The sequence below is a fragment of the Martes martes genome (genome assembly GCF_963455335.1).
Source record: "Martes martes genome assembly, chromosome: 4".
NCBI classification, from domain to species: domain Eukaryota; kingdom Metazoa; phylum Chordata; class Mammalia; order Carnivora; family Mustelidae; genus Martes; species Martes martes.
The window spans coordinates 66,884,122-67,172,479 of NC_137891.1; the positions used below are offsets into that span (position 1 = coordinate 66,884,122).

The 288,358-nt window shown below is 38.0% G+C and overlaps 3 protein-coding genes across 6 annotated transcripts; 2 read left to right on the top strand and 1 right to left on the bottom strand.

The window, feature by feature from the left end:
• Nucleotides 1–41,542: 41,542 nt before the first annotated feature.
• Nucleotides 41,543–161,972, top strand: PDE7A (phosphodiesterase 7A; the record flags this gene model as incomplete). 2 transcript variants are annotated; one of them, XM_080801141.1, is made up of 13 exons in its annotated part: nt 41,543–41,680; nt 101,983–102,043; nt 105,427–105,510; nt 133,583–133,734; nt 135,798–135,861; nt 145,750–145,845; nt 147,884–147,984; nt 152,720–152,851; nt 153,039–153,130; nt 155,470–155,614; nt 156,189–156,285; nt 156,960–157,040; nt 160,187–161,972. In XM_080801141.1, the coding sequence occupies 13 exons, from the start codon at nt 41,543–41,545 to the stop codon at nt 160,393–160,395; spliced, it is 1,452 nt and encodes a 483-aa protein (XP_080657267.1). In that variant the 3' UTR covers nt 160,396–161,972. The 2 variants fall into 2 exon arrangements, with proteins under 2 accessions (XP_080657267.1, XP_080657268.1); XM_080801142.1 differs by lacking the exon at nt 41,543–41,680 and adding an exon at nt 95,261–95,493.
• Nucleotides 161,973–169,383: 7,411 nt separating this feature from the next.
• On the bottom strand, nt 169,384–217,751 carry MTFR1 (mitochondrial fission regulator 1). Of its 2 annotated transcripts, XM_080801144.1 has the most exons (9): nt 217,691–217,751; nt 197,245–197,387; nt 191,952–192,031; nt 191,083–191,181; nt 182,470–182,585; nt 174,811–175,043; nt 172,454–172,721; nt 171,727–171,895; nt 169,384–170,903 (listed from the first exon to the last, which is right to left on the bottom strand). In XM_080801144.1, exons 3-9 carry the CDS (start codon nt 191,973–191,975, stop codon nt 170,835–170,837), a joined length of 978 nt encoding a protein of 325 aa, XP_080657270.1. In that variant the 5' UTR covers nt 191,976–192,031; nt 197,245–197,387; nt 217,691–217,751; the 3' UTR covers nt 169,384–170,834. The 2 variants fall into 2 exon arrangements, with proteins under 2 accessions (XP_080657270.1, XP_080657269.1); XM_080801143.1 differs by lacking the exon at nt 191,952–192,031.
• Nucleotides 217,752–226,305: 8,554 nt separating this feature from the next.
• Nucleotides 226,306–258,680, top strand: ARMC1 (armadillo repeat containing 1). 2 transcript variants are annotated; one of them, XM_080800051.1, is made up of 7 exons: nt 226,306–226,518; nt 232,723–232,940; nt 237,718–237,809; nt 247,606–247,795; nt 255,022–255,138; nt 255,228–255,302; nt 256,511–258,680. In XM_080800051.1, exons 2-7 carry the CDS (start codon nt 232,758–232,760, stop codon nt 256,700–256,702), a joined length of 849 nt encoding a protein of 282 aa, XP_080656177.1. In that variant the 5' UTR covers nt 226,306–226,518; nt 232,723–232,757; the 3' UTR covers nt 256,703–258,680. The 2 variants fall into 2 exon arrangements, with proteins under 2 accessions (XP_080656177.1, XP_080656176.1); XM_080800050.1 differs by having other exon boundaries at nt 232,643–232,940; nt 256,511–258,679.
• The last annotated feature ends 29,678 nt before the right edge of the window (nt 258,681–288,358 follow it).

A 288,358-nucleotide genomic window follows, 5' to 3' on the forward strand; every position in this document is an offset into this window, starting at 1 on the left:
TCAACAATTCTACACATTTCTCAGTGCTCATCATTCATGAAACAATGCTATTACAATATTATTGGCTATATTCCCTATGTTGTACTTTCCATTTCTGTAACTTATTTAGTTCATAACTGGAGTTTTGTAACTCTTAATCTCCTTTATCTATTTCATGCATCTCCCTGCCCATCTCCTCTCTGGTAATCACCAGTTTGTTCTTTGTAAAAGTCTAGGGTTTTTTTTAATTTGTTTCTTTCTTCTTTATTTTTGCTTTTTTTTTTTTTTTGGTTAATTTGTTGGGTTTTTTTTAGATTCCACATAAGTGGCCAGATCTCATTCTTTTTTATGGCTGAGTAATACTCCGTTGTATATACATATGTTTATACCACATCTTCTTTTTTTTTTTTAATATTCTTAAATATGGTTTAATACTCTTCTCCATTTCTGTACATCACAACACCAAGATTTTGCTGCTTAGGGTCTCTCTGTAGAGGCTATAGAGAATGCAAGGGCTACGGTTTTCACCCCCTCTTATTTACATGTTTATATGTGTAAGTGTAATACATATCAGTATATATTGATACACACATCAATATATAATGCAATATATATCACTAAAGAGAACACATTGATTAAAGAAATACAAAAATTTGGCATCATTTCCAAACTTAAATAGTAAAAATAAAAACTACAAAAAGAGCTGCATACCCTAAATGTATCATGTGAAACAACAAGCATATTCAAAAATGTAAATCTACATCCAATTTCTCTGGTCTTGTCATATCATTTACAATGGCAAAACCCTAAGATACTGCTGTGAAGAGAGCATGTTTGCTCGCTCTTGGGTGTTCTGCAAACAAACAGCAGAGCCCAAAGCAAAAGCCTGCTCCGGTGAAGTCTCCCACGTTGGTGAATACCAAAGAACTGACTCTTCTCACTGGGGGTTGAGACATCAGGTAATACATTGAAAGACAGTCATTTGGACCTCAGAGTACAGTGTGAGAACCAGAAGCTTTACAGTTAAGACATACTCCCTTCATTCAAGTGAAACAGGATTATTGGAACGATAGGCAGGTCTGCAACCCGGGAACAAGGAGCTGGTTCAACCAATAAAGCTACGAGTGACTGAGTCAAGTCAGTGAAGAACAGCAGTCAGGTACTAAAGTGTTAAAAGTACCCAATTTGAAAACCAAATGCACCCCACTACCCTATCAGTGTGGGAATGATACCAATTGACTTTTAAAACCTTTGGTCCTTCAAAGTCCATTCGGTATACTTTTTTTCATTGCTACCACTGGGCACATCCTATACACTTTATTCACTGTCACCACCTTGGGCACGCCATGACCTTGCATGTCAGCTGGGTCAAGTCCCACTTAGAGCCCAGCTGTGAAGCATAAGCTTCAGGTTTTCAGGCCCACTTTTGGATCCACCATAGTTAAGTCCTTGGTGCCAGAAGCTGTGTCCCGTCCCACCCTTGCCCTCCCCACCCTCTCCCATAATTTCTCTTATGAGAGGTGCCTGTTAAGTCCCATATTTGAAACAGATGCTCCAACCCCACCAGAAGGTCAGGGGTTTATAATTACATGCACAGTCATACATGTCTTGTCAGTCGTTCCTGTGAAAAACCTTGCAGTTCATTTTTAAAAAATCAAAACATTCACATAATCTCATGCCATCCAACACAAGGAAAACACAACCACCTCCCTTTTACCAAGGACAGACCCAAGCAAAATAAAACATTCTTTAAATTTCTTTGTGTCCACTTATACCACATCTTCTTTATCCGTTCATCAATCGATGGACATTGGTTATTTCCATATCCTCGGTATTGTAAATACTGTTGTAATAAACATAGGGGTGCATATGTCTTTTCAAATTAGTGTTTTCGTTTTCTTTGGGTAAATACCCCGCAGTAGAATGATGGGTTCATACGGTAATTCCATTTTAAAATTTTTGAGGAACCTCTATATTGATTTCCACAGTAGCCATACCAATTTATATTCCCACCAACAGTGCACAAGGGTTACTCATTCTCCACATCCTTGCCAGCACTTGTTATTTCTTATCTTTTTTATTCTTATTCTAGTCATTCTGACAGATGTGAGGTGATATCTCATTGTGGTTTTGCTCTACATTTCCTGATCATTAGTGAGGTTGAGCATCTTTTCATGTATCTATTTGCCATCTGTATGGCTTCTTTAGGAAAATGTCTATTCAGCTCCTCTGACCATTTTTAATTAGATTTTTGGGTTGGTTTTTATTTTGGTGTTGAATTGTATAAATTCCTTATGTATTTTGGATATTAACCCCCTAACAGATATGTGATTTGCAAATATCTTCTCCCATTCAGTCTGTTGTCTTTTCATTTTATTGATGGTTTCCTTCACTGTACAAAAGCTTTTTATTGAGAGGAGGGTCTCTTTAAAGAAAAATATGAAATTACAAATGTCAAGTTAGGTAAAAAATTAGAATGATAATAGAATTCTCAATAAGTTCAAAATTTTTTAAATGCTGACAAATACCTTATATAATACAAACTCCAGGAAAATTATGTAATACTCTTATTTAATAACTGCCTGACATACCATTATAATACTCCCACAATTTTTGGTTTAGTTCCCTTTCGTAGCTTCTTCATACAACAGCTATTTTGTAATAGCCTCTCCTATAAAGAATATAGAAAAATAATTCAGTCTTTCTTGCAGTATAGTTGATCAAAATTTTTTACATACTGAGGTTTGAGATGCATAAATCATTCCATGGTACACAGACATGTTCATTGTTTTTAATACAGCTACAGGTTTGTGCCCTAAAATCAAAAGAATTTTGAACAATTCTATTTCACACAACTCCCATCACAAAAGAAAAAATATATATGGTAGGCTGATAATTGTATAACCATCATATATGATATATGAATGAATATGACTATGATATATGAATATAACCATCATATATATATATATATATATATATATATATATAGTCCAACTGGAAAGCTACAGTTATGCCTAGGTTTTGATGCAAACTGAATCCTCTGCTTACCATTTTGTACTTGTGATGTTTGGAAGAATTCTCCGTAGACTAGCTTGGGACATTTTAGACACATTGCTCCACTACTTACCTACACGGTCCTGGTGAGAGATACAATAGAACCCCTGTGTGTTATATAAAAATTGGTTCTGCACCTTTAGGTCATGATGCTGGATAGGTCAACATGTGGGAAGTAGAAGTGTTCCCAGAAGCTATTTCTTTACCAGGACACCTAGCAATAACTTAATCACAGAAATGACTGCAAACCACAGAAATATGTCCTATGAAACCTAAACTAAAACTGTAACCAATCAAACTTCCCCTTACTAGGATCCTCTAATACCCACAGCCACTCCAACATCCCTAACAAAAGGACAAGTGTTGTGGAGGTAAAGTCAAAGGGACGAGAGAGCACTGTTGACTGAGGGTGGCTAAAATGTCTTTATTTCGCAAAACATACAACATGTGAATACATTGCTAAGGCCTTTCCCAAAGCCTTGGAAAGACCTGTGCAGGAAAACAGGAACTTTGTGGACGTCAGCGTCAGTGATACAGCGTCCATCTTGCATTACTGACCGCTCATCGTGTGAGCCACTCATGGAGAAGCATTTTCAAGGCTAAGAAATAAAAGAAACAAATTCTTTCTCCACTAAGAAATAAAATCCTGTGATTTAAAAGGACTTAGTCTACTTCTCCAAAAGAAAAAGAAAAAAAAAAAAAAAAAGCAAGCTTTCGTATTGGAACCATATTTCTCCGCGTCTTCAGGAATCTTCAATAGAGTTGTCTAGGGACAATGAAAGAAAATTACCTACTTTAAAGAACAAGGAACTAATACCATGGAAATGAAATCCAGGCTCCGTCAGCAAAAAATGTCCCAAGTTCCAGCTCAAACAGCCCACCTTGAACGCTTGCCCAGGGCTGTTATCTCCTGTGTGTGGCAGGCAGAGCAGTAGGTGGGGCCTGTAAGAAAAGAAGTCCCAATAGCGGAAATGGGTGACATCAAAGGCAGACCGTGCTATTTCGACAATTTATGCCTGGGACATAAGCTTACTGCATGTCCTAAAATAAATCTATATGCAGAATCTGAGGCTGGCTCAGCAGGTTGGATTTACACAACCGGAAATAAAATAGGCAGTATTAAAAAAGTGTTTCAGCTCCCTACATAAAAATCTGCCCTTCCAGATTAGATCAAGACTTATTTGTACCTGAAGGCGGGAGTGATTAGATAACGTCTTAAGGCATTCACCACCAATCTAGGATATGAAACGAGAGGCAAATGGAGATGTATTCTCAGAGAAAGATGAATAACAAATTTGTAGATTTGAGGATTATCATTCTAATGGTCTGTATAAATCATAAAGGCTATTTAAAGTCTTTCAGTATTTAAGATGTTATAATTCTCCCTCTTGAGAAAATAAAAAAGCACGGAGACCATTTTAAATGTGCCTTGAAAACAACCACAGGAAAATCACCAAAACATTATTCCCTAATGTATTTTTCTATAGGTCTTCTGGCATAATTTTCCATTTCTTTTTTTTTTTTTTTTCTCTCTAAGGTTTTATTTATTTATTTGAGAGAGAGACCAGAGCAAGAGTGAGAACGAGCAGGGATCAGGGAAGGGGCAAGGGGAGAGGAAGGAGCAGGCTCCCCCACTGAGCAGGGAGATCAACTCAGGGCTTAATCCCAGGACCCTGGGATCATGATCTGAACTGAAGGCGGACGCTTAACTGACTGAGCCACCCGGGCACCCTGTAATTTTCCACTTCTATTTTAAGAGGAATATAACAGATTTTGCAAGTATGCCTAAGTAATATATAAAATCTAAATTCATAATAGGCAATTAAGCTAGAAAAACCAACACTCCTTTACAGCAGTCTCTCTAGGCAACAATTAGAATGATCCTTAGAACACGAAATTGAAAATCATGAAAATTCAACTGTACTTAGTACTTTTTATTCCTAGGAGATTTGACCTCCTGGCAAGTTAAAGCTTTTCTTTCCTTTTTATTTCTCCTTTGTAAATACGATGCTCCAGACAATTTTCTCAGATGCAATGGCCTGCTGATGTCACTTATTCCATGGCAACACTTAGCCCATCTATCGTAAATAAGCTAAGCAATTCTTGGCTGCTTTTTTTCTTTTTTTACAATAATTTTTGTATGGAGTAATTGAATCACTGTACTGCACACCTGAAACTAATATAACACTGCATGTTAACTATGCTGGAATTAACTTTTTTTTAAAGAAAGAAAGAAAGGAAGGAAGGAAGAAAAGAAAAGGAAAGGAAAGATTTTTGTAGCAAAATAAATTGTTGTATAGTTCTCTAAGATGTCAGATATATCTATTTAATTTCCCACAAAATTGAATAAAATGTTGAGGGTGGGATACCTTAAAACCTAAGCATAAAATGAAATTTAGGTCAAAGAACATTCTAGAGACTTTAGTAATTGGTACCAAGATTATGTAATGACAAAGCTCCCCTTTCTACCCCTTCACATTTGTTTGTGAACACAGGCTTAGCAAAAGTAAGTTGTACTGGTAAACAGCAGCAGGGACTTTTGAAAAAAAGAACTTTGAAACAATGTTATTATTTCAAGAAAGAGGATCTGAAATTGCAACTACATAAAAATATATTTACCTATCAACAGGACTGGAAAGTAACAGGCAAAAATGAAAATAAGTGGAGTACTTCAGGGGCGACTGAGTAGGTTTTTTTTAAGTTTTTAATCTCTTTCCCTCAGCATCTCCATGACAATGGTTTGCAAATGGGCATGTCAGCCACTCAGAAAAGAGAGTGATATAGTCTGACTTTGCGGGCAGAGGATATGCTGTAAATGTGACCTCTCATCCTATTGCATCTCCAGCCAACAAGGTAGCTGTGTTCTCAAAGGAAAAATTAAATCTGGGAATTTGCTTCAATGCCACACTATGAGGGAAGTGGTAACAGAAATAATTTTATGAGTATAACACTTCTCAAGACAAAGGACTAGAGAATAAACAGCTCAGTCGTCTCCCTCAACTTGCCCCCAGAGGTTTCTTTTCACTTTCCAGCTCTGAAAGAGAGAGACCAAGTCCATTCCCAGCGAGGCTGTCTAGGACAGAGGCCATGCGGGCCTTAATTCCAAAGTCTAATGCCATCTGCAAACTCCAGGGTCTTGCAAGACTTTGGCAAAATAATAAATGATCAATTTCGTCCTTTGAAGGTTAGAAAAGAGAGGACAGCACCAAAGAAGTAAAAATAGTATTGTTCCACCTTAATGAAGTGTCTGATTCTGGATTTAAGGAACAGCTCTAGGGTTATTTCATCTAAATTGTGTTAATCAAGAGTTATGGCGTGGGGGCTCCTGGATGGCTCAGTTGTTAAGCATCTGTCTTTGGCTCGGGTCATGATCTCAAGGTCTTGGGATCGAGCCCTGCATCAGACTCCTTGCTCCCTCTGCCTGCTGCTCCTTGTGCTCTCTCTCTCTCTCTCTGACAAATAAATAAAATCTTTTTTTTTTTTAAAGATTTTATTTATTTATTTGTCAGAGAGAGAGAGAGAGAGAGCGAGCACAGGCAGACAGAATGGCAGGCAGAGACAGAGAGAGAAGCAGGCTCCCTGCCAAGCAAGGAGCCCGATGTGGGACTCGATCCCAGGACGGTGGGATCATGACCTGAGCTGAAGGCAGCTGCTTAACCAACTGAGCCACCCAGGCGTCCCAAATAAATAAAATCTTAAAAAAAAAAAAAAAGAAAAGAAAAGAGTTATGACTTGAAACAGCAGAATGATATCTGAATTTAAAACACACTTCACGAATTGCTAGAACTTTGACATCACAAAAGATTCAGAATGGTTTGTAGTGCGCCTCCCAAGTCTTACTTGTTTCTGAATCACCTTCTTAACATGATACATTTAGAGGAGGTCTGCTTTTGACTTCCCTTTCTTTCTCTTATTCTTCCTTTCTGTCCTCCTGTCTTCCTTTCTTTCTATTTCTCTATTACGGCTCTTTTCCAAGGAACCAGAAAATTGGGTTAATGCTGCAGCTAGGTTAGCAATTAAAGTCTGTTACTGGGAGAGACTGTGATTAGAGCTGGGACTTGTCAGATCTGACTTTACCCTGTATTGACTCTTTTTTTTTTATTGAGGTATAATTAACATATAATGTTATATCAGTTTCAGGTGTACAATATAATAATTTGATATTTGCATATATTGCAAAATGATCACCGCAATAATCTAGATAACAACTGTCACTGTACATAGTTACAAAATTGTTTTTCTTGTGATGAGAACTTTTAAGATTTACTCTTTAGCAACTTTCAGATGTATTATACATACTATGTAAGTATGTATATTATTATGTACATTATACATAGCATGACCAGACTATGTAGTATATACAGCACGTAACTCTAGTCGTCATGCTAGCACTATAGTCACACTGCATTCCCTGGACTTACTCGTTTTATAACCGGAAATTTTTACTACCTGATCACCTTCACCCATTTCTCATACCCCCAAACCCTTACCTCTGGAAACCACCATTCTGGTCTCTAGTTTTTGTTTGTTTTTGATCCCACTATAAGGAAGATCATACCTTAATTGTCTTTCTTTGTCTGACCTGTTTTTCTTAGCATAATGCCCTCAAGGACCATCTGTTTGGTCACAAATTCTCTTTATGACTGAATAATGTTCCATTATCTATGTATACACCACATTTTCCTTATGCATTTTTCTGTGGATGGGCACCTGGGTTGTTTCAGTGTCTTGGCTGCTGTGAAGAAGGCTGCAATGAACATGGCATATATCTTTTCAAATTCGTGTTTTCTTTGGACAAGGACCTGGAAGTAGAATTGCTTGATCATATGGCAGTTTTATTCTTAATTTTTTGAGGGAACTCCATCCTGTTTTCCACAGCGGTTGCATGTATTGACTCTTGCCAAGATGAGCTCTCCCAAAGATCTTCTAAGGCAAGATGCTAGGCCACATACAACCCCAAATAAAGGCAAATGCATAAAAGAGTTTTGAGTTCCATATGAGAAAAAGAAGCACATAAATCAAAAAATTGGAATTTCTTTTAATTTAGCAGACTTTGATATTCAGTACCCCAGTCTAAGCCATCCATTTCCTTTCTCCTTTATTTTAATAAGTAACAAAATAAAAGGTAAATATTTCAAATATTCCAACCTATGATGTATTCCCAACCAAACATTATTTATCATTGTTCTGTACACTCTAATTTTTTTAGTTAAGGAAATAAGTTGGTAAGAAAAAGTATGAGACAATTTTGATATTGATAAATAGAAATGTGGAAGAAAAGTTGAGGGAGGGACTGTAAGAAAGAGCCTTGGGAAAAGAAAAAAAAATAAAGAAGAAGTAAGCAAGCAAGTATATCACCTACAAACCAGGGAAAAGGAAAGTTACTAAAGGAGAGAAATTAGAGGATAGTGACAAAATAATTGTCAAATTGGAATTTACTGTCAACTGGAAAAGGACCTTAAACAAGAAGTTGCTGTGGCACGATCCTGGAAAAGCAGTATCCATGCACATAATTGTCAACAGATTCTCTTTCATAGAATTATCCCGCTGTAACTTGAAATATCCTCACTTTTGGTGAGTGACAATGTGCTTTCCCTTGAGATAATAACCTCTTTGAGGCTGCTTAACAGATGGGACAATTCGGTGGCTTTGTATTTTCCGCTAAAATAATTAAATTTTTGGCATCCAATTCTATTTCAAAAGCAACATGCTCAAATTATTCAAATACTGTTTCCAAGGCATAATAATTTTTAAATGACATTTCTGTGAAAAATATCTTAACTGGTCAAGATGTAAATGAAATCTGGAAAGTAAAACTCATAAAATCAGAACAAAGTGTATTTTTGAAGTACAGAACAGAAACTATACCAGTTTCTCACCAAAAACAAAATAAAACCCTCTTTGGGAAAAATTTTAGGTTGAAGGCCACCAAAACATGTGTCTGGCAAATCAGCAATTGGAATGAATTCCCAAGAATGGAACTTATTCTCAAGAATTTTTCTGTGCCATTTCTAGAAGTTTCCATTTTGAAAGACAGGGTCTAAAGTATAGCAATCTCCATTGCTTTACTGGAATTTAGAGTTAAAGGTAGTCTGATGAAAACAAACACTGTGATCTGCCGTGGTAATCTTCATGATGATTATCAGCGAATACTGCAACTCTTTCCTTGAAGCAAAAGGGAAGCCAGTTTAGTTTATAATTGCAGATCTTATGAATATCTTTTGGACAGAATTGGACAGTGCAAAGTCAAAACATGATAAGCAGATATGCGTTTCTAAGCAGCCTAGCTTAGAAAGATGGCCAGTATTGTTAGAGTCTTCTATATCTAATTTGGATAATGTTAGAGAAAATAGCCCTGCCTGGTCTTGGGCAATTCAGTAAACCTCTTTGAGGCTGTTCTCTCATGTATAAAATGTGAATAAAAATACTTACCTCATTCAGTGGTTGTGAGAAATAAGTTAGATAATGTTTACAAAGCCCTTAACGAAGCACCCCACACATAGAAATGACTTCAGTAAATGGTAACTGTTTTATCTACAACTGTAATCAGGTTTGACCTATCCTGCCTCACAGAGACTGTTCTCTGAGAATAGTTTTTGAGTGGATGACTGCTCAAAGTCAAGAAGGGAGGTTGAGAGAGCAGACCCAGGATATTGCTGGGAAGGTGGAAGATCTGATCCAAGTAACTTAGTAGAGGCAGCAATCCTTAGCCAGGAGCAAGAAAAAGATGGAAAGGAAAAATCATAATGAGTGTTCTCAGAACCTGTAACTACTTCTTGCTGAAGGATGCCAGACACACTCTGGATTTTGATTAGAGATTTTAGGGAATACTATACAAAATTACTAAACAAAATACAAAAATTCTAAATAAGGAATTTGGTATAATTTAAATACACAAATATAAGCAATTTTATAGAAAAGGTGCTAAAAAATCTTAGGTCCTCTTAGTATTTCAAATTAACTTCCAATATTTGTCAACTTACAAAATGCATTTGTTAGGTTATGTGTTTACACGCTATTTAATATTATTTAGTACCTTTCATACCCTGTTACATTAAAATCCACTGGACTATCTTGAACTCTGAACAGATCATTTTACTATTTTATAAATCGTGCATTATTCATTTAGAAAATATTGGTTCATTTTGTATGCAGATTTTCCAAATGTAGGCACATTTCATTACATAATATAAGAAATATATCCATTAATAACACGGCCGATTATCATTAGAAAAGTCTTTGAGGATTAGCTCATGGTGGTGGATGAGTTGTGATATTCACTTGAAAATTTGAAAGGTGTCATTGACAACGAGTGCTCTCAGTTGTTTTCCTTACTTCATTTAAAGAAAATATCATGGCGTCTGGGTGGCTCAGTTGGTTGGGCGACTGCCTTCAGCTCAAGTCATGATCCTGGAGTCCCGGATCGAGATCCCAGCTCAGCAGGGAGTCTGCTTCTCTGCCTGACTCTCGTCCCGTCATGCTTTCTCTCTCATTCTCTCTTTCAAATAAATAATTAAAATCTTTAAAAAAAGAAAGAAAATGTCTGTCAAATAACCAAGTCATGACAAGTGTAGTTTGTCAATCAGTCATACTTTGAAGTAAAATGATGTTTCCTGAAAAAACCAGCTACTTTATTTTGCAGTGCAAACTTTGGCAGTCAAGCAACATTCTTCAGCATGCAGCAGAGGATGGAGCGCCTCATGCACACTTCCCATTTTTACACAGAGTATGAAGAAGATGGGACCTAAGAGGTTGAGATAGTGAGTGCATAGCAGTGAAGAGTGAAATGACTAGTAGTGTAATTTGTTCTGTGCCGATGCATTGGAGGTTTTATTGACCATTTCTTTCACACTCGCATGGCGCTTGTCAACCCAGCGAAAAACGCAAATGTCATCTTTATATTCCTACCAAAATGGTTTTGAGCTTTCAGATCTCCCCCAAGAGGGTCTCCAGGACACCTGGGGTCTGTGGACCACACGCTGAGGATCCCCGCCCTACTCTGTATTAGTTATGACAGCACGGATCTCGTTTCCGCTATTTATGTGTTTGATTCAGGTATCCTTCGAATTCTTCAAGATGTACTTCTTCTCTTTTCTTATTAATCAGTTTGTTCAACAAATAGTTTATGTGTGCTGGTTACAGGGTGAGCCTGGGAAAGGACTTCTGCTCATAAGTTGCATAGAATCTTCTAGAAAAGACAAAATTTTAAAGAGGACATCAGAAATTTGATAAATCTGAAAATTTTAAAGATGCTGTGGAGTAGTTTAAACTTAAAAACTTAAAAATGAAGTAGATATAGAAAGGTAATTAGGGGACACATGGGTGGCTCAGTGGGTTAAGCCTTTGCCTTCAACTCAGGTCATGATCTCAGGGTCCTGGGATGGAGTCCTGCATTGGGTTCTCTGCTCAGCGGGGAGCCTGCTTCCTCTCCTCTCTCTCTGCCTGCTGCTCTGCCTACTTGTGATCTCTCTCTCTGTGTCAAATAAATAAATAAATCTTTTTTTTTAAAGGTAATTAGAAATGCTTTCAATAAGAGAAGTGAGAAATTAAGTGAAGTGCAGTACAGCTGAGGAAAAAGACGGATGGTTTTATTGCTAACTATCTAGTGCATCCAATGGAAATTTGATGTGAGGAAAATGTATAAAGTGGAGTTGCTTAGACTCTGGAAATGAAACAATAATGAAGATTTATGGTTAAGTGAGGAACTGTAGGTATATCTTTCAAGAACAGAATTTGAATGTCTTATTAGCTTCAAGTGCCTTCATAATTGTATTAAGAGCTATAGTGGGAAACAGTTGCAAGAATGTAGTCAAAAGAGAGTGAAATAATGTGTGTAAAACAGTGTGGCTTCTTTGCTTTGAAAAGGACACCATTCAGGGCTCTTGAGTGGCTCAGTCAGTTAAGTGTCTGCCTTCGGCTCAGGTCATGATCCAAGGGCCCTGGGATGGAGTCTCATAACGGGCTCCCTGCTGTCTGCTTCTCCCTCTGCCTCATCCCCCTGCTCGTGTACATGTCCTCTCTCTCCCTCTTTCAAAATAAATAAAAATTTTCAAAAAAGGACACCATTCATTCTTTTGTTTGAAAAATATTTATGAAACTTTTACAGAAAACATCAGAAATTTTTGAAAATCTGAATAATTTAAAGTGGCATGGAGCCATTTACACAAGAAACTTTGAATCAAGATACATATGATAAAGTAATTATGAAAGAATGTTCTCAACTAGAAGTGTAAAGTGCTTTTTCTAGGAAATGCAATGGGTACAAAAAATGAGCCAGACATAATTCTGCCTTCATGTAGAAAAGTTAGGACATGGCCACAGGACAAGGCCACTGGACATGGTAGTAGACATTTGGTGCTTTATTCTGCTGCCTAGTATCTGTACCTTACAAATTTAGGGACTCCCATTATATGGGTCTTTGGGAGGAGCAGAATTTTGCCACCTCTTATGAAAGTCAAGGAGTCAGGTATTCTGTGTGCTCAAACCCTCTGGGTACATAACCTAGGATTAGCCAAGTGTATGTGCCCAATAAGACTTCGAATCTTGACACGTGCTGAAAGATGAAGAGTGGTGAGAAGAGATTGTATTGGCCTCTAGATCCAACCTCCGTGAGGTATGGTGACAGTAAAGGTGGTCGCCAGCTGCTTCTGACTAGCTTACAGATTAGATGACTTTGCCTGTTTTTCAGTCTCCCAACCATTCTGTGAATCTCTACCACATCATTCAACAGACTGTTTTTGTTGCTCTTTTTCTTTAAAATAATCAAGGTTGACTACAGTTGTTTGCAGTCAAGAATTCTGAGTAATTTGGAAACCTGAAAGTTGCCTTTTTGGGAAAAGTTCATGGAGGGTAAAGCAATTGAGTTGTACCTTCAAGAATAGTATAGATATTGGCAACATGGTACAAGAATACTCCTGAGTAAGGGAATCACATGAGGGGCACCTAGGTGGCTCAGGTGGTTAAGCATCTGCCTTTGGTTCAGGTCATGATTGCAGGGTCCTGGGATCGAGCCCCACATCAGGCTCCTTGCTCATCAGGGAAACTGCTTCTCCCTATCCCCCTGCCATTCCCCCTGCTTGTGCTCTCTGGCTCTTTCTATCTCTCTTTCAAATAAATAAATAAAATCTTTTAAAAATAAAAAATAAAGAGAATGGCACGAGCAGAAGCATTGGCTTGGGAAACATTCGTTTCTCCAATATGTACTTATGATTTACAATGATGTACAATGTACAATGTACAGTGATGTACAATATGATTTTACGCTTTGAGTACCCAAAGTATCTAGAAGATACTGTGGCTAATAGTGGTGGACAAGATAAGAGTGTATTTGGAAACTGGAAGAAAGGGAAATGGGGTGAGAAGAAAGGGTGGAAATGACAACTGTATTATAGAAATGAAATTGGCGGGACTTTGTAACTGACCAGATATGGGCAGAGAGGATGGGTGAGGGATTTTGCACCCAAGTGACCGGAGAGGCAGAGTGTCATTAATATAAGGAGAACAGAGGAGGAAAGTTGGGCAGGAAGATGATAATTTCCATTGTGGACATACTGAATGTGGGGTTTAAAGGGGCAACTAGGCACAAGCAGGGAGAAATGAGAGACTGAAACTTGAGAGTACCACAGGACTAAAGACTGAGATAGAGATTTTGGAGTCCTGTTCACAGAAGTAAGAGATCATGAAGCAGAGGGGAAATGGTTACGAGGGAGGTGTGCATGTGTCTCTGTGTGGATATGGATGTAATGAGAACTGAGAAAAGGAGAGAGTCTAGCAGAGATCTTTGGAGAACCCCTGTGTTTAGGAGTCCAGAGCAATCATATATACCCATAAATAAGTATAGTACCTTGCCAAGAGGTACTGGAAATTTAAAAAAAGCCAAGAAGTTTAATGCCTTCAGAAGTGCAGATGGTCTTACAGGACTTGGTAAGACAGATACTGCTTCCAGCTGAGGAGTTCAGGAAAGGTTTCATTGAGGATGGACATTTAAACTGGGTCATATGGTATGTGGGATTTCAACCTGGGGAGCCTGGGGAGTGGGAGAGAAGAAGCGGGTATTCAATTCAGAGGAAACAGCATGAGCACATACATGGAGAGGAAAGGGCAAGGCCGTTGTGGGAATAGAAGTTTAGGACGCTAGAGTAAAAGCTTTGCTGATATGAGTCACTCTGAAGATTCCAGTGTTAACCTGAGTTGTGTAGAAGTCAGGGCTGTCCTTCTCACTGTCATTTCTGGTCACTTGTTTTTGAGAATGATGGGTATGTTTTTTCATTGACAACTTTTTTTTTTAAGATTTCTTTATTTGAGAGAGTGTTGGGGAGAGGGGCAGAAGAAAAGGAAGAGAAAATCTCAGGCCGACTCGCAGCTGAGCACAGAGCCTGACATGGGGCTTGGGGCCCGATCCCAGGACCCTGAGATCATGACCTGAGAACTGAAATCTAGAGTCGGACGCTTTACCAACCGAGCCACCCAGACAGTCTCTTCATTGTTAACTTTTATTCATGCATATGTAAGCATTTTTATTTCTATTTCATTGTGACTTTCCATCGTCGCTGCCTTTATTATAAACCTACCAGCCTCTGTGACTTCACTCAAACATGATGCAGTAAGGGAGGGAAGGTCGTCTGAGGATTATTTGCAAATGAAACTCTCCACAGATTAAGAAAAACATTTCTGCCAGTTATCTCTTTCATGTGACTAAACTTTGACTAAAGTAAAAGGAACCTGTTTCTTGCGGCTTTGTTCCAGAGTTTCTTTAGACATTTGATTGCTTTTTGTTGTTGGTTTGGGGTTTTTGTGTGTGTTTTTTTTGTTTGTTTTGTGTTTTTTTGTTGTTTTGTTTTGGTTTCGTTTTTTGTTTGTTTGATTGTTTTTGGTAAAACATTGCTTTAGTTTCAATATTGTATTAATATTTGTGTTTGCTCCATAAGAGACTCTTAGTGTCACAAAACAAACTGAGGGTGGGGGGGGGGTGGCGGGGGGGAGGGTGGCGGGGGGGGGGGTGGCGGGGGGGGGGAGGGTGGTGGGGTTATGGGCATTGGGGAGGGTATATGCTATGGTGAGTGCTGTGAAGTGTGTAAACCTGGTGATTCACAGACCTGTACCTCTGGGGCTAATAATACATTATATGTTTATTTTTAAAAAAAGTAAGAAAAAAAATATTTGTGTTTGCTTTACAACTTTTCTGTTTCCTTGTCTTCTCATGTGCGTACTACAGTGTGACTTGTGGTACTGACCTGCAGGCTGTGTGGTTTGTCACAACTGCCAGCAGATACATCACACTTATAGTATTTTGCTTGCTGTGCTTGGGTAGATTGCTCAAACCAGGACACATACACAAGGGCTGAGTTTCAAGGCATGTTTTTGCCAACAAAGTCTTAAGACACTATTGACAACATTCATGTCACCTACAACTGGCCCAATCTGAATTTAAAAATCAACATATGGAAAGTATTAAGGAAAATCAGGATACGTGTGCAAACTTCAAAACTTCAACTCGGGGAATGACTCAGTCTTTCTTGGTCAACTGTGAGAAGATTTGAAATGAAAAGAGAAAGGAGGTGTCATAGAATACCTAACAAGTTTTTTCAAGGCTTTCCAGAAAAACAGTGGAGGGAGAAAATACATAACGGGAACTCTAATGAGATAATTCACAGGCTCTTGTACATGTATTGAAGGGAGGCCACAGCCATGCTCTATCAAACCCATTTCTGAGACTGGAACCACTCTGTATGTGTAAGGGCTTGAGCCTTTGGAACAAAAGTGGTGATTTGGACCTATAAGGAATGTGTTCTAGAGCTCAAAAACCAGTTGGCTAAGGCGATGAACCATCATAGCACATCCTTTTGTTCCTTTCTATTGTGCTAAAATATGCATAACATAAATTTACCATTTTAGCCTTTTTAAGTGTACAATCCAGTGGTATTAGGTATCATCACAATGTTGTGCAACCACCACCACTATTTCTAGAACATTTTCATCATATCAAACAGGAACTCTGTACTCCTTAAATAATAACTCCTCGTTCCTCCCTTTCCCTGGTCCCTAATAGCCACTAATCTATTTTCTGTCTCTCTGAATTTTACTATGTCAGATACTTCATAGAAATGGAATCTATTGTCCTTCTATGTTTGGTTTATTTCACTTGACACAGTGTCTTCAAGGTTCATCCACATTATAGAGTGTATCAGAATTTCATTCCTTTTTAAAGAGGGATAATATTCCATTGAGTATGTGTGCCACGGTTTGCATATTTATTCATCCATCAGTGGACATTTAGGTTGGTTCTACTTTTTAGCTGTTGTGAATAATGCTGCTACACAGATTGGTGTACAAGCATCTGTCTGAGTTCCTGCTTTCTGTTATTTTGAGTATGTACCTTGAAGTGAAGCTGCTGGATCCTATAGTAATTCTGTATTTCATTTACTGAGGAACCACCTAACCATTTTCCACAATGGCTGCACCATTCACATGTCCACCAACAGTGCACGATGGTTCCAACATTCTCACCACATTCCACATTCTCACCAACACCTCTTTTCCATTTGGTTGATACTTGTCGTCTTAATGGGTATGTGGTGGTATCTTGCTGTAGTTCTGATTTGCGTTACCTTGATCACTAATGATGTTGAGCATCTTTTGATGTGCTTATTGACCACGTGTATGTCTTATTTGGAGTAATGTCTGTTCAAGTCTTTTGCCCATTTTTGAATCAGGCTGTTTGTCCTTGGAAAATTTTTTCAAGCTTTGACTTTGGATACATAATCACTGCACTTTCTTAAGTCAATGACTGCTATTACCAATTGTGTTCACTTATTACCAAATGAACAAATTTCACTTTTTTAAAAAGATTTTATTTATTTATTTGACAGAGAGATACAGAGAGAGTACAAGTAGGCAGAGAGGTAGGCAGAGGGAGAGGGATAAACAGGCTCTCTGCTGAGCAGGGAGCCTGATGTGCGGCTCCATCCCAGAACCCCAGGATCATTACCTGAGCTGAAGGCAGATGCTTGACAAGTGAGCCACCCAGGTGCCCCCAAATTTCACTAAATTTTGGATACCAATTGTTTCCACTCTAAGAATTGTGAAATTTCACTAATTCTTAGATAATTTTGAGATTCCTATATACTATAAGAAGAACTATTTTAGTTGCATTTAAAGAATCAAGTTGATACTGCTAATATATATATATATATATATAACTTATTTTACTGTACCTCCTAAAATTTAAATTATATACGTTGTTTACCTAAAAAAATTAATCCTGAGATCCTTCAAAGGTAATTTCATTTTTATCCTTTAACTTTAGAGTTATTTTAAGTTTCTGAGCTGTGAATAAGTTGTTCAAATGGATATTAACTGGCATATTCAGAAACCCCTTACTAGTTTCTAATTTAAAGTGGTTGAGGAGATGGGGAAGAATCCCGTGAACCCCTAATTTTGGTTATGAAAAGGGAATGACATTTATAGGCTTAGACGGTTATATGTAAATTTGTTCTGTATAAATTTGCATAATGCCACCTCCAAAGATGCTCAAAGGCACCACCATCTCCCGTTCAGGCTATTTGAAAGCTTTCAACTGATTCCTTTGCCTCCATTCTTCACCTAGAAAGCATTGTCAACAGAGAAACTGGAGAGATCTTTAAAACACTTAAGTCGCATAATATCATTTCTCTGATTAAACAAAAGAAGCAACGAAACAAAACAAAGACATTCCAGTGGCTTCCCCATCACACTTAGAATAAAATCCAAAACCTTAAGGAGGTGCACCAGGGCCTACATCTGGTCTCACCTCCTTTCCGTGTTTCCCAATTGATTAATTCCCTCTGCATTGACTGTGTTCATGCACTGAGCATTTGTCTGGGTTCCCCCCCCTTTTTTTTTAAATTTTAATAAACATATAATGTATTTTTATCCCCAGGGGTACAGGTCTGTGAATCGCTAGATTTACACATTTCACAGCACTCATCACAGCACATACCCTCCCCAATGTCCATATCCCCACCACCCTCTCCCGTCCCCCCTCCCCCCAGCAACCCTCAGTCTGTTTTTTGAGATTGAGTCTTTTATGGTTTGTCTCCCTCCCAATCCCATCTTTTCATTTTTTCTCTTCCTACCTCCCCTCAACCCCCCCAAATTGCATCTCCACTTCCTCATATCAAAGAGATCGTATGATAGTTGTCTTTCTCCGATTGACTTATTTTGCTAAGCATAATACCCTCTAGTTCCATCCACGTCATCGCAAATGGCAAGAGTTCATTTCTTTTGATGGCTGCATAGTATTCCATTGTGTATATATACCACTTCTTCTTTATCCATTCATCTGTTGATGGACATCTAGGCTCTTTCCACAGTTTGGCTATTGTGAACATTGCTGCTATAAACATTCGGGTGCACATGCCCCTTCGGAGCACCATGTTTGTATCTTTAGGATATATACCCAGTAGTGCAATCGCTGGGTCATAGGGTAGCTCTATTTTCAGTTTTTTGAGGAACCTCCACACTGTTTTCCAGAGTGGTTGCACCAGCTTGCATTCCCACCAGCAGTGTAGGAGGGTTCCCCTCTCTCCGCATCCTCGCCAGCATCTATCATTTCTTGACTTGTTAATTTTAGCCATTCTGATTGGTGTGAGGCGGTATCTCACTGTAGTTTTGATTTGTATTTCTCTGATGCCAAGTGATGTGGAGCACTTTTTCATGTGTCTGTTGGCCATCTGGATGTCTTCTTTGCAGAAATGTCTGTTCATGTCCTCTGCCCATTTCTTGATTGGATTCTTTGTTCTTTGGGTGTTGAGGTTGCTAAGCTCTTTATAGATTTTGGATACTAGCCCTTTATTTGATATGTCGTTTGCAAATATCTTCTCCCATTCTGTCAGTTGTCTTTGGGTTTTGTTAACTGTTTCCTTTGCTGTGCAAAAGCTTTTGATCTTGATGAAATCCCAATAGTTCATTTTTGCCCTTGCTTCCATTGCCTTTGGCAATGTTTCTAGGAAGAAGTTGCTGCAGCTGAGGTCAAAGAGGTTGCTGCCTGCATTCTCCTCAAGGATTTTGATGGATTCCTTTCTCACATTGGGGTCCTTCATCCATTCTGAGTCTATTTTCGTGTGTGGTGTAAGGAAATAGTCCAATTTCATTTTTCTGCATGTGGCTGTCCAATTTTCACAGCACCATTTGTTGAAGAGGCTGTCTTTTTTGCATTGGATATTCCTTCCTGCTTTGTCAAAGATTAGTTGACCATAGAGTTGAGGGTCTATTTGTGGGCTCTCTATTCTGTTCCATTGGTCTATATGTCTGTTTTTGTGCCAGTACCATACTGTCGTGATGATGACAGCTTTGTAGTAGAGCTTGAAGTCTGGAATTGTGATGCCATCAACTTTGGCTTTCTTTTTCAATATTCCTTTGGCTATTCAAGGTCTTTTCTGGTTCCATATAAATTTTAGGATTATCTGTTCTATTTCTTTTAAAAAAAGTGGATGGGATTTTGATAGGGATTGCATTAAATGTGTAGATTGCTTTAGGTAGAATAGACATTTTCACAATATTTGTTCTTCCAATCCATGAGCATGGAATATTTTTCCATTTCTTTGTGTCTTCCTCAATTTCTTTCATGAGTACTTTACAGTTTTCTGAGTACAGCTTCTTTGCCTCTTTGGTTAGATTTATTCCTAGGTATCTTATCGTTTTGGGTGCGATTGTAAATGGGACTGACTCCTCAATTTCTCTTTCTTCTGTCTTGTTGTTGGTGTAAAGAAATGCGACTGATTTCTGTGCATTGACTTTATATCCTCACACTTTACTGAATTCCTGTACAAGTTCTAGCAGTTTTGGAGTGGAGCCTTTTGGGTTTTCCACATACAGTATCATATCATCTGCAAAGAGTGATAGTTTGACTTCTTCTTTGCCAATCTGGATGCCTTTAATTTCTTTTTGTTGTCTGATTGCTGAGGCTAGGACTTCTAGTACAATGTTGAACAGCAGTGGTGATAATGGACATCCTTGCCATGTTCCTGACCTTAGCGGAAAAGCTTTCAGTTTTTCTCCATTGAGGATGATATTTACAGTGGGTTTTTTCATAGATGGCTTTGATAATATTGAGGTATGTGCCTTCTATCCCTATGCTTTGAAGAGTTTTAATCAGGAAGGGATGCTGCACTTTGTCAAATGCTTTTTCAGCATCTATTGAGAGTATCATATGGTTCTTGTTCTTTCTTTTATTAATGTATTGTATCACATTGATGGATTTGCAGATGTTGAACCAACCTTGCAGCCCTGGAATAAATCCCACTTGGTCGTAGTGAATAATCCTTTTAATGTACTGTTGGATCCTATTGGCCAGTATTTTGGTGAGAATTTTTGCATCTGTGTTCATCAAGGATATTGGTCTGTAATTCTCTTTTTTGGTGGGATCCTTGTCTGGTTTTGGGATCGAGGTGATGCTGGCCTCATAGAATGAGTTTGTAAGTTTTCCTTCCATTTCTATTTTTTGGAACAGTTTCAGGAGAATAGGAATTAATTCTTCTTTAAATGTTTGGTAGAATTCCCCTGGGAAGCCGTCTGGTCCTGGAATTTTGTTTGTTGGGAGATTTTTGATGACTGCTTCAATCTCCTTACTGGTTATGGGTCTGTTCAGGTTATCTATTTCTTCCTGGTTCAGTTGTGGTAGTTTATATGTCTCTAGAAATGTATCCATTTCTTCCAGGTTGTCAAATTTGTTGGCATGGAGTTGCTTGTAGTATGTTCTTATAATTGTTTGTATTTCTTTGGTGTTGGTTGTGATCTCTCCTCTTTCATTCATGATTCTATTTATTTGCATCCTTTCTCTTTTCTTTTTGATAAATCTGGCCAGGGGGTTGTCAATCTTGTTAATTCTTTCAAAGAACCAGCTCTTAGTTTTGTTGATTTGTTCTATTGTTTTTTTTAGTTTCTATTTCATTGTTTCTGCTCTAATATTTATGATTTCTCTTCTCCTGCTGGGTTTAGGCTTTCTTTGTTGTTCTTTCTCCAGCTCCTTTAGGGGTAGGGTTAGGTTGTGTATTTGAGACCTTTCTTGTTTCTTGAGAAAGGCTTGTACCGCTATATATTTTCCTCTCAGGACTGCCTTTGTTGTGTCCCACAGATTTTGAACCATTGTGTTTTCATTATCATTTGTTTCCATGAATTTTTTCAATTCTTCTTTAATTTCCTAGTTGATCCATTCATTTTTTAGAAGGATGCTGTTTAGTCTCCATGTATTTGCGTTCTTTCCAAATTTCCTCTTGTGCTTGAGTTCTAGCTTCAGAGCATTGTGGTCTGTAAATATGCAGGGAATGATCCCAATCTTTTGATACCGATTGAGACCTGATTTATGACCCAGGATGTGATCTATTCTGGAGAATGTTCCATGTGCACTAGAGAAGAATGTATATTCTGTTGCTTTGGGATGGAATGTTCTGAATATATCTGTGATGTCCATCTGGTCCAGTGTGTCATTTAAGGCCTGTATTTCCTTGTTGATCTTTTGCTTAGATGATCTGTCCATTTCAGTGAGGGGAGTGTTAAAGTCCCCTGCTATTATTGTATTACTGTCGATGTATTTCTTTGATTTTGTTATTAATTGGTTTATATAGTTGGCTGCTCCCATGTTAGGGGCATAGATATTTAAAATTGTTAGGTCTTCTTGTTGGACAGACCCTTTGAGTATGATATAGTGACCTTCCTCAACTCTTATTATAGTCTTTGGCTTAAAATCTAATTGATCTGATATAAGGATTGCCACCCCAGCTTTCTTCTGCTGTCCATTAGCATGGTACATTGTTTTCCACCCCCTCACTTTAAATCTGGAGGTGTCTTCGGGTCTAAAATGAGTTTCTTGTAGGCAGCGTATTGATGGGTTTTGTTTTTTTATCCATTCTGATATCCTGTGTCTTTTGATTGGGGCATTTAGCCCATTAACATTCAGGTTAACGATTGAGAGATATGAATTTATTGCCATTGTATTGCCTGTAAGGTGACTGTTACTGTATATTGTCTCTGTTTCTTTCTGATCTACTACTTTTAGGGTCTCTCTTTGCTTAGAGGACCCCTTTCAATATTTCCTGTAGAGCTGGTTTGGTGTTTGCAAATTCTTTCAGCTTTTGTTTGTCCTGGAAGCTTTTTATCTCTCCTTCTATTTTCAATGATAGCCTAGCTGGATATAGTATTCTTGGCTGCATGTTTTTCTCATTTAGTGCTCTGAATATATCATGCCAGTTCTTTCTGGCCTGCCAGGTCTCTGTGGATAGGTCCGCTGCCAATCTAATGTTTTTACCCTTGTATGTTACAGACTTCTTTTCCCGGGCTGCTTTCAGGATTTTCTTTTTGTCGCTAAGACTTGTAAATTTTACTATCAGGTGATGAGGTGTGGACCTATTTTTATTGATTTTGAGGGGCGTTCTTAGCATCTCCTGGATTTTGATGTTTGTTCCCTTTTCCATATTAGGGAAATTCTCTCCAATAATTGTCTCCAATATACTTTCTGCTCCCCTCTCTCTTTCTTCTTCTTCTGGAATCCCAATTATTCTAATGTTGTGTCGTCTTATGGTGTCGCTTATCTCTTGAATTCTCTCCTCATGGTCCAGTATTTGTTTGTCTCTCTTTTGCTCAGCTTCTTTATTCTCTGTCATTTGGTCTTCTATGTCACTAATTCTTTCTTCCGCCTCATTTATCCTAGCAGTAAGAGCCTCCATTTTTTATTGCACCTCATTAATAGCTTTTTTTATTTCAACTTGGTTAGATTTTAGTTCTTTTATTTCTCCAGAAAGGGATTTTATCTCTCCGGAGAGGGTTTCTCTAATATCTTCTATGCCTTTTTCGAGCCTGGCTAGAACCTTGAGAATCGTCATTCTGAACTCTAGATCTGTCATGTTACCAATGTCCGTATTGATTAGGTCTCCAGCCTTCGGTACGGCCTCTTGTTCTTTTTTTTGTGGTGAATTTTTTCGCCTTGTCATTTTGTCCAGATAAGATTTGCTTTCTCCTCCTATAGAATTCTGCTGTTCTTGGTGAGTGAAGTTGGTCTTGGCTGGGTTTCTTGTTGATCTTCTGGGGGAGGGGCCTGTTGTGATTCTCAAGTGTCTTTGCTGCAGGCGGAATTGCACGGCCCTTGCCAAGGGCCGCTCGGGTTTGCTTTCAGGAGCTTTTGTTCCCTGAGCGCTTTCCGTAGAGTTCCGGAGGACGGGAATGAAGATGGCGGCCTCCCAATCTCTCAGCCCGGAGGAGCCGAGAGCTTGGGGTTCCGCTCCTCAGTGCCCCCTCAGAGAAAAGCGCCCAACCGCCCTGCCTCCCTGGCCTGCAGTCGTGCCGGTAGGAAAGTGGTCAATTGCTGGCACTTGGAGAAATGCGTCCAGTCGCCTCCATCTCTGTGGCCTCTGGCTGCGCTCCGAGCCCACCCAGCCTGCGACCGGCACAAGGTAACCCCGGGCTGAGAGCTCACTCCTCAGCTTTGTCGCTGTAGCCGGCTTCCCCGCGCTAATACCTGCGAGCTCTGCGGCACTCAGACGCCCCCGGTCCTTCTGTGACCCCGCAGGACCTGGGGTTACGCTGACCCCGCCTGGGTTTCCCCCCGGTTTAGCCTCTGGAGTGATGTCCCTCCGTGGAGCAGACTTTTAAAAGTCCCGATTTTGTGCTCCGTTGCTCCGCCGCTTGCCGGGAGCCGGCCCCTCCCCCCACGGTCTATCTTCCCGTCGCTTTGGATTCACTTCTCCGCAGGTCCTACCTTTCAGAAAGTGGTCGATTTTCTGTTTCTAGAATTGTTGCTCTTCTTCTCTTCGATTTCCCATTGGATTTGTAGGTGTTCACAATGGTTAGATAAGCTATCTAGCTGATCTCCTGCTACCCGATGTCGTCTCAGCCTGCTACTTCTCCGCCATCTTGACTCCTCTTGTCTGGGTTCCCTTTATCAAGAAAGTTCCTCCCTACCCTTAATCCTTGCCTAGCTTCCTTCCTCCCTTACCGTGTTCAGGTCTCTGCTCACATGTCATCTTCTCAAAGAGGCCTTCCCTGAACTCTGTAACCCACTTTCTAATACATTTCCCTATTTTATTTTTCTTCATAGCACCTGACACTAGCTTATGTTGTATTGTTACATTATGTTACTTTATGTTACCTTACATTATATATCTGCTTTTTGCTATTCTCCTCCACTAGAATTTTCACTTTATTAAGTCAAGGGCCTTTCTCTGCCTTACAAGATTGCGAAACAGATAGTAGTTACTCAACAAATATTTAGTGAATAAACAAATGAATGAAAAGACGAGTTGAAAAATCTTTAAAGGTATCAGAATTTTGGTAAAATCCCTACATATTTATTTCCTTGGGCTGCTGTACAAATTCCACAGACTGGGTGGCTAATGGTAAATTTCACATTATGCCGTTTAAAGTTGGTGGTTTAAAACAAGAGAAATGTGGGACACCTGGGTGGCTTAGTCAGTTAAGCGTCTGCCTTCAGCTTGGGTCGTGATCCCAGAGTCCTGGGATCGAGTCCCGAGTCTGGCTCCTTGCTCAGTGGGGAACGTTTCTCCCCTGCCTGCTTCTCCAGCTGCTTGTGCTTGCTTTCTCCTTCTCTCTGTGTCAAATAAATAAATAAAATCTTTAAAACAAGAGGAAATGTATTCTTTCAGAGTTCTGGAGTCCAGAAGCCTAATATCAAGGTGTCTGCAGGGTTGGTTCCTTCTGAGTGCTCTGGGGGACAATCTGTTCTATGTCTCTTAGTTTCTGTAGACAGCTGACAATCCTTGGCATTCCTTGGCTTGTCAATGCGTCAATCCAGTCCCTGCCTCCATCTTCACATGGCATTCTCCCTGTGCCTCTGCCTTCACATGGCTGTTTTCTTATAAGGACACCAGTCATGATGGATTAGATGCTCATCATAGTTCAGTATGACCTCATCTTAATTTAGCTAATTATACCTGCAATGACTCTATTTCCAAATAAGTTCATGTTCTGAGGTACTGGAAGTTACGATCTTGACATTATATATTTTTTGGTGTCAGAGGAGTAGACACAATTAACCTGTAACAACAATCTGTAACCAACTGCTTTAAGATCTTAATATCTCATTACTTGAACTATTTTTTTAAGATTTTATTTATTTATTTGAGAGAGAGAGAGAGAGTGAGCACGAGCAGGGGGGAGGGGCAGAGGGAGAAGCAGACTCCCTGCTGAGCAGGGAGCCCGATGTGGGACTCCATCCCAGGACCCTGAGACCATGACCTGAGCCAGAGGCAGGCATTGAACCCATTGAGCCACCCAAGTGCTCTCTCATTACTTGAACTATTTTAAAGAAGGGCCCCAAGACCAGGCACTGGAATCAAAAGTAGAGGAAATGTAAATAATGCAGGTGCTTTCTTTATATCTGTTATTATTTCATATAACAATGATAATTAACAAGTTCAGAGATACTTTTTAGCTGAAAAAATGTTTAGTAGTCAATTTTTAGGTATGTTATAAAAATTTTGCTTTTCTGAGTAACGTTCATTCTGTTCAACATCTTACACCATTATTAAGTGAAGTATAAAGGAAAGGAGCCCTTGTTCTTTGTAACTATTCTACTTCAGAGATAGCAGGAAAGAATAGTATTTTTGAAAACAGAAAGTAAACCTCAGATAGGCATACACTTAAATATTTATAACCAGAGACCAAAATTGGTGTCCCACATTTGCCAGTCTTCCCACATGCCTTAATTGAACAGATGGGTTTTATACTGTGCCCCGAACAAAAGAGCTAAGTTTATTAGTATTTGTTCTTGTTTTTGTTTTTTTCAAACCTCAAATGTGGAAATGAACTTAGAAGAATTGACCCTCTGTGAAACAGCTCCTGCTCCAATTCAGATATACAGAAATTGAGGAAAATGGTTGTATTAGCTGCTTTGGGCTGCTGTAACAAATTACTATGACCTGGGCAGCTTGAAACAATAGAAGCATATTCTTTCACAGTTCTGGAGGCTAGAAGCTCAAAATCAAGGTATTGGCAATGGCATGCTCCCTCAGAAGGCTCTGGAAGAAAATTTTTTCATGCTTCTCTTCTTGCCTCTGGTGGTTGCTGGCAGTCCTTGGTGTTCTGGGCTTGTAGAGTATCACTCCAGTCTGGGTCTCTGCCTTCACACGGCTCTCTTCCTTATATGTACGTGTGCCTCCAAATCTCCCTTTTCGTGTAACACCAGTTATAACGGATGGGGCTCGCTCTAATCTCATATGACTTTTTCTTAACTTGATTACACCTGCAAAGATCCTATTTTCAAATAAGGTCATAGGTACCGGGCATTAGGACTTAACTTGTCTTTTGGGTTCAATTCAATCCACTACAATGATTTTAATTTTTTAAACAAGAAACATAATATATATACATAGTTTTTAGAGTTCAGTAGTCCTGCCATGTTATAGTAAACCTAGCAGCCTCTCATTCATCTCAATACTCTACCATTTCCTGCTCTACTGACACAAGATGTTCACTGTTTTTAGCTGTTTCTTAAAATATTTCACTCCATATTATTAACTCACATCTCATTTTTTGCTATTATCTATTAATGTCTTACTGTAGAAGATGAAAATTTAGCTTTGTAATATCACCCAAAGAAACACATGCTTTTCGTCTTCTTCTACTTCTTAGTATGGCTAGTTGTAGCCCTATATTTTTGTTAAATCAGTATTCACTGCTTATATTATTGTGATTATGTAACTATTATTTATAGAAGGGCCATATAATGTACAATGATTAAATTTATTTTCTTTTACAACTTTTGTATTCTTGGTAGTATCAGTTAAATCTCTTTTTCCCCCCTTAATAGTCTATGTCATAGTAATAAATTGATTCCCAAACTCTGACAGAATTTCACACTCTATGTTAGTCTCTTCAGGTCGTCTGTTAGTTTCACTTCCACCACAGAGACCCTAGAATCCCTCTCCCATAGGACATGGTTTCTGAGTATTTTCTGTGGCTGAGACCTGAGGACTATCATTCTGGGCCTTTCTTTCCCTCTCTCCCGTGTTGAAGCTCCTGGTGAGTGGATCCCAATATCTCCTTTTCTGGGTTTCCTCCCTCTTCTTGCCAGAGCACATCCTGTAATAATCACTCCGTAAGAAAAGGCACAATAGGAGTGAAACACTTGGGTTCCTCAATTTCTGAAAAATGTCTCTATTTTACTATTAAACTAAATTGATAGTATGGCCTGGTATGCAGATTCCTAGGTGGGAAATTCAAACTCCTTCCCAATTCTGAAGGAATTTATATTACTGTCTCCTAGCTCTTAATTTATTTTTGAGATGGCACTTATGATTCTGATCCATGGACCTTTGTACATGAGCTGTTTTTATTTTTACTCCCTGGAAGATTTTAAGTTCTTATTTTTATTCCCATTACACTGAAATTTCACAATATGCCTTTGTGTAGGTCTTTTCTCTCTTTGTTATCCTAGGTACAAACTTGACTGTTTCCATCTGGAAATGTGTGCCCTTTAGTTCTGCTGAATTTTCTTGAACTATTTCTTCACTACAATTTTCCCAATTCTTTCCTTCTGAAACCATCCTTATTTAGATGTTAGACCCCCTGAACTGGGACTTCAATTTTAATATCTTTTCTCACATTATCTTTATCTTTTTTCATTTTACTTTTGGGAAGATATCTTCAACTTTATTTTCTAACCCACCTAATATATATTTAATTTTTTTACCACAGATTTAATTTTAAAGAACTATCTTATTTTTTCTCTTTGTATCATCCTGTTCTTATATAATATAACTTTTCATTTCTCTAAGGATATTATCTTTCATTTCTCTGTGTTTTTCTGTTTCCCCTTGTTTATTTGTTTGCTTTTCTATTTGTTTCTATTGTCTCTCATGCAGTGGGATTTATTCAAATCTGGTGATGTTTGATTGTTCTGTCATATTTAATAATGAGATATTGATAATGCTATTTTTAAATTCCATGTACATCAGTGAGACTTATCTTAGAATTCTATGTGGACCCATTTCTTTGGTTGGAGGACTCTAAGCAGATAGCACCTATAAAACTTTTGCCTGAGGTGGGTCTACTTTTCTAAAAGAGGAATCTTCTAGCCTCTTGCCCCCAGGATAAAAACTTGGCAGTCAACAAGTAGACAGATTCTCTTTTATCCTGCCACTTTTCATGTGATACTCTAACCCCATCCTCACCTCTGTCAGGTTAACCCAAGTCCAGAGCATGTTTGGTTGAATCCATCCAATCGTTTGCTGAGGTAAAGGAGAGCGAGTTGGCTGTCTGGGATTCTAACCACTCTTTTAAAGAGCTTCAATTAATCCTTCTCGTTTTCTTGCATCCTTGCACTTGCATTCTTGCCTTCCAAAACAGCTAGGGCCTGAAATTTCTGAGATCGTCCTGGGTCTTTGCAGCAAGAATTGCCCAGATGGAGTCCTCCCCATTTGTAAGCTTTTGGTTCAGCTTTCGTTCTGCTAAGACAAGAACAACATGCCCATCCACCTTCGGTTTCTAAAAGATGGACTTGTCAGTTTTCATTTCCCCTCTTTTTCTTTTTGTCCTTTTGGGTTTAGAACTTATTTCTTCTTTCAGTGTCTTTTTAGTAGGGCTTGGGGAGGAGACATTTATGAATGCATGTATATAATCTGTTTAGCCAGAAGTTCTCTGATTGATTATTTATTAGTGTATCATCATGAAAGGTGCTTGTCAATTAATGTCAAGTTTCTAAGTAGTCTAGAGCAACCAAACCTCAGGTGAACTTTTCCTTCACTGCCCTTTGTTTTATTAAACATTCATTATTGCATTATAAACATTTTATTTTTACTCATAGTTTATATAATTAACAAATAATTTTATTATAAAATTATGTTTATCTTTGAAAATTTGGCCAATAGAATTGATCAAGAAAACACTTTGAAAGAAAATGAAAAACCACAATCTCACCACTTTGAACATTTTGGGGTATACCTTGTGAAGTATTTGGGGGGAATATATTGAGCTTATTTTATGAGTTTATTAAGTAAAGAAATTGAATTAACAATTTATATTCTTCCACAAAGAAAAGTCCAGGTTCAGGGACACCTGGGTGGCTCAGTTGGTTAAGCATCTGGCTTTGGCTCAGGTCATGATCCTAGGGTCCTGGGATTGAGCCCCACATTGGGTTTCTTGCTCAGTGGGGAGCCTGCTTCTTTCTCTGACTGCTCTGCCTGATCTGCTCTGCCACTTCCTTTGCTTGTGCTCTCTCTGTTTCACTCTGACAAATAAATAAATAAAATCTTTTAAAAGAAAGAAAGGAAGGAAGGAAGGAAGGTAGGTCGGTCGGTCCTGGTCCAGAGAGTTTCATTGGTAAATCCTATCAGATGTTTATGGAAGAAATAATACCACTTGTATGCAAACTCTTTCAGAAAATAAAGCTTATTTTAAATAAATAAAACTTATTTTATTAGAACAGTATTACTCTAACATGAAAGCCAAACAAAGAAAGCACAAAAAAAAATGCTATAAGTCAGAGGGAGCAAAGCAGATTTTATTTTCAAAATTTTAACCTACCAAAAGATGCCTGAAGGACTGGTCTCTGTTTTGTCTAACTTGGATCTCAAGCAAGAAGAACAAGTGGACACTGCTCAGAAAAAATTGTAGGGAGACTGGCCCACAGAAACCTGGGGTAAGAGATAATGGGTGGAAGCCCTGAGGGGAGACACTCTGGGATATTAAGACATTTGAAAACAGCATGTATACAGAAAATTCAAAAACATACACATACAGGCCCAGGCAAGATGCATGCTCAAACAATAACCTAAGAAGACCTTAAGATTTCCCCTTGGACTGATCACAAAGCTTAGAACCAAGGTTCAGCTAATTAGTGAGAATGTTCCCTAGCACAGAAACAGTCCACAAACACTGGGAAAGGTGGCTGTCTTTTCAAATGCCCAGTGTTCAATAATAATGACAAAAAACTCACAAGACATACAAAGAAACAGGAAAACATGATACATTCATAGGGAGAAAATAAAGTGGCAAAAGGCAGCCCTGAAGAAACATAAACATCACACATGATAGATAAAGACTTTAAAACAGCTGTTTTAAATATGCTCAAAGAGCTAAGGGACAACACTAGTAAAGAATTAAAAGGAAATCAGGAAAACAATATATGAACAAAATGAAAATATCAACAAAGAGGTAAGATTGTAAAATGGAACCAAGTAGAAAGTTTGAAGCTGAAAAATACAATGGAATTGAAAAAAAGAAATCCCTAGAGGGGTTCAATAGCAAAGTTGAGCAGGCAAAAGAAAGTCAGCAAACTTACAGAAAGGATATTTGAACTTATGGGACTCTATCAAATGGATCAATACATGCATTACAGAAGTCCCAGAAAGAGAAGAGGAGAGTCAGAGAAGTTATTCAAAGAAATAATGGCAGACGTTTCCAAGTTTGTGGAAACCATGAATCTACAAATCCAAGATAAACAGACCCCAACAGAATAAACCCAATGAGACCCACAGTGAGACACATTATAGTCAAACTGTTGAAAGACAAAGACAAAGAGAAAATTTTGAAAGCAACAGGAGAAAAATGACTCCTCTTATACAATAAATCCTCAATTAGATGATCTGCCAGTTCCTCAGAAGAAACTTATAAGTCCAGAAAGCAATGGGATGGTATACTTAAGGTATGAAAAGGGGAAAAAATTGTCAACCAAGAATTCTATATTTGATGAAATTGTTCTTCAAGAATGAAGAGGTAATTAAGACATTCCTAAATAAATGAAAGCTAAGGGAGTTCATTCTATTAGACTGCTCCTATAAGAAATGCTAAAAGCAGTTCTTCAAGTTGAAATGAAATGTTGCCAGATAATAACTCAAAGTCATATGAAGATATAAAGATCTCCAATAAAGGTAAACACATAAACAAATACAAAAAACAGTATTATAACTTTTGTTTGTAACTCCAGCTTTCATTTTCTACAAGACTTAAAAGATAAATACCTAAAAAATAATTACTAATTTATGTTAATAATTACACAATACATAAAGATGTAATTTGTGACATCCATAGCACAAAGTGGAGGGAGAGCTGTAAAAGAATAGAATTTCTGTATGTTATTGTCATTAGGTTAGTATCAATTTTAAAAAGGCTGTTATAATTTCAGGATGTAATGTAATGTACTGAGCAACAATATGGATGAACTGGACCTAACAGATATACATAGCATACAGAATAGTTCAGCCAACAACTGTAGAATACACATTTTTCTCAAGTGTACATTAAACATTCTCAAGCATAGACCAAATGCTAGACCACTACACAAGCAGACTGACATTATACAAAGAAACTTCTCCAGCTTCAGTGAAATGAAACTATAAATCAACAGCAGAAGGAAAATTGGAAAATTTCCAAACATGTGGAAATTAAATGACACATTCTTAAATTATCAAAGGTCAAAGAAGAAATCACAAAGGACATTGGAAAATATCTCGAAACAAATGAACACAAAAACACAACATATCAAAATTTATGGGAAGCAACAAAAACAGTGCTAAGAGAGAAATTTTTAGATACAATGTATTTGACAAAAGTGATCTCAAATCAGTAATGTAAATTTACACTTTAAGGAACTAGAGAAAAAACAATAAAATGAACCTAAAACTACTAAAAAGAAGGAAATAATAAAGACAAGAGCAGAGATAAATAAAACAGAGAATAGAAAAACAACAGAGAAAATCAACTAAACCAAAATTTGGTGTTTTGAATACAAAATGAATAAATCATTATGGGCACCTGGGTGGCTTGGTTGGTTGGGCATCTGCATTCGGCTCAGGTCATGATCCCAGGGTCCTGGGATTGAGCCCCACATTGGGCTTCCTGCTCCATGAGGAACCTGCTTCTCCCTCTCCCTCTGCCTGCTGCTCTGCCTGCTTGTATTCTCTCTCTGTCAAATAAATAAAATCTTTAAAACAAACAAGCAATTAGCTAGAATGACAAAATAAAGAAGGCTCAGATTACTAAAATCAGAAATGAAAATGAACACATTAACACAGATTCTACAAAAATAAAGAGGATTATAAAAGCATACTGTGAAAAATTGTACACCAACAAATTGGATAACATGGATTAAATGGAGGAAATTCTTACCTACCAAGATTAAATCACAAAGAAATATAAAATCTAAAATGACCTAAAACAAGTAAGGAGATTGAATTAATAATCAAAACCTCCCAACAAAGTAAAGTCCTAGAGCAGCTGGCTTCACTAGTGAATTATACCAAACATTTAAAACAGAAATAACATCAATTTTTCACAGACTTCCAAAAAATTGAAGAGGAGAAAACACTTCTAAACACATTCTATGAGGCCAGTATTACTCTGATACCAAAGCCAGACAAAAACATTACTAGAACAGAACACTATAGAGAAATATTCCTTATGAATATCAATGTAATAATTCTCAATAAAATAATAGAAAACTGAATTCAGCAGCATATTAAGGTTATATGCTATGACTAAATAGGATCATCCCTGGAATGCAAGGATGGTTCAACGTTTAAAAATCAATGTAATATACATTAACAGAATAAAGAAAAAAAAAGCACACAATCATCTCAATTGATACAGAAAGAGGATTTGATAGAATTCAACATTCTTTCACAGTAAAAACAACTAACAAACTAGGAATAGAAGGCAACTAGCTGAATATAATAGAGACTATATATGAAAAACCAACAACAAACATCATACTCAATGGTGAAAGACTAAATGCTTTTTCTTTAAGACCAGGAACAAGATAAGGATATCCGCTTTTGTCCCTTCTATTTAACATGGTATTAGAAGTTCTAGTCAGAGCAATTAAGCAAGAAAAAGAAATAGAAGCCATCCAAATTGGAAAGGAAGAAGTAAAATTATCTATTTGCAGATGACATGATTTTTTTTAAAGATTTTATTTATTTATTTGACAGACAGAAATCACAAGTAGGCAGAGAGGCAGGCAGAGAGAGAGGGAGAAGCAGGCTCCCCACCGAGCAGAGAGCCCAAGGTGGGGCTCGATCCCAGGACCCTGAGACCATGACCTGAGCTGAAGGCAGACACTTAACCCACTGAGCCATCCAGGCACCCCATGATGACATGATTTTATGTTTAGAAAACCGTAAAGATTTCACATGCACACAAAAAACTCTGATAGAATTAATAAATGAATTCAGCAAAGTTGCAGATTCAAAATCAATTCGTAAAAACCAGTGGCTTTTCTGTAACTAATAACGAACAATTCAAAAAAGAAATTAAGAAAATAGTTTTATTTATGCTAGCCCAGAAAAGAACAAAATACTTGGGAATTTACTTCACCAAGAAGATGAAAAACTTGTACATTAAAAAGTGTAAAACACTGGGGTGCCTAGGTGGCTCAGTAGGTTGAGTTTACAACTCTTGGTTAAGTATCAACTCTTGGTTGCTTCTTAGGTCATGATCTTGCACTTGTGGAATCGAGCTCTGTGTCAGGATCCACTCTCAGCACAGAGTCTACTTCAGATTCCCTCTCCCTCTGCCCCTCCCATTGCTCTCATGTGTGTGAGCTCTCCCAAACAAATAAATACACAAACAAAAAATCTTAGAAAAAGCATAAAACACTGCTGAAAAAAAAAAACTAAAAGAAGGCATAAAAAGTAAAAGAAGGCATAAATAAATGAAAAGACCTCATATTCATTATTGAAAGATGTGGTATTGTTAAGATTTTAGTACTACCCAAAGTGATATACAGATTTACTACAATCCTTATCAGAATTCCAAAGACATTTCTTTCTTGCAGAAGTAGGAAAATCTATCCTAAAGCTCTTATGGAATCCCAAGAGACCCTGAATAGCCAAAACAATCTTGAAAAAGAAGAAGAAGTTTGAAGGAATCACACTTTCTGATTCTAAAACTTACATGAAGCTATGGTAATTAAAAAAGCATGCTGTTGGCATAAAGACATATACACCAATGGGATAGAATAGATAGTCCAGAAATAAACCTCATATGCATGATTAAATGGTTTTTGACAAGAGTGCCAAGACCATTCAGTGAGGAAAGGACAGTCTTCTCAATAAGTGGTGCTTGGAAAACTAGATATCCACATGCAAATGAATATGGTTGGACTCTTTCTTACACCATATGTAAAAATTAACTCAAAATGGTTCAAAGACCTAAATGTAATTATAAAATACTTAGAACAAAACATAGGGGAGAAGTTTCATAACTTTGTATGATTTCTTGGATGCAACACCAAAAGCACAAGCAGCAAAAATAAGAAAAGATAAACTAGATCTCTTCAAAATTCAATACTTTGGGGCATCAGATATTATCAAAAGGGAATGAAAAGATCACCCAAGGATTGAAAGGAACTATTTAAAAATCACATATCTGGTAAGCAATTAATATACAGAACATACAAAGAACTCCTAAAATGCAGCAATAAATAACTCAATTCAAAAATAGGGAAAGGATTTGAATAGACTCTTCCCCAATGAAAATATAAAAATGGCTAATAAGCACATGAAAAAATGCTTAACATCACTAATCATTAGGGAAATGCAAATCAAGATTACAAAAAATACCCCTTTTATATCCATTAGGATGGCTATTATTGAAAAACAGAATACATGTGTTGGATATGATGTGAAGAAGTTGAAACTTTGTGCATTCCTGATGGGATTATAAAATGGTACAGCTGATGTGGAAAACAGTATACCTATTTTCCTGTATCCCCCAAAATTAAAAATAGAATTTCCATATGATCCAGCAATTGCACTTCTGGATATACATCTAAAAGAATTGAAAGCAGGAACTCACGCAGATATTTATACACTCATGTTCACAGTAGCACTATTCACAGTACCCAAAAGGTAGAAACAACCCAAATGTCTATTGACAGATTGATAAGGTGCATGTATAAATACACACACACACACACACACACACACACACACACACACACACACACTGAAATATTACTCAGTCTTAAAAAGGAATGAAATTCTGTTACATGCTACAATCTGCATAAACCTTGGAGACATTATGCTAAGAGAAATAAGGCAGACATAATGGGACAAATATTGTATGATTCTACTTATATAAGGTACCTAGAATAGTCAAATTCATAGAGATGAAAAGTGAAGTAGTGGTTACCAGGGCCTGGTGGAGAAGGAAGTGGTGAATTGTTGTTTAGCAGGTGCAGGTGCAAAAATTCCCCAAATTTCATCATTTTGGGAATGATGAAAATCTCTGGAGATGGGTGTGATGATGGTTGCAAATGTGAATGTAGTTAAAGCCACTGACTTCTATACTTAAAAATGGTTAAAATTATAAATAAATTTTATCTTGTGTATGTCTAACCACAATAAAAAAAAAATGCAAGAGTGGATGGAGCTCAAGACAAGAGAGGTCTATGTAAGGAATCCAATACTGCCTTATTAGCGTCTCTGTCACTTGGGCTATATGACCCAGCAGGTATGGTACTGAAGTGTTTGTGATAGGTTAGTGATACCATATGAAGCTTTTAATAATCCTCTATAATTAAATCTTATACAAGCTTTTAGGATTTGGGAGCAAAGTTACATCACCTTCTTTATATAACTATTGGCTTTTGGGAAATTGTTTTACTACTGGGCCCTAGTAGAAACTGAATGCTTGACCATGAGTGATCAAATTATCTTGTGACCTGAGCAGCCTGTGATATACTAAATGTATTCTGAAACACCAAACCATAAAGTCGGTTGTGCCCAGCAGTACTCCATCATTAAGCAGTGGTACACATGAGATCAGGCTCAAGCAACCTCAAGTAAATGGTATGAACAAGTGGCCCAGTTGTCCATCATCTCTTCTATTACTACATTTCCTCCTCCCTCTCAACTTTCATCCAAGTCATCATGGTGAGCCCCCTGTGTCTCCTATTGAGTAACAGAAGAGAAATATTTGGGATTGATTTGCAGATAGTTCTGTATCTTATGGTGTGGAAGTAGATAGCTACAGCACTATGGCCACTTTTGGGGGGTGGTCCTGAAGGTGATGAAGGGAAATACTACAATTGGGAGAGCTTGGAGTAGTACACCTGGTTGTTCATTTTGTCTGAAAAGAGAGGTCGCTAGGTGTATGGGTCATTCTAATTCATGGCCCAGTGTCTGACTGGCTGGCTGGTCTGGAACTTGGAAGGAACATGATTGGAAAATTGATGACAAAGAGGTTGGGGAAAGGGGTATACGTAGATAGATTGAATGGGCAGAGTGTGAAGATATTTGTGGCTCATGTGATCCCAAAGAGCAATCTCATTAGAGGATGATCATAATAATCAGGTAGATGAGTGATACATTCTGTGTATGTCTCAGCCTTTACCCCCATTTATCCCTGGTCCTGCTCAACGGACTCATGAACAAAGTGGCCATGATGCCATGATACAAGTTAGATGTGGGCTCAGCAGCATGGATTTCCACTTAACAGGGCCATTCTGACAACAGCTATTGCTAAGTGCCCAAATTGCTAAGAGCGGAGTCTAAGATCAAGCTTCCGCTTCCTAGAGGTGTCAGCCATCCATGAATTGTATTGAATCTGGCTACTTTCATTATGAAAGGGACAGATCTTTTTTTCTCACTGAATAAATGGATACTTCTTCTGGAAATGAATTTCCTTCCCCGCTTGCAATGCTTCTATCAAAGCCACCGTGTATGGACTTATGAAATGTCTTAGTCACAATTGTGTTATTCTACACAGCACTGCTTTTATTTTTTTTAAAAGATTTTATTAATTTATTTGACAGACAGAGATCACAAGTAGGCAGAGAGGCAGACAGAGAGAGAGGGGGAAGCAGGCTCCCCTCTGAACAGAGAGCCCAATGGGGGGCTCGATCCCAGGACCCTGAGATCATGACCTGAGCCTAAGGCAGAGGCTCAACCCACTGAGCCACCCAGGCGCCCCGCTGCTTTTATTTTTTTTAAAGATTTTATTTATTTATTTGACAGACAGAGTTCACAAGTAGGCAGAGAGGCAGACAGAGAGAGAGGGGGAAGCAGGCTCCCCTCTGAGCAGAGAGCCCAATGGGGGGCTCGATCCCAGGACCCTGAGATCATGACCTGAGCCTAAGGCAGAGGCTCAACCCACTGAGCCACCCAGGCGCCCCGCTGCTTTTATTTTTTTTAAAGATTTTATTTATTTATTTGACAGACAGAGTTCACAAGTAGGCAGAGAGGCAGGCAGAGAGAGGGGGAAGCAGGCTCCCTGCGGAGCAGAGAGTCCAATGGGGGGCTTGATCCTAGGACCCCGAGACCATGACCTGAGCCAAAGGTAGAGGCTTTAACCACTGAGCCACCCAGGTGCCCCCTACACAGCGTTACTTTTAAAGAAACTAATTTTACAACAAATAAAGGCAGCAATGGGTTCATGCTCATATAATTCACTGGTCATATGTTGCCTATTACCCTGAAGTCATGGCTTAATAGGATGATTGGCTGGCCTTTCTCTTTTTTTGTTCTGATAAAATTTTACTTTTAACCATTAATAAGTGTACAGTTCAGTGGCATTAAGATGTTTACAATGTTTTGTAGCCATCATCACTACCTAGTTCCAAAACATTTTCATCACCCCAAAAGGAAATCCTGTACCCATTAAGCAGTCACTCCTCATTCCTTCCTCCCCCCAGTCCCTGGTGACTACTAATTGGCTTTCTGTCTCTATGGTTTGCCTTTTCTGGATAATTTATATGAACGAAATCATATAATATGTAGCCTTTTGCGTCTGGCTTCTTCACTTAGAATGTTTTCAAGGTTCGTCCCTGTTGCAGAGTTGAAACAGCCTTTGGCAGACTCAATAATCCCCCCATCTAAATTGTGATACCGTTTGTAGCTAGGATAATGTTCTCCAAGTTTGGGCTTCGGTTCTAAATCTAAATATATATTCATGGTCCAGGAATCAAGAGGTGGGAGTAGAAGTGGATCTTTTACCCATAGTGAGTCACATGCAGACTTTTGCTTCCAATTCCTGCAACTTCAGGTTTTGCTTCTCCAGAGGTCTTAGTTCTCAGAGTGTTTCTACCAGGGTACACAGCAAGATCTCAATCTGTAAACTGAGGTTGCCACTTGGCCATTTGGGGCTCCTCGTGCTATTTAACCAACATGAAAAAAAGGGGGTTACTCTACTGCCTGGAGTGATTGATCCTGTTAAACTGATCTTTAGTTGCTGCTACGTGGGAATGTGCCTGGAATGCAGGAGATTCTTTGGGGGTGTCTCTTAGTATTCCCATACTCTGTAACATGAATTAATGGAAAAGTACAACTCATCCGAAGTAGAACGTCTAATGGTCTAGATATTTCAGGAATAAAAATTTGTTGCCCCATAAATGAAGGTACTATTATCAGCTGAGATGCTTATTGAAGGTGAAGGGATATTTTAAAAGGTAATGGGGGAAAAAAAGGAAATAGTTATAAATGGTAATTATGATTATGTTGCCAGTTGCAGTTACAAGGACTATAATAGTTGTGAGCATTTCCCCTCATTTTAATATGAATATATTTGTGTATATTTTAACTAATCCCCCCCATTTCCCTAGGATGTGTTGATAGTGGGTAAGTTTACATCTTAGTATTAAGTTACAGGATATTAAAGGGGAAATATGACTCATCAAGAAGAGGGATGAACATCATTCAAAGATTCTATCCTCTTTTAGGGAGGGAGGGAGCTATTTTGGGTTGTATGAGAGATAGTTGTATCATATGGACATAAGTATAATTTTACTATGGTCCTTATTTGATAATTAAATGTGATTAAAAGAAGTGTGTATGGATGTCAAATTGATAAGAGTTCAGACTGGGTTAGTTTGTCCTAGCAACTTAGCTAAATTGGAACTACATTTCCCTGAATTCTCTCGTTTTTAGGGTTTTGGTTGGCCACAACAGAAATTTGCAAGAGATTTGGGAAGCGGAAGTGAAGCACCAGCCATTACACTTGGTAGGTCCATGCAGGCTCCCAAGCACTGCTGCAGTTTGCACATGACATGCAGTTTTGCAATATATATATGTGTGTGTGTGTGTGTGTACGTATATATACGTATACATATACATATACATATGTATATATATGTTCTCCTATTCGTTTTGTGTTTCTGGATAACACTGACTGTATGCTCCCCAGTACAGTAAAGAACACCGAGAACTGACATTCTGGTCTTGAGACACTGCATGGTGTGGTGGAAATGCATGGTTCTGAAATCATACAGAACAGAGTTCAGTGGCACAGATTACATATGTGGCTATTGTGTGGGTTTAAGTCAAATGTTGTATGTAGAATACCTGTCATTTCTCACAGTGGGTGCATAATGCTAGCTCCCCTCTCTGCTGAAGAGAGAAGCATTGTTAAGTTAGTGCCCTGAGTCTTATCAAATGATTTAATGGAACTGAGTCTCCTAGATGTTACTAAATGTGATAGTTACTTGAAGCATATACGGTTTGATATAACACTAATACCACCTTCTGGGTGCTTAAATGTACAGAGAATTCAAACATTACTTGGTTAGTTCTGCCATTTATCTGTGTAAGATCTAGGGCAAGTTATGTTTCCCTAAGCCCAGTTTCAGTTTAGATTCTATTATCTCGTAGGGTTTTTGTCAGAATAAGAGTGTTTAGTTTAATCCTAAGCATACAGCAGATGCTCAATATATCTACTAGATGTTGTGGGAGTAATCAGGGTTTCAAAGATGAGTGGGTCAGTGTTGCATTAGAGAGCTTACCATCTAGTGAAGACAACATCTGTGAAACCATATTGGAAGTTATATTTCTTTTAATAGTAGAGAACAGACAAATAGACAACCATTGAAGAGGTAGAATGTTCTAAGTGATGTAAAAGAAACAGATGCCATGGAAAGATTACAAAAGGTCTTGCAGACTTTTGATTTACGGAATCATGAGCATTTCATATCTGATGTCATCAGTAATGGCTATGCAGTACTTTCAAAGATCTACCACCTTGCCAACGGCTAGTCAGAGCAAATAAGTGGAAGGGTGGGTGCCCTGAGAGCAGAGCCGAATCCTTCTGCCAGCAGGAAAGAGCTTGTTCAGGCTGACATCCCAAGGGCTGGAATGCATTTGAAACAATGGGCTGGAACTGAAAAGCTTTGATAGTTTGGGGAAATATGTGACAAAATGAACCTGCAAATGACATATTCAGTTTACAAACCAGGTCAAGACCTCTTTATCCGCTTTTTAAAAATCAAAGCTAACAAAGAAAAACACTTTTGGTAAAAGGTCATGCAGGCTTTTCCCTTTGTCTTCTCAGTATCATCCTTTCTTTCTCATTTTTTCCAGTGCATACTCTCACTTCTTCTTTCTCAGTCTCGGTGTTTCCCCTCCACCCTTTCACCCCCTACTCATTCCCGTATTCTCGGCACCCCTCTTCTTCCCTCGGCCCGGGGCAGCCCTGGGGCCCGCACCTGCCTGGGGAGAGCCCCAGCCTGTCCCGGCCAAGGGACTGACAGTGACGTAGCGGGGAGGACGGGGCCCGCGCGGCCCGCTGACGTCACTGCCGCAGCGGTCCCCAGCGAAGCCCGAGAATGGGAATTCAAGGAGGGTAGCACAGCGGTGACCCCGCGGTTAAGGCTGAGCGCTGCAAGTGTGCGGCATGTTTTAGATTTCTCGGGTCAGAAGGCCCGAATATCTCTTGTAGCGCAGGCTGAGCCCACTTCACACCCTCAGCGCACTCGAAAACAAGAGTTTAGCGATAAGGCGAATGTCCCCACACGGTGGGGCCTCGTGCGCACGCGCCTTGGGTGGAGGACAGATAGAGGAGAGCGAGGGGGAGCTGGCGGTTGATTTTGGTGGAGGAGGAGGGAGGGCGGCGTGTGGCGGGAGAGGACAGTGACCGAGCTTAGCGTGCAAAACTGGAGAAAGGCGGTTTACCCTCTCCGCCGCTAGTCAGTCTCCCTGGGCGCTGCGGTGGCGCGGGGCCTGCGGCGCGGCGTCGTGACGTCACGGTGGCGGCGGCCGTGGTTGGCGCACCGTCCGCGGCTGCAAAGTGTGAATTACGCCGGGCTCGCGCCGGCGGCGGAGTGAAGTCAGGCTCCGGGGGAGGGGAGGGGCTGGACGGTGGTGGCGGCCCGAGCTGGTGGCTGGTCCCAAGCCCCGCGCGCCTTCGGTCTCGCCGCTGGCTCCGGCAGTCTGTTCTTGCACCGCTTTCTTCTGTCCTTGCTCCGCTCCTGCTCTGCCTTCCCCGGACCCGCTCCTCCCGGCCGACGAGCCCCTGGGCGGCAGGGTTCCCCCTCCGACTTTGCCTGTGCTGCCCCCGCTTGCACCCCGGAGCCGGGCGCGCGCCGGTCCTCGTAACTGTCGCCGCGGCCGCCGCAGCGTTTTCCCGCCGGCGGCCCGGGCGGAGTGTTGGGGTGGGGAAGGCGTGAGTGCGGCTTCCCGGCCCGGGGTCGGCAGCCGCCGGCCCTGCCCCCGCCTCGGCCGGGCGCCCCCGAGCCGCGGCCCCTTCCCAGCGCAGGGGCCGGCAGCCGCGGCTGGGCGGGCGCCGCGCGGGGGCAGGGCGGGCGTATTCAATGGAAGTATGTTACCAGCTGCCGGTGCTGCCCCTGGACAGGCCGGTCCCCCAGCACGTCCTCAGCCGCCGAGGAGCCATCAGCTTCAGCTCCAGCTCCGCGCTCTTCGGCTGCCCCAATCCCCGGCAACTCTCACAGGTAATTGCCGCCGCCGCCGGGGACCCACACTTGGGGGCTTATCTCTTTTGTTTCCCTCTTCCCACCTGGGTTCACCTTCGCGACACCCCCAGTCTCCTAGCCATTTACCTCAGACCCAATATTGTCCATTGTTGGGGATTTCTAAGCTGGCTTCTTGGTTCGAGAGCCTTCTCTTTTATCCTTGAGCTTTGCACACTAAGTCCCTCGGCCTTCTCTGATTTCCTCCCCGCGCCCAAACCGGGTGGGCTTTAGGAGCCCTTCAGACCTTCTCTCCAGGTCCGCCCCCCTCCGTGCTCAGCGGTTCAAGCTTCGGGAATGACCGTTTTCCTCCCTTTCTCGAAGTCGGGCCTCTCTAACCTTAGTTGTGGCCTCGGGCACACCTGTCCCCCTTCCCCCCATGCACACACCTGTGCAGCGTTTGCGCCTCGCCTCCCCTGCTCCCGCGCGCCCCGTGGCGTTCGGATGGTCCTGCGGTTCTCCGAACAATAGGCCAATTCCTCGTCGCTGTTCCCCAGCCCCTTCTATTCTGTGGATGGACCTTAAGTGCTTGCAAAGAAACAAGAATCGGGAGTGCTTCCCCGAAGAGCTTCGGTTTCTGCAAAGTTGATAAACAGGCATCAGTTTTGTTTTTAATTTGATAAGGAGATTTTAGGAGAGAAACTACTAATGAGCACTCACAGGGAGACTTTATTTTGAATGGTCCAATACCAGTCGCTCCTGAGAATTTCGATTTTCTCCTTTGGTGATGCTGTTGGCCCAACTCCTTAGTTCTGGGTGATTTTGATTGCCAGGTTTAAAATAGGCAAAAACAATTTTGTTTACATTTGAACCAAGTGCCCTGCATTTCTGCTGCCAGAATGTTACCTGTTCATGATCAATTTTTAATTCGAATATATTTGTTTTTCCTCTTGGTTAGTATCTTTTATGAAGCGTATTTTCTCTCCACTTGTAATTACCTTGAGCCAGGTCTATGTGTGTGTATATATGTTTACACCCATAGTGTGGATAGCACCTGGTAGAGATTTTGCTTATGATAGGTGAGTCCAATAAGTATTTGTCATTTGCTTCTTTGCCTGAATGGTAGAGAAAGCAAGAGACCATCTGGATTTCTCTGTAAATTGTTTTTATTTGAAATGAGACTTATTTCACAGGACAAGATGGTATGCTAATGAGGTCAGAGCCAAATTTGTGGTTACTATAGTAGTTTAAATAATACTACGTTGTCATTTTGAAAGTTAGGTCCATGCTCTGCCTTTATAGTACTTAAGCTTAAAGCATTTTCAGGTTCCAAAATTAATGTTGAAGAAATGTTAATGCATTGCTGGAAAAGGTTTTTAGTGATAGTAATTAAAGGTTTTTAATGTAATTTTTTTCACTTCACAATATTATTTTACTTTCTCAGATTACAGAGCTCTGTTCACAGGCACATAACTAATACCCATTTCCAGATCAGTATAAATAATAAGGATGATCAGTAGTTTTTTATAAAATGATAAAATACCAATAAAGTTGCTTGTGCTCCCTGAGGAGAAAATGAATGAGAAAGGAGATTCCAAGAGCATTAAAACAAGCCTCATACCAGGATTTTACCTGTTGTCATAATTAATCCTCAGAGACCAATTTGAAGCCCTGCTCCTCCTTGACTCATTTCCTAGCCTTGGGTTTAAATGGGTAATGGAATTTTAAAACTATGGTTGTGGCAGATAAAGCAAATATTGTAGATTTATACCATATTTTACTAATTCCTAAAGCTTAAAAAACAAAAAAACTATACCCCAAAGTGATATATACAGGAACTTACAAAAATTTGGACAGAAGATTTCTTGAATTATAACATTTTTTCTAAACCTTGTTGCCCAGCATTAAAATGATGTTAAACTTACATGGGCTGAAATGGGTGTATTTATCATTACCAAGACTTAGGCTGGTTATCATTACCAAGACTCATGTTGCTAGTGATTTATATAGGGCTAGATGGGAATGTGTAATAGGAAAAAAAAAAAAGAAAATTTGGGAATCTTATTCAGAGCTTTATACAATAAATGTTTGATTAAATCAAAACCCTTGAATTTTCAGTTCCTAATCTAAAGGTACAAAAATTTTAAAAAGCTGAGGTGGTTTGGTAGTTTCATTTAATACTTTAAAAAAAAAACAAAAAAAACCCCCTCCAGACCTGGCTTTCTTTTTTTTTTTTTTTCTTAAGGTGCTACGAAATTATTTTTCTGAATCCATTTTAGAATATGTTCAAAACTAGCAATCTTTTCAGTTCTTCAGTTTCACCGTGCCACTGGAAACTATCTCCTAGTAGGTACTTAATACTTGGTGGATGAGTGAATAAGCAATGAAGTTATCTCTGACTGGGCACATCAGTTTTAAATATGAAAACAATGTAAGGACTTTTATCAAGATATAGCACTCCTTTATCCCGAACCCGGTTTGGAACTTGTAACTGCAGACTTCAAAAACATTCAGGAAATAAGCAGAAGACTGAGCAACCAAAATATAGATTTGATGATCCTCTCAAAGCCTGTGTGTTTTAGGTAAAGTTCTGACAAACTTGTGTTGCAAGCAGTGCAGATTTAAAGGGGTTGGAGGCTGCTAGAATCCGTTTCTCACTGATACTGGCAAAAGTTGACAGCGGACACACCAAAGCTGGAGATCAGAAGAAAAACTCTTCAAAGCCAGCAACTTTTAAAAGGGAACCCTGGGGACATATAGTTTAGGAGCTTGAGTGTTATACAACCCAATAATTATTAGTCAAAATAATACTTAATTGAATCTGTTTTTAAAAATGGAAAGATTCCCACTTAAAAAAATCTCCATGCCAAACCAGTGTTGGTGCTTAAATGGGTAAGGGTGAGTTGTCTGAAAAATTCATTCCTGTGGAATACCAACTAACTATCCCAAGAATGCCAAGTAAATGAGGCATTAACTTTTTGTTTTAAACCAGGTCATGTACTACTTTCTCAAATGGTTAATATGAGTTCTTTGAATTATTTGAAAAATCAGAATAAGAAGAGAAGCTTGTTTTTGCCATTTTAGGGTATCTGTTGTTGATAACTGAGATTAAAGTTATCCAAGCTTTTTTATCCAAGATTTTATCCAAGATTTTTTCTTGGAGAATAAAGTTCTTACCTAGGTAAAATATTGTGAGAACAGAACTTGTCTTGCTTGGGGTGCCTGGGTAGCTCAGTCGGTTAAGCATCTGCCTTGGATTAGACTAGGTCATGATCTCAGGGTCCTGGGATCAAGTCCCAGTCTCTCTGCTCAACAGGGAGTCTGCTTCTTCCTCTCACTCTCCTTCTCTCTCTCTCAAATAAATTTTTAAAACTTTAAAAAAAAAAAAAGAAGAAATTGTCTAGTTCACTACTGTGTCCATAGTGCTTTGCATAGGTAAGTGCTTATTAGTAAGTGTGGAAGCTGAGTTAGTGTATTGATGACATGCCAAAGCACTGTGCCTGTGATTATTTTCATCAGATTTTCTATGCACTGGAGAGAAATATTATTTGGGTTAGAAATTTGTGATCTAATTTTTAAAATTTATCATAAATTGATGGTATGTATTATTGAACAAAATATTAGGGTCTCTTTCCTGAAGACATTATCTTTTTAGAGCAGTTTTAAGTTCACAGCACAATCGAGTGCAAGGTAAAGAGATCTCCCATACGCTTTCTGGCCTGGTACATGCATAGCCTCCCCCATTATTAGCATCCCCCATCAGAGTAATACATTTGTTAAAATTGCTGAACTTACGTTGCCTCATCATTACCACCCTGAGTGCATAGTTTACATTAGGGTTCCTTCTTGGTGTCTTTTTCTCCTTTTTTTAAAATACAGAAACTATTCCATAAATATTTTCTAAACACCTTCTGAGAATGAGATTCCTTGTATCGAGTACTAAGAAAATGCAAAGAATTAGTAATTGGAAAAAAAAAAAAAAGACTTGTGAGCCTGCCAACCTAACCACGTTTTTCTTTGATGCATTATGTTCCTTATACATAAACATTTTTTACTTACAGTATACACCTCTGTTGTCTTTAGCAATGTTCTTAGTATATGACAAATTTTCAAGTTTCTAATGTGCCAGAACAGTTCAAAGTCCCTTGGATAAAAGTTGGTTCTTAAAGAAACCTACAGGATTATGTTGAGGAAAATGGTATGATTATATGTGACATAATTTTTATATTGGAGTTACAAGGCATAATGAAACTACAGGAAGGTAAACCCAAATTTCCTGAATAAATCAGGGGAAGCCTCACATAGTAGTTGAGTCTTAGGCCAAAGCCTGAAGATTATGTAGATGTTTCTAGATAAGTGGGTGCATGTTGTGGGAGCGATTAGAGGATGGTCCAGGAAATTGTGTAGGGCAGCACTATCCAACAGAACTTTTTGTGATGATGGAAATTTTCTCTGCAGTATCCAATGTAATAGTCACTATCCATATATACCTAGGTAAGCACTTGAAATGTGGCTAGTCTGAGGAACTGAATTGTAAATTTAGTTTTATTTAAATAGCTGCATATGGCTAGTGGCTACTATGCTGTCAGAGATCGGCATGGTTTTATGTGTATTTAATGATCACTAGTGGTGATGTCATGTTGATCTATGAGTACCACATTATCTGAATGTTGAACGTTAGAGCTATTTCAGGTCTTGATGTTGTACACAAAACCTTAACACCTTTGTACATGTTTGATAAAGCCTTTAGAATGGTATCACTGGGTTGGGTCAAGAAGTAAGAACATTTTTCAGCTTTCTAGAATGCTCTGTCCTTTTACAATGCTAGGATAAATGATTATCACTCTTTCATCACCAATCATAGATTACTAGATTATATTATTATATAATTAGTAAGCATTTTATGAATATTTTATAAACATTTATAGAAATGTTCTTCTATGTTAGATGCACTGTGGTATGCTGAGTTTGTTTCAACTTAGACTAAGCAATAATATACACTTTCCGAAGTGTTTCTGTGTATTTACATTTCCTCTTTTGTCAGATTTCATTTGCATGTCTTGTGCTCATTTTTAAGGACTGTTATACACCTAATATCAGTTTGTAATAGTGCATTATTCCAAATTACTGTTACCATCGTAGTTGCCTCTTCACAAATCTACATTCAGAAGCCAGTATACAGGAAATAATGTGAACAGTCAGTGGGACGTCCTGGAGTGGTTCATTTGCTGAGAACTTCCTCTCTATCTACTCCCCAAACACTTGTGTTGGGATCTTGGTTTCATTTTTCTGTTTTCAGAAATATTTCTTACTTTGATTTAAATTTAATAGTATCATATTTTGGCTTTTACTTCTGAAGCAATATATACCTGTGCTATAATTCAAATATATGTTCAAACATAATATTAATGTAAATTTATAGTGTATTTGGAGTGTTGTTCTGGTTGAGGAGTAGGGTGTTCAAATTGCTAGTTTATAAGTTGTCATCAGGAACACGTTTAGTCTGTGGGATGTGATTGGAAGAGGTTTTAGACCTATGCCCAGGTTTTGTTGCCTTGTTGCTATGCTTAGAGTTCTTAGGCCTTGATTAAAAGATTTCTGAACATTTATTTTCTTAAATTTTATTCCATTTTATCTTATTTTTACATTTGTATCTTTACTCCATAGGAAATATGTTTCTTTATATGATGGGAAGGAATGTCCAACTTAATTTACTTATAGATGGGTAGCTAGTGTTGACAGTGTTTTGACTAAATAGTTTTTTTATCTCTGTCATATTAAATTCTTATATACATTGGAACCTAAAAAAAAATTCTTTTTTAAAACACAAATGTCCTGCAAAAGGTAAAATATTAAGCCTTTTCAGGGAGTTATGAAGAGTAGGGAGCTCACGGGATGGAAAGGAGAGGTACCATCCAGTCTCTTTGAGGCAATTTGATAAGATATCTGCTTATACTTTAAGTTTCAACCATTCTTTCCTTCCTTCCTTCCTTTTCTTTTCATGAAGGACCAGAGTAATTTTAGAGAATTAACTTCTTTCTAGTGATGGGTATAGAGACAAGTTTGGGAAGAGAAGAGCTGAAGAAAAAGGAAGTTGAAAAAGCTTAGCTTAATTCAGATTTTTGCCTGGGACCATTAATACCCATTTAGTTGGACTAAAGACACTTAGGAAATTTAGGTGATAAAAGAATTCTCATTGCATGCAGATCTTAAGGAATTTAATTTTCTTTACCAAAGACTGTGTGTTTGTGTTTATATAAAATCTAATTTTGTTAAAAGTGCCTTGACTAAACGTCTTTAAGATCTGGGCATTCTTACATTCCCTTTGGCCAAAGGGAATTCCCAAAAACATCAACAATTAATTTTTAATCTTCTAATTTAGAAGCAACTTAAAACTTTTTTATTCTACAGATTGCTCATATCTTGTTTAATTTGAATTGAGAGAAAATTGAGTGTTTATTCTTTCCCATATTTAAATAGCCTGTTCTTGCCTAAACACAATATAGACTTTGTTGATTTTTATATTGTTGTTAAATATGTCTTTCAAAGGTTACTCGCAAATAAATGATACTTTCACGTATTTGCATTCAGGTATACTATATGAGGTAGTAGTATATGAGGAAAGGAACAAAAACATTTGTAGATGAGCTTTTGAAGCTTGCAGAACTTCATTTTGGCTGCTGGCAAGTTCCCTTCCTAATGGATCTGTGCCAGTGATCAGAAGTTTCTCCTGCTTGTAATTTTGAGTAGGAATTTTGGATTACTGCTCCATGCCTCCATCTACTGGTAGGGAGGGCTCTTCATTTTCTGAAGATGATGGCAAGAGGAGGAGAGGATGAAAGCAGGGCAGGGAGAATTGGGGGAAGAAGATGAATTGTTAATTGGCTAAGTTTCAGCCAGGCCTCTCTCTCATCCGCGTTTCGGGTAGACCAAACTCAAGCTCAGGACCATGCAAAGTACTTGACAAATGGTGCTTAATAAAGGTGCAGTACTCTTGTTTCAGTGATAATTGTTTCTATTTATTGAGTATCTCACATGCCAGATACTGTAATTGATGTATTTAATCTTTACAGAAACTCTGTATAAGTGCTGTTACTCCCATTTTTACCTTTTTTCCCAAGGAGTAAATTGACCTTAGACATAATACATTATTTGCCCAAGGCATCACAAGAACTTTGAGAAAGGCCTCTCACCCTTACTTTGTATCCTAGTCTGCCTCCGTGAAGGTGAGTAGAATGTACTTAGTCTTTATGTTTAATGATTATAGATTTTTGTTGGCTCATAGATGTGGATAAAGAAAACACATTTGATGGTTTGAGGTGATTATTTAAAGTGATCACCTTTATTTTGGTTGTTTCAAATCATATCTGGATTTTGTTCTAGTTGCTACTTTCTAGGAGGACATGACTAAATTAAATCATACTCTGAAGATATTTACCAAGGTGATGAAGTGATTTCAAAGCACATTGTTTGATACGTGAATGAAGAAATTGGAGACATTAACTTGGAAAAGGGAAGCCTTAGAATTTGGGCCAAGAACTTGGGGATGGAGGTGGAAGAGTGGTTGGTAAAAGAAGATAGAGCATTGCTCTCTTCCAGTATGTGAATTACTACCATGTGAATGAGAAAAAGGAGGGGAGGGTTAAGATTTTGATTGGTCGTATGTTCTTGATTGCTATACCCTGTTCCTACTTGGTGAGGGCAGTTGCTAATATATCAGAGAAGATACAAGCTTAAAGTCGTCCCTTGTCCAAGGTAACACAACTAGATAGTAGAAATGGATTAAGCTCTGGGGGCCCTAAAGACTATGTGTTCTCTTCTTCCTTTTATGACACGAGAAAAGGATGTTACTGTAGAGAGTAGAATAAGACTAATAGGTAGAAACAATAGGGACATAGATCTTGTGTTTAATCACACTAATAATTAAAGAACTGCAAACTAAAAGAAAGATAAAATAAGTATATAACATGAAGATTACACAATGTCAGTAGGATATAAATTGTAAATTTCCTGAAAAGTAATTGAGCAGTTGAATAAAAAATTAATACATTGCCTTCACTTTTAGTACCGATTATTTATAGTTTGTCCCAATTTTGTTTAAAACTAAATAACAAAATGTATACATATCTATATACCATGCATACTCACAAAAAAAGAAAAAAAGGGCATAGGTATCCCCAAATGCTAACTGAAGCCATCTCTGAATGTTAAATTATAACTTACTTTTAACTTTTTGTTTAGAATTTTGTGTAATTTTACCAGTGTCCTTCTTTTAGCATGAATCTTCTTTTTAATCACAATAATCCTAGAAAAAGTGAAACAAGTTGTATTTGGGTCCAGATCTCTGACAGAGATGTCCAGAGAGAGAACAGGCTACTTCATGAGATTATAAATCAAGATAGCAGTTTGAAAGATATGGTCAAGGGGATTGACTCTTCTGGTTCCTTCCAACTTCATGATTCTGTAATTTCTTTGGCTAACTCAGTTATGCACATTACAGGTAATTTTGTATAGTTTTGACAATTATAAAGTAGTTTCTCTCTCCATGGGAGTTGTTGAGAAGTAAATTTAAGTGTAATTATTGTTAGAAAAACAAAGCTAGAGGTATCACAATTCCAGATTTCAAGTTATACTACAAAGCTGTAGTAATCAAAACAGTATGGTACTGGCACAAAAATAGACATAGATCACTGGAACAGAGAAGAAACGCCAGAAATAAACTCTTGATTTTATGGTCAACTAATCTATGACAAAGGAGGCAAGAATATGGGGAAAAGACTAAGACTTTTCAATAGATGGTGCTGGGAACACTGAACAACTACATGTAAAAGAATAAAACTGGACTACGTTTTAATGCAATACACAAAAATAATCAAAATGGATTAAAGACCTAAATGTAAGACCTGAAACCATAAAAATCCTAGAAGACAACATAGGCAGTAATCTCTTCAACATCAGTTGTAGCAGCATTTTCCTAGATATGTCTCCTTAGGGCAAGGGAAACAAAAACGAAAATAAACTATTGAGAACACATCAAAATAAGCTGTTGCACAGTGAAGGAAACCATCAGTAAAACAAAAAAGGCAACCTACTGAATAGGAGAAGATATTTGCAAATTATATCTATGATAAGTGGTTAATATCCAAGATATATAAAGAACTTATACAACTCATCACAAAATCCAATTAGGAAATGGGCAGAGGACCTAAATAGACATTTTTTTCAAAGAAAACCTGTAGATGACCAACAGACACATGAAAAGATGCTTAACATTACTCATCATTAGGGAGATGCAAATCAAAACTAATGAGAGATCACCATACACCTGTCAGAAAGGCTAAAATCAAAATGACGAGAAATAAGTGTTGGCAAGGGTGTGGAGAAAAAGTAATTCCTGTGCACTGTTGGTGAAATGTAAATTTAAGTAGCCACTGTGGAAAACAGTATGGAAGTTCCTTGAAAAGTTAAAAATAGAAATGCCATATGATTCGGTAATTCCACTACTTGGTATTTACCCAAAGAAAACAAAAGCACTAATTTGAAAAGGTTTATGTTTCTTGTATCATTATTTACAATAACCAAGATATGGAAGCAGCCTAAGTGTCCACTGATAGACAAATGGATAAGGAAGATGTGTGCGTGCGTGCATGTGCATGCGCACACGCGCGCGCGCGCACCCACACACTGGAATATTGCTTAGCCATAAAAAAGGATGAGATCATGCCATTTGAGACAACATGGATGGACCTAGAGGATATAATGCCAAGTGAAATAAGTCAGAGAAAGACAAATACTGTATGATTTCACTCAGAAGTGAAATCTTTTTTTAAAAAAAGAATAAACAAAAAGTAGAATCAGACCTATAAATACAGAGAACAAATTGGTAGTTGCCACAGGGGAGGTGAGTGAAGGGTTGGACAAAATGGGTAGTAGGAGTGGGAGATACAGGTTTTCAGTTATGGAATGAAGAATTCACGGGAATAAAAGGCATAGCATAAGGAATATAGTCACTGATTGTAATAGGATGTTTGGGAGCAGATGGTAGCTACACTTGTGAGCCCTTCGTAATGTATAATCTTGTTAAATCACTATGTTATGTACCTGAAACTAACATCGTGTGTCAACTATACTAAAAAAAAAAAAAAAAAAAAGCATAGTTACTGTTTTGAAGAGTTATTTGATGATAGCCCATGAGGAGACGCTAAACAATGACCATGGCACAAGGACTAGAAAGTTAGGAGTTAGGACCTAGGAACTGGTTTGATGTGGGAAGTAATAAAAAAAAATTTCCTACTTTTTTTAGTCTGGGAGACCAGGTAAATCATGAAGCTAATTATAAAAATACAGATAGGAAGAGGAGGCAGGTTTTGTTTTTCTGTGTGTGTGTGTGTGTGTGTGTGTGTGTATGTGTATGTGTGTTTATGTGGGGCAGGGGGGAAGAGGTAATACATTTACTTTGAGTATATTGAGTTCAAGTATCTGGGGAGTATCCAGGTGGGGCTATCCAGTAGGCAATATCTTAGAAGGTTAGGACAAATGATAACGTTCTAACTTTCACTATCAGGGTTTTTTGCTCATGTACCCCCTTCAAAGAACTGGAAAAACAAACACAAAACTATATACCTTCTCACATATTAAGAATTTTTCCTTTAGGGGTGCCTGGGTGGCTTAGTTAGTTGAGCATCTGAATCTTGATCTCACCCCAGGTCTTGGATCTCAGGGTCATGGGTTTAAGCCCCATGTTGGGTTCCGTGCTGGGTGTGGGCCTACTTAAACAAACAAACAAACAAACAAAACAACCTTTCCTCTAAGTTTCAGTATTTGTAAATGATATAATTTTTGGTGTATTACTTAAATCACTATTTAAAATACATCCAGGGAGTTTTTGACAACTTGATACTTTCCACATCTGTTTCAAAAAATATGTGAACAGTATCTTAATTTTAACAGTCAGAGTTTTTATATTTATTTTTCTCTTGAACTCACTTCTATTTTTCTGTCACTACATATTTTATACTTGGAAGCATTGTACCAATCACACTATCATACTTTTCTACAATTAAAGTGAGTAAATTCATGAATTTAGTGAATGGGAATAAAAAATGTTTTGTATTAATTGTCACCCAGTTCTTCTGAGTTCTGTGCAAAAACAATTATAATTAAAAACACTCAAACTTTCCTAAGTTTGGGATGCCTAGGTGGCTAAGTCAGTTAACCATCTGGTTTTGGCTTAGGTTATGATATTAGGGTCCTGGGATTGAGTCCTGCATATGGGGGTTCTTCTTCCTCTCCCTTTGCCCCTCTCCCTGCTCATGCTCTCTCTCTGTTTCTCAAATAAGTAATGGCTTAAATTGCCGTTCTTCCTTTTTTACTTTAATAGTGAAACTATTGAGAAATCTCATGAATAAAAAGTGCTTTATTTTAGCAATATCACCCGTTCTTCCAAGTTGACAATGAAGTGATTGATCAAAATTATTTTTAATACTTTGTCAGGTAGCAACTGCATTTGGTTTAACTTCTGTTCATGGAAGTCAGAATTGGTGACTCCTTTACTTGGAAAAAAAAATGGATACCCCAGTCTGTAAAGTCATCAACTTTCTCACCATGGGTATTTTGAACTCTCCTTTTGGCTCTTTAGATGTTGTTAGACAACAGCTCCACAGTAAGTATAGGGAAATGTTGAGTGTTGCAGGTTCCTTTGTGAGGTGGTAGAGGAGTAGGGATGAAAGGGGAGTGGAGGTAAATAAAAACTGATATACTGTATTAGCGGAATGGTTCTAGAAAATTGTATATATGGAAGTTGAGAGCTGAGAAATTAATTTCTTTGAAACTCTCCATGTTCTTGTACTTCTAAGGGCTATACATGCATGCCCCAGTTTGCAGACCACTGGTTTTCTATATTCCACCTTGTAATTATCTTCTTGTTGTATTTTACCATTTTCCACAGGCATATAGAAATAATATTTCATACATCAAATTTTTTCCCCATGGTATATGCTTGCTTCTAATCTCAGTCTTCATACTTAATCACTCTAGGACTTCTGTGGAAATGGAATCAGGATATTAATGCTTGAAAGGAATCCTGTAAAGATTTGATGGTTGAGATTCAGAAAGGTTAAGTGATTTCTCCAAGATCCCACAATTTAGACAGTGGAGAAATTAGAGCTTTAAAATTAGTTCTTCCCAACTTTGTTGCTTCTCTCACTATATCCCCTACTTCCTTGTGAGAGGATTGACTTTTGAATTTCCTTAAATACCAGTCTTTCTTTACTGAATATTATTCTTTGAATAGCAACTATGTATAACCCAGTGATTATGTAAACAAGTCAGAGTACAAACACATTCAATTTAAAACACATCTGAGTTATTTCTTAAAATGTAGTACGAGATAAAGCCAAACCATTATTGGAAGTGTAATGGGCCAGTGGGAAGATACCGTTTGATTTGTTGAAATGAGAGTTATATACAACAGGAATAACCTTTTATAAAGAAAGATGTATTTCACCTATACTTTAAAAATTAAGAATAAAGTTTTTTTCACATTGAGGAATAAAATAATTAATATTCCTGTTATACAAATTGCTCACTCTATAGCCTTTTACATATGAAATGGTGGGTGATGGAATTTTTTGATAATTTTTTAACTTCATTTTACTTTTTTCATTGAACTCTTTATAGTGGACATTTTAATAAAATTTTAAGAAAAACAGTGAAGCTATTCCAGATAGCAGACCTTTTTTAAAGACTTAATTTTTTTTAGAGCACTTTTAAGGTCACAGTAAATTTAAGAGGAATGTACAGAGATTTTCCACATGCCTCCAGCCCAACACATTTATAGTCTTCTCCAACTTTATCGACACCCTCCACCAGACAGCTACATCTGTAACAATTGGTGAACCTACATTGATATAATCATGCAAAATCCATACTATACATTAGGGTTCACTCTCGGTGTTGTACATTCTATGAGTCATATAGTCATATATGTCATATAGTTGGATATAGTTGGATTCATATAGTCCCCAGCCTTTTCAGATTGGCTTCTTTCACTTAATAACATGCATTTAAGGTTCTTCCCATTTTTTTTGTTTTTGTTTTTGTTTTGTTTTGTTTTGTTTTTTTTAATGGCCTGATAGCTCAGTTCTTTTTAGCACTGAGTAGTAGTTTGTTGTCTGGTTGTACCACAGTCTTTCCATTCACCTATGGAAGGACATCTTGATTGCTTCTAAATTTTGGCACTCAGGAGTAAAACTGCTACAAACCACTGTGTGCAGATAACTTACTGGAATTTTGATTGGAATTGCATTGAAACTAGATCAAGTTAGTAAGAACTGACATTTTGACAATGCTAAGTCTTCCCATCCATGAATATGCGATAACTCTCCATTTATTTAGTTCTTCTTTTATTCATCTGAGTTTTGTTATTTTCTCGTAGATCTTGTGCATTTTTTGTTAGATATATGCTTAAGTATTTCATTTTTGGAAGTGATAATGTAAATGGTATTGTGTTTTAAATTTTTAATTTCACTTTTTCATTCTGGTATACAGGAAAGAAGTTGGTTTTGTGTGTTAACCTTGTATCCTTTAACCTTGCCATAGCATTCATTTGTTCCAGGTGGGTTTTTTTTTCCCCTATTCTTACAGATTTTCTATGTAGACAGTCACGTCATCTGTGAACAAAGACAGTTTTATGTCTTTTCCAATCTATACTGTGTTCCCTTTTTTTTGTCTTACTACATTAGCTAGGATATCCAGTGTGACATTGAAAAGGCGTGGGGGAAGGAAATAGCCTTTGCTTTGTTCCTAAAGGATTCTTTTAACAGAGCAAGAGCAATAAGATTTACAGGGAAAAAGAAAAAAAAAAAACCTATAGGAAAATATAAGACTACTCATTAGAAAATTGGTAGAACACTCATCTCCAGGAAGAAATACAAATATAGGAAAACATGTTTAGCTTTGGTAGTAATAAAGGAAATGCAGGAAGAAAGAATGAAAGAAAGAAAGAGTATTTTTGGTGGGGGGAATCATATTTTCATATTGGCAAAGACTGGCAAAACCCAGTGTTAGCAGGGTCTGAGAAAAATGGCTTATTCTTATATGGAGAACTAGGAGCATCATTTGATTCAGCATTTTGGGAAGGCAGTAGATCTTTACAAATCCAAATTTTAAGTGTGAATACTACCCTTTTTGCAGTCATGGAATTTGTCTAAAGGGGTAGTTGCAAAAATTTGCTAAAACAAATGCACAGAAATTTTTTTGGTAACAATTTGTAACACTGGGATGATGGGTATTTAGATTATTCCAGTGCTCATCAATGTGGTGGTTGGTTAGAATATGTTGTTTTAATTCAGCATAAAATTCTATCCAGTATTCTATCCAGTATTCGTCTTGGAAAGGTATGTATAATGATTTGGGGGAAAAGACTACCTGCACAGTAACATGTGTATTAGCCTGTTTATATAACTTTCTGCATAACATCTGAGTTTTGTAAATAAAAATATGAAGGATATTATATACACCAATGTATGCATACATACAAGTCTGACGGGTCGGTCAGCAAAATGTTAACAGTGGCTATCTTTGGGACTGGGACTTCTGGTGATTTTTACTATCATCTTTGTACTCATGAAATTTTTTTTTAAAGATTTTTTCTTTATTTAACAGAGAGAGAGAGTGAGAGAGGGAACATAAGCAAGGGAAGTGGGAGAGGAAGAAGCAGGCTACCCACTGAGCAGGGAGCCTGATGTAGGGCTTGATCCCAGGACTCTGGGATCATGACCTGAGCTGAAGACAGACTCTTAATGACTGAGCCACCCAGGTGCCTTGTGAATTTTTTTTAACAGTAAAAATATCACTTTTGTGATAGAAATCAGTAAAGCTTTTTAAAAAAAAACTTACCATTAAGTGACATGTCTGTTATGTAGAAATAATGAAGAAAGGTCTAGCTAGCTAATAATTCAATAAGTATAAATAGGTGGTTCAGAAGTGGGTTGTTCACTGGCACATAATAGGTATTCAAAGTGGTTTATTAAAATGGAAGTCTAGTGCTTTGCTGTGTGGAGAAATACACTGCATTTTTAATGGGAAAATGAAGTAAGTTCGGTGGGAGATAGTTTACAAAAACTCTTTTGCCTATTTCAGAACTGAAGTTAAGCTTTCTGCTATAGTTTAATTTATTCACATATTTAAGGGTCTCTGTATTAGCATAACATATTTATAAAATGTAAAAAGTCATCAAGATTTATGACCCAGAATCAGAACATTTATGTTAGAAGAGACCAAAAAAATGAGTTTCCTTAACATGCAGTTAAGTAAACTGAAACCACAGAGGTTTTAAAGGATACACAGAGGCAATATAGAAATCTCTTCTGTTGGGTGCCTGGGTGGCTCAGTGGGTTAAAGCCTTTGCCTTCAGCTCAGGTCATGATCCCGGGGTCCAGGGATCGAGCCCTGCATCGAGCTGTATGCTCAGCAGGGAGCCTGCTTCCCCCCCCCCCGCCCCCCGCCTGCCTCTCTGCCTACTTGTGATCTCTGTCTGTCAAATAAATAAATAAAATCTTAAAAAAGAAAAAAAAAAACCTCTTCTGTTAAACATCCATTTTGGCTACTCAGTTTTTGCTTGAACATTTCTGGAATAAGATTACCACTTCATAAGGCAATCCATTGTGGTGTTGAATGGTGTGGTGGGTTGAATAGTGTCCACCAGAAATTCATATCTACTTGGAAGCTCAAAATGTAACCTTATTTGGAATAAGGATCTTTGCAGATATAATCAAGTTGAGGTCATATGGGATTAGGACAGGCCCTAAATCCAATGACTGATGTCTTTCTAAAAGGAAAGGATGCACAGAGACCGAGACACACGCAGGGAAGACATGTGAAGATAGAACAGATTGGAGTGATGCAGTTTATAAGCCAGGAATGCAAAGGATTGCTGTGAAACACCAGAAACTCCTAAGAGGCAAAGAAGGATTCTTCCCTAAAGCCTTCAGAGGTAACAAGCCCTTCCCGGCCAACGCTTGATTTTGGACTTCAAGCCTGCAGAACTGAGAGAAAATAAGGTTCTGTTGTTTTAAGCCACAAAGTTTGTGTTATTTCAGTAGCCTTAGGAAATGACTACAAATGGCTTTGATTATTTTAAATGTATTTGTTCATCCTTTGAATCAGCAGACATTAATTGAGAACATTTATATGCCAGGTACTCTGCTAGGTATATCAAAGAGAAATAAAACATGTTTCCTGCCTTGGTTCTTGAGGTTTGGTCTGGTAGGAGGGATAGCTATGTAAATCTAAAATTGTAATACACTTTGATATATGTTCTCATTATGATAGTATATGAAGTTTAGTAGTGGCACAGTTGAGCTGGGAGAACCAGGGCAGGTTTTAGAAAGAGAAAAGTTTGTGCTGGTCTGAAAGAGTTTGAAAGATAGGTCTGAAAATCAGCCTCTATGGGAATTCTGCACGATTCCACCCCAACTCGTGCTATCAATCCTGCCTAGTTCAAGGCATGTTTGGCCTGCTGTCATAGCATCCTGTCACTAGAATTCTCTCTCCATAAATCTGTCGAAGTAATTTTTTAAATGCAATCAGCTCATGCCACTCTGCTGAAACATCAGTGGGTTCTTACCACAGTGAAAATAAAATCCAAACTCCTTTTCATGCTATGGCCCCATGTAATCTCACACCTGCCAACTTTTCAGTTCTCTCTTCCACAGTGGGCTTTTTGCTGTGAACATGCCAGGTTTGTTCCCATCTTTGACTTTGCTCTTGTTCTCTTCTCAATCTCAAGATCTTGTCATGGCTTTTTGTCCTTCCAGTCGGAGCCCATTCTGCAGAGCAATCTTCTCTGACCACCCTATTTAAAACATCACCCCATCCCCCAGCTGTCCTCTTACCTTGTTTTATTTGTGGCGCACACTGCTAACTTGATTCATTTGTCTGTCTCCGCCTCCGACCCCCACCTAACTCCCCACCCCTGCTACCACAGAATGTGTGGTCAGGAAGCAGGGATCTTGTTTACTCTGTTCAGTGCACTGTCCCTAGTGTGCAACACACAGGAAATGTTCAATACAGAAGACTGAAGAAAAATTTACTCTTTTAGTCTCATGCTATTGTGTCAGATCATATGTCACCATAACTCTTTCTGGGATGAATCCCAAATTGTATTCCTGTAATTTCATTTTATAGTCCCACCTACTCCCTCCCCTTAAAATTCCACCTTCATCTTTATACCCTTTCTGAGCTGCCCACTGTGGTATGAAACTATCTTAATCTCTAAATTTATGTAATCTTATTTAAGAATTCTCTGAAGTTTAGAAAACTTGCCCAAAGTAACACAATGTAAATGGTGTTTCTAGGATTTGAACTTAGATCTGTCGTTGACTAGAGCTCCTCTCTGCTGTGCTTTAGTTGGGGGCTGAATGCTTTTGGTGAGGGGGAGGTAAAAATCAAGGATTAGAATAGGAGCCCTCTCTTACTTGAAATAGAAATAGCAGATACTTACTTGTTTAAGAGGAACTGAGTGATATTTGTTAAAAGGAATTCTAAAAAGAAACTTGAATTTTGGGGGGGTTAAATTTAATACATGCTTATTATTTAATATACAAATATACAAAATATACAAATATACAAAAAAAAAAGGAAAGTAAACACAACCTGTAGCCCTACCACCCAGGGATAAACACTGTTAACATTTTAGAACACTTTCATCCAATCATTTTCTGTACAGAAATAAAATATTGTGATGTCATTTTCATATAAAATTTTTCTCCAAATTTTGAAATAATTTCCTAATGTAATTGCTAGATCAGAGCATACTGTCAGATTTCCTTTCCAGAAAGGTGATGATATCAGTTTATATTTCTGTGAGAAGTATGTGAGTGCCTTTTCATACCTTGCTAATATTTTTAGTTTCCATTTCTTAGATTTTTATTGATATTAAACTTGAAGTAAATGTTTATTACTAATTACCTGCTAGCTATTTTCTTTGACTTGTCTATATCCATTACCTATTTTTCTGGAACTGAAATGTGAAATTGGAGGCAAAAAATTTTATGCTTGGAAAAGTATATTGAAAACAATTGACTTGAGAGCTTCTGAAGGTACTACAGAAGCACTCTCACTGTTAAAACAGCACACAATCTCTTCCTCAAGCGATATTTTAAATTTAGTGATAGTACCTCAGATTTTTTACTAGTAAAAAAAAAAAAATCAGCATAGAACTCATTTTACACAGCTTTTCTAAAATCTCAATTTTTTTTTAAATTTTTTTAAAAGATTTTATTTATTTATTTGACAGACAGAGATCACAAGTAGGCAGAGAGGCAGGCAGAGAGAGAGAGAGAGAGAAGGAAGCAGGCTCCCCGCTGAGCAGAAAGCCCGATGTGGGGCTCGATCCCAGGACCCCAGGATCATGACCCGAGCTGAAGGCAGCGGCTTAACCCACTGAGTCACCCAGGTGCCCTTAAAATCTCAATTTTTAAAGATAATTTCTATCTTACATTTAGAAGGTTTTTTAGGGGCTTAAAATATTAACATGAAGGAGAACAAACTGAAGATAAAAGCAAAGTATATATTATCTGACATGTGTAGGACCAACATTTTAAGAATTTTTCCTTTGTTTCAGAGTGAAAATACTCAATTCATTTTCAGAGAAAAACTTTCTGGAAGTGACTTAAAGGATTTTTGTGGTTGACCTTAACTCATCTCCAGTTGAGGTGTAGTTTTAGTAACTGTCAAGGCTTTCCACACATATTTCCCTATCAGTGGTGTTTTTAAATTTAGAGCAGGATTCATGTGGGCTATGCAAGAAAAGCCATTGAAGATATAAAAATAAAATTTTAGAACTTTTATTTATATTTTTAGCCTTATTGTTTTAGATCCTAATTTTATTCATGTTGCATAGAGTACATAAAAGTAGGTGTATACAGTTCATAAAAAATGCATTACAAGTTTGGAGACCCATTACCTCAGAGCATCTGTTGATTGCTATGAATTCTCCCCCCGCCCATATGTAACATTTCAAAGGGTTCTTGGAGTCCATTCATCCTGATACCCATTTAACCATAACCTTCTTTACTTCCTGAATCCATTTAGCTGCAACTTTTTGTCTACTGATTTGACTTTATTAACCATCTCTGATTTTTGTCCTTGAGGTTATAGCCCAGGATTAACTGTCAAAACAGCTGGCCTTGTACACTGATCTGTCCTGACTAAAGTTTGATTAGATTATGAGCTCCTTAAGAGTGGACACTGTTTATTTAGCTGTGTTAATCCTAGTGCTTCACACAACGTAGATACTAAGCAAATGTAAAAAGTACATCAGTCAGACCCTTATGAAGTCCTATCTGTGACTCCTACAAAGTCCAGCTTTCTGCTTTACTCACACTTCCTCCCATCTCTTCCTTCCCACAGTGCCTCCTCACACCCTGCTGTGCAAGTTAGTCATTTCTGCCTTAAATCCTCTTATGCCATCCTAAGATGATAACTTTTAACGCTTTGATGGCTGAAGGATTTCTGGAGAGTCTCTTGAAGTGGTATTGGTATTCACATTCCCTCATAGAAAGCTGGTAAGTGACTTGGTTAGAGTGAGGATTAGCTTTCCAGTCTCTAAAGACTTTATAAAAGGTATCTGGCTTTCTTTTGGGGCCTTGGTTGTGATAATAGGTTAGATTCCTGTTGTTGAGTAGCCAGATGACTATAGGCAGCCCTTATCTTCAATACCATGTCGGACATAATCCCAGGTTAATATACCCTTTTTGTTTTTAGGATAAGAATATGGGACTAGAGAGTACCAAACCAAAAGAAAATGGTTATAAAATTTTGCTGGTTAGAAACTGGAATGGTTTGTTCAGGTAAAACACCAGGGATAATAGAAATATAGCATGGCCCCGTATGTAATTTGAAGTTTTCCTAGAGCCACATTTTAAACAATAAAATGAAACAGGTCAAATTAGTTTTAATGTATTTTATTAACCAGCTATATCCAAAATATTAATTATTAACCAGCTATATCCAAAATGTTAATATTTTCTTAATATATTATTATAATATATTTCTTAATATTTTCTTAATATATTAAAAAGATATTAATGGCCCATTTTTATCATTATATTTTTGGAGAGCGCATTTCAGTTCTGACAAGCACTATCTCACGTACTCTGGAGCCACAGGTGGCTAATGATTGATGTTTTGTGGTACGTCTTGTTGGAGTCAGGACCACTTTTTTTTTTTAAAATAATTAGACAATGTGTAGTTATATTTTGTGAGTTCTGTACATTTCCCCTCTTCAAGCCCTAAATTTAATTATTAGGAAGTTTGGACATATTAAAACACTGTATAAATTAGCTGCATTTTTAGAGAGATTGTATAGTTTCAAATATGAGAGGACAGCAGAGTTTTTAGCAGCTCTGTTTTGCTTTCTTTGGCCTGGGCTGTTACAGTTTCTTGGGGTTTTTTGGGGGCTGTAGCTTTAATCTTAAAAGCTATGCTTTTCATAGTGGGGCCAGCTTTCATCCTTCTTCAGATATATTTTTAGGTTGATGGAAGCTGCTGGATAAGAAAACACATAAAGCTTTTTGTTGGGTCAGTTTCCAATATATCCCATTGCATTGAAACTTTGTTTTCTCTTAAGAAATACAGGTATAAAAGATGAAATGAAAAGACTTTTTTTTTTTTAAGTAGAAAAAGTTTACTTAGTTATACAGTGTCAGTCTTATTTGACTAAGGTTCAACTAGTAGTGCCCTTGAGGAACATGAGTAGATAATTTTTCATTTATTAAAGAAAGAATACAGTGGCTGGGGATGCCTGGGTGGCTCAGTTGGTTGAGCAGCTGCCTTCGGCTCAGGTCATGATCCCAGCGTCCTGGGATCGAGTCCCACATCGGGCTCCTTGCTCGGCGGGGAGCCTGCTTCTCCCTCTGCCTCTGCCTACCACTCTGCCTACCTGTGCTCGTGCTCTCTTTCTCTCCCTCTAACAAATAAATAAATAAAATCTTTAAAAAAAAAAAAAAAGAATACAGTGGCTGGATTGCAGACCAGGCATCCTGGATTTGAACATTGGCCAGAGGATCTGTGTTTTCTACAAATAATGAAATTTTATAGGATAAAGATTCCTTAAATCTCTTTTGAAATGTAAAAAAAATGATTTTGAAATATTTAATTAACCAATTTAATTAATTTAAACAATTTCAGTGTTTAAAATTATCAAAATAATTTAAACAATATTTTTAAAAGTTTGAAAAGGAATAATTCATAATCCCACCATATCATTGTTATTTTTATGTATTTGCCCTGTTTACATATATATTTTAAGGTAGCTGTGATGAATCAGTACATTTAATTTTGTAGCTTTTTGGAATGTATTTCTTTTAAAAGTGTGGTTTTGTAATGTCACTTAGTAATATAACATTTCATTTTGTTGTGATATAATTGCCTGGAAATAGGTACAAGTTGGTGAAGTGATTCCATTCCATGAGGTAACACAGGGATCCATTTGTTGTGGTTGTGAGTTGCTTGCAATCCAAACTTAGGCCTTAGGGCGGGGGAAAGAGAAGTGGTTCAGGGCAGTTTACTGTGGAGGTAGGTGGGGAGGAAGTTGTGGTATCTTTTCCATTCTTGGTGAGGACTTAGTCACAGGGCTCCACCTAGCTGTGAGGGAGGCACTAAAGGAGAAATAACATTGTAGGAACATGCTTTATTTCCACAGCTTTCTCCATGATTTTGGGTTATTTCTTTAGGATGGTTTTATATAACTGGGATTATTGGTCCAAACAGTATGAATATGTGAATAGATTTTTTATTTCTAGGTAACTTTTCAGTACTTTGGAGGTTAACCAGAGGCCAATTGTATGAAACTTTCAAGTATTATGCTGTTGAACTTCAAGTAAGAAAAATGGGAATCTATGGCTTTCTGGCTTGGAACTACTCACTTTTCACCCCACTCTGACCCAGCTTGAGTGGCATGGAGGTTCTCCCAGCAAGAAGCAGGGCAGAAAGACTTCAGCTTGAAGGGGGCTCAGTTCTTGGAGTGGTGGGTGATGCCTAGTGGCATCATTTTCAGAAGTACAAGGAAGGGCCAATGGCTCAGCTTGAATAGCAGGGGCTTACAGTAATATTTGAGGCAAACATTCTTGTTTGAGCCTGCATATAAGCACAGGAAAGACCTGGGAAGGCTCAAGGTATTCACATACTTTTGACTGACCCTGAAATTGCATTCATGCACCAGGAGACTTGAAAGGGCCCTATGGAAAGATAAACCTGGGGCAAACTTGAAAAAAGACTGAACTCAAATGAGCTCCCCTTACCCACACACATATCCATTGGCAGGGGTGGGAGCCTTAGTGGCTGGAGGTGTTCGAGATAAACCACAGATTGACCCCTAAGTAATGCAAAGGGATAACCCTTAGGAAACCAGGCTTAAAAATAAAAACAGTATATTTAAAACTGAGCGGAGATATCAGTGAGTGCATACCTCAGGGAGAAAGATTTTACATATTTCTTAGCCTAGACATGATACTAAACAAAATGAAAGAAGCAAACAAAAAGAAAGAAGCAACAACACCTATAAGTGGGTAAAGAATCAGAATCCTGAGTTGCTACATTATATTATATAAAATCCTAAGGTTTAACAACAACTAAATTATAAGCCATGTAAGGAAGCAGTGAAGTGTGACTCATGCACAGGAAAAAAAGCAATGAAAAAAATCTTCTCTTAATGTCCCCAAATGTTAGAGTTTAATAAAGACTTAAACTATTAAAAATTTGTTACAAGAACTAAGGGGAACCATGTTTAAATACAGGAAATTATAACATAAGTCAACAAATGAAGTTTCTGGATGAGGGTATAGAAATAATAAAAACAATAACAATAACAACAACAACAACAAAAACTGTACCCTTGATATGATGTCATGAGAAAGTACTTCACTTCTGTAGTAGTCTTTCCCAAGACTTTTAGTCTGAGTCTGATCTTAAAAAAAAAAAAAGAAAGAAAAAACAGGCAAAATGAAACTTAGGATCCCTCTGTAAGAGCACCTGACTAGTACTCTTAAAATCTGTCAAGGTCATGAAAACCAAGGAAAAACTGAGAATCTATTACACATCAGAGGAGATCAAGGAGACATGATGACTGAATGCAATAGTCCCGCATTTGGATCCTAGAACAGAAAAAGGAAAGATTAGTGGGGAAACCTATGAAATCTGAACGAAGACTGTAGTTTTGAACCAACGTTAATTTCTTACTTTTGACATATTGTACCGTGTTTATGTAAGATATTAACATTAGGGAAAGCTGGGTGAAGCATATACAGGAACTCTCTGTACTATCTTTGCAACTTTTCTGTAAATCTAAATTATTCCAAAGCAAAAAGTTAAAAAAATATCAAATGGAAATTCTAGACTTGAAGAATACAATGCCTGAAATGAAGAATTCACTAGAGGGGTTCAATAGTAGTCTTAAGGTGCCAATAAAAATAATCAGTGAATTTAAAGACAGACCAAGAGATATGATTCAGTCTGAAAAACCAATGAAGAAAAAGGGACAGAGCCTCAGAGATTTGGGGAAACAGCAAGCATACAACATGTCTGTGCTGGGACCCCCAAATGGAGAGAGAGAAAGGTGCAGAAAATAGCCTTTTGGAAAATTTTCCAAATTTGATGAAAAACTATACATCCAGAAGTTCATTGAAGTTTAGTTGGATAAATATGAAGGACCTGTGCCCAGAAACAGCATAGTCAGTCTGTAAAAAGATAAGACAAAATCTAGAAAATCAAGAGAAAAATTACTTGTTTCATACAGGGAAGCATCAGTGTGATTGCTCACTGCCTTCTCATCAGAAACACTGGGAGCTAGAATCGGGTGACATATCCAAAGTGCTGAAAGAAAGAAAAAACTGTCTATGAATAGTTCTGTATTTAGCAAAACTGTCCTTCAAAAATAAAGGTGAAACAAATACAGTGATATGCAAAGATCGAGACAATTTGTAGCAAGCAGACCTGCTTTACAAGAAATACTCAAAGAAGGAAATGGTACCTCATGGTAACTCAGATCCACAAGAAGAAAGGAAGACACTGGAAACGTAAATATATAGGTTAATATAAAAACTTGAAATACTTCTTTTTCTCATTAATTTTAACAAAAATACTTGAATCCCATCTGAAAACAAATTCATTATCTGTAACATTTCATTACCCCTACCCCCACATGTTATAGTTCATTCATCCCTGTTGCAAACAAATTGTTCACAGCTGTTTGCCTTTTGGTCTGTAGAATGTCAAAATTTTTGGTTTCGGAACTCCTTTCCATTTTAAAAAGAAGACTCCAGAGAGTTTTTGCTTAAATGAGCTTTATGTACTGATATTTTTTGTATTAGGAAATAAAACTGAGAAAAAATTCGAATGCTATTTATTTACAAATAACCATACCAGTTATGTGTTAACATAAATAACATGTTTTTTAATTTAGAAGGTGACTATTCACAAGCAAAAAAGAAGAATGGTATTGATTTTATACTTTTCAAATCTCTTTATTGTCTGGTTTTAATAGAAAACTGCTGGGTTCTCATACAGGCTTCTGCATTGAATTTATCAAAATTATGTTCATTTGGTGGAAGTATATAAAGAAAATCTGGGGCGTCTGGGTGGCTCAGTTGGTTAAGCATCTGCCTTCAGCTCAGGTCATGATCTCAGTGCCTGGGATTAGACCCCGCTTCGGAATTCTTGCTCACCAGGGAGCCTGCTTCTCCCTCTTCCTCTGGGGGTCTCCTTGCTCATGTTCTCTTTCTCTCTCTATCTCATATATATAAATAAAATCTTAAAAAAAAAAAGAAAGACAATCTGGCCCCACTCAGATGTAGTTGGAAAAGAGAGGTGTATAATCATAGCCTTTAATTATAATTATGGATATTTTTCTTTGATATAATGACAGAATTCAAGAAATGGTAGTTTTGTAAAGGTTAGTTGCAATGTGGAATCTGAAACATAAACCAGTGAATTTTTTTGATTCATTGTTATATTAAGCAATGTACTTTGGTACATCAGAACCCATTCTTCCTATTTATCTCTAAAGGGTAAGGGAAAAAACAAAAGTTTTCTGACTGAAATAATCTGGAAAAAAAAAACCTGTTAGGATAATTGAGTGTTGCATAGAATGTCTTCAAATGGCTTTTATTAGTCTTTGAGTTTTCTGAGTGTAATGGCTTCTGTAAGTTAGGGCTTAATTAAAAACTACTGGAAAGCTGGGATCACAGATTATTATTACTATATACTTAATTTAAATCCTATTTTTATATATCATCATCATCATTGTAAAAGTTATACCTCCTTGTGGTAAAGCTAAATAATTTAGAAGGGTGTAAAATGTAATTAGAGTAAACCTCACCTTACCAATTCCCAAGAGATAAGCAATGTTAATGGTTTCTTGAGTGCTTTTCCTGAAAATATGTTCACATATAGGTATCTTGGTATGTATTATATGTATATGTGTTATACATATACATATGAAAATCTGTTTAAGCAAATGGAATCATACATATTGTTCTGTAAATATATAAATTTTAGATATTTTTATATAAGTATATATGTCATTCTTTTTAATAATTTATTCAGTTCAGAGAGAGAGCACAAGCAGGGGAAGAGGCAGAAGCAGACTCCCCGCTGAACTGGGAATCCAATGTAGGACTTGATTCCAGAACCTGGAGATCATGACCTGAGCGGAAGGCAGATGCTTAACCAACTGAGCCACCGAGGCGCCCCATTTCATTCTTTTTTTTTTTTTTTTTTTAATTTTTTATTTTAATAAACATATAATGTATTTTTATCCCCAGGGGTACAGGTCTGTGAATCATCTGGTTTACACATTTCACAGCACTCATCATAGCCCATACCCTCCCCAATGTCCATTTCCCCACCACCCTCTCCCGTCCCCCTTCCCCCCCGCAACCCTCAGTCTGTTTCTTGAGATTGAGTCTTTTATGGTTTGTCTCCCTCCCAATCCCATCTTTTCATTTTTTCTTTTCCTACCTCCCCCCAAGCCCCCCCACCTTGCATCTCCCCTTCCTCATATCAAAGAGATCATATGATAGTTATATTTCTCCGATTGACTTATTTCGCTAAGCATGATACCCTCTAGTTCCATCCACGTCGTCGCAAATGGCAAGATTTCATGTCTTTTGATGGCTGCATAGTATTCCATTGTGTATATATACCACATCTTCTTTATCCATTCATCTGTTGATGGACATCTAGGCGCTTTCCACAGTTTGGCTATTGTGGACATTGCTGCTATAAACATTCGGGTGCACGTGCCCCTTCGGAGCACCACGTTTGTATCTTTAGTATATATACCCAGTAGTGCAATTGCTGGGTCGTAGGGTAGCTCTATTTTCAGTTTTTTGAGGAACCTCCACACTGTTTTCCAGAGTGGTTGCACCAGCTTGCATTCCCACCAACAGTGTAGGAGGGTTCCCCTCTCTCCGCATCCTCGCCAGCATCTGTCATTTCTTGACTTGTTAATTTTAGCCATTCTGACTGGTGTGAGGTGGTATCTCATTGTGGTTTTGATTTGTATTTCCCTGATGCCAAGTGATGTGGAGCATTTTTTCATGTGTCTGTTGGCCATCTGGATGTCTTCCTTGCAGAAATGTCTGTTCATGTCCTCTGCCCATTTCTTGACTGGATTATTTGTTCTTTGGGTATTGAGTTTGATAAGCTCTTTATAGATTTTGGATACGAGCCCTTTATGTGATATGTCGTTTGCAAATATCTTCTCCCATTCTGTCGGTTGTCTTTTGGTTTTGTTTACTGTTTCCTTTGCTGTGCAAAAGCTTTTAATCTTGATGAAATCCCAATAGTTCATTTTTGCCCTTGCTTCTGTTGCCTTTGGCGATGTTCCTAGGAAGAAGTTGCTGCGGTTGAGGTCAAAGAGGTTGCTGCCTGCATTGTCCTCAAGGATTTTGATAGATTCCTTTCGCACATTGAGGTCCTTCATCCACTTTGAGTCTATTTTCGTGTGTGGTGTAAGGAAATAGTCCAATTTCATTTTTCTGCATGTGGCTGTCCAATTTTCCCAGCACCATTTGTTGAAGAGGCTGTCTTTTTTCCATTGGATATTCTTTTCTGCTTTGTCGAAGATTAGTTGACCATAGAGTTGAGGGTCTATTTCTGGGCTCTCTATTCTGTTCCATTGATCTATATGTCTGTTTTTGTGCCAGTACCATACTGTCTTGATGATGACAGCTTTGTAATAGAGCTTGAAGTCTGGAATTGTGATGCCACCGACTTTGGCTTTCTTTTTCAATATGCCTTTGGCTATTCGAGGTCTTTTCTGGTTCCATATAAATTTTAGGATTATTTGTTCTATTTCTTTAAAAAAAATGGATGGGATTTTGATAGGGATTGCATTAAATGTGTAGATTGCTTTAGGTAGAATAGACATTTTCACAATATTTGTTCTTCCAATCCATGAGCATGGAATATTTTTCCATTTCTTTGTGTCTTCCTCAATTTCTTTCATGAGTACTTTATAGTTTTCTGAGTATAGATTCTTTGCCTCTTTGGTTAGATTTATTCCTAGGTATCTTATGGTTTTGGGTACGATTGTAAATGGGACTGACTCCTCAATTTCTCTTTCTTCTGTCTTGTTGTTAGTGTAAAGAAATGCGACTGATTTCTGTGCATTGACTTTATATCCTGACACTTTACTGAATTCCTGTATAAGTTCTAGCAGTTTTGGAGTGGAACCTTTTGGGTTTTCCACATATAGTATCATATCATCTGCAAAGAGTGATAGTTTGACTTCTTCTTTGCCGATTTGGATGCCTTTAATTTCTTTTTGTTTTCTGATTGCTGAGGCTAGGACTTCTAGTACTATATTGAACAGCAGTGGTGATAACGGACATCCCTGCCGTGTTCCTGACCTTAGCGGAAAAGCTTTCAGTTTTTCTCCATTGAGAATGATATTTGCGGTGGGTTTTTCATAGATGGCTTTGATAATATTGAGGTATGTGCCTTCTATCCCTACACTTTGAAGAGTTTTAATCAGGAAGGGATGCTGCACTTTGTCAAACGCTTTTTCAGCATCTATTGAGAGTATCATATGGTTCTTACTCTTTCTTTTATTAATGTATTGTATCACATTGATGGATTTGCGGATGTTGAACCAACCTTGCAGCCCTGGAATAAATCCCACTTGGTCGTGGTGAATAATCCTTTTAATGTACTGTTGGATCCTATTGGCCAGTATTTTGGTGAGAATTTTCGCATCTGTGTTCATCAAGGATATTGGTCTGTAATTCTCTTTTTTGGTGGGATCCTTGTCTGGTTTTGGGATCAAGGTGATGCTGGCCTCATAAAATGAGTTTGTAAGTTTTCCTTCCATTTCTATTTTTTGGAACAGTTTCAGGAGAATAGGAATTAATTCTTCTTTAAATGTTTGGTAGAATTCCCCTGGGAAGCCGTCTGGTCCTGGACTTTTGTTTGTTTGGAGATTTTTGATGACTGTTTCAATCTCCTTACTGGTTATGGGTCTGTTCAGGTTATCTATTTCTTCCTGGTTCAGTTGTGGTAGTTTATACATCTCTAGAAATGTATCCATTTCTTCCAGGTTGTCAAATTTGTTGCCATAGAGTTGCTCGTAGTATGTTCTTATAATTGTTTGTATTTCTTTGGTGTTGGTTGTGATCTCTCCTCTTTCATTCATGATTTTATTTATTTGCGTCCTTTCTCTTTTCTTTTTGATAAGTCTGGCCAGGGGCTTATCAATCTTATTAATTCTTTCAAAGAACCAGCTCCTAGTTTTGTTGATTTGTTCTATTGTTTTTTTAGTTTCTATTTCATTGATTTCTGCTCTGATCTTTATGATTTCTCTTCTCCTGCTGGGTTTAGGCTTTCTTTGTTGTTCTCTCTCCAGCTCCTTTAGGTGTAGGGTTAGGTTGTGTATTTGAGACCTTTCTTGTTTCTTGAGAAAGGCTTGCACTGCTATATATTTTCCTCTCAGGACTGCCTTTGTTGTATCCCACAGATTTTGAACTGTTGTGTTTTCATTATCATTTGTTTCCATGAATTTTTTCAATTCTTCTTTAATTTCCTGGTTGACCCATTCATTTTTTAGAAGGATGCTGTTTAGTCTCCATGTATTTGCGTTCTTTCCAAATTTCCTCTTGTGATTGAGTTCAAGCTTCAGAGCATTGTGGTCTGAAAATATGCAGGGAATGATCTCGATCTTTTGGTACCGATTGAGACCTGATTTATGACCCAGGATGTGGTCTATTCTGGAGAATGTTCCATGTGCACTAGAGAAGAATGTATATTCTGTTGCTTTGGGATGGAATGTTCTGAATATATCTGTGATGTCCATCTGGTCCAGTGTGTCATTTAAGGCCTTTATTTCCTTGTTGATCTTTTGCTTAGATGATCTGTCCATTTCAGTGATGGGAGTGTTAAAGTCCCCTGCTATTATTGTATTACTGTCGATGTATTTCTTTGATTTTGTTATTAATTGGTTTATATAGTTGGCTGCTCCCATGTTAGGGGCATAGATATTTAAGATTGTTAGATCTTCTTGTTGGACAGACCCTTTGAGTATGATATAGTGTCCTTCCTCATCTCTTATTATAGTCTTTGGCTTAAAATCTAATTGATCTGATATAAGGATTGCCACCCCAGCTTTCTTCTGATGTCCATTAGCATGGTAGATTGTTTTCCACCCCCTCACTTTAAATCTGGAGGTGTCTTCGGATCTAAAATGAGTTTCTTGTAGGCAGCATATTGATGGGTTTTGTTTTTTTATCCATTCTGATACCCTGTGTCTTTTGATTGGGGCATTTAGCCCATTAACATTCAGTGTAACTATTGAGAGATATGAATTTAGTGCCATTGTATTGCCTGTAAGGTGATTGTTACTGTATATTGTTTCTGCTTCTTTCTGATCTACTACTTTTAGGGTCTCTCTTTGCTTAGAGGACCCCTTTCAATATTTCCTGTAGAGCTGGTTTGGTGTTTGCAAATTCTTTCAGCTTTTGTTTGTCTTGGAAGCTCTTTATCTCTCCTTCTATTTTCAATGATAGCCTAGCCGGATATAGTATTCTTGGCTGCATGTTTTTCTCGTTTAGTGCTCTGAATATGTCATGCCAGTTCTTTCTGGCCTGCCAGGTCTCTGTGGATAGGTCCGCTGCCAATCTAATGTTTTTACCCTTGTATGTTACAGACTTCTTTTCCCGGGCTGCTTTCAGGATTTTCTCTTTGTCGCTAAGACTTGTAAATTTTACTATCAGGTGACGAGGTGTGGACCTATTTTTATTGATTTTGAGGGGCGTTCTTAGCATCTCCTGGATTTTGATGTTTGTTCCCTTTGCCATATTAGGGAAATTCTCTCCAATAATTGTCTCCAATATACCTTCTGCTCCCCTCTCTCTTTCTTCTTCTTCTGGAATCCCAATTATTCTAATGTTGTGTCGTCTTATGGTGTCACTTATCTCTCGAATCCTCTCCTCGTGTTCCAGTAGTTGTTTGTCTCTCTTTTGCTCAGCTTCTTTATTCTCTGTCATTTGGTCTTCTATGTCACTAATTCTTTCTTCTGCCTCATTTATCCTGGCAGTGAGAGCTTCCATTTTTGATTGCACCTCATGAATAGCTTTTTTGATTTCAACTTGGTTAGATTTTAGTTCTTTTATTTCTCCAGAAAGGGCTTTTATCTCTCCGGAGAGGGTTTCTCTAATATCTTCTATGCCTTTTTCGAGCCCGGCTAGAACCTTGAGAATTGTCATTCTGAACTCTAGATCTGTCATGCTACCTATGTCTGTATTGATTAGGTCTCCAGCCTTCGGTACGGCCTCTTGTTCTTTTTTTTGAGGTGAGTTTTTCCGCCTTGTCATTTTGTCCAGGTAGGATTTGCTTTCTCCTGCTGTGGAATTCCGCTGTTCTTGGTGACTGAAGTTGGTTTTGGATCGGTTTCTTGTTGATCTTCTGGGGGAGGGGCCTGTTGTAGTGATTTTCAAGTGTCCTTGCCGCAGGCGGAATTGCACCGCCCTTGCCAGGGGCCGGGCTAAGGAATCCGCTCGGGTTTGCTTTCGGGAGCTTTTGTTCCCTGAGCGCTTTCCGTAGAGTTCCGGAGGACGGGAATGAAGATGGCGGCCTCCCAATCTCTCGGCCCGGAGGAGCCGAGAGCTTGGGGTTCCGCTCCTCAGTGCGCTCTCAGAGCAAAGCGCCCAACAGTCCCGCCTCCCTGGCTTGCGGTCGCGCCTCGAGGAAAGCAGTCAATTGTTGGAGCTGGAGAAAAGCACCGGGTCGCTTTTGTCTCTGTGGCCTCCGGCCGCGCTCCGAGCCCACCCAGCCTGCGACCAGCACAAGGTAACCCTGGGCTTAGAGCTCACTCCTCGGCTTTGTCGCTATAGCCGGCTTCCCCGCTCCAATACCTGCGAGCTCTGCGGCACTCAGACACCCCCAGTCCTTCTGTGACCCTGCGGGTCCTGGGGTTATGCTGACCCCGCCTGGGTTTCCCCCCAGTTTAGCCTCTGGAGCGATGTCTCCCACTGGAGCTGACTTTTAAAAGTCCCGATTTTGTGCTCCGTCGCTCCGCCGCTTGCCGGGTGCCGGCCCCTCCCCCCGGGGTCTATCTTCCCGTCGCTTTGGATTCACTTCTCCGCAGGTCCTACCTTTCAGAAAGTGATCGATTTTCTGTTTCTGGGATTGTTGCTCTTCTTCTCTTTGATTTCCCGTTGGATTTGTAGGTGTTCACAATGGTTAGATAAGCTATCTAGCTGATCTCCTGCTACCCGATGTCGTCTCAGCCTGCTACTTCTCCGCCATCTTGACTCCTCCCCCCCCCCATTTCATTCTTTTTTAATGGCTGATTAATATATGTGTTACTAGGTTGGTTATTACGAGAAAAGTTTTAGTAATGAAAACGCCACTTTTAAAGTTAAAAATTTAATTCATTCATTCAGTTGTTGCTCCTGACCCTTTGTTAACATTTTTATTGGTCAAAAATAAGTCATCACTTTTAAACAAAATAAAGTCACTTGTAAACTGAAATTGGATGTCTTGGAAAGTGTGCAAGTTTTTATGAAGTTCATGGATATGGTGTTAAAAGACTCAGAGCTACTGATAGACAAATGAAACAGAAAATTCTTAAGGATGACAGATGCTTTGAAGGGAGCCTGATTTGATTACAGTGACTTTTGATGTAAGTGATTAAAGAGAGGGCTCCTAGGAAAAATGGCTGAAGCCATTCAGTATTTCTGAAAATAAGATATTTGCGATCATCTCCAAAGAGAAAAACATGAAAGATGTGGCATATTGTGTTACCATGCAATTTTGTTGAAAAGATTATGCTAAAGAATAAAGTCAACACCTGATTCTTTTTTATTCTAAGAAATTTGTGTATAGTTAAAATTATAACTTAAATCTTGTCAAATGTAAGATAACTTAAAACTTATTTTTATATTTTTGTTTTATTTTTCAAGTCAAAATCTTGAAAATCCTTTATCATTTTCAATATTTACAATTACATTCTGGTCCTTAGCTTAAATAATTCACTTAAGTGATCTTTTCTCAAAATCTTTCATGTATAGAAAACTAGGAGCACATGAATTTCATTTGTATGGGTGTACTGTATGTCGTTTTTCAGGTCCCTGCCAATCAAGGGTATTTAGGCCAGCAGTATTTGTGTGTGTGTGTATATGTGTGTGTATGTCTCCTGAACAGTGCTATAGAGAGTATCATGTACATAATCTTTACATTCCCATGTGAGTATGTCCATGGATTATATATCTAGAAGGGGAAGAACTTGGGTCAAGAGCTATGACCATTTTCAATTTTGTTATCTCTAAAAGGATTACAGGAATTTACAAACTCACTACAAAACTCTTTATATACTTTCAGTATATTCCTTGTTGTCCAAACCTTTCCTTGAATTAGCACAGTGAGAGTTTGTAGTGTGAGAGTTTGTACAGTGAGAGATTGGATGTTATCCCAATCTGTTTACTTCCTGAGATTTGGGTAGCTAGAGTTAGGGACAGTCCAGATAATAAGAGGTTCATTTGAAAATCTATCCTAATCTGTTTAACTCCTCAGTTGGATAGTGAGAGTTTGAATAACACAGGATACCTGTTGTCTCCTCATTGATGCTGATGTATTATCAGGCTTTGTAGTCCTTGCCAGTGTGTGATAGGTTAAAATAAAAATGCCTCATTACTGTGGACTCAGAAGCAAACTGAGGGTTTTGGAGGGGAGTGGGTGGGCTGTTGGGTGAGCCTGGTGGTGGGTATTATGGAGGGCACGTATTGCATGGAGCACTGGGTGTGGTGCATAAACAATGTATTTTGGAACACTGAAAATAAAATAAATAAAATGAGTCTCTTATAGGCAGCAAAAAAAAATGTCTCATTAGGTTTGTTTTGCTTCTCTTTAATTGTAAGTCACACTATGCATATTTTAATTTTAATGGCCTTTGTATTTAAAGATGTACCTTCCAATTACCTTCTTATTATGAGAGTGATATTTCCAGTATTAGGGAAATAAAGACTTATTACAATATTACTGATAACCTTATGGTAAATTTTTATGTATTAGTTTTGTATCTATTTAGTGAAATGTCTCATTTTTTCCTCTTATAAGGAAAAATTATAGTTAGAATATTATAGTTAGAATATTATTTTCTGTGCTTCAGGATAATAAATATATTCTTTCTTGTATTCTTCTATAGCCTTTTACACTATTCTCTTGATAATTCTATTTCCACAGTTTATTCCTTATGTTTTGATCTTTGCTCCATGTGGAATTTATTGTTATATAAGAAATAAGGCAGGAATCTAGTGCTTTTTTCCTCCACTCACTATCTAGTTTCTCCTAAATCGTTTATTATATAATATATCTTTTCCCCATTTATTTAAAGTGCTACCTCTACCATATGTGAAATTCTTGCATCTGTTTGGTCTATTTCTGGACTCTAATTCTGTTTCATTGATCAGTCTATTCATGTGGTAGCATTAAACTTTTAATTATTACAGCTTAATAACATTTTAATATTTGATAGGACCATTCTCTCCCCTCTTTTTTTCCCTACCTAATCTTGCATATGTGTTTATTATTCTAGAAGAAGTTATTGGCAGTCAGAAACTCCCCTCTGCCCTCTCACTACCCATAAAATATCCTGTTGGTATTTTTGCTGGGATTGCTTGATTTTGTAGTTTGGGCAAATTGACATTATGAGAATTAATCCACATAAAGTGGTTAGAGCAGTGCCTGGCATAGAGTAAACAGCCAAGAGACTAGCTGTTGTGCTGGATATTCTTTGTGCCTCATCAAATATATTCTTCACTTTCTCTGTCTCGCTCTATGCCCCTGGAGGCTGACCTCTGTGGAATGCATCATCCAAGCTCTCTAGCCCTCTGGCTTCTTGTTGGATCTGGCCAATGGGAGGTCTTGTAGGAGATAATGAGTGCGTGGGAGGAAAGCGGGTGTATTTCCCAGCCTCTTACCCTATAGAGTTGTGTTTGTCTACCTACGGCCGCACTTTCTGCCAGGGTTGGTTCCTCTCCCATACCGAGAGACCTTACTAGGGTCTAGTAGTTACAGAGATAACAGCTCCCTGCTATTGCTAGCCCTGTGAATGTGCCATCATTTTCCTGCTGGGAGCCTGACTGATGAAACTGCTCTCATCTTCCACTTTCTCCTCCTCCTCATTACTACTGATACTGAATCTCCCTATTCCAGTCTTCTTTGAGATCCTTCAGTGGAGATTAAAATTTTCTTTATAATGCCCTTTATCATTTATTGTTTATACCCAGGTTTACTTTTACTCAGTTGCAGTTATAAATGGAATTTTTCTCTCATTATGTTTTCTACCTAATTGGATATAAGCAAACTATTGATTTTTATAGTTAATTTTTTAATAGCTGTACACTGAATTTTCCTACTGTTTCTAACAGTTTTTCAATACCTTATTTCATGATCACCAGCAGACAGTGCATCACTTTCAAATAATAATTTTGCTTTTTTTTATTCATTTGGAGTATTTATTTGGGAATGGTTATATTATTCAAATACATTTTTGCGCTTCTATTGAGATGCTTAAAATTTTTCACCTTCAGTCTACTAATTTAGTAAATTATCTTAAGAGATAGACTAATATTAACTTACCCTTATATTCCTGGAATAATTCTTACTTGGTTGAACTGTATTATTTTTAGGAGTCTACCTGCTAGTGTTGGATTAGGATCTTTGCAACAGTATTTCTTACTGAAAATGATCTATAGTTTTCTCTCTCCATCCAGTGTCATGTTGTGGTAGCAGTGCTTTGTTTACACCATTCCAGTATTTTTAGACGCAAGTTAAAAACAGTAAAGCAGCAAAGAAAAGAGATTTTACACACATACGCAAATATCTTTAAAGCAGTGTGGAAGTTAACTTGTTACCAGGGAAACTGGCATCATACCTTGCTGATTGTAAGGCTGTCTTTTGTATCAGTGTGGTACAAAGTACAGTTGTTACCAGACTTAAGATGTGTATGTAATGCTTTGGTGACGTACAATACCATCTTTCACTTGATCTTTCATCTACTTTTCCTCATCCTATGAGGAGAAATGGGTAGGTCTTTGCCCCATTTAACAGATAAGGTTTAGATTCAGAGAGATTGCCGCTTGCCAGAGGTCACATGGCTGATCAGGTTTATCTCTAGACCTAGAAAACAAATCTTGTGACACCTGGTCAATGCTCCTTTGCTTCATTACCTTTAGGAGTAGAGTCAATGAAATCCGATCACGTGCATATTTCAAAATAGGAGAGACCTTGGCTCAGATCTTACTTCCAAAGTGATTGTGTGAACAATGTAGCACTCTTCTTATAATGCATATTATAATTCAAGTTAAGCCTACAACTTCTTTTTGAGGTGGTCAGAGAACATGTATAGCTTAATACTATACATGTCACAATCACCCAATTTAAAAACTACGTACAAGGTTTATATAGGCTCTTCCCAGACAAAAATGGAAGAAAAAATAGTGTGTCTTCATTTACTCATGAATAAAAAATACTGAAATTTTTCCTTTTAAAAGAGTGAATTACATTTTTTCTTTATTACTAAGTTAATACATATTTATGAAGGAAAAGTTAGGGGAAAAAAAACCAGGCAAAAATATCAAAATCCTCTGTAATCCTACCACCAGAGATAACAGTGTGAACATATTGGTGTTGAGCCCAACAATTCTAGTATCTATCTAAATGTATTCTTTTTCTCTGCCTCTTACTGTGCATAATGTTTTATAATCAGTTTTTTAAACTTATAGTAATATTTTAAATACTAGAGACTTTTTTCTAAATAAAGTCTTATTAGAAACCCAAATTAATGCAGTGTTTTATTGGTAAATTTTTTTTTTTTTTGCTAATTTACAACTTTACTATAGGAATAAAAATGATGAACAAAAAAATTTGAAATAGGGTTGTATCCAGTGGTTTTCTAGTAAATGCTTATTACCTACAACTTGGATGAACCTAGAAAATGTTATGCTAACTGAAATAAGCCAGACACAAAAGATCATTTAGTGTAATGATTCCATTTATATAAACTATCCAGGGAATACATTTCTATAAGGACAAGATTCCTTTGGATCTCTGAAGGAAAAACCTACCTGATTTGTGGTGCTTGCCGATTTCTGCAGTATATTTATAGTAAGGTTGAGTGGTTCCAGATTTGGTTAATTCGGCAGCTCAGCAGCATCATCACTGACCTATGTTCTTTCTTTCTATTTTGCTGTCTTCAGTATGTCGGAGTTGTCCTCACGGCAGATTTTGTCATGATTGCAAAGTAACTTTAACAGTTCCATGTATCCAGACATGACAACTTCCAGGGGAAGAGAGGGCTGTCTCTTTCCTTTTGTATCATTTTAAGTGCAAAAAAAAAACAAAACCAAAAAACCCAAAACACAAACAACAACAACAATAAAAATTTCCATGGGGCTCCTTTAGCAGAGTTTCCATCACACCTGATTGTATCACATTGCCATTTTCAAACTAGCTTCTGGCAAGCAAGATGGAACCATTATGATTTGTTTGGACCAGTCAGGGTCCACTCTTCGGGTCTGAAGCTGCAGCCGCACTCCCCTGAAGCACATGGCTATGAGACATCTGAACAAAATGTTGATCCTTTTAGGGAGGAGAATAAGGTGGGTACTGGTTTTATAACCAACAGGGTCTGCTGCACTGGTGTTGGGGATGTCACTTCCAGTTGTATTATCAGCTTCAATATTTATGTTTCTATTCTGATTGTGTGGTAAGTTTTTCATTTATTCAGAAAAGTTGCAAATGTTTACAGTATTCTTCCCACCTATTTCTATGAGGCCAATATACCAAAACCCAACAAAAAAAATCACAAGGAGACCACAGACCAATATCTGTTATGAATATAGACACAAAAATCCTAAACAAAATACTAACTGAAAATAGCAACATAAAAGAGAATTATATACCATGACCAAGTGGGATTCATTTCAGGAATGCAAGGTTGGCTTAGCATCCAGAAATTATTATAAATTATTGTAATGCACCATGTCAGTAGAATAATAAAAGCCAAATGATTGTATAAATAGATGCAAAAAAAAGCACTTGGCAAAAATCCAACATCCTTTTATAACAAAACACTAAACCTAGGAGTAGAGGTGCATTTCCTTAACCTGATCAAAAGGCATTTATGAAAAACCCACAGCTAACATCATACATGATGATAGAAGACTGGTTGCTTTCGCTCATAACATCTGGAACAAGACAAGGATATCCACTCATGCTACTTCTGTTCAACGTTGTGCTAGAGGTTCTAACCAGATCAATTAGGCAAGAAAAAGAAAAGACATCCAAATTGGAAAAGAAGTAGTAAAATCCTATTCACAGATGACATGATCTATATAGAAAATAACTAAGGAATCGACTAAAGAATTATTAGAACTAATAAATGAGTTCAGCAGTGTTGCAGGATACAAGATCAACATACAAAAATCAGTTATGTGTGTTTGGGGGAAAGAAATCAGTTATGTTTCTTTACACTTGAGATGAGTAACCCAAAAGTGAACTTAGAACAATTCCATTTACAATAACATTAAAAAGAATAAAATGCCTAGGAATAAATTTAACCGAAGCAGTACAAAACTTACTCTTTGAAAACCAGAAAAGATTATTTAAAGAACTTGAAAATCCACGTAAGTGGAAAAGTACCCCATGTTCATAGATTAAAAGACCCATTATTGTTAAGGTGGCAGTACTCCTCAGATTGATCTTCAGATTCAGCACAGTCTTCTTTAAAATCCCCGCTGACTTCTCTGTAGAAGTTGAAAAGCTAATTTGAAAATTTATATGGGGGATGCTTGGGTCGCTCAGTCGGTTAAGTGTTTGCCTTTGGCTCAGGTGGTCCTGGGATCAGTTCCCGCATGGGGCTCCCTGCTTAGCAGGAGTCTGCTTCTCCGTCTGCTCCCTCTGGCCTCCCCTGCCTCCATTGTTCTCATGCTCCCTCTCTCTCTTGCAAAAATAAATAAAATCTTTAAAAAAGAACATTTATGTGGAATTGCAAGGGACCCCAAAACAATCTTAAAGAACGAAGTAGAAGGACCCATAGTCTCTGATTTTAAAACTTAATACAAAGCCACATGATCAAGACAGTATGATACTGGCATGTATAGTCCTTAACTTAAATACTTACCTTGGAGACCCAGGGATCAGTGAAATAGAATTGAGAGTGGAGAAATAAACCTATGGTCAACTGATTTTTGAGAAGAGTGCCAAGACAATTCCATGGAGAAAGAAATAGCTTTTTCAGTAATTGTGCTAGAACAATTGAGTAGCCACAGGGAAAAAGATGAAGTTGATACTTATGACTTAAAATGGATCCAGGCAAAGGATTTTTAAATATGACACCAAAAGCATGAGCAACAAAAGAAAAAATAGATGTGTTAGACTTCATCAAAATTAAACACTTGTGCTTTAGAGGACACTATCAAGAAGGTAAAAAGGCCACAAAATGGGAGAAAAAAGACAACTCAATTTAAAAAATGGGCCAAGGATCTGAATAGGCATTTCTCAAAAAAAGATAATAAATGACTGATAAGCACATGAAGGGATGCTTCCCACATCATTTGCATCAGGGAAATACAAATCAAAACCACAATGAGAGACAGCTAGAATAAAAAATAATAAGTGCTGGCAAGGATGTGGAGAAATCAGAACCCTCATACACTGCTGTTTGGAATGTAAAATGGTGCAGCCACTTTGGAAAACATTTTGGCAGTTCCTCAAAATGCTAAACATAGAGTTACCAAATGACACAGCAATTTCACTTCTAAGGGAAGTGAAAAGAGGTCCACACAAAAACTTATACTTGAGTGTTTATAGGAGTGTTTTTCAAATAGCCAAGAAGTGGAAATAACCCAAATGTCCATCACATGATGAATAAACGAAATGTGGTATATCCATACAGTGGAATGTTACTCAACCATAAAAAGGAATGAATTTCTAATACTTGTTACAACTTGGATGAACCTAGAAAACTTTTTCTAAGTGAAATAAACCAGACACAAAAGGTGACAGTGTATGATTCCATTTATATGAAATATACAGAATGTCCTTGTGGGAATAAAGACAAAAAGCAGATTGGTGTTTGCCAGGGACGGGGTGGGGGGGGCAGGGAAGAGAGAATGGAGAATAACTGCTTATGAGTCTGAGGTTTCCTTTGGGTTGATGAAATATTCTAAAATTAACAGTGGTGATGTTTGCACCTATCTAAGTATACTGAAAACCATTGTACTGTGGGTGAGTTGTATGGTTTGTGCACTGTATCTCAAGAAAGCTGTTTAAAAAAAATGTTAATTAGTATTTAAAGCTTCCCTCATGGTTTCAGAATACTTATAAATTAGTGATCCAGAAGTTTGAAGGAAAAAGTCAGAAATTTTGGTTTCACTGTGGAGTAAGTAATAATTATCTAAAATTCCATCCATTTTATTTGTCATGAATATAAAAGTTTGAGACGTATGCCAAAGTTGCAATAAGCATTTAAAATTATACAATCCCAATGGTGCTCTTCCATGTTCATCTGTTAGTATAAAACCGCTTTGTTATAGTGAAATATGTGAACAGATGCATGTGAGCTTTGCCTTGCATTTGTTTGAGGAGTTCAGTTGCTTTAGCAGAGCATAATTTTACATGAGGAATCACGCACAGTCCTAAATGAAAATAGAAGGTCCATTCAGAGCCCAACTTTGCTCATGAGTAACACACATATAAAACATTCAGATACATGCACAGAGATGCCAATGGATGGCCTACTTTAAGATTTGTGTAAAGTATATCTGTATTTATAATTTATATATACTTTAATATATAACATATATAACAGTTAAGATTTTTAAATGTTTGAGGGGTGCCTGGGTGGCTCAGTTAAGTATCTTCCTTTGGTTCAGGTCATGATCCAAGGGCCCTGGGATTGAGCCCCGCGTCAGGCTCCCTGCTCAGCGGGGAGCCTGCTTCTCCTGGCCTATGCTCTCTCTCGCTATCTCTGACTCTCTCTCTCTCAAATACATAAATAAAATCTTAAAAAAATTTTTTAAATGTTTGAATATGTACATTTTTTGAGAAATAATTCATGTACTTTCCAAATTCACTCTTCTAGAATGTACAGTGGTTTTTATTCAAAGTTGTGCAATATTGCACACCTTCACTACTATCTAATTTTAGAACACTTTCATCACGTAAAACTACCTGTTAACAACCACTCATCACGCTCTCCTTCCCTAGCCCCTGAGAACTAGTCTTCCGTTTCTGCCTTTATGCACTTACATATTAAATATGTGCATTATTATTACTACAGATTTTAGATAGTTAAAAGTATCCAAGAGTTATAGGCAGTTTCAAAACAGTTTGAGTATGTATGTTTTACGGCAGTCACTTTAAGTGATTTAAATATTCTATATTTCTATTTTTATAATTAGCTAATCTCTTACTGTCAGATATTTAGAAGTTTCAGTTTTTCTTTATAAACAATGCTGCAATGAAAATCTTTGTAGCTAAATCTTCATGCTTATTCATGATAATTTCCTTAAGATTAATTCCTGGAAGAGGTATGGCTGGTTAAAACGTTAGATTTAGTTTCAAATCTTGATATACATTGCCAAATTACTTTCCAGAAAGATTGTATCAATTTACATTCAAATAATAACGTAAGAAAGACTTAAAAAGTTGTAAAGTGTAATAATACAATAAAAAATTTTTTATGTATAGAGTGATAGCTGTCTACCAGTTAAATGTTCACCTAATTTTGGAAATTGTTTTCTACTTGAAACTTTACAGACTTTTCAGTGAAAAAGAGTCATCATTTAAAAATCAACTGTACTTCAGGGGCGCCTGTGTGGCTGAGTCGGTTAAGCGTCTGCCTTCCACTTAGGTCATGATCTCAGGGTTCCACGCTCAGTAGGCAGTCTGCTTCTCTCTCTCCCTCTGCCTGCTGCTACCCCTGCTTGTATACTCTCCCTCTCTCAAATAAATAAATAAATAAAATATTAAAAATCAACTGTACTTAAAATATTTGCTCAAATTAATAAAATTCCTATGCTACCAGTCTATATTCTAGGTTCTAAATAAGAGGCTCTTTAAATATATTTTATTCATTTGTTGTAACTGCCTGTATTACACTTAACTGGTTCTTAATTGTTCATGGAATGAACTAAAATCTTCAACTGTATCAAGTTATCCATTTTAGTTTTTTTAAGTTTTCCAGTAAATCTTGAAATAAGCCATTGTTAAAGCCAAAAATGACTGGGTTTCATTTTTGTCTTTCTACAAATATGTGTTGGAGGTGTTAATAGTGACATGACTTTCCTAATAGGAAATCCAGTCTATATTGAGGAAATGAGTGTACAAGTATGGCAGCAGTAATGTCTAGACTGTGTGTAGGAAATCTTGATTAATTGGTTAGAACTAGGATATGTATAGGGGGAAATGAGATTTTAAAAAGGTTAAATTTGTGCCATAAAAGACAAATATTAAGTGGTTTTCTATGTCTTCTTGGTAATAAAACATGCTATGAGGTAAGGAAAGATGTATGATAAAGTGCTGTGTGTACAGTTCGATGAGAGGGTTAGTTATTCTATGCTTTTTGGTGCATCCCCTTTCAACACTTTTTTTTTCTTATATCAGCTTTTTAAAAGAGAGATGATGGTATACTGAATGGGCGTATCTCTTCCAGAAGTGTGTGTCAGAGGTGGGGATATGGGGTGGATTGGGGTGGGGGAGCAGGGTTGTGCATATACACACACACCTTGCCTTACCATCCTCTGGCCAGTGGTTCCCAAATGATAATAGCAAATTCCAGGAGAATTTGGGAATTTAGCAAGGAATTCATGAGTCCACATGTATTGAAATATTATTTGAATATGTATTGAAATATTTAACTTAAAAATATAAATCCCAAACATATAGTACTAGTGTGTTTCAAATATAAGTAGATACTGTTGTGATTAAGTAAAATTATTTAAACATAACTACTGAATTCAAAATAATGTTTTGTATTTTCTCAGTCAGTGGATGTGTTTTGTGTTCTTTGATGATAGGTGCAACCACAAGAAGAGACAAAGGAAAGTCTTGAGGAAAAACAAAGTTTATTATACTCAGAGGTCCCAGAGACAGGAGACACAGCACACCCTCCAGGGCCACAGGAAAAGCACCAGGTGATCAGCAGGCAGAAGACAGGAATGAAAGGAGAGCATTAGAGCCACAGTCTTAGTTGGGGGTTCCCAGGGAAAGGCAGGGCAGAGTGAATGATTTATGGTTGGCAGATTTAAATAACTTTGGTGTGCTTTGGGCTGGAGTGGTCCTAGATGCCTAGTACCTGGCTCTGGGTGATTAAGGCCTTTGGGGAAAAGGATCTGATGAAGAAGGTCTGGCTCTGAATTAGTTTGCACATCAAGGGCAAGCTCCTGGCTGGGCCCTTTGCTGTCTCCAAGAATTGGCTAGCTGTGGGACAGGCAGTCTCTTCCCAGCTAGAATGGTTTCTTAAGATTGTCAGACATCATAAAATGCAGATTTTTTAAAAAATACAATTCAGGGTATGAGAAGATTAACTTGTATCATGTGGGGGTATGCAAAGTATTTGATACTTAAGAAGATTAAACACCACCTATGCCAGCCATGTCTCATTTCCTAAAAGAGTAAAATTGTGATCTAGACTGTACACCACTTTGGGCAAATTCCTGACTGGTTTAATATTGTTAAGTGCATGCCTGTTGTTGATGGAGATGACTGTAAATGGACTATTACCATTGGGTGGCAGCTGTCAAAAAATTGAGAAGGAGAGTATTTGTAGTCAGATTTCTTTTACTTAACAATAAGTTGTTTGTTTTGTTTTTTTAATACTCCTGACTGCCTCATATTGTAACTTAGAGAAACTGGCAATTTAGATAAGAGCTGGGTTCAGGGGAGCCTGAGTGACTTGATTGGGTGGGTGTCCAGCTCATGATTTTGGCTCAGGTCATCATCTCAGGGTCCTGGGATTGAGGCCCACTTCAGGCACTACATTCAGTGGGGAGTCTGCTTAAGTTTCTCTCCCTCTGCCCCTCCCCACCACATTCATTCTCTCTCTCTCTCTCTCTTAAATAAATAAATACTTTTTTAAAAAGTAAGATCTGGTTGATAAACAGAGAGGGAAAAGCCATTTTAAAGAATTTGAATCAAGTTTTGTATGCCTGAATATATTATCAAGCACTGCTTAAAGGGTGTTAGGTGATTTTTAAAGATTTGTAAATTTTAGTTAATAACTCTTCATATGAAGAAGAGAACTGAATAAAAATCCCTTGGTGTGAAGTTCCTGGATTATCTTCATGCATACTGTAGCTATCTGCTGTAATCCTTACTAAAACTTTGTGTCCAGGTACTTTCCCATTTTCCAGGTGGAGGAAACTGAGGCTTTTAGAATGTAACATGTATCAAGAGTCTGTGGTTAGGAAGGGTAGATTTGAACCTACCTCATATTTGAATCTATGATTACATAACCCAAAGCCTCTGCTTTCCTAGTCCAATTTTTAGAGGATACTTATTTACATGAATTTTAGACTTAAGAGAATTCCAAACTTTAAGAAAAATTAGATGAAAATAGTTTTTTGTATGTATTTTTTTTTATCATGCTAAAATGTACCTAACATAGAATTTGCCATTTTAACCATTTTGGGAAGCACAATTCAGTGGCATTAAGTAATACTCACAGTATTCTACAACCATCACCAGTATCTATTTCCCAACTTTTTCATCATGCTACACAAAGACTGTATGCCCATTAAACAGTAATTTGCTCCTCTCTTTCCCCAGCTGTCGTAACCTCTATTCTACTTTATGTCTCTGAAGAAAAGATTTTTTAGTGAGAGTTTTGTTGATGTTAGGTGATACAAGTTAGATTTTAAATTTCTTTGTGGAATGTTGATTATAAATGCATTTCTTTTGAATAAGTACTATGTACTTCAATGCAAATTAAAAGCTATTTTTGTCTTTTTAAATCTTTGTCTATTCTATTTTAAACAATGCATTATAATTATATGTCCTAAGTACAGAAAGCTTCCTTTTCTCTTCATTTTATTAAATGTAAACAATTGGTGTTAATTTAAGAGAAAGTAACTCTTTTCTCTGAACCTCAATAAACTGCTTTTATATATTGTTCTACTTAGAGCTTCTTGAGGTAGCATTAGTTAATCCTAACTGTCTTTGCAGTCAAGTTCAGAATTGTAGCAAATCTAAAATATGGCAGTCTTTTTGCCAGCCTACATAAATTTGTTATGTTTTCCTAGCGGATGCTGGTTGTCAAACTGCATATGATTTAATTCAAGCTATTTTTTTTAAGATTTTATTTATTTATTTGACAGACAGAGATCACAAGTAGACAGAGAGGCAGGCAGAGAGGGAGGGGGAAGCAGGCTCCCCGCTGAGCAGAGAGCCCAACTCGGGGCTCTATCCCAGGACCCTGAGATCATGACCTGAGCCGAAGGTAGAGGCTTTAACCCACTGAGCCACCCAGGCGCCCCTCAAGCTTTTTTTTTTTAATGAATATAGAATGTAATTGTTGTCCATTGTATATTCCATTAGTTAAAAGTACTAGGACATGCTCTATACTTTGGCCAGACCCTGGACTTTGGTGGTTTTTTCTTCCATATACCCATGTGTCTGCGAAAAATCCAAAGCTCAGCTGCACCCCCTCTACCCTCTCCTTTGACCCTGAAATGAAAGCCAGCTTCAGTACTCTGCTTATCTTTGTGCATTCCTGCTTTTAAGTAGTTTTTGCCTGAGTGTTCCTTATATTCTTACCAGTTCATGGACTCATTTCAGTAGATATTTTCTGTATTTTCCACTATTTTCAGTTTTCAGTGGTAGGAGCATTTCTCTGAACTAGTCCACCATTGGAAATGAAAGTGATCTAAGAGACTTTGACAAGAGATTCATTCACTCCACCTAGTCAATAATATAATAGGAACATGGGTTTTGTCTTGGTTAGCCACTATTTATCTCAACAGCTTCTTCCAAATCAGTGTCAGTTACTGATGGAACTGGATGGAAGAAGTTTCAATATTAGCTGCTGTGCCTTGCTTTCATCTTCTACGAAGATGAAGGAGCCTAGATTAGAGAGAGCTGAACCAAAAATTCTCTCTCTAGCCTAAGTCTGTAAGAAACTTTAAGCCCTGAAAGGGAATTTGATTTGAGTTTTGTTGAGCTTTCTTCTCACTTGCTTTTTGTTCTTTATCAAAGCTGTTTCTTACTGGTTTTAATGTTACTGAGGTATAGAGGGAATATTATTTGCATATATGTGTGAAAGGGGGGTAAAAAAACAGAATAGGGGGGTGCTATTTTTTTTTAAAGATTTTATTTATTTTTATTTGACAGAGATCACAAGTAGGCAGAGAGGCAGGCAGAGAGAGAGAGAGAGAAGAGGAAGCAGGCTTCCTGCCAAGCAGAGAGCCCGATGCGGGGCTCGATCCCAGGACCCTGGGATCATGACCTGAGCTGAAGGCAGAGGCTCTAACCCACTGAGCCACCCAGGCACCCCGGGGGGGGGGGGTATTTAATCTGAATGTTACCATTTGTATGGTTTTAACCATCTTGTCTTCTCTCATTTGGTAATTTTACTCTATGGTCTAGATTAATAGAGGATTGCTACCAAATTGCTCTCTCTTTTGCTCACTTCTCTTTCAAGGCCTTTATGAAACCCTTGATGCACCTTGAATTTGCATCTTTCACAAATCCCTGAGATAAATTCATTCTCCATGAGCACCACAGGTTTTGTATTAGTTTCCTAGGGCTGCCATAACAGAGTATCACAAAGTGTGTGGTTTAAGATGATTGAAAATGATTATCTCACAGTTCTGGAAGCTAGAAGTCTGAGGTTAAGGTGTTGGCACAACCAAACTGTCTCTAGGGCTTTAGGGGAGAATCTCTTCCACACCTAACTTCTGATATTGCTGGCAGTCCTTGGCATTCCTTGTCTTATAGATGCATTACTCCAGTCTCCATCTTTGTATGGTTTTCTCCCCTGTGTGGTTGTGTGTCTGTGTCCAAATTTCTCTCTTCTTTTTTTTTTTTTTTTGAAGATTTTATTTATTTATTTGACAGAGATCACAAGTAGGTGGAGAGGCAGACAGAGAGGGGGAAGCAGACTCCCTGCTGAGCCTAATGCGGGGCTTGGTCCCAGGACCCTGAGATCATGACCAGAGCCAAAGGCAGAGGCTAAACCCACTGAGCCACCCAGGCGTCCCTAAATTTCTCTATTATAAGAACACCAGTTATACTGGATTCAGAACTTACTCTAACTCAGTATGCCCTCATCTTAATTACATGTGCAGAGAACCTATTTCCAAATAAGGTCACATTCACAGGTATCCAGGGTTAGGAAGGAGTTCAGCATATCTCTCGTGGGAACACAGTTCACTCCCGTAACAACATAGTATATTTATCTAGTTCTTTAATTTCTCTCAAAAATGTTTTATAGTTTTCACTGTACAGATCTCGTTGCATGCATTCTGTTACGTTTTTCCCTTAGTAGTTCATGTTTGTGGATGCTATTGGAAATAATATTTTTTAAATTTCATGTTCTAAACATTTTTCATTAATATATAGAAATACAATTGATTCTGTATATTGGTCTTGTGGCCTTGGTAAATACTAATTCTAGTAGTTTTTTTGTAGAGTCTTAAGGATTTTCTGCATAAATAAGCTGTCCTGCAAATAAAGATAGATTTTCTTCTTCCTTTCCAATTTGTATGCCTTATTTTCTTTCTCTTGCCTTAATGCATTGGTTTTTAATACTATGTTAAAGTAGTAAAACAGACATCCTTGCCTTGTTCATGATGTTGGAGCAAAAACATTGTTTTCTGTTGCTAAGTATGAGAATGACTGTAGATTTTTCATAGATATTCTTTATTGGGTGAGGAAGTTTTCATTTATTCCTATTTTAGTAAGAGTGTTTATCATAATTGGCATTGAATTTTGTTAAATGTTTTTTCTTTGTCGATTGAAATAATTGATGTTTTTAATTCTGTTAATATGTTGAATTACATTTATTGTATTTTTGGTATCAGTTGATTTTCAGTAACTTTATTATCATGTATCTTGTGGTTTTGTGTTTTTCTTATTTGAAGTTTATTGAGCTTTGACATCTTGATTAATAGTTCTCTATCAAATTTGGAAGATGGTGCTCGCTTCGGCAGCACATATACAAATTTGGAAGATGTTTGTAATTCCCACTGATCTCTTTTTCTACAGTGTTTACTCTGCTGTTAAGCTCAACTGTGAATTTTGCAATTTGGATACTGTATTTATCAGTTATAAGTAATCCATTTTTTAAAAAAAAGTTTTAATTCCTTTTTTCATTGTGTGTATGTTTTCCTTTAAATCTTTGGTTATATTAAAATAGGATTTTAGAAGTTCTTTTCTACTAATTCCATCATCTTGGGATCATTTCCAGGTTTGTTTTTATTGACTGTTTTTACCCCTTGGATCGGGTTACCTTTATTTTCTTAATTTGTAAATTTTTTTGTCATTCTTTAAAGAGTGTTAAATTTTGATCTGGCACGTAATTTAGTTCCTTTCTGATCAGCCTGATCCTTTTTTGGCACATTATGAGCTTTGTTAGTGTGGCTCTAGACAGTATTGTTTAATAGAATTTTCTGCATTGATGAACTGGTTTTGCCCTTCTCCTAAGGTATGGCATTTCTGGGGTCTCTCTGGAATGTCCCAGGTATTTCGTGAGTGCTTTTTACAGTGAGTGTTTGGGTGGGACTCATGTCTCCCAGCTCCCCTGTATTAGTTCTTATCCTGGTCGTTCTTCTGGCCTCATGGAATCTCATACTATACGTAACGAACTTAATATTTAGCCAAAGACTCAAGGAGACACACTTTCAGCCTTTTGGAGCCCATTTTCTTCACACTTTTTTTCTCTGGTACTCTACCCTACAAATTTCAAGTGCCTTAGCCTCCCTGAATTCCAGTCTCTGATTCAGTTAGAGTACTGTGGAATTTTGGAATTGGCAGAGAACTTGAAGATTGGTTGTTCCAGCCTGTCCCACAGCCTCCTTGACAGAGGCGTTTGAAGCACCTCTTTTCAATTTACATAGCTTAAGTTGTAGAAAGTCCTTAGATAGTAATATTGAGTCAAGATCTATTTTCTGCAAACTTACTGCCCGTTGGTCTTATTTCACCTTCTATAATTTTGCAGAGTAAAGCTAAACCCCTTTAGATTATTTTATCTCATAGCTGTTTAACACATGTCTGTCTCTCTCTATTTCTCTGCCTAAAGCATCTCAGTTCATAATACTATTATTCCTTGTGTATATTATTCTTATCTGTATTTTAAAATGCCATGTATATATGCATCTTCCAGTGTGTTTTCAGAACTGAACTGAGTCTTAAAAATGTGTCCTGTATTGAGAATAGTGGAACATCCTTGATTTGGATACTTATCTGACTTTCAGTGCCTTTAATTACTGTCTCTTATTAATTTAGAGATTAAATATCCTGACCTTTTTAAAGTTATTTGTAATTAAGCATGCTGGTTTATCCTTTGCATTTTATATGCAGATTTGATGTGCATTTGTCTGATCTGCACCCCATCCCAGTGAATAAACTGTAGAACAAGACAAGTTCAGATGCAGAACTCTGTAAGTTACCTCTAGAATTCTTCCACTTGTTTGGTATCAAGCACTTAATTTCTGGGTATGTTCGTTTAGCCAGCTTGGAGTCTGCCTAACTGTAGTATGGGACTCACATTGTTCTGTTTTGTTTAAGGTTGCCACCAGAGACTTTGTGTGCAGCTTTGCTAAAATTAAGGTGTCCCATCTTTGTGACATTCTCCTGGTCTAATAACATACTAGTAACCTTACACTTACAGCATGCGCACTGAATGCTCCTTTGTTAAGTTCACATTCTGCAGATCTACACTACTGTTTTTTCCTTCTAAAAATTGTGACTGCTTCCACTTCTCTGTAATTTTTAATATGTTAAGAACAGTGGTTCAATAAGCAAATCTCTAAGTTCTTTCAATGTCATGAGTAGTAACAGACTATCTAACATACTATTGTTAGACTTAACAAGTCTAAACAGACTTGAAGCTTTGTAAAGTATCAAAGTGGTTTTACTCTTTCTTCTATACCAGGACTAACCATATGCCTGCTGTCATCAGCTACCGAGATACTGTATAACAAAAAACTTAATTCAGAGCTCTAAATCAGTATGACAGAAAGGTATTAATTGACAGGTAAAATTCCCATGTTACCATAATTTTAAAATATTTGTTGTTATCAAAGTTTATTTTTTTGTCAGTTCCATATCTCTTGAAATTCATACTATTTGAAGAATAAGAAGCCCTGATATGGGATTTTAAAGAAAGAAATGAACCAAAAACCCTGCTTTGCTTTATGGCTTGATATTAAAATTGGCTGGAATTCAAAATGATAAAAGTACAATTGGAGAGCTTTGACTATAATGTTCACGTTTTTCTATTATAAAATTGGTTATAGTTTTCCACAGACACAACATTTGTATAAAGAACTCTGGGATAGGCTATTTCTGTCCATGAGAATCCAAAATTACAGACACTGATGTCAATGCAGATGAGGTTAGCCTAATTTGGTCAAGGGAAGGACATGCTGAGTCTCTATATGGATAGCTAAAGGCTATTGCCAAGATTGACAGGTGTCCTGTGGGTGGCAGAGAGCCCCAGGAATAAAATTTGCACTTGGATTACTTCTCTAAAATACAGTGATCAAAGTCATGTCTTTTCTTTCTATTGATCACAGTTTTAAAATAGTGAGGTCTTCTTTTAATACTTTCGTTTTTCAGATACTAGTTTTATTAGCCCCAGAAAGGTAAAAAGTCTTATGCTTTCTTCTTAAAGTATTGAATTCTGTTTTTGAAGCTTAGTTGTATCCTGTGCACTAAATTTTCTAGTATAGTTTGATTTTTTTTTGTTACTCTGCCATGTTTCAATAAGGCGGAGGTGAGAAAAGTTAATGTAAAAGGATACATTTGTTATTAGTGTGAGAGACATAGCTATTTCTCTATGGAATAATAAGTTACATGATTCAATCTGGGAAGATTAATTTTTAGGAGAATTTTCTATGAAGTGAACTTTTGCTTTTATTTCATCTTATTGACGTATTTTTATTATTAAAGGAAGTCCTTGTAACCGATACACATAAATTAGTGGTAAATATTTCATATCTTAAAATAATATAAAAATATTTAAAGCTATTAGATCCATGCCATTAAGAAAGTTAAGTGTACTGTGTTAAGAAAAGAATTGCGTTGTCTGAGATTTTTGTAAGATTGAGTGATGTGTATGCATCATTAGCAATGATCTATGGGGTTTTTAGGCATAAATTCAATAGCTGTTTCTATTCAAATAGAGAATTTTCTAACCTGGGAGGATCGTGTCTTGATTATCTCTGTATTACACTGTCAGACACAGAGTACAGATTTAAGAAGATGTTGGTGAAACCACTTTAGGGAGCCAACCTGTGCCTAGTGTGAAAAATGAAAGCTAAGACCCTCACTCTCCTAGGACTCAGAAAAATGTTTCTGAGGTTCCTAGGCAAGCACATGCAGATTCCCTTCATGGACCATTGTGATTTCAGTTCAGTCTGTTGTTAGGTTGAAGCTGGAGTGATTTGGTCAGTATCATTCTTAAGTCTTAAGTGCTTAATTCTCATTTGGCTAAAATTTATTGAGAGCCTACTATGAGCAAGGTATTCTTGTACAGATGTTATCTAAGTCCTGTGAAGGTGAGGAAAATAAGGCCCAGCAAAGTAGTAACTTGCCCAGTGTCACTCAGCTCTTGGCATTAAAGCAAGGAAAGAAACCTAGGCCCTTGTCTCTAATCCCAGGAGAGTTTTGAGGTGGTGGAAATAAACTTGACAGAAATTCACTTAAGTGACAGAACTTCTAGGACTGCCTTTCTTACAGCCTCCCCCCCCCCCCTTAATTTTTGTCTCAATTCTGATTCTTTCCTTTTTTTCCTGATCAATCTTTTTTGGACTACATGAAAGTGCAGATTCTTGAGCTCACCTTTAGTCAAAAAGCCTTTTATAAAAATATTAAAGTACTGTACCGAAAACAGCAAACTTGTATTTGCTTCTCAAAATTTGACTCCTCAAGCAGCTGATTGGAAAGGAAGTGTCAAACTGAGAAGTCCTCCTGGGCTGAGCGTCATGGTGATGGGCTAATTCGGAGTGTGCGGCTAGGGATAGAGCAGCAAATAGCGACCTCAAGCTTGTGTTAGCCCTGGCCCGGGGTGCACAGCCCCTCAGCCATGGCCACCAGCATTGCTCCCAAGAAGGGCTAATACGCGTTCTGCAGCTCGATCCTATTCCTGGGCATCCTTTCAGTTTTGTTGCTGGAGTCCTACTAGAATACAGAGAATAATGAAAGACTCTGCCAATCTCATATCACACCTAGTTTCCCGACAAAAAATTCTTCTCCGTTTGTGCAAGGATTGCATTACAGCTTGTTGCTTCGGTAGCAGGAAGAGACATACATAATGTATAAGGTAGAGTGAGAAATGTATGACCATGTGTTCTGAACGGTTTCAATTTAGGAGAATTTTGATTTAGATCTGCTAATTTAATTTATGCTTCTTCTTGACAGGTCTTGAATTAACTTTTCTTTTAAATAAACTTCTTTGTACTGAAGATTGGATCATGAAAATAGCATTACGTTAGTATTTGACCTGTTGGGACTATTTCAAATACTTTAGAACCATTCTTTGTGGACTGTTGCCTTGCAGATGCCTCTGTCTTGTCACGGACTGCAGTCTGTGACAGTCCTGTCACGTCCTGAATATTTCTCCAGCCAGCCACCCCCTTCCCCTCTGCTTCATCTCTAGCACCCAGCGCAGGCTCTTCGCCCCTCTCCTGGACCTCTGCAGTGGCCCTGCCCGTCCAGCTCCCACCGCACAGCTGTCCTTGACCAGAACCTGCAAAAGTTCTTTAGGTTGGGATTAGGTGTTAGGATGAAGGTAAAACCCTTGCGCACGGCTTCCACTTTGACTCGCCCTGCTTTCCAGCCTCCCCTGGTCTTCCTGTCTCTTTTTACCTTGCTCTGTTTTCATAGCTGCTTGGTTGTCATGCGTCGTCGTGCCTGCCTCGATCATTCTGCCTTTCCTCTTTATGTGCTTGCCCCTTCGTTTCAGGAACTGTGAGGAAGTCCCACTCCTCTGAATTAGGTCAGATCAAGACTGTGTTCGCAGTTCTTCTCCCCACTTCATTATACTTGTTACAGTTGCAATTTTATATTTACATTTGAGACTTTGATTAAAGTAGACTCTGACTAAACTGTAAGCTTCACAAGGGCAGGGGCCATTTCTGTTTTTACTGAAGGATTGTGGCCCTGGCATCTAGCACAGGGCCTGGTACATAGTAGAAAGTTTGCAGAATACTTGAATGGGAGTTTCATGACAGACTTTCTCAGCGTACTACTTGCAGCCTGCTAGCTGCTGTGAGGTCATGAAGGTGGATGAGTATAGGCCCACTTGGCTGCTAGAGAGTTCACTCACCAGCCAAGAGAAGGTGACATGTACCCAAAATATGGTAATGTAAGCTAGATGGCAGTGAAGACTTAGAAATAATATATTTTTAATTGAAAATGCATGTGAGACGCCTTTGCCAGTAAATCTAAAATGAATGAATTACAGTGTTAAAGTGTTAAATGTTAAACAGCATTTATAAATGACTCTAACATTCATAAAGTAATCCTAGCCTTAAAAGAAATAAAAAGTTGAACAAATTCAGTGTTAAAATTTGAAAAGATAGAATAAAATGCATTAATATTTTTAAGTGCTAGAACATCGTACCTGTGAAGCTAGTCTGTGTGAAAGAAATGAGGATATTTTGTGTTTTGCTAAACATTTTTTGAAGGTTCTATCAAAGCACTCTGTTAGTATTAAGATATAGAAGTGTTTGGGGCTAGCCTGAGACCTCTCTTGTGTGTATCTTGTGAGTCTGTTAGGTCAGCCCTCACTAAGGTTTTCTTTCCTTTCCTCTTCCAACATTACTCACGCTGTTCCACCCCAACCCTGGGGTTGTGGCATTAAGCACTCGCTGAGGGAAGGCTGGCTGGCAGCGCATTCTCAGAGGAGTCAGGTGATCGTTGCTTGAAGGCAGCTGCTTGAGGTTCAGGGTAGTCAGTGTCCCCTTTCTTCTGCCTCTGGACAGCTGGTTATTATCAAACTTGTAACAAGTCTTCCTTGCTTATTGCCTGCCAGAAGAGGAGGGAGATTATGCAGTGGGCTTTTGATTGATCCAATGGGAATTACATTGATCTGGTGTCTGGCTGTGGTTGTTCTCAAGTGGATCGCCTCTAAGGTAGGCCATCTTTATTTTTAGGATTGTGACATTAATCATTAGTTTATGTATTTGGTTGGAATAGAATTGCTAGGAGTTTCTTCTTTTGCTTCGGCTTTTACTTCTCTGATTAAAAGAGCTATGAGTTTTATCTGTCAGCTGAAAAGGTTAATTGTAATTAAGTGTGGACTTTTTATTTCTTTTCCCACCTTATTCCTCCTTTCAAGGGCTTTTTTAGGCTATCATTCCTTGATATCGAGTAGCTTCCCTCAGTATCATTCTCTTAAAGAAGTTTATGATTAAAGATATACAGCTTCTAAGATTAAATAATTATTAATTTATACTTTTGGTGTACATAATTTTAAATATTCTCTTTGGAAGTAAAGAATTTATTAATACGTTAAATGTGTAGTTGTTGTGAATTTCTAAGCAGTTATGAACTTTTTAAAAAACTAAATACTCCTCTCTATCATGTTCTCTGTTAAAGTCTTGCTGCTACTAAAATATATACCTTACTTGTAATATGTTGGGGAAAATGTAAGATTATTATGTATCTTTTGTTTTTGAACTTTAATTCTGAGTATCAGGCTAACTAGAAAGCTAGCCATTTGCCATCTGGACAAGTCTGAAACTAATATAGGAAATATTTAAGATGATACTATGTGAAATTATTTTTTCTATACTTATATAAAAATGATTATATCTTTAGTCCATCATGCAGCTTTTTTTCTTCCTGCATTTTTTTTCCTTCCTGCATTAAGAAATTGAAGAATATTAACTTAAAATTTATTAGGCCCTCAGTATTTGCTAAGTAACGTAAAGGTTCAATAAAATTAAGTTTCCTTTTCAAGCAAAGTTTTAATCATTGGTATATAATTTTTCACATAATGTTTTAAACACAATGGTCCCTTATTGAAGTAGTCTTGATTTCTTAGTGAATATGATTGAAGAAATCTCTTAAAGAAAAACAGTGTGCTCAAATTTTTAAAATCCTTATAAGTTAAGAATTAATTTTGTTGCACTGACAGCTATTTACTCATTGTTTTTAAAGGATTAGCTCACCAGGTTATTGAATGAAGGTCAAGTTAATATTAATAATTTATTGAGTTGTGAATGTTTTCAGAGAGTTTTTACTTTTTTTCTAACGAGCAAAAAAAAAAAAATTTTTTTTTTTTTAAGACAGAGAGTGAGAGAGCAAGAGCAGGGTGCAGGGAGGACATGGTGGTGGGTAGGGGCAAAGGGAAAGATTCAATCTTAAGCAGGCTCCATGCCCAATGCAGAGCCTGACAGGGGGCTTCTTTTCAAAGCCCCGAGACCATGACCTGAGCCAAAATCAAGAGTTGGATGCTTAATTGACTGAGCCACCCAGGTGCCCCCCCCCAAATTAAGCTTTTAAACAAAAAGAATGTTGATATTTTAAGTTTGTGATATTTTTGAAAAACATATTGTTTGCATAGACAGGAAGAATGGATGGATACTATTGAGTAGATTAATGCAGTGTTTTAATAGACAAACAGCATGTTTTTCTAGCATGTGTAAGATGAGTATATTTTGAAAAAGCTCATTTAACTACATCAGTGAAAACTGCTTTTAAAACTATGGCTGCACTTCCATCTTTCATAATCTGTTACTCTTGTTTGGTAATGTTATCAAAAAATTTATTTAGTGCTACTGTGGTTAAGCCCTTTGATCATCAGTTTACTATCCAGCAAATGGGGCCAACAAAACCTATCTTATAAAGGTCTTGTATGGTTAAGTGAGATTTTATATGAAAGCACCTGTAACATTTTCTGACACAAAGTAGTTTAGCAAGTGTTAGTTAATAATATTACTCTTTTCCCATGTAAGGGAAATAAACATGCTTTTGCACAGTAGATCATTTTAGTGGAAAACTTGAACAAGATAAAAACAGAGGCACTTAAAATATCTTTGCTCAGTTTTTTAAAATGCTTGTCTTTAAAAGCGTCGTTATTAACTAATATCAGAACACCGTTTACACCTTCTGTCATTCCCTTTGTAAGTGAGATCTTTTGTGGAAGAGTGATTCATTCTGATTGACGGTTAGTGAGTGTCTTACCGGGGCACTCAGAAGTCTATTAGCGTGGCTGTGGATCCTTGGAACCTTACAGTTGAACTTGTTTATGCTGCTGCTGTCAGTTTCTGATTAGCTCAGCCTCGCCCATGTTTTGACCTATACCAGTTTGCTTTACAAGCTGTTCCCAGGATGGCTAAATTAGAAGAGTCACGAGTAGAAGTGTCTCAGTTATTTCCATTCACTGGTGAGGTGAGGTGGGGATGTGGATGATAGTACAGAGTGTTTTGTGACTGACTGCAACACAGGATTGATATTAAATTTGTTTTACTAGTTTATTAAAAATGGGATTTTACCGGTATATGGCTTTTAAATGTTGTATGTTAGGTCTGTGATGCAGTGTTGGTGTATAAAGCACATATGACCTTTGTGTAAAGTAACTAATTCTAACATTTAAATCAGATTTTTACAATTCATAATTTATAGTGTGTTTTTCCAAATTGGGTTACTTTATTCTACCTCGATTGTTTAGTAAGAGAATTTAATATTCATTTTAATCTGGATCGGTGAGATGAATGAATGAAGTATCATTTGGGATATATTTGCTGATGGGTTCAAATCTATTTTAAAGTGTATCCTTTAAAAAAATTGTCTTATTTGGATTTATTTTATAAGACTTATGTCTTGTTAAATATAGCTTTTGACCAGACTTACTTAAATTAGTAATGAACAAAATAACTTGAAAAAGTTGTACTTCACTAAGTAATTTGTTAATCTATTTAAAATTAAATTCTAGTCTTTGCCAGGTTTATATTATGATTAATATAGACCCTATCATTTTTATATCTAAATTAATGCTTCTATAAATAAGTCTGAAAGGATTACCTTAAAATAGACTTAGTATGTCATAGTTATAATGTAGATTATGTTCACTAATAAGTTTTTGGCTTACACTCTTTTATTTAACAGAGAGCTGATACTAGTCTTTCTCAGTCCTTAATACATGAAGTGATAAATGAGATTTTACATTCCTAATTAGTGACTGTTTTAGTAAATAGTCATCCTATATTAAAAAAATAATGTCAGTCACTCTCTTAAAGAGGGCCGTGAGAGATGGCAAGTCACAATTCGTTTTCACAACCTATTTATCCAAGTTGTTACTGGATAGCAGGTAGGTAGGTATTGACCCTGATAAGCTATTACATAGTGATATCTTAGCTTCATTCATATATCTTGGCTGAGAGAAGTATTTATTTCCACATACATGCTCTCCAGGCTCTTAGGTTTTCCTCTAATATAGTAGTATTAAGGGGAGGCCTGTCATCTAATAAGCTAAATATCTTAGAGGGAATCAAACAGCAGGTCCAAGAGGTGTCTTTTAATACCAAGTGATTACGGTGGCTGTTTGCTCCAAAATAAATAGTTTACCCTGAAACTGTTTTAGTTTACACTGCAGTAGGCTTCTTTATGAGAGATACTCTATTGGTAGAAGACACTTTAAGCATGATGCTGCCAGAAATGTATTCCGTATGATATAGTGCCTTGGGATATGACATAAATTGTGCTTTTCTTTATATTTCTTTGTAGTAGATTCTTATTTTACTTTTTAATTTTAATTTGGTTTATTTTGAGAGTAGATAATAACTACACATACTACAAAATTCAATGGATAAGCACTGAAAAGTCCTCCTTCTACCTCTGTGTCCCTCAGGCTCCCTAGAGACAACCAGTGTTGAAGACTAGAATTTTATTTCTCTTTGAAACTTCTGTTCCTTTTACATTTTCTGTACTGTTGTTTTTCATTTTTGTAAGGATACATGAAATCATGTAAGAGTGTAATTGACATTTTTCTCTTACACAATAAGCATTAAGGAGATTATAACAATGATTTGGGGAGTTACTTTGCAAACTACATTCAAATAAGGGTTTTAAATAAAGCAAATTTCTTTATAGTGATAGTGAAAAAAAAGGTTGTTTTTCCTTGAGATTTCTAGGTGTATGTTGAGGAATTGCAAATCTCATGCCGGAGTTTCATGAGGGAAGAAGATCATTAATCTGATATATAAAAATATCTCATCGCCTTAATGTTTATTTCTTTTGTTAATGAAGTTGAGTTTCTTGTGTTTATGGGCTTATTGTTTCTTTCCCTGTGAATAGTAGGTTTATGTCCTACCTGTTTTTCTACATTGCTATTCAGCATTTTCTAATTGATTTGTAAGGCACTTTTTGTTCCTTTCATTTTTAGATAGAATAGGGGGGGAATTCGCCCATTGTCATTCATATCTATTGCACTCATTTTGATCCGTCTTTCATGACTTCTAGACATGTTTTATAGAATGGTTAGAAAGGCTTTAATAGGTTTGGTCAGTTTCATCTTCTAGATTTTTAAATCTGTCTTTCTGAATTCTGTTATTCATGAGTTTATTCATCAACTTAATAAACTATTCACTATTTGCACTTAATCCACTCAATTGCTCATTTATCTGATATTTATTTAGAATCTACTAAAAGCTACTGTTTAGGGGCCAGGGCTATGGCAGTGAATAAAGCACACAGTTCCTGCTCCTGTCTGTTTTCAAACAAGCAAATGGGATAACAACAGCTAAGTGCCCCGTGCCATAGCAGGGCGGGAAGGTGAGGCTGTGGGAGAGGTTGGCTGTCAGGTGTCATTAGATTCGGTAGCCTTGGAATGCCTCTCTGAAGACATGACGTTTCATCTAGAACTGGAGAGCTAAGAAGGGAACAGTGGTGCTGTGATCCTGGACAGGGGAACAACGAGTATAAAGGTTGAAACTGTGGTGCACCAGAGAGACAGCAAGGGGGCAGTGCAGGGGCCTTGTGGTGGTGAGGAGAGGGTGGGGGGCCAGATCATGGCGGCCTTTGGAAATCAAAGTTTGCTGTTGGGCCTTATTCCAAGTGTGTGAAAAGGCTTTTGGAGGCTTTGGAGCAGTAGCCGAGTTGTTCACTGTTGCTTCTATGTGAAGAGCGCACCCGGGGCCACATGATGCAGCAGGAAGCAGTCAGCAGCCCGGTTAGAGGTGATGGTGCCCGAGACAGAAGGAAGAAGTGGAGCTAGAGAACGGGAGAGGCGTGCGCAGGGAGAGTTGGCAGAGCTTGCGGGGGGTATTGCAGCGCTTCTGGTTTGTTTTGTTTTGGGATGTACATTTTAAACTTGTAGTATTTATTATTTTTTATAATAGCTTTATTGAACCACACAATTCACAGGCCACACAGTTTACCCATTTAAAGTATACAATTCAATAATTTTTAGTCGTATTCACGGAATTGTGCAGTCCTTGCCATAGATAATTTGAGAACCCTTTCAGTCCTGTAGGTAGAAACGTGGTGCCATTGGCACCCACTCCCCCTTTCTCGCCAGCTCTCCTCACTTTAGACAACCACCAGTCGACTTCCTGCTTCTATGGATTTGCCTGTGTGGGACATTTCATACCAATGGAACCATACACTCTGTGGTCCTTTGTGACTGGCTCTTGTCACTCAACACGCCGTTCTTGCGGGTCGGCCATGTTGTAGCATGCAAGTACTTCCTGCCTTTCTGTGTCTGAATAATGCCTCTTTGTATGGATATACTGCATTTTTATTCATCCATTTATTCTTTGCTGGATATTCAGGTTGTTTTTAGTTTGGGGCTATTATGAATAATGTTGCAAAGATGCATTTTTGTATCTGTTTACTTTTTTTTTTTTTTTAGTTTTTTAAGACTTTATTTGAGAGAGGTAAAGAGAGAGCACAAGTAGGCAGAGCACCAGGCAGAGGGAGAGGGAGAAGCAGGCTCCCCGCTGAGCAGGGAGTCCAATGCGCAGCTCAATCCCAGGACCCTGAGATCATGACCTGAGCTGAAGGCAGACACTTAACTGACTGAGCCACCCAGGCGCCCCTGTATCTGTTTACTTTTAAGCACAAATATATTTTAAAACTTCTGTTTCAATGGTACCCTGTTTTTTTGTTTTATAGATTCAGCGTCTTCTCAAATCTCTTTGTGTATATTAATTATTTTTTAAAAATTATCTTATTTCTTGCCAGCCTCTGGGCCATTTGGTTTTTCATTTTGTTCCATTTATTTCCAGCCTGATGGGTTTCTTCAAATGATGATTTTTGTTTGCTTATTCATTCATGTTTAAATTAAGGGAATGGTAGATAGTTGAATCATATCTCCTCTTCATTTCTGTCTACCTCTGCAGAAGGTCTCTCCCCAAGTGAGCTAGTCTGATTGACATTAGCTTTCTACCTATTGCATGTTCCTTGCTCTGTATCCACTCTGTGGTATTGCTTAAGCATATTATAATTGTCTTCTTCATGACTAGAGATTTTAAGAGTGAATGTCATGTCTAATTTCATTTTGTATATTCAGCTTTTGTACAATGCTTTACAAAGAATAAATAATAAATGTTGGTTAAATTTCATATCCCATGTAATTGCCATGCATTAAAAATGTGTGTATTTTTTTTTTTTTCTAGAGGCGTGGAGCTATTTCCTATGACAGTTCTGACCAGACTGCGTTGTACATTCGTATGCTAGGTAAGCAGTATTTATTTTGTACCCATATCCATTAATTTTATTATCGTGTAGATTACTTGAGATTAAGATAGTTTTCATTCGGTTGCTTTTCATCACTATTTGCAGTAGAAATAATCTATTATTTTGATGTTTAAAAGTCTTAAAACCAGTATTGAATGTTATGTGAATAAAGAGGCATTTTAGAGTAATTAAGAAGTCTCTGATTTAGTAACTGGGACTCTATCATTAGTACACAATTTTTATTTTTTATTAAGATTTTACTTATTTATTTGACAGAGAGATATAAAGAGAGCACAAGTAGACAGAGCAGCAGGAAGAGGGAGAGGGAGAAGCAGGCTCTCTGCCAAGCAGGGAGCCTGACGTGGGGCTTACTCCCGGGATCCTGGGATCGTGACCTGAGCCGAAGACAGATGCTTAAGGACTGAGCCACCCAGGTGTCCCAGGAACCAATTTTAAATTGAATTCTGAGTATTCTTCATAAAAAAGGGTCTGGACTTGTAGAGTTGATGAACTCCTAAAAAGTTGTGCATGTTAACATGGACAAAGATGAGGCTGTAAAGTACCTGAACACATAGTCCTGTCGCTGCGTGCATTCTCTTCTCACTCGGCTGGCGAGGAACACCGTGTGTCTTCTTCCAGTCTCAGTTCTTAAATTTTTTGTGTATTACTCAAGTCCATAATGTAAAATGAATTTAGGTTGTGTATGTATGTATCAGTTTTTTCTCTTCTCCCTGTCTTTGCCAGATTTCTCTCATCACACACTCCTTGATCCCTTGTACTTAATGTACAGTTAAGATTCCAGTAGGCATATTTACTTCTCTTTTCTTAAAGGAGTCTTCTGTGACTCCTCATGCTCAGAATTCCTTCCTCAACTTCTAAGAGATTGAGCCATCCATATTCTTCACCTTTCTCTGGGTTTTTTATTTGTTTTTGCCTCTTTGACTAATTCTTTCTCATCCTCTTAAGCCCAACTGTTCTCCAGTGCCCTGTTTTTACTTTTCTTCCTTTTTTTCCCTCTTTAATTTACCTTGTGTGTCTGCCTTAACTCCATTCTACTGTAGTATGAATTGTTTCCTCACTAGTGTGTGGTGTATTCCTCTTTACTGTCTCTGTCTCTCTCTGCAAACATGTTTGGGATTCTGTTCTCCCGGAAACAACTTTAGATTCATTTTTTTTTTTTTTTTAACTCTGTAGAACATCTCCACATGAGTGTATTGTGGGTACCTCACATTTAATCAAGTAGAAGCACATAGGTAGAGAGGCAGGGAGACTAGCTAAGGAGCAAAGTGCAAGAACAAAACATTTGTGTTCCCAAGTCAGTTCATTTTTCAGTCTTTTGGCATCTCAAAGCATTAACTCCATTCTTCTGGTTGTCAGGTCAGAAACCTTTGAGTCATTTTTGACTCTGTTTCTTATCTACTTCATGTCTACTTCATCAGCAAATTCTCTTGGCTGAGACCTTCAAAGTATATCCAGAATTTCACCATCCTGATGCTGTTATCGTCACGATCTAAGCCATAGTTATTTTTTTTAGAGTTAATTATAGTCACATTGTTGTACATTAGATCTACGGAACTTATCCTGCATAACTGACACATGGTTCTCCTTGAACAGCATCTCCCCATAGCGACCCCTCACCAAGCCATAGATTCCTTTGTTTCTTGCACTCACTCCTTAGCTAATCTGCCTGCCTCTACCTATGTGCCTCTGCTTGATTCTTTTCTCTGTGGCCAAAGTGAACCTTTTGAGACCTAAGTTAAATCTCTCTCACTCCTCCATTCAGAATCTTCTGATGGTTTTCTTAGACAAACAACCGGAGCTGCTATTATGGCCCATGAAGGTCCAACATGAACTGGCCCTACCACTTCTCTGATCTTATTTCTCTCTCACCTCACTCCAGCCATGCTGGCTTCTTTGCTTAACCTTGGACATGTCAAGCATGCCACCCATTTCAGGGTATATTATTCTTTCTTATGCCTGGAAACCTCTTCCTCCAGATAGCCACATAGGTCACTGCCTCACTTCTTTTAGACCTCTGCTCAAATATGGTTTTTTTCAGCCGGGGCTTCTGTGAGTCCATTCTCCCATACTTTCCCCTCCACACCCCCACCATTCTTTTTTCTTTGCTTTTGTTTTTTCCAGGTTACTTATTAACATCTTCCATAGAATGAAATTCTTGTTACGATATTTGTCTCCGTGAAAGGATAAGCTTCATGAAGATAGGGACTTTATGTGTTTTGCTCACTGCTGTATTTGCAGTGCCTGACGTGTGGTGGGTGTTCAGTAAGAATTTGTTGCAGGTTGAAGGAATCCCCACATGAAAGAGTTGATTCATCATTGTGGGATGACATGAACCTGGACAGAAATGATGGCCTTACTTAGAGAAACAACGAGTGAACAGGAAGGCCTTCTAGGCAAGCAGAATTCAAGGGCACAGGGCCAGGGACTGAAGACCTAAAGGTTATAGGTCCATTCCAAAATGAATTTGGAAGCTGTGGAAGTGTAGTAGGGAAAGTGCTGTCTTTGGAGTCCACAGAGCTAGGTTTGTATCCTGACTCACCCTTTACTAGCTTAGTGGCATGGACAGGCTACTTAACTTCTCAAATCTCAGTTTCTTCATCTGTAAAATGGGGACTAAGATTCCTACCTCCTGGAGTTGCTTAGAGAATTACATAAAATAGTGCCTATGAGGCACAAAAATAGTGTCTGGTACATGCCTCCCATGGTTATTTGCTATTTTGTGTAGAAGTAGATCTGAAAGTCATATGAATACATGTAGAAACAGTATTGAACTTATAAAGGCCAAAGTTTAAGACCCAGCTGAAGGCCTTGGGTATATCCGCTATCAGTGAGAAAAGAGAAGATTGGCCAAATTAAACATGTAAGGCAAAATCTTTAACATTTTATTTTTCTGTACATTCATAAAATTATAAGGTGCTTAAGAATGGGTCATGCATTTTCTTTCATATCTCTTATAATCTGGTATGGTCCTGGGCATTTGGTAGACAATATTTTTCTCTCTGGAGGCTCAGTTGTTATATACTTGTCATGTTTCTGAATGCTAACTTTAAAATTTAGATTGTTATTATTATTATTATTACTGTTACTATTATTGAGGTATAGTAAAAAAAAAAGTCTATCTAGCCTTACAATTCAATATTGTATTGTAATTGAATTTGTAAATCCCTTTAAATAGATAAACTCTTAACTTCTTACTCCATATATTTATCATTAGTGAGTCAGTACTTATAAGTATTATACCACATAAATCCTTGTTACATATGGGAGCTCCTTCCCAAAATGGCAGCCTTCTAAGCTTATGTTTTCTTGTGCTCGCTTCGGCAGCACATATACTAAGCTTATGTTTTCTTGATTTTGTCTAGGAGATGTACGTGTAAGGAGTCGAGCAGGATTTGAATCAGAAAGAAGAGGTTCTCATCCATATATTGATTTTCGTATTTTTCATGGTAAGTGTTGGGATATACAGTATTTCTCTTAGGCTTTCAGCAAACTTCAGATTTTCATAAAATAATGTAATTTTTCAAAGGAAAAAGAAAGCTATGTTTGGAATGTTTTAAAAACACTGGGTCATGATAAACGACACTTTATTTCTAGATAGTATTAGTAAATGCTTAAAGGCAATTAGAATTGTAAAGTATAAAATATGAAAGCTGATACAGTTTTTCTTCTCCTTTCCAATTTAAATGTGAAATTACTTTGGTACATTTTTTTTCTTCTTGAAATATACACACACACACACACACACACACAAAATGTTTAAAGTTGTTTTATTCCATGTTTTGTCTTCACTACTCTATAAAAAATGTTTTTGTGCAAATGACATTTCATAAGGTATTTTCATAGTTAAGGTATATCCTGGTTCATTTGAAAATACACTGTCAACTTTAAAGATGTTTCATAGAATGCATATCTTGAAAACAAACATTATGTGGGTCTGGCTCATAATGGAGAGTTTATAAAACCCTTTAATAGTAAACAATATTATCTGCTTTTGGAGAAGCTCCACTTTTGGTAATGTTGGATAAATTATTTGGATTAACACTCCAGTTAAACTAGTTTAAAAAACTAGAAAAACTGGACAAATACATGGAAGGCATGTATTGAGTATATCAGAATGCTGTTAAGGCAGAGATGAACCTGGCATTAGGGCTACTTTCCTCCTTAGTAGCATCTGGCTATTCTGGGAAAGGTTGAGAAGCTGAACAGAGTTTCTGATGGATACTTAAGGCTGAAAAAACAAAAACAGCTGTTGATATACTACCAGGGTTGGGGCATTGATCCTGGTAAGCCCTCTCCTAGAGTTGGAACCCCAAAGTACTATACCTTAGAAATAAATCCCAGCTATGAAATATCTCAGTCAGTGATTAGATCAAGGTGATCTGTGACTTCAGTACCTCTAGCCACCTACTTGAAGTAAAATGTTAATCCTCTTTGAAGGAAGGTAACATTACCCCAAGTCTCATATTACCTCTAAATTTTTCATGTACAGTGTCAAGCACTGAATTAAAAAAGGCAAAAGGAGGTTAGACAGTGTGACCAAAAATGAGAAGGAAACAACAGTAGAAACATCCACAGGAAATTCCAATGTTGGAATTATTTTACATGAACTTCAAAATAACTAAACATGATTTGCTGATGGGAAAAAAGACCTTGAGAATTTCAGTAGAGGACTGCAAATTGTGAAGAAAAAAAAAAAAACAACCGAATCAAATGGAAATTTAAGACTGAAAAAATAACATACCTTAAATAAGAACTCATTGGAGGTGGTTTTAACAGCAAATAAGACCAAAGTGCAGAGAGAATTAATGGTTTGGAATATTAGGTCAGAAGGAAATAATTTAGAATGAAATACAAGTAAAAAGTAGAAAATAAATAAAATGGGGTATGTTCTACTTATCGATTGCTCTGTATCTGTCAGGAATCGTGACTAATCTGAGATTCTACTTTATAAGTTAACAAATAAGTTACTGCTTCCTGGATGCTAGCGGAAGAAACAAGACTCCTAGGTCAGAGACAAAGGACTTTATTATTCATGGCACAGCAAGCAGCATGAACATTCTATTATGTCAGTTCTTCTAGCCCCAGCACATCCTGCAGTGACAACACAGAAGGCTTTATGTGGATATTGTGCACACAGTGAATTTGCATTGCCTCCATGAATTTAGGGAATATACCCCCTTTTAGAGTCATACTGCTCTTTGTCCCAGAAAAAGATGTTCCTTATCCCTCAAGGTTGCTAGCTGCAAACACAAGAAATGGCCTGGATAGGGATCTGGTCAGGGCTTGGGGTTCTTGGCACACCCAGGAAGAACATGCAGAGGCACTCAGGAGAATACTCTGTGGAGGATTACCGCTCCCAATAGTAACAAATGACTCCCAAATTACTGGCATAAAACAACAGCTTTTGTGTGTGTGTGTGTGTGTGTGTGTTCATGATTCTGAGGGTCAGGAATGTAGTCAGCATATCAGGTTGGATTTGTCTTTGTTCCACAGTGTTTTGATCTTCAGCTGGGATAGTTCAAACAGCTAGGGGTAGCTGGGATGGCTCCACGAGGTCCATATGTCTGGGGCCTTGCTTTTTCTGCACATGTCCTCTGCTGGGGCTAGAACATCTCAGATGACTTCTGCATTCTTATATCTAGTGCCAGGGTAGGGTGGCTGGAATTTCTGGGGCTGGCCAGCGTTTCTTTCTTTCCATAAATGGCCATCTCAGGGGAGTTGGACCTCTTCCATGGCAGCTGTTGCCTTCCCCCAGAGCAAGCATTCCGAGAGGGAGGAAGTATAGGAACACCTGGTGTCTGAAGATGTGGGCATGGACACAGGCACAACTTCACATTTTCCTGTTCTATTGATCAGCTGTGTCACACAGCTTGCCCAGATTCATGCACAGGGAACATAGATCCCACTTGTCAAAGGGAGTAAGGTCAAAAAAATTGTTAGTCTTCTAACCTTAATCTGGCACAAAATGTGTTGAATAGATCATCAGGGTCCCAGGAAAGGTATGGGAAATTAGAGTAGAAGTAGTCTTTGAAAAGATGATGATCAAGATATCTCCAAAGCTTGAAAAAAGCACATTAAGGTACAGATTCAAGAAACATTATGAATTTTAAGTACAGTACCATTAAAAGAAAATCACAGTGTATTAGCATAGTATAACTGAAAACCAAAATCAAAGAGAAATGCTTTCACTCATATGTGGAATTCAAGAAACAAAACAAAAGAACAAAGGTGGGGGAAGAGGGAGCAAACCAAGAAACAGACTCTTAACTATAGAGAACAAACTGATGGTTACTGGAGGGGAGGTGTGTGCAGGATGGGGGGATGGGTGAAATAGGAGATGGGGATTAAGGAGGGCCTTGTAGTGATGAGCACCAGGTGATGTATGGAAGTGTTGAATCACCATATTGTACATCTGAAACTAATACTACACTGTATGTTAGCTAACACATTTAAATAAAAACTTTAAAAATATATATGGGGCATTTTAAACCTGAGAATAAACTCTTTTCCAAAATGGAAAGGTAAAAGAAATAAATAAGTTTTAAAAATATAAAGTAGTGAGAAGAAAAAAAATGTAGTGAGAGAGAAAAAAAATGATTACCTTCAAAGGAACAGTGATGAGATTGCCAGAAACAGATTCTGTTTCGTTTTCAACAGAAGGAAAGATAGCTTCAAAGTGATGGAAGAAAATAAATGTCAAACTAAGATTTCACCCACAAACTCTTCTAGAGAATAAGAGGAAAAGGACATACTTCACAACTTATTATGTAAAGCCAGCTTAATCTTGATACTAAAACCTGACAAGGATATGACAAGAATAGAAAATCATAGCCACTATCACTCACGAATATAGATGAGACATTCTAAGTAACATACTATCAAATTAAATCTGTAATTTATAGGAAAAAATATATTTTGGCCCAATTTGTGTTTTCCCAGAAATAGAAGGCTGGCTTTAACATTCAAAAACCAGTCATTGTAATTCATCATATTAGTAGAATAAAGGAGAAAAGTCACAGAAAGACCAATATATAAAGGTATCATTTATCACCTTTTCTATTCAGTATTGTTTTGGTGTATCTAGCCAGTACAATAATTCAAGGAAAAGAAATAGAAGATACAAGGATTAGGAAAGAAGAAGTGTAAGTGTCATTATTTATGGATGACATGATTCTATACTTAGAAAACTATTGGGAGTAATAAGTGAATTTAGCAAGTTTGCTTGGTACGAAGACAGTATGTAGTTGTATTTTTATAAAGCAGCATTGACAAAAATTGAAATAACAAATTAACAAAAGGTCAAATATGTAGGGATCACTCTAACAGAAGATGTGCATGACTCTTCATAGAAAACTGCATAGAAAAAAGATGCTACAGAAGAAACAGAAGACCTAAATAAATGGAAATAAATACTATTGTTCATGGATTGGAAGATATTCAGTATTTTGAAGATGTTGGTTTTTCTTGAATTGACCAATAGGTTTAGTGAAATCGTAGTAAAAATCCCAGTAGGTTTTTTTTCCCCCTTTGGTCGAATTGACACACTGATTGTAAAACCTGTATAAAAACTGAAAAAACCTAGGGGAGCCTGGCTGGCTTAGTCAGTGGAGCATGTGACCCTTGATCTCAGGGTTGTGAGTTTGAGCCCTGGTTTGGGTTTAGAGATCACTTTAAAAAAACAAAACAAAACAAAACAAAAAAAAAACTAAATAAAATCTTAAGAAAAGAGAGGAAGGAAGAAAAGGAGGAAGGAAGGGCAAGCCCAAATTTTAGTCAAGACAATCAGAAAAATACTAAGAACCATGTTGCAAAATTTGCTCCTCCCAGGGGTGCTCCGGGTGGCTCAGTCGACTAAATATCTGACTCTTGATCTCAGCTCAGGTCTTAATCCCAGGGTCATGAGTTCAAGCTGCGCGCTGAGCATAGAGCCTACTTAAAAAAAATAAAAATAAAAAAGTTACTCCTCCCAGATATAAAGTCTTATTATAAACTATAGTTATAATTTTAAACTAGGGTGATATTGGTTCAAAGCCTGACAAATAGGATAATAAAACACTGTAAAATAAAGTTCAGAAACAGATTCACACATATTGTGGGTGTTTGATTGGTGACAAATATGGTAATGCAGCATGGAAAAGATTATCTTTTAAATAAATGGTGCTGAATCAACTGGCTACCCATGTGGGGAAAAAAAATGAATCTTGACCCATTATTCACACGATACGTGAAAAAATCAAATTTAGATGTATTTAGTTTTCCATCTTGTACTGGTAAGTTAGATAATATGAGGAGTAAGAATTGATTTAGTGATATGGAGGTGGTGGTGGGGGAAACCTTATGATTAAATGAATTTAAGAGAACAAGAAGATAGATGTAGCCAGTACAGACTACTCCTTTAGAGACTTTTGCTGCAAAGAAAAGGAAAGAGAGTGAGGCAGCTGACAGGGGAAGTGGGATCACTAAAGCTGGAAATTAATAGCCAAGGCTAGAAAACAATAGAAAACACCTGGAAATTTGTAAGTTCTGAAATAAATACTTCTTGAGTCAAAGAGGAAACTGATTTTGCAGACTTTTAAAAAGTGATGAAGACTACATATAAAAACCTGTGAAAATTCAGGCAAAATTCAGTTATAAAGCAGTGCTTACAGGAAAATTCATAGCTTTAAAAATATATACGTTAATAAATGAGAAAGTGAAACAAGTGCATTAAATAATCAAGTTCAAGAAGTTAGAACAAGAAAGTACACCTAAAAAGAGATGAAGAGAGCAATTAGTAAAGATTAAAACCAGAAATTAATGAGTTAAGAAACTAAAATAAAAATAAACTAAGAACTGGTTCTTTACAACAAAGTAGATAAAGTGCTTGCTGACTTAATGGATTAAATAAAGCGAATATGAATACTTAAAAACTAAGCAGACGCAGGGAGGAATCCTTATAGATACAAGGGAAATTAAAGAATAAAAATAGACCGCTGTGCTTACTCTTATTAATTTGTGTTTAGGAAAATACTATTTTCAAGTAAAAATGTTGTTTATGTTAACATGGGTTTATTATGTTTTTAAAAAAAAAACTATTTTTTAGAGCATTTTTAGGTTGAAAGCAAATTTGAGAGGAAGTACAGAGATTTCCCACATATCCTCACACCACAAATGCATAGCCTCCTCTACTATCAACATCACAAGACTGTGATATGTTTGTTATAATTGATGAATGTACATTGACACATCATAATCACCCAAAGTCCATAGTTTACAGTAGGATTCATTCCAGGTGGTGTATGTTCAATGGGCTTGGACAAATATATAATAACATGTATCCATTGTTACAGCATATAGAGTATTTTCACTTCCCTAAAAATCCTTTATGCTCCACCTATTCATCCCCCCTTTTCCCAGCCGTTGGCAACTACTGATCTTTTTATTTTATCCATAGCTTTGCCTTTTCCAGAATGTCATATAGTTGGAATCATACTGTTAATGGCCTTCTCAGATTGGCTTTTATAATACACTATTTAGGTTACACGTATTCTTTTCATGACTTGATAGCTTATTTCTTTTTAACACTGAATAATGTTCCATTGTCTGGATGTACCACAGCTTATTTATCCTTTCACCTACTGAAAGACATCTTGGTTGCTTCCAGGTTTTGTCACTTATGAATAAAGCTGCTACAAACATCCATGTGTGGGGGGTTTTGTGTGGATGTGACTTCTATGGGTGAATACCAAGGAGTGTGATTGCTGGATTATATGGCAAAAAGTATGTTTAGCTTTGTAAGAAACTGTGAAACTGTCTTCCAAAGTGGCTATACCTTTTTGTATTCCTACCAGTAATGAATGGGAATTTCTGTTGCTCTGTATTCACATCAGTATTTGGTGGCGTGTTCTGGATTTTAGCCATTCTAATAAGTACATAGTGGTATCTCATTTTAATTCAAAATTCCCTGTGGGTGATCTTTTCATATGATTGTTTGCCATCTATGTATCTTCTTTGATGAGGTGTCTGTTCAGGTTTTGGTTCATTTTTTAAAATCATTGTTTTTCTTGTAGAATTTTGAGTTCTTTGTGCACTTTGAATATTATTCCTTTATCAGATGTGACTTTTGCAAATATCTTCTTCCAGTCTGTGGCTTGTCTTCTCATTCTCTTGGCACTGTCTTTTGCAGAGCAGAAGTTTTTAATTTTAATGAAGTCCATCTAAAACCAATTTTCTTTCATGGATCATGCATGTCTTTGATATTGGTTCTAAAAAGGCATTTCAATACCCAAGGTTGTCTAGATTTTCTCCTGTGTTATCGTCTTAAGAGTTCTTTAGTTTTGTCTTTTATACATATACATCCAGGTCTGTGATCCATTTTGAATTAGTTTTTGTGAAGGGTGTAAGGTCTGTGTTTAGATTCATTTTTTTGCATGTGAATGTCCAGTTGTTCCAGCACCTTTTGTTTGAAGAGACTGTGTTTGCTAGTGTATTGCTTTTACTCCTTTGTCAAAGATTAGTTGGCTGTATTTATGTGGGTTTATTTCTGGGCTTTTTACTTTGTTCTACGATCTATTTGTCTCTTCTTTTGCCAGTACCACACTCTTGATCGTTGTAGCTTTATAGTAAATCTGGAAGTCAGGTCAATTCAGTCTTCTAGCTTAGTTTTTCTCCTTCAGTAATGAATTGTCTAGTCTGGGTCTTTTGTCACTTTTTATAAATTTTAGAATTAATTTGTTGGTATCCATAAGATAACTTACTGGGATTTTGATTGGGATTGCATTGAAACTATGGATCAAGTTGAGAAGAACTGACATGTTGATAGTATTGAGTCTTCCTATCCATGAACATGGAATATCTCCATTTATTTACTTCTTTTTTGATTTCTTTCATCCCAGTTTTGTAGTTTTCCTCAGGTAGATCTTATGCATATTGTATTAGATTTATATCTAAGTATTTCACTTTGGGGGGGGTGCTAATGTAAATAGTATTGTGTTTTTAATTTCAAATATCATTTGTTTATTGTTGGTATGTAAGAAAGCAATGGACTTTTCTTTATTAACCTGTATCCTGCAATCTTGCTATAATTGTTCATTAGTTTCAAGAGGTTTTTTTGTTTGTTTATTCTTTCAGATTTTCTGTATAGACAGTCATGTCATCTGTGAGCAAAGAAAGTTTTGTTTCTTCCTTCCCCATTTGCCAATGTCTTATTTTCTTTCTTTTCTTATTGCATTAGCTAGGATTTCGAATATGATTTTAAAAAGAATGGTGAGAGGGGATGTTCTTACCTTCTACCTAATCTTAGTGGGAAACTTTCAAGTTTCTCACCATTAATTCTCACCAAAATCCACAACATATTTTCGTTGTGGGGTTTTTGTAGACAGTCTTTATCAAGTTGAGAACATTCCCTATATTCCTAGTTTACTAAGAGTTTTTAATCAAGAATGAGTGTTGGACTTTGTCAAGTGCTTTTTCTGCATTTATTGGTATGATCATGTGTTTTTTTTCTAAGTCTGTTGACTTGTTGGATTACTTTAATTGATTTTTTAATGTTGAACTGGGCCTGCATGCTTGAGTTAAATTCCACATGGTTATAGTGAATAATTCTTTTAATACTTTTTTGGATTTGATTTGCTAATATTTTGTTGAGGATTTTTGCACCTGTACACATGAGATACTGGTCTGTAGTTTTCTTTTTCTTAGAACACCTGTGCCTGGTTTTAAATAGCACTTTTTTTTTTAAATTTTATTTATTTATTTGACAGACAGAGATTGCAAGTAGGCAGAGAGGAAGGCAGAGAGAGAGGGGAGGAAGCAGGCTCCCCGCTGAGCAGGGAGCACGATGCGGGGCTCGATCCCAGGATGCTGGGATCATGACCTGAGCTGAAGGCAGAGGCTTTAACCCACTGAGCTACCCAGGCACCCCTGTGCCTGGTTTTAGTAGTGGAGTAATGTTGGCCTCATAGAGTGAATTAGAAGTATTCCTTCCCTCTCTTTCAGTCTTCTGAAAGGGATTGTGGAGAATTAGTATAACTTCTTCCTTAAGGGTTCACCAGAATTTACCAGTGAACCCATCGGGGCCTGATGTTTTCTGTTTTGGAAGGTTACTAATTATTGATTCCATTTCTTAAATACAGGCCTATTCAGATTGTCTATTTATTCTTGTGTGAGTTTTGGCAGACATTTACCATGAGAACTTAGACCACTGGAAGTAAATCTCACAAAATGTTGGGCATCCCATGACTGGATTTCAGAGGTGTCTGCACCAGGCTTTCAGAAATTCATCAGTTATAGTTCAGATTTCCCTACCCTGGCATTAGTTCCCAACAAGGTTTCTGTGAGTCTGTGCTCTAGTAAATTGTTACTGTCTCTAATCATCTGTTGGTCTCTCCATTCTTGAGGGCAGTGGTTTTTCCTGTGCCCTCCACCTCTCGTGAATACTAGAAGAGTTGTTGATTTTTCAGTCTTGCACTTTTTACTATTGTTACAACAGAGAGCATCGCTTCTTGGCCTTTTGGCTAAGATCAAGTGTATTGTTACAACAGAGCAACAGCTTCTAAGTTTCTTTTATGTGGATACAGAAACTCAAAGTCCTATTATTGTATTTTAAAGCGAAATGACAAATAAGTATCTACAAATTTTGTTTTAATTTCTATCATGGTAAATATCAATAGCTGTAACTCACATAAACTAAAGCTCTTTGATGCAGTCAGTAATTTTAAAGAGTGTGAAGGAGTTGGGAAAAGCAACGTGTTTGAGAAAGTTGCAGAAGAGTTACCTCTCTAAAATCATGAGGCGTAGAGATTTTGCAGGCATATTCTTTTGGGATCTTTAAAAGACTGATGATTGTTTTTAAGAAGCAAGTATACTCTTACTATAAGTGTCTATAAAAAATATTCAAAAAATATGGGGCGCCTGGGTGGCTCAGTGAGTTAAAGCCTCTGCCTTCGGCTCGGGTCATGATCCCAGGGTCCTGGGATCGAGCCTCGCATCGGGCTCTCTGCTCAGAGGGGAGCCTGCTTCCTCCTCTCTCTGCCTGTCTCTCTGCCTACTTGTGATCTCTGTCTGTCAAATAAATAAATAAAAATCTTTAAAATATATATATATTCAAAAAATATTAGCAAAAAGGATTCCAACAGCATGAAAAGAACAATAGTCCAGCCTTAGTGAGTTTGTTTTAGGGAGGAACACAAGCATGATTTAATATCTAGGTTTTATGGGGTTTTTTTGTAGCAATACATTGATAACATTCATTGCTTCTAGGAGGAAATGGGTGGCTTGGGAAGATGAAAGAAAAAGAGATTTTTTTTGTTGTAGACTCTTTTGAATATTGATTCATGTGAATGTATTATTGAAAAGCTTAAATAAAATTACTTATAAATATTGTAATATACAAAGATTGGCTATGATTAGGGATATCAGTAAAATGGTTAAGTCTAAATATTGACAGTATTATATAGAAAGGTACAGTTGTCTTGGGAGTCTCTAGTATAACCCCTTGCCTTTCACTGAATTTAATGAAATAGTTATAAAGTATCGATTTAAATGAGGGACATAGTGGGACATGTTGTTAGGAGAGGGAAGTTACAAATGACCAAATTGTTGGAAGTACTTTCTAGTGGAATTAAAATAGGATGGGTACCTTCTAAATCATAACAAAACCAGGAGCAAGTAATATAACATCTGAAGGACAAAATGAGAGCAGACCAAAGATATTGATGATAGTAATAAAGGTAAAGGGATGAGATATTCCTTCTAAGAGATGAAGATGCTCAGACTAGGTATAAAATGAAACCTAATGATATAGAATGTTTGAAAACAGTATGAAGCAGTACCAGGCTTGAAGGTGTTAAATTGGATTTGGGGCTTACACTTGGATCCTGATCTGGTGATTTAGACCCATTGTAGGAACCGTGTGGTATGGTATCTTATAACTCTTGACCTCATTACACTGATTGTTTACAAAAAGTGACAAAAGTCTAAGAGTCTGCGTTGTAGTTGGAAAATTGGCTCACTTTATAATTGGTTCTATAGTTACTGCAAAACAGTGTCTCTAAGCTAAGACGATAATAAAATTTGGAGGGTTTTTTTTTTAATAGAAAAAAATGAATCATTTTTTCCTACTGGTAGTGTGGGTACTGTTTATCGCAGAGCTCAGAATTCGTAAAAGAAAAAACCTTAATCTAGTATGTTTTGTGAAATGTGATCTAATCTGAGTGAGCACATGCTGCTGCTATGACTAAAACCTCCCCTGAGCCATCTCCAGGAGCCTTCTCTTCTGCAGATTTGGTGGAAGGCGCCTACCTACCCTTAAGTAGCTTTCCAAGATAAGTTTAAACCTTCAGAGGGACTGAAGCACTTGAAAGACTTTAGTAATGTGTCTTCCCCCATATATATAATTAAAAATAACATCTTATTTTTCACAATGGCACAAAACATTGCAAGCTCAAGTTAAAATAGTTTTTAGATGTTCGGATTGCAAACTTCTAGATATGTGTATTAAATTGATTAAAATTAGAATTGTCTCTATATAGAGCTCCTTAACACCTCTTCTGTGCATCTCTGTGGTTGTAACTTGAAGTCACTCTTAATTTCCCTGTTGTAAAATTCCTGTCTCTTTCTGCTCTTCTGTTGCTTAAATCCAGTCTGTATTAAATTCCATGTATTCTCTAGCCGGAAAGAAGTGCCATACTTCTTTCCTCTCTGTCCTCTTTTATCTCTTCCCCTGCTTGATTCAGACCTTCACCACCCCTGTCTGGGATTATTCTGGCATTACCTTAAACATTGTTAAGATTTCTCTCCTGTAATCTGTCCTGTACTCTGTACCCTAAGTTGGATCTTTCTAAAGAGAGGGAAAGCTTAAAAAGTAGGGGAAAATGCATCACAGTTGGTAAAGAGATGTAGTATGCTAGTAGCATACTAGCATACTAGCATATTTTTTGTCAGTAATTTTGTGTTCTCTGTGTTTTATCTGTGAGGTGCTAATATTTAAATGCTGGAATAGTTGTAACTGATTTCTGGATTATGATTTGCTCCATGCTGACATATTATCTTTACTAATTTACCTGGGAATTAGACATCTACACTGCAATATTGAGCTTTTCTATTAATATTTTTTATAATACAGTTTATAATAAAGTGTTTAGGTTTAAAATATCAAGGTGACTTCTCTCTCTCTCTCTCTCTCTTTTTTTTTTTTATGCCGAAACCCGAGATCAAACTCAAGGTGACTTCTCAAGAGAGCTGCCCAGTTAGGGAAAATTCTGTAGATATTACAGGTTTTTCTGCCTTGAGTTTTTGTTGTTTGGATTGTCTTTTGTCATAAGTCCATCTTCTCTTAAGGCCCATAAATTTATTTTCACAATAGGCTTTTGAGTCTTTCTGAAAGGGTGTAAAGAAACAACAGAAGAAAATCAGTTCAACACACAAATACCTTAAATGCGGCAAGAGTGCTCAGCCTTACTTCTAAGCAGACAAATTCCTGTCAAATTTAGGAGGTTTAACTGTCTGTTCCAGTGCTGGTGATAGTAACATTGTGACGGGCTCTAGGGGGCAGTTCCTCAGTCTGCATCAAGAGTTTTAAACAGATTTTTCCTTTGATTTCACCACCAGAAATGCATGCAAAGGGAATAATCATATGTAAATGTTAATGTATGTCCAAAGATGTTCACTTTGGCTTTGTTTATATAGGAAATGCTTTAAATTGTGGTATTATTGACTGAAGTATTTAGAAGTAAAAAGCCAGAATGTTTATAACCTGCTCTCAGATGTACAGAAGGAGAATCGTGTACACACACACATATACACATACACACGCTGTGCAAATGTTAAAGCAATGTAATAAAATGTTAACAATGACAAATCTGAGTAAAGGGTATTCTTTGTACTATTTAGTTTGCAACTTTTTGTATTTTAGATCTGTATTTGGAAATGATTTCCAAATAGAAAGTTTGGTAATCATGTGTTTATTAAAAAGGATGGGTTCTTATTCAGATTATGTATTTATTAAGTAACTGGTAGTAGACCGGTTCTGCGGTTGTGCCTACAGAACTGAGAGAGTCCAAACTTTGGGAAGATGATTCGAAACTTACTTATGTTCATTGCTACAGAGGATGGAGGGATTTCGATGATCACGAATCCTCTTTGCCAAGAAGTGTTTCCCAAAAATCTGGAATAAATCTGCAGTCAGGGTTATTAGTCTGGCATCTTTGTTGCAATGATTCTGCTTTAATCAATAAATTCTGCTATATCTTTAAGTTTTTCCTGAAATGGATGTGTTGCACAGAAGCTTTTATTCTTAACCAGATTTTACTTTTTCTCTTTTGTCTCTGATGCTTTAGTGGGCAGCTCATGCTAACTTTTGTGTGCATTTATTAGGTATTATTGTTCTGTGGGACAAGAAATCAAAAATTTTTCCCAGGTATCATTTCTCACTGAAGGGAATTTCTGAAGCATTCTTTTACCTTTGTTTTTTGTTCTTATTAACTTTTACATTATAGAACAAGAGGTAATATGTATCATATATATGAAAATGTTGGTATTAACACTTTCTTGAGACCCACTGAGAAGCTTAAGCTTTCATCCCATTTTTAAAAGATCCCTGGAGTGCCTGAGTGGCTCAGTTGGTCAAGAGTCTACCTTCAACTCAGGTCATGATTCCAGCATCCTGGGATCGAGCCCCGCATCGGGCTCCCTGCTCATCAGGGAGTCTGCCACTCCTTCTGCTTGTGCTCTCTCTCTCTTTCTCTCTCTCTCTCTCTCTCTGTATGTGTCAAAAAAATAAATAAATAAATAATTTTTAAAAATAGGTAAAAAGATCCCTAACGCTCAGACCTGCTGTGTCTGGGAATTATATTCATGAAGGTACAGATTTCTGGTCCTCCGGCTTTTAAAAACTGCTTCTGGATGTCCTTCATTCAACGAAGTTTAACCTATGTAGTCTCCTGATTTTATGTTGTGAAAAGTCTACATTTGAGGCACCTAGTGACACTGAGTGATATATAGCACTAACACATTGGGAGGAAAAGCTGATGTGGGGTGAGAAGTGGGGGGAGAAAAAATTGTTCGATTAGAGAGAGTGAGGGGCTGATGGAGAGATGAGCCCCACAGGAGAGTAGTTTACACGGCGAGGTGTCCAGAGCTGTGTCTCCTGACCCTGGGCTCCTGTGCTCTTGAGCGTCCTTCCTTAATGTGGCCTCTCCTCCCCAGGCTTTCTCAAGTTTATTGCTTTCGCTCAACTCTAGAGACCACCAGGAGACTCCTCATTTCACTTTCTTCCTTTTGAATACGGTGGCTCACTTTCAGCAGGCTGGATTAACAGCCCCAAATAGTCCTACAAATATTCTTCTAATACCTGGTCTGTTGAATTACAATATTTTGAGGCTTCAGTTTACAGGACCTGATGAAATGAATTCTCTGTTGACATTTTGTCACACTTTATCTCTTGTTTGCTTCTAAAATTATATGTCCCTGAATTTAATGAATCATTCTTTTAGTTACACATGATTTTTAGCTTATATAATACCAATACTAGTATCTTTAAAATGTACAAGAACTGCTGTAACTCTCTGTGTGCACTTAGAAAATCTGATGAGGTTTGGTTTTTTGGGTTTGTTTGGGGGTTTTTTGCTTTGTTTTTTGAAAGATTCTGGCATCATTATTAAATAGTAACGGAAGCTTCCAGCTTGACAGTTACTTCTTTTCATGGAATTCACTAGAGCTTACTGACGTCATCCAGACTGGAAGGCATGTTCTCTCTGCCAATATCAGACACGATGTAATACAAGGAATATGCTCTTTATACAGGTTTTTTTTTTTTCATGTCCACATAAATGCAGTTCTTTCCATTTTCTTTTCCTTCTGGCACGTGGTAATGTTCCAGTCCATTTGTGTTTTACCCATTATCTAGAGCTTTGTGTTCGTTTTAGGGCTTTACTCCACCCTTAGTAGGGCAGCAAGGGAACTTGTCAGGATACTTAAATTGTAGCCTAAAAGCTTTTAGGTTTTCTAGGCTTTTAGTCTTATTCATCTCTTTGTTCCTAGCCTCTGGCAGGGTCTGGCTCCTTGGCATCAAGTTGTCTAAAACTATCTTCCACCGGTTAGGTTTTATAGGGTCCCACTTGTTGTTCCCTAAATATAATCTGAAACTATGAACCAAATTCAGGCTGGTTGCTGTTGTTCTGCTGAACCAAACGTCTTCTGTTGTCTTTATTGTAATGACTCACTATGAAAACCTACAAACTCCTTAAACTTGTTCTTAGATCCTCATGTGTGTTTGATTTGGGGTTGTTTCCTGTCTTCCTAACAGGGCTGTGTCGGACTTCAGTACTTGTACATGATCAGAAAGAACATCTGATTGTATGTGTATTTTGAGTTTAAAAGTCCGTGTCTTACTGATTTTATTGTCTTAGATTACCTGAGTCTTTAATGTATAGCAGCTCGCACACAAGAGTAGATGCTATGCTATTTGGTAGCTTTTCCCGCATCTTCGAAGCCTTTAAGCTTAAAAGTTGTTGCTCGGTGTTTCCCTCAACTATGACTTTTTCTTTGTTACAGTCTTTTTCCTATTACCTTTCCTGCTTACCACCTGGCCAGTACTTTTACTATTTACAACCATATTTTCTTCAGCCATTATTTGTTTGATCTGCTAACGTAGCTATTCACCACTTGTAATTTGGTCTCATTACAAATATAGCATCCCAGCCTCTACTTAAATCTGTGGTATTGTAGACTAAGGTCACATTTTGTCTGGGGTTTCTGTTAAATTTTAGTTGGTTCTCAGTCATCCATTTGTCTTGAGATCATATCTATAATATGTAATGTAAACAACATATCTATAATAGTTCACAGAGATATCACAGGAAACAATTATCTTATGTCTTTTTTTTTCCCTGCCTTTTTGTCATGAATGATCCTACTTCTGTAAGAATCCCCTTACGAACCAGTGCGTGTAGAGAGGAGCACAGCTGTGTTGAATTGAATTAGGAAACAGAGCACTCTGCCCCATGTTTGTGTATTTTTAAAAATTTACCTAGTTTTGGGCGCCTGGGTGTCTCAGTGGGTTAAAGCCTCTGCCTTCGGCTCAGGCAGTTTGAACATAAGAGAGATCCAATATATCACATATCCTACTATGGAAATGCCTAATCCAGAACAATAATAAGAATAATCTTTTTTTTTTAAGATTTATTTATTTATTTATTTGACAGACAGATCACAAGTAGGCAGAGAGGCAGGCAGAGAGAGAGGAGGAAGAAGGCTCCCTGCTGAGCAGAGAGCCCGATGTAGGGCTCAATCCCAGGACCCTGAGATCATGACCTGAGCTGAAGGCAGAGGCTTTAACCCACTGAGCCACCCAGGCGCCCCAAGAATAATCTTTAAAAGAGTTTCATATTAATTATTATATCAAATCCTGTCAAAGTGAACTTTGCATTCCATAAACTGTAAGAATTGCTTAAAGGAAAGAATATTGATTTTACAGCTTAACATTGATCTGATTTTAGATTATGAGTAGCACGTTTATTTCTTTTATTTGTATTGAAGCTTGGGCTGTTTATATACTCATTTTAAAGTAAGGAAATTGGGGGCGCCTGGGTGGCTCAGTTTGTTGAGTATCTGACTCTTGATCTTGGCTCAGGTCTTGATCTCATGGTTGTGAGTTAGAGCCCGACATTGGGCTCTGCACTGGACATGGAGCCTACTTAAATACATACATACAGACACACATGCTTACATACACAAATAAAGTAATGAAATTGTATGCATATTGAAATCTTTTAAATATGAGCATTTATTTTTATAGTATATAAAAGTATAGAGTCATCTTTAGGATGAAGTTATGCTGTCACGAAGAATAAGTTTGGTTTTGTTAAAATAAGTAGTGTGAAGTCATGTGTTTAAAAATATTTGAACTTGAAGATAATGTTACAGACCAGTTATACCTACAGTAAAAAAAAATACTTGATATGTATGATAATTGTAGCCATTAATGTTGAAGTGTTTATTCTTTCCCAGAAAGACATATTGCATGTATTATCTCATTTAATTTTCACAACAGTCCTATGAGGCCTATTTTACAGTGAGGAAAGTGTTAAGACCTTAATAATTTTCCTAATGTCACCAAACTAGTAAAAGTGGAAGAGCTGGGATTCGAACTCAGGTGTGTGACTCCCAAGCCCATGTGTTTTCCCCACTCTGCTGTGTTGTTTACTACTTACTTTACTATTAAAGACTTCACCGTGGCTTTATGCACCTTGCTCTTCCCCATGTGTCCACACATGCTCAATGTAAATATTCTTCCAAGCAAAGTTTCCCCATAGACATTGATAAATGTAATTATTCAATATTAATACTAGGTTTTCAGATATGGTTCTGTGTGTGTGTGTTTAGGAAAATTAAAGGGAGATTAGAATATAGAATTTCTTCAGGTTTTTTTTTTTTTAAGATTTTTTATTTTATTTATTTATTTGACAGAGATCACAAGTAGGCAGAGAGGCAGGCAGAGAGAGAGGAAGGGAAGCAGGCTCCCCGCTGAGCAGAGAGCCTGATGCAGGGCTCGATCCCAGGACTCTGGGATCACTACCTGAGCCAAAGGCAGAGGCTTTATTTAACCCACTGAGCAATCCAGGCGCCCCCAGGTTTTTTATTCCATTACCATTCAACATGACATTGCCCTAGGCTTGAGTTGGAACTGAATTTAAAAAACATTTTTAAGGGGCATCTGGGTGGCTCAGTGGGTTAAAGCCTCTGCTTTCGGCTCAGGTCATGATCCCAGGGTCCTGGGATCGAGCCCCACATCAGGCTCTCTGCTCTGCAGGGAGCCTACTTCCTCCTCTCTCTGCCTGCCTCTCTGCCTACTTGTGATCTTTGTCTGTCGAATAAATAAATAAAATCTTAAAAAAAAAATATTTCTTTCTAAAAAAAAAAAAAAAAACATTTTTAAAATAATCTCCAAGGATAATTCGTGATTACATGCATGCATCTAAGTTGATTTTTATGACTTTAAGGTGGAGATTCAGTGACTCCAGGGCTCCCTCTTGTGGACCATTACAGCAAGTAGTGATCAAGTCTCAAGATCCCAAGACTTTTCTGTTAAAAACATTTTTGTCTAATAACTAAGTATCAGTGACATCCTTTGCCATGCAACTGGGATGATAGAGAAGAGAGTCTGGGACTGTCGGAAGTAATACTGCTCAACATGTGTGATTCTCCAGCCCTTTTGTTTCCTTGACCTATTGCTTGTATTTCCTGTCTACTTTTCTAGTATTAGGGGAAAACATTGCTTCTAAATGTGCCTCCTATCCCACATTTAAGTTTTTTGGCCCAGAGACTCTAAGACTGGATGGCTGGAAGTAACTCCCATGAACATTTAGTAACAACACTCATTAAGTTTTTGGAGGCTGATTAGTTTGTTCATGGTCACATAGTGAGGTAATGTGATATTTTAGAAGAGAACCAGCAGAGCTAACAGCTCTTTAATAGTAACTTGATTAATTCAGTGAGCCTTGTTGGCTTTCTAAGCTGGATTGGAATGTAGGTAACCATGTAAACTAGAACAAGCCTGGGACTTAAAATAAATAGTCCTAGCCTGGTGGAAGCTGGGCTTTAATAAAGACAGTTTTAATCTATTGTGTGTTTTGCTGTGAAATAAATAGTGACATGCCTCAAGTTACAGAACAAGCTCAGGACGGTATTGGTAGTAGGGTCAGATTTTATATGGTATGGTCAGAGGGTGAGTTTTTTAGTAATTGTCTGAGTGAAGAGTACTAATCAAATTCTCACAGTCACTCATTCTTGTTTCTAGTTCTCCATGTAACCTTTTTTTATATATTCCTAAATGATAACTACTTATAGTTATCATTTAGTTAACTTGATATTCTTTTTTTTTTCTCTGTAGTGCTCTTTTCTTGTTTCAGTATAAGAATTTTATGTCTGATCATTATGGGGAATCCATTTGTGTGTGTGTGTATGTGTGTGTGCAAGGGAGAAGAATGGGAGGAGAGCAAACCTGATGAAACTAAAAATTTCCATCTTAAAATGACATCATCATGCTTCATCCTTGATTTATAGTCACTGATGCCTTTTCTTAGATCACATTTTGGAAGCTATCCTAGGACAGTTCTGGAAGCCTAATTTTCTTTTAGAAAACTTATTCTCCAGTTTGGCAGTGTGTTTTAGAAGCCGTTGAAATGTGCGCCTTTGTGCTTGTTCTACTTCTGAGGGTTTTTTCCAAACCAGGATTTGTGCAAAGATTTAGTTCTATGAATGTTTATCACAGAGCGGCACCTGGGTGGCTTAGTTGGTTAAACATCTGCCTTCTGCTCAGGTCGTGATCCCAGGGTCCTGGAATCGGGCTCTGCGTCGGGCTCCCTGTTTGGTAGGGAGCCTACTTCTTCCTCTCCCTCTGCCTGCCACTCCCCCTGCTTGTGTGCTTTCTCTCTTTCTCTCTGTCAAATAAATAAATATTTTTTTAAAAAGAATGCTTATTACAGAATTGTAAGAAAAATAAAATTTAGAAACAGCCAAAAAGCAAAAAGATTAATTATGATAATTTCATACTTTAGAATAATTTTATAATAATACATAACTAGTAAAAAAGTAATGATGGTACTTATGTTACTTATTGAAAAGATGTTCATGAATTTGTAGGTAAAAAATTACTATGAATTGTCTTGGATAAAAGAAAAACTATACATATACATGCATATAGAAAATGATTCATAGAAAAATATCTGGAGTGCCAGACTTAACATTGGTTGTTTCTATACAGATAAGTCTTCCCATGCAAATTCTCCCCCCTCCCTTTCAAGCTTTGGTTGAGCAGAAGAGATGGTTTAGGGCAGCTACTCCCAGAAAGGATCAAGAAAAACACATCTTTTAAAAGAAAGGGGCAGATCTCACTCAAAATGACAGGGTAGGAAGATAGAGGGGTTTATCTCTCTACCAAAGCAACCACTAAACTAGAGAAAAAGACCAGAGTCTACTATTTCAGGTCTCTGGATCCTGTTCGAACACTTACAAGAACCTTGGAAGTACTTGATGAAGGAAGAGGCTGCTATTTGGCAGTTTATGTACAAACCAGTGATCATTCCCCATTCCTCAGCCCCTTTAGCCTTTGGGGACAGTGGCCTGTATTCCTGGAGGGGCTCGCTGAAACCAGGATAGGCACTGGGGACTTTGTTCTCCAAAACTTTGGAGTTTTATGTTTAAGTCAGTCTGTCAGATCCCTGAGTGCTAGGCACAGATACTTGCCCTCATTTCAGCCTTTCAGCTGCAGAGATTTCACCCAGCAGTGTCTACTGGAAGATTTAAAGAATCTGTTCCTCCCCTCCACTCCTCCTTTTGGAGGCACACATTTAAGGAAATTTGTGTTGGGTCACTGTGTTGGCAATGACTGCAGAGATAATGGATCAGGAACTTCAGTGACCACACACAACAAGAAACACACAAAGGCAAATATGCAAAAGTGAAAATAGTTTGAAAATGTCAAAACAGATGGCTTCAGCCCACAACAAGCAAAAGTAAGCAGTACTGGAGGAGTAAGAGAATAGATTCCCAGTATAATAGTCAAAATATCATCTTCTCAAAAAAAAAAAAACAACCCAAAACAATACAACTATAAAAGATACAAAGAAACCAGAGAGTATGGCCCATATATATAACGAGAGAATTTCACAGAAGCCACCCCTGAGGAAACCCATACTTAGGAATTGCTAGTCAAAAATGTTAAATCAAGTATCTTAAATGCTTAAAGCAAACCATGGACAAAGAACTAAAGGAATTCGGGAAAACATTGTCTGAACAAAACCAGAATCTCAGTAGATAGAAATTACAAAAAGGAGCCAAACAAATTCTGGGGCTAAAAAGCATAATGACTGAAATTAAAAATTCACTAGAGGGATTCAACAACGGATTTGAGTAGACAGAGGAAGATCAGTGAACTTAAAGACCATTGAAATGATTCAAACTGAGAAACAGAAAAATGAACAGAGCCCAATAAACTGGTGGGAGATCATCATATGTACCAATGTATGAATCTAGGAGTCCCAGTAGCAGGAAGAAGAAAGGAGCAGAAAAGGAATTTGAAGGGGGAAAAAAAAAAGATGGAAAACTTCCCAAATCTGAAGACATGATATATATACATCTAAGCTTAGTGAACTCCAAGCAGGATAAACTCAGAGATCCGCACTGAGACATAATATAGTCAAATTGTTGAAACCCAAAGACAGAATTATGAAAGCAGCAAAAGAGAAGCAGTTTGTCATAACAGGGGATCCTTAGTAAAATTAACAACTGATTTCTCATTATAGAAATGTTGGAAGCCAGAAGGGGGAGGTAAGATGACATATTTAGAATCCTGAAGGAGGAGGGGGCTAGCCATCAAGAATTATCTGGCAAAACTATCCTTCATGAATACAGAAGAGATAAATACATTTCCAGACAAAAGTTGAGGGAGTTCATGTGCAGTAGACATGTGCTATGAGAAATGCTAGAGGCAGTCCTTCAGGATGAGCTAAAAGGACCTTAGAGAATAACCTGAAACCATAAAGAGAAATAAAGAATACCAGCTAGGGTAACTATATAGTAAATATAAAAGTAGTATTGTACATCCGGTTTGTTACTTTTTTATAAATCTATGTGTGCTTACACAGTAAAGATGCGGTCTGTGACAATAGCAAGGTAAAAGTGAACAGTTGGAGAATATCGGAGTGGAGTATTTGTACAAGAAGTTGGTACTGTGCAAACTAGGTTGTTGTAACTTGAAGATATTAATTGTAATGCCCAAGATAATACTATGGAACTAAAAAATATACAGAGAAGGAAAGAAGAGGGAGTCAAAATGGTACACTACGAAATACCAGCTAAATGAAAAAAAAAGAGGCAATAATTGATGAATTAAGGAACAAAAAACATACCCAAAATAATACCAAAATGCCAGAAATAAATCCTTCTTTATCAATAATCACCTTAAATGTAAATAGATTAAATTCTACTTAAAAGTGGAGATTGGCAAACTAAATTTAGAAAAACCAACATAGTCCATCTATATGCTGTATAGAAGGGACTGACTTTAGGTATGAAGAAATAAAGAGGTTCAAAGTAAAAGGATGGGAGTGATACTCCATCTAAATAATAACCAAAAGAGAGCTGGGTGGCTTTATTATTGTCACCCAAAGTAGACTTGAAATAAAAAAAAAAATTACAAGAGATAGAGGACATTATACATTGATAAATATATAAGAAGATACAAATTATAAATTCAAAAATTTTAAACATATATACATTTAAACACAGAACCCCCAAATATATGGAACACAAACTGACAGAACTGAAGGGAGAAATTTTATGGTAATGGAGACTTTAATAAACATTTTCCATAATGAGTAGAATGATGAGACAGAAGATCAGTAAGGAATTAGAGGACCTGAACAGCACTATAATCCAGTCAGACCTATCAGATGTATACAGAACACTCCACCCAAGAGCATGTTCTTTTCACATGCACATGGAAAATTATCCAGAATAGACCATAAGCCACAAAAGAAGTCTTAATAAACTTCTTTTAGGGGCTCACCCAGAAGTATAAGGTTGAATATTTTACTTGCCTCATCTGGTCTGTGATCTGGGTTGAGCAGAATTAGGTGCACTCCCCCGGGCCCTATTACAGAAATAGCAGAGATATGTTTGTAAGAAGCAGTCTGTCTCTTTGGCAGAAAAGGAGAGATCCATTTGAGTAAGGAAGCTAAGAGGGCTCCTTTGCCCTCTCTTAAGACTTTACTTCTATCCCTATTATGAGTGTGGTGTAGGGGCGCCTGGCTGGCTCAGTTGGAAGAACATGGGACTGTCCATCTGGGGATTGTGAGTTTGAGACCCATGTTGGGTATAGAGATTACTTAAAGTCTTAAAAAAAAAAAAAAAATTGGTGTAGAGTGTTAGTCCACAAAAATTTAGCACATTCAGTGATGATTCTTGTAAAAAAGAAACTGGCCCATCAGGTCATTGAATTATGCAGAGCAGTAGAAGGGAATAGCAGAACTTAGCAATGATTAAAGAGCAGCTCACAGAAAAATGCTGCCTTTAAGCCGATGAAAATTGTGACTGTATTTTCTGCTACTCTAAAATAAAGCAATAGCTTCACTGTAAAGCACAAATTGAAGAACTCAGGGATTAGATGATAAATAAGGCAAGACAACGGAAGTAGCTGAAACCTGTACATTCAGAATCAAGAAGTAGTTGAAAAAAAGTTGAATAGAGGGTGCCTGGGTGGCTCAGTGGGTTGAGCCTCTGCCTTGACTTAGGTCATGATCACAAGGTTCTGGGATCGAGTCCCACATCGGGCTCTCCGCTCAGCGGGGAACCTGCTTCTCCCTCACCTCGCTGCTCATGCTTTCTCTCGCTATTTCTGTCTCTCTCAAATAAATAAAATCTTTAAAAAAAAAAAAAAAAGGCACCTGGGTGGCTCAGTCAGTAAGCATCTGCCTTCTGCTCTGGTCGTGGCCCTAGGGTCATGGGATTGAGCTCCGCATCAGGCTCCCTGCTTGGTGGGAGGCCTGCTTCTCCCTCTCTTATTCCCTCTGTGTTCCCTCTTGCTCTGTCTCCCTGAGAAATGAATAAATAAAATCTTTAAAGGAAAAAAGAAGCAAATGTTTAAATAGATCACAGAAGTGAAGGCACTTGGTAGGAGCACAAAGTGTAAAATACGCACTAACCAAGGTAACGGGCACAGTGGGTAGAAATGAGAACAGCAGTCCGCAGCCATCCTACCCTACAGATGAGATCAGTCTCATCTGATCGCAGAAGCTGGGCAGGGTTGGTCATGGTTAGTACTTGGATGGGAAAAATGAGAAAGCAAACAAAACAAATAAAAAATTAAAAAGAATGGAGAGGAATTGAGATACAGATGATAGGTAAAGGCATTTCGACAGAACAGTCCAGTCTCAGAATAATAAAGCTAAAATAGTGGAACACAAGTATTTAGAGATATAATTCAAGGAAGCTCTTCAGAAGTAACAGAAGAGTTAAATTTACATATTAAAGGAGAACCCCTTGTATCTGGGGAAAATGACCCAGAATGATTAACAATGGGGTATATCCTTGCAAAGTCACTGGACTTTTTAAGACCAAGAGAGATTGGATGCCCATGCCAAAAAACCATATCACTTATAAACAAAGATTTGTTTGCTCAGACTTTGCAGATCTCAATGCCAGAAAGTAATGAATCAATACCTTCATTTTCCTACCTTCACTCAAAGAAGGAAAATGAGAGCCAAGATTTTATATCTAGTCTAGCTGTCTGTCAAATACAAAGACTACCGAAAGAAGTTGTTTATGAGCTACATAGTTTTCATGAGCCCTGAAGAAACTGCTAAAGGATGAACCGAAGCAAACAAAAGATTAAAGTGAGAATTGGAATGAATGGAAAAGTCTGTACTCTGCTAACTAACAAACATTGGGAGAGGAAAATGGAGGGAAAGTAGGATATAGAGTGGTGTCCTCGTGTGTGATAAAATACTAAAGGACAATGCCCTAAGCTGACAGATCAAGAAGTGGAAATATAAACATATTTCACAAAATGAAGGTATTTTTGAAGATTTAAAAATTGTAGCCATGCTGTTCAGTAAAGGACTGGTTCAATAGATTATGGTCCATCCATATTATGGAATACTTTACAACCTCATGGAAGAATGAGGAAGGTCTCTGTGCACCAGTAGGGAAGGAGCTCTAAGAAAAATGAAAAAGCAAGGTGCAGAACATACAATGGAATATGCTACCATTTTTGTAAAAGAAGTAGAAAAATAGTATGTAATGTTTCTTACATTTGACCAAACTCAGGAAAGGTACACAGAATACTTTAGGAAAAAGATTATCACTTTGGGGGAGGGCTTAAGACATAGTTGCATGGATGACTGGGTAGGGTTAGGTTTTTTACTGTATTTTCTCCCTTTTGCCTTCTCTCCCTCCGTCCCTCCTCCTCATATTCTTCCCTGCTTTTCTTCGTCCCATCTTGCTTCCTCTTAAATTTTTTTAGACATGTGAATGCATGACATATTCAATAACTAGCCTAATAGAAAAATCAGATGTTCTCTTCCCTTCTCCAAATTCTGGTTCAACATAAAGTCTTAGGCAAAGCTTTGGGGTAGTTTTAGCTGCTGTCTCTGGAGGATCTTACGGGATTTTCAGTCTTCCACAATGTAATCTTCTTAAGTAATCTTCCCCAGGCCTTCTAGGTGAAGAAAACACTTTGGGTGATTTGCTGTTTCATCTGGACAGGTTCTCCCCTTTCTTACGTTGTCTGTGAAATACTCAGTACTTGTTAAGTCTGGTTCTATCGTTAAATGAAGCTCTGTTTCTGATCCTTTGTACAGGTTATTTATGGGATTAGTCTTGCTGGATGGTGCTAGGCTCTTGTGAGAGAGCCTTTGCCCTTGAGTCAGTGTCTCATATTCATTCTCAACTCAGTGTGGTCGGACCAGAATTCCAGATAATGTGTACCAACTTCGGGACTCTGGGAAACAGGAAGACATGAATTATGTTTAGTTTTTTGTTTTGGTTTATTTTGTTTTGTTTCAGTTAAGGAAAATGAGACAACAAGAGGTTGTGACTTGTCAGAAATTACCCAGAAAATAGGAGTAAAGCAGGCGCGTACAACTGTGATCTTGTGAATAGGGCTCTGGCTACCAGGCTGCCAGATGTCTTAACCATTGACACTGCGAATCCTGCTGTGTTGATAGGAGGACTCAGCATAGTGCGTTGAGTTATTGGGGTTTTTCCCTCAAATGAGGCTCATTAATTTTTTGGTCCTTGTGCAGCTCTCCTCCCAAAGAGATTCTCACATTTATTTCTGGGGTGCATGAGTTTGGATATAGAATTTGAAAGCAGCGATGCTTCTGTTACTTCTGTATACATGCATGCAAACACACACACACTGGGATGCAGTGTAATTGCCAGTGATAAAATTGTTACTTTTTGTGTGTGATTTAAGATAAATTGAAGGGAATGCTCATGAAGGCATGTTCATGACCTTAAACTCTCTTAGGTTACTTTTCCATAATGGATAGAATACATGTATTCTGCAACATTTTCTAGAATTTTCTAAGTGCTTTAGCTCCCACAGATTTATTGTATTGCATTTCTATTTTGGTTTCTAAGGTTGTAACTATAAAATGGGGTGATAATCTTGTCATCTTCATATTATTGTGATTACTGAATGGGATAGCTGATGTGAATGCACTTTTGTAAAACTGTAGGGTGCCTTATGAAAACAGAGATGGTAGTGCTAGTATTGTATTAATTAGATCTCATCTGCTCCCCTATATTCGTACCATTCAACTCTGTCCCTTCCAGATTCTCTCTTTTCTAAGAATAGGACTAGAAGGATCATATCAGGCATAAATTCTTATACAATAGCATTTTTCCCCTCTGTGTTTCTTTTTCTGCATGCTTTTGTCTAAGTAAACACAGTTTTGGATAATTTTATACACAAAATTTTTACAATTAATAACCAATAAACAATACTGTAGAGATATAATAAAAACTTAGGAGTCATAGTGTGGACATAGGCTTTATAAGCAAACAGTTCTGTGTTTTAAAAATCCACTTGCATCCTGTATTGGCTGTGTGACCTTGGGCGAGTTACTTAATCTCTTGTTGATTCAGTGTTTTCATGTGTAAAGTGAAGGATAATATTTATCTTTTGAGATGCTAAGGACTAAATGAGGAACTTTTTGCAAAGCACTTGGGAACATCGTTTTCACAGAATTTAGTCTACCTTCATTTCCTCAAACTTGCTAATTCTACTTTGGACATCATCACTTGATATTAATAGTTTTACCATTTTGGTTCCAGTCCTTTTACTGTAAGTTACATTGATAAAGATCAGGAATTTGATTCCACAGTTGTTGTAGATACTTTCTATTTTAGATCTGGTGGAATGAAAAATGAATACATTGTGAAATCTGTACATAACAGCATACATTATTTTATTTCTGGCTTATGTGAGTATATGGGAATCTGAAGACTCATCAGGTATTTCAAAAATAGGATGCACTTATTCAGTATATTTTTCACATATCTACCTGGTGTTATTATTAGGCTTTGGAATAAAGAGCTGAAGATAGTTCTTGCCTACATTTGAGGTCATCATTTATTGGAGACAGGTAAATAAGCAGTTATAATCCAATCTGAGTCAAATCTGGAGAGAGCTAGAACCTGGAGCATGAATGAAACCTTTTCTTCCAGACTGAGGAGATGGAGTTTATTTTAAGATGATGAGGAACTGGTGGATACTTACATTTAGAGCAACACGAATAGACTGGGAACTTAGGATAATTACCTGGAAGCATACAGTGGCTTCAACATCAATTTTTATCATCTTCTACACTGCAACCATTTACTTAAAACCTATTACATATCCACCTCATGTATACATTATCTCATTTAATCTAGCACCCTTTGAATTAGATATTCTTGCCATTATTTTATAGATAGGAAAACAGAGGTACTAGAGGTTAATAGAGGAGTGAGTTAGTGACTGGACACACAAAGGAGAGTATGTTTGATTACCTGCCATTCTACATGGCGATTTTAATCTAATAGAAGTTAAGATGAGAGGTGATGAGTTGTTGATCATTAGTCTCCATTTTCATGTGTTTTATATTATGAACATTTCACTGAATTTAGTTTGATTCTAGAGTTTGAAGATAACGTGTGTTCCCTGGAAGGTGGTTTTTTTGTTTTTTGTTTTTTTAAAGATTTTATTTATTTATTTGTCAGAGAGAGTGAGCACAGGCAGACAGAGAGGCAGGCAGAGGCAGGGGGAGAAGCAGGCTCCCTGCTGAGCAAGGAGCCCGATGTGGGATTCTATCCCAGGACCCTGGGATCATGACCTGAGCCGAAGGCAGCCGCTTAACCAACTGAGCCACCCAGGTGTCCCTGGGAGGTGGTTTTTAACCCAAGTCCATTACTTCATCTGGTTAAGGAAACTCTGGTTTGTTCTAAAACTAGAGGGAAAAAAATAGTTGTGTTAGACTTGCTCCTTCTTGAGCTTTTCTATCTTACAGCATTTTGGTCCCTATGCTGTAGAACTCTTATAGACTAGAAATTACTTATTTCTCCAGCCCATCTCCTTTTCCTCTAAGTAAAATGATCTTAATATTTGAAATGATACCTCGTTAGGATTCAACTTGGGACCTGGCTCCTCACTATGAAGGATAGATAAACAGGGTTTTATCTTTCTGCTCCATAAAGTTTATACAGTATATTCAAGCAATGGAATGAGAGGTTAATAATTTTCAGAGTTAAAAAAAACAAACCTGATTCTTAATCCAGCCACACTCATTATTAGCTTTCTAAGTGCTGTCAAAATTGACCATTTACCCCTTCATTCCTAGTTCTTCAGTTGAAAATACAAATAAAGTATTTCTTCTCTCCTAGAAATGTGGTAGAATGAGTTATTTTTATTTATATATAACTAGAAAGGGGTGATACAAAGATAGTGTATGCACAGTTTTGACTTGCTTTACTCACCTTTTACTTCTTTTATTTCAGCTCAATCTGAAATTGAAGTTTCTGTGTCCGCAAGGAATATCAGAAGGTTACTAAGTTTCCAACGATATCTTAGATCTTCACGCTTTTTTCGTGGTACTACTGTTTCAAATTCTCTCAACATTTTAGATGATGATTATAATGGACAAGCCAAGGTGTGTATTGCTTTTTCAAGAAAACATTAATTTTTGATAAGTTTAATGAAGCCTTCCCCATCATGTGGTATTGAATTATTAGAACCTCTCTCTGTATGCAAAAATCACTTAAGCCCATTTCTCAGGTTTTTTCCTTTCAAACACATGTTCATTTTGTAAGTAGGTATTGCAGAGCAAGGGAAATTTCTGTAAGTTACTAAAATAGTAAAAATATTTTGTTATAACATTAACAAGTAGCTCAGTAGGACATTAAACTATGCAGTCACACAGATTCTTAACTCTGAGAAGAATATTATAGCTGTTCTAGAAATTAGACTAAATTAGACTATTCTGTAGGTAAGGACTCTGTGGCCTGAAGAGCATCAGAGACCTGTTTGAGGTTGCCTCCTGGCTAGAGGTACACCCAGCACAGGATGTTAGGCCTCACGACTTCCAGTCAAATTACTTTTCAGAGTCTCTTCCATCGCTGAGATATTTTGAGGATTTATACGTTTTGTTTTTTTTTCTTTAAAAAAAAAAAAAACTTGTTCCTATTTTATTTTATTAAGAAAATTCTTTTTTTATTATCATGTTCAGTTATCCAGCATATAGTACATCATTAGCAATTCATTAGTTGTGTATAACACCCAGTGCTCATCTCCACACGTGCTCTCCTTAATACCCATCACCCGGTTACCCCATCCCTCCACCCACCTCCCTTCTGTAACCCTTGGTTTGGTTCCCAGAGTCCAGAGTCTCTCGTGGTTTGTCTCCCTTTCTGATTTCTTCCTATTCAGTTTTTCCTCCCTGCCCCTGTGGTCCTCTGTGCTATTCCTTAGGTCTTCGAATTAAACCCAGTGATTATAAACATTATTTTCTATTTCCACAGTTTAAAAGAAATGTCTTAATGAAGGTGAAGCTTAGAGGAACTTGTTTTTGACCAAATGAGGGTTTTTTAATAATCTTATGTTTCTAGTATTTTTAAAATCATTTTTTGATTTAATATTTATAGGCCAGATTTTCCAAGTGTGTGTATTTACATAGGGCGAAGGCATCTTCTTTATGATTACATTAAAGTGAAAAGATTGCTTCCCGGTTTGATGAAGGAAATTAATAGAAGGTGTTCATGCTTTCTTTAAATTTGAAAAATTTACATGTTCTGCTTTTTAAAATGAGAATATTGATCTGTGTATGATTGTATGATATGTAAATAATCTCTACTGGTAATATATTAGTATTATGTCAGTTTATTGATAAATATATACAACGGTGAACTTTCCATAAAAGTTTCAGGTTACAAATATATGGTTTAAAAAATTCAATCAGTTTCATTTTGGGGTTGTTATGGGATTTATTTGTTTAACTGAAATACACATCAACTTAAAAATAAATGTAGTAAATGCTATTACTTATTGTATAAGGATACTTAAAGAATGTAAATAAATGCCTACAAGTTGGGAGTGTTTTTTAAGAAAATGACTAACCAATAATTTAAGCGTAGTGTAGAATAGATGTCAAGTGCCTCATTTTCAGAGTTAGACCACCTGATTTTAGATCACAGCTCTGTTACTTTCTAGCTGCTCAAGACAGTTACTTTTAGCTTGTTTCCCCATCTGTAAATGAGGATTGAAAACAGTGCTGTCTTCACAGTGTTGGTAAGAATATTAAGAGTGAACTAGCACTTTTAACAGTATGGAATATAGTAAGTACTCAGCTATTATAACTTATTTTTACTAGACTTTTAAAATCTAGTTTCTAGACCATGCAGTGTATGAACCACACTTCTGTGGTATTAAATTAGAATTCTTGAAAAGTTCATGGGAGTATAGCAGTGAGTTAAAAGAAGCATTAACCTTACCTGTACATTTATTACTTGGAAAGCAAAATAATATTTGGTTTTCCAAATGAAGCATGCATTTGGATACTTGTTGGAGTCAGCTGGAAATGTCATGATTAAAAAGAGAATGATACTTAGCATTTCTTAGATCACTTACCATTTTCACTAACTTCTCTATGGGCTATCTACAAAAGACAGACTGTTACTGAAATTAAATTACAGTAGGAATGTTTGGTTTTCATTTCAGTGTATGCTGGAAAAAGTTGGAAATTGGAATTTTGATATCTTTCTATTTGATAGACTAACAAATGGTAAGTGAAGAATTTGACTCAAATTACTGTGTACTCCAGACTGCTGCATTGATGGTATAGGCCCTGGCGGGTCGTTGCTTTTGTTTCTTTAGGTCATGAGCCCTCTGCTGGCCGAAGAACACCGTTTTGTCCCTTTTCTCAGTTACTGATCTCTATCTAAGCCAGAGAATCGCTGTCATAGTTTTATTTTTTCATTCCTCTTAGCAGTAATCAAAAGTTATAATCATCACCCTAGTTCATGTTACTATTATGGATAACCTAAAGTGAAATTATTACCTCAATATGTTCTTTATTTTTCTGTTTTGGTTTCTTTTGGATTGTGGCTATTTACAGTGAATCTTCTGATGCTGTATTCCAGCTTTGATAGCAACAGATATGTGGTAGATTAATGACATTTTGAGAGATAACCTTTCTTCTAACTTTGTGGTCCTCAGGCTTTTCTTTCTGTGAACACTTGAGAGAGAGGATATATTCTAATCAGTGGTTCTCTCTGACACTGCTTCTCCATGGTTGGATGGGGATGAGCTTGTAGCTTTTTTGGAGTCTTATCAGAATCTATAGAATATGAGTGATTTGAAAACACTAGGTGGTTCTAATTTGTTTACCCCCTCCTGTGTTTTGTTTTATTTTAGGGGTAGGTGTCCTGTTTCCTTACTCTCTTTGGGAACAGGAAAAGGAGTCCCTTTGGGAATCATTTTTACTTAGGATAAAATTTTTGGCATAAAAAATTGTACATGTTGTTCAACTAGACTTTGTCCCTGTCTAAGCATCTTTTTAGTAAGTGAAGCAGAGTGGAAAGTGCACTGAGAGAAAGTCACTTCTGAGTGTTTAGAATGAAGTAATGGCTCTGTAGTTCACTACTATATACTTCAAAATCACCATTTTTTTTTTCTTATTTTACTTTGGAATGAAGTTCATTTCATAAGGAAGACACTGAAAATGGTCAAGGAGATACAACTTTATTCATCTTGAGAATCAAGGAGGATCTAGTTTTTTAGAATTACTATGTTATTCCCTATAATCTGTATGGCCATGTAAGGTGAAAATAGCTTTGTAATCACCTTCTATTTGTCTGTACGCTTTTGACAGAAAATAAATTTGCCTGGTTCTAGGCAAAACTATAAAGACCACGAACTCTGTCTTATCATCTTACCTCTCTCCCGCTTCCCCCCCACCTTTTTTCCTTTCCTTTTCTATTTCTCTTCCACCTCCCTTTTGCCCTTTGGTGACTCTTCTGTTCCTCTCCCTGCCCCCACTTTGGCATGTCCACACAGAAAATTCTCTAGTATCATTCACACAGTTGTACTTCCCTTTTTAAAATATTATGTGCAGTGAAGTATCAGTTGACTCATCTTCTAAGATCTAGGAAATTCCTTTTTTTCTAACTTAATATGAGTATTATTTCAGTTGTTATCTCAAGATAAATGTAAATAAAATAATGCCACCCTTAGCACCTTCAAAATTTAGCCTTATATAAACTGTAATAGCTTATAGCCTATTATTAGTCTACTGGGACACTTGTCACTCATCGAAATAAGTGATTGTTCTCTAAATTTTATTTCTAAAAGGCACATATCCTGCTAGTTAGGGATCTTGGTGATAAAAGTAGAGTGAGGTTGACAGTGTGTGGGATGGGCAGAATAGCCACTAGCTACATTAGTTAATTTAACACTTTGCTTTCACTTTAATCATCTCATTACTTTTTGTGGAATTGGCCAGATGGTTTCTTCTTAAGGTTGATTGTTAGGAGTTAGCTACCCACCTTTGATTTTACAGATGGTGATACTCATATTTAGTTAAATACAGCCACCGAAAAGTTACAGGAATGCTGTCCATGAAGAGAGATTATTGAGAAGCAAATGGGCCGAAGAAGAGTTTTTTTAATCTTCATAATTTAATTGGAAGTACTTTGCTTTTAAAACCGCTTAGCCTGAAATGAATTCTGGATGATATATGTATATGGTATCCAAGTATATAGTTTTCCTGTCTTGTTTATTGATCCAGTGCTTTCTGTATTTCTTACTCTGGGCATTTCACCAGAGGACATTGTGGGGAGGTTAGAGAAGAGGCAGAACTCAGTGATTCCCGCCAAGACAAATGGCCCCAGCTTGCCCATGGCAAGCAATAAAGTACTTGCCATCTGGTAGAGTACATTCCTTTTATAGGAATGAGAGATTATGTGTGAAGTAGCAAGATATGGTTTGTCACCCCTGAAATCTGTCTACCCCTGAAATCTGTCTGGTATGTAAGGGACCTTTGTTGCCAAGCCTGTGTTATGGCCTTATTCCTTCACAACCTAGATGCCTTTATTTCTTTTTCTTGTCTGATTGCTGTGGTCCCTACTTCCAGCATGGTACTGAATGAAAGTGGCAAGCGTGGGGATTCTTTTTTTTGTTCCTGATCTTACAGGGAAAGCTTTGAGCTTTTCACCATTGACTGTGATGTTACTTGTGGGTTTGTTGTGTTTGGTCTTTTTAATATTGGGGTATGCTCCCTGTATACCCGCTTTTTGAGAGTTATCATAAATGGATGTTGAATTTTTCTAATGGTTTCCCTGCATCTATTGAGAGGATAATGTGATTTTTATCCTTTATTTTGTTAATGTGATGTATCATGTTGATTTATTTGCAATGTTGAATCATCCTTACATTCTGGAATAAAACACACTTGATCGTAGTATGTAATGCTTTTAATATATTGTTGAGTTTGGTTTGGTAGTATTTGGTTGAGTGTTTTGCATATATGTTCATCAAGAATATTAGACTGTAGTTTTCTTTTTTTGTAGTGTCTGTCTGATTTTGGTGTCAGGGTAATGCTGGCCTTGTACAGAAACATTCCTTCCTCTTAATTTTTTGAAATAGTTTGAGAAGGATAGGTACTTCCTTTTCTCTGAATGCTTGGTGGAATTCTCCTGTGAAACCATCTGGTCCTGGACTCATTAGTTGGAAGTTTTTTTATTCCCATTTCATTTTATTGCTAATAATTAGACTGTTCAGATTTCCTGTTTCTTTGTGATTTAAGTCTTAGAAGATTAAATGTGTCTAGGAATTTATCCATTTCTTCTAGGTTGTCCAGTTTTTTGGCATATGCTTGTTTTATTAGTCTCCTAAATCTGTATTGCGATGGTATCTATTGTATCTTCTTCTCTTTCATTTCTGATAGTACTTATTTGAGTCCTGTCTCTTTTCTTCTTGATGAACCTGGCCAAAGGTTTATCAACTTTATTTATCAATTCAAAGAATCAACTCCCAGGTTTATTGATCTTTTCTGTTATTTTTTAAGTCCCACTTCATTTATTTCCACTATGATCTTTATTATCTCCTTTGTTTTACTAACTTTGGGTTTTGTTTTTTCCTCTTTTTCTTGTTCCTTTAACTGTAAGCTTAGATTGTTTTCTTGATAATTTTCTTAGTGCTTTTGGTAGGTTTTATCACTTATAAACTTCCCTCTTAATACTGCTTTTGCTGTGTCTCATATTTTGAAACATTGTCTTTTCATTTTCATTTGACTCAAGGTATGTTTGAATTTCTCTTGATGTTTTTCTTTTTACCCCTTGGCTGTTTTTTAACATGTTGCTTAGCCTCCACGTGTTTGTGTTTTTTCCAGGTTTTGTTTTGTTTTGTTTTTTGTTTTTTTTGTAATCTAGTTTCATACTGTTGTGATTGGGAAAAATACTTGATATGATTTCAGTGTTCTTACATTTACTGAGACTTGTTTTGTGGCCTGACATGTGATCTGTCCTGGAGAATCCAATGTGTTCACCTCAGAAGAGGTGTCCTCTGCTGTTTTTAGATAGAATGTTCTGTATATATATATATGTTAAGTCCATCTGGTCTAAGGTGTCAGTTAAGATCACTGTTTCCTTATTGATTTCTGTCTGGATGACCCATCTACTGATATTAAGTGGGGGGTATTAAAGTCCCCTACTAATATTGTATTACTTTTAATTTCTCCCTTGATGTCTGTTTATATTTGCTTTGTATATTTAGGTCCTTCTATGTTGGGTGCATAGATATTTACCATTTCTTTTTATCCTTTTGTTGGATTGATCCCTTCATCATTATGTTTCTTTTTTCTTATTCTTCATTCCTTTCTTGTCACTTGTTAGAGTTTTTCTTTTTAAGTCTATTTTGTCTGATACAAGTATTGCTACCCAAGCTTTTTTTCATTTCTGTTTTCATGGATTATTTTTTCTATCTCTTGACTTCCAGTCTATATATGTCTTTAGGTCTGAAATTAGCCTCTTGTAGGCTGTATATAGATGGGTCTTGATATTTTTTCCATTCAGTCACCCTGTGTTATTTGATTGGAATATTTGGTCTACCCACATTTGAAGTAATTGTTAATAGGTATATATTGCCATTTTGTTGTTTTCTTGTTTTATAGTTCTCAGTTTTCTTCTGTTGCTGTCTTCCCTTTGATTTGATTACTTTCTTTTAGTGTTGTGTTTTTATTCCTTTTTATTTTCTATGTATCTCTTAGAGGTTTTTGGCTCATGGTTACCATATATAACACCTTATGTATACAGCAGTCTGTTTTAAGATGACAGTCACTTAAGTTTGAACACACTCTAAAAGGACTACATTTCTACTCCCCCCACGACAGTTTGTTTTTTTAATGTCATATTTTATGTATTTCCTAAATAAATATTGTAGATATAGTTGATTTTTACTATTTTCGATTTTTAACCTTAATATAAGCTTTATATGTGGCAGGTCCACTACCTTTACCATGTTTGCTTTTACTAGTAAGACTTTCCTCGTTCATAATTTTCTTCTATTTTTGACCTTTTCTTTCTGCTCAAAGAAATCCCGTTAACATTTCTTACAAGGCCTGTTTTAGTGGTGATGAACTTCTTTAACTTTTGTTTGGGAAACTTTATCTCTCCCTCAATTCTGAATGACAGCCTTGCTGGGTAGAGTATTTTTCTTTGTAAGTTTTTTCCTTTCAGTCCTTTGAATATATCATGCCACTCTGTTCTGGCCTGCAAAGTTTCTGCTGAAAAATCAGTTGATGGTTTTATGGGGTTTCCTTTGTTCATAACTAGTTGCTATTCTCTTGCTGTTTTTAAGATTCTCTCTTCATCTTTAATTTTTGACATTTTAATTATTTGTCTTGATGTGAACTTCCTTGGGCTCATCTTGTTTGGGGCTCTCTGTGCATCCTGGACCTAGATGTCCATTTTCTTACCCCAAGTTAGGGAAGTTTTCGACTTATTTTTTCAAATAAGTTTTCTGCCCCTTCCCTTTCTGTTTTTGCCTTCTGGGACCCTTATAATGTGAATATTAGTATGCTTGATATTGTCCCAGAGGTCCCTGAAACCTTTCTCATTTTTAATTTTTTTTTCATTATTGCTGTTCAGTTTAAATGGTCTCTACTACCCTGAATTACACATCACTGATCTGTTCTTCTGTTTCATCCAATCTGCTATTGATTCCCTCTACTGAATTTTTCATTTTAATGTATCTTCAGCTCTGATACATTCTTTTTTACATTTTCTGTCTCTGTTGAAGTTGTCACTGAGTTCATCCACTTTTCTCTCAAGTTTGGTGAGCATCTTTATGACCATTACTTTGAAGTCTTCATGAGGTAGACTGCTTAATTCCATTTCATTTTTTTTAAGGTTTTGTCTTGTTCTGTCATTTGAAACATGTTGCTCTCTTCCTTTCCCTCTCTATCTTTGCTTGTATATATTAGATAAATCAGCTGTGTCTCCTGGTCTTGAACATGTGGCCTTATGTAGAAGGCATCTTGTGGGGCCCATTAGTGCATTACCTGCAGGTCACTGTAACGAGGAGCTCCAGGGTTTTCCCCTGTGTGGGCTACATGTGCCTTCTTTTGTGGCTGGATCCTGGGACTAGTTGGGGAGCAGGGCTAGCCCCCAGTGTGGCTGGCTGTCACTGTAGGGGAGGGACCACTTTGGTGGGGTGCCAGTCCCAGCTGAGACCATTCACTGAGTGTGGCAGGACAGTAGTCACTTTGTGGGGGACAGATACCAATCCCAGTTAAGGCTGCCTGCTATGTACAACAGGATGGGAGCCACATTGGAGGGGTGTTCGCTGGGTTGGGTAGGTTGAACTGGACAGGTACACAGGGGAACACCTGGCCAGGGTGAGCAGTGTTAGCAAGGTACATCATAGTGTCAGAACTGGTGCCCACCAGCATCAGGCTGGCTAGACAGGAGGAGGGCAAGAAAAATGGTACCTTTCGGTGCTTCCATTCCTGGAGAAGGTACCCGCAGATCCCTGACCCTACTGCATAAGGTATGGCCCAAGCACCCAAGTGAGTTTGTGTACAGGCCCTTTAAATGTGGAATCTTGGCTTCAGATAGCCCTGCAGCTCTCCTGGAGGTAAGCTTTGTTGATTTCAAAGCTTCGGGACCTACGACCTGCTGTAGAGCCAGATGTTGTGGAGGGTTGTCTTCCTGGTGCAGATCCCCAGGGCAGGGGGTGCCTGATGTGGGGCTTGAACCCTTCACTTCTCAGGGAGGATCTCTATACCTATGATATTCCTCCTGCTTATGGGTCACCAAGCTGGGGGTGTGGGTCCTGACCAGCCCACATCTCTGCTTCTCCTAGCCCTTATGATGTGGCTTTTTCTTTGTATCTTTAGCTGTGGAAAAGCTATTCTGCTAGTCTTCAGGTCGTTCTCAGAGGCTTGCTCTATGTGTACTTGCTTTTGGTGTATTAATTGCAAGAGGTGATCTCAGGATCCTACTACTCTGCCATTTTCAGAAATTCCTGCCCATTTTTTAAATTGAGATATAACTGACATACATAACATTATATTAGCTTGAAGTGTACAGTGTAATGCTTTAATATATGTATATATTTTAAACAATTATAGAAAGTCTTTAATATCCATCACTGTACATAGTTACAATTTTTTTCTTGTGATAACTTTTAAGGTGTACTCTCTTAGCAACTTCCAAATATGTAATACAGTATCTTTATTTTATTGTTTGAAGTAAGCTCCACACCCAGCTTGGAGGCCAACACAGAGCTTGAAGTCATAACCCTGTGATCAAGACTTGAGCTGAGATCAAGAGTCAGACACTTAACTGACTGAGGCACCAAGGTGCCCCTGCAATACAGTATCATTAATTATAGTTGCCATGCTGTATATAGCATCCCCCAGACTTATTTTCTAGCTGGAGATTTGTACCTTTTGACCCCCTTCACTCATTTTCTCAACATTACCAACCCCTGACTCCAACAACCACCAATTTATTCTCTGTATCTATGAGCTTGGTTTTTTGTTTAAGATTGCACATACAAGTTAGATCATGTGGCATTTGTCTTTCTCTATCTGACTTACTTCACTTAGCATAATGTCCATAAAATTAATCCATGCTGTTGCAAATGGCAAGATTTCCTTCATTTTCGTGGCTGAATAATATTCCTTTGTATATGTACACCACATCTTCATCCATTCATCTGTCTGTGGACACATAGGTTGCTTCCATAACTTGTTGTTGTAAATGATGCTGCACTGAACATAAGGGTGCATATATCTTTTTGAAGTAGTGTTTCCTTTTCTTGGGATGAATACCCAGAAGTGGAATTGGTAATATGTTAGTTCTCTTTATAATTCTTTGAGGATCCTCTTACTGTTCTCCAGAGTGGCTGCACCAGTTTACCTTCCCATCAACAGTACAAGAGGGTTTCCTTTTCTCCACATCCTTACTGACACTTTTTATTCCTTGTCTTTTTGATAACTTTTCTGCCAGGTGTAATGTGATATCTCATTATGGTTTTGATTTGCATTCCCTGATGATTAGCAATATTGAGCATCTTTTCATCCAACTCTTGGCCGCCTGTAGGTCTTCTTTGGAAAAATATCTATTCATACCTTCTGCCTATTTTTTAACTGGATTATTTGCTTCAACATACGTTGTGAAGTATCAAGGCAAAGTTGGTTTTTCCAGCCATAACAACAGAAATATAGCTCACTTCTTCACAGATGGTTCCAAACCGCATGGGCTCCTGTTTATGTCAATAGAGTGTTATCAGGATTTGAATGCCTTTTAACATTTAGTTTTTTAAAAGATTTGAAAGAAATTTCATTTAAAGGTGGTACGTCAGGTTTTCTAAAAAGAGTATCTTTTGGTCAGCTGCATCTTTTCCAGGGTTTCTCATTCAGATACTTCTCAGTTGATTTCTATTTCCCTCAGCCATGGCTTCTGTTGACAGTTGTTTAGGCAGTTTTGGGTAATGAGGTTAGCCCAGTGGTCCTTTTTAATTCTTCGTAAGTGTTATTACTATAAATATGCAATGTGGGAGTACTTAAGTGCTCTATAGATTTTTGTAAGAATCATGGATTTCTTAGAGAACACTAAGATCATGGTTATGTTATTGTTCTTATTGTCTAAATGCCGGCAATAACTTTTAAGCTCATAACTCTTTAAAACTTACATTTTTTTAAATTAAGCCACAACATACTTGTCCTTTAGAGGAAATCTACAAAACTCTGAGAAATACAATAGAAGGTATCAAAAATGGAGAGTCACATCTTGGAAGGGAAACTAACCATTACAACAATGGTAGTTTTTCCAAATGTAATTTCTATACAAATGTTGACTCTGTTGTCATGACAAATGAATGGAAGTTGAGGATGAGGTAGTCCCTACTGCATCAGAAAATTTAGCTGTGTAGGGGAATAGTGAAGGTGTCACTGGAGGGAGCCAAGAGAGTCAGATATAATTTATTATTTGAAAGATAAGAAAAATCTAGAGCATGTCCAAGTGCTCATGCTTATTGGAACAATATAGGGAGCAGCTGAGGAGGGATATTTTGATTCGCTGGGATGGAGGAGGCATGCGGGGTGTGTTTGTAGGATATCCAAGCGAGGTTTCTGAGAAACTCTGTGGGGGGTAGAGGGATTGGCTTTGAAAAGGAAAGGAAAATTGTACATTTTCTGTGAAGTCTGAGCCTGTTGAGAATGAGGTGGTGAATGGGAAGTATGTCAGAAGTTTGAGAAGAGGGGGGCTCGTGTCAGGATCCCAAGACCCTGGGATCAAGCCCTGCATCCGGCTCCCTGCTCAGCAGAGAGCCTGCCTCTCCCTCTATCTTTGCCTGCTGCTTTGCCTACTTCTGCTCTCTATCTCTGTGTCAAATAAATAAATAAACTCTTAAAAAAAAAAAAAAGTTTGAGAAGAGTAGAAGAGCCTTGAAAATAGGAATTTGAGGAGGTAAATTAACCATTTCGCTAGAAAAACGTAGTAAGACTGCTGTGTAGTATTGACCATGAACTTAAGAGTGATAGAATAGAATTCTGCTTAGTTTTGTGACCACTGCCCACCCCACCCCACCGCCACCTTGCTGCTATTCAGATTTCTTGCTACAAGTGTGGGGCAGTCAAGTGGTCAGGTGCAAAGTTTTGATCTTGAGATGATTGATCCCTCCTCCTAGCTCTGTATCTTGAAGAATAAACACAAGCTCCACCTAACACACAGTGCAGCTAAGGCAGTTAACTTTGGATGTCCTCATTCAGTTAAAGCTCCATAGTGGAAGGATGGGTCGCTGAAGGGAGTGCAGCCTTGTTTTGGGTGCTTTGGGAAGCTACATTCAACTTAGTATGGGATAGTTTTCAAAGTTTCTATTGATTGTAATTATTTTGGAGTCTTTCAAAAAACTGATCGGTTTGAAAATGCTTATCTTATTTGGTTGTAGAAAAACGAAACAAAGCCATTTTTTCCCTTAGAATGGAAAAAAAGAGATGTGAGATTTAAAGTTCATAGCTGGTAAAATAGAAGGATGTAAATTTTAGATAGACAAAAAGTAGGAAGTTGTACTCCCCATGTTTTATATTCAAAACCCGTATTTGGAAGCACAGTGCAATTATGCAAACCTGTATTTCTTACTAATATCTCTTCTTCTTTCATTTTAGGAAATAGTCTAGTAAGTTTAACCTTTCATTTATTTAGTCTTCATGGATTAATTGAGTACTTCCATTTAGATATGATGAAACTTCGTAGATTTTTAGGTAAGTGATTCTAACCTGCTTAACAGTAATAAGATTTAAACAAGAACCTGTTTAAATTTTCATCACTTCTGTCTGTTAGCTATTGCTCTAAAACAAGCTACTCCAAATTTAGTGGCTTGAGACGACATGCATTCGTTTAGCTCCTGAGTCTGGGGCCACTGAATGCTGCTTGTGGTCTGGCTGAGCTCAGTTATGGGCCCGCAGCTGACCATAGGCCAGCTGCTCCATGGGCCTTGCCTGGGACCTCACCTGAGACCTCAGCTGGGGGACACTGGGCTTCCTGGGGCTTAGCTGTCTGTGGTCTCCCATTAAATTAAAAGGAGGCAGAGGAGTTTGGCACCTTAATAAATTCACATTAAAAACAAAAAAGAGGAGCACCTGTGTGGCTCAGTGGTTTAAAGCTTCTGCCTTCGACTCCAGTCATGATCCCAAGGTCCTGGGATGGAGCCCTGCATCGAGCTTTCTGCTCAGCGGGGGGCCTGCTTCCCTCTCTCTCTGCCTGCTGCTCTGCCTACTTGTGATCTCTGTCTGTCAAATAAATAAATAAAATCTTAAAAAAATTTTAAAAATAAAAAAATAAAAACAAAAAAGAAGGAAATGTTTATTTGACAACAAGCCGTACTTATTCAAGGAGTAGTGGCCAGTGTCCATGAGAGAGCTGGTGTCCGCAGGCGCCCCCCGCCGGTCTCGGCATTGGCTCTCCGTCACTTCCACCACATCCTGTTGACCAAAGCACATCAGATGGGGATGAGCAGCACCTCTCTGCCAGGAAGCTTTGAAGGTTCAAAGCCATGGCTGGAGGGCAAAGTGAAAAAGGTGGGACACTTCTGCAGTCGGTCTCTTACACTGACCATAGCTTTGTTACAAAGATGACACTGTTTCTGTCCTTTTTAAAAAGTTTGAAAGCTCAGACTTCAAAAAATCCAAGTACATTGTATTTAGGTGTTCTCTTTTTCTGATCCTAGAAATCTCTTTACAGTAAATTTTAAAGATTATTTTTAACATGTTTAAACAAGCAGGGTGATATTTGCTTAGGACTGCTGTGCTAGGAAAAAAGTTGAAGTTTTTCACCAAATATGTTAAAAGAAGCATGAGGATTATTTCTTACTCTTTTAAAGAAGAAGATAATATTTTCTTTCCTCTTAAATACCAAACGAAGATAAATTCATTACCTAGGCCTTTGAGAAACTTCTCATGTATGTTTATTTATAATTTATATGCCTGTAATACTATACTTATATATTGTATAAATTATAAAACACATAGAAAAATAGATACTAAGAAAAACAAAAAGATTGTTTGAAAAGATGAATTAAAGTAAATATAGAATCCCAGTGCTCATTCCTTCTCACCGGTGAGTCCTGGTTTATCACTGTGGAATTGGCTCACTTGACTCAGTGACCAGTAGATTAGGGTGTTATGATATTGGGGCCATACTGCAGGCCTGATGGCAGTGGGGACAGCTCTACCCTAATCCTAGTCTACTTTTTCATGAGCATGACAGAGAGTAGGATTAGCAGAAGGTCCAGCCCTACTACTGAAAAACTAATCCCAGATCCAGAACGTACCTCACTGATGAGGCACTTGTAGGCTCATGTTCATACACCCCCAATAACTGTCATATTTTAGTTTCATATCGATTTTTGTTCACTGGTAACTGTTTAGAATCTAAAACAGTACTTGACACAAGTGTGTGTTGAATGAATTATACTGTTTTTTAATTAAGCTGAGAAACTTTTTAAATTACATTTAAAAGAGGGAAGTTTGGCACAGTGATAGATTCACATTTTAAGAGAGAAAAACATTTATTGTTTTGACATGAATACCTTCTGAAAGTTTCAAACAAGTTAGCAGTCAAATGGTATTGATTCTTTGGTATGCATGTGAGTTATGAGGTGATCATCATCTCTCTGAAGCTGAACAGTTAGCTGATAGCCACATGAAAATTTTAAATGGAAAACTTGAAATCATCATAATTTTTGTACTTGTACATGTTTCTCAGCTACAGTGAATCGGGGGTCTTTTGTCTTTGATGCAGTTATGATTCAAGAGGATTACCACAGTCAGAACCCTTACCACAATGCAGTCCACGCTGCAGATGTTACTCAGGCCATGCACTGTTACTTAAAAGAACCTAAGGTAAGGTGCTGACATTTCCAGTGGGTGAAAATCCTAAGAAAATTCCTTTGACTTACTTTCAAATACTTTTCCTTAAATTAGTGATTTGACTCAAAATGAGAGTCTTTCTTTACAAGAAAGAGATCTGCCTGGATCGCTTTTGCCACCGTGGTTATATTTGTAAGTGCAGCATGTGGAGAACTGGGTGATTGTAGAGAGCGAGGCTGAAGTCCAGGCAAGGTCCAGATCCTAGGAACCCCCTGTCCCCTAGGGCTGTCTGAAAACACTGGCATTTACACCAAGCTCCTTGTGAGCTCCATGAAGGCTGGACAGCGTTAGTCCAGGTCAGTGAATGAATGGGGAGCTACAGAAGGGAAACCGGAGACTCTAGAAACCTCTCCTGGTTGTTGGCGTAAAAATGAATCTGACAAGACCAGGAAAACGGAGGCCTGTCAGGAGCTGTTTCATTTCAATGCACCATGAATGAGCCCGGCAGTCCAAGCTACAACAGGTGGCCTTGGGGAAGGAGAGAGGCGGGTGGTCTGTAAGGTCCCTTGGGAGTTCAAGTGCCTAGGTTATAGTGTCTGCGTGCACATGGGGGAGTGAAATAGGGAGAAGAGTCAATGAAGACTGCAGGGGGCAGCTGAGTAGAAGGTGGGATTCTGTGAGAGAAAGAGTATAGAGGGGCGCCTGGGTGGCTCAGTGGTTTAAGCCTCTGCCTTCGGCTCAGGTCATGATCCCAGGGTCCTGGGATCGAGCCCCGCATCGGGCTCTCTGCTCAGCAGGGAGCCTGCTTCCCCCTCTCTCTCTGCCTGCCTCTCTGTCTACTTGTGATCTTTGTCTGTCAAATAAATAAATAAAATCTTTAAAAAAAATAAAAAATAAAGAAAGAGTATAGAAAAGGGAGCAAGTTTTGGGGGTTAAGGCTGGTAGAAATGATGAGTTCCATTTTGGATATGTGGAATTAAGCATATTTGTGTGATATCCAAATGGAGATGTCGACTAGATAGTTGGATCAAAGACTCTGGAGCACAGGAGAGAATCTGTTGGAGCTACAGATGAGGGAATCACTGACTGAAGATGATAACAGAAAGCCACGTTTGCCCGTGGACGTTTCCTACCCCTGAGGGTTCTGAAATTACATTTGCTTACTCTTAGCTCTGCTTATAAACTCATCTCCCCTGGGATCCAAATTCTGGCTAGATGTTAGAAAGGAAAGCTGCCTGACCAAACCAGTTTGTGCTAGTTGATGCCAACTTCGAGAATATAGCTCTGTGGTTGACAGTCTTCTGATTTTTGAAGAGATTGTGGAATATGTGAACCCCAATTTTTAAAAGGATACACATCATGACTTTATTTATTTATTTTTAAAAAGATTTTATTTATTTATTTGAGAGAAAGACACACACACAGCAAGAGAGGGAACACAAGCAGGGGGAGTGGGAGAGGGAGTAGCGGATTTCCCGCTGTTCAGAGAGCCCGCGATGCGGGGATCGATCCCAGGACCCTAGGATCATGACCTGAGCCGAAGGCAGATGCTTAATGACTGAGCCACCCAGGTGCCCCTCATCATGACTTTTTTATTTTAGAGTGAGTGCACATGCATGCCTGTTGGGGGGGAGGGGCAGAGGGCGAAGAAGAGGGAGAGAGTATCCCAAGTAAACTCCCCACTAAGTGTGGAGCCTGATACAGGCCTCGATCGCACAACCCTGAGATCATGACCTAAGCTGAAATCAAGAGTCAGGCACTTAACCAACTGAGCCACCCAGGTGCCCCACATCACAACTTCTTTTAAAAAGCAACTTTATTGTGGTATCACTTATAGGCAATAGTAAAATGTATACATTTCATGGGTACAGTTTTGTTTTTTTTTAAGATTTATTTATTTGCCAGAGAGAGACAGCACAAGCAGGGGGAGCAGCAGACAGAGGGAGAAGCAGGCTCCCTGCTGAGCAGGGAGCCCAACGTGGGGCTCGATCACAGGACCCTGGGGTTATGACCTGAGTCACCCAGGTGTCCTTTTGTTGTTGTTGTTGTTTAAGATTTTATTTATTTGTCAGAGATCATGGGTAGAGTTTTGACAAATGTATACTCCCAAGTGCTCCAGTTTTTTAATTGGACTTTAGAAAATCTCTGGGCCAAGACTGAAGCCTCTATTTGAGAGTTCTTTGAGAGAAATTACTTAGTAAGTAATCACCATACCATAAATGGAATGGTAAATAGAATGATGAAGGTTAAGTGTCCTGTTCTGTGAGTCACAGGAAGTTAATTAACCTAGGGAACATGTCTGTAAAGGCTTCTCCCCTCCTGTCTTTCGCTGGCTGTACCCAATCCAGGGTGACGCCTGGAATCAAGGGGACGGAAGTTAGCGTTGACGCCAGGCACTGGGCGTGATGAAAGGGGCAGAGAACATGCAGGATGGGGAGGTTGTGGATAAAAATGAGTAAGGACAGTCTTACCCACGCAGCTTTGGCAATACTAATTTTTAAACCCTTTTTTTGCCTGGGTAGCTCTGATAATTCTTTTATATAAAAACTTTTCATCGTTGACATACTCCATGAACTTAGCCAAAGCTTCACTGAAGGAGATAGATAAAATCACTGAGCCCTCAGATGCAACAGTTCCCTTCTCCTTTATTGTAGTTTACATTTTAAAAGAGAATCACTCAAAGTTTTGAAAGTGCATTTTTAAAAAGCCTTAAGATTATATCTTTTTTATTTCCCAGGCTTTCATGTGGCTCCATGTTTTCAGGTGCTTTCATTCATTAATTGAGTACATTTTCCTGGTGCTAGGAATCCAGTGGTAAAAAGGACAGGATAGGTCCCAGTGAGGGAAGCAGTCATTAAACAGATAAATAAATGTTGAGCTATGGGACGCCTGGGTGGCTCAGTCAGTTAAGCATCTGCCTTTGGCTCAGGTCCTGATCCTGGGGTCCTGGGATCAAGTCCCACATCAGGCTCCCTGCCCAGCAGGGAACTTGCTTCTCTTTCTGCCTGCCGCTCCCCCTGCTCGTGCTCTCTCTCACTCTCTGAAAAATAAATAAATACCTTCAGAATGTTGACATGTATTTTAGTAATTGCTGCCATGGAGAAAGTGAAAGAGAGGAGTGTACGGGAGAGTGACCAGTGGATGGCAAGCATTTACGGCTTTAAGTAGAGTGGTCAGAAAACTCCGAAACTGAAAGGGAAAATTTGAGGGGGAGTCAGCGTAGAAAGAATTTTTTTTTTTTTTAAGATTTTTATTTATTTATTTGACAGACAGAGATCACAAGTAGGCAGAGAGGCAGGCAGAGAGAGGGAAGCAGGCTCCCTGCTGAGCAGAGAACCTGATGTGGGGCTCGATCCCAGGACCCTGAGATCATGACCTGAGCCGAAGGCAGAAGCTTAAACCACTGAGCCACCCAGGCGCCCCGAGTCAGCGTAGAAAGATGCAGGCACAGAGGAAATCATAAATAGAAAGGCCTAGATATAGTATTTAGTAAGAAACCTGCTTTCAGCTGTCATGTATGATTTCTGTGTAAGAGCTAATTCCTGGACTCTAAGTGAAAAAAGAAATATTCAAAGTCCCCCAAATTGCTAGAAAGTTAGGGGAAAGTTCCTTCTCTCTGTACTTGCCTCAGCTCTAACTTTAGTGTTTACTTTTTATGTTTTCGTATCTGCACTTATGTAGATTACAATTTTGTTCCAGGTAAGCCTATTAACACTTAATAGCAACAATAAAAATGGTGAGGGTTTTTATTGAACACAGGAAAACTCACTGTTACTAGTTTTCTATTTGGAAAAGGGCCCTGCTGATAGCTTTGTGAATACAGGTGAAGCCTCGCTCACAGACGGCAGACGATTTGTAGTTTCTTAAGACTTCACCTGACTCATCTCTGTCGGCATCACCAGATACGGTCACAGGAATGGAAAGAACACTGGCTTTTGGTTTTAATGCACTTTAGAAAAAAAAACTATATTAATTGACTTCTGTAAACTGTATTCATTGACTTCTCTGTCTTTGTTATGAAGCTCATAGTTTTCTATGGAAAAATGGAAAGAACAGGAATGGAAAGAAAAGGAATGGAAAGAACACTGGCTTTTGGTTTTAATGCACTTTAGAAAAAAAAACTATATTAATTGACTTCTGTAAACTGTATTCATTGACTTCTCTGTCTTTGTTATGAAGCTCATAGTTTTCTATGGAAAAATGGAAAGAACAGGAATGGAAAGAAAAGGAATGGAAAGAACACTGGCTTTTGGTTTTAATGCACTTTAGAAAAAAAAACCTGTATTAATGTCATTGACTTCTCTGTCTTTGTTATGAAGCTCATAGTTTTCTTTCTGATGAAATTTTTTTTACAAGCTGAAGTGTTACATTTTTATTCAAAAAAAAATTTTTTATGTGGATTTGTTTTCAACTTAGAACTTACTTTCCCTTCACAGGACATTTAAAAATTCAGTTGCTCCTCCTCATGTTTCTTTTTAATGGTCAACTTTTGAATTTACCTGAGATCGTTTGCTGTCCTGTGTAATGATACATTAATTTTTTAAATTAAGTCTTATTCTGGATTACTGTATTCTTCCGGGATAGTGCCTGCCTGTTCTTTTGCAGCTTTCCCTCTGTTTTAGTTATCCTAAGACTATGATACCTCTGCATATTGCTTAATAAATTACTTGTTCATAAGATGCCCACAGCCAGATGCCCACAGCCATGCCCACGTGTCAGATTGTTTATTTCAGAAATGTCTGTAAGTAATTCTCTTGTCACACTTCAGCTTGCCAGTTCTGTAACGCCTTGGGATGTCTTGCTGAGCTTAATTGCAGCTGCCACTCACGATCTGGATCATCCAGGTGTTAATCAACCCTTCCTTATTAAAACTAACCATTACTTGGCAACTCTGTACAAGGTTAGTACAATTTTATCATGGAACTTAATATTCTTACATTCTAGAAAATGTTTTAATGGAGTCGAAGTCATAAACAGAGTGTCTACGAATGTTGGAATTTTAACCAGATTAATATTACCTATCAAGAATTCTTTATGTTCAGGAAGAGGCTTACCATTAAATAACTCAGATATGCTTTTTTTTGTAGAATACCTCAGTACTGGAAAATCACCACTGGAGATCTGCAGTGGGATTATTGAGAGAATCTGGTTTATTCTCACATATGCCATCAGAAAGCAGGTAGGCTGGATTAACACACATTTAATTTGTTACGAACTATGGAGATTAAGCTGGCAAAACAATTTTACAGAGTTTTAAAAATTATTCAGGTGTTCCACAGTTTGCAGTTTTTGTTAAATTTAATGGCTAAGTTATTTTACAAATTTATATCAAAATTATAGTAATTTAAACATTCTACAGTATAGAAAGTAATTTTTTTTTAGTGAATTTTTATGGCTCACTCTATGGATTTGAGGATTATAAAATTCACTCCAAACACACAATGGCTCAGTCATAGTTTACCACTTACTGATGTAAATAGTATTACATATTTCCATGTTATACTCATTATAATAAAACCTTATGTTCTAGGTGTAAAGAAATTAATCATTCTGTATGATAAATACACTCATTCAAATAAGTTTCAGGAAGTTTTCAAAATGGATAACAAATAAAAAGAATGCTTTTAGTTCGTTAGCTTAGTCCTGGAGTGACTTCTGGAGCTGTAGGATAAAATAATGATGGAAAGAAAGAAAATACTAATTTTTTTTTTAAGATTTTATTTATTTGTCAGAGAGAGAGTGAGCGAGTGAGAACAGGCAGACAGAGTGGCAGGCAGAGGCAGAGGGAGAAGCAGGCTCCCTGCTGAGCAAGGAGCCCGATGTGGGACTCGATCCCAGGCCCCTGGGATCATGACCTGAGCCGAAGGCAGCTGCTTAACCAACTGAGCCACCCAGGCATCCCTAATTTTTTAAGTAAAGGCCATGTGATGTTAAGAAGGCCATTTGAAAGCCTAATAAAAAGCATCAGCGCAAATGAGCCCAATATGATGATGGTTGACAAAATCTCTTACCATTGATCCACAAACAAAACTTTACTAAGGCCTCACTGAGAGACAATACACTTAAGAAAACCATGTAAATGGGTATAAACCATCTAACTCTAGAAAACAAGGTGAGGCATAAATATATGTTTGGGTACAAAAATTTAAGTTACTATCATAGTTCTTTCCTTTTTCCCTTTCATAATTTGAAACAACTTCATTTTAAAAACTTATGTATCTTGTGTAATGACCACAAGAAAAAAGCTGGACTTTATTTTTTATTTTTTTAAATCTTTATTCACGGATACCATTTGGAGTTTTGACAATACTTCTGGTAAGTAAAATTGTTTCTTGCTGTAGTACAAATATAATAATTGCATAAACCATAGTTTTTATAAATTATCTTTTTCTTGATTAAGGCAGATTAAAATGTTTGCTTTATTCCCTTTTTGTCATGCTTTACATTTGGTGATTAACTCTTTTGATTAAAAACTGTAAATAAGGAGGGGCGCCTGGGTGGCTCAGTGGGTTAAAGGCTCTGCCTTCGGCTCAGGTCATGATCCCAGGGTCCTGGGATCGAGCCCCGAGTTGGGCTCTCTGCTCAGTGGGGAGCCTGCTTCCCCCTCTCTCTCTGCCTGCCTCTCTGCCTGCTTGTGATCTCTGTCAAATAAATAAATAAAATCTTAAAAAAAAAAAAAACCTGTAAATAAGGATCACTGCATAATAGCATTCTTTCATGTTTCCTTTATTTAGGGTTTGTTTTACTTAATATCCAATATTGTGAGCCTTTTAATCTGATGACAGCTCTTTACTGATATTTATACATAGATAATATTTGCTATGGCCCGTTGAGGGGGAAAAAGGCAGGAATTTTTTTTTTTAGGTTTATTTCTCTTGTTATTTGACTTGAGACAGTTTTTAAAACGGTATAATGTATTTGTATTAACACGTTACCTTTTTCCTTTCCAGAAAAGTTGGATTTCATTCAGATAACTTTGATTCTTGAATTACAATTCAAGAATTGAGTTGTAATTTTATCTAAACTTTATCAGATTATTTGGTGGGATTTTATCACTGTATAACTGGGCATCTTAGTCAAAATACCTACAGGAATTAGTTGTTGAATGGGCTATTCTTTCTCCATTTAAACCAACCTTCGTTTGAACCAACCTTCTGGCTTTCAGATGTCAGACACCAAAAAATAGACCAGAGTTGTTTACCCTCAGCACATCCCAGCAAAGAATTTTCTAAAATAACATACCAATGTTATGTAGATTTTTTTCAAGGCAAATAATTCCTCCTTGGCTGGCAAAATAAATCTTTTTGGAATGTATGCATATTGATATTTTCCTTTAAGCTCCTTTGGTTTTAGTTTTGATTATTTTAATAGGTTTTCTTTAATGCATTTTTAAAATTCATGTTTTGTGATAGGTTAAAAGTTGAATGGCAATTAGAATATTAAGTTTAAGAAAAAAATCAAGAAGTAACTATTTAATTGAAAGTCTTATATTTTCTCTTTATATTTCTCTAATTGCAGGCAACAAATGGAGACTCAGATAGGTGCTTTGATACTAGCCACAGACATCAGTCGCCAAAATGAGTATCTGTCATTGTTTAGGTCCCATTTGGACAGAGGTGACTTACGACTAGAAGATGCCAGGCATAGGCATTTGGTTTTACAGGTAAAATGGGGCTGGGAAAGATTGTCTTTCTGGGCTAAATCACATGCCCATCAGAATAAAAATGAATTCTTCTGGGGTAGCTTTCAGAGTGGTCAAATCTTGAGGGACAGCTGTGGAGTCTCCTTCCGTTACTGAAACACTTTCCAGAAGGTGAATCTCCTCATTTGGAAAGCATCATTGCTTTTGTAGTTTTCATATTTGAGATTTCTAACAAAAGCATTTTTTGCGAGATTAGGGTGCTGAGCAAAAAACAGCATCTGAATCAATTCTTGCATCTACAAATGGGAGAGAATCACATGATTTACCTGTAGCTTTACGTTTAGTCCAGTCCTTCCGCATGGCTCTTGGGTGTTAGGAAGCATGTGTAGTTAGATGAGCAGTCCTCCCACATTCCTGCAGAAATAACGGAGAGCCTTAACAGCATCATGAACTAAGATAAAAGACAATGAATTTTCTGTTGCTGTACTTTATTAAGATGTTGTTTTTCCCACGATTAGATTATGAGTATGTTGAAGCTTAGTACAATTGAAATTTTACTTTTTCCTTAAAAGACTTTTAATATTTTGCTTGCTAGATGGCTTTGAAATGTGCTGATATTTGTAACCCGTGTCGGACCTGGGAATTAAGCAAGCAGTGGAGTGAGAAAGTAACAGAGGAATTCTTCCATCAAGGCAAGTTACAGTTTTGAGTGATAAGTAGTCTGCTCAGTTCCATTTTTAGCATCATGTGGGTAAACTAACCCAGACATTTACAGGAGTCCAGCAAGAGATGCTTGATATTTTTAGTGACAATTCATAGTAGATGTACATAGAATAAATAATGTACCAATTGAACACTTATTTTGGAAATAAACAGTTCACTTTTGAAATGATCAGATATGAATATATGTATGGATTTGTAAATAGATGTAGATCGGGTTGGAAATTTTGCTGTACAGAAAGATTTCCCTTGTTCCATCTTTGTCCTGTGAGGAAGGTATGGCTCTAAGAACGAACCGCAGGATATTTTTAGTAATTGAAAGCCAGGAACCAAGGATCTTCATTTCAAGCCCCTTCCTTTTAGAAATCTAAGTTTTAAATTAAAATGCTGATAGAATTATAGTCTTGGGGTAATACCTAGTGAAGTTTTTCATCTCCTCCATTTAAAATAGGATATCAGCTTGGCAACTTTTTCTATCTGTGAATAACTTAAAAATTCAAAAAAGAGCTAAGTTAAAAGCCATCCTCTCAGGAGGATTAAGTATGTCGTTTTTCCTAAGGAATTTACAGGTAAGATGAGGACTCTAATTATATACTTAAGCAATAGGTAGGTTCCACATTAATAATTATATTTTTTTTAATTTTAGGAGATATAGAAAAGAAGTATCACTTGGGTGTGAGTCCACTTTGTGATCGTCAGACTGAATCTATTGCCAACATCCAGATCGGTAACGGTGCTTACTTAGCTATAACTGCTTAGAAAAGTGCTGCTGACTTTAGTTTTGTCAAGAAGAGATGCACATTTGAAATATATAACATTAAAATTGTGCTCATTTCTATTTTTTAATTGAAGAAATTGTACCAGTTTTTTCCTTTTTTGGCTTTCATAATTTGCTCTCATTTGATCTTAGGTCCCCAAAACCATGATTTTTGCAAAGCAGGTAGCAGTAGCTTTGTGTCTGTTCTGACACTGAAAGAATACATGGTTTGCCCATGTGGAAGCTTCTTTAGCACGAGTCTGGCGTTGCCAGTGAGAAAGGGGACCACTGAGCGAGCAGGACCATAACGTGAAGATCAGTTTCCACTACTGCTTCCTTGTCTCTTTTCGCTCTGCTTTTGGCTCATTCTTCAGCCCCCTGCATGGGCCTCTGCTCTGCAGCATCCATCCCTCATGCACCCACAGCAGCTTGGGACTCGGCCCTGTTCCCCCAGTCTGTGACGCCCCTTCACTCTTTCTGCCTCGCCATCCTTCCCACCTGCTGGACTCGTTTTTCTGGAAGAGCCACCTCCCCCAGAAGCTGCCTTCCGCTGTCTGCAAGCAGAGTTGCCCCATTTCCAGACGTCCAGAGCACAGGATCCATGTCTCTCCTGGTTCCCTGGCCCTTGCCCTTGGGGATGTGTTCCTGAGGGCTGGCCATGTCCCCTGGAGGCAGGGGGCACTTGAGAACAGTTACTCGAGCGTAGCTGTCATGGAAAACAGCATGGAAAACATGGGGAGATGGGCTGTGACTGCAGTATGGACAGCTTGTTGTGCAAGAGCAGGGAGTGGCCAGTGGGGTTTTGAGTGTAAATTAGGAGGACAGTGTGCGGAGGGGCAGGTCAGCTAGGTTATTGAGGGATGAGTATAATTTTGGTAGTTGGTGTTGAGTAGGGTCTTGGAGCATTGGTGAACATAAAAAAAGTGTGTACACAAATTTCAGAAAGAGAAAGTTTCTAGAAACTCAGACGATAACATGCTTCTGCACCATAATACTTTGAAAAGAGGACTGGGCTGTAGGGTGAGAAATTCAGAAATCTAATGCTCACATTGTAACCACAGAGGATGGTCACGGGTAGGAAAGGACTTAAGCACAGAGGGAGAGGTAGGGAAGATGAAGAGCCATGCCCAGGAGGGTGGGGCTCAGGCCTTCGGGAATGGTGTGGGGATGCTGGTGTACCCGGAGAGCCCAGGCAGCCAGGAAGCCTGAGGAACTTGACCGAGGGCGATGTTTTCTTTGGGGAGGATGAGAAGACAGTGAAGCAGCAGATCTGTTGTGTCTCAAGTAGAAAAATCTTCAAATGCAAAAGAATGGGTGAAACATGGGCAAAGGGGATTGAATCGAAGAGAGGAGAGTGGATGGTAGAGTCCCCGTAGCTGCCCTTCACATTCTTTTGCCTAAGTAAATGACCCCCTCGGTTAATGAGGAAACTTACAATGAGGCTTTTTTAAATTGCAATTTTTAAAAGGGAAGAGAAGCTGGACCCCTTAAACTCTTCATTTCCATCTATAAATCTTGTCCATGTTGGACAGTTCTGGGTAAGGTTATCTGAGGGACAAAGATTTCACAGAAAATGACAGTAAAAGTTGACATCTGCTGACTCCTCACAACCACCCTACGACAAAAGTACCACCAGTAGCCTCCTTTTCAGATAGTTTGCCCAATTTGTACAGTTAACAGATACTGGTTTTTTGACATCAAATCCCAGGTAAAACAGGGATTGGAAGTTCTATTTCTAGGGTAAATCATGGGACTTTAAATACTGTGATTACTCAGAGCCAGCACAGGGTCAGTAAGTAGAAGTCATGTTTAATCTAGTTTCCTTCTCTGATAGGAATAATAGTTTGTTAAACAAGAAAAGATTATGTCCTGGGTAAGTAAGGCCTTTGACATGGTGTCCTGTGGTATGTGTAGAGGTGAGAAAGGCCTGTGGGCTAGAACAGTAAGTGGGTTCCCGGGCAGCTGATGAATGGCACCCCACCTTTGGAGAGGGCGCTATGTGGCTGTCTGTGTCCAGGACCCCGGCCCATTCATTTTCACCAGGTACTTAAGAGCTAGAAGAATGAGGTTAACCTAGAGCCAGAAGTAATACTTCTGGATTGTTGGGTGTTACAGGCAAGATCCAGAAGCTCTCAACCCGTTGGAATAATGGGCGGATCTCATTTGGGTACGAAACTCCAACTGCTCACGACTTCACTCTGGCACCTTGAAAAGACGGCGTTGGGTGATGGTTCAACTTGGCACTGTGGTGTGAGGATGGCTCCCAGAACAGTGCTGCTTTGACCAGTGATGACATTTCTCTATTTGTTTTCTCTCTTCACCAGAACACAACTCCCTGAGGCATATCTATTCATTACTATCTTCCTGGCCACCCTAGAACAGTGCCTGGCAGATAGTTCTCAGTTAATATGTGTGGAGGGAATGGAAGAAATGGAAGAAAGCCTTACTTCCAATAGTAACTACTAGTTCAGATACCACAATTTGTACAGTTTTCTACTGAAAAGTCAGGTGCTAATTGCTTTAACTCCAGATTTTTTTGTTGCCTAAATGTAACCTGTGTTGTCTGTGGTCCACGTGGTCTTTTGCCAAAAAGAAAAAGTTCTGGAGGTGTAGAAAATTTAAACACTGTTAACGTAGCAGTGACAGAATTTGCATTTTGTCCTGAGTTTTGGCTCTATAAATTCTGACTCAAATAAAGTGGCCAGTTGTAAGCATGACCAGGTGTGAAGACTGTGCTGCTTCAGTTCCCGCCTCATCACCCAAAGGCCTTTAGAAAAGACCCCTCCTCACCTCCAGCTGTCTCAGTGGGAACGGTGTGTCCTGCTTTCTGCAGAGCTGAGAGGGCCACTGAGTGTTTGCTCAGATAGGATATGCTTGTCCAGTGGAGAGGAATCGTTATAAAAGATTGGATGTGTATGTCAGTTCACCTTTACTTAAAGTCCCATCGAGTTACTCAATAGTTCTTCAGAGAAGTTAGGTCAACTTACGCACACACATCCCTGCTGAAAACTTAGGTGATGTCCGGTTAGGACTTAAGAGAATAAACACTGGATAGATGTTCTGAAGATAAAGTTTCAGAATATATGTTAATGCCCTTTTTCTCTTATTTTCTCAAGGTTTCATGACTTATCTAGTGGAGCCTTTATTCACAGAATGGGCCCGATTTTCCAATACCAGGCTCTCGCAGACGATGCTTGGACATATGGGGCTGAACAAAGCCAGCTGGAAGGGGCTGCAGAGAGAACAGTCCACCAGTGAGGACACGGACGCTGCGTTCGAGGAGTTGAACTCACAGTTATTACCTCAGGAAAACCGGTTATCATAGCCCCCAGAAGCGGTGGGACAGACTGCCTCCTGCAGGTTTTTAGAAATGTGAAATGGGGTCTCGAGGTGAGAGCACGTTCTCTTGGCTGCCAAGGTTTCCGAAGGAACGAGGCCAGCGTTATTCCCAAGGTGTCGTCTCTCCGATCATGTGACCCCACTTTTTAATTATAAGACCTGAACACATAGCAATATGCATTTGGCTTTCGTGTGAAACCTTGAATATGCAAAGCCCAGCAGGAGCCCATTGGAAAGGAGTAACAGAGGAAGTTTTCCGGTGTGCCACGAGTCTTTCAAAGCATTTATTCCTCGAACCACGAAACTTGAACTGTATCTTTCAGCAGAAATCTCTTGGAATTTAACCAGTCTGATGCAACATTGTGTATCTGTACCTTCCACTAAGTTCTGAGAAAATGGAAATGTGAAGTGCCCAGCCTCTGCTGCCTCCTGCAAGACTCGATGTTTACAAATCAACTCTGAAATATTGGTTCTAAATTGCCTTGGAGCATGATTGTGAAGGAACCACTAAGAATTTTAAAGATCAAACTGAAACTGCAGCTCTTTCCCCCTGGTTTGCCTTTTTTCTTCTTTGGATGCCACCAAAGCCTCCCATTTGCTATAGTTTTATTTTGCGCACTGGAAACTGAGCATTTATCATAGAGTACCGCCAAGCTTTCCCTCCAGTGCTGTTTGGCAATGCAATTTTTTTTAACTATTAGTTTTTAATTTGGGGTGGGAGGGGAAGAACACCAATGTCCTAGCTGTATTATGATTCTGCAGTGAAGACATTGCATGTTGTTTTCACTACTGTACACTTGACCTGCACATGCAAGAAAAAGGTGGAATGTTTAAAACACCATAATCAGCTCAGGGTATTTGCCAATCTGAAATAAAGTGGGATGGGGAAGTGTGTCCTTCAGAGCAAGGGTACTAAAGTCCCTTTCGCTGCAGTGAGTGAGAGGTATGTTGTGTGTGAATGTGTGGATGTATGTTTGCGTGCATGTCTGTGCATGTGTGACTGTGCATGTGTTATATTTATCCACGTGGGAAATTATTTATTATTTTAGAATGTGACACAATGCGCAGCCACACCGGGGGAGGGGAAGGTAGGTGAGCTGTACCAGACTGCTCCAGTTGCCTTAAACTATGCACAAAGCTAAGTGACCAAACTTCTTGTTTTGATTTGAAAAAAGTGCATTGTTTTCTTGTCCCTCCCTTTGATGAAACGTTACCCTTTGATGGGCCTTTTGATGTGAACAGATGTTTTCTAGGACAAAATCTAAGGACTAATTTTAAACTTCAAACATTCCACTTTTGTAATTTGTTTTAAATTGTTTTATGTATAGTAAGCACAACTGTAATCTAGTTTTAAGAGAAACCGGTGCTTTCTTTTAGTTCAACTGTATTTCCCTTGTTACTGTAAAAGACTGTTTATCGATTATGTTTACAGTTTGTTGCAACAGCCATTTTCTTGGGAGAAAGCTTGAGTGTAAAGCCATTTGTAAAAGGCTTTGCCATACTCATTTTAATATGTGCCTGTTGCTGTTAACTTTTGATGAATAAAAACCTATCTTTTCACATATTTATCTTTGATATTTAACTTCCAACTCAATCTTTTGGAAATCATGATGCTAAATTATTAGAAAGCAAAGATTCCGCTTCTTGTGCTAGCAGTCACTCATCCGCTATTTATTTAGGCAGAGCTAGGTGCAGGTGCATTCCTCTGGGGTTCTGTGCCGTCATCCGCAGCTCACGCGGGAGCGAACGTCCCTAGTTAGGTAGTTGGCTCAGAGTTCGGACTGATACAAGGTACAAGTCAGCTTTGAGCCCATACCTCTTGACTCCACGGCGTTACTGTTCCCACAGTTGGGAATTGCCAAAGACATCAGCGCCTCTTGCAAGGACTTAAATAATAGTTATACTGGCCTTTGCTTTAACTAGTACCAGTGTAAGACAGGCACCACAGGGCCTCTCCAGTGTCTTCCCCAGTCCAATTCAATAGAAAGGATATAGTACAAACTTTAAAATCAAACATACTGTCATTATTTGCAGAGAAGAGTTGGGTCCAGTAGGAATATAATGTGAGCCATGTAAGTGAACTATCAATTTTCTACTAGCCACATTTTAAGAAGGAAAAAGAAACAGATGGAATTATTTTATTAACATTTATTCCAATATATCCAAAATATTGTATCAATTCAATAGGTAGTCATTATCTTAGAAAAAACAATTGTTGAGATGTTTTACATTCTTTTTGGGGATACGAAGTCTTTGAAATCTGGTGTGTATTTTACACTTAACAGCACATCTCGGTTCAGACTAGCCACATTTCAAGTGCTCAATATCCACATGTGGCTAGTGGCTACCATATTGCACAACACGGGTACAGAAGTCTCATGGTAGTCGAGTGGACTGTAGCTGGGGCAGGTCAATGGCCAGTGAAGGCGGCACCACCCTGGCAAATCTGATGCATCTAGAGTCTGATGAGATCTTTACAGACCTAGTATGTCAGCACATGGAAAGTGGAACTTTCTCAGGAAACACATTAACCAAGCTCACAGTAACTGATATTTTATTTAAAAGTTAGAATTTTTTTTTCAATTTATAATAGAAATATAACTATCAATCATTCTCTCCCTTTAGGCAAACCTTCTTGGGAAGTCAAATTACGATCAGCGGTTACTTGGTGAGCATGGATTCTGAGCAAGGGAAGCAAGTTGCCTCGTGCATCCATCTCCCTATGGGAATATACCGGCTGATATTCATGTGTGTCGACCAGGGTACGCTCTTCCCCCGGATGATGCTAGAGATTCTCTGCCAGTAGTTGCTTCTCCACATCAGCTTCTGATTGGCACACCCAGTAGATCTGTCAGTACCTTCAGCTTTGTCTCTGTTTGGCCTGCCCGGGCTCCATCTGGCGGCATATGATTGCTTCTACCCTGATCCATTTTGTGTTTCTTACTGTTTGATAGTCAAAGGATTTTCTTCTTATTTCCATTCTTGGGAGAGACACCTCAGTATTGCTCCCATTTCCTGCCTACGTATATCATAAACCCACTGAAAAATGTTTTGTTACATGTACGTGGAGGTCACAGTCTACAGCCCTGCTCCTTAAATATAACCTATATTCCTTGAACATTGATTTTCTAGAAGAAATTTGAAGAAACAGTTTAGTAATTTAGAAGATTACACTTAAGTAAATGTCATGTAACAGAATTAAAATTCACATGAATTTTTAAAACAGGAGACTTCAAAGAATTGTTGAGCATGTAGCAGCCTTGTGGGTCTCTAGGCCCAATACTTCAGTAGTTGGGGGCGGGGGCATCTCCTCTGCTCTGGGGGTAGAGGTTCACGGAGAGGAAATTTTGGCACAAGCCTTAGCTTAACAAAAAATAATCTGGTACATGATCAGTATTTGTATTCTGTAAATGCGATGGTTTATAATGATCCTCTTTGTATAAAAGAAGCAAATATTTTATGTCCTTTGCAAACCTGGGAAATATATTTGTACCTGAGGTACAGGTTAGAGGTGCTAGTAATTCTTTGAAGATTCCTATATTGGTTTCTTTTTCCAAAATGCTTTCCTGGCTCTTTAAGCTTTAAGTTTTCTTAAAACTCTCTAACTTTCGCATCAGAGGTTTACAACGTTTTCATGTGAACTTTTTTTACTGTATAAATACTAAATCCTCTCCCAATCAGTATCTCCTGCTTGAGAAAATATACAGTGACAGACAGCTAATACGCATTCACTAATGTTTTTAAATAAACATGCAAGAGTTCATCTGAACCATTCCTTGCTTGCTAAGGATCTGCAGATAACCTGTGTCTTTTGGAAGGCCCCCAAGTGTCCATGGTCTGTAGGTAGAATGACCACTACTTGGAGGTGAGTTGACAGGGAGCACACAGCAGGTCTCATTCACCTTCTAGTCTCTTGTGCTTGGCACAGGGCTAGAGTAAATTGGGCCATCAATAAATGTTTGTTGAACAAACTAATTTGGTATTGATGTCTTTCCTCTTTAGCCATCAGTCTAACATTGAGCACTTATATCAAAACTAGTCTGTCTATGGTGAATCATGTGGTCCGCAACATCTGGGTTCCTGTTGTGTGCAGAGAGCACAGCACTGGATGTAATAAAGGTATTAAAAATGACGAAACCCTGGTCTCTGTTCTCAAAATGTTTGGGTGGCAAAATGATGTGTGAAAAGCATTCTATAATATGGCAGTTTCTGTATTACACAAAGTAGGTACAAAATATTGGGGTGTGGTTTAGGAGAATGGTTTTAATTTGGTTAATGATGAAAATGACACCATTTCTAGTAATTCTTGAATTTTTTCTTTAACATCCATGACTGGCAAAATCATTTAACCTTCAAATTTGATTCTAATATACATTCTCCACATCTTCACCAACACTTGTTGATGCTGGTCAGTCTGACGGTATGAAGTGACACTGTGGTTTCAATTTGATGACGACGAACATCATTTCATGCACCTCTTGGACATCTGTATGTCTTCTCTGGAAAAATATCCAAGTCCTCTGCCCATTTTTTAAATCAGGTTATTTGCTTTTTTGATAGAAGTTGTATAATTTCTTTACGTGTTGGATAGTAACCCCTTATCAGATGTACGGTTTGTAAGTAACAACTCCCACTAAGTGGCTGCCTTTACATTTTGTTGATGGGTTTCCTTTGCTGTGCACAACTTTTTAGTTTGATATGATCCTGCTTGTTATTGTAGCTTTTATTGCCCCTGCCTAAGGAGACTGCTCCAAAAAGCCTATTTCTAAGACCATTGTCAAAGACCTTACTGCCTTTGGTATCTTCTAGATTATGGTTTTAGGCCTCACATTCGAGTCTTTAATCCATTTGAATTTTTGTATACAGTATAAGTGAACCAGTTTTCCCAATACCACTTATGAAAATATTGTACATCCTTGGCTCCTTTGTCATAGATTAATTGACCATATATGCCTGGCTTTATTTCTGGGCTCTTTGTTCTGTTTCATTAATCTATAGGTCTGTTTTTATGCCGTATCATACTGTTTTAATTACTAGAGTTTTGTAATAGGTTTTGAAATCAGCACAGTGCCTCCAGCTTTGTTCTTTCTCAAGATTGCTTTGGCTATTGGAAGGTCTTTTGTGATTCCATACAAATCTTAGGATTATTTGTTCTAGTTCTGTTAAAAAAAAATGCTATTGGCATTTTGATAGGGATTACACTGAACCTGTAGATTGCTTTGGGTAGTTTGAGCATTTTAACAATACCAAGTCTTTCTTTTTTTTTTTTTTAAATATTTTATTTATTTATTTGACAGAGATCACAAGTAGGCAGAGAGGCAGGCAGATACAGAGAGGGGGAAGCAGGCTCCCCGCTGAGCAGAGAGCCCGATGCGGGGCTCGATCCCAGGACCCTGGGATCAGGACCTGAGCCGAAGGCAGAGGCTTTAACCCACTGAGCCACCCAGGCGCCCCAACAATACCAAGTCTTTCAATCCATGAGCATGGTATGTGTCATCTTCAGTTTCTTTCGTCAGTTGTCTTATAATTTTCACAGTATAGGTGTCACTTCCTTAAATTTATTCCCAGGTATTTTCTTCTTTTTGATGCAATTATACATGGGATTATTTTCTCAACTTTTTTCCTAATAGCTACTTATTAGTGTATAGAACTACAACTGATCTCTGTAGGTTACTTTTGTATACTGTTTTTAAAAAGATTTATTTCAGGGGGAAGAGACAGAGGGAGAATCTCAAGCAGACTCCCTGCTGAGCATGGAGCCCAACTAGAGGCTCAGTCCCAAACCTGAGATCATGATCTAAGCCAAAATCAAAAGTTGAATGCTTAACCAACTGAGCAACCCAGGTGCCCCTGTCTACAATTTCATAACTGAATTCATTTATAGTTATGATGGTGTTTTGGTGGAGCCTTTTAGGGTTTTTTACATATAGTATGTCAACAGCAAATAGTGAGTTTTACTACTTTTCTGTTTGGATGCCTTTTCTTTTTTTTTCCTGATTGCTACGGCTAGACTTCCCAATACTATATCGAATAAAAGTGGTGAGAGTGGGTATCCCTATCTTGATCTTAGAGGAAAAGCTTTAAACTTTTCAACATTGAGGACAATGTTACCTGTGAGTCAGTCACACGTGGCCTTTATTATGTTCAGGTATGTTCCCTCTACATCCACTTTGTTTTTATCACAAATGGCCATCACATTTTGTCAAGTGTTTCTTTTTCCTGCATCTGTTGAGATAATCATACATTTTTATCCTCGTTTTATTAATGTGGTGTATCACATTGATTTGCAGATGTCAAACCATCCTTGCATCTCTGGAATAAATCCCATTTGATCATGGTGTATGACCCTTTTAACATACCAAATTCTGTTTGCTAGCACTTTGTTGAGGATTTTTGCATCCATTTGCATTGGGGATAGTGACCTGTAGTTTTCTTTTTATGTGGTTTGTCTTTTCAGTATCAGGGCAGTGCTGGCCTCTGTAGTCTATTTCCTTCCTTCTACTAACTAGATACAAACTTAGGTAGTTTATTTGGGATTTTTGTTTCTTGAGGTAGACTTTCTTTAGCCATGAACTTCTCTCTTGGAACTGCGTTTTGTTGCATTCTATGGCTTTTGTAAAGTTGTTTCATTTTTCATTTGTCTTAAAGTGTTTTTTAATTTTCTCTTTGATTTATTGACTTAATGTTTAATAATGTTTTTTAGTCTCCATGCATTTGTGTTTTTACCAGTTTTAATGTAAATAATTTCTAGTTTCACACTGTTGTAACTGTTTGAAAAAAGAGGCCTGATATTGAATCTATTGAAACTTCTGTGGCTTAACATGATCGCTCTTGGAGAATGTTCTGTGTACAGTTGAAAAGAATCTGTATTCTACAGTTTGGGGGAATGGAATGTTTTGTATGTATCAAGTCCATCTGGTCTAATGTGTCATTTAAGGCCAATGTTTCCTTATTTTCTCTCTGGATGTTCTATCCATTGATGTAAGTGGGGGTATTAATGGCTCCTACTATTAAAGTATTACTGTCACTTTCTCTTTTATGTTTATGTCTCAATATTTTGCTTTCTATATTTACATGCTCCTATGTTGGCTGCATAGGTATTTACAAGTGTTAGATCCTCTTGGATCAACCCCTTTATCATTATGTAAAATGCCCTTGTCTTTTGTTACAGTCTTGGTCTATTTTTTTTTTTTGAAGATTTTATTTATTTGAGAGAAAATAAGCATGAGGGGGGTGTGGGATGAGCAAAGAGAGAGGGACACACTGACTCTGCTGAGTATGGAGCCTGATGCAGTCCACTTCAGGACCCCAATATTATGACCTGAGCCAAAATCAAGAGTTGGACACTTAAACAGACTGAGCAACATGTTTGCCCCTACTCTTTGTCTATTTTGTATGATATGTGTATTGTTAACATTAGCCTTCTGTTTGTGTTTGCATGGAATAACTTTCTTCATCCTGTCACTTACAATAGATGTGTCTTTAGATCTGAAATAAGTCTCTTATAGGCAGCAAATATGTGGGTCTTTCTTAAAACCACCCAGCCACCCCCTCACAGGTTCTTTTTCTCAGGTTTTGTCCTATTCTTTTGTTTGCCTTTCTTTGCTTCTATAAAATAGGCAAAACAGCTACCCCTCCCAATCCTGAAGGAGTGGCCCTGTGTAGGAATGCCCTGTGCAGACTGCAGCTGCCTGACAGCTTTGCATGGTGAGCCAGAATGGAAGCAGGCACAGGCCAGGGATATCCTATGCACACTATGCTAGGGCGACCTTTGGGGGCAATGGTTCAAGCTAGTGGGGGCCTGAGGCTCACTGCGGTGGCCCAGCCGGCTGGCTAGAGTGCCTGGATTCTACTCCAGTCTACACTATCAAGATGGAAGGGGAACATAAACAATAGTAATGAGCAGTGCTTTCCACCTGAGGCCCAGCAGTTTCTCCACCATTCTTTTGACACGCTGTAGTTAGTAAATGGCTCTCCTTCACTCATGGGCTAATTGCCCTTTAAACCAGTTTTTTTTGCTGTGCCCCAGGGTGGACAAATCTGCACACCAGCTCCTCCAGGATATCCCTCTTTATGTAGTTTGCTGCACTGGGGTTGGGGTTCCTGTCATTACTACCTCTCACCTACCCTTCTCTCTGTAGTCCCTTTCTCTTTCGTTGTACAGAAGCTGTTCGGCCAGCCCTTAGTTTTTCAAGAACAATTGCTTTATATGTAAATTTGAGTTTAGCAGCTCTCTAAGCTCCCTATACCACTACCCTGGACTGCCTCCCAAAAGTCTACTTCTGCCTCATTCTATCCAGAGAAAACTCCTAATTTTGGAGTTGTTAGAAGGATGGTTTTTCCAAAGTATTTGTTTCTGGTAGTTGTTACCTCACATTGTCTTCTTCATCACTGAGACACAGACTCCGGAACTTAATATATCAGGAAAACAGGATTCTTGCACAGACGGGCCTATGACTGTTCTGCTCCACCACAAGCCTGTGCAAGCAGTATACAGGATGACACCTAGCAGAAATCAGTCTACTGGAAACTACAGCACCCTCACGTAAAATCATGTGAGTAGTAATTATTTAGCTATCTACCACTCATAGAATGCATTCAGATTTATTTCATGTAATCCTCAACAACTGTTTGAGCTGAGCATTATTCCTGTTTTGAAAACAGAATGACCTGTAGAACTCCCAAGTCCAGCACACTCTGACTCCTATTCAGTATGTATACATAGTGCATCTCGGACTAGTCAGATCATAGGAGACAAAACATACTAGTTACTTTACATTTTATAGCTGAGGCTCAGAAAGTTTTATTTTTATCATCTTTCACTTAAGGCATTGTGCTGAGTGGGAGAAACTGAGACTGTGAGTAAGTGGCAACAGATTTCCACCTTCAGAATGCAAAAAGTAAATTCTAAAGAATCTGCATGTACGATGTAAGAGAATCTTACCCATTAAAAAATAATATATAGGCCTTGTGGTCCAAGGAAAACATAAGTTTGCTTTATTTTAAAACAGTAACTTCCTTCAATTGGAGAAGTGGCCAAAATTCAATACTGATACAAATTCTTAGGAGGTCAAAATATGTAATTCAGGCAAATTTTCTGAATTTTTTTAAAGGTAGAATTTATAAATCAGAAACAATGTAATCAACAACGTATGTATAATAAGTCACAGTTCAAATTTAAGCTGAGTAACATTTGCTAATATTGAGAACATTGCACATATTTTCAATAACTTAAAAGTAAATTCTCCTCTTCCTGTCTTCACTTCTTTTTACTAGATTTAAGTAAATCCAAATATTTACTCATGGTAAGAGATTCTGGCATTAACTATGAGTTTAACAGAAATACAGAAAACCATAAAGATTATCAAGCATTCACAAATGATCACGTATAGCAATTCCTCAGAAGCCCTCAATGAGAAAGGCTGTTCTCCACTTTCTAATAGCACCTAAGGTTTGCTGCATAATGTAATTCAAAAGAATAGCACTCTGACCAATGATAAACTTATATGAAATTCTTTTCCCTATTCAAGGTTTCATTATAAAGCTACTATATTTGACCAATATTAAAAATCTTAAAACTCCATTATATTGCCATTTCCATTATGTATTACCTTAGCAACAAGTTATCTTTATGATGCCATTTATTCAACAGGAAAAAAAAAAAAAGATGGTACATTGTGGTTTTCACCTGTTATAGATTTAATTCAATAATTTGATTTCTCACTATATGAAAACTACATTTTCTTTCTCAGTGCTGGACAGCACTAAAGTGAAAGCAGCTTTCATAGTCCCTGACTTCTCTTTAAATGAAAGCATTATGGAATTTTCAGCAGTGAACATTATCTGGTTCCTACTTGAACCCCATCTCCAAGGAAATGAGAGAATCTAAGGTAGAAGTCCTGTTCAAGGCAAAAAGGTTCCAATCCTAAATATTTCACTCCAACAACCTGTGTTCCATCATTGAGTAGTAAATGATCAACGACAACTAATGATGGTAACAGTACCTTTACTGACATCATTATTAAAATCTACATACTATTTTATATCCAAATATATGCATATAAAATATCTGCACAGATAAATTAGTGTTAAAAATTTAAAACTCAACAACTACAAATGTCCTTTCTTCTGAAATCTATATAATTGTTTTCAAAAGTAGAAACCTGAACATCCTGACTATACATTAAAAACACATCTGAATACATGTTATGGAAAAATTCAGAACTAATCTCACCCAAAAAAAAACAAAAACAAAAAACCCAGAAACTTAGAGTGCTTTTGTTATTGCTGAATCTAATTAGACTTAAAGGAGACCACTGAATACTAAATTCAGGTATTTACTAAATAGTGTTGATTTCTACTTGTCAAACAGCCCTAACAAACCAACAGCTAGAACAAGGATAGTTTTTCTCTGCTCACTGTCTATTAGGAAGTTGAAACATCTTCAATTAAAGCCTTCATTTTTCCTGTAGACTTCAACATGTGTGGCCCAAACTGGAAAAGAAAAAGTATAAATAAAGACATTGGTTCAGGTAAAAGTAATGATACACTCCCCTCCTAATCATGGATCAAAGGTCTGGGTAGGTTCTGCATGAAAAACCAAGCAGCTAGATAATATTAAAACCATGAACTGAACATGACACATTAACAAGGAAAGCAAATTACTTCCTAGAAAACTATAACCATCTTAGCAAGACCATAAGCTTTAGTCCAATTTTACTTCTCTGAGTAAAAGAATGAAGTATGAGGTTTCCTTTTTTTCAATGTCTAAAGAGTTTCAAAGATGCTAGAATTTCTAAGATACTTGCTTCTCTAGAATGGATAAGCACATATACCACATGACAGTAAAGGGAATGTATAGATTAATATTTGAGTTTCCATAAAATCTGTTCAATCTCCCCTATGACATGAAACATCCTGCAAGGAAGGTCCACGTTGAATCTCACCCACATCATACGACTTTCACAAGGCCCCCTAAAGGAAAATGATCTTTACTTTTTGAATTCTCCTCTGCAACATATATACTGTCCTAAGATATAAATTTTAGTATAATGAATTTTGCTTCATTATGCTTACATAGAAATAAAGCACAGCATGGAAAATTTAACACTGGAGATGCTAAGCAATGAAGCCCAGAGTTGGCTTTTGCTTCCCTTTTTATGCTCTTCTATAAATCTACTCGTGGGTAGGGGCTAAATCCCATAGCACATCCTTCTGAATTTTGCTAAGGCCACAGCTCAATGTCACAAAATACAGTTGGCTCAGCAATGGAGTAAACTGCCATGTTGTACGAGAGAAGAGGTGACCTAATACTCACCAACACTGTTTCTGAGGTGGCGTCTGATGCAGGTTTGGGAATTCCTTTTTCAATTTCACCTTGACTATCGCTTCGATATCGATAAGCAAATTTCTTTTTCAGAGCCTCTGCTATGAGGGCAGCTGGGTCAGTAGTATCCACCGTTTTGGGCTTTATATCCTGTTCTGACCTTAAGGAAGTGAACAGAAAGCAAGGGAACATTTCAGTATGCTGGCATCCTTCCAAGAAGTCCACTGTGTGTCTTCACATGCTTGATGGCACGTCTCTAGCATCACCGATCCCCAGTGAAGTTACTGACAAACACTGAGAGAAATGAGACAGAAACCCTAGATTTAAGGCTCAGTAAAAGATGCCCAAGGAATAGCTACTCAATTCAACTCAAGAGCACACACCGTGCTCTCCCTTCAGGGCAATTACAGTTCCATTCTTCTCCCAAAGCCTAGTGATCACCACAGTGCGCATACAACACAGCTTTACTGAATGAAGGACTGGACAATAACAAAGGCTTTACATAAAAGAACTTTAAATGCAATGGGGGAAAGACAACGTGTAACCTAGAGATGTTTGCTAATTTCTTAGATAAGAACTAAGAATTTTTTTTTTAAAACTAAAAACTAGAACTATTCATGGTAATCAAGTTATAAAAGAAAGTTCTCAAGGAGTCTAGTACTTTGTTTTACAAAACACAACAAAAATAAAGTGTGAGAGAAGGTAAATGTGTTCTCACCTTTTTACTGACCGAAGTTTTACACTGTTCATATCTTTAAGGATCTCTAGCATATTTGGCATATCGGGTTTCTTTGGACTGCTCTTAACCAAAGTCTTCCCAGCACAGGCTTTTTTCTCTCTTCGCTCTTTTATCAGGTCAATAGCCGTTGATACACTTTGGTGGAGCCCTGATGGGGGAAGGGGTGGGGGAGGTGGGGGCGGTGGCGGTGGTGGTGGTGGGATAGAGGATGGTGGTGTAGTAACAGATGTGGCAGGATCTAAGTCACCTACAGAAATAAGGAAAAATCAATTTAATCTTGATGGTAACAGGCAAATAAAATACTTTTAACAGGGGTGCCTGGGTGGCTCAGTGGGTTAAAGACTCTGCATTCAGCTCAGGTCATGATACCAGGATCCTGGGATCAAGCCCCGCATTGGGCTCTCTGCTCAGTGGGGAGCCTGCTTCCCTTCCTCTCTACCTGCCTCTCTGCCTACTTGTGATCTCTGTCTGTCAGATAAATAAAAAATCTTTAAAAAAAAAAAATCTTTAAAAAAAAATAAAATACTTTTAACAGCAAAATTATGTTAATAAGGACTTTTGTATACCTGAAATCAATATGCTTGAAAGAAACCTCAGCTATGTAAGTAAAGGAAGTTTCAGTTACTTGGTTAGAATCTTGAATACCTGCGTCTAATCCCAAACCCTCCAGATGGAAAAGTTCCACTTAACAGGGGTGTTTCTGTGATCTCAAATGTTCAAGCCTGGCTATTGCACACTCTAACTACTTTTAGATAAAATATAGAACAGTGTGCACTGTATAAACATCTTCAACATAGTTTGACAATTAAGTACTGTATTTGAAAAAACTGGTAAATTTGTGATTCATTTTAGGAATATATATATGTAAGACTTACTGGGCATTAAAAGTTTTAAGACTTATTATTCAACAAATTTCTGAAAGAAGAAAAAGTGTTACTTTTCAAAACAGTAACCAAGGTAAGAGTTAAAGTGATAACAAAATGCTGGGGCACCTGGGTGGCTCAGTCGTTAAGCGTCTGCCTTCGGCTCGGGTCATGATCCCAGGGTCCTGGGATCGAGCCCCACATCGGGCTCCCTGCTCAGCGGGAAGCCCCCCTCGCCCTCTCCCACTCCCCTGCTTGTGTTCCTGCTCTCTCTCTCTGTCAAATAAATAAATAATTTTTTTTTAAAAAAGTGATAACAAAATGAGGATGTAAAAATTCATCTTTCTGCATAACTAGAGGACACAGTTGTTCACTGGTTGAACTGTATTGATTAGGGGGAGCTCAATGCAAAATTCTTACTCAAGGGTTTTTGACTGTAAATAGAACATTTCATAACATAAATCTCTAAACTGCCTCACTACAGCAGTTTTCATAGTCCGCCAGAAGAGGGAGGTAAAGCAAAAGAGAAATGCAATTTAAAAGCGAAGGCAGGACTTCTGGATTTCAAAAAGTTACATGCAAATTTCATTTAAGTAACCAATTACTTCTTAAGCACTCAGTGCCCAGAGTGCATCTGCTCTTTGTCCATCTTGGCAGTACACAGGCTGGATGAAGTTTCCGTGATGGATTACATTAAACTCTAGGAGCATAAGTGGTTCAGAAGCAAAGTAACTGTCCTTATCCTTTAACCTAATAATTCTGATTATTAGGCTAATTCTGATTATTGGCTAATTCTGAGTCTAGCCAGGCCTCAGGAACACCACTAAGAAAAACAACTACTACTTGCCAACAGGTTAATGGGCTACGATTTCAAGGCTATGCTTTCTTCTCCAAAGTAACAATGCACACAAATAAAAGCAAACAGTACTAAACCAGGAGTCGCAGAAGCTGAATTCAGTTTCTTCTCTGGGCAAGAGGAAGAGAAATGACTATTAAGTAGCTACCATGTGCTAAAGGCACTGTATATAATTTCCACATTTACTATCACAACCCCACCATATAGGTACTATTGGCCCATTTTAGAGCAGAAGAGGGAGGGAGAAAGGCCTAGGACTTGCCTTACAATATGAGGTAAGTAAACAGCACTCAACCCTGTCAGGGCTCTTTTGAGATTACTTCACGGCTGATAAAATTGGTGCCATTATCACAGACAAAAGTCCCAAGTGCATTCACACAGCAGCAATTCAACTGTATGAATTTCAGTATTTTCCCAAATTCATTCTCTCTGATAGCATCAAAATTGTTCAAAACCAACAAAAACCACTTAAACTTGACTGGGTCCTGGACTAAACCATGGAGAAGACTGATCTTTGGTTTTTTAACAACCCCATGGCTATTACTTGCTAATAAATTTTAAAATTAGTGGCTTTCTCCTAATTTCCAGTTCACTGGTTAAATGTATGATTTACGGACCTGTAATGAGATTTTGCTGTTCTTGCAGGGTCACAATTTTGGCAATCTGAGCTCTGAGAGCAGCAAGTTCATTTTCAAGGGCACAGATCTTCTGCAATGCTTCCTCATTTGCTAGTGCTGTCTTCTGTTGAGGATCTTCTGGAGACAGGTTTGGTAAGGAAAACTGCCTGCTTGGCGGCTTCTCAAAGAAAGGAAGGTCATCCTGGAGAGGTTGCCTTGATCTGACCTCTGTCCTGCAAGAAAGAAAAAAGGATGGCTAGATCACAGGGTTTGTAAGGAAATATAAAGATCATTACCAATTAATCAGAACATGGTATCAGAGAAATACTTTTCAGACTGATCTTACATAAATCCCCTCCTGTAAGTCTCAAAACAACAAAGTACTTATCAACCTGATGCAGGTACATACCAAGCCAGGTTTCTTACTGCCATCATTCTTCTTAATTTCTACGTAATATGCACAAACCCACACTGTCAGGAGCATCACAGATTTCAACAATGTTTTTTCTAATCCATGTTTTGAGTAGCTTTGAACTAAGGTGATGAAACTCTGTAATGTTCTTAAAAATGGTAAACTAATTACTGGTTTCACTGGACAACAAAATCAAATGAGTAATTCAATAGCCTTTTGCCAGGATCTTGGCTTCTGCATTTCAAAGTCAGTGTTTTCCATGTATGATAAAATACAACAAATTTCAAGACATAGTGTAACAATATGGCCCAAACACAGCATCAGAAACTGAAAAGGAGGGACAAGAATCAACTGAACCCATGAAGTAACTACATACACAGTCTCATTTTCACCTGGGTTTAAAGAAGTTTTTTACTATGCACTGCTCCATAGTTACAAATATTAGTCTTTTGAGGCTGAGAATAAAATTCAGATTTCTTTTCAACCATCAATTTATAAGCTCAGCTGTTGCTTCCTATTTTTCTACAATTGGGTTTTCTAGGCCTTTAAGCCCTTTGTTCTTCCAGCTTTACTGAGGTAAAATTGACAGTTGTATTTTACTTATCTAAGGTGTACAGTATGATGATCTGAGTATACATTTTGAAATAATCACCACAATCAAGTTAATGAACACATCCCAGGTTCCCTCAGTTTCATGCGGTCATGTGACTGAGTTCTAGCTAACAAGATGTAGGCCGATGTTGATAGGAGAGGACTCCATGAGAAAGTCCTTTCATCTCTAGCCCCACCCCCATTCCTTGCTCCTGAGTCTTGAGTACAAGGTGATGACTGGACTTGAGAGTCCCAGACAGCCAAAGGCTAACCTGGGCTTCTGCTAAGGATGGCAGAGAGCCTATCTGGGGTCCCTGTGAACACTGCAGAGCCACTGTCAGTTTCATACTATCTACTCTGGATGTTTTTGATTTGAGAGAAATAAACTTCCATCTTGTGGAAGCCGCCATTATTTGGGGCTTCTCTGTCACATGTACTCAAACCTAATCCTGTTATAAAACCATCATTAAATTCTATTTTAATTTTCCTTTACCTGGATATTGGTATTTTATTTTTGCTTGACAAGTGTTATAATTCTTCATTCTACCTTGTGTTCTAAATGAAGGAATTCTTGGACCTTTAGCTTTTGGTATTCCCTGAATTTGGAAGTTTTTCTTCATTATTTAATTTTGCTTATGCTCTCTTAATTAATTTACCATACATGGAGGATGCCTGTAAACTTTTTTTCCTGTAATATCATTAGACAAAAATATCTGGAGACTAAATATCTCAGTTGTCCCCTAGCCTTAGCTTAACTAGCAAGAAACTTTAAAAACACTAACTTTAGGGGTGCCTCAGTGGCTCAGTCATTAAGCATCAGCCTTCAGCTCAGGTCATGATCCCAGGGCCCTGGATCGAGCCCTGCATTGGGCTCCCTGCTCCTCAGGAAGCCTGCCTCACCCTCTCCCACTCCCCCTGCTTGTGTTCCCTCTCTCACTGTCTCTATCAAATAAATAAATAAAATCTTTTTAAAAAAAAGACTGACTTTATTAATTTTACGTTGAAGAGAAATAGGTTTGGCTTACAAAGCTTTAGTTACCATTCCGCTGCTTACCTCCACACTGGGAAGAAACAGGTGATTAAATTTCTTTAAAAGTACATGAAGACTAAACAATGGTAAAAACTTCTCTAAGGAATAGCACCTATATTCTGATTACATAGATTAGTATATTCTTTGAAAGATTACATGTTATATAAGTTATAGATGAGATGCATGTGCTCTAATCACCTGCAATAAAGAAAATTTTAATAAGGCACTGTCATTTTTTTTTTAAGATTTATTTCTTTGCAAAAGGGCATGCACACACTTTGCTTTAAAAAAATAAACCTAGAAGAATGAATATTTTTGTATCTGGGGATAGGAGAATGATGGTTTGTTTTCCTAATATGAATGAACACAGAAATTTCTTCAAGTCTATACTGTAACAGCAAATAAATTCTGGATACAGAATCTATAGTGTTACTCATCAAAAAATGATGTTATAATACTGCTTATTCAAAAACTAGTGGTCACTTTATTTTTCTAAGTTTTATTTAAGTAATCTGGATATACAACAAGGGCGCGAACTCATGACCCCAAGTTCAAGAGTTGCATGCTCTTTCAACAGAGCCGGCCAAGTGCCCCCTAGTGGTCACTTTAGAAGACAATATTTTCCCACTTAAAATTCTACGCATTTCAGGATCCAAAAGTTTTAAATGAGTGTAAGTTTGTCTTAAAAATGTTACCATTCAAGTAAGCTGAAGTTCAAATCCCATGAACATTTACTCTTCAATATCCAGAATTAGAACAAGATAATATGATAATCTGGATTAAGAGATGAACTAATCAACTATAAATCATGTTTGAACAGCTTACTTCAAAATATCTTCTTGCCAAAATGAATTCAGAGAATTAATGAATATTGAACAGCAACTGCAATGTTAAAAAAAAAAAAAAAAGTTACTGCATCTCCCCAAAACCCCTACAGATCAGTTTTTTCATTTTTATTTTCTACTGAAAATTAAGGACGAAACACTCATTATTGTTAATCTTGGAAACAAGTGTGCCAGGGTAACAGGAAAAAAGTTTAGTCCTTTAGGAAAATAATTTAAGTAACAGTGTCAGATCATCTGTATTTTAGGTCTATCCTATTTTTATAAATTTGATGATAAAGACTTTTCATTTCCTTATGTGAAATACTGTTAATGGTTATGACCATACACAGTAATTATAGGAAATGTCGAACTTTAAATGTGGATTTTTAGGAGCTGAAAAAGGAAAGTAATCCTGAAATGATTATGTCTTCCCAAAGCCACAGAAAGATTTGACATTTATAGGAGCGCCAAGAACCAAAAACAAAAAAAGCCAAGACGTTGTTCTGTAATATTCTTGTGTATGGAAAATATTTAGATTTTATCAAATTCTCAGACATGTTCCTTCCTTTAAAAATGCACACACCGTTTCCCACAGACATGTTCTATAAGACATCTGACAAATAATTCATTCTCAGAACCAATGTGTTCTGTCACCCTTCAAAGGGCTGGTAAAAGCTAGAATATGGAGGCAGAATTAATCCAAATGAAGAAAAATGATCTTTTCTAAAATTCATATATATAATTCTGAGAACTTTTAAAGAAACAAAGCAAATATAAAACAAAAACAACAAAAAGAAGGATCAATTATGGATGTCCCAATAGCAGAAGACAAATCATGATCATCTCTTAAAAACCATTTTCTGCATCCCAACTTCTACAGGTGAGATTTCTACCTTTTTTGAGTTTGGCTCCAAAATGCCTTATGGCAAGCTCCCGTTCAGAGTGACACTGCACAAGAGTTTTCTAGCTCTCTTATTTCTTAAATGATATTATAAAGGGCAGCCACTTTTGGAGTACAACTTAGATAAATATGAAGGGCTTTTTAAGCTCGCTAACCATTTCAAAGAAAATTCTAAATTAAATATAATGCACCTCTGAAGTCCTTTTTCTATCACACAGTTAATGAAAAATCAAAATACGAGTTCATTTTAAATTAGCCATTGTCCTGCGAAAGATGATATTCCTAGGATGATTGTTACTAACTCTCCCTCACCTTAGTGAATAGCTTAGTTTAGAGACTAGCCCAAAAAGATATAAAAATATACTCTCTTGTCAACAGGATCCAGGGAGGGGGAAGAGCAGCAATTTAGTTTCCTGAAAATATAAAGTCTCTTTTCAAAGTGCATAAGTAGCTGAATAGACAACTGGACCAGGAAATTATTTTCAGAGGCAAGTAATCCATTAAAGGATCTATAGTGGGGAGTAAGGCAGGACTTTTGTAAGGCTGCAGACCCAGATGACCACTGCATTAGCTGTTTTAGACTCTGTTCTTGTTTTGGCATTTTAAAAGCTGGACCTTCCTAAAAGTGGTTATTTAATGAGAATAACATTAAATCCATGTATTTAATGCAGTACTGACTGTAGTATCTTATTGATGTATATTATCAATTAACGTCTAGTGTCAATTAATTAAAATTAAAATAGGAATGAGTAACAACTGCTTTTTGCTGTGCTGTGAATAGGAAACGGTCTTGCTCCAGTCTACAGAGTTTCCTTACATCTGTGGAGCTGTGGCAAACCACCCAGCTTGCATGCTGAGTCATCTCCTTTGGAATCTTGTTAATCAAGGTCCTCCTCTATGAGGTCAGAGTTCCTCCCCAACACTCCTTGAACAGTGCATTCCATTCTATACTCACACTGAAATTTGAAAAATTAAACTGGATAGCTTTAGTCAAATCCTCAATCTCACTTTGCTATCTTGATATCACAGATTTTTATAAATCTGTTCATCTTGGTCATTAGATTACAATCAATCTGGTAAGCAAAGGGGCTACCTTTAATACTTTCAAGTCTTATGAAACGATAAATTTGCAGTTGCTGCATACTCATTTTGATATGTATGTGGCACTCAGAATCAAGAAGATACAATTAGATTAATATAAAACAGACAACTGGGACGCCTGGGTGGCTCAGTTGGTTAAGCAGCTGCCTTCGGCTCAGGTCATGATCCCGGCGTCCTGGGATCGAGTCCCACATCGGGCTCCTTGCTTGGTGGGGAGCCTGCTTCTCCCTCTGCCTCTGCTCGCTCACTCTCCCTCCCTCTCTCTCTCTGACAAATAAATATTTAAAAAAATAAATAAATAAAAATAAAATAGACAACTGATATTGAACTTGAAATATTCGAATATTCCTTAAATAATATTCTTCTACTCCAAAAGCTATCAAATACTTGATGACAATGTCTATGTTGTCTACTAAGAAGCCACAGAGATGACAGTCTTTAATTTCCACACATAATACACATGCTATGCTGTGTACAGATCTAAAGATACACATTTCTCCTTAGGCTACTATTATGAAAGAAAACAAATGGATTATCTTAAAACAAGATTATCAGTTATATTGATCCTTTCAAAGAATCTCAATGCTTCTTATAATTCTTTCCAATTCTGAGGCCATTCTGCTAATTCAAAGGGAAATGAAAATGTGTATAAAAGAGAAAAAAATGAGGCCTTACTCTATACATGCTACAGTGCTAAGTTATGATAAGTTCTCTCATGTTATCTTCTAAAATTCTCAAGACAGGTTGGTTTTTTTTTTTAAGATTTTATTTATTTGGCAGAGAGAGACAGAGTACCAACAGGGGGAGAGGCAGAGGGAGAAGAGGAAGGAGAAGCAGGCTCTGCACTGAGCAGGGAGCCCGATGCCATGCAGGTTCTATCTCAGGAGCCTGGGATCATGACCCAAGGCAAAGGCAGACACTTGACCAACTGAGCCACCCAGGTGGCCCTCAACACAAGTATTAATTCTTCTAATATAAAGAAAAAAAATAGAAGTTCAGTGCATTTGGAAAAAATCATTTGTACAATAACTATGAAGGTCTATTATATATGCTATTTTCCCAGAGAAAATACTGTGACAGTTTAATGGTTAATAGAAATGTCATTAGCATAAATTTGAAGGGAGAAAAAAGAAACAAGTATCTCAAATAGCTCTAGCTTTCAAACAAATACAAATATGAGAGGCAGAGAAACACCAAACTGAAATATAAGTTCTTGAATCTACTCTCATTCATATTGTCTTTAAGATTTAATATACAAGGGACAGGCTGGCTCAGTTGGTGGAGCATGTGACTCTTGATCTTGGGGTAGTAAGTTTAAGCCCCACACAGGGTATAGAGATTACCTAAAATTTAATCTTTAAAAAAAAAGATTTAAGTTATACTTTAAAAAAAATTTTTTATTACATCATCTCCATCTATAATTTGTCAAAAATCAATACAAAGGGCAATATAGCACCATACTCAAAAGAAAAAGTCTGTCCAATTTTCCTAATCATGTAGGCCATATCACTAACCCTGTAACCATGGCCACTTCACCACCTTTGCACACAAAATCTGGTTCACCAATGTTCACAGCAACTTTACTGACTTTTATCAATGTCAAATCCTGCTTGTGATATTGTACCAATTTTGCTGGATGCTGCCACTGGAAAAAAATTAGGTAAAGAGTACAGTAAAGAGTACAGGGAAAAGATTAGGTAAAGAGTACAAGAAATACAGAAAAGTCTCTGTATTATTTCTTAAAACTATATATGAACAATCTATTACTATCTCAAGATAAAAAGTTTAAAAAAATAAAATGAACATCTTTAAAAAAGAAAGGCTCTTTACCTGCTAATCCTGCAATACCTGGTCTGTGTTCATCTACAGCTATGTCCTCACTTCTACTTGTCATTCAAATCAAATTCCTTCTTTGCTATTGGATTACTTGATTCTTATTTTATCCAGCTAAAACCATTCAAATGAAATTACTCTTGCTAAAGTCAATGACAATCTTCCAACTGCAAAACAAAATGGAAACTTGCTCGTTTTTTTAATTTACCTACCCTCGTATTTGACACTCATAATTAGTTCTCCCTTCCATGAAACTTTCCTACCTCTGCTGGTTGTCCTTCCTCAGCTTTACTGTCCTCTCCTCGGAGAAGCCTTGCCAAACCTCTCTCATCCCACAGGGGCGTTCTGTATTTACTTAACAACTTTATAGTACTGACTTCCTTTTTAATCTCCTCTAGCACAAGAAATATTCCTGGAAATCAGTGTCCTGTTTTATCTCTGTATCTTTGAGGCCTAATAAGAATGAAGAGTTGAAATATGCTGCACGACTCTTTATTAGACTGAAGCATAGTCAATAATTCATTCAGGCTCTTTCAAATAAATGGAAGCATCTAACTCTTACATAGTCTGTCCTTTGAAACAAAACTCATCTTGACTTAACTTTTAGGAAGCATTCTCCAGTAATTATACCAATTCCCTAATAAGAATCACAAGTTCCTCTGCCCCAATAAAACCCCTGCCCCCCCCAAATAAAACAAAAATTACTTATCTAAACACATTTATGCCTTTTCATTTAATATTAAACTCCTGAAGGGCAGGCAATTCTATGATTCATAGAGACTTAAGACAGTTACGTGTCTCTGGGAACTCTACAAATACTGAGTCTTTAAAATGAATAGAAAATAAGATTTGAGAAAAACAACTGGCTTAGTTACCAGAGATCAAATTACTAAAAGGAAATACTGCAAATATTTCACCTTTTAAGATAATAAATACTGCATCCCAGCTGATAGCCTTCCAGACTAACCTTTGTCTTGTTGAACATTCTCCTTCTTCTTTGGCTACCCATCCAACATCAGCAAAAGACACCACTGCATCTTCTCCTAGATGGTTCGGGCTCCATTCTGTTGTAGGGCTGGTAAGCTGTAAGTTACAAGGAAAGTTCTTTGATACCAAGATGTCAGAATGAAACTTACTTAATCACCTAAAAGAAAATCATCAGCTCTGGTGTTACAACCACATGGACAGTTTCTCACATTTACATTGAAGGTCCCCACAAAAGGGACCATTAGTTATGCCTAGGAATGTATGACAATCTCTGAATTATAATAAAAATGGGTATTATATAGATCTGCTGTTAAAATGCTGAAAAAATATTTTAAAAAAATCCTTGAATCATGAATTTTTAAATAAAAGTATTAACTATAAAAAACAAAAAATACTAATTGCACTAAGACTGAATTCCCTAGTTTAACCTTAACCACAAAAATGAGAATATTCTGAAATTCCTGAAGTTACTGAATTTACTTTAAAAAAAAGGAAAGATAATTTAATTGAATTAAATTTGTCTTTTTGTAAGTACAATGCCAATGAATATAATTTTAAAATTAAGTTACCAGATTAATACCTCCTAAAAATGAGTAACAGTAAGCTTTAAATAAATGAGAAAATGCAAACTTTTTAATTGAAGGAAAGTTAAAAAGGCCAAAGAGATTTACTTATTAATGCATTTATCAAAAAGGTTCTCAAGGGGCGATTAGGTGGCTCAGTTGCTAAAACATCTGCCTCTGGCTCAGGTCATGATCCCGTGGTCTTGGGATAGAACCCTGTTGGCCTCCCTGCTCAGCAGGGAATCTGTTTTTCCTTCTCCCTCTGCCCCTTCCCCTTGCTTCATGCTCTCTCTCCAATAAATAAATAAATAAAATCTTTAAAAAAATGTTCTGCTATTACTCATGCTCTGTTTAAACCTTTTTTAATACTATCATTGTCAGATCAAACTTTTGGAAGCTACACTTAAATGTAATGCTTTTTCCTCAAAGATAAAATATACCTTGCAAACACATTAATACTGAAACAGTTAGAAATCGAAATGTCTTTAATATTATGAATAAAATTTTAATTGAACATACTGGCTGCTGGTATGCACACTCATTCTGAAATAACTACCTAACATTATCAACTTAATAAAGTAGCATTAGAAAACTGACATTTTAATAACATACTAAGAATATAAGGTATTTAAAATGCCTGGGTGACTCAGTGGGTTAAGGCCTCTCTGCCTTTGGCTCAGATCATGATCCCAGGGTTCTGGGATCCACCCTGCATCGGGCTCTCTGCTCAGGAGGGAACCTGCTTCCCCCTCTCTCTCTCTCTCTCTGCGTGCCTCTCTGCCTACTTGTGATCTCTGTCAAATAAATAAATAAAATCTTTTTTTAAAAATGCCTTAAATTACGGCTTTTGGGGAGGACAAGATACAGGCAACAGGAAAAGGATAATAAGCTTTAAAAGGGTAAATATTCAAGAATCTAATCCTGGGCAAAAACAAAAAAACAAACAAAAAATAATAACAGAATTAAGGTGAAAAGCCTTTCAAAATACAAATGTTTTAAAGCATGTAGTGGAATAACTGTGGCCATAAGAAAGGAAAAAAAAGAAGTAAACACCTCAGGAAGTACACTGTCAAGGGATATGATCAAAGAAAAATCAAAAAGATCTTTCTACTTTTCCCCCTTACATTTTAGAAAATTATCCAAATAAGTCAATAAACACACAGATATTCAGTCAATGGGTATCTTATACAACTGAAATTAACTGGGCATCACATCTCCTCTCAAGACACAGAGAAATCTGGTAATATTTCCATCCGTTACTGAAAACACAATAATGTATTAATATTCCCATACCATTGTAATGGGAGAGTCCAAGTGGGTTACATGGAGATCCTTAAACAAAAAGGGCCCCCAGTCCCATGGAAGTTCCTAGAAGATACAGTATTTAATGGGCTGTTTTGTAAAAGTGAAAGATCAAATAAGTAAAACCTGAACGGTTACCTTCGTAAGGTGCTAGACTTTATGAAGATCAATCTGATTGTAACTATTCTAAAAAATCTTATTGCAATACAGTTCGTTTGTAGGAAGTGAGGTATATTAAAACAAAATTAAGTTTTGACCTCAAAACTTCTTCCTTTCCCACAAAAGTCACAAAAATTGAAGTTTTCTTCCTAGATATTTCTGTTTACAAATGGAAGCAAAATGATACTTTTGTAAGAATACTTAAAAATAGAAAAGTTAACCTATTTTGTGACAGCTTTTCAGAGTATTTATAACACAATTAAGGATTAAACAATGCAGCTCAATTTTACATATGTAGTTGCTTTCTGCATAAACTTAAAAAAAAAAACCACACATCAAAATCTTTCATGGATTTAGTTTATAATCTAAGAACTGATTATATGTAATCACTGAAATAACATGTCGGTAACATGTGCTCAATGAGATGAAAACGTTGATGATACTGTTGATCATATCTGTATCATTTCTAAGGGACACCCTGCCCCACAAAACAAGGTCATCTTAGTATTTAAGTCATTTATCTACATTAAACAATGATTTATGCCATTAAAAAAAAAAAAAAAAAGCCTAACAAAGTCTCTGAGGAAACCACACTCATCGAAAAGACAAGATAAAAGTGAAAAATAACAACACTAATCTTTTTTTTAAAAAGGCATTTCAGTTGCAGCTGAAACGTGCACTGAATAACAAGCATGGAATGGGAAGGACAATTCAGTCAGTAAAAGACTAGTTAAGGAGACACCAGTGCAGGCAAGGGGGCTGATGGCATGGAATTGTTGGAAGGATGATTTAGATGCCACTAATGACATGCATGGATGACCTAAGGGAAGTTTTAAAAAGACAAAGCCAACTTACTAAAAGTTCCAGCAAGGTCCTGTCTTACCATAGCTATTGTTAGTAGAGGGAAAAAAAAAAAAAAAAAAAAACAATGAAGAGAACAGACAAAAAAATTTCTTCAAAGTCAAGGGCATTATAAAATTTAAAATTAGCGTATATTGATTTGTAAGTATCCAAAGTCCTTTCAGAAAGTATGAAAACCATTTCATCCAGAGCAAAAATCCAGTAGTTGCATTGTATTTTTACTGATTTTAAGAAATCTAATTCAACATCTGATATAATTTAAATTATCCAAAATTCAATTATGTTTCAAGAATTTTACTACAATAACTTTAGATGGTTTTATATATTCTGATAATGTAAAACTGTGCCAAGAAAACTGACTGATTAATAGAACTCAAAGAAAAATACAAAGCTTGTATAAAAGTTGAAATACCTAAAATAAAATATTAGAAGAGCTAACTTTGTCCTAATGTGATTTTTCATAAAATAAACAGTTATTAGGAACCATGATTCTCTCAGTTTCTTGCCAAAAAGTGTGTTAATAGTAATTAGACTTAGTCTATTTTACCGGCATTTGTTTATAGCCCAATGCAAAATATGTATTCTTAAAAGCAGCACAGCAAAATAATAATCTCCAGCTTTTACTTAAAGATTTAATAATTCTTTTTCTACCAATTCCTGCCATAATAAAAACAACTGAAAGCAAAATTTCCATATTTTAATACAGTGACATACAATAAGCCAAGCAGATACTAGTGTAAACAACACTAAATCCAGTATTCTCATGCTTCTGAGTAGTATGGTCCCTTTTTAAAAACTGAGGATTTAGGGGCACCTGGATAGCTTGATTTCAGCTCAGGTCATCATCTCTGGGTGGTGAGATCAAGCCCTGCACTGGGCTCTGTGCTGAGTGTGGAGCCTGCCTGAGATTTCCCTCTCCCACTGCCACCCCCCAGGCCGTACTCCGTGCACATGCTCTTTTCCTCTCTCAAAAAAATAAATAAAATAAAAACAGAGCATTTATTTTTTTTAAACATTTTATTTATTTACTTGATAGAGATCACAAGTAGGCAGAGAAGCAGGCAGAGGCAGCGGGGGGGGCTCCCCACTGAGCAGAGAGCCCGATGCGGGGCTCCATCCCAGCGCCCCCCCAAAACTGAGCATTTATTAAGCTTTCTATTCATGATTCTTAGAATGTGGAAGAGTAGGAAGAGAAGGTGGAGAGACCACAGATAAATGGAGGGAAATGTTTCTGTCAAAATAACCCAAGAAAGGGGGCACCTGGGTGGCTCAGTGGGTTAAAGCCTCTGCCTTCGGCTCAGGTCATGATCCCAGGGTCCTGGGATCGAGCCCCACATCGGGCTCTCTGCTCAGCAGGGAGCCTGCTTCCTCCTCTCTCTCTGACGCCTCTCTGCCTACTTGTGATCTGTCAAATACAAAGAATCTTTGGGAAAAAAAAAAACACAAAAACCCAAGATGGTAAGTAACAGGATCCCCACGGAGAAACTAGTCTTTAAGAAGTCAACTAGTGAAGGGCGCCTGGATGACTCACTTAGTTAAGCTTCTGACTCTTGATTTCTGCTCAAGTCATGACCTCAAGGTCATAAGATCAAGCAGGCCCCCTCTTGGACTCTGCACTGAGCGTGGAGCCTGCTTGGGATTCTCTCTCTCTCTCCTCCTCTGCCCCTCCCCACCCGCCTTCACGTGCATGTGCACTCCTTCTCTATCAAAGAAGAAAAAAGTCATCAATTACTGAGAATAAATAAAACATCATGAACATTAATATAACACTGTATGTTAACTACACTGGAATTAAAATAAAAAATTTAATTAAAAAAAAAAAGTAAATATGAAGGGTCTAGAGATCCAATTTTGAGTGTAAAGTAGCCAATTCATTCCCAGCACTCACAAAATGAAGTATGGGAAAAAGCTATGGGGTTATAGACAAGTCTTTTTCAAGTAACCCAGCAAAGAACCACTAAGTGCTTTTACATGCGTTTTTACACTTACTACCTTATTCTATTCCTAGCCCAATATTCACTGGGTCCATTAACTGGATGAAGGTGTAAATAAATGTTTTGGTCTGTATTCTAGTTTCTATTTTTTTTTTCCAAAGATTTTATTTATTTATTTGACAGACAGAGATCACAAGTAGGCAGAGAGGCAGGCAGAGAGCGGGGTGGGGGGGAAGCAGGCTCCCCACTGAGCAGAGAGCCTGATGCGGGACTCGATCCCAGGACCCTGAGATCATGACCTGAGCCAAAGGCAGAGGCTTTAATCCACTGAGCCACCCAGTCGCCCTGTGTTCTAGTTTGATTCTATAAATCCAATTTGTAAAATCAGGGAGCTGAATTACTTGCATAGGCTATGCAACTAAGGCGGCAATAACAACAAAAAAATCACCACCACTAGCACCCTTCTACTGTACACTAATTATGTACAGGTTATTATATTCAGGGCCTTACATGCATTATTTTGTCTAAGCCTCACAACAGTAAGTAATGGGCCCACCTTTCCTATCATTATTTGTCTGCAGATACATAGATCAGCTGATGACAGTGAAAAGATTGTGTGTGATCTAGAAGGAACCATACTGAAGCTTAAGAATTCAGAGGTGGGACGCCTGAGTGGCTCAGTGGGTTAAGCCTCTGCCTTCAGCTCAGGTCATGATATCAGGGTCCTGGGATGGAGCCTCGCATCGGGTTCTCTGCTCAGCAGGGAGCCTGCTTCCCCTCTCGCTCTCTGCCTGCCTCTCTGCCTACTTGTGATCTCTGTCTGTCAAATAAATAAATAAAATCTTTATAAGAATTCAGAGGTAAAACTGTTCTGAGGGTGAGAGAGTCAAGGTGTTGCCTATGAGTGTGGGCAGTAGAAAAGAAATGGCAAGAAAAGCCAAGAGGAATATAGGAAGTAAAGAATATAAAATGCCAAGTTTCAGATAAATCTTCAAAAAGACTGAAGTTACCCGGAACGCTAACGGGACTGGTCATGACTATCTAACTCCTGCTTCTGAAATGACTCACGAATGCCCTATTTGCAAGTTTAAGCTATTTTGTTTTTTGTCTCCTGAATATGGCCCCATAATGGTATCTACTCTCTCTGGGTCCAACTGTGGTTCCCCAGTTCCAGACTTTCTATACAATTTACTCATGCTGGACTCCTAGATAGTCCAAACAAATTCCATATCAATCAAATCCTTAAATGAACCAGAAAAATAGCAAAAACACATTTTCAACTTTATTACTCTAAATTGCATGTCTTTAAAAATACCACATTTCTTACTTTACTGATAGATGTAGTTAAAACATAACAGAAGATACAGACTTAAAATATGTAGGAGATAAAACATTCATTTTAATATGATCTCAGAGATGCCTGGGTGGCTCAGTGGGTTGGGCATCCACCTTCAGCTCAGGTCATGATCCCAGAGTCCTGGGATCAAGTCCCAATTGGGCTCCCTGCTCAGTAGGGAGCCTGCTTCTCCCTCTGCCTCCTGATCCTACTGCTTGTGCACGTGCGCTCTCTGGCAAATAAATAAATAAAATATCTTTTAAAATACTGATCTTGGGGCGCCTGGGTGGCTCAGTGGGTTAAAGCCTCTGCCTTCGGCTCAGGTCATAATCCCAGGGTCCTGGGATTGAGACCCCCATCGGGCTCTCTGCTCAGCAGGGAGCCTGCTTCCCTTCCTCTCTTTCTGCTGGCCTCTCTGCCTACTTGTGATCTCTGGCAAACAAACAAACAAACAAACAAATAAAATCTTTAAAATACTGATCTTGAATTTGAAAAGACTTAGTAGGGACGCCTGGGTGGCTCAGAGGGTTAAGCCTCTGCCTTCGGCTCAGGTCATGGTCTCAGGGTCCTGAGATCAAGCCCCACATCGGGCTCTCTGCTCAGTGGGGAGCCTGCTTCCCCCTCTCTCTCTGTCTACTTGTGATCTCTCTCTCTGTCCAATAAATAAATAAAATTAAAAAAAAAAAAGAAAGGAAGGAAGGAAGAAAAGACTCAGTATACTGTAAAACCAACTGGAAATAAAACTCTCACTATAAACAAATATCTTCTACCTTCCACTACATTCTCAAGTAGGTCACCAATCTTTCTCTTACATTATCCCTCTCTCCTATGTTTATCCATCTTTATTCAAATGCAGCTCCTGCACTAAACCTTATAATAGGCTTAATTCTGCTCACACCTTTTCAAGTGACTAGTAACACAGAGAAAGAGATCTCTTAGATCCAAGAAAATGTACTTGGCTCTAGTATTTCAGCTCACTGTCAAGGCAGATTTGGGTTTTTACTAAAAAATTCTAATTACCTTCTATATATATATATAAAAATATATATATATATATATACACACACACACAAGATACATATATATATATTCCTTCTATATATCTCTAGCTACATGAACACAAAGACTATGCTTAAGTTCTCCTGCAACTAGGTTAAGTAGATACATTAACAGATAAAAAGAAAATTTTTATGGAACTGAGCAATCCATAAAAAGTTAATAAGCCCTAGTTAACAACCGTAGTTTATTTTGAAGGAAGCTAGCAAATGAAGCAATCAGCATTTTGTGTCTAATTGAGTTGAATTCTCAGAAATTGTGCTTGGGAGTTACCACCACAGATTTCTTCATTTTCATTATTTTTTCAAAAGCCTATAGTTTGATAAAAATATTACTTCTTGGAAAGTTCCAACCTGTCACTTTCTAGACTGTGTACAACGGTTTTGCCAGTCAATTTGCAAGCAGGATTATGAGCATGATAATGAACAATCTCGTTAGTCAACCTGAACAAATGCTAATTTCTACTGCTTACTTAGGAACAGATTTTTACCTCCATCTACCAGGAGAATTGATTTATGAGTAAATCAATAATATCAAATAAACTTGCAGGGGCACTTCTGAGCTTCTGAATTATGAGTTAAATATATCTTCCACATTTCATATGCTAATCTATTATTTAAAATTGGTATAGCTATCTGAACTTTACATTCTTAAATGTTGAACTGAAATATTCTGCGGTATTACTGTTGTAGAGAATTAATGAAAAACAAGAAGATGTCTAACACTATTACAACAATAAGGAACAAAGCCCAATCCAGAAAATAACAATTTATCTCCAAGCAAAGAACAGAGTTGCTCCCTATCTGGTGCTGTAAGAGAATTCTAAGACCTGTGCATTTAAAAGTATTCCCAAATCAGGGTTTCACTATCCTCTCATTCAGAGAACAATTACTTCTTTGTCTTGACACTGTCCTTTCCAAAAGCAATGGTTCCTACAATTAATGCTAAGCTTTAAACCAAGCATGGAGAAAGCAACTTACAAGGCATCCACAGAGATATCAAAAAATAAATTAGGAGAACAGAATGGCTGTCCAAGGGAGAAGGTATGATAAAGAAAACAATGGTAGTATCTGAAGCTTCTTAAGTAACATAAGGCCATGTTTGAGGTCACCTGGGAATTAACAACTCCTTGGCTTATTATATGCTTTTACAAAGATGTATTCTACGTATTCTTAAGAAGGATAAGTGTCTTAAGAACTTTAAAAAGCTTGAATAATCACTTCACAGAGGAAGTAAAATTAGAAAGACTTTACTGATTTTACTGTCTTTTACTGACAGGAGCATCAACAAAGGGAAAGGTTCAAAATTACTTTTAAAATTGTCTTGCCTATTTGTATTTCTAATGCACATATTAATATAAAATTTCAAAATATATAGAGTACCTGAAACTGAACTCTTGGGCATTGGATCAGAGATAAGTTAGTACCAATTTTCCTTACGATACTTCGAGATGAACCATATGGCTTCCCAGACCAAAGTACCTGAGGAAGTAGGAAAAACCAAAAAGTTTAATTACAAGAGTTATAAAGGTTTGTAGTTTGTTACTACAAAACACTGGACAATTAATTGCACAACATGTTGACACTTTAATTAAGGGATCAGAATGTTCTACGTGTTACGGGAAATGAGCTAATATTTCTGAATTAGAAGTTAAAGGATATATATAGCTGGTTATGATTAACACAAAGTTTAATGTAAAGCATTATATAAAAAACACAGAAGAATAACTAGTAATTGTAAAATAATACATCTGAAGTAAAAAACTGCATTTTCATTAGGTTTTCATATTATTCTGTAAAGGAAACACAATTTCTCTCTCCTCTGCTATATTTTTAGTTTTAGAACTTTATATACACACAAATTTTTTAAAACTATGAGCTACTATTGTTATAATGGACTTTTCAAAACAAACCCAAATCAGTACAAAGTTCAGAATCTGAAGCTGTACAATTCAGGGTACTTTGCTTTTGTTTGATACACAAGAATGTCTGGTCAAGGTTAAGTGTAGGCCAAAATCCAGTTGCACTGCATCTTTTTGTGAGGCCTTGTCCCAAGGTAAAGGTATCTTTTCCTAATTTATACAAAGGCTAAATGAGCTTGCGGTGACCCTAACTAGCAGAATTCCTCAGATGAAATCATAATACACAGAGGACATGATGCTATGCTTTATGCAAAAACAAACTCCCAAAACAAAAAGCAAACAAACAAAAAAAACCCCACACATGTAGAATGTTAAATCATTATAAAGTACCTTGAAACTTCTCCCCAAGTACATGATTTTTCCTTAAAGAGAAAAACTATCCATCTGTTTTGAGTGCTACACTTGAAAGCCTGGACAGAAAGGCAGAGAGGTGGTATGCTATTAAAAGCAATTTAAAAAGAAAAGAATAAGAATGATATGACCACTTAATTCATTAAATTTTACATTCAATTATATTCTAAAACTAAATAAGTAATACCAAATCAGCGGCATGTATTCTGAGCAATAGACATTGACCCTTTTTAGTCATGCCATGGCCGTTCTAATTTAAAGAATGGAATTACTGTAACATATGCAGTATGAACAAGGGATAAATGTTATTGTAAACAGCAGTGGCTCCAACACATAATCCAAATTAGACTTTTAAACCATTCTAAAAGCATGCACAACTTGTAAAATGGGCATAGAAGTAATCTGACTTCTTAGATTTTTGCAACTCAACCCAATTAGATATAACAGTAGGGCTCAAAGTGAAGATCATGGGGATGTGTATATAACAGCTCTGGTATATGCCTCAGCTTTTACCTAACTCATCATTAATATGTTCAAAGTTTCACTGACTATTACCCAAGAGAGTCCAGAAAGTACTATACCCTACACTGGCTACTATAACCAATAAAAACTGAACTCTTGCTTAGGAAATATAAATTAAAAAGATGATACAGAGTGGGAAATAGGACACTAGAAAGAAGACATCGATTTTGAAATATGAATATTAAACAAAGAATGTTAAGAGGCAAAGCTACTGTGAAGATTAGAAGAGAATTACCTGTAATTGAGGAATGCAAATCATTCACAGCAATGATTGATCAAACGACTAATAATAATTAACACATGAGGAGGAAAACATCAGACTAGACAAAAATGGGAAGCATCACAGTTTTACAAATTCAACATAAGAGGCCAAGGACAAAGTAAAAATATGGGCAAGTAATTCTATGACAGTATTTAAGCAAACTCTACCTTATACATGTTCATAGGTCTTAATCTTTTAAAAAGAAACCCACAGGGCAATAGCACCTACACCATCCCTTCTCTTCCTGAATCTTGTATTTAGTCACAAGTCAAAATTCTCCTATGATGTAGGTGTAGTGGAACACTATGCATCACAATGTGACAATTACAGAGTCTAAAGTGAATCTCCCATCCCTTCAGTATGCAAAGATCTTAACTGGAGATGAAGAGGGCAAGAAACTCACATTGAAAAATTTGGAAAGGATTTGCCAAGGTCAGGAACTAATGTTTCTGCCAACTTTTAGCATTCCTTGCTATGCATGCTTCAGGGCTAAGTTTCAACTATTATCTTCCCATCTGCTTAATATCAGAAGGAAAAGAGTACCAGGTGACTTCCATAAGAGAAGGTGGCCAAAGATTCAGCTTTTACTTTTAAGGACTAAGTAGACTATTTAGGCTTCTTATACAAAATTCTAAAGGAAGTAAAAACAGATTGCTTTATGTGATTTTTTTCAAAGTATATACAGCAGACTAACAATGTTTTTCTGTTATTTATGAACTGAATAGCACTTAGCACCAAGAAATATGAAGAAGGGTCTATGTAAGCTAATGACTGGAATATTTAGAAAGAAGAGTCATAACCTTTACTTGACTTTAGGAAAAAGTGATGGTAAAGAGCTGCTAACTTCCAGGAACCCTAAAACTAGGTCCTACTTCATTTTTTCTATTCAGCCATCATGGAGTAGGAGAAATTGTAAATGGCTGTGAAGAAATAATGAACAGATGGTCTGAAAAGTCACCATCTGTGCACTGGGAGACTGTAAGGCCCAAGTGTATCTCCTACCCTAACTGGTGGCTGAACTGTTGTCTTGTCGGTATACAGGAGAAGGGAAGACTTCCTCTAAAGATAAACTGTCATTAATATTTTCTCAGATGTTAAAGAGAGAGAAGGGAGAAAACTAGCACTGCTAACCAAATGGATTTCATTAAGAAATAAGAATTCAATTCCACTAGAAAATAATTAAGTAACTATTATTATTAAACAGAAAAACTCTGCTTTGCTTTATAATGACTACTGACAAATAATCTAATAATGAATGTGTGCATGTGTGTTTGCATGTCTGTTTCTAGTAATGACAGTCCCTAACATTTAGAAACAGTGTTTGAAAGTGATGACAGCAAGGAGGAGGATGACAACAAGAAAGCAATTTGTTCTTTTTTAACATTGTGAAATGCTATTGTAGAAGTGTTGAAGTGTGAGCCTGGAATCTGAAGCTATCATCTGTCTCATCGTGATGACTGTACTCAAGTTTCATGTGGTAATTCATCTGTTATAGACCAGTTTAGTCTAAATTACTACTTCAGAGGTACCATTTAGCAGGAAAAAGTATAAATCCAATTCTAAAAAAAATATATTTTTCTCAAGATTAGCTATTTCATATTAATGCAAGGGTCTTTATTCTGGGGTCAAGTCCCTGAAATTACATGCAAAATTCTGTGTTTATGTGATATTTTTTTAGAATAAAGTCCATACCATTAATCAAAATTTCAAGGAGTCTAAGACACAACAAAATACAAATCCTTAACTCCAAGGGAGCCAGGGGAAAATTCGAAGTGTGTGTTGGGGAAAGAGGCTAGAGACAGGAAGATGAAACTAACAATTTAAAATCCCCAATTAAAGAAAACACTTTCCACAGTTCTCTTCTTCCTTACTCTAAACTCTTAGCCACATTGACATTCTTCCTCCAAAGCATAAAAGGAAAACAAAGTTACAATTCTTAAGTATTACTGGAAATATATTACTAATACTAATTAGGTATTTGCTCTGATTGTGGTTATGCCTGTAAAACAAAGTACTGTTTTACTGAACATACATAATTTAGGCAAAAGAACTGGATATAGTAAATCAATCAGTGACCGCCATTACAGTGCTGATGTGTACAGTAAAATACAAAGAGCTAATCATCAACAGTTGTTCTAATGGCAAAAACAAAACTCTAATCTCAAAGCTGCACATTTTCTTTTTAAGCAGATAAAACATGTAAAGGATGAAGGCAGTTTCTACCTGGAATATTTTCAAACACAGTATTAAGTTCATTATCAAACAATGGGAAAATATGTACTTACTAATGAAAGGGAGCAAAGAAGTTTTATTTTCAGATGTCCAAAAGTAAAATCTTGGTAGACTATACCTTCTTACGCTTGGGGAGCATGCTAAGAGATCTTAGAAACTAAACAATTCCGAAGTATCAAACTGCTTTATCTTAAAAGAAAACTTATTTCTATATAGATTTTCAGTTAACGGATTAAAGTTGATGATTATATGAGGGTGCCTGGGTGGCTCAGTTGGGTAAGCATCTGCCTTTGTCCCCGATCATGATCTCAGGGTCCTGGGATCGAGTCCCATATTGGGCTCCCTGCTCAGTGGGGAGCCTGCTTCTCCCTCTCCCTCTGCCTGCTGCTCCCCTGCTTATGCTCTGTCAAATATATAAAACCTTTGAAAAGGAAAAAAAAATGATTATGTTTCATAAAAAAAAAAAGAAAAAAAACAGTATTTTCAGTTGCTAGGGCCTTAATTGTGAATACCCTACAATATAGGGAGTAAGTTAATGCTGTTACCTGGTTCTTTTTTTTTTTTTGGATGAAAAAAGGCATGAATGAACATGATGAACATGGATGAAAGGCAAAATGAACAAAGCTAAATTAAATGAACAAGCTAAATAAACTGTGTTATCTGTTTCTGAAACAAACTTCTGCACTTTGGTCTCAATCAGCATTAGTCACATTCGCCTGACTTGGGGCCAGGGTTGGGGGGAATGACAGAGCAAAACCATAGAAAATTAACCATTATTGAATGTAGCTATACTACATACAAGCCACTGTACTAGGTGTCACTTAATCCACAAGCTAACTCTGCAGTAGTTCTTCTTATCTATAATTTGTGCATGCAGAAAGTAACTGGCAGAGACCAATTTCAGACCCAGAGTTGTTTGAATCCAGGGTCTATGATCTTTTCACCAAATTATACTTCTTTTTCAATTATTTTTTTAAAGTAATCTCTATGCCCAATGTGGGGCTCAAATTCAGGACCCCGAGATCAAGAGTTGCATGTTTTTCTGGCTTAGCCAGCCAGGTACCCCTCTCTTAAATTATATTTCTTACTAAAATTGGAAAGAAGAAGAACCGTAAGTTGTAAAGCTTTACATTGGGGGAATTTTAAATTACAAGAGCTTCCCATTTTTCTGGAAGCAACAGAAATTTTTCACTATCAGTACTAAAATGTTAATCTACACTCTGTAACCAAACGATGGTAAACAAATGAGAAAGGTGGTGTAAGTTGCATTAAGTGAAGTTCAAAACAGGAAAATGTAACTGAAAAAGATGAAAATACTATTAACTTCAGAAACCATTTTCCTATTGCTTATCCTCAAGCTAATAATATCAAAATTATGCAGCTATTAAAAAAGGTAATTTTATTTGGTTCTTTGCTTTTTGTCTCCAAAGAAAATAGATGTAATGGGGGGGGGGGGTTTGAGAGATTCAAAGTTTGACTTTCTCTTAACAAGACATAAAAAGACACAAAATAAAAACAAAAGTACAAGTAGTACGTTAAAAAGTATACCCATTATTAAAAAAATACATATATATATACATATACACACACATATACACCCATATTCATATTATGTAACCTGCCTGTATCTTTAATAAAATTGAATTCCACATTATTAATGCAAAATATTGAATGTGAAAATGAAAAACAAATATTCGTAAGACATGCCTGGCGCACCTACTGGTCTAATAACTTCACACTGGATCTTAAAAAAACTTATATACAAAAAAAAAAAAAAAAAGAAAAAAGTTATATACCAGTAGAAAATACTTCAAATAAGATCAAGATCAGAACATCTCTGGCACAGATTATACTAATTTTTTCTTCACATACATAGTCGTTGTATTATCAGAAGACATGACTTACCTTTTACCTTAAAAGTTGTGTGATAATGTTATAACGGCATTCAATAAGTTCTACAACATTCAGAGTTGTCAAGTGCTAGTCATATTTTATCCAATGATTTCTATGTTATCTCTTTTCTCACTACTAACAAATGCATTGCTTTTAACAGTTACATGAATATTGGTACACTTCCAATGTAACTCAAAATGTTACTCCCGTACTTAGTATACTAGGTAAAGATTCACTTCTATGACTTAAATAAACATATTGAATTTAAAATGTTGGTCATATATAAATTCATTTCATGTTCTCAGAAAAAATTCTCAAAACATATACATGTCTGGATTTAAAAAATTAATTAGGAGCACTCACCGATTGCATGCTTCCTCCAACCTGTTGAAAAACCATCCTAATTAGGCACTTAATCCAGCCAAGCATTTAGATGGCAAAGTGTCTCCAAATTTGCATTTCAAGTACTTCAGGCATACATAGCAGCACATGGTCCAATAAGCACACTAAAATTTTAAAATGCAAACACTAAAATGAAATAATTGTTATTTAGAATCTTTACTGTCTGCAACACGTCTCACAAAGTCTAGTCTAAAACATTTTAAAACTTTGTGTGTACTTAAAACAATCTTGCCTGTGATCAGTTTTGAATAAACAGTACAATATTTTTTTAACTATTTTTTTCCAAGCAGGGTTTTTTATTTGGAAGCAATAAACACCCACTGTGGCTAATTTAAGTAGAAAATGTTTCTATGAAAAGATATTTAGTAGATAACAATCTTAAAAGAACCTGACACAACATTCTGCCAGTTCCCACTTTTCTGCCTCACTGGCTCCTAAGTTGCTATCTATACTGGTGGTATTTGCTTGGCCAAATCTACCTGTCTATAGTTACGAGCAGATTCTGTCTCCCACCAAAAATCATAAAGGAATCCCAGATATATGGTACAGGAATTCAGATGCTAGAAGGTCCTTCCACAGTATTGGCACTATAACCCCTGCCTCTCATCTCCTTCCCCATCAATATGCACTACAAATCTGTCAGAATTAAATTGTTAACTCATCATACAGCATAACCCAGTTTACTGAAAGTGTTGGTCTCCAATGAAACAAGGAGTCTGAACAAAACCAGTCAATGTGCTGTTTCCTCATCAACGCAGTCTTGATTAAAAACAGAAACTGCTAAAAACAAAAACAAAAACAAAACAAAACAAAAAACCAGAAACTGCTGAACAGAATCAGTGTACTTAGTAGTATATTTGATTTACAATCTGATCCAAGCTCATCCCATTAAGGACCAGAAACAAACACTCTATTGTCTACACTTTAAGAACTTCATGAACTGGGGGACAGGGAGATAAAGGGCGCTACAAACACACCAGACACTGGCTGAAACATGAACTGAAAAGAACCAAGTCTTAATGACAAATCAAAGTTTGTAACAACTCTAAGCACTGGCAGTAATATCTAATTTATTGATAACTGTGAAATGGTCATGACTAGAACTTTGGTGAGACAGATATATTTTAGTGTTACCAATATCTACTATTGCTTTTAAACATGTATACTGAGAGTTAATGGGAAGAAAAATAGCAAAGGTCCAAAAATAAATAAGGTCAAAGATGGAAATAATGGACAAAAAACTAGTCGGGGGGGGGAAAAAGGATGGTTTTACGTAGGATTTGAAAACCTAACCCTTTTTTTAAAAAAATGTGGTGTAACTTACACAGAAAAGTATATCAATTTTATGTGTCTAGCTAGATGAATCTTATATATGTATAGACCTGGGTAACCACCACCCAAATCAAGACACGTAATATTTCCCAAACCCCAAAAGTTCCCTATCGAACTACTATTCTAATGTTAAGAGCACTTAATAGTTTTGTCCACTGTATATACTCTTTTTTGTGTTTGTCTTATTTCACTTAACAATGTCTGAGATTAATCCACACAGTTTGTAAATCATAGTTCTCTATCACTGCTGTGTAGTAGTAGTGGTAGTTCACTGTATTACTATACCACAATTTACTTACCCAATTTACTGTTCATGAACATTTAGGTTGTTTCCATCTTTTATTTATTACAAATAAAGTTGCTAAAATAATTCTTGTACACAGCATAGTAAGGTACACATAACAACTCACTTCCCTTGAGTATACGCCCAGGAGTAAAACTGCTAGATTACACGATATACATACAGACAGTTCCCAACTTACCACCGGTTCAACTTATAATTTTTTTACTTTAAAACGATGTGAAAGCAAATACACATTCAGTAGAAACCATACTTCAAATTTTGAATTTTGATCTTTTCCTGGGCTTTTGGTATGTGGTAGATACTCTCACATGATGTTGGGCAGCATCAGTGACTGCATGCCCAGCCAGCCAGGTGATCACAAGGATGAACAACCTATAGACTTAAAACCATTCTGTTTGTCACTTTGAGAACAGAATTCAATACATTACAGGAGACACTGAACACTCTACTATAAAATAGGCTTTGTGTTAGATGATTTTGCCCAACTGTAGGCTGATGGGTTCTGAGCGTATTTAAGATAGGCTAGGCTAAGATGTTCAGTAAATTAGGTGTATTAAATGAATTTTAGACTTTTGTATTTCCATTAACAAAGGGTTTACTGGGACATAACTCCATCATCAGCCCAAGAAGATCTGTAAAGATGGATATATATTGCTACATATTTAATAGAAACTAACACCTTTCTGAAGTTTTTGTACCGACTACACTCCTGAAAGCAGGTCACTGAGAGATCCAGTTATTCTACAATCTCTGTCAATACTAGGTATTGTCTTTTAAATTTCTGCCATTCTAGTGAGTTCTTTACATGTTTGGGGGGCATTTGGGTATCTTCTTTTCCAAAGTGTCTTTTGCTTATTTTTTAAATGGATAGTTTTTTTGTTTTTTCTTGTTTTTATTTAATTATTTTTGACAGCAGGGTGCCTGAGTGGCTCAGTGGGTTGGGCGTCAGACTTTTTTTTTTTTTTTTAAAGATTTTATTTATTTATTTGAGAGAGAGAGAGATCATGAGAGGGAAAAGATCAGAGGGAGAAGCAGATTCCCCGGCCCAGCAGGGAGCCCGATGTGGGACTCGATCCTGGACTCCAGGATCATGACATGAGCCGAAAGCAGTTGCCCAACCAACTGAGCCACCCAGGTGCCCCGGGCGTCAGACTCTTGATTTTGGCTCAGGTCATGACCTCAGGGTCGTGAGTTCGAGCCCCATGTAAGGGTCCTTGCTGGGTGTGGAACCTGCTTAGGATTCCTCTCTCCCTCTGACCTCCTCCACTCATGCTCACACTCTTTAAAAAAAAAAAAAAAATACACACACACACACATATATAAATATAAAATTATTTCTGCCAAGAAGAGATGTTTTCCAATCTGAGCTAAAGATTAGAGAGCACAGCTTAGATAAAGGAGATGAAATCTAAGAGTGAATGACTAAGAAGCCAGGATAGAAACTTCAGGAAATACTTGAGGAACAAGCTGGAAAAAAATAAAAGCCCCTAGGGAAAAAGATCAAAAGGTAGCAGAAAAATAAGGAGAGAAGTTTTGTCACCAAAGGAAAAAAAAGGAAATTTCAAGAAAGGAAATGGTTCTTGTTAAATAGAAAAATCCAGAAAAGAGGTTACATAGTCAGGTGATAGCCTCCTACTGCCAGCTCCTCCTCCAAGCTTCTCAACAAGCTCTCTAAATTCTTCCTTAAGAGTAAATGTCCCTTCCCTTCCTAAACTGAAACTGGGCTCTCCTTTCACAATGCTGCCTCAAAGCCTTCTCAAAGGGTTCCTGCTTGCTTATTCTCTCACACTTTCTATCAGTGCTGTTCCAATCAGTAACTTCTCTAACCTCTTTTAAAAACTTTCTCAGAGGCAAAACTAAGGGACAAAAAAACAGATCAGTGGTCACCAGGGACTGAAGTGGAGCACAAGGAAAGTTTGGGGACGACGGGTATTGTGGTGATGGTTTCATGACTACGCTCATCAAAGAAATGTTTGCCAAACTGAGTGAATTTTGCTGTACACAAATTAATCCCTTATTAAAAAAAGAAAAAGAGGGGTGCCTGGGTGGCTCAGTGGGTTAAAGCCTCTGCCTTCGGCTCGGGTCATGATCCCAGGGTCCTGGGATCGAGCCCCGCATCGGGCTCTCTGCTCAGTGGGGAGCCTGCTTCTCCCTCTCTCTCTGCCTACTCGTGATCTCTGTCTGTCAAATAAGTAAATAAAATCTTTAAAAAAAAAAAAAAAGAAACAGAAATCCTTTCCTTTGGAAGCACGGCTTTGGGTTTACCTACTATCCTCTACTGCTTATAAGGGTTGACTCAAGAACATTCAAGTCATTTCCTATCATTTAGCTATGACTGTAGCAAAGTCGTCTTCTCTATTCCAAGTATTTCCCTAATTGAATTCCATGTTTTGGCCTCATTAGCACTAGTAAATCATATCTTGTATTTACTAGTGTTGGGTAATTTTAATTTTCACAGACATGATGCATTCAACAGGATACTTTGTATAAGTCCATTCATATAAAGATCCAAACTTACTTTTAGGTAAAATTAAAAGTAAGTTAATCATAGATTAGGGATTTTTTCCCCCAAGGTTTGTTTTGTGTTACTGTTTGAGATAGGGGTACTGATTGGTAGGAGGCCTGAGAAGGATTTCTGAGGGTGCTGGCAATACTCTATTTCTAACATAGAGAGATACTTAGGTGTGTTTATTCTATGAAACTATAGGAGAGTTGACAATACTCACTCAATCTTTAGCCCTCCATCTTGTTCACATCCACTTGCTCAATGACCTGTCTTGTGGTTATGTATTCCTGGCTCCTTGGAGATTAATATACATACCTTAGAAATACCCTCCAAGGAGACTTGCTTTGGATTCCCATGAGTCTGTTAGAGATAACAGTCTTTCCCTCTTCTGAAGCACAGATGGCGCCGCAAGGTTAGCTGTCAATGAAGTGCGTGCAAGCCTTCTGATCTCACTACAATACCCTCCTGCGTGTACCCTCACTCTGTGACATCTAGACTAAGATATGGACTTTTCAGAGAAAAGCTGCACAGATGTCCAAACAGTCGTCAAACCGATCCTGTAAGTTACCCTGAATAAAACTCTGTATAAACTGTATGGAGTTGCCTTCTGTGTTTTTCAATCCTAAGTGCCTTCTCAGTTGGAGGATACTATACAGTCCTTTCTTCCACCTTCCAACATAAACTTATCAAAATGTACCCTTACATATATTTAATATTTTATTTACTTGACAGAGCGAGAGGGATCACAAGTAAGCAGAGAGGCAGGCAGAGAGAGGGGGAAGCAGGCTCCCCACTGAGCAGAGCGCCTGATGCAGGGCTCGATCCCAGAACCCTGAGACCATGACCTGAGCCGAAGGAAGAGGTTTAACCCACTGAGCCACCCAGGAGCCCTCTTACATATTTTTCTTTTTTTTGTTTTTGTTTTTTTTATTTTATTTTATTTATTTATTTGACATACAGAGATCACAAGTAGGCAGAGAGACAGGCAGAGAGAGAGAGGGGGAAGCAGGCTCCCCGCCAAGCAGAGAGCCCGACGCAGGGCCCGATCCCAGGACCCTGGGACCAAGACCCGAGCCGAAGGCAGAGGCCCTAACCCACTGAACCATCCAGGCGCCCCTTACATATTTTTCTTAATGTAAGTTATGCTTCAAATAAAAGCTTTAAAAACACGCATAGCCTTTGACCAAATAATGCAACTTTGAGAAATTTCTCTCACAGAAATAAAAGCATTATACATAAAAATACATGTATAAAGGTCTTGTCTACAGTACTTTTTCTACTCACAAAATTGGGATCAACTTTAAATGTTTGTCAATAAAACTGTTAATTAAATTACAGTATACTCCTATTAGAAAATATTATGCATCTATTAAGTAAGAGTCCAGAGGGTAATTACACCTGTGGTGAACACAGCACAATGTATAAAGTTGTTGAATCTTTTCATTGTATACCTGAAACTCATTAACATTGTGTCAACTATTCTCAAATTTTTAAAAAAGTAATGGTCTATGTAATGACTTGACAGCATATACATGATACAGGAAGAATATGTTAATTATGATCTCATTTCTGTAAAAAAAAACAAAAATCCTCTAGTTCTTTATTTAGAGAAAGACACACATCAAACTCTTAAAACTGGCCAGAGAGGGTAGAAGTGAACTTTTCCTTGTATAGTTTGCTTTTCATTTAAAAACGAAATCTAGAAGTTAAAAAAAAAAAAACAAATATCTCACCTTCGAGCTTTCCCTCAGATACTTTTCATCAAACTAATAAATCCCTTCTTACCTTCACTTTCTTCTACCCCATGCAGCCAAAAATCACTTGAACCACTCTTTATCAGTATTTTCAACTCCCTTCTGTAAGCCAGGCCTTGATTAATTCAGTAGACTACATGTCCTAGAATTGGGCTGTAGAAAAATTACTAAGACTTACATTTTGATGTTGCTACAAATGCTCTACCTCTGATCTCAAATGGGCCCTCACTGCTGTCTAGCATCCTAGGAAAATATTTTCTTACTCTTGTCCCTCTTCCATTCTCCAAGAAGCTTTTTCAACCCTTCTCCATGCTACCCAAATCTCTCTAACCCTTCCCTCCATCATTTCTCAGTAGATGACCAAGCACAGTACTTCAAATAACAAAGAAGTCATCGAACAGGAACTCTGTCGACATCCTGCAACTTCACATGTCATACATTTAACCTATACACCTATTCTGTCCCCTATTTTCTCCTGTTTCTCCTCCTAAGTGCTCAGGATTACACTCACTCCACTCACAGGTCTCATTATATCAGCTCCACACTGCATACATAAATTCTCTTTCTTGTCCCATGTCAACTTCAATCACATGCCATCTTCTGGTTTCTCCCATCTGCTCTCAAACCAAAGAAATCCAGAACTCAACTCCCTAATTTTCTTCCTAAATCTGCTGCTCATGTGTTCCCTACCTCAGCAATGGCACCCATACTGTCAAGTTATTCCTCCTTTCTTCCATTTTCTACAATCAGGATCTAGGTTTCCTCCTAAATATCAGATTCCATTTCCACTGCTACTCTACTCCAATCCATTACAGCTATTCTAAGTCTGTACTGTCATAATCACCTTCCACAAATTTTGCTCTCCCTTTTCTAGCCATTCTCAGTACTGCAATAAGTCCTTTATGATCTGGTCTCTGTACTTTCCTATCCTCTGTATCTTTCACACTCTTCTCTTTAATCCAGTCATACAGATAATTCTAGAAATTCAACAGGCTCTCTGGACTTTTCTGTAATCCAGTATTCTACACCCCCCTACAGTACCTCTATGTCAAGCTAGCTCCTATGCATCCTTTATTTTTGCTTAGCTATTACCTTCTCCAAGAGGTTTTTCCTGATCAACAAGGATTAGGGCCCTCCTGTATACATTCTCCTAAACTGCACATTACAACAATGTACCTAAAGTGCTTAACTCCTCCACAGCACTAAGTCACCTTAAGAGCAAAACCCTTCTTATTCATCACAGTGACCCCAGCCCTTAGCACAATATATAGAATATAATAACAGTGCTAAGTTAATATTAGAATTCTAAATGAAGGGCATCTAAGCCTTTTCAACACTATCTCAATTGTAAACAGATACCTAGAAGAATTTATTTATAACGAACTACAGAATTTCAGACAAACTATCCTCCCATGAGGTCAAATAAACGACAAAATATGAAAATCATCTATTTGAAAGCATCAGAGAACTATCAAGACAAAGAAGTATAACCAGGCCAAGAGATGGTTCCTTGAAAAGAAACAACAATAAAAAAGACTGACCTCTAATGACATTTACTGAAGAAAAAAAGACACTTATAAGTGAATGAAATGGGGGACAACACTACAGATAACAGAGACATTAAGAAAATAAGAGAAGGGGAGCACCTGCCTGGCTCAGTCAGTCAAAGTGCATGATTCTTGACCTTGGGGTTTTAAGTTCAAGCTCTATGTATAGAGATTACTTAAGTATAGAGATTACTTAAAAATAAAATCTTAAAAAAAAAAAGAAAATAATAAAAGGCAAAACAAAGTTACAGTGTAAGCAGTTACAATGGTAGTTACCTACGGATGGGGGGCGGGTAATAGTTGGAAGAGAGCATAAAGGAGCTTCCTAGAATGCATACAACTTTCTATTTCTTACTGTGGGTGGTGATTACATGGATGTTTCGTTTGTCCTAATTTATTGGTTATATATCCAGGTTTCTTATATTTTTTGTGTTATACTTCAAAATAAAAAAAGGTTTGAAAAAGATAACTAAGAATCAGACTGCATTTTGTTTTCTAGGTACTGTATGAATACATATATAATTTAACTTCAAGAATTTTATGTCTAACCTACTTTGACACAGACTATAAGAAACAGCAAACCGTTTTCAGGAGGGGAAACAGGTAGTTGACAGGGCAGAAGAGAAAATCAAGACTAAATGAAAACAGACATACCCTGAAAACAAACTTTCTCTTCCCTCCACAAATACTATGAAAATATACAATAGTCTATAGTGAGACCAGTTAAAGCTTACAGCAATCAAATCAAAGATAACACAATACTGCTTTCAGCAAATGCAGCATGTTTTTGAGACAGTTATAATAAAAAATGGTTTATTAGCAATAAATAGTTTCACAGTAACCCTCTTAGCAGTAATAATAAAGTTGTCATTAAATTTAAAATGCCAAAAACCGGGGTGCCTGGGTGGCTCAGGCAGTTAAGTGTCTGCCTTCTGCTCAGGTCATAATCCCAGGGTACAAGGATCAAGCCCCACATTGGGCTCTCTGCTCAGCAGGGAGCCTGCTTCTCCCTCTCTTTGCCACTCCCCCACCCCTACCCCCAGCTTATATTCTGTCAAATAAAAATAAAAATTAAAAAATAAAATGCTAAGGGGCACCTGGGTGGCTCAGTGGGTTAAAGCCTCTGCCTTCAGCTCAGGTCATGATCTCAGGGTCCTGGGATCGAGCCCCGCATCCAGCTCTCTGCTCGGCGGGGAGTCTGCTTCCCCCTCTCTCTCTGCCTGCCTCTCTGCCTACTTCTGATCTCTGTCTTTCTGTCAAATAAATAAATAAAATCTTTTTTAAAAAAATAAATAAATAAATAAAATGCTAAAAGCTTTTAAAAGCTACAGCAGTACACTAGAGCTTATTTTTATAAGGTCTTTGGGAACTATTCAAGGAAATGGCCATTTAATTATCTTTACAATATGAAAGAATAGTATGACCATTTTATAGGGGGTGGTGGGAGTCTAAAAGGATTCACAGAACATTCTTATTCACTTGGCTAATTAATTAAAAAATAAGGTTTCCTGTTCTCAGATTACTAATAGATAAACCTATCAATGTATCCCAAATGACAATCCACATTCTAGTGCCAAACAGGGATGCAAAAGAAAAATAAGTACCACGAAATAAAAAACATAAACAAAAACCTATTTAATTTAAAGTCAGTCTTTTATTTTGAGAATATTCTTCATATGTTCTGGTGTAAAAGTACTTTTCTTTTAGGATATTGGGACATTAGATGGATATTAAGCAATTTTTTAAAAATGTCCTTACTTGTCACAATGAAAAATTGTCAATCCTATGCCAACACCCTGCCCTACTTTCTGAAAATTAAAACTTAAAATTCAAATCTAGTGACCACTGGTATACTTCAGTCTGGTTGAGACTTTAAGAACACCTTACCACATTATAAGACAATGATATAGTATTTGACCCATGGGTACAATTTATTGGCAATTATTTAGAATTATTTATTTATTAATTCTAAATAATTATTTAGAACTAATATTCTATACTGTTTGTGCAAAATTAAGTACAGCACGTAGCACAAATTCTAACACATAAGTCTCACTTTTTTCAGTTCGTAAATGAATAAATCTCATGACCTATACTGCAACTCTTAACAACCAAAAAACCCTTATATTAAAAAGTCTAATAATACAAACTAAAAATGTGATGAAAATTCTTTCAAGTAAATGGGTTTTTACGTAAGAAATTAAATCTTTTTTTTTTTTAAAGATTGTATTTATTTATTTGACAGAGAGACACAGCGAGAGAAGAAACACAAGCAGGGGGAGGGTGAGAGGGAGAAGCAGGCTTCCGTGGAGCAGGGAGCCTAATGTGGGGCTTGATCCCAGGACCTCAGGATCATGACCCGAGCCAAAGGCAGATGCTCAATGACTGAGCCATCTAGGCACCCTGAAATTAAATTTCTGACAGACATTTTCTGTAACATTTTTAGATGTCACCTTCTGAGTGATACACAAGAGGTTAGAGATAGTCTTGTATTTCCATTTGAACTAAGAGTGTATCGTTTTCATGTGAGGATCTCTGAAATGTAACCCTACAATGAATGACATATTAAATATATTCTTCATGAAGTATTTTATTTTAATCATTCCCATGCAAATGAATTAAGTACTGTGGTATCAATATTAAAACAATCTTTTGAAAAGATGGTTCAAATATCTTAAGTGATCCTGAACATCTGTAGAAACAAACACACACAATACTTGGAACTCAATAATATTTATCACTAAAAGTGCTGTCCTTGGGCCCACCAAAGTTATGAAAATTCACTAGAAGGATGATTTGAGTAAATTGTGTAATAATTACCATCCCCTAGATATTATGTGTATAAAAAATTTCCTTAGTGGCAAAACTTAGTAAATTACACCTTTGTAAAATATTTTTTAAAAGCTAAAAAGTATTTACTGAGCATTACTGTAAAAAGACAAAATTCAAAAGTAAACTGAATGTCCATCAATAGAAAAATACTTGAAACAAATTCAACATAACCACTCTTAAGTTTATGGCTATAAAAACAAAAAGTTATACACAAGAAGTTTTGGGGCACCTGGGTGACTCAGCTGGTTGAGTATCTGCCTTCAGCTCGGATCATGATCCCAGGGTCCTGGGACCAAGCTGCATGTCAAGCACTCTGCCCACTGGGGAATCTTCTTCTCTGCCCCCTGCACCTCTCCCTGCTTGTGGTTCTCTCTCTCAAATAAATAAATTAAGATTAAAAAAAAAAAAAAAGTTTCCGTAAGATACATGAAAAAAGTTGCAAGCATATATATGTGTGATTCCATTTGTGTGTGTGTGTGTGTGCATGTGATTCCATTTTTTTTTTAAGATTTTATTTGACAGAGATCACAAACAGGCAGAGAGGCAGGCAGAGAAAGAGGAGAAAGCAGGCTCCCCGTGGAGCAGAGTCGGATGTGGGGCTCGATCCCAGGACCCTGGGATCATGACCTGAGCTGAAGGCAGAAGCTTTAACCCACTGAACCACCCAGGTGCCCCTGTGATTCCATTTTTAAAAAAATAAAGCACAGAGCAGCACCTGGCTGGATCAGTCAATAGGAGTTGTAGTTCCAAGCCTGATGGTGGGTATAGTTATTACTTAAAAATAAAATCTTAAAAAAAAAAAAAAAAAAAAAAAGCATAGAAATAGTGGCCCAACAGACACTAGTTTAAGTCAACTAACTTTTAAAAAAAAAATTTTTTTAACTTTGGCCCAAGCAATAATGTCTATGTAATCATTGCTTATTATTTCAGGACATTTTTCCCAATTCACTTTAAAAAACTTAACTACAGGTCGCACTCCCTATCAGAGCCCAAACAAATTGGGATAACGAGCTACTTTCAAGATTTTCCCTTTGTCCCTGAGGGTCCCTGAGGTTTGCAAGACTCACTATTATATGTTGAGGTGTTGACCTATTTGATTCATTTTGATGGGGGTTCTCTGTTCCTCTTGGTATTGAATGCCTGTTTCCTACCCCTGATTAGGGAACTTCTCTGCCAAAATTCTCACCAAAATCCTAGCCAATAGGATCCAACAGTATATTAAAAGAATTATTCGCCACGACCAAGTGGGATTTATTCCTGGGCTGCAAGGGTGGTTCAGCCTCCACAAATCAATCAATGTGATATAATACATTAATAAAACAAAGGACAAGAACTATATAATCCTCTCAGTAGATGCAGACAAAGCATTTGACAAAGTACAGCATCCTTTCTGGATTAAAACTCTTCAGAGTATAGGGATAGAAGGAACATATCTCTATTATAAAAGCCCTATATCGAAAGCCCACAGTGAGTATCATTCTCAATGGGAAAAAATTGAGAACTCTTCCTCTAAGGTCAGAACATGGCAGGGATGTCCATTCTCACTGCTGTTGTTCAGCACAGTACAAGAAGTCTTAACCTCACCAATCAGACAACAAAAAGAAAAGGCATCCAAATCGGCAAAGAAGTCAAACTCTAACTCTTCACAGATGACATAATACTCTATGTGGAAAACCCTAAAGATTCACCCCTAAATTGCTAGAACTCACACAGGAGTTCAGCAGAGTGGCAGGACATAAAATCAACACATAGAAATCAGTTGCATTTCTATACAGAAGAAAGAGAAATTAAAAAGTCTACCCTATTTACAATTGCACCAAAAACCATAAGCTACCTAGGAATAAACCTAACCAAAGAGGGAAAGGATCTGTACTCAGAAAACAAAGAACACTCAAGAAAGACATTGAGGAGGACACAAAGAAATGGAAAAACATTTCATGCTGATGGATTGGAAAAAAAAATATTGTTAAAATGTCTATGCTACCTATACATTCAATGCAATCCCTATCAAAATACCCTCATCTTTTTTCAGAGAGCTGGAAGAAATAATCCTAAAATTTGTATGGAACCAGAATCTGAATAGCCAAAAGAATGCTGAAAAAGAAAACCAAAGCTGAGGTCTGACTTCAAGCTAAAATATTACAGAGCTATGATCATCAAGAGAGCATGGTACTGTCACAAAAAACAGATGCATAGATCAATGGAACAGAATAGAGAGCCCAGAAATGGGCCCTCAATTCTGTGATCAACTAATCTGCAACAAAGCAGGAAAGAATAACCAATGGAAAAAAGACACTCTCTTCAACAAATAAAATGGGAAAGAGAGTTTCTTCAATAAATGGTGTTGGGAAAACTGGGACAGCCACATGCAACAGAATGAATCTGGACTATTTTCTTACACCATACATAAAAATAGACTCAAAATGGATGAAAGACCTAAATGTGAGACAGGAATGCATCAAAATCCTAGAGAACACAGGCAGCAAGCTCTGTGACCTTTGCTGCATCAACTTCTTGCTAGACAAGTCTCCAAAGGGAAGGGAAACAAAGGCAAAAAAATGAACTACTGCGACTTCAAGATAAAAAGCTTCTGCACAGCAAAGGGAATAGTCAACAAAACTAAAAAGCAACCTATGGAATGGGAGAAGATATTTGCAAATGACAGTACAGAAAAAAAGGGCTGGTATCCAAGATCTATAAACAACTTCTCAAACTCAACACCCAAAAAACAAATAATCCAGTCAAAGAATGTGCAAAAGACAAGAACAGACACTTCTCTGAAGAAGACATGCAAATGGCCAACAGACACATGAAAAAATGCTTAACATCACTTGGTATCAGGGAAATACAAATCAAAATCACAAGGAGATACCACCTCATACCAGTCACAATGGCTAAAATTAGCAAGTCAGGAAATGACAAATGTTGGTGAGGATGCAGAGAAAGGGGAAACCTCTTCCAGGGTTGCTGGGAATGCAAGCTGGTACAGCCACTATGGAAAACAGTATGGAGGTTCCTCAAAAAGTTGAAAATAGAGCTATACCCTACAACACAGCAATTGCACTACTGGGTATTTATTCCACAGATATAAATGTAGTGATCCAAAGGCACACCTAGACCCCAATGTTTATAGCAGCAATGTCCCCAACAGCTAAACTATGGAAAGAGCCCACATGTCAGTTCACAGATGAATGGCTAAAAAGACAATGCGGTATATATATAAAATGGAATACTACTCAGCCATCAAAAAAATTGAAACCTTGCCATTTGCAACGACATGGATGAACTAGAGGGCATTATGCTAAGTGAAATTAAGTCAATCAGAGAAAGGCAATTATCACAGGATCTCACTCATACATGGAATTTAAGAAACAAAACAGGATAGCAGGGGAAGGGGGGGAATAAACAAGATAAAATCAGAGAGGGAGACAAATCATAAGAGACTCTTAATCTCAGGAAACAACCTGAGGTTGCTGGAGGGGAGGAGGTTGAGGGAGGTCGGGTAACTGAGTGATGGACATTAAAGAGGTTATGTGATGTAATGAGCACTGTGTATAAGACTGATGAATCAGTGGGGAAAAAAATAAGATCCCATTCACAAATTAAAAAAAAAATAATTAATTTAAAAAACACTAAAGTCATTAAATAAGGCAAAAGAGTAAGAGAACAAAACGGATCGGAGAACTACACAAACAACCAGAAAATTACCAAAATTATTCCAGGGAAGCAAGGATGGATCAACATCTGCAAATCAATCAACGCATTACACCACATTACAAAAAGGATAAAAATCATATGACCATCTCAACAGATGCAGAAAAATCATCTGACAAAATTCAACATTCATCATGATAAAAAAAAAAAACCCTCAAGTATTATAGATGGACTGTATCTCAATATAATAAGGGCCATATATGACTAACCCATAGCTAACATCAACAGTGAAACAGTGAAAAGCTGAAAGCTTTTGGGGGAAAGATATGAAGAACAAGACAAGGATGCCTACTCTTGGCCTCTTTTATTCAACACAATACTGCAAATCTTAGCTAGAGCAATCAGACAAAAAAGATATCCAAATTGGTAAACAAGAAATAAAAAATTGTCACTATTTACAGATGACATGATACTACATATTGAAAAACCTTAAAGACTTCACCAAAAAACTATTACAATAAACAAATTCAGTAAAGATGCAGGATACAAAATATAGAGAGTAATCTGCTGGGCTTCTATACACTCACACAAACTACCAGAAAGAAAAATTAAGAAAATAATTCCATTAAAATTGCCTTAAAAAGTAGAAAATACGTATAATTAAATTTAACAAGGAAGTAAAAGACCTGAGCTCTGAAAACTATAAGACATTAACAGAAGAAACTAAAGATGACACAAATAAATGGAAAGATACACTATGTTCATGGCTTGGAGGAATTAATATTGTTACAATGTCGCTATCACCCAAAGCAATCTACAGATTCAATGTAATCCCCACCAAAATTCCAATAGCATATTTTCAAATAACTAGAACAAATAATCCTAAAATCTGTACAGAAGTGCAAATCATCTATAAAAGTTGGCTATAAACAATTCTGAGAAAGAACAACAAAGCTGGAGATATCATGCTCCCATATTTCAAACTGTGTACTACGGAAGCTACAGAAATCAAAACAGATGGTATTGGCATAAAAACAGACACAAAGATCAATGGAACAGGATAGAGATCCTAGAAATAAGTCCACACATACATAGTCAATCTATAACAAAGAAGGCCAGAAAATAAAATGGGGAAGAGACAGTTTCTTCAATAAATGGTGTTGCGAAAACTAGACAGCTACATGCAACAGAATGAAACTGGATCACTTTCTTACACCATACACAAACATAAACTGAAAATAGAAGATTTAAATGTAAGACCTGAAACCATAAAATTCCTAAAAGAAAAACAGGCAATAAATTCTGGACGTTATCTTAGCAGTATTTTTTGTATCTGTCTCATCAGGCAACGGACAAAATAAAAATAAACAACTTGAACCACATCAAACTGAAAAGCTTTTGCACAGAAAAGGAAACTATCAAAGGAATCTGCTGAATGGGAGAAGGTATCTATAAGTGATATATCAGATAAGGTGTTAATGTCCAAAATATATACATGCAACCCCACATCAAAAAACAAACAAAAACACCCAACAATAAACAATCCAATTTAAAAATGGGCAGAGGGGCGCCTGGGTGGCTCAGTTGTTAAGCGTCTGCCTTTGGCTCAGGTCATGATCCCAGAGTCCTGGGACTGAGGCCCACATCCGGCTCCCTTCTGGGTGGGAGGCCTGCTTCTCCCTCTCCCACTCCTCCTGCTTATGTTCCCTGTCTGTGTTTCTATCAAATAAATAAATAATTTTTAAAAAGTGGGCAGAGGACTTCAATATACATTTTTCCAAAGAAGACATACAGTTAACAAACGGATACATGAAAAAACGTTCAACTTCACTAATATCAGGGAAATACAAATCAAAGCAACAAAATCACCTTACACCAGACAGAATGGCTAGTAACAAGAAGACAAGAGATAAAAAGTGTTGGCAAGAATGTGGAGAAAAAGGAACCCTATGCACTATTGATGGAATTGTAAATTGGAGCAGCCACTGTGGAAAACAGTAAGGAAGGTCCTCAAAAAAATTAAAATATAAAATACCAAACAATCCACTAATTCCACCTCTGGGTATTTACCCAAAGAAACAAACCCACAACTTGAAAAGATATGCACCTCAATTTTTATTTCAGCATTATTTGTAACAGCCAAGATATGGTAGCAACCTAACTATCCATCCATAGATGGTTTAAAAAAAAAAAAAAAAGATGTGGTATACACATACATACACAGGAATATTACTCAGCCATGGGAAAGAATGAGATCTTGCCATTTGCAACAATATGGATGGACCTAGAGGATATCATGCTAAGTAAATTAAGTCAGAGAAAGATTAACACCATATGATTTCATCTATACATGGAATCTAAAAAAACCCCATAAGTACAAAGAATACACTGGTGGTTGTTAGAAGGGTGGGGGGTTCAACGATGGAAAAAGAAGGGTTAAGAGCAGTGGTTGGGGGGTGCCTGGGTGGCTCAGTGGGTTAAAGCCTCTGCCTTTGGCTCAGGTCATGATCTCAGGGTCCTGGGATGGAGCCCCGCATCGGGCTCTCTGCTCAGTGGGGAGCGTGCTTCCTTCTCTCTCTCTGCCTGCCTCTCTGCCTACTTGTGATCTCTGTCAAATAAATAAATAAAATCTTTAAAAAAAAAAAAAAAAGAGGAGTGGTTGGTACAGGCTTTCAATTATGGAATAAGTCAGAGGAGATGAAATCTATAGCACAGAAAATATAGTTAGTGGTATTTTAACAGTTGTATGTTGACAGATAGTAGCTATGTGTGTGAGCATAGAAGAACATATAGGCTTCTGGAATCATTACTTGTACCCCTGAAACTAATGTAACACTTACACTCCAATTAAAAAAAAAAACCTACATTGTAATAAAATTTTTTAAAAATACTGATTGTCCAAAAAACCAAAATCTTGCCATTTACAATGACATGGATGGAACTAGAGGGTATAACTAAGGGAACTAAGGGAAATAAGTCAGAGAAAGACAATCATCATATGACTCTCCGATATGAGGAACTGGAGAGGCAGGGCAGGGATTCGCTAAGGGAAAGGGAGGAGAAAAAAAAATGGGATCAGAGATGTGTACAAACCCTAAGAGACTGTTAACCTCAGGAAACAAAGTGAGGGCTGCTGGGGGGTGGTGGGAGGAAGGGATGGGGTGGCTGGATGATGGACACTGTGAAGGGTTTAATGCTATGGTGAGTGCTGTGAGTTGTGTAAGACTGATGATTCGCAGACCTGTACCCCTGGGGCAAATAATACATTATATTTTAATATAAATAAATAAACTGATGGTCAATTAATTTTCTTTTCACAGAGTTCTTAACATTTAAAATACAGATGAGGCGCCTGGGTGGCTCAATGGGTTAAACCTCTGCCTTTGGCTGAGGTCATTATCTCAGGGTCCTGTAATCATGTCCCACATTGGGCTCTCTGCTCAGCAGGAAGCCTGTTTCCCGCCCGCCGTCCCCCCACCCCCCCACCTCCCCACCTGCCTGCCTCTCTGCCTACTTGTGATCTCTCTCTGTCAAATAAATAAATAAAATCCTTAAAAATAATAAAATAAAATAAAATACAGATGATTGGGACACCTGGCTGGCTCTATTATTATGGCATGCAACCCTCAGAGCTCTAAGTTCGAGCCCCTCACTGGTGCAAAGATTACTTAGAAATTAAATCTTAAAAAAAATAAAGATGTATTTTAACATAAATTAGTACAGATGACCAAAAAGTTTTGAAACTGTGAGTAAATATTTTAAATTAAGAAGTTCTGAATTGGGGCGCCTGGGTGGCTCAGTGGGTTAAAGCCTCTGCCTTCGGCTGAGGTCATGATCTCAGGGTCCTGGGATCGAGCCCCGCATCGGGCTCTCTGCTCAGTGGTGAGCCTGCTTCCTCCTCTCTCTCTGCCTGCCTCTCTGCCTACTTGTGATCTCTGTCTGTCAAATAAATAAATTTTTTAAAAAAATTAAAAAAAAAAAAAAAGAAGTTCTGATTTTTGGGGCATCTGGGTGGCTCAGTCTTTAAGCGTCTGCCTTCGGCTCAGGTCCTGATCCCAGGCTCCCGGGATCCAGCCCCACATCAAGCCCCTCATCAGGCTCCCTGCTCGGCGGGAAGCCTGCTTGTCCCTCTCCCACTCCCCTTGCTTGTGTTCCCTCTCTCTGTGTCTCTCTCTGTCAAATAAATAAACTTTAAAAATCTTAAAAAAAAAAAAAAAAGAGAGAGAGTGAAGAAAAGAAACTGACATTTACCAGCACTTCAGAACCATGCTGTCTTTTCATTCCCCTTTTTTAGGCAATTTATTTTTCTTTTCCTTGCCTTACATCCGTAAATTCAACAGTTACCCAAATCTATTTCTTCTATACCACCAGGTCAAGCCACTCATCTTTTCACATCTCAAGTAAAGCCATCTTTGATAGTGCCCAGCTCACTTTTCCTATGAGATGGTTACAATCAGTGAGTCACGGTTTTGCTCAAGTTCAAACTCCTTAAACTTGGCACTCAAAGTACTTCACATGTGCTAACTTTATTTCTAGACTTCTGAATTAATCCCCTACAACAGGAATCCTAAACTCCAATTTAACTGGTTTTCCCTACTGTCCTCTGAAAAAGCCCAGCTGTCTCTTTCTAGTTCCTTATTCCTCTAACATTATTTGGAAGAAGATACTGTCTTAGAAATAGTGTAAGACTGAGAAGATAAGGGATACAGTTTAGTCAATATAAATTGCCAGTACATGCTAAATGCCAAAGGAATTAGAGACTAGGGGCACCTGGATGGCTCAGTGGGTTAAGCATCTGCCTTTGACTCATGTCACGATCTCAGCAGGGAGTCTGCTTCTCCCTCTGCCCCCCATTTCTGTGCTTGCTCTCTCTCTAATGCTCTCTCTCTCTCAAAATAAATAAAATCTTTTTTAAAAAGGGGGGGAGTAGAGACTATTCACTAATATATTATTTTTTCTTTTCTTTCCCCTTTAATTGGTCCTGTACTACAGAAATTGTAAACACTTGTATTTACTGATCCACATTTACATACTTTGATTTTTAACTTAAAATTCAATTGCACTAACCTTTTACTGTTTGAAAGAAACATGTACTCATAAATTCCAGGGGTTTTTTTTTTCCCCATTATAGATTTATAGCTCAATAGAAATGATCCACAGCAGTTACAATTACTCCATTAATTCTTAGGAAATTTAATCATGGTTAAAAGAGCAAGAACTTGGCACTGACCAGGGTTAATATCCTAAACCCGATCCCCCAGATTTCCCCCTTATTTACACCAGTGTGAACTTATGCAAATTGCTTAGTCCCCCTTTTCCTTCATCTGTAAAACTGGATAACACCTACTTCACAAGGCTGTTGTAAAAATTAAATGAACAGGTGGAAACAATTTCACAGAGCTTCATACATATTACCAAGAGCCACATAAACAGAAATTAACAAAATTATTATTACTGCTCAAAAGCAACACTGCTACTGCCAAGACTAGATTGTTTGGAACCTTTATTTTTAATGATTTTGAAAACCCGAGCATAGGGCAGTGAAACTGCACTGTGGGAGAACTGCCCGCATTCTTATAGAGCAAACTAAATTTGCGCCGTCTACACATTCACGTTTTCCTTACTTTACTCAATCCCTCTAGAAGGCAAATGATTAGAAAAATAGTATAATTGCTGACCATGACAAAGTTGTAGAAATACGTAACAGAGATTAAATGCCTGGGATTTGCTTGAAAATAACCTGTGGAGAGGGAGCAGGCTCCCCCTAAGTGTTGACAATTGTTAAAACTGGGTGAAGGGTTCGCCGAGTTCCTCTCAACCTCTGTACGTTTGAAGATCTCCATAATAAAACGTGTTTTTAAATGTCTAAAGGTCGATCTTTTCTGTGGGGCTTAACGCGACTAGTTACGTTCGGAAGCTACATTGGGAACTATTGGGAGGCGAAAAGTGAAACGGCAACACAAGCCAGGTGAGACTGGTTAAGCCTCCCAGGCGACCAGCAGGCGTGCGTCTCCTCCCAGAGTCCACAAGGCCCGGCCCGGAGGCGCAACCGCGGAGTCCGGCCGCTCTAACCCCAAAGAGCGCAACGCCCAAGGCCTTCCTGGGACCGCCGCCTGGCGGCTGGCGAGAGAACTGTGGGCTCGGAAAGATGGACCTAAGGGCCAGGGGGTAGGGGGAAGATGTGGGTGGGAGAGTCCCAGCCTTCAGGGCGAGTCAGCCGACTTCTTTCCGCTCCGCCGGAGCTCCAGCCACAGCAAAGCCCTCGGCCACCCCGGCTGCCGGAGAACGTCTCCGCCTCCCTTCATCCACGGCACAGACTCCCAACCGGCCCACGGAGCCCGCCGTCTTCCCCGCATGCCCGAAACGGGGACTTCTTCAGCTTCGACTTTGTTACCAGGGCTTCCCAACGCCCTCAGGCCTGGGAGCGCCTCTTCGAACCCCTCTCCAACCGCTTTCTTGGGTCCCTAGCCCCACTTACCTCGGCCGCGCGGCAGCCAGGTGCCTTCTTGAGCTTCTCCGGCTTCCAGCTTGGCTCTCCCGGGGAGTTACTGCCAATCACCCAACCTCCGCCCCAAATCCGGACCAGACTGACCAATCAGCTGCTTCTTAGGGCCCGGAGGCGGGTACTGAGAGCCCGGACGAGACGAGAGACGACCCGCCCACAGGCCTGCAGCCACCTCTCACTGTGAATGTGCGCAAGCGCGGTGCCTGGCTAGAGGCGGGCGCTTTCGCGTGGACTTCGCTTTGTGTCTTCACTGCTCTGCCCTGGAAAGTACTTTGTTAGTAAACCCCGCTCCCTAAGTGTGTAGCAAGACCCGCATTCTGAACGTAGCCACAAGTGTGTTTTACCTTGGAAGAAGCTAGGAGTTCTAAGCCTTTGTTAACCTGACTTGTGTTGAGTCCTTTTATCCCCAGCTATTGAGACTTGTGTTTATCCGGCACATCTTCCCACGTGAACTTAATATCCCGGCTGTGTTTGTGTTGAGGGGAGTTGAGGGTGCGGAGTGTACAAAGAGCATGGATGACGATTTTACTGTCCTCAGTTCCGTCTGTTTAGTCTGATTCGTGGGCCACATGTTTTTTTAATAGTTGAATATTCTGGGACACTAGATTTCAAATAATCCTGCCATGAAAATGATCATTACATCTATAGCTAACAGTATATTCAGCATGGCAATGTGTGTAGGCCCAACTCGAAATTCATTTGTAGAGCGAAAAGCCTGCTTAAGTATTTCTGTATGGCCTTTAAAGAGGCTGTTGCTGATTGGCTGTCGCTGATTGGCTGTCTCTCTTACCCTCCCTTTGTAATTGATCCCACAGGTCACTCAGCAGGCACCAGAGCCATGGTGGCTTTTATTCCTGGTGCCCAAGTCTCTTCAGGGCGAGGGCTTCCCGACTTCAGCAAGAGCATTAATCCATTTGGGAGCCCATTATGACAGTACAAAGATTTTTAAAAGCCTTGAACAACGCCCTCAGGAAGCCTCCGGGCTAACAGAAGACAGAAACACAAACTTACTTAACCAAATGTTCTCATGGAGGAATACTGGAAGCCTGGGAGACCTGCCTAAGCCAGCCGAAGGGCTCAGGGAAACGCTTACTAGAGGTGTGCTTGGGCTGAGGCTTGATGATTAGCTTCTGAGCTAAAGGAGTGGAAGCAAAGGATAGCATTTCTGGCAAAGTTTACTTGTTGAGATCTTTAAAGGGTGGATTTACTGCGAAGCTAATGAAACTTGAGCTCAGACCCCCTGACTTGCACCAGACCTTTCCAAAACCCAAGGGGGGACCCTAGCACTGAGTTCACATGGTCATATGTTGTCTTCTACTCTTTAAAAGGAAGATGGCTTAAAGCAACCTTCAAACAGAGATTGGCTAAGACATGCTTTTTTTCCCCATTCCAGCTTCCTTTTCTTCACATTTCTCTGCATGTTACGTGCCCTCCAGTGACCGTGGGCATTTTGAGGATCTGGGTGAGGGGAAGAGGATTGAGTTGAATTTAGCTTCCTTTTGTGATTAGTTATTATGGACTCTCACACTGTTGTAATGTCTTCCCAGAATATTCCTAGCCATACTATATGCCATCTCACAGAGGGCCTATGGATGTGTCTTATGGCACCTGGCACCAGAAGTATGTGGCTCATGGAGGAGAAAGGATGGAAAATGTGTTGAGACAGAAATTAGGGGAAGATCTTCCAGTCATTGTACTTGAAGTCATAATCAGGATGCTTCACTTTTTGCCTTCAATAAGCTTTATTTTAGAATAATTTTAGACTTACAGAAATGTTGCAAAGATTGTTCAGAATTCCTGTTTACCCCTCACCCAATTTCACCTAATGCTAACATCATGCATTACCATGATGCATTTATAAAATTAAGGAGCCAACATTGGTACATTACTATTTACTAAACTCCAGACTTTATTCAGGTTTTATTAATGTCCTTTCTCTGTTCCAGAATCCTATCCAAGATGCCGCATTGCATTTAGTCATCATGCCTCCTTGCTTAGATTCCTGGTCTGTGACAGTTTCTCAATATGTCCTTGTTTTTCATAACCTTGATACAACCATGACAGTTTTGAGAAGCATGGTCAGGTATGTTATAAAATATGCCTTGATTTGAATTTGTCTGCTGTTTTTCTCATGATCAGACTGGGATTGTAAGGTTTGGGAGAAATACCACACACTGAGATGCCCTTCTCATCACATCATATCAGGGGGTACATGATGTCAGCATGATTTATTTCTACTGATTTTAACTTGACCATGATAGTATTTGCTAGTTTCTCCACTATAAAGTTGCATTTTAAAGATTTTATTTATTTATTTATTTGACAGACAGAGATTACAAGTAGGCAGAGAGGCAGGCAGAGAGAGAGGAGGAAGCAGGCTCCCTGCTGAGCAGAGAGCCAGATGCGGGGCTCGATCCCAGGACCCTGGGATCATGACCTGAGCCAAAGGCAGAGGCTTCAACCCACCGAGCCACCCAGGTGCCCCTAAAGTTGCATTTTTTACCCTCTTTCCATATTCTGTTCTTCAGAAACAAGTCACTAAATCTTACTCACCCTCAAGGGTCATAAGAGATTAAGCTTCAACTCCTGGAGTGGAATATCTACATAAATAACTTATCATTCTTCTCTAGGTAGGATTTGTTTCTTCTGCCCATTTACTTATTTATATTCAATCATTTATTCATAAAGAATCATGTATATTTATTTTCTATTTCGCTTATATTTTCTATATACAACCTCTCTTAGTGGACAAAGCTAGGAATATATTATCACCTTGTGTTTTAATTCTTTGTTTACATCTCTATGATAGGTAATCTCTAAAAAGACCCCAATGATCCCTGACCCCTGGTATCCACACCCTTACGTAATCCCCTGTTAAAGAGGGTAGGTTTTACAGAGTGACCTCCTTCTAATGAATCGAATTAAAGAGTGATAGGATGGCAATTACAAGATTAGTTTAAAAAGAGTATGTTTCATTTTGCTTGCTCTCTCTTGGTCTCTCCTTCACTCTCTCTGAGAGAAGCCACCTGCCATATTGTGAGCTGTGCTAGGAAGAGACTTATGTGGCAAGAAACTGAGGGAGGCCTCTGGCCATCAGGCACCAAGCAACTGAGGCCCTCTTTTCATCAGCCTCTGAGAAACTGAATCCTGCTAACAGACATGTGGGTGAACTTGGCAAAAGATTGTCTCTCAGTTGAGCCTTGAGATGACTGGAGCTCCACTGATACCTTGATTGCAGTCTTTTTTTTTTTTTAATTAGCATATATTACTTATGTATTACTTATTTCAGGGGTATTACTTATTTCAGGGGTACAGGTCTGTGAACCATCAGTCTTACACAATTCACTGCACTCACCATAGCACATACCCTTCCCAATGTCCATCAGCCAGCCACCCTATCCCTCCCCGCCACCCCAGCAACATTGAGTTTGTTCCCAGGGATTAAAAGTCTCTTATGGTTTGTCTCTCTCCCTGGTCCCATCTTGTTCATTTTTCTCTCTGTTCCCCCCCACGCACCCCCGCCCTGCCTCTCAAACTCTTCGTATCAGAGAGATCATTATGATAATTGTCTTTCTCTGATTGACTTATTTCACTTAGCATAATACCCTCTAGTTCCATCCACATCATTGCAAATGGCAAGATTTCAGGGTTTTTGATGGCTGCATAGTATTCCAGTGTGTGTGTGTGTGTGTGTGTGTGTGTGTGTGTGTGTGTGTAGATAGATAGATAGATAGATAGATATCACATCTTCGTTATCCATTCATCTGTTGATGGACCCTTGATTGCAATCTTATGAGAGACTCTGGACCAGAGACCTGAGCTAAGGCACACATGGATTCTGCATGCACAGAAACTATGAGATAATAAGCAATTATTGTGTTAAGCTGCTAAGTTTTGGAGTGATTCACTAGGAAGCAATAACTATCTAATACAATTTCTGTCTTCTCTGCAAGATCGATGGTTCTGAAGCTCCACTTTGGATCATATGTTTAAAAATACATATGCCCAGGCCCCTTCCCTGAATCTTAGGTGATTGTTTTATGCAACTAAGTTGGGAAATTAATGTAGAAGGTTACAGGGCAATCCATTTGGGGATTTTAGGAGAAAATGGACTCTTCTTTTCTATTTAGTATATCTGATCTTGGAGTTCCTCACCCAAATAAATGGCTCAGCTTTCTTGGCAGAATCCAGAATAACTGAAACTTCAGTAGTTATTTATTGAAAAGAGGAGAAAGAATCGGAGTTCTCATTCACTGTGCGGCCTTGGAAAAGTCCCTTGACCTTTCTGTGCCTCCAAATTCCTAAAAGATTTAAGAACTATAGTGCCCCTGTTTAGGCAGAGATTTATCCATCATTAAGTATATTTTAGGCAATGGAAAGGTGAACAAGGCCAGTTGTGGGCCAGCTTCCTTGCGGAAATTTAACAAAAAGGTCAGATTCCCATTTGTTTATATTGGTAGATGGTGAAGCTGAATTCTTTTGTAGAAGGAATATGAGCTTCCAAGTCAGACAGACCCTCTGCCTTTTATCAGCCATATGGCCCTGGCCAAGTCAGTCAACCTCCCCAGGTCTCATTTCCCTGAACTGCACAGTGGGGAAAATAGTCACCTCACAGGATAGCCCTGAAAACTGATTGTGTAACATTTGTAAAATACTTAGGATTACACCTGATTTATCACAAGGACCCAATAAATAATACCCATTTGTGAGAAAGGCTGAATAATCTGCAAGCTTTAAACAGTATCCTCCCTGAAAATCCAGACCCTCTCTAGTTCAGCATTTTTTCTAGCTCCGACTGCCTGTCTATAGAAAATATAACACATTGAAATGGGCCTTAAGACATTCCAAGTTATAATCCAGAAAAGCCTAACTGGCAAAAGACCCCTGGGTAGACAGTGAAGTGCCCATGTGAGGGGCATTTTAAGATAAGGTGAGGCCAGATGTCATTTATTAGCTAACTGGTCACCTTGAGGCATGTTTTTAAAGAAAAGCAAGTTGAATGCTTGTTTCTTAATATTTACCAGTTTTCAGAATAATTATTACACATCAACTATTTTGTTACCCTGAAATATAATACACACAAGAAAGGCAGTTTTAATGCTTGGTTTGATTTTCTCCACTTATTACATTTCCACAACAAAATCTGAGAGTTTTCCTATTCAGTATTCCTGCCAGTAACTTTGTGTCATTTTGATTTTTTGCCAATCTGATCAGCATCGTGATTATTCTCACTGTTAAATTAATTTGTGTTCCTTTATTAAAGGTGGGTTTAAATATCTTCACGTTTATTGGACTTTCTCTTGATTAAATACTAATTTTTATTCTTCACCCAATTTCTATAGGGTTGTTCAATTCTTTCTTGACAATTTGTGATAAATTTTTGACTATTGGCCTCTATCGACCCACAGAGTTACAAATTTACCCTCATATCTATTGTTCATTGACATTGCTTATATATTTTTTTGCTACACAAAAAACTACCTTTTTTGTTTTTAAAGATTTATTTATTTATTTATTTGAAAGACAGAGATCACAAGTAGGCAGAGAGACAGGCAGAGGTAGAGGAAGGGAAGAAGGTTCCCTGCTGAGCAGATAGCCCGATTCGGGGCTCAATCCCAGGACCCTGGGATCATGACCTGAGCCAAAGGCAGAGGCTTTAACCCACTGAGCCACCCAGGCAACCCAACACAAAAAACTACTTTTTAGAACAAGTGGAATAGGTCTATTTCTTTCTAACTTCTGAGTTTCTAGTCTTATTTAAGATGTCACCTACTTCTATAGTTGTATGTAGTGTGTATGTATCTTAAAGGATTTTTGATATTTTGTTTTACACTTGAGTTTTTAATCCATCTGGAATTTAAGTTTTTTGGTAAATAATATATATAAATACAATTTTATTTTCATTCAGATAAATAAAAGTGCTTCTATTTATAATTATTTCTCATCCTCTAAAATTTTCTATTTTGACATGCTTTTTAGCCTACATATTAGTTTGATAGTATGTGTATAGAATTTATGAATAAATAATACACATATATCAGAGCCATGTGCTCAAAACATTTTTAAGCTGAAAGTGGTACTTCATCAAAGGTTTTGGAAACCGCCATACTAGACCATAAACTCCTTGAGGACAGTAATTATGTTTTCTCTTATATTTGAATCCACTGCTAAGACTGTCTCTAGTATATTGTATGTGTTCTGAAAATAGTTTTCTAAAATAATTGAATAATTGAATAAATGAAAACTGCCATTATCTGATTCATGGGTCTTAAGCAACACAGCTGTTGAGGAACTTGACATTCCAGCTGTGTCCTGTGGCAAGATATCGGAGGCTAAGAACAAGCAATGACTCATAACAGCAGGTAGTATAACTTTATTGGTGTCAAGTTCATACATTTTTAATATGGGAAAATAAATTCTTAAAGCCTTAAGAGACTTCACTGGGCTTGTAATCCATAGGTGCTTATGAAATGGTTAATTATTTTTTGTGACTACAATCCTTGCCTTTTAAGGCCAGTCATCGAACTCTCTGTAGTGGCAGTTGGCAAGGAAGAATTAATCTTCTCAATACTTTAATGTCATGGGCGTGATTATATTTAATTTTACATTTTGAACTTCCAAAAGACAAAGACTCTATTAAACATACATTCTGCCAAAAATCTATGTCATCAATTACTAGCTGGGAATTACCATTTATAATTGACAAATAGACAATTACCATTTGTGTTCTCCCTTTCTGATATACAAATTAATCTTAGAAAAAATAGCAAGTTGTAGCACCTGGCTGGCTCAGTTGGTGGTGAGTTCAAGCCCCATGTTGGGCATGGAACCTACTTAAGAAGAGAAAAAGCAAGTTTACTTTCTGTGTTATTGCATTGTTTTCAATAACAATACTGAACAAAATTTCATTTACTCAATCAAACGGATTATGTTTAACGTGTCTGTGTCCTTTGGACTTCCTATATTTACTTTTTTACAGCTTTTTTTTTCTTATAGTAAATGTATGGCGGTTTTCTTTTGTCCCTACCCCCGCCCCCCAAGTTCCAGCAGTTGGTTGGTCTGGTCAGTTATTACAAATCAGGCTGGTGCTTCTACCACTGGACATTATGCATCATTTCTTTTTACTTTTTGTTTTGGATTCAGTATTCACTTACCACCACTCCCTCTTCTGACTTGGGAAACAGAAACCATGCCAGAGACTTGCTTTTGCTATTGGTCAAACGGTGTGAAAGGGACATTTTCTATTCCACTTTGCTCGTATTTTTCTTCTTGAGCTTGTTAGAAGGAAGAAGACAATCAAGATTACAGAGAGGCAAAGAAATTTGAGCAGAAGTAACTGTTTGAATTTTATTTTTTAGTTTTCTTTGAAGTATTTATTTATTTGACAGAAAGATAGTACAAGCAGGGGGAGCGGCAGGAAGAAGTAGAAGCAAGCTCCCACTGAGCAGAGACATCCTGGGATCATGACCTAAGGGGAAGGCATACTCTTAACCCACTGAGCCATCCAGGCGCCCCAGCTATTTTGGATCTTAAATTCACTTAGGAATCAAAGTACTGGAGACAATTGCATAGAACACAGTCTGGAAATTTTTTTTTCCCCCCAAGTAAGCTCTACATCCAACTTGGGGCTTTAACTCAGAATCTGGAGAGTTGCATGCTCTATGACTGAGCAAGCTTGGCGCCCCGGGGATATTTGTTCTTATGCACTCTCTTTCCCCATTAGAGGCCTCTTAAATTCCTTGAGCTACGTGGCAAAAACAAATTGTGAAAGAGACTCTAGACTCCATTCAGTTAAGTTATTGGTGCAGTGGATGCATTATTCTCAGACCGGCCTGTGGAATTTAAATTACACTTATATTTAGAGAAATACCTTTAAAAACCAAGATCTATACTTAAGCAAAACAAAACCCCCAGTGACTAGCATTGATAAAAGTATATAAATCCTTACTATTATAAACTAAATAGAAGACAATATCTAAAAAATACTTTATGGCGGATTTGAGAAGATTCTCTCTGACTGTAAGTCCCTTTCCCTTGCAAGAAAAAAAAATCCTTCCAATAGAAGTTATTATTTAAAATAAACAAAAAACTGTACTTCGCAGCCTTCGCGCTTAGGAACACAGTGAACACTAATAAGAAATGAACGCAATCCAAAAAACACCTAACACAGGGTTAATGTTCTTACCAAAAACTCAAAAAACTTTAATAATTAAGACTCACGAAAACGAAGAAATATCACGAAAATACTTTATTCCACCTGAAAGAGCTGCCAGAGAAAAACGTACCATTTGAATTTCCGAACGCAGGAGCAGACAGGTTACTTCGGCGCGGGAATGCTGGGAATTGTAGTCGGGAAACTAAAACGGTTTCTCCGCCCGGATGCAAGTTTCTTAGCTCAGTGCTTAGCGGACGGACACTCGTTCGGTCCAAGTCCGGTGTTCCTGTGCTCTCATTGGACCCTTCCGTTCAACCCTTAGTGCATTTCTCCTAGATCACCAATGAACGCTTTAGTTTAAGAAGGCCTTCACGTACTGGGCGTCTTAGCCTCGCGTTGGGATGCTATCAGCCAATGAGAGGCCAGAACTGACAGATGTTGCAGGGTCATGGGGGAGAGTCCGTACAGCCTTTCCCCGCCAGCGTCCTCGCTCTTTGGCTCCTCGAGTTAACCTGGTCGTTTGCTACCGCTGAGGTCGCGTCTGCCGACGGAGGGACCCGCTCTGCGGCTCCTGGGTCCCTCTGCCTCCTTCGTTGGTGTGGCCCTGATGGTGCGGCAGGCTCTGGACTTCTGAATCTCTGGCGCGGTATGTAAGGGTCTAGGGGAGGCAGACAAAGCGGTGGAGCCAGGAAGGCCGCGGAGAGCGGCCCCTGCATCAAATCTGCGACTCGGCCTGGGCCGGGGCGCTCTCCTCTGGCCTTCCCAGGACCTAGCAGTGCGTCCCACCAAGCGCTTTAAAGCGCCTTGTCCCGATATGTCCTGTAAAAATGTTAGCTTTGTTCATTTCCTCTCCATCCCCGGCACTCCGATTTTTTCGACCCCTGGCGTTAATGGCTGTCATCTCACTTCATCTCTCCAGCTTGTTCTTTGGTAACTGTTTTGTGCACCTGCATGTCTGCTAGGAGTGGAAGGACATTGTGTTTGTCTCTATTCAAAAGAGATCAGCTTTCACATTCCTGTATTTTAATAGCTTCTTGGAGGCCTTCGTGCAGTTAGCAACTCCTTTCGTGATAATGCACTGATGTGTTAGGGAGGTGCAGAATATACCCCAACACCTGGTGGAATGGAAGTACCACAGGATCAAGTATATTGTTCTTGTTTGGTAACTGCTAGTGCTCGCCTCAAGTTATTTTCTTGATCCTGACAGTCGTTGGGGATTATTGAGAGGAAACTGAGGCCCAACTTTTCCAAGAGTTACAGTTAGTTACTAGTAAAGTAAAGCCAGATCTGAACTCAGTGCTTAGGTTATTTTTTAAAAACTTGCTTAACTGAATATGGATTTAGGTTATGGGTGTGTACTCTCTGCAGCTCTTAGTTGTAAGAGATCTAAATCATTCTTTGAACTGAATGGTAGGTTTTGGCTGAAGAATTAAAAATCATAATTATAGTCTCATATGTATCACCTTAAATTCCCAGTTCCATCCAGCAGGATAGGCCTCACCTGAGAGCTTTTTGGAAACAATCTCAAGCCTCACTCCATCTGCTGAATCAGATCTGCTTTTGAACAAGATCCCTTAGATAATCAGAGTACTCCTTGAAGTTTGGGTAGCATGTATTGTTTTATGATCTCTTTGTCCAAATTGAGCTAAACAAAAAGAGAAAATAAAACAGAAAGGTTTTTCACGTTTTCCTCATTTGCTAGTGAGGCTTTGATTTTTTGTTGTGTTTGTATTGGCAGTTTTAGCTTAGCAGCCAAAAATCTTAAAACAGAAAAGAATATTTAAAAAGGAATTAAAAGCTAACTTGTAAGTCATCAGGTATTGGTCAAAAAATTAAAATGATTGAGAAAAGAGAGATATTAAATAATACTGCTAACAAAATTTCAAGAACCTTCTGTTTACTTACAAAATCTGTACAAGAGTTCTCCACCATAATTTCCCCCCACAATTCTCTTCTTTTGATGAAAAGCTTCCATTTTCTTTGGAAGGAGTCAGTAAATTTGCTACTGCTGGGGGTTTGCTACTACTAGTGGGGGTTTATTTTAGTTTATTTATTTGGTTATTTGGTAATGAAACCAAAACATGGTCCAAGATTTACTTACTGTCGTGTTGCATGGTAATTAAAGTATTTCGTAGAACTTAAATTTCAGGGTTTTATTCAGATGTTCCCAGCCATATTAAAAGGACATGCAATTATCGACCACCGTTAAGTTTTAATTGCTCTTATTTGCACCAGGAATCACCTGTGTGCTTATTAAAATCATGTGTTGGGCCCTACCTCCAAGGATTCCTAGTGAGGTCTGGGTATGGGCCTTGGAATCTGCATTTTAACAATCCCAGCTTATGCTGATGCAGGCTGTCCAGGTCCACATTTCTTGGCATTAGTATTTTAAATGAAAAGTGAAACTGTAAAGCAAGCTTCTTTTCTTTTCTTTTCTTTTTTTTGAAATATTTTATTTATTTATTTGAGAGAGACGGGGAGAACAGTAGAGCAGCACACAGAGAAGCAGACTTCCAATATGGGGGACACCGGGATCATGACCTGAGCTGAAGGCAGATGCTTAGTCCACTGACCATGTAGGCACCCTGCAAGCTTATTTTCTTTTGAACCTAATTTAGTACTCCTTATTAGAAGAGAGCTGTTTTGTTTTGTTTTGTTTTTTAACTTAAGTTTTGGTTCATTGGTTGCTACAAAATTACTCAGATAAATGTATTTAAAATGTTATTTGAAAATTGTTTTGAGGGATGCCTGGGTGGCTCCTTTGGTTAAGTGTTTGCCTTCTGTTCAGGTCCTGATCCCAGGGGTCTTGGGGTGGAGTCCCGAAGCTCCTCCCACTTCCTCTGCCTGCTGCTCCACCTGCTGCTTCTCTCTCTCTGTCAAATAAATAAACAAAATCTTTAAAAAATATATTTTGAGATTTGCCAATTTGAATACCAAAACGTATCATTTAAAAAACATTTTTTCCAGCCTAGGAAGGCTAACATTTTTATCAAACAATTTGAGTGTGTGAAAATAATACAATTAACACAAAGACTAAATGTATCTAATACATGAATTGGCGATAAAGTTCCAACTTTTGCTTACCTGTTTCCATTTTCTCAACTGTTCCATAGCTATCTTATAAAAATGTCTATGTGAATTCCTCAATCCACAGAAATATTGATCATTTAACAGGATTTAGGCAATTCTCAGAAAAACTTGATTTTGGCAAGAATATTAAATAAGGAAAGAAAAATGAACTCTTAACACTGAGGAAATCTCTTAAAGTTTTACCTAAAAACTCATGTAATTTAGGGGAGAAATCATAGCTTCTTTCTACCTTTCTTGCATTCATGCCACAGGAAATGCAGTACTTGACCACAGCTTCTGCCTCTGTTGTGTTAGGATTTTTGATGCCTTGTGATATTCCTGACTTTTTCCTTGGAAGATCTTATTTGAGTCCTCTTCTTCTCCATGGGCTTTGAAAACTGAAAGTTTTAAATGTTTTGGCTTTTATTCATCTAAAGGAACAAGAAAGGCTATAAGGTTTTCAGCATCATTTAAACTGAATGATTAAATGTATCTAAGGACTCCTTAGCTAAGATTGGAGCTCGCCAGTTACACAGCCAGAGGTAAATGCAAAAGGACCCCTTCCAGTGTATTTGGTTCTTAAATGTAACTTGGCTCTTGGGCCTTTGAGCCAGTAATTGGTTCTTCAGGTTCCAGTTTGGATAAGATATGTGCTGTTGACAGCACTTTATAAAGCTCATGGATAAGGTGGTTTGTAAACAGGGATATTGAGGATATTGAAAATAGAGGCACCTAAGAGGCAGCATGCTCCCAGACCTGTTAGTCTTATCTCTGCGTTCAGTTTGTTGCTTTTTTTCTAAAATTTTTTAGATTTTTTAAAAGATTTTATTTATTTATTTGGCAGAGATCACAAATAGGCAGAGAGGCAGACAGAGAGAAAGAAGAGGAAGCAGGTTTCCCACTGAGCAGAGAGCCTGATGCGAGGCTCAATCCCATGACCCTAGGATCATGACCTGAGCCGATGGCAGAGGGTTTAACCCACTGAGCCACCCAGGTACCCCTCTAAATTTTTTTAAATTGTCACAATATAAAATTTTCATTTTTTGAAAATAACCTGCCAAATACTATCTTGTTAAAGCCCTGTTTTCTGAGTCCTTTATTTTGCATTTGCTTGCATACCTAAAAAAATCTAATGTATTTTATCTTGAATAGGATTTCTTTTTGCCATATTATATGAATTAAACTTGCTTAGCATTGGTTTTAAATTGCTTAGAAATCATTCCAATATCATTTATTGAGTAATCTTACTATTTTTTTAAAAGATTTTATTTATTTATTTGACAGAGAGAGAGATCACAAGTAGGCAGAGAGAGAGGGGGAAGCAAGCTCCCTGCTGAGCAGAGAGCCCGATGCGGGGTTCAATGCACGGCTCAATCCCAGGACCCTGGGATCACAACCCGAGCCCAAGGCAGAGGCTTAACCCACTGCGCCACCCAGGCGCCCCCTAATCTTACTGTTTTTGATCGATTTTTGGTTCCATGTAACTGAACACTATTTATTGAGCATTTACAATGTGCTAAGCACCAATCCTTTCCATGTATTTCCTTTTCTTTAGACAATACACTTTTTTAAAAAAAAGATTTTATTTATTTATTGGACAGACAGAGATCACAAGTAGGCAGAGGGGCAGGCAGAGAAAGAGGAGGAAGCAGGCTCCCTGCTGAGCAGAGTGCCTGATGTGGGGCTTGATCCCAGGACTCTGGGATCATGACCTGAGCCTAAGGCAGAGGCTTTAACCCACTGAGCCACCCAGGCACCCCTAGACAATACACTTTTGATAGCTGCTATAATTAGCCCTAAGTTACAGATGAAGAAACTGAGACAAAGAGTAAGGGATTTGCCTGAAATCATATTTACCAAGCAGTGGAGCCTTGGTCTGACTCACTGAGAGCCTGCTTTCTTATATTGAATGTGTAACTAACTTTCCTGGGAGAAGTATCTTTCTATTGTGCAGTCCCCCCCGCCCCATACCTGGTAAGGTCAGTTCTGCATTATTACCTTTTCTCCCCAAAATAGCCTTTAGTAGTCTTTCTGGAGTTACAGAAAAATTTTGTCCATCCCCTCCCTTTCCTAATTGGCATTGTTTTTGAAGTTGACACTAACCATACATACTTATTTATTCATGGTAAGTATTTACACCTTTATATTCTTACTAATAAGGAATGTGCAGTGTAACTTGGTGAATAGAAGTTATTATTTTTAACTTTCTGCACATATGAAGATTATTCCTTGATATTTTGTTTCTTTGGCTTTTGTATGTTTAACATATTTTCTAAAATATCCAGGTTTGCTTTTATGGGGAAAAGGTACGCAAATTTAAAAGGACTGTATAGAGGTGTGCCTGGGTGGCTTAGTGAGTTAAGCAACTAACCCTTGATTTTGGCTCAGAGTCCTGGGATCAAACCCACATCTCATTCAGTGCTCAGGATGGAGGCTGCTGGAGATTTTCTCCTTCTCCCTATACTCCTACCCCCACGCATGCACGTGAACTCTCTCTCATTCTCTCTCAAATGAATAAATCTTAAAAAAAAAAAGTACTATATGGAAAAAAAATTAAAAGACTATGGAAGAAACAAGCAGGGTTGCTGGAGGGTAGAGGGGTAAAGGGATGGGGTAACTGGGTGATGGACATTAAAGAGGGTACGTGATATAAGGAGCACTAGGTATTGTATAAGACTGATGAATCACTGACCTTTCCCTCTCAAACCAATAGTATATTATATGTTAGTTAATTAAATTTAAATAAAAACTTAAAAAGGCTATGGAAAGTGGAAAAATTGTTGTTTAGGAGATAAGATTTTATTTTATTTCTTTAAAAGATTTTAAAGAAGGCAGAGAGAGGCTTGCAGAGAGGGAGGCAGGCAGAGAGAGAGTGGGGGAAGGCAGGCAGAGAGAGAGTGGGGGAAGCAGGCTCCCCACTGAGCAGAGAACCCAATGTGGGGCTCGATCCCAGGACCCTGAGATCGTGACCAGAGCCGGAGGCAGAGGCTTAACCCACTGAGCCACCCAGGTGCCCCAGGAGATAAGGTTTTAGTGCACTTTTATACTCACTAGCTTTCGTCACATGGGGCAAATTATTTAGCTTCTCTGTGACTGTTGCCTTATCTGTCAAATGAATTACCTCGAATTGTGTTCCATTCTTCTGAATATGGCACACTCAAGAGATGGACAGGTGTGTTTAGATTCAGTTCATATTCACTGTGATCTCCCTAACTCCAGGGGCCTGACACAGGGTGAAATACCCTTCTTGGCTTGTTTTTTGTTCACAGCCTTTTTTGACTCCCTCCTTTTTCCTAGGGGTTTTTATCTTTTGTAAACCCAGTATGCTGCGTTTTGTTCATAGATGAATAAGAAAAAAAGCTTTCAGCTAGCCACATTCCCTGAGGCACTTGTGTTAGGCTCCAGAACTGTTCTAGAGGAAAAAAGCACTGGCAGTGGTATAATTTGAGAAGTATAGTGCAGGTTATGAGCTTTAACTGTAAAGATCCTGTTTATTGTGACTTTAGTGTTAAAATATGTATTGCTAAAATGGAATTTATTGGAATATTGAAGGTGACATATGTTCTTTAAATGTGCGCATAAATAACTTGGTTTTTGGTGTGTTTTTTTAACTCAGCTTCTTATGTTCATTTTACTTAAACTGTGGAATTGCCAAGTCTCAAGTTTTTGTGTGATTTAGATTCATCTGTTTCTTTCTAAAGGTGTTGTAATCCTGATTGTTTGACAAATGCCAGAACGTACCTCAGCATCCTAGAACTAATTTTGCAAACCGTTTCTACAGAATTTAAGATTTTGTTCATGCGTATGGCATAGAAGATGAATTCGTCCTCCTCCACGATGAATGAAGAACCTGATGCTCTCTCGGTAGTTAACCAGCTCCGGGATCTAGCAGCAGATCCATTAAATAGAAGAGCCATTGTCCAGGACCAGGGATGTCTCCCTGGCCTTATTTTGTTTATGGATCATCCCAACCCCCCAGTTGTCCACTCAGCTTTGCTCGTAAGTTGCCTTTAGTAATTTTAATCTCAGTGTGACAATTCTGCAATTCAGAAGAATTTGAAAAAGTGTTAGATGACATAAAAAATTAAAAGTGACTATAGAGCAAATAGTAGTAAGTCTGTATTTCTACATGTGCAGACTTGTGTGTGTCTGTGTGTATGGTCCTTTGACATAAATGGTACCATACTGCATGCATGGAATGTTCTGTGACTTCCTTTTTTCACTTACTAAGAAAGCTTGATGATTGTATCATTTCAGTATGGATAGACACATTAAAAAGATACTTGTTTTGTTTTTATTTTATAATACTTTTGTTAAGGTCTGAATCACATACAAGTCACTTATTTAAAGTGTGTCTGTCATTCATTGGTTTTTAGTGTATTCAGAGTTGCAGAGCCATCAGCGCAATCAATATTAGGACATTTTCATCACCTTAGAAAGAAACTCCTCTACCTGTTCCTTCCCAGCACCCCTTCCCCAAATAACCTCTTTATATCTCTGTATTTGCCTATTTGGGCAAAAAAAAAAAAAAAAAAAAAGCCTATATATTTTTTTACATAAATAGAATCACGTAATACGTGGTTTTTCTGACTGCTTGCTTTCACTAAGCATGATGTTTTCAAGATTCATCTATATTGTCACATGTCTAGTACTGCATTCCTTTTTATGGCCAAATAATACTCCATTGTAGGGAAATGCCACTTTCTCTCTCTTTTTTTTTTAAAGATTTTATTTATTTATTTGACTGAGAGAGACCACAAGTAGGCAGAGAGGCAGGCGGGGGAGGGGAGAAGCAGTCTTCTCGCTGAGCAGAGAGCCCGATGCGGGGCTCAATCCCAGGACCCTGAGATCATGACCTGAACGAAGGCAGAGGCCTTAACCCACTGAGCCACCCAGGCACCCCCCACATTCTCTTTATCCACCTGTCAGTAGATGGACAAAGCACTTGTTTTCATAGAAGATGGGAGGGAAAGATAAGGAAAGGAGAGGAAAAGAGAAAAACCTACAGGATCATAGCTAATAATGTAGAGGGAACTACCATGTTATGACAAATGTGGGAACTAGAGGAAAGTGAAAGAACAATTTAAAGCCATCAGGCAACAGAATGTGATAATTACACTAGGACAAATAATCTGGTTCTGTGAACAGAAAATGACATTAAAAAGAAAGACAGTTGGGGTGGAGGAGAGGAATAGTGGTAACTGTTGAAGATTAAAAGTGCCTTGGGAGACTTAATCAGCCAAGGGTAATGTGTGGACCTGATTTGGTTCCTAATTTGAACAAATCAAACATAAACGTATCTTTTTAGATATTTTGAAATGAATATGGATTGGATAGTAGGTATTAAAGAGTCATTATTACTTGTGCAGGATATAAGTTTATGAAGAGTGTTGGGCTCTAGATAGGGACTTGGGCCTGAAGGTAGGGTGGGCTTTTTGGGTGGACTAGGCTTGGTTCTATTTATCTAATTGTCTGAGAGAGCACAAGCACAAGCAGGGGGAGCAGGCAGAGGGAGAAGCATGTTCCCTGCTGAGCAGGGAACCCGAGGTGGGACTCGATCCCCGGACCCTGTTTCATTACCTGAGCCAAAACAAAGGCAGAGGCTTAACTGACAGAGCCACCCAGGCATCCTTGACTTGGCTCTATTTAAATTCAGAAGGCTAGGGGCTGGCGGAGTAGAAGTTGTTTGAGGAGGCTCTTAGAGTTGTTACAGAAAATGGGACAGGTTGCTAACTGAGGAGAATGGTGAGATTGTTACAGTAGTTTTGAAGGCCGGATTAGCTTGGTAACACCGAATTGATACGATACTTTTAGGCATACGAAACTCCTTTTTCACCTCCCTTGAGGCCCCTATAGGCCCTGAGAGCCAAGTAGTTGGATTTGGTCAGAGTTGATTCTTGGCCAGGTAAGTTGTCTAGAAGGTAGGCAAAGGAATTCAGGATTTTGACAAGAGTAGTTGAAATGATATCCTGTAGATGCCTGGCTGAGCTGGAAGGGAGGTCAAGTCATGGAGGGACAGAGCTGGAGAGAAAGGAGAGGAATAGTGGGTTCAAAGTCCCACTGAGTTTGAAGAGCATGTGTGGTGTTTTATAATTCCGTTTTCTTGTCACTCTTACCTTATAAGCTATACTCCTTTCTTTGGTTTCAAATGATTTCTACCGAGACTTCTGTAATTCTTACCTTTGTTCCTCTCTACGTAATTCCTTTTTCTGTGTTTTTTTATTTTATCACTGTTTTCCAGCAATGATTATGATGTGCTTTGGATGGATGGTTTTCTTTGTGTCTTATTTTTGTTTCTCTTCTCTTGGGATTTGTTGAGCTGCTTGGATTTGTGTTTTTATAGTTTTCATTAATTTGGGGAAGTTGTCCACTATTTTTTCAGTTTGTTTTTTTTTTAATGCCTCCTCACTCCTCTTCCAGTACTCCAGTTTCATATATGTTAAATATTTCAAGTTGTCCTACAGGTCATTGTTGTGCTGCTCTGATTTTTTTTTTCCTTTAAGTCTTCCACCACCCTCTGATCTTCATCTTGGATAGTTTCTGTTGCTACATTTTAAGTTCACTGATCTTTTTTTCTGTGGTGTCTATCTGTTCTTAACCCATCCAGTGTTGTTTTCATTTCAGATATTTTGTTTTTGTCCGCGAGAAGTTACATTTGGAGCTTTTTAATATCTTCCATTTCTTTCCTCACCATGCTCATGTTTTCCTGCTCATTCTTGAACATATGGAGCATATTTATAATAGCTGTTTTAAATGCCCTTATTTTCTAATTCCATCTCTGTCACATCTTGGTCTGTTTCTGTTGATTTTTTTTCCCCCTCCTGGTCAGATCCTTCCTCTCTTTTATTCTGCTCTGCAAATTCCAGCCACCTGGGGTGTTTTCTGACACCAGCCAATTCTCAGAGTCTGTTGGACACCAGCTGGGTGTCCAGCAATTGACTTCAGTTCAGTCTACCCACTTGGTGTTAAGTGTCAAACCCCTCAAATTTTAGGCTCACTCCCACAAGACTGTGTGCGCTTCAAAGGCCAGTTGCAACTATCAGGTCACCCGAATTTCTGACTGAGCAGCTATAAATTGGGTGTTCCAGTGGCTCCCTCCTCAAGTTTGATAATTTACTAGAATGGCTCCAGATCTCAGGAAGCTACTTTACTTACATGTACTAGTTTATGATAAAGGGTACAAATGAATAGGTTTATAGGACAAGGTCTGGAGGGGTCTTGAGTGCGATACCATCTGTCCCTGTGGAGTTGAGGTGTGCCACACTCCTGCCAGATAGATGTATTCCCCACTTCGGAAACTCTGAATCTCCCTGTGCAAGAGTTACATAGAGCTTAATCTCCAGCACCTCCCCACCTCCAGCCAATGGGTGGGGCTGAAATTTCCCACCCTGTAATCTCTTGGTCTTTCTAGTGACCAGCCACATTCTGAGGCTATCTTAGAGCCTCAGCCCAGCTCACTTCTTTTAAATAAACCCTGGTGTGATCAGAAAGGCTGCCTTATGAGTAATAAAAGAAACTGCTGTCACTCTGAAAATTGCAAGGGCTTTAGGAGCTCTGCACCAGGAAATGGGCAAAGACCAACTATTTATTTTTGTTAAACTGTACCACCCTAACCTCCCCACCTCTGATCTCTGTATCTGTAACTCAGCAAGACCACTGGGCTCCTTTTGGGTTCCCACTCCCTGTGCTAGTCTGAAAACTGCCTACAGAGCAGTAAGGTGGGGGCAGTTACAAGGCCTTCCTCATCACTTCTCTTCTCTCAGACGTCACAGTCCTATGCTGTCTCTTGTTCAGTATGTTTAAGATATATTGCCCTGTTTGTTAGTTTTTTGTGGAGGGAGGCAGTTCCCACAGCAGTTAATCCTTTATGGACTGAAATGAAAATCAAAGTTAGGAGAAGTTGCAGAAATTATGGGAGATTATAGACAGAGAGGGGTCTTTGAATTTGTGATTTGGTAGGTGGTACCATTTTCATTGGGAAATGTAGCGTAGAGGACCAGTAGAAAATGTGAAGGTCCGTAGGCTGAGATGGCAGAGTTTTGGGTGGTGTAGTTCACAGACCTATTCCTGAGAAGCAGGTGCCAAAGTCTTCGGTAAATGATGAGTGATTAGGAATGAAATCCCTAAAGAATCAGAACGTGAAAGAAATACTTGCAAAATGTACTTTACATTTTTGATTACACATCAATAAAAAATAAATTTTAAAAAGTGTACTTTACATTTTAAGAAAAAAGCACCGTAGAAGTTAAGCTCCCAAAATAGAAATTTGTGTGAGTTTATCTTTTGCTTTTCAGTAAAAAGAGGACATTTTAAAGGTGAATTGTAAAACTAGAAACAGTTCATTCTGTAAAGGTGGTTGTATGTTTTGTCTGTCTCAGCAGTTTCTTTTAATTAATATGTAAAAAGCATCTAGGGAAATGGTGGCTATTGGGACTAGTCCCTGAAATTAATAAATAGAATGTGGTTCCTTATATCTCTGTCAAGATGAAGTGGCGAAAAGGAAGCCGGAACAACCTAATTTTGACCTTGCAGATAAGTTAGGAGCCATCATTTCAAAGAACAGATTCAGCTGCTTCAGCTCAAAGGATCATTTCTCCCCTAGGGGACTGCTCTGATTATCACATTTAAAGAAGAGTTTCTAAACACTTCAAAACCAATTGATTCTCAAAACAAAAACCTATTTTGCACTCTTTTTTCCTCTTGCAGTAGGTTAGTAACTGGTTTAGTTTTGAATGGTCTGGACCTGTGAATTAACCTGTCACTGTTTTTGCTGTAGGCTCTTCGGTACTTGGCAGAATGCCGTGCTAACAGAGAAAAGATGAAAGGAGAACTGGGGATGATGTTAAGCCTGCAAAATGTTATACAGAAGTAAGTACAATAAAGGGTGTCCCCTAGGGCAGTAGAAAAATGGATCTTCCTGTTAAATGGATGCTGATTGTCAGTATATCATTTTACTGAAATTTTTATTCTTTGATATGAAGGCATGCTTTTTTGGGTTGTATGTCCAGAAATGTTCTGATGGTCAGTGTTCTTGATTATTCTTAAACACTGATATTAATAGTACTTAGGAAAATGCTCAGATTTTATTTAAAATATTGATAAATATGGTACTTATGAATCCTATCTTTAAAAAGAGAAAATCCTAACTTGTATGAAGTTCTGTGAGGTATATGTAAATTGATTTGCTAGCAAAGCAACACAAATTACTAATCACATTTGAAAGTATGCAGTACTGGGGCGTGCCTGGGTGACTTAGTCGGTTAAGTGTCTGTCTTTGACTCAGGTCATGATCCCAGGGTACTGGGATCCAGTTCCACTTCAGGCTCCCTGCTCAGTAGAGAGCATGCTTCTCCCTCTCCCTCTGCTGATCCCCCTGCTTGTGTTCTCTCTCTGTCAAATAACTAAAATCTTTAAAAAAAAAAAAAGTGTAATATTATAGTACCCTACAAAGTTCTTTTGCTACTTCATTCCTATCTTATTGAAAAGAACCTTTATTAAATATCATGGCAAAAAAGGGCTTTTGATAAGGTTTTCCTGAGCATTATCAAAATATTTCTCAGAGACTTAAGAGCCATTTCATTTGAATTTTAGCAAATGGGTGGTTTTTATTTTTTTATTTTTTTTATGATTTTTATTTATTTGACAGATCACAGGTAGTCAGGCAGGCAGAGAGAGAGAGGAGGAAGCAGGCTCCCCGCTGAGCGGAGAGCCTGATGCAGGGCTCGATCCCAGGACCCTGAGACCATGACCTGAGCTGAAGGCAGAGGCTTTAACCCACTGAGCCACCCAGGCGCCCCAAATGGGTGGTTTTTAATTGTACCTTTCATCTTACTAAGATTTTCTTATGTTACAACTTTTGAGGTAGTTTTTACAGCATCTTACTAAGATTTTCATTTTGTTACAACTTTTGAGGTAGCTTTGGCAGATAACAGTTTTATAGGTAAGAAAAAAGGAACATACAGAGTCAAAATTACTTATCTGTAGTCCTTGAGTTCTCTTGCCCCTGGGAATCCCTGGTTTTGTTCCTTTCTTAGAGTTTGCTGATTTCCTGTTAGAAGGCTAGAAATTGAAGATTAAGTGTTCCGATATTTCTACTGTGTCTGGAAGCAAAAAAGCTATGCTTCTTGAGGCTTAATCTTAGTTTACTGTGTATTTTGATCTTCTACTAGACTTGACTGGTTTTAAAACTATAATGAGTAACCATTTAATTAATTAGTTAATTAATTAATTTATGGTTACTTTGTTTATTTTGAGAGAGGGAGTGTGAGAGAGAGCACAAGCAGGCGGAGGGGCAGAGAGAGAGGGAGAAGCAGACTCCCCACTGAGCAGGGACTGGATCCCGGGAACTGAGCTGAAGGCAGGCACTTAACCAATTGAGCTACCCGGGTGCCCCTAATTTATTTGATTTAAAATAAATTGAGTAATTGTCAACATACCTGTCTTATATTGGCATTCTATATCTTGCCATCTAATCAATGCAGGCACAGGTAGTACGGAGAGGTGTCCCAGTACATGATATACAGATGAGGTAATTTATAACAACATAGAAGTTGTACCCTTGCGCGTGCCTCCATCCCCCTGCCCAACTGGGTCTTCTTTTTCTCTTTTTCTTTTCTAAGATCTTTATTCGTTTGTCAGAACACAAGCAAGGGGAACAGCAGATAGTGGGAGAAACAGGCTCCCTACTGAGCAAGGAGCCTGACAGGACTCCATTCCAGGACCCTGGGATCCTGCCTAGGCAGTCACTTAGTTCACTTAGCCACCCAGGCATCCTACTTCTGTAGTGACTCCTTAAGGAGCATTTTAAAAACTTATATATATATTTTTTTAAGATGTATTTATGTATGTATTAGAGAGTGCATGCACATGAGCAGGGGGGAGGGGCAGAGACAGCGGGAGAAACAGACTTCCCAATGAGCAGGATGCCTAATGTGGCCCTGGATCCCAGGATCATGATCTGAGCCGAAGGCAGATGCTGAACCGAATGAACCACGTAGGCCCCCAAAACTTGTATTTATTTTAAAAGGCTCTTGGGTGGCATTTCAGAGTCGTCTGCATTCACCTTCAGTTTTTTGCGAGATCTGATGGATATTAGGAAGTCCAGCTGTCTGCAACTCCCCACATCAGCCTCAGCCACAACTAGTTTCTCTGAGCTGCAAGGGTAGGATGTGAAGTCTTGATTTATAACCCTTCTCCCCACCTCGAAAGAACTCATTAGTTCTAAGGGTCCTGTTGGAAAACCTAATCAAAAATTGCCTCTCTGGCACATCCAGTGCTTTTAGCTTTTGCATAAATTCAGCATGGTAACCCCCACAGCATTCCAGGGCATGAAAGGGTCAAGAACAATAAATAGCTGCTGTAAATGACCACAGGAAAAAAAACTTGCAGTTTCTTTGGCTTGAGTGCTCCAAAAGTTCTGTACTTCCCAAACACTAATGGTTATATTGTATCAGTGAAGAATCATCTAAACTGACTTCCAAGGCAGTGTGCGTTTTTTTCTTAGTTTTCTTGGCTTCTGAATGAATTTTATTTTGTTAATCTTATTTTTTTCGGAATCTCTAAAATATTTGTTATGGGGTTAGCTGCCTGGTAAGATAGTACTACGGTGCCTTGATCTTTGATAATGATAATAAGATAGAGACTGAAGTTTTTTTCTTATTTTTGAGTGATCAGTTAGGAATAAACAACAGAAAATGTTAACTGCCATCAGTTGTGTTAATTATTCCCTATGAGGTCTCCCTTTGAGGTCAGTTGCACTAGTAAAAATTTGAGTTCTAGCCCTTACTTGAGACAAAGACTCTCTTTGCCCTCAGTTTCCTTAACTAAAGCCTACAGTGACAGCTTCAAAGTGATTGAGGACCAAATGGGATAATATATGTAGAAATGTTTTTTATATTTTATAACTTATAAAATATAAGGTTGCATTATTCTTGTTTCTAGTATGTTTTAATGCTGTATAGTTAACTGTTTTTAACTAGCATAGTAGCTTTGTTGGAAACAGTGAAAGGTTTAAGCATGGATGCTTCTATAGGGCTATTTTATTCATATGATGAACTTAAGATTGTTTATTCTTTTAACACATAGATGCTGAAGTTGAAAATACGTTGTACAGATTATTTAAGTGTAAGAAATTAGATGAAAAACTTACTGTTACTATTTAAAATATACTTTAAATTTGAACTTCAAAGATTTAGAGCAAGTTTTAGAGGTCCTGTAGATTAAACCTGTAAATCAATTTTTTAGTTTGGTTGGATAAGGTTGTAGTACACTTGTGTATGTGTGAGTGTATGTAAGTGAGAGAGACATCTGTAGAATAGTAGACCTTTTTTTTTTGAAAATTTTATTTGTTTATTAGAGTACAAGGGGAAGGGCAGAAGCTTGGGGAGAAGCAGGCTCCCCGCTGAGCAGGGAGCCTGATGAGGGACTTGATCCCAGGACACTGAGATCATGACCTGAGCTGAAGGCAGATGCTTTAACCCACTGAGCTACCCAGGCGCCCTTCTGATGTCAGATTTTAAAGGCTGAACTAAATCCGGGCATTATTAATCAGCTCTTTCAATTTGCACTTGCCTAAGAAGATTAGGACAATTAATACTTGTTTGATTATGCAGTCTCTCTTACATTTATGGCTAAATATACCATAAAAGTCTAGACTTTTTTAATGTTTTGAATGATAGTATTTGAACAGTAATTTTTTTTATTTTTAATTTTTTTGAATATTTTATTTATTTGAGAGAGAGAAAGAGAGCACTAGCTGGTGAGGGCCAGAGAGAGAAGCAGACTGCTCTCTGAGCAGGGAGCCTGATGAGGGGCTCAATCCCGGGACTCATGACCTGAGCCGAATGAAGACACTTAACCAACTGAGCCACCCAGGCACCCCAACCGTAATTTTTTTTTTTTTTTAGGACTAAGGTAGCTTCTAAATATGTAGATGGTCTTGGATTTTTCTTTTGGTTTTATTTTTTAATTTTTTTTTGTTTTTTTTAAGATTTTATTTATTTATTTGACAGAGAGAGATCACAAGTAGGCAGAGAGGCAAGCAGAGAGAGAGAGAGGAGGAAGCAGGCTCCCTGCCGAGCAGAGAGCCCAATGCAGGACTCGATCCCAGGACCCTGAGATCATGACCTGAGCTGAAGGCAGAGGCTTAACCCACTGGAGCCACCCAGGCGCCCCCACTGAGCCACCCAGGCACCCTCTTTTGGTTTTAAAAGCATTTTTTGAAAATAAGGAAATAATTACTTATAATTGACTTATTGAACAGATAGTTCATTACTTCATTTGTAATTTAATTTGCTTATATGCTTTTGTAAATTTAATTTTGCCTAAGACAAAATTTTACTTAGTTTTAAGAGGGATCTAGGTCTGACCCAAGTGTTTATATTTATAGCAGCAGTGTCCACAGTAGCCAAACTATGGAAAGAACCTAGATGTCCATCAACAGATGAATGGATAAAGAAGATGTGATACACACACACACACACACAGGAATACTATGCAGCCATCAAAAGAAACAAAACCTTGCCATTTGCAGCTACTTGGAACTAGAGGGTATTATGCTAAGCAAAATAAGTCAATCAGAGAAAGTTATCATATGATCTCTCTGATAGGAGGAATTTGAGAGTAAGGGCAGGGGGTCGTGGGGTAGGGAGGGAATAAATGAAACAAGGTGGGATCGGGAGGGAGACAAACCACAAGAGACTCTTAATCTCAGGCAACAAACTGAGCGTTGCTGGGGAGTGGGGGAGGGAGGAAAGGGGTGGCTGGGTGATGGACATAGGGGAGGGTATGTGCTATGGTGAGTGCTGTGAAATATGTAAGCCTGATGATTCACAGACCTGTACCCTTGGGGCAAATAATACATTATATGTTAATTAAAAAAAACAAACAAAAAAGGAGGGATCTGGGTCTGTAAATAGATCCCTCAACTGTTTCTAAAGAAGGATAACAATAAAATTAGTCCTTTGCAGTACACCTGAAGACCATACTTAACAGTGAGAATATCACAGTCATTTGATTATGTTCTCCTTTTAAAATCTTTCAGTTTTTAAGTAGATGGAAATGGAAAATCTTCCAGAAAGGAATTTATTCCAGTGTGAAAATGATGAAATTTTGGAATTATGAAATACTGAAGTTAAAAGTGGTGGTGGTGGGAGTATTTATTTCATAGAACTATTTTTCTTATCTGTCATCCGTAATTGCTTTATCTAAGCAGTTCTACCCTCTGTGACTCTATATAGTTATAGTTTGTTGTAAATCCTTAAAATTCTTTTTTTGTTTTTTGGGTTGTTTTGTTTAGTTTTTGATTTTTTTTTTAAAGATTTTATTTATTTATTTGACAGAGAGAGATCACAAGTGGGCAGAGAGGCAGGCATAGAGAGAGGGAGAAGCAGGCTCCCTGCTGAGCAGAGAGCCCGATGCGGGGCTCGATCCCAGGACCCTGGGATCATGACCTGAGCCGAAGGCAGAGGCTTTAACCCACTGAGCCACCCAGGCGCCCCTAGTTTTTGATTTTTTGGTTTTGTTTTTTGTTTTTTGGGTTTTTTTGTAAATCTTTAATTTTCTAGTTGAAAGTTAGTGCAGATAGCCCCTATAGCAGCACAGGCAATTGTAAATGCACATGTATCACCTTGGGAAACTGTTTTTATGAATAAATGGAATTTTCTCCCTTCTGTTGCTGTTAATATGAAAACCACTGATACAGGTTTATGAGAGAATTACACCCCAAAGTCCTAAGGAATCCAATAGATATAATAGACTATCTTCTCTCCTGTGAATCTGGAATGGCTCTAGCTCTATACTATCCTTCAGAGAATTGAGAAAATAATCACTTATATAGTTTTCTTGTAGAGCTAGTTTCTTTTGCAGGTTCTCAGTCAGAAAAGTTAGAGGAATGGTTTGTCAGACATACGGTAGCAATAATTAATCAGGAAAAGGAGCGTTAGCTTAAGGAAACTGACAGCAGAGGCAGTCTTCCCTTTTTCCTGAAACTTCTGTCCAGTATGGTAGTCATTAGCCACATGTGGCAGTTTGAATTTAAATTAATTAAAATTAAATTTAAAAACCAATTTTTCACTTGTACCAGCCATATTCTCAGTATTCAGTAGTCATGTAACTAGTTGACTACATTTCCATCATCTCTGAGAGTTACGTTGGGCAGTGCTACTGTTCTGAAATTTCTTTGCCTAACTATATAAAAAGCTATTTTTGTATTTTGGATTACTTTTATTTTGTAGGTTTTTTTTTTTTAACAAGTTCCAGTAGAAGAATTACAGAATCAAGGAATATGGATATTTTTGTGTATTCTTATCACAGTTAATTTTTTTCAAATAGTACCAATTATATTCTTACAAGCAGTTTCCACTTCATTGAATTTTATCAAACATTGGATGGATTGCTGCATTGCTTTTCTCCTTTTCTACCCCTGTCCAGTTCTAGATCAGTTGAAAAAATGTTAAACCATCTGTGTTCTTCAGGGTTGGTATAAGATAGATGACATGGGTAGGTACATAAATTCATTGAAATCGATGTGGAAAATTTTTGTATTTGCATTTTTCGTGAAACATTCTCAAATTTTACACCAGATTCTCAAAGGCATTAGTAAGTAACCCTGTGTGGTTTAGAACTACACAGTGCTTATTCTGCAGAACAGGAAGATAATCATTTAATGTTACAGTGGTTTAGTATTTTTTGTCTTTAGTGGTTCATCAGGAAACAGTTTTTTTGAAGTAATGTATGCATTTAAAAATTTTTTATACAGAGCTCATTAGTTGAGTCTTTTATGTGTTGTGATGATTGTTTTTTTATTTGGTGCAAATACTTGAAAACAGTATTGGTGGTGGAAAAGGGGTAGCAGAGACATTGTTTTTTCCTTCCTAAATTCATGAGTATCTCTAACTACTGTCCTCATACTCTTTACAACTTGTGGTTGGTTGGTATTTAAAATATCTCAGAACTACAGTGACCTTTTTAGTACTGTAAAACAGCTGCCAGAAAAGTGCTGAGATATCTCCCCCTCAAAATAGTCTTTTTGATAGCTTCTTGCAATACACAGCCAAAATCATTCAAAGTAATTGATCTCTGTGGTCAACAGTAGCCCAGAAAAGCAGTGGCTATAGTAAATTGAGTGCCCAGAAATTGCCAGATTAGTACCTCTGGACCTGTAGTTCTTTATAGATTTATAGTTTGAATATTAGAGATTGAGGTGGTCCTGCTCATTCAGTAAACAAATGGATCGTGAAAAGTTTAGTGAGGCCCTGTGGAGAGAATACATCCCCATTCTTGAAGAGAAAAAAAATAGAAAATTAAGATCAGTAATATAAGTATAGTATTTTACTATATTTTAAAAGATTTTATTTATTTATTTTTTAAGATTTTATTTATTTATTTGACAGAGATCACAAGTAGGCAGAGAAGCAGGCAGAGGAAGGGAAGCAGGCTCCCTGCTGATCAGAGAGCCCGACCCTGGGATCATGACCTGAGCCGAAGGCAGAGGCTTTAACCCACTGAGCCACCCAGGCGCCCCTATTTTATTTTATTTTTTTTAAATTTTATTTATTTATTTGACAGAGATCACAAATAGGCAGAGAGGCGGGCAGAGAGAGAGAGGTGGAAGCAGACTCCCCGCTGAGCAGAGAGCCCAACGTGGGGCTCAATCCTAGGACCCTGGGATCATGACCTGAGCCAAAGGCAGAGGCTTTAACCCACTGAGCCACCTAGGCACCCCTGTTTATTTATTTTAGAGAGAGACTGTGATGGGGAGGGAGAGAGAATCTAGAGCAAACTCCACGCTGTACACAGAACCCAATATGGGGTTTGTTCTCACGACCCTGAAATCATAACCTGGGCTAAAACCAAGAGTGGGACGCTTAACTGACTGAGCCACCCAGGTGCCCCAGCATAGTACTTTAAATGTAGAGGGAGGGGGCACCTGGGTGGCTCAGTGGGTTAAGCCGCTGCCTTCGGCTCAGGTCATGATTCCAGGGTTCTGGGATTGAGTCCCACATCGGGCTCTCTGCTCAGGAGGGAGCCTGCTTCCCTCTCTCTCTCTCTCTCTGCCTGCCTCTCTGCCTACTTGTGATCTCTCTCTGTTAAATAAATAAATAAAATCTTTAAAAAAAAATGTAGAGGGAGGAATGGAGTGAGGAAGCTTCACAAGGAAGATGGTAGTTGAGGTTGAGCCTTCAAGGGAGGAGTAAATTTGAAAGCTGGGTAAAGCTCTTTTGATTGAGGAAAAGGCATTTATAAAAGGTATTCAAAAAAAGACAAAAGGAGCTGATGTTGGTAGAGCTGAACAGGAGTAGATTTAAAGGCCTCAAATGTATAAGGTTTGGACTTAATTGAGCTTATCTATAAGTGAAATGAGGGTTATTTTTTATACTTATATGTATTTACTGTTTATTCAGTTTAACTAACTAAAAAGCATTAGTCTGGGGGCGCCTGGGTGGCTCAGTGGGTTAAAGCCTCTGCCTTCGGCTCAGGTCATGATCCCAGGGTCCTGGGATTGAGCCCCGCATCAGGCTCTCTGCTCAGCAGGGAGCCTGCTTCCTCCTCTCTCTCTGCCTGCCTCTCTGACTACTTGTGATCTCTCTTTCTGTCAAATAAATAAATAAATAAAAATATTCAAAAAAATAATAATAAATAAAAAGCATTAGTCTGTACTGTCCAGTTTGGACACTTTCCACATATGGTGATTTATTAATTCAAAGTAAATAAAATCATTTTTTTAGTTGTGGTTGCTCAGTAGCCATATGTGGTGAGTGGACAGTGCAACTGTAATGTCAATGCAGAAAGTCTTTGGACAGAATGGCACTAGATGTTTATGTGAGGAGCTATGGTAGAATTTAAAAGTTCAAGAATGAAAACTTTTGTTTTAGTTGTGGTTTCCTGAGATAGATAGATAGATAGATAGATACACACACACTTTGTAAAAGATATGTAAAAAATGTAAATTAAGAAACAATCAGTTTGAATTTATTACAAAATCTCTTTATTGAAGTAACTCTAAGATGAATGATCCTCTCCTGATTTGTTTTCTCCCTTTGGATTTTATGTTTTATACCTTCTTGAAGGTAAGGGTACTTTCAAATTACATTAGTACGAATTCAGGGATAGGTTATATCTTGATTCTTTTAGTTGATTGTTGAATTAATGATTTTGATTAAATATGCTGTTATACTGTTATAGTGATAAGTTTGGAATCTCAGTGAACCACAGATTTAAAATGAAATTAGAAGACCCTGGGGCACCTGGGTGCCTCAGTCCTTTCATTAAGTGTCACATTCTTGGTTTCAGCTCAGGGTCTTGGATTGAGCCCTGTGTAGGGCTCAACACTCAGCCAGGAGTCTGCTGGAGATTCTTTAAAACCCCTCCCTCTCCCTCTCCTCTGTTCCTCCTCACCTCCACCCCCCATGCACATGTGCACATGCTCTCTCTGTATGTAATACATAAAATCTTAAAAAAAAAAAAAAGACATGAAATTAGAAGACCTTTTGAGCAACTAGGTGCTTTTCCTATGTTGTTGGGTATTCTAGGATTCACTGGTATTTCCTTTCAGTTGAACAAAGCATCAGAATGAAGAAAACAAGGCTCTGCAAAGTCAAGGGATAAAATTACAGAATCAATAGAAGTGACAAGACAAATTAATTTGTGTGTGTTTCTTTTCAAGGACTACGACTCCAGGAGAAACAAAACTGCTGGCTTCTGAAATTTATGACATTCTTCAGTCTTCCAATATGGCAGATGGTGATAGTTTCAATGAAATGAATTCACGTAGAAGGAAAGCTCAGTTTTTTCTGGGAACTACAAATAAACGTGCCAAAACAGTGGTTTTGCACATAGATGGTCTTGATGATACGGTAAGACTTTCATAAACACGTGGTTTATAAGATGGGGTGGGAAAGCGGTGGATCCACCTTCGTCAGAAGGTCAGTAGTAGCCTAAGGCTGTATCACAGTCCCTGTCTCATTTACTTACCTCATCATGTAGGCATTTTATTACCTCACATCATCACAAGAGGAGGGGTAAGTATAATACGATAAGATATTTAGAGGGAGGGCCACCTGGGTGGCTCAGTGGGTTAAAGCCTCTGCTTTCCAATGGGGTCATGATCCCAGGGTCCTGGGATAGAGCCCTGGATTTGGCTCTGCTGGGTGGGGAGCCTGCTTCCTCCCCTGCCCCCGATGCCTCTCTGCCTACTTGTGATCTCTGTCAAATAAATAAATAAAATCTTTAAAAAAAAAAAAAAAAGATACTTAGATCACATTGATGTAACTTATTATAATGTATTGTTATATTTTATTTTAGTAATCATTATTATTAATCTCTTACTGAGCCTAATTTATAAATAAACTTACCATATGTATGTATAGGAAGAAAACATAGTCTGTATAGGTTTTGGTACTTTCTGCAGTTTTAGGCATCCCCTGGGGGTCTTAGAATGGATCTCCCATGTATAAGATGAAGAAGAGGGACTACTGTAAATAGTTTCTTGAGTGACATTTGCCAGCAGTCTTGAAGAATAAGTCCCACGGGGGCATTTTGTCCTAAAGGTGTTGGTTAATCAGAGGACATAACAATTTTAAATATTTATGTACTCAAATAGCACTAACAGCCAACTGAATCTATATTTATGGGACCACCCTGTCCAGCAACAAGATAATATTCATTGTTTCCACATACACGTGGAATATTTACCAAGGTAGACCTTATTGTGGGCCATCAAAACAAGTATTAATAAACTTAAAAGACTTATGCAAAGTATGTTCTCTTAGCACAAGGAAAAACAAATTAGAAATCAGAAACGAAGTTATTTGGAAACCAACCAAATATTTTGGAGACTAAATAATAGATTTCTAAAATAACCATGAGTCAATGAAGAAATCAAGAGATTATAAAGCATTTTAAACTGAACAAAAATGAAAATGTAATATCAAAATTTGTGGGACGCTGGTAAAACAAATAATTAGAAGGTAATTCAATAGCACCAAATGCCTGAATATTTATATACAAGAAAGAAAAGTTCTCAGTGACTTAAGCTTCTACCTTAAGAAACCAGAAAAAGAAGAACAAATTAAGTCCAAAGCAGAAGAAACAAAACAAATCAGTGCAATGAAAAGCAATAGAGAAAAAACAATGAAATCAAAAGCTAATTCTTTGACATTATCAATACCAGAAATAAGAGAAAGAAAACATTGTTATTTAATGTCAGTGGTATTAAATATATTGATAATGTTGTGTAACCTTCACCTCTATATTGCTTATGAATGTACAGTTTTTTTATCTTGTAAAACCTAAAACTCCATACTCATTACACAGTAACTCCCCTTTCATCCTTCCCCCCAGTCCCTGGCAACCACTATTTCACTTTCTGTCTCTATGATTTCAAAAAATCAGTCTCTTTTAAGATGTTTTAAAATAAGAAAAAGCATTTTCTGTCCACCTACATTTTTGCCATTTCCAGGGCTCTTAATTCTTTTGTGTAGATTCTGGATTTTCGTCTGGTTTCATTTTCCTTCTGTTAACACTTTTTACAGTAGAACAGGTCTGCTGGCAATGAATTCTTTCAGGTTTTTGTTTTTTTTTAATAGAAATAGAATTCACATACTATAAATAACACCATTTTGAAGTGTTCAATTCCGTGCTTCTGGTATATTTACAGGTGTGTGCAGCCATCACCATAGTCTAATTCCAGAACATTTCATTACTCCAAAAGGAAGCCTCGTACCCATTAGCAGTCACTACCCCCTACCCCCTGATAATCCCTAATTTACTTTCTGTGTCTATGGATTTGCCTTCTCTGGACATTTCATATAAATGGAATCATAGGCTGTGTGACCTTTCATGCCTGGCTTTCACTTCAGCATAATGTTTCCAAGGTTCATCCCTATTGTAGCATGTATTGTCCGTCTTTCCTCTTTGTAATATTCCATTGTATGGATGTACTATATTTTGTTTATTCATTCATCAATTGATGCATATTTGGGCTGTTTCCACTTTTTGGCTATTATTAATAATTCTGCTGTGAACATTGGTGTATAAGTTTTGTGTGGATTTATGTCCTCATTTCTCTTGGAATTGTTCCTGGGGTAGAGTTGCTAGGATGATACATTAACCTTGTTTAGCTTTTGAGCAACTTCCAGAGTGTTTTCTACAGAGTCTGCGCCATTTTACATTCTCATCAGCAACATATGAGGGGTCACTTTCTCCATCTCGTTCTTGTCGGCATATATTTCTTTTGTTGTTTAGTAGCGGCCCTAGTGGATGTGTGTGAAGTAGTATCTTATTGTGAGCTTTTTTTGCTGTTTTTTTGGGGGGGGGGTTTGTTTCTATTTTGTCGTGGCTTTGATAGGGATTTCCTAGTGATTAATGATGTTGAGTATCTTTACATGTGCTTATTGGCCATTTTTCAGTGGTTGATGTAGTGTTGATTGTATGTATCTTTAATTTGTCATGTATTTTCTCTTTTGGAGAAATGCCTATTGTCTATTTTTAAAGTGTTTATTTGTCTTCATTCTTGAGATGAATTCTAGTATCAGGTATTACACTGGTGGTTTTCATTTTTTTTTTTTTTAAGATTTTATTTATTTGTCAGAGAGCACAAGCAGGGGGAGCAGCAGGCAGAGGGAGAAGCAGGCTCCATGCGGCACTTGATCCCAGGATTCTGGGATCATGACCTGAGCCGAAGGCAGACACTTAACATACTGAGCCACCAAGGCATCCTGGTGATTTTCATATTTTGAATCAACCTTTCACTCCTAGGATAAATCCCAGTTGGTCATGCTATATAATCTTTTTAGTATGCTGCTGGATTCAGCTTGCTGGGATTCTGTTGAGGTATTTTGTGTGTGTATTCCTACAAGGTATTTTATAGTTTTATTTACAGTTTTCTTTCATGTGGTATCTTTTTCTGGTTTTGGTATCAGGGTAATAACTGACTACATAAAATGAGCTGCGAAGTGTCTGGATGAGTTTGTGAAAGATTGGTGTTGATTATTTCATAAACATATGGTAGAGTTAACCAGTGAAACTGTTTGGTCCAGAGCTTGCTTTGTGGGATATTTTCTGGTTTTGATTTAATCTCCTTACTTATTACAGGTCTACTTTTCCTTCCTAGAGTCAGTTTTGATAATTTTATTTTTCTAGGAATTTGTCCATTTCATTGAGATTATCTAAGGTGTTGGCATAATGTGTTGTTGATAGTATTTGCTTATAATCCTTTTGTTTCAGTCAGATTATTTTTTTAAAGATTTTATTTATTTATTTGACAGAGATCACAAGTAGGCGGAGAGTCAGGCAGAGAGAGATGGTGGGAAAGCAGTCTCTCTGCTGAGCAGAGAGCCTGATGCAGGGCTCCATCCCAGAACCCTGAGATCATGACCTGAGCCAAAGGCAGAGGCTTAACCCACTGAGCCACCCAGGCACCCCTGTTTCAGTCAGATTTGCCTTAATGTCCTTTTATTCCTGATTTTAGTAATTTGAGTCTTCTTTCTCTGTTTTTCTTGTTTAGCTAAAAGGATTATCAGTTTTTTGTTTTTGTTTGTTTTTTTTTTTTTAAGATTTATTTATTTATTTGATAGAGAGAGAGATCACAAATAGGCAGAGCGGCAGGCAGAGGGAGAGGAGGAAGCAGGCCGCCTACCGAGCAGAGAGCCCGATGTGGGGCTGGATCCCAGGACCCTGGGATCATGACCTGAGCCGAAGGCAGAGGCTTAACCCACTGAGCCACCCAGGCGCCCCAAAGGATTATCAGTTTTGTTAATCTTTTCAAAGAACCAACTTTTTAGTTTTGATTTTTTTTTTCTATTTTTTCCCTGCCATAATCTTTATTTCCTTCCCTCTGCTTTCTCTGGGCTTTCTTAAATTAGAAATTAAGGTTCCTGACTTGAGGTTTTCTTCTATTTTAATGTAGTTATTATAGCTTATAAATTTTTGTTTAACCACTGCTTTCTCTGTATGCATCAGATTTGGTATGTGGTGTTTTCATTTTATTTCTCTCAAAGTATTTTCTTTTTATTAAAAAGATTTTATTTATTTATTTGACAGAGATCACAAGCAGGCAGAGAGGCAGGCAGAGAGAGCGGAGGAAGCAGGCTCCCTGCTGAGCAGAGAGCCTGATGCGGGACTCGATCCCAGGATCCTGGGATCATGACCTGAGCCGAAAGCAGAGGCTTAACCCACTGAGCCACCCAGGTTCCCTCTCTCAAAGTATTTTCTAATTTTTCTTGTGATTTCTTTGACACATTGGTTCTTATTTAGGAGTTTGTTTTATTTCCATATATTTCTGAATTTTCCAAATATCCTTCTGTTATTAATTTCTAATTTCATTTCATGTGATTTGACAACATTGGAAGATTTCAGTCCTTTTCAGTATATCCAGGCTTGTTTCATGGCCTACCAGGGTCTATGGTCTGTCCTAGAGAATGTTCCACATGTCCCTGAGAATGTGTACACTGTTGTTTGGAGTATCATAAGTGTTGAAATCTGTTGAATTCTGTTGCTTTATGCTGTTGTTTAAGTCTTATTTTCCTTGCTCATTTTTTGTCTACCTAGTCTGTTCATTTTTTTTTTAAGATTTTATTTATTTATTTGACAGAAATCACAAGTAGGCAGAGAGGCAGGCAGAGAGAGAGAGGGGGAAGCAGGCTCCCCGCGGAGCAGAGAGCCCGATGTGGGGCTCAATCCCAGGACCCTGGGATCACGACCCGAGCTGAAGGCAGAGGCTTTAACCCACTGAGCCACCCAGGAGCCATAGTCTGTTCATTTTTGAAAGTCAGATATTAAAGTCTCTAACTCCTTTGTATGTCTGGTAGAGTCCTTTTTTTTTTGGAAAGATTATTTTCAGTGGGTGTGAAAATCTGAGGGACAGAATTTTCTTTTTCTTTTTCTTTTTTCTTTCCTTTTGTTTTAAACACCATACTTTAAGACATTGCTCCACTGTCTTCCTTGCATTGTTTCTATTCGGGATTCTAGTTTTCTTATTTGTGTTCTTCTCTATGTAATATATCTTATTTTTCTCACTCTGCCTACTTCTAAGAGTTTCTCTTTCATCACTGCTTTTGATCTGTTTTTTTTATAATGTGCCTTGGTATAATTTTCTTCATGTTTATTCAGCTTCTTGGATCTCTGGGTCTATCATATACAGCAAATTTGGACAATTTTTTTCTATTATTTCTTCAAATATTGTTTCTATCCCCCTTCCCCTTGGTCTTTCAGGGATTCCTGTTATACATATTCAGCCATGTGAAGTCTCACAGCTTGCTGATACTCTGCTCATTTTTTTCTTTTTTTTTCCCAATTCTTTTTTTTCCCCCCGCTCTTTCATTTTAGTTTCTGTTGATATTTGCTAAATTTTTCCTTTGCAAGTGTTTAACTTCCTGTTAATCTCATTCACTGTGTTTTTTTTCTTTACCATTGACACTTTTATTTTATTATTTATTTTTTTATTTTAAGTAGGTTCCATGCCTAACGTGGGGCTTGAACTCATGACCCTAAAATCAGGAGTTAAATGCTCTGCAGCCAGGCGCCCCGTATTTTATTTCTAGAAGTTTGATTTGGGTCTTTTAATATCTCCTTAACATGTTTATTTATACTTTATCTATTTGAACTTATAGAAGATGGTTGGAATAATTTTAATCTCCTTACTAACTTAATCATCTGTGTTTCTTTGAGTCTATTTTTATAGATTGAATTTGTAATTATAGATTGGCTTTTAAGAGTCTGATACTTAACAGACTGAGCTTCCCCAGGCACCCCTGTAGTTACTTTTCAATCCATTTTTGCTTTGGACCCCATGTTTGAGACTTGATATCCAAGTGAATATGTCTGATAGCAAATAAAAATAAAGTCCTCTTGGAGATACACATCTGTGTATGGTTGAAGTGATGGGAATAGTCTGCTAAGAGATGAAGTTGAAAAAAAAATCACTTAGTTTTAGGCACTGGACCTTGGTGACAAGACGAGACAGATAGAATAACCAGTGGTCTAAGTAGTGTATTATTAGGAATCAAAAAAACATTGAAAGGGGTATGTTTTATTGTGTTGTCAGAGGCAAATGACAACTAAAGAGAGGGTATTAGCCCTTGAGAATGCAGTGGTAACCATTGAGAATGCAATAAATGAAGGAGGTGGTGGTATTTATAAATACCAAGTGCTTTAAAAAGTAGTGAGTCATACACTGAACGCTAATTCTAACATCAGTCCATCAGAATTATCCTCAGAGACTTTTAAGTTAGAGCACAGGTCAGCAAACCTTTTCTTTAAAGGGCCAAATAGTAAATATTTTAGGTTTTGCAGGGCATATGGTCTTTCTTAAATCTATTAACTCTGCTGTAGTATGATATTAGCCTCAGACAGTAGATAGAAAACAAATGCGTGTGGCTGTGTTCCAGAAAAAACAGTTGGTAGACTATATAGTATGCTCACCCTTAAGCTAGAAGAACCTCTGCTTTTCAGCAGTTTTTATATATATTATTCTGTATTATTATTTTAGTAATATTTAGTCTGTATTATTTCTGTATTATTATTTTGCATTAAGTTTTAAATTAATATTGGCTAACTTCTTTCTTTTTCTTTTTTTTTTTAAATTTATTTGACGGAGAGAGAGATCACAAGTAGACTGAGAGGCAGGCGTGGGAGGGGGGGGAAGCAGGCCCCCTGCTGAGCAGAGAGCCTGATGTGGGGCTCGATCCCAGGACCCCAAGATCATGACCTGAGCCGAAAGCAGAGGGTTAACCCACTGAGCCACCCAGATGCCCCTGGCTAACTTATTTCTGATAAAAATTATTAAAACTGAGTGTTGGTAATGAAGTTTGAAAAAAAAATCCAGCGGGAATTATTAGTCTGTTGATCTTATAAAATTTAATAAACTTGACTGAACACCACCCCAGTATGCCCTCAAGAATGAGTCCGTAGAACTGAAATAGGGATTTTTGCTACCCCTCCCCACTCCTCTGCGGCCTCCCCCCCCCATGATGACTAATTCTGTGTGGTTTGAGTTGATTTGTTTCTTTTTATTATTTTGCCAAATTTTTAAAATATTTTGCCAATTTTAATAATAATTTGTTTTTGTTTTTTACCTTTCCAGTCTCGGAGAAATCTCTGTGAAGAGGCTTTGTTAAAAATTAAAGGTGTTATTAGCTTTACTTTTCAAATGGCTGTTCAAAGATGTGTGGTGCGGATCCGTTCAGATTTGAAAGCAGAGGTTAGTATTTTAAATGGCTGAATGTGCTTGAGGTTGGTTATAGGTAAACAAATCATTGTTCAAAATTGTTCCTTTTAATCCTGGCCTAGGCTTTGGCATCAGCGATAGCATCGACCAAGGTTATGAAGGCTCAGCAAGTTGTGAAAAGTGAAAGTGGAGAAGAGGTAAATGCTTTCAGTTTACTTTATACTTAACTGACTCCTAATTATTCTTTATGGCTAGCAGATTGTTAGTATTTTCAGGCTGTAGTTGCCAAATATACAGGAGTGTGATTGGGTCAGATTATCTTAATGTTTCTTGGCTAACAGTTAATCCTTCTAGAAATAGAAGTCTTTTGTGGATTTCAAAGTCTGTTCTTACATTTTGTGGGTTTCAGAGTGTCTTTATCTCAGTGGAGACAGCTTCCTAATTTTTTTTTTTTTAAGATTTTATTTATTTGACAGAGATCACAAGTAGGCAAAGAGGGAGGCAGAGAGAGAGGAGGAAGCAGGCTCCCTGCTGAGTGGAGAGCCCGATGTGGGGCTTGATCCCAGGGCCCTGAGATCATGACCTGAGCCCAAGGCAGAGGCTTTAACCCACTGAGCCACCCAGGCACCCAACGTCTTCCTAATTTTATATGGAAGTAAAGGGTATCTAGTTTCCTTACATTGGTTTTTATTTTTTATTTTTATTAGTATTTTTAAAAAGATTTTATTTATTTATTTGACAGACAGAGATCACAAGTAGGCAGACAGGCAGGCAGAGAGAGAGGGGGAAGCAGGCTCCCCGCTGAGCAGAAAGCCTGATATGGGGCTCTGTGATCATGACCTGAGCAGAAGGCAGAGGCTTAACCCACTAAGCCACCCCCACGCCCCTTACATTGGGTTTTTTGTTTTTGTTTTTATTTTTTTTCTTACATTGGTTTTTAAATACTGTCTTCTAACCTTAGTTTTGCTAATGTAAAAAATAAAGGTCTGTTCTCACCATGGATAGGTAAAGATAGTGAAAATCTTAGCCTCTTGCTACTTTTGCCACTAGGGAAAACAAATCTGCATTTCTTTAGGGTATTTGTCTTCCCATGGAAAGGAGATTTAGTGGCCCTTCAGGGTAGCCAGATAACTTGCTTTTGTTTTCTTTAAATAGACAAGAATTGCACGCTTATTCCTGGAGCCTCAGGAGAAAAGCATCTTAATTTTCATGTGTATTTCTGCCTTTCCGTGCTCAGCATTTGGGCCTGCCTTTATGTAAGAGGAAGATTTTTTAAAGGAATATAACCCCTGAGAATAAACACGGTGATTAGAATGAGGAGTAAAGTTGACCTTTAACTTAAGACGTATATATCTTTGTCAGTTAGGATGATTTTGTAGTAACTCTTAACATGTCTCTGTATCAGATGCTGGTCCCATTCCAAGATACGCCTGTGGAAGTCGAACAGAACACAGAACTGCCCGACTACCTGCCTGAGGATGAGAGTCCCACAAAGGAACAAGACAAAGCAGTGTCCCGAGTCGGCTCACACCCAGAGGGTGGAGCCAGCTGGCTCAGCACAGCTGCAAACTTTTTATCCAGATCATTTTACTGGTGACTTCACTTTGGGTCTCAAGGACTGTGTGAACCAACAAGGGGCCAGTTTTCCATTGTTGTGGTGAACTGTCAAGTGCAATTTGCAATAAGTTATCATGAAAAGTTTTTAGATTACATGATTGCGTATGCTGCATTTTACATTTTATTGGACATTTTGCCCCACTCAGTGGTAAAAAGGACAGAGGCTACAGGTGGATATCTTTGTTGATGAAGGTATTTTGGTTTTGTTTTCCTTTTTTTGCCTCACTTAAAAAAAAAAAAATGGGTCCACTGTTAAACCAAACATATATATGTGCAGCTTTACATTTTATTTTACGTGAAGCACATGATTAGGAAAACTCATTTTCTCCTCAAGCCTCAGGACCTATCTGAAGAGAAGCTTATTTTTTTTTTTAGTTCAAGTTGTGCATGAATTACTGAACATTTTTCTCTGCTTTTCTTCATGAAAGATACTTGCTTTGGTATTCTTCACTGAAATTGAAAACCTTCCTCATTATCCCCCTTTTGTGCCCTTTTATTTTGCCAACCATGTTTATAGGAAGAACATTACTATAGAGACATTTTGTGAATTAAAATATATCCATATGAACATAGTAGTCCCCTAAAACCACAAGTCTACAAAAACTTTGCAATCTTACTTGTTGTAATTTTAATAAGATCAACACAAAATCAGCGGAGAAGAAGGAAACGTGTATATTAGCAAAGTACTGTTGGAAACTATTTGAACGTGATCAGCTGTGGTTCCAGTTGACTATTGTTCAGTTTGGTTTATATCAGCTCTTAAGAGTTCCGTCCAGCATAATACTGGAAGCAGCTGTAGATGGTCTCTAGGCCTTACTTTGTGGTCATATACTATCCCTCACTAGGTTAAAAAATAGTAAAGAACTGACAAACTTGAAAAAAGAAAACAAAAATTGAATGCCTATAATGCCATAGTGCCATTTGGTAGAGTCTAACCTTAAAACATGAATTGCTTGGCATCTGCCTATTCAGTAGGCATTTCCTTGTATTGCCTTTTGTGAATTTATTATGCACATGCAGTCGTACTGAATGAAAACAAAACACTCAAATTATTGCTTATAAAGAAATAAAGCCAGCATTGGTCCACTTAATCTTGTTCTCATGTCCAGCCAGAAAAAAAGAACTTCAGTGAAGGTAAGATAAATAAATATAAATATACATACATATATATTTTTTGGTAGATAAGAGCTAATTACATATATGTAATGCTTTATTAAATTTCTGAAATATTTGGCAACTAAAATTTTCATTTTGGAAATCCAACTAAATCCAGAAAAATTTTAGTGCTAATCTGATTAAGAAACTAATATGGAGAGTTTGACATTCTTTTTCATCAACATTTAGAGCTGCTATTTTATTGCTTGTGGAGAATGTGAGGTGAATATTGGACCCTGGAGGGTTTCCTTGCATTTTCATCGCTTCTCTTTTAGAGAAAATTAAAAGCATCCAGTGTCACTGGAAAAAAAATTATTGTAAAATACTTCACCAACAAGAATCTTGAGTTCATGACCTTCTGGAGGGAGGGGTAGTGAGGGCATTGGCAATGATAGTTTTCATGTGTCTGGGCTCTGATTTAGATGACACGCACAACTGAAAGTAGAAGCTTTCAAGGCATGTATTGTTTTAAATGCATAATACAACTTGCTGCCAGAACCAGATGTGTTGAAAATGAAAACAAAACCACCTCCTTTCGATAGCCATTAAAACAAAGTTTACTGTTTAACAAGTTTGTATTTTATTTTGCATTGCCACACATCTGCCTATTTAAAAAACTACATCTCTTTGGTAGTAATGGTTCAGTACAAGTAGGTATTACAGCTTGATGTCTGTGTGTTCTAATTCTAAGTGTTCTTTTATTCCAGGTCTTATAGAGCAGTTAAGGCAACTGTAACAGCATTTTTTGAAATATATTGTAAAATAATAAAAGGTAACATAATTAAAATTGAATGGATATTGCATTTTTGTGGTATAAGCATTATTGATTACTCCTGAGCCTGTTTGTATCCACAGTGCCTGGCACCTTCTCCTAGCTCCCTGCAGGTGCGTTACCCAGCTCATTCCCATGCATCTTCCCTTCATTTCCTTCCCGCACCACACCTGCCTCTCCCTGGGTTTGGATCCGATTCTCCTGTACATATACTCATTGTAGCATATATCGTATTAGATTGAAATTAGACTTACCAGTGTTCCCTCCTGGCTTAGCTCTCTGAGAACCGAGAGAGTCTGTAGCTGTTAACTGGCTAGTAGTAACTGAACAAAAATTTTTTTAGGAGGATGAACAAAGAACTTTTCTTGGATCAGTAAAAATAAATGACAGGTAATTGTTAACTTGTTGGGTGACTAGGGAAAATGTCAGGTTGTATTATTTTAATTTTTTCTGGCATGTTTGTTTCTGACTTACTGGTATTTAGCAAGTTTCTTCATTTGCTTTGTCATTTGGTTTTTATTTTTCAGAAGAGTGGGAGAGGAGCATAATACTTGCTCTGTTGAATGAAGTTAAGGTTCGCTTATAATATCGTGATTCTTATAGAATTGTTATAAGAGAAATTTATTTATTGTTTCAACGTCCTGTTTTATAACTAACTAGCTATGTAATTTTAGGTAATAATGTAGTCTCTGAGGTTTTTCATTAATGGAATGGTGATAATTCTTCTACTTTATGGGATCATTATTTGAATCCGATGAGATCATCACAAGTAACTTGAAACTAATTCTAAGTTTAAGATGGAATTACTCTTACTGGAAGTTTGACACGATTCTATTCTTGTGCGCGATTCCAAGTGAGACACTATACCTTTGTAAACACACGTTATCTGGCTCCTCAACTTTCTCTATCCAGTTGAGGGTATTTTTTTGAGGGTTAGTTCACAGGTATTTGATTTTTATCTGAATGTCCCTTGACGAATTCATCTATTGTCAGGATTTCAGTTACCCTTGTGTCAGTAATTTCTAAATCTCCACGTACTGTCATCTTTGATAGCTCCCCTTCCCTTCACCATACCTATCAGATAGAAAGTCTGTGAATTTTTCTCTTAGAACCAAGCTCATGGTCGGCGTGCAGTGGACTTGAAAACTAAATCTGTCAGCGCCATGCTAAGTCCTTTACAAATATTTAGTCCTTTAACCCTTCACAACCATAGGTAGGTACTTTTGTATCTGCATTTTACAGATGGGGAAAATGAGGCAGAGAAATAGTAAGTAGCTCATTAGTCCCAGGTGACAGAGCTAATAAATGGTGAAGCCAGCACTCCAACCCAGGCAGTCTGGCTCCCAAGTCTCCAAGGCGGCCTGCGTCTTGGGTCCTGCTGCTGTGCCTTTCTGGTTCTACTACTACCATTCCTTTCCGGACCCTCACGCCTGAATCTTATCGAGTGACTTAACTCAGGGGTCTCTTAGCAATCAGAAACTCTGTCTGGACACCAAAAAAGTCTGGTATATGAGAGAAGTAAGTCTGGTGAGGCCACAACAAAGGAAAACACACATAGAGCCGCTGGCCTGTCTAAAGAGGGAAACCATGTTTGCTGCTTGTATTGTGGACTTTTAACAATGTGGAGCTTCTGGACGTTGTGGCTGTTCCAGACCCTTAAAATACTACCTGTGCCACAGATACCACCTCTGGGCCAAAAATTGGCTACTTTAACTTCCAGGGTGGCTACATTCTAATCTAACAGATTAATCTTTTTTTTTTTTTTTAACTATCAGATTAATCTTAACAGTATTTTTGTCATTTTCTGCTGTGATGTCAATAAAGGACTCTGGCTAGTTTGACTGCTTTGTCTAGCACGAAAAATGTCATAAGAGTTTAGCTACCAATGAAGTCCTTCATACATTCTGTAGTATTATTATAGACTTTCTCTATGGGAGGCACGGTTGTTTATCTGTTAGGAAATGTCTGCTTTATTTAGTCTTGTCCATTTTTTATAACTGAAGTATTTTGTATTCATCCTACACTCTAGGTCTTTACTCATACGCTTCTGATTTAGAATTTCCTCCTTTGTACTATCTCTCCTTTAAAAGACTTCATTATGGGGCACTTGGTGGCTCAGTGGGTTAAGCCTCTGCCTTCAGCTCAGATCATGATCCCAGGGTCCTGGGATCCAGCCCTGCATCGGGCTCCCTGCTCAGCAGAGAGCTTCCTCCTCCCCCTGCTCTTGTGCTCTTGGTTGGCGTGCTCTCTCTCTCTCTCTCTCAAATAAATAAGGATCTTTTTAAAAAAATTTTAATAAAAAAATGAAATATTTTATTATGGGGGTGCCTGGGTGGCCCAGTGGTTAAACCTCTGCCTTCGGCTCAGGTCATGATCCCAGGGTCCTGGAATCGAGTCCTGCACTGGGCTTCTTGCTCGGCAGAGAGCCTGCTTCTCCCTCTACTGCTGCCACCACCGTTGCTTGTGTTCTCTCTTCCTCTGTCAAATAAATAAGAGCCTTTAGAAAAATACCTTACTATGAAAATAAGCTCAGTGTATTATAGAGATGAATAAAGAAAACAAGTCCTCTATTATCCTACAACATAACAATATCAGTAACTAAACATTTTGATTTATTCTCATTTGTTTTAATTTGTTTCGGTTGGTAAGAAGTGTACATTTAAATTTTCTTTTCCTTTTTTTTTTTTTTTTAAAGTAAGCTCTACACTCAGCATGGGGCTTAAACTCACAACTCTGAGATCAAGAGTCACAGATTCTACTGACTGAGCCAGCCAGGTACCCCTATACTTTAAATTTTTTAAGTGGTCAAAATAAGTATACAGTGAAAAGTGACTTTATCTTTGAACTACTGAACCTGGTTTTCCTAACCAGGGATAGCCATTGTACTAATTTTGTGTGCCCATCAAGAATATTCTATAAATTTACCAACTTTTTCAAATTTTCTCCCCATATATGTGGGAATAAAATGCCTGGTACCTTAATTTTTTCACTTAAAGTGTATCTTAGAAATTATTCTATATCCTCGTACAGAGCAGCTTCCCCCCACTCAGCTTCACAGTATTATATTAATTTCCCACCATTTATTTAGCCAGTGTTTTGATTGTAGTCCTTTGCTATTACAAATAGTGCTGTTAGTATGTCTGTAGAGTAGATTTCTAGATGTAGAATTGGTACCTCAGAGCCTGTGAGAGCTTTTAATTTTGATAGATTCTGCCTCCTTAGAGAGTATATCTGGTTTCTTCTCACTAGAATGATGTGAGAGTTCCTGTTTCCATTCAGCCTCTCCAACTGTATTATCCCATATTTAGCCCTTAGTGATCTAAAAAAAAAAAAAAAAGATATCCTCTGAATGAGAGTTAGCTCTTTTATATATTTAAGAGCTGTTTTTCCCCCCTATGAACTTTTCTTTTCTTTTTTTTGGCAGAGAGGAGAGGGCATTTGAGTTTTCTTACCTGATTTATAGAAGTCCTCATACTAAACAGATTTGCCCATTTCTTTTTTTTTTTTTTTAAGATTTTATTTATTTATTTGAAGGACAGAGATCACAAGTAGGCAGAGAGAGGGGGAAGCAGGCTTCCTGCTGAGCAGAGAGCCCCATGCGGGGCTTGATCCCAGGACCCTGAGATCATGACCTGAGCCGAAAGCAGAGGCTTAACCCACTGAGCTACCCAGGCGCCCCTGCCCATTTCTTTACTAAAAAATCTTTGCAGCACACACATTGCAACAGCATTTCCCATTGCTTCTTAAATCCTGTGAACAATTTTCACCCCATGATTCCTTCTTTCTCTTAACTGCTATATTAACTTTTTCGTTTGGGACCTGTCATTTATGGTCCATTACTTTTCCTGAGTATATTCTTATTGGAATCAAGATCCTTAAGGGGAGGGAGTGTTTCTTATGTTTTAGTGTTTGCCACACTACAGATCATAATACAGGGCATAATAGTGTTTGCCACACTCCAGAGCATAACACTACAGAGAGTTTCTTATGTTTTAGTGTTTGTGACACTACAGAGCTGAGCATTTGGGGAGTGTTTACAAATGAGTTATGGTGGTGGGACAATTATAGTAGTATTGCTATGTTGAAGGCGTGGGTATTTAGTACTTTGGTTCAGATCTTGTCTGGATTTTAATTATTGTATATCTGGATTGCTGCTCCCTACTTGTTAGTAACATTTAACATTACTTGAGCACATGCTGTGTTTCAGGCTCTGTACTGGGTCCTTTACTTGTGTTACCTTCTTTCATCATCACAGTGCTTCAGTGAGGAAGGGTTTTCATACTTATTTTACTGGAAATAAAGTAACTGGAGACAAACACAGCTACTGAATATTGGGGTTGGGATTTTCCTTCTTAGCAACCAAATAGTTGCCCAAATAATTGTTAGATGTTTTTCATTTCTACTCTTTTGGTTGTAAATCTTTAGGGACTTTTATTATGTCAGATCCAAATTATGCTGGTTTCAAGACTCCTGTAACCTGTCCTACTCTTCTGATTTACCTGACACTTACTTGTAGTTCAGTTGACATTTTTAGTCTTCAGTCAATGCATCATGTGTTTTCCTCATCCTAAATTACCTGATTCTAGTTTCCAGAACCGGCTATTCCATGGAGCCCTCTTTGGCTGTCCGTTTTGGCCCTTGCCAATCTGTCTCCCAGTTCTTTCAGCACTTGAGACGTCTGCTGTACATTTGACCACTCACTTGTATCATTTGTCTCTTCATTCCCAAATGTGTTCATTTTGTGGATTATGACAGCAGAGATTGCTTTCAAAACGCATACTTCCTCTTCTGCACTGCTTCTTACTTAACGGAGCCCAAAGTGAAGCCTGACCAAGCCTCTCATTACTGCTGTTCTCAGGACCAGCCTGTTGGCTGAGGTGCTTTGCAGCCCTTACTGGCTCAGAAACCCTTGTCTAACCTGTTCTCTTCTGATAAGTTTCATGTGAAAATGTAAGTTGTAGAGGTACCCATTTTTTCATGTTTACATATTTCGGGTAGGAAGATAATTTGTTAGGATGCATTAAAAATAGTGTGTAGTCTGTGCTAACAAATATTGCAGTGGGGGCAAAAATTGGGCAATATAAAGTACACTTCCAGAAGAAAAAGTGATTTTGTGATTGGGAGAAAAGAAGGAAATTTTAGGTTAAGATAAATGAATTAGAAGACTGATAGGTGAGTAAGTACTGCTGAATGAATTAAACAATGGTAGTAGGAAATGAAAGAAGATAGAAAAAGGGAGGAAATGCATGGAAAATCAGATATACCAACCTTACCAATGAATAAAAAAATGCTTATAGCAAATGTAGATGAAAACCCTAAGGCAGACTGAAAATGTTGACCCAGAAATCAGGACTCAGTTTTAGGAGATAATCCATGTGACATAGCATTAAAGCAAGATGTAACTAGTGGGAAAAAAACCAAGTGTTTCCAGTCCATTGAGATAAGAGAATGAATTTAATATTAAGTTCAGTAGAAAACTAGCTTATGGACGATAAACAATGTATAAAGACACTTCTGGGTGAAGGTATTTATGGGGCTTGATATAAGGATTACTAGTCTTGTTAACTTCTTGTGGAATCGGAATGTAGTAAAATTCTTAGAGATGACAATTTATGAGAATCTTCTCACTCTGTGACTAAATAAGTAGCAAGTATAGCAAGTAAGGTAACAAGTTAAAATGCATTCCAAATTAAGATCCTGATCACCAAGTGATTAGTAATTACCCAGGATGGGAAAGCAGATCAGTGCTTTTTCTTCAGTATATGATTTCCTGGTGTTGAAATAGCAATAAGCCAAGCAGATGTTCTCTTACCTCCACAGAAGTTATGTTAGACATACAACTTTTATATTCAAAAAGTTATATTGGAAATAAAAAATGAAGGTACTTTCCTTATTCTTTATGGTATTTATTTCTGGTTGGTGAAGCTCAAAGGAGACAAAGTGATGCCAGCAATTACCAACTCATGCTGAAGAGAGCCACAGGCTCCTATTAAAGTGTAGTGCTTATGGGTATTTTTCAGTTACATCATTAAAATCAGTTACTAAATATTTGAAAACCTATATTCTCCCAGTCCTGGTGCTTATCGGAGGGATTATAGACATAATCCTTCATGAGGCTCACTGTCCTCTGGGAAGGAAGATCGTGGAACAGATAACAACAAAGGTGATGTACCAGGAAATAGTACAGAAGGTTTGGGGGACCTGATACTGGTGGGGAAAGAGGTGGGGGAGTCAGGGTAGGTTTCTTGGAGAAATTAAGATTTAAGCCAGAACTTGAACGGTGAGCAGAATTAGTTGGCCGAGTGGGGCAAGGAGAGCATTCCAGACAAAGGGAACAGCTTTATGGAGGCTAAACTGAGATTGGAATGTTGGGGAGGCCAGATTAAACAAGATTATAGGCCTTTTGATTTAGTCCCTGGATATTATATTTCATCTCCTAATGTAAGTAGTTCAGTTGCTCTTAAGTATTTGTACATTAATAAACAGTGACCTTTTCTGCTTTGCAGTCACTAATCATTCATTTGATCGCTAATATTCATTTGATCTTCGCAACAATCCTGTAAAGTCTGAAAAAAAGGACTTTACATATGAAGAAACTGAAGTTCGGGTTTGGTAATTTGCCAAAATGAGCTTATTTAGGCTATAATGTGAAAAGGGGAGAAGAGTGGATCTGAGGATACCATATTATGAGGGTATTTCTATACTTGAAATAGAGTGGCAGTGGTTGCTTGGCCTTGGATAAGTAGCCGTGGGCATGGAGAGAGGTGACCTATTTGAGACCTTTTTAGGCAGTATCATAGAAGAACTTGGTGGTTCGTTGTGAGAGGAGATGCCCAGGATTGTCAGCCGCTGCCCTGGTGGGCTGCACTGATGGGATTGTGGGCAAGGATGTCAGGGATCTAGGCATGTGTGCTTTAAGATGGGAGAGACTGAAATGTTGAAATATTACTGGGATGGATCCAAGAGAGATGAGATACAGAAAAAAGAGCATTCAATACAGAACGAGGTTCAGAAGCAAGTAAATCCAGAGTACGGGTAGAAGGACTGGCCTTTGATAGATGAACTCCTCTGGGTCCTTCTGTACAGCTGAGTAAGGACTTTGTGGACTGACCCATTCAGACATTACTTATATTACTATTCTTACATCCCTGGTGGATTAAAAAGGCAAGGGGAATGGTTTTGTCTTAAGTCTATTTAAGATTAAATCAGGATAAGAATGTGCTCAGTCTTGATAATAGTCACTTGTATTTTTTATATTAACATGGATGAGTTTCTTTCCATGAGACATCATCAGATTCCTAGATTACCATCAGCTTTCTCTGACCCTTTCATTTGACTTTTGCATTTTAATTCAGAGGGTCTCAACCCTGTCTGTACGTTAGGATCACCTGCACGCTCTTAATAAATAGCATTGTTCATGTCCCCATTTCAAACACTTGAGCCAGAGTCTCTAGGGATAAGGCAAGAGGCATGGGGTGGTGACTGGTTGGGGTGGGGGAGTGGTGGTTGTTTCTTTGTTTAAACAGCTTTGTGGTAATTCTAATATACAGTCAAGATTGAGAATCATGACTTCGTTGATACACTTAAGATCTAAAGATCTTGGGAGAGCTGTTACCTTAAGCTTTTGCTTAGTCTAGTAAAGCTGCTTTTCTCCAACCAGCTGGTTTCAGAAACAAATTGAGAGTGCAAGCTTAAACACCAATTTTTTAATTGTTGGCTGAATATCTTTGCTATTTTATTAGTTGTCAGCTTTGTATGGTTTTTAGTGTGTTCGTTTTGCCCTTGTACTTGTGTCTGGTGTGTTTCCTATTTTGGATGTCCGGATACTCTGTCTTCCCTACATAGTTTCTGATATGGTGCTGCCTATTTGGTATTCTTTGTAGCTTTGGAGTTTCTAACCTTGAAATTTTCCTTTATTTTAGCCCCCAGTATCACATGTTCTGAAATATTTCAGCACATACACCCCAAAATGTTTGGATTCTCCACATATCCACAGTCTAGGCCATGATCAAAGTAAAAAGATACTAAAAAGTCAAGGCATAGTTTAAAAATTTCTCAAGGCTCTGCTGGGCAGAAAGCTTAAATTTAAGCAAATGAATACTTAAAGTGGATATAAAAATTTTAGAGCTAGCAACTATTCAAAAGCATAAATGTTTTAGGATGAGAAATCCTCTGATAGTTGTAGTAAGCTTGCATTGTATTTGGTATCTGTTATAAATTACAGCTTCTATTATTACATCGACATGGAATTATGTTAGTCTGTGAGTCTTGGTTAATGGGTGTCACACATTTCCTGTATATTTATAAATTCTCCAAATTAAAAGTATTAATCCAACACTAGAAGCAAGAATGTCATCAATAGAAAGGCAGCTATTTTATACGACTTTTTAGTAAGTTATGGCTGTTATTTTTCTTCACCTGATTCAAAGGAATGCACAGGATATGTTCATGTAGACTATACCCATTAGTGCTTACTGTAGAGGAATGGTATTGACAATCTAATTTCAGTTGTCTACACTTTCAAAACAATGAAGACATATCACTTACCATAAAATAGAAATAGCAACCATTCAAAATAGTTGAACATTTATTGTATCATTTACTCTACAGAGGCAATCTCATTATTACGGTAAATATAGCCAGTTTATGTGCATATGTAGATGCAGGGATCCATAATGTACATTGCAATTTGTAACAAATACACAAATGTAATGGATATTTTGGCTTATTTTCAATATAAGCTCATATAAAACAGATTCTGTGGCTGTGTGCTCTCTAAGGAGTGGTTTTGATTTCAAGACTTGGAAGTTTTTAAATGAAATTTTGCCTCCCTCCCCCTTTTCTTGCAAATGAATTATTGAAAAAAAAAAGTATGAAAGCAGATTGATGCTGTACCCACTTTTGAGATTTCAGATTCACATGAATTTTAATAAAAGTCTCCATGCAGTCTTAATTCTTAAGGTTAAGGCTTTCTGGTTTGGAATTCATATACATAATTGTGCAAAGGTTCTGCGGTATAGTATCTTTGTGATATGTATAGGCATAACAATTTTCCAAAAGTAACTCTGGAACTAATGTATAAATGTGCTCTATAAAATCAGTAATATTAATAAATCTGAATTACTTTAAAGAAAAATCTTGGGTGATATGTGACATTTATAAATAGAGATAACTTGATTTTCCATTATATTTTCTTTCAGGTTAAAAAGAGGACCAAGTCCTGTGTGGTGTTTAGGGGGTGGCTGGGAGCCATGATAGGAAGAGAGAAGTACAATTCCTGAGTTCAAAGTTCTGACTCAGAACCCTTCTTTGACTTAAATGAACACAATTACCTGATAGAATAAACAGTTTTCATTATTCATAATATCATATGGATGTATTACTCTAAAATAAAATCCAGCTCAATAATGAAGAAGTCAGCAAGTCAAATTAAGGGTTATAAGAAAATTTTCCAGCTAAGTCTTACACTGAATATACCTTGTCCCCCAAAAACCTGTTCAAAAGAACTAGCTATCTTTGCCAGACTTTGTCTATGTCTACTATATTGTTCATCACAGTGGTTCTTGAAAGGGGTGAAAGGAGTGGTAGTGTTTTCACAATATCTGGAAGCACATTCATGTCTCATGCCCACACAGTGTTGTGGTTACAATAATGTAGTGAACTGGGTTTTGGGGCCAGAGATGCTTAACTCCTGTATTGCTCAAGACAATCCCAAATATTGAGAACTGTTCTGTCCAAATTGCAAGTAGAGAAACACTGATAATAAGTAAATTGAGTGCATACCAGTAATAATACCATAATTTTGCTGGTTAATAAATTACATAAATTTAGATCAGATATTTTACATTTTATTTGAGTATGAATCAGCAAATTGGGACAGATTTTTTTAATTTAATTTTTTTTAAATATTTTATTTATTTGACAGAAACAGAGAGGGAACACAGCAGGGGAGGTGGGAGAGGGAAAAGTGGGCTCCCTAAGGTGCAGAGAGCTTGAGGCAGCGCTCAATCCCAGGACCCTGAGATCATAACCAGAGCCGAAGGCAGACATTTAATGACTGAGCCACCCAGGCACCCTGGGACAGAAGATTTTTTTATGTCATGTGTTCATTAAATCTCAAAGGAAAATTATGGTAAACTTTAGGAAATCATGGAAGTCCTAAATCACTAATGAGGAGATGTTTCTTGACTCATCGACATATGTTCTAATGGAAGATTAGACATATGTTCTAATGGATTGGTCAGTCTAAACAATCTCCACTCATAACCACTAAATGTAAGAAACAATTACATTTCATTAAACTGAATCAAACAAATAATGATTTTTGAGTAAACATACTGAAATCCTTACATTAATTTTAAAAAATTTAAACCATTTTTCTAATGAGCCCAAGCTTCCTTAAACTATATTTCTGATTTTTTATGCAAAAGGAGGAAAAATGGTAAAATTCAGTTTGTTCATGTGACTTTTTGCTCTAGCTAGATGAATAATATGCTAAGGGAAAGGTTGTTTACTAGAACTGAGAATCTTTTAAATTTGTGTCTATTCTATTTCAGTAAGAAAGGGATAGATGGCATTCCTCATTTCCACTAGCCCTGTAATACAAATTGCTGAAACTGTAAAATGTGTATTTCCTGAGGCTGTTACTCCAGTCAGACTGTTTTACCTTATTCTATTTTGGACTTACACATTCAACAATCAAAATAATTGTATAGTAACTATTTCATATTCTTTTCATTTTCCTGTAATGATTACACCAAGTTAGCCATTGACTTACTTATTAAGAAATCTACTAATTCAGCTTCTGGGAATCTGAGAAGATCTAGGATTAGGGTCCAGCTGTAGCCCAAAACCTGTGTGACTTAATCGTGCTCTTCAATTTCTCATATGCAAAATAAGATTAATACCTATCTTCATAGGACTTGTGTGAGGCTCAATTTAGCATTTTAATTTTATTTGAAACAAAGGTAAACTTGAACTTAATCTTTAAAAATTTTTAACCAGGTGTTGTCTTTCTAAAAACAATCTCATGTTGGGGCGCCTGGGTGACTGAGTCGGTTAGGCATCCAGCTCTTGATTTCAGTTCAGGTCATGATCTTAGGGTTGTGGGATCAGCCCCACGTCCAGCTCCATGCTCACTGAGGAGTCTGCTTGTCCCTCTCTCCCTGCTCCTTCCCCTGCTTACACACACACACACACACACACACACACTCTCTCTCTCTCTCTCTCTCAAATAAATAGAATCTTTAAAAATAAAAACAATCTCATGTGAACTTACCATGGGAATAAATAATGGCTTCTAATAATCTTTGGGATCCTTTGGAGGGGCTTGGTATTTGGTATTGTACTAAATATGGATGGATCCTTAAAGTGACAGCCTCTTAAGTTGCCTTTGTCAGAGGAAAATAGCCCAAGACAGCTTTGTCTATTGGAATAAAAGTGTTTGCATTTTGCCATGGTGTTGACTCAGCCATGGCCCGTGAGGGGTCAGAGATGAGGGATGGTGATGAATGACCTAGACAACTTCCAGCTTTGATTTTTTGGAGCTAAAAAGCCCTGACATAAACAGAGATAATAGCATCAAAGTACTAGTACCATTATTGATGCTGATAAATCTCAAATCTTCCTCCTTTAAGTTTACCTGGCATTTTTCTTACTCTGAGCAAAGCAATAGCAGAAATTAGTACTAGGAGTGGGATATGAACCACCATTTCAAGACGTTGATTTCATTACCAGGATCTTCATGTACATAGAGGAATCCCATCAGAGTTACATTCAAATTTTATGACTCCAACTGGAGTGCTGGGCCAGAGAGAAAGTGAGAAAGGTTGAGAATTTAAGTCCTGCAGTCACTTGTGCCTACCATTTCTCTTGAGCATCCCCCAGACTAAGTGTTAAAAGGGAGACATTAATCTATGGCTTCCTCAATTGGTCATAGATTCTTTGTGCCATGTCGTGTGAGCTTCTCACTGTGCAGAGTGTGATTCTAGTGTTTAAAGATAAGTGTTTTTTTTTTTATACAAGATGGCCTCAAATACAAGCCAACTACTTCATCTGGTGCTCACCCAAAGAATGAGCCATCTGTTTGAATGCTGAAGGAAAAATTGGCTGTGTTGGACATATTGAGAGTCTGCCTCCAACATGGTCTGTAAATGTTGTATACTGTATTTTAAAGGTGACTTAGATTTCCAAGCATAATTTTGACTTTATGAGATTTTTTTCCTTGTTTGTACATCTCTGTATGAGAAGTAAACTCTACTATAATAAATGCTGCATCCTTCCAATTTCCCTTTGTTACTGGGTAACAGATAATTCCAACGGTTCTTTATCTTTCAAGGTATATAGGGACATTAAATTTTTTTTTCATTAAAAGAATTAAAGTAATGACCTGAATATAAATTAAGGTTTCCAGCAAATAGTTTCAAAGTTTAGGTATAGCTGCAAATGACCCATACAAAGTCAAGGCTATTATACAATTTAATTGAATTGCATAATTAATGAAATAAGCCCCAATCATGGCAGCAGCCTTGCATGGTTATCCTCTGTAACCATCCTCTGTCCAGTCCAGAAGGCTATGTGGCAGGGTTTGCTATGGCCTAAAAGATGATGCTCTAGATCAGAGACCAGCAAACTTTTCCTTTAGAGGACCAAATTCACCAACAGTGAATATTCCAAAAAGGACCAGAAAAAGGGCTTCGTAGGGTATAAAGTTTGTCCCAGCTACACAACTCTACAACTGTACAGCCAGAGACAATATGTAAACAAATGAGTATGGCTGTGGTATAATAAAGCTGTATAAAGAGAGGACAGGTTGGATTGGGCCCCTCTGGGCTGTCCTGAGCTAGAAAATGGTGCCCTAGGCAGTGGTTCTTTAATAATGTTTGATTCCCAGACCAGCAACATTGACATCACTGAACACTTGTTAGCAAAGCAAATTCTCGGACCCCACCCAACAAGTAGCTGCTGGGTCAGAAACTGGGGTTGGGGTCCAGCAATTAGGGGTTTTTTTTGTTGGTTTTTTTTTTTAAGATTTATTTATTTGAGAGAGAATGAATGAGAGAGAGCATGAGAGAGGAGAAGTTCAGAGGGAGAAGCAGACTCCCCAAGGAGCTGGGAGCCCGATGCGGGACTCGATCCTGGAAGTCCGGAATCATGACCTGAGCCGAAGGCAGTCGCTCAACCAACTGAGCCACCCAGGCGCCCCCAGCAATTAGGGTTTTAATAAGCCCACCAGGGGACCTCGATGCAGGCATGCTGAAGTTTAAGAGCCGCTGCTATAAAGACCTAGAACCCTTTGAGGCCAGCCCTAAAACTGCACAAGATGATATTTTTGGTGGTGTCATGATTGGTGTACAAGACAATAAAGTCATTTGAACATTGAAGTAACCACAAGCACTCTACTGAGTCAGAAAACAGTTTAATACTTCTAGTAAGGAAATTTTTGTTTTTCTAATTTCTGAAGTTGTCTTTTCTGGTTAATATGTTTGAATGTATTATAAATTTCTCTTGAAAAAAATTTGCCTTAAATTTGAGACCAGTTTTTGTTTGTGCTATCATCATATATACTGAAACCTATGAAAATAGTATAAAGTTTCCCATTGTGGGATTTATTTTAGTGGAACCTAACAATGTTGCAAAGTTGTTGTATATGTTTGTTTCCAGTGTGTATAAAAGACCCATGTCTTAATGCAGGTGTCAGGATATTTAGTAGGAACTTTCCTATTGTTTTGGAATCGCTGGCCATGCCCGAAACTGAGAAGAAAGGGTAGTAAATTCTCTGTCCTAACCCAAAATGGACTATCTACTGTCCAATACTACCAAATTCTGGATTTATTGTATGAACACTTCCTTTACCTGTGAGGTTATGTAAGGAAAAGTTTGAAGAAGGGGGAGTGAAATTTTGACCTTAAGAAGGAATAGCAGAGGACATGTTCCACTTCTCCCGGTGGTTTCTCCCAACCCGGGGCGGGTGGGGAGGGGTGGGTGGCTCCAAGACAATCAGTCTGACACCAAAATTACCAATAGGTCCTTCTTGCATTGTCACTTTAGTGGAGCATGGACAGAGCACTGAGAGCAGAAAATAGTTCCCATAGAATCTGGAATGGAATGTGTACATAGAACTACTACGTGCTTCTGTCTACGGGTCTCTGAAGGCAAGAGGTTGGCCAGAGTAGCCTGTGTCAGTAGAGCGTGAAGGGACCTTGAGGTGCATGCGGCATGAGTGCTTCTGTAGAAGTGGGTGGGAGCTGCCACCCTGTTCTAGGTTTGCGCAGCCCTCAGACTATGGAAAAGTTACCTAGAGATTCTTTGGACTCCTTGAGAAGGAATTTGGAGGTTAAAGGAAGGACAGGAACTATACAGTTACCTAGGTCAAGTGAGAAGACTAACCACCTCAAGAGGGGCTTTGAGGACATTTGCTGTGTATGGGTCAAAGGGAGAGACTCCTCCTCCCTGAAGGAGCTGGGCTGAAGCTGACAGGAGCACGAAAGGAACACACATAAAGCCTATTTGGAGACCACCGGCGTGAGACAGAACCAAGTCCAGTTAAGAGAAATGAAGGACCCTTCCTACTGGGGGGGATCTTCCTTCCCTCTTCCTTGCCTCCAGCTCCAGAGTTAAAGAAAAGGGAGAAAGTATCACAAGGATGGACAATACTGTTACAAGTCCTGGGGTTGCCATCCAGCCCCTGATGGAGATGGTTTGAAGGATAGCGATGGGCAAGGGGTTTTGCATCAGATATGAACGTCAAGAACTGTAGAGGGTCTGATTTTACTTTGCAAGCTAACAAGTTAGCTTCCACGTCTACTGGCAGAAGACATTAGATTCCTAGGTCAGAAAAATTGTTTATATTACTCACCACACAATAAAAGCACAAACCTCAGCATATTGGTTGTTTTCCTTGCCCCCAAATCCCACTGGGGGTAGGGGTGATTCATGGGCTGGGCTAATATGAATACATGGAGTAGGTTATGCTCCAGGAGAAGCCAGGACCCAAATCAGCAAACATCATAGAGAGAGCAAGCAAACCAGTCTCACTATTCTTTTTTTTTTAGAAGGAGAAGTATTTTATTTTTTTTTTAAGATTTTATTTATTTATTTGTCAGAGAGAGTGAGCACAGGCAGACAGAGAGGCAGGCAGAGGCAGAGGGAGAAGCAGGCTCCCTGCTGAGCAAGGAGCCCGATGTGGGACTCGATCCCAGGACGCTAGGATCATGACCTGAGCCAAAGGCAGCCGCCCAACCAACCGAGCCACCCAGGCGTCCCCAGTCTCACTATTCTTAAGAGTGAGCTGTTACGTGGGAGTTGGGGTTGTCTGGGCTAGGAGAAGGGTGAGGTAAAGGAGGGCATCCATGGTGCAAAATTTAGGGAAGCACTCAGTCCTAGGTTTGCACAAATGCAGGATTAGCATCTAAGGGTGAGAAATTCCTTAACTTTTGTGTCCTGGGCATCTTGCTTGCCTCACCCTAATCCTGGCTTTGGGAATCATGGGGGACTTCCTGGTGGTCACTCTGACTTTCTTAGTCATCTACATGAGTAGCTACAGAATTTGCTCAGTGTCAGAGGACACATACACCTGGCAGTCCAGCACACATGGCAGAAACGTGCTTCTCCCAAGAATGAGACTGAAGCTTGGGGCACCTGGGTGGTTCAGATGGTTAAGCATCTGCCTTTGGCTCAGGTAATGATCCCAAAGTCCTGGGATCAAGCCCCACATCGGGCTCCCTGCTCACTGGGGAGCCTGCTTCTCCCTCTCCCTCTGCTGCTCCCCCTGCTTGTTCTTGCTTGCTCTCTCTCTCTCTTTCTCTCTCTGTCAGACAAAAAACAATCTTGGAAAAAAAAAAAAAAAGGAATGAGACTGAAGTTCAAAACTGAACTTTTTAAACAATTCATGGGTCAAATCCAGCCCCAATCCATAGTGTTGACATTTTTTAAAGGATCACAAAATAAGAATATGAAACAGAGATCATATGTGACCCACAAAGCCTAAAATATTTACTATCAGGTTCTTTACAGAAAAAGTTTGCTGACTCCCATAAAAACTGAAAGGCATTTAATTTGTGCAGATCTTTAAAAGATGAGAGAGGGAGACTCAAAATAGTATAGCTTCAGGCAATAATTTAAAAAATTGCTTTACATCATTCCCCTGAATTCCCCCATTGAAGAGCCATGTTTCTTCAATAAACTATTTACACAGATGATAAACATTAAGCCTCTTTCAAGTGACTAAAACCCAACTTTAATTAAAGCTTAAAGAATGCATTGGTTCACATAGACATCTTGCTGAAAGGGCAGGCTCAGAGTCAGCTCCAGGTCTGGTGACATCTAGGGATTTGAATGCCACTGGAACCCTGCACAGGCTAGCTTTGTTTTTGCCTTGTACATTGCCATGGATGGGCTTTCCCTGAATGGCAGGGAACAAAGCTCGAGCCACTCCAGCATCATCCCCATGCCACTCTGACAGGCAATATGGCGCCTGCATCCTAGCTACAGGTTGGACCTTTGTCCAACCCTGGACCCAGCATCGTGGCCAGCGTGGGAGAGGAGCTATGTGAGTCAGCAGGCTGTGTGCCCCCTCTGGCGCCAGTGGGAGCATGAGCTGTTAAAGAGCAGTGAAGAGCAGTAGCACAGATGTGACCTTGGGTGGTCATTGGCAGCTGCCCCAATTTGTGTCTAACAGTGTCCTTTAGTTTGGAATAACATGTGAGATTTTTAGGTCCTGTCAATGTGTGCAGTTGAAGCTCTTAGCCTATAAAATTTTCATGTGTTTAAAATTAGCTGCTCTATTTCTGATTGATGTATCAGATTGGCCTCCCTACCCTTGTTTCTATAGTTTTATCACATTGTTTGGAGTTGACTATGCCTTGCAGCACTTCCTCTTTACTGTGGGCTTACCATGGAAGAGTTGCTTAGGGAACTTTGATTAATCATCCTATTACGGTCAGGCACTCCTGTCTTTCTGGCCTCGCCAGATAGTTCTATGGCAAACATTACATTCCTGACTTTAGACTCTCTGCGTCCTATAATCACAGTGATGAATCTGTTTTGCTAATTAATTTTTAGTGTGGCTTGTAGATGAGGCTCATGAAACGAGTGAAATGTGACAGGCTTACAATCCATAAAGAAGCCTGAGTAAAAGCAACCATTCTCTAGATGGTTAACTCTGTTTGGGACTTAATGCCGGGTTGATCCTCGGGGCCTCACAGACTTGCGAGGCTAACTCGGTTTTCCTTTGTTTTGTCTGGCACTTTGTGGCAGCTTAAGTCATTCCTACTATCCATAGTGGGTCAAATTTTGTATGAAAACTATTTCCCAAGTGTCTACTTTCTCATCATAATTTCGGAAGCAACTGCTTTCCTGTTACATCTACAGGTCCATGCTGGTCTGTTCTCTCTGGGGCGAGATCCAGCAGGCAGACTGCTCTATTATCCTGTTCGTCCTTCTCCCACCCAAGAAATCAACTCACCATGTTGATTTTAGTTAAAGATGTGTTTGACAGGGACATTTTTGTTGGGTGATATATTTTCATTGGGTTTCTGCAATAAGCTAGTTTTTAAAATTTATTTCTGGAAGCATCTTAGTCGGCTTCTAAAATGGTCAATAGCCCCTAGCACCACAAACTTAAGAATATCATCTTTCACTCTATTTTTTATTTTCAGTTTTGTTTTAGGACTTGGGAAACATGAAAAAGAAAGGTTCTTAAAGACAGTGAGTGTGGATTTGTGGGAAGTAAGCAAATTTTTACTTTTTTTTTTTTTTAAGATTTTATTTATTTATTTGACAGAGAGAGACATAGCCAGAGAGGGAACACAAGCAGGGGCAGTGGGAGAGGGAGAAGTAGGCTCCCCACCGACCAGGGAGCCCATGTAGGGCTCGATCCCAGGACCCTGGGATCATGACCTGAGCCGAAGGCAGAGGCTTAATGACTGAGCCACCCAGACGCCCCGCAAATTCTTAACTTCTGAAACAAATCTGTGGAAGAGTTGTTTCCCATTAGAACACACAGAAATCTGAACAAGTTTAGTGTTTGCATGATGTTTTTTTCTTTTACATCATTAAAGCTGTATTAAGCATATGTCAGTGTTTGATCACTCAGCTATGAGGCAGTGGAAGTATTTTAACAGTTTCTTGGACGTCAGCATACTGTTTCTGTTTCCAGCATGTGCAATATAGAAAAATACAGTTATGTCTTGAAGATAAAATGATACTTCTTAAGTTATTATTATTAAATAATACATACACATAGTTTTAAAAAATAGATTGGTATTCAATGGTTTTAAATAACAACTAAAAATCTCTCACTCTCTCTTTAGTATCACTTTTCAGAGGTGGTCACTTCTTAACTGTTCTATTTTTTAATTCTAAGGGTGGCTACCACCAGAGTAAATAATACTCACAGTTCTCTGTTTCCTGATGTATGTCATCTTTAGGCTGTATTAGTCAACGCCCTAATGTGAAAGATGACTCCCACCTCCCCCACTACCGGCCCCTGAGTTTGTTAGTTATATTGTTATTATTTTTTTTTAAAGATTTTATTTATTTATTTGACAGAGAGAGAGATAGCACAAGCAGGGGGAGAGACAAGCAGAAGGAGAGGGAGAAGCAGGAGCCCAGCTGAGCAGAGAGCTTGTTGCAGGGCTCGATCCCAGGGTCATGACCTGAGCCAAAGGCTGATGCCTAACTGACTGAGCCACCCAGGTGCTACTTAACTGATTGCTTCTTTTTCTGCGTAGAAGTTTCTTAGTTTTATATGGTCTTATCTGTTTATTTTTGTTTTTGTTGCTTATACTTTTTTGTTGTTGATGTTGTTGCTTGTACTTTTGATGTTACATCAAAAAAATCATTGCCCAGACCAATGTCAAGCAGGTTTTCCCCTATGTTTTCATATAAGAGTTTGACAATTCGGGGGCGCCTGGGTGGCTCAGTGGGTTAAAGCCTCTGCCTTCGGCTCAGGTCATGATCCCAGGGTCCTGGGATCCAGCCCCGCATCGGGCTCTCTGCTCAGCAGGGAGCCTGCTTCCCCCTCTCTCTCTGCCTGCCTCTCTGCCTACTTGTGATCTCTGTCTGACTTGTGATCTCTGTCTGTGAAATAAATAAAAAAAATCTTAAAAAAAAAAAAGAGTTTGACAATTCACCTTTTACATTTAGGTCTTTAATACATTTTGAGTTAATTCTTGTGAGTGGTACATGTAATAATATTTAACACTGAGCCAGTAGGATTGAACCAATAAAGAAACATACTCCCACCAAATCAAATCTTTGCCACTTGAAAGAGGATGTTTCCTATTTGGCCCATGTTTGTTTTTTGTTTGTTTTTGTTTTTGTTTTTGTTTTTTTTCCAGGTTTCTAAAATTTTTCCAGGGTTTCTTTTAAGTTCTTGTTGAGAAAGAAAAAAAACATCTTTCTTTGCCATATCAGTAAGTTCTTTCAGCTTCTTACTCAAATGATCTGCTGAATAAAATCCATTCCAACATTCTTTTTGAAGACAGTCTTCTTTATGTCTTCTAATGTCTTGTCTTAGCCACATAGCTGTCATCACAGGATTTTTTTCATAGTAATGTAGGTTAATCTTACTGTTTTCAGATTCTATGAAATTTTTTTCCAGAAGGGCATGTCCACAGAGTCCTTGAATATCTCTGAACCTTTTTACTTTTCTTCACACTTGGCTTTGTTGCTTCTCTGAATGATATCTTAATTTCTTTCTTTCTTTCTTTTATAAACACTTTATTTATTTGACAGAGAGAGACACAGTGAGAGAGGGAACACAAGCAGTGGCAGAGGGAGAGGGAGAAGCAGGCTTCTCACTGAGCAAGGAGCCCGATTTGTGGCTCGATCCCAGGACCCCGGGATCAGGACCTGAGCCGAACGGAGACGCTTAACTACAGGTGACTGGTATCTTACTTTCAATTTTACTTTCTTTTTCTTTTTAAGTAGGCTCCATGCCCAGCATATGGCTTGAACTTATGACCCTGAGATAAAGAACTGAGCTGAGATTAAGGGTTGGACACTGACCTGACTGAGCCACCCAGGTGCCCCTCAATTATTTTTTCTAATTGGTGAGTGTAGAATAATGCTCTTGAGAGGTTCGGTTTTTTTATCTGGGAACTTGGCTTAACTCATTATTTCTAAGAATTGACTGATAGTCAATTTTATCTTTTTCCTTCTAATTCTTATCATTTTCTTATCTTATTTCCTTGATCAGGATGGCTGGTACTATGTAGTATAGAATTGTAGATCTATACCATTTTTTTCTCTCCAAATGTTTAAAATACTGTCTTATATCATTCAGGCACCCTGTTGAGCAGTTAAATATTACTTTGAATTCCTCCTTTGTAGGGAACCTGTTTTTATTCTCTAGGAGCTTTATGGTCTTTACTTTTTCCTTGAAATTCTGCAGTTTTACAAGGCTCTACCTTGGCATAAGGTATACTTTGGTGTATCTATCTATCTATCTATCTATATCTTGGTGTAAATCCTTTTTATTTATCTTGCATGGCATTTCATCCTGAAGACTTTTGTCTTCAGCTCTAGGAATTTTCTTCCCTTTAGTTGTCTCTCCCCGCCCCAACTCCTACTTAACTAATACCGGGCTTCCTCAGTTGATTCTCCATTCTCCAATTTTATTCTTTTTTTTTTTTTTTCTTAAAGATTTTATTTATTTATTTGACAGACAGATCACAAGTAGGCAGAGAGGCGGGCAGAGAGAGAAGGGAGGAAGCAGGCTCCCTGCTGAGCAGAGAACCCGATGCGGGGCTCTATCCCAGGACCCTGAGATCATGATCTGAGCCGAAGGCAGAGGCTTAACCCACTGAGCCACCCAGGTCCCCCTCTCCAACTTTATTCTTATATTTTTCACTGCTTTACTTTTTTGGTTTGCATTGTGGAATTTTCTCAGCTTTGTCTTCTGCACTTCTATTGAAATTTTAATGTAAGAAATCGTATTTTTAATTTTAAGACTCTTTCTGGTTCTCTGCACCCCTCTTTTAAAAAGATTTTATTTATTTATTCGACAGAGAAAGAGTGCATGAGGTGGAGAGGAGGGGGAAGGGCAGAGGAGAGGGAGAGACAGGCTCCTCGCTGAGCAGGGAGCCCGACATGGCGCTCAATCCCAGGACCCTGAGATCATGACCTGAGCCAAAGGCTCAACTGACTGAGCCACCCAGGCACCCCATCTCTGCCCTCTTTTTAAAGCACCATCCCTTGGGAGTGACAGGAAATCTAAAGGCACGGATGTAACTTACGGTTCACAAAATTGAAAAGGTTGAGTAGTAGTGCTTTCTTTAGATGCAGTTTAGTTTTCCATGGGAGCTTACATAGTAACACAGCACCTGCTTTCTATCATTCTAAACTTTATCTCTGTTTATTCTAGTTCTGTTCTCAGATTCTCTATTCATGGTAGCAAGAGATAGCAATAGCTCAGCCTACTTCAGTGAAAGTTGCATGAGAATGAGTATTTTTCTCATGATACTACATGATACACGATACTACATGAACTACAGGAACTTTCCCGTAGTTCTCAGCAAGTGTCTCATGGCACTCCACTGATTAGGGCACATTCCTCAACATACTCCAGTAGTTATAGGAACGAAATCTGGAAATTTTGTTCTAGGGTGGCTATAGCCATCTTTCTCCCATATGGTCTGTCTGACCTTAGAATTTAGGCCTAGATTGTGGAGTGAACTCAAAGGCATTTGACACATGAGAGCTGAGTGTGGGCTACTGCTCAACAGAGCAAAATGGGGTAACCACAAGGAAGAGAGGTCCTAGGCGCAAAATATAACAGATATTTTCTGCAATCACGTAACTTGGAAATATCAAAAATTTTTTGACTATGTGGGACAAAGGCAGATGAGTGTTGGGCATTTTACTGAACTGGAGGGCAGTAAGCAAGGGACTGACCAGAATGTAGCAAACAGATTGTTTGTCCAGAGATGTCTATGTCCCAGTATTACAGGTGGTAGTGGGGGCAGAGAAAGAAACCCTTAATGACTAAAAATATCTTTGTGTTTATGCCTAAAGCTTCATCAGTTTTGTTAGAACAGGGAAATGGTGCTGTGTGAACTGGGAAGATTAGAAACCATTAACCATTTCCATTTTAATGGGAATTGTCCTAATCAGTTTTCCTATTTCTAATATAGGAACGTGGGCTATTTCTGGGGAGATGGAGACAAAGCTTCCCCACACAACATCAAGGATTTCTGGCAGGAAGATGCATTAAATAAGGGAAATTTGCTGAAGGGAAAGTTCAAGGAAAAGGAGGACAAGTACTTCACTATGTTAATGTCATTTCACCCCTTTCTCTCGGAGATGGACTCTCAGCTCTATTCTTTTTTTTTTTTTTGCTTTCTTCTCCCTATTTATTCTTTTAAGTTAGAGAGACAAGCAGAGGAAAGAAGGCAACAAATAACTAGCATCAACAATTCATAAGTCAATTTCTATACTCTATCTGTTCTGTGAACCAGTTGTCAACTCACTGTGGATTTTCCTAACCAGTTTGTTTTAGTTAAGTTCAGACATAAGCCCTTTGACTCAACCTTGTGAGGATAAAGGATAGAATGACTAGATTTTACCTGCTGCATTAGCTGAAAGCATCACATTTGATTTTAATACCTTTTTCTGTTTTCCTTCCTAAACCCACTGTGCACTTTGCTCTAGCTGGAGTGTTACAGTGTGGCAACAGTCGTTCTTGTAACTCTTAAAAATTCTCTCTATTTTGACAGCTTTGGTGTCTGGAAGCATGAATTTATTCGTCACTTGGAACCTGGGATATGGGCCAGTCCACCTTCATGGCCTGACGTCACCTGAGGAAGCAACAACCAGGACAAGACTCTGGACAGGGTCTGCAGATTAGGGGACTGCCACGCTGATGTCCACAGATACAGGACTGTATGCCTCTGTTCTATCACACAGACATGCTGGATGAGATTTCTAAGGTTATTTGCAGCTTTGACATTTTATCATTTTATTATCTGACAGACAATGTGTCTAGGTTTTGTTTTGTTTGTTTCTTGTAGTGGGCTTCACGCTGGGCATGGAGCCCAGTGCAGGTTTTGAAATCATGACCCTGAGGTCAAGACCTGAGCTGAGATTGAGTCAGCTGCTTAACTGACTGAGCCACACAAGCACCCCAGCAATGTGTAGGTTTTGATGTTAACCAAGAATCAGACAGTTCTGATCTATTTATATAAAGATTATTTATTTATTTATTTGATTGACAGAGATCACAAGTAGTCAGAGAGGCAGGCAGAGAGAGGGGGAAGCAGGCTCCCTGCTGAGCAGGGAGCCCAATGAGGGGTTCGATCCCAGGACCCTGGGATCATGACCTGAGCCGAAGGCAGAAGCTTTAACCCACTGAGCCACCCAGGCGCTCCCTGATCAATTTATTTAAATTAAATCTCTTCCCCTGATAGTCACACTTCATTAGTGATGAGACCAGGTTCTATGGAGGGCAGAAGAAAGGGTGAAATGTGAGGGTCCTCTGGATTCCTGTCTGCATCACTGCATCAACTCTGCTTTCTCTCCCTGCTGCTGGACTATGGGCTGTTTGGGAACAGGGGCTGCTCTTGTCCCTCTGCTGCTCTTCCCAGTGTCTAGCGTGGTGCCTGATCGAGGGGTGCTTACTAAGTGTCTGATTTACTGAACTGAATTATTCTATCTGACCTTCAATTCTATCTTAAATTATAACTTAATATAATTTGCCTTCCTTCCCTCCCCACTCTATATTTGGAAAACTTGTTACTCAGGATATTCTTATGATAATTTATCTTAATAATTAAAAATATTAGCTTTATATTTAAAAGGAATTCTAGTTTGTTTCCTTTTTTCCAGTTGACATGTCAGTTTTATTTAATTTAATATTCCCTTTGGGGAAAGGAAAGATTAGGGTTGCTAGCTAAAATTCAGGATGCCAACTGGGAATTTGAATTTCAGATAAACATCGAATAAATTCTTTTAAAAAAAAATTAATTAATTAATTTGACAGAGATCACAAGTAGGCATAGAGGCAGGCAGAGAGAGAGAGGAGGAAGCAGGCTCCCTGCCGAGCAGCGAGCCCGATGTGGGGCTTGATCCCAGGACCCTGGGATCATGACCCGAGCTGAAGGCAGAGGCCTCAACCCACCGAGCCACACAGGTGCCCCAATTATTAATATAAATATTCCCAAGTTCTTTTTTAAAAAGTTTTTATTTAAATTCAGTTGAACTAACATATGCTGTATTATTAGTTGCAGAAGTAGAATTTAGTGATTCATCAGTTGCACACAACACCCAGTGCTCATTACTTCAAGTGTCCTCTTTAATGTCCATCACCCAGTTACCCATCCCTCCACCCACCTCCCCTCCAGTAACCCTCAGTTTTCTCACTATAGTTAAAGTCTCTCATGGTTTGTCTCCCTCTCTGTTTTTGTCTCATTTTTCCTTCCCTTCCCCTATGTTCATCTGTTTGTTTTTTAAATTCCACATATGAGTGAAATCATATGGTATTTATCTTTCTCTGACTGACTTATTTCACTTAGCATAATACTCTCTAGTTCCATCCATGTCATTGTAAATAGTACGATTTCATTCTTTTTGATGGCCGAGTAATATTCCATTGTCCAATTTCTTTTTAAAAGCTAAAATCTGAATTTAACTGGGTGTCCTTTTCCCCTCTCCTAAATTTAGCAATACAGGCTTTCTTCCTGGCCAATGTAATATTTTATCTTCAAGTCCCCAAGCATAGATTTTATAGAACCTTATGAAGAAGTGGCATTTTAGAGCCAGAATCTGACTCAGAAGATCTATCAGGTCACCTTTCTCCTCTTACGGAGCCATCCACATTATTTATTTTTTTAAGATTTTATTTATTTATTTGACAGACAGAGATCACAAGGAGGCAGAGAGGCAGGCAGAGAGAGAGGAAGGGAAGCAGGCTTCCTGCTGAGAAGAGAGCCCAATGTAGGGCTCGATCCCAGGGCCCCGGGATCATGACCTGAGCCAAAGGCAGAGGCTCTAACCCACTGAGCCACCCAGGCGCCCCGGAGCCATCCACATTATAACCAGAGGTAAATAAATTGCAGCTGAGAGTGTGTATTAGTACCCTGCTCTCCCACCTTTCCTAAAAACTGATTTACTATATATACCATGCCCAGACTAGCAATCAACTGCAAGGTGCTGGTCTGACAGTGGCCATAGATATACATGTCCCTGGAGGTTCCTCAAAAAGTTGAACATAGAGCTACCCTATGTCCCAGCAATTGCACTACTGGGTATTTACCCTAAAGATACAAATGTAGTGATCTTAAGGGACACATGCTCCTGTATGTTTATAGCAGCAATGTCCACAATAGGCAAACTATGGAGAGAGCCCAGATGTCCATCAACAGATGAATGATAAAGAAGATGTGGCGTATATAATACAATGAAATACTATGCAACCATCAAAACCTCAAAATCTTGCCATTTGCAATCACATGGATGGAACTAGAGAGTATTATGCTAAACAAAATAAGTCAATCATAAAAAGACAATTATCATATGATCTCTCCGATATGAGCAATTTGAGAAACAAGACAGAGGATCATAGGGGAAGGGAGGGAAAAATGAAACAAGATGAAACCAGAGAGGGAGACAAATCATAAGAATCTCTTAATCTCAGGAAACAAACTGAGGGTTGCTGGGGAGTGGGGGAGGGAGGGATGGCGTGCCTGGGTGATGGACATTGGGGAGGGTATATGCTATGGTGAGTGTTGTGAATTGTGTAAGATTGATGATTCGCTGACCTGTACCCCTGAAACAAACAATACATTATATGTTAATTAAAAAAAAAAAAAAAGAAATACATGTCCTCCACCTTGATCATGGGATCCTGAAGAACAAATTTGGAGAGTCTCATGAACGTTCCCTTAATAGACTCTTTTAAGTTCTTTCAAGCAGGGAAAATGCTATACTTCCTCAGATTTACTGGAGAAAGAAGTCAGGGAGGGCTAGGCAGCAGGATTTTTTCCAGTTTTTTCTTCAGTTCTCTGATATATATATTACGACTAACAAGGATTTCTATTTTTTCCCTTCTATCCCTTTCTGGATTTGTTGCTGACCCTAAAACTTGGGTACTCCAAGGAATGCTTGCAAGTCCAGAAATGGTACAGGACATTTCAGCATGAATGAGTAACAACACTTGACAGTGGGTTTGGCAGCCACGTAGGAAATGTCTCTCCACACATCACAATAGCATTCACCCACTGGGACTGCATTCAGAATCAGACAAGGGATGATAGCTATAATCCTGACACTAGTTTCATTCTGTGTGTTTTTCAACACCACCAAGCAATTCTCTAGCATCAGTTGAGTCCCACACTTCAACTCTGTTCTAACACCACCTGGAGGCAGTACCACATACCTCGTGCTAAGGGCTCAGTCCCATGAAACTGCCCCCTCCACACAGTTCAGATGACAATTGCAAGTCCAGATTGTCACCTGTGTTTCTAATCGACCAGCTACAGATTGAAAGTTCTAAGGATCCCTTCCTTCAGTGTGATTGATTTGCAAGAGCAGCCCACAGAACCCAGAGAAACATCTTACTAACTAGAATACTAGTGTATTATAAAAGGATCTAACTCAGGAACAACCAGAGAGAAGTGTTACATAGGGCCAGGTGGGGGGAGAGGGTGCAGGTCTTCTCTGCCCACTCCAGGCACACACTCTCCCTGATCTCTACACATTCACCAAACTGGAAACTCTCTGAACCATCTTTGGGTTTTTAAGGAGGTTTCATTACATAGGCATGATTGATTAAAGCACTGGCTATTGGTGATTGATTCAACCTCTGGGGCCCATCCTTAGATGTGGTCTAAAGCCACCTCATTAACGTAACAAAAGACACCTTTATTGCTTTCATCATTTAGGAAATTTCAAGAGTTTTAGGAGCTCTGTGATGGGAATGGTGACAAAGACCACCTAAATATTTCTCACCAGAATCACAATATCTCATTCTCATTTCCCCTTTCCCGCTCCCTCCTTTCCCTGCTCTCAGTGTTTGTGGAGGGGAACACCTCTGAAGTTATTATACTCCTACCTCACCTCATCAAAAGTAGGCTGGCGGTTCTGTTCTTTGAGGGCCATTCCAGTCTCTAAGGAGTGGTCACATCACCAGGTGAGCTCCAGCGGAAGACCTTGAGGGCAAAGCATCACCTGTTGGGAACCTGAGAACAGACTACTCCCTCAAGCAGTCAAGATCGTACTGAGGCAGCAAGACGCTGCCTGTGACTGACTCCAAGACAGTCATCGCTTTGATCCTCAAGGCCCACCTGCAGGTACACACCCACCTCTGTCCCACAGTTTCCTTATATAAACTGTGGAGGTATTTTTGGCTCTTTGGAGACAGTCTTTGAGATGGTAGTCTGCTGTCTTCCCAGGGTTGGCCTCACCAAAATTAATTCCTTTCTCATTTCACTACCACTCATTTCTCTGTCAGAGGCTAGTGGCTGCACCTGGTCTGTTTGGGACCCCCAGCTCCACACTCTTGTGTTCCTGCTCCTGGCTACAATTTCCCAATGGTGTGTAGGTTTGGAGGGACTGGATTTGGAGTTAGACCAAAATGCCACGTATGTTACTTTTTACATAAGATATTTTAACTTCTACCTTTTAAGTTTATTTATTTAAGTACTATCTTTTTAAAAAGATTGTATTTACTATGATGAGTGCTGTGAAATGTGTAAACCTGGCGATTCACAGACCTGTACCCCTGGGGATAAAAATACATTTTATGTTTATTAAAATAAAAAAATTTAAAAAAATAAAAAAATAAAAAGATTGTATTTATTTATTTGACAGAGAGAGACACAATGAGAGAGGGAACACAAGCAGGGGGAGTGTGAGAGGGAGAAGCAGGCTTCCCACGGAGCAGGGAGCCCGATGTGGGGCTCGATCCCAGGACCCCAGGATCATGACCTGAGCCCAAGGCAGACACCCAATGACTGAACTACCCAGGCGCTCTTTAAGTATTATTTACACCCAAAATAGGGCTTGAACTCACAGCTCTGAGATCAAGCGTTGCAAATCCCGCAGGCTGAGCCAGCCAGCGCCCTTGGATTTTAACTTTGTTTTCTAAATTTTAGTGTTGGGTGATAGAGATAATGCCAATAGTGTATATTACAACATTAGGTTTTTTTTTTTTTTGGAAGTGATCGGTGCCTTAATATCGCATATAGCCGTTTAACATTTTATTATCTATTTGGTTAAAAATTGCAGCTACCAGTCTTACCATTTATAAAACATTGGTCTTTTGTAATAATTATTGCCCAAGCTGTGACAAGAACATTTGTTTCCCTATCAGGGTAACATTTGAAAACTAAAACATCTTAAATTTAAAAATAAATATGGTTCTTACAAAGATGTTTAATATAATATGTTAGAAATAGAATGCGATATAAATTGAGTTATATTTTTTTCTGTCACATAAATGGTCATAAACAATCAAAGAGTCTTTTCATATCTCGTGTAAAGGGTGGGAAAGGACTAGATTGGCCACTGCTCAGCTTTGACTGCATTACCTCGGTAATCCACGAGATGGCAGCAGAGAAATGTTCATTTAAATTTATCATCCACAAAGAGGTGGTTGTAAGCGCGCTTCAACGGCAAAACAGACTAACCTTTTTGATTTGCTTCTTTCTGAACAGAGTAGCCAGCGAGGGCTTTCAAACCACTTCTCAGGCCTTTAATGAGAGAAGTACTGAGGATTGTATTTTCTTTGTTCGTCCTGAAGTTGTTTTCCTTGCTTACCATCTTTTGCTGTGAGTCAGGTCTGAGCCTGGGGCAGTGTGCCTGCTGCCCCCCGTGTTTCCGTCACTGCATTCTCTTAAGCGATCTTAGAAAATCTGGGAACAAAAACTTTGGGATCTTTCTGTGTTCTTTGTGGTGATTGACAACCTGCTCCCATCAACAAGCGAGACAATGAAAGACAGTGATTTTTGGGTCTTGGGGCCTGAGGTTACCTGGGGGAGTTTGGGTGGGTAGAGCAGGAAGAAAGAGAGTGCTTTGGGGAAAGAAGGTGTTTCTATCTAGGCTGTGGTTTTCCACCTAAATTTATATTTCCATTATTGGCTTCTCTTTCACGTATTTGTTCGAGTGGGTAATTGCAGTTAACAATAGATGGTCGCCGGGGCTTTTGAGTCAGAAGAAAAGAAATTGTTTTCCTGTGAATGACCTCCGTCTTCTCAGTTTAGGATCATGTATTTCTTAGGAAGTGATAAAAGGCATAATGTAAGTCTGGGTATGATTAATAACAAATTAACTGCCATTACACTGTGTCACTTATTACTTTGGATTTTATTATGTCCACAATTTGGAGAACTTAATTACAGGTGCACGTGGGCACACACATACACACACACGCAAACCCACATGTGTTTTTTGTTCAAAGTAATAATAAATGCTTGTTGCAAACTTTTGTTTTTTTAGTTATTTTACAAGAGATTAAAAAAAAAAGATTTTATGTATTTATTTGACAAAGGGATAGAGAGAGAGCACAAGCAGGTAGAACAGTAGGCAGAGAGGGAGAAGCAGACTTCCTACTGAGGGGGGAGCCTGATGTGGGGCTTGATCTCAGGACCCTGGGATCATGACCTGAGCCAAAGGCAGATGCTCAACCAACTGAGCCACCCAGGCACTCCTGTTGGAAACTTCCAAAACATAAGAATATGTGAAACAGAAAATGAAGTCTCCCATAATCCCCTC

Excerpts from the sequence above, each read along its gene's own strand:
- MTFR1 (XM_080801143.1), bottom strand. The coding sequence starts at position 197,310 with ATGCTTGGCTGGATTAAGTGCCTAATTAGGATGGTTTTTCAACAGGTT. Across the intron at positions 175,044-182,469 it reads GAATGTTCAACAAGACAAAG|GACAGAGGTCAGATCAAGGC; the intron begins GTTAGTCTGGAA and ends TCTTTCTTGCAG. Across the intron at positions 172,722-174,810 it reads ACAGCAAAATCTCATTACAG|GTGACTTAGATCCTGCCACA; the intron begins GTCCGTAAATCA and ends TTATTTCTGTAG.
- ARMC1 (XM_080800051.1), top strand. The coding sequence starts at position 232,758 with ATGAATTCGTCCTCCTCCACGATGAATGAAGAACCTGATGCTCTCTCG. Across the intron at positions 247,796-255,021 it reads TAGATGGTCTTGATGATACG|TCTCGGAGAAATCTCTGTGA; the intron begins GTAAGACTTTCA and ends TTACCTTTCCAG. Across the intron at positions 255,139-255,227 it reads GTTCAGATTTGAAAGCAGAG|GCTTTGGCATCAGCGATAGC; the intron begins GTTAGTATTTTA and ends ATCCTGGCCTAG.